The 287,774-nt window shown below is 43.9% G+C and overlaps 6 protein-coding genes and 1 non-coding gene across 18 annotated transcripts in view; 3 read left to right on the top strand and 4 right to left on the bottom strand.

The window, feature by feature from the left end:
- Positions 1 to 76,939, top strand: part of REEP1 (receptor accessory protein 1) — a 117,137-nt gene extending 40,198 nt beyond the window's left edge. Inside the window, exons 1-9 of one of the 4 annotated variants that reach the window (XM_064377964.1) lie at positions 10,718 to 10,805; positions 14,654 to 14,726; positions 27,081 to 27,157; positions 37,455 to 37,575; positions 39,980 to 40,093; positions 58,101 to 58,278; positions 63,065 to 63,100; positions 70,934 to 71,085; positions 73,938 to 76,939. In XM_064377964.1, the coding sequence (XP_064234034.1) occupies positions 10,786 to 10,805; positions 14,654 to 14,726; positions 27,081 to 27,157; positions 37,455 to 37,575; positions 39,980 to 40,093; positions 58,101 to 58,278; positions 63,065 to 63,100; positions 70,934 to 71,085; positions 73,938 to 74,009 (843 nt within the window). In that variant the 5' untranslated portion in view covers positions 10,718 to 10,785 and the 3' untranslated portion in view covers positions 74,010 to 76,939. Of the gene's footprint in view, positions 1 to 10,717; positions 10,806 to 14,653; positions 14,727 to 27,080; positions 27,158 to 37,454; positions 37,576 to 39,979; positions 40,094 to 58,100; positions 58,279 to 63,064; positions 63,101 to 70,933; positions 71,086 to 73,937 lie in introns of those variants that run through there. The other 3 variants (XM_021672631.2, XM_064377965.1, XM_021672632.2) reach the window with 3 other exon arrangements.
- On the bottom strand, positions 76,473 to 92,094 carry MRPL35 (mitochondrial ribosomal protein L35). Its single transcript, XM_012472923.2, has 4 exons — positions 91,999 to 92,094; positions 85,163 to 85,352; positions 84,029 to 84,173; positions 76,473 to 81,458 (listed from the first exon to the last, which is right to left on the bottom strand). The coding sequence occupies exons 1-4, from the start codon at positions 92,039 to 92,041 to the stop codon at positions 81,270 to 81,272; spliced, it is 567 nt and encodes a 188-aa protein (XP_012328346.2). The 5' UTR covers positions 92,042 to 92,094; the 3' UTR covers positions 76,473 to 81,269.
- Positions 92,095 to 99,442: 7,348 nt separating this feature from the next.
- On the top strand, positions 99,443 to 153,704 carry IMMT (inner membrane mitochondrial protein). 8 transcript variants are annotated; one of them, XM_021672628.2, is made up of 15 exons: positions 99,443 to 99,569; positions 114,778 to 114,851; positions 116,520 to 116,709; positions 122,447 to 122,558; positions 124,640 to 124,741; positions 125,080 to 125,172; positions 128,567 to 128,703; positions 133,872 to 133,975; positions 135,400 to 135,535; positions 136,699 to 136,828; positions 142,094 to 142,108; positions 144,153 to 144,376; positions 149,688 to 149,819; positions 151,077 to 151,206; positions 152,756 to 153,704. In XM_021672628.2, exons 1-15 carry the CDS (start codon positions 99,525 to 99,527, stop codon positions 153,367 to 153,369), a joined length of 2,238 nt encoding a protein of 745 aa, XP_021528303.2. In that variant the 5' UTR covers positions 99,443 to 99,524; the 3' UTR covers positions 153,370 to 153,704. The 8 variants fall into 8 exon arrangements, with proteins under 8 accessions (XP_021528303.2, XP_012328351.2, XP_012328350.2 ...); XM_012472928.3 differs by having other exon boundaries at positions 125,077 to 125,172; XM_012472927.3 differs by having other exon boundaries at positions 124,637 to 124,741.
- A 4,077-nt stretch (positions 153,705 to 157,781) lies between these two features.
- Positions 157,782 to 158,231, bottom strand: LOC105731248 (large ribosomal subunit protein eL39-like). The gene has a single exon (XM_064377963.1). It carries the CDS (start codon positions 158,061 to 158,063, stop codon positions 157,908 to 157,910), a length of 156 nt encoding a protein of 51 aa, XP_064234033.1. The 5' UTR covers positions 158,064 to 158,231; the 3' UTR covers positions 157,782 to 157,907.
- A 2,750-nt stretch (positions 158,232 to 160,981) lies between these two features.
- On the bottom strand, positions 160,982 to 192,249 carry PTCD3 (pentatricopeptide repeat domain 3). Of its 2 annotated transcripts, XM_012472932.2 has the most exons (24): positions 192,137 to 192,249; positions 190,200 to 190,252; positions 190,068 to 190,104; positions 187,112 to 187,157; positions 182,422 to 182,490; positions 181,874 to 181,978; positions 179,590 to 179,713; positions 177,300 to 177,415; positions 175,461 to 175,522; positions 173,892 to 173,979; positions 173,469 to 173,529; positions 173,099 to 173,184; positions 171,694 to 171,838; positions 171,012 to 171,062; positions 168,354 to 168,443; positions 167,981 to 168,009; positions 166,697 to 166,803; positions 165,874 to 165,952; positions 165,691 to 165,781; positions 164,488 to 164,573; positions 163,873 to 164,021; positions 162,343 to 162,384; positions 161,762 to 161,920; positions 160,982 to 161,423 (listed from the first exon to the last, which is right to left on the bottom strand). In XM_012472932.2, the coding sequence occupies exons 1-24, from the start codon at positions 192,238 to 192,240 to the stop codon at positions 161,327 to 161,329; spliced, it is 2,076 nt and encodes a 691-aa protein (XP_012328355.2). In that variant the 5' UTR covers positions 192,241 to 192,249; the 3' UTR covers positions 160,982 to 161,326. The 2 variants fall into 2 exon arrangements, with proteins under 2 accessions (XP_012328355.2, XP_012328356.2); XM_012472933.2 differs by lacking the exon at positions 171,012 to 171,062.
- LOC135275661 (small nucleolar RNA SNORD94) lies at positions 162,878 to 163,014 on the bottom strand. Its single transcript, XR_010343265.1, has one exon. It is a non-coding gene; the product is annotated as a small nucleolar RNA SNORD94 (small nucleolar RNA).
- Positions 192,250 to 192,622: 373 nt separating the features above from the next.
- Positions 192,623 to 271,515, top strand: POLR1A (RNA polymerase I subunit A). The gene is made up of 34 exons (XM_012472960.3): positions 192,623 to 192,789; positions 198,217 to 198,421; positions 199,589 to 199,738; positions 205,447 to 205,554; positions 206,497 to 206,582; positions 206,699 to 206,802; positions 211,884 to 211,970; positions 213,396 to 213,501; positions 214,129 to 214,291; positions 217,944 to 218,114; positions 218,560 to 218,682; positions 220,936 to 221,166; positions 226,937 to 227,191; positions 231,755 to 231,946; positions 242,061 to 242,210; positions 243,345 to 243,528; positions 246,771 to 246,853; positions 246,971 to 247,129; positions 248,734 to 248,832; positions 249,921 to 250,073; positions 251,409 to 251,491; positions 252,443 to 252,608; positions 253,535 to 253,756; positions 254,600 to 254,814; positions 255,914 to 256,081; positions 257,068 to 257,203; positions 257,646 to 257,803; positions 263,226 to 263,352; positions 264,953 to 265,063; positions 265,723 to 266,025; positions 266,931 to 267,131; positions 268,597 to 268,714; positions 269,249 to 269,413; positions 269,764 to 271,515. The coding sequence occupies exons 1-34, from the start codon at positions 192,713 to 192,715 to the stop codon at positions 269,862 to 269,864; spliced, it is 5,160 nt and encodes a 1,719-aa protein (XP_012328383.2). The 5' UTR covers positions 192,623 to 192,712; the 3' UTR covers positions 269,865 to 271,515.
- Positions 271,516 to 287,774: the final 16,259 nt, after the last annotated feature.

The raw sequence follows: 287,774 nt of genomic DNA, 5'->3' as shown, positions 1-287,774 counted from the left end.
AGCTCTGCTACAAACTTGGTGTGTGATCTTCATCCAACTATTTAACTTATCTGATTCATATTTCCAGGCTGTGAGATGGAAATTACAATCATGTCTACTTCATAGAGATTTTGTACATGAAAATGAATATAAACTGCCAAAAGCTGTGTACAGCGAGTGCATCATATTGTAACCAGTGCTAATTACTGAGGAGTGCTATATTGGTAACTCTTTTTTCCCCAGAATGTGACGCTTTCATTTTTAGTCTTGATTCCTGGATAGCAAGACATTCTTCACTTGGACTATCCCTTCTGGTCACCTATGATTGTGGCCATTTGAGACTCACAAATGGAAAGAATGTACATTGTTTTCATTCTGAAGCAAATAAAATTTCTTACATCACCATGCTCAGAGCTAACTCTGTTACTGTCTTGGAATTTTTTTCTCCTGAGTGACCTAGTTTTATCTATTCTCTTCAGATCTGCAAAAGCAAATGGCACAGTTGTTAAAGAGAAATTCTTGTTCTGGGGTAGTTGAAAGAAATATCTCCATTTTCTAAACAAAGAAAGCTGTTTGTTATATTTTAACTTTTTAACTATTATGTAGTATTCCACTATCCTTTTTAGAGCATCACCAAGGATTGCCCTTCAAAGCATCAAACATAAAAAATTGTTATCTGAAGCAGGATCTCACCTTCCTCACACAGGGCCTGTATTGCACATGGTGGCCAGGGCCCTTAGAGCTGTGCAGCCAGCAGTGGCTCTCCTAAGTCGTCTGCCAGGCAGCTGTGCAAGAAGTACCTACAGTGGGTTCCCGCCCCAGTCCCTCTGCTTCCTTCTTCCCCAGGCTGGCTCACAACTTCCAGCCACTAGTGTGCTTTAGCACCTATGAGCTGCATTTGTTCCCTGACTATCCTGACTCACTCATAATTAAGACATGTGCTGAAAATTCTCTCAGAATTTAAATTTTGCCCACTGAAGTAAAGCTGGTTATTTTCCAGCTTGCTTTTTTTTTTTCTTTTTTGTAAATAGGGTTTTGTGTTCTAATCAGGGTGGCATGCTGGACCTGAGCCTTTGTTTCACACAATCTTTGTTCTTCCCTCTGCAGGTGGGACATAGCCCACCCTCCCCTTCGAGTGACAACCATGCTTCTGTTAGCAGTTCTGAGCCTTTCTGCTGCCACACAAACCCAGTGGCCTGGAATCATGGTAATTTCTTATAAGCCACACAATTATTTATAACCAAGCCATCTCAGATCCTTTCTGGAACAAATCAGAGTATATATACACACACACACACACACACATATATATATATATATATATATATATATATATATATATAAAACTTTTATATTTTACATGTATATATTATATATAATATATGTTAATATCAGAAACATTTTAATGGTGTAACTTCTTAATAGAACATAATATACAGCAATGTTTTTTCTCTACAACCAGAACCAATACAAAATATATTAACTTGAATTATTTGTTAATTTTCACTCATCTTAAATGTCATTACAATGTATTGACTAAATTGAGATGTTTGAAAATTTTAGTAAATTTTACAAAATAGCCTTGTCATATGAAACAGAACAGATAAAACTTGAAAGATTATATATTCTGTTTTCTTCTAACTTTGTTAGAATTAACCTTTTATAACTTAAATAAACTAATGGGCTATGCTAAGTAAATTCTGTTTTTATAAAATTTTTAAGTATGGATGATTTTGAACAAATATTCATGCAAAGATATTTTTGGTTCATAAATGTCATAAATTTATTTTAATTGTGATAAAAAGCACATAACATAAAATGTACCATCTTAACCATTTTTAAGTGCACAGTTCAGTAGTATATATTTATTACACATTGTTGTACAACCAATCTCCAGAAGTTTTTCATCTGGCAAAATTGAAAATTGTAACTCCACACCCATTATCAAGTCCCTATATCCTCCCAGCCTGTGGCAATCACTATTCTACTTTCTGTTTTTATTATTTTGACTTATCTTGTTAAGGAGTTATCTAGAGCAGTCCACTTACAAATGTAATCACTCAATATTTTCCTTTTTGTGATTGGCTTATTTAACTTAGCATAACATACTCATAGTTCATCCATCTTTTAGCAAGTGTCAGTGTTTTCTTCCTTTGAAAGGATGAATAATATTCATTGTTTATTCATCTGTTGATGGACACTTGGGTTGCTTCCATCTTTTGGCTATTGTGAGTAATGCTGCTATGAACATGGGTATGCAAATATCTTTTTGAGACACAGCCACTTTAAGGCTTAGCTACATTCTACTCTGTTAACTTGACTATTTTAACAGATGAAGAAATCTGACTCAACGTATAAGACCAGCCTCATTTGGCAGTGTTTGTCACATGGTATCATAGGATTATAAACAGAAGCGATGCAGCCTCAGTTCAGCTGAGTGAGGGGGCTGGAAAAACCTGAACTTTCCTGTATAATTTGAATTCGAATCCTGATTTTCCTGATTAAATTTCCTCTATAAATTCCTGTATAATTTGCACACAGTGAAATTCATCCTTTTTACTGTATAGTTCTGTGAACTTTGACAAGTGCATATAGTCATGTAATCATGACCACAGTGTAAATATAGAACAGTGTAAATATAGCCTCAGAAACCTCATATCTGGGCATAGGTGTCTGAATGAGGCACAAGCCCACATTCCTGCTGCAGGGAGGCTGGGAAAGTGAGCATCAATTGTTTTCAGCCTCAGGTACATAAGGTGAAAACTTCCCTATACAAGGTGGTAGAGATAATTGCCGTGCCGGAGCCAGAAGAATGGCAAATGCATGTGGCGTTAACTTACCAGCATCTGGGATTTTCATGTCCCACCATGTCATAGCTTTCCTGCCTACCTAGAATGACTTGGTGTGACTGAGATCATGGCACGACACATTTGCCTGAGGTGAAGAATGTATAATGCAGGGCTCCCAAATTCCTGGTGTTCATGTCACACTGGGAACCCGGAAAACCTTCTTTGCATGTTGTCCATGCTGGTTCCTCTCCATGGGTTGTCTTTCCTACCTCTCTGTCTGCCAGAACCAGGTCTTGCCTTTCTCTGGGGTCCCGCTTGACATCAACACCTTAAGAACCCTCCATTCTTCCTTTCTCATGATCTATTCTTGAACTTGTGTTCAAGGTCAATCTTGGTTTTGTGAGGCCTAAAACTTTTACAATTGTGAAAGGGCCTTTTCCAGAAAAAGTTCAAAAATGTAATAAATGCTCTGCTAGGACCTCTCCCAGGGTTCATGCAGTTAAGTAGCCCAGAAGCTTAAGCTTCCTTAGCACCACTGTCAGTCTATTTCTGCTTGTATTCATTCTTTCTTTTCTCTTTCTTTCTCATTTTTCTGTATTTAAAAAATTAAGGTTGCCTTTATAAAAGCAAAAAAAAAAAAAATTAAGGTATAATTTGCACACAGTGAAATTCATCCTTTTTACTGTACAGTTCTGTAAGCTTTGACAAGTCATATAATCATGACCACAGTGTAAATATAGAACAGGTTCATTTCCTCCAAAACTTCCCCCATGCCCCTTTGCAGTCATCATCTTCTTCTCCCCAACTGCCAGTCTCTGGCAGCTCATCTGTTTTCCATCTCTGTAGTTTTGCCCATCATCATTTGTCTTTCCTTCCATACTTAGCACACGCAGCTCTGCCTGCCACCTTTCTTGTTCTGACACACCTGGCGCCCCAGCCATGTTATGACTTCCCTGAAGATAAAACCTCTGACCTTGAGGTATCAAGTTGAATTAGAAAAAGCAGAGTTTGAAGCCAGGTAGAGCATTTGAATCCAGCTCATTCAGTTAGCAGCTCTGTGACCTTGTGTTGGCCTCAGAATCTGACACAGAATAGGGACTGAATAAATGTCTGTTGGATGAACAAATGAATGAATGAATGAATTTAACCACTTAAAGTCCCAGGTCCCTTCTGTGTAAGAGAGGATAATAGTAGTCCCCTCATCTGACTTCTGTGGGGATCAGTGCCTTGTACAGTGCCTGCTGGGCATCATAAAGGTTTGTCCTGTTCCCATGGCCTTCCCTAGGGCTTTTGATATCCTCCACCAGATAGACATGTGCACTCAAAGTTGGCTGGGCCCTGGCAGAGGACATCAGTACCTGCTGTGTGAGAGCTAGGAGGGCATCAGCTGAGCAGACAAGTCCCCAGAAAACCCCACAGATACCTGCTGACCACCCCCTCCAGTGCATCTCAAAGAGCTTCTCACATTTTCCCCCAACGCCTTTTTCATGGTGTACATAGGAAAGCCCAGAATTCCTGTTCTCAGCCTAAATATATACCATGTAGGGGGCTTTAGATGAAGTCCACCAGGAAGAGAAAAACATAACCCTTTAGCACAGGACCCTCCAGCTGAGAGTCAGGTCTCTGGCTCTGAGGTCTGGAGCAGGCGTGGGTGGGGGCCTAAGCTGGGAAATGGGTGACCACAGGACAGTCATTGTAAATGAATCTTCTCTTTTCTACAAAACATACTCAGCAGGACTCATCACAATTATTGTGATGACAGTAATCGTTTATTTGTATAATTATCTGCTTGCTGCCCACTTTTCTATCAGATGGCCCAGGGCACACAGTTGGTGCTCAGCACATATTTAATGATTGAATGAAAAATATTTTGTGCTTAAAAGAATTGGCATTTGAAGTTACTATTTTTGTAGACGGGAAGGGAATTGATATTTGTCATTCATCTAGAGTATCTCTGGTATGTTAAATCTGTACCTACAATTTCCTCGTTTAATCTGCATAGTGGCTATTGAAAGTAGATGTTCTTGGTCTCTATACTCAAGGAAACTGGTTCAGAGTAGTTAAGAAGCATGCTGGCCACTCCACAGCTAGTCAGGGATGGAGCTGGATTCAAACTCAGGTCTATAGTCGAAGCCCATCCTCTTTCTACCACATACAATAAAGCTGAGTTTCTTAAGAATAGGGATCTCTACAATTAAGATTTAAAAACAAACAAAAACAAGAGATTCAGGCAGACATTTGTGGTTGAGGGATTTGTGTGGGTTGGATTGTAGAGTGGAACAGTATCAGTTGGAAATTTACAGAATGTTTGTTCCTGCTTGCATCAGACTTTTCTGTTTTGTGCTTTCCTAAGTTGGGTTTGGGAGCATAAAAATCCAACTTAAAATGGATTACAGCTTTAAATAAGCATTGAAATCCCCTCTTCATGCTAAGAGAGGCAGCGTGGACTGGGGAATGGTCATGGACTTGGAGACAGGAAGCCTGGGTTTGCTTCTTGTTGGATAGGAGAAGGGTTTTGGAATATCCCTCAACTACTCGGAGGCTCAGTTTTTTTTATTTGTAAACTGCGAATGTAGTCTCATTATCTCGGAGGGGTACACTGCCGATCAGTTGAACAAATAAGCAAATGAGATGTTAGTGAGGTGGGTTACCCAAGGAAGAGTTGTGTCTGTGTTCACTCTCTCAAATCTGCAGAGAGGAGCAGGATCTGAAGCTAGCTGGGAAAGGAAAGATTACAGAGAGACTGGCAGAATCACATCCCAAGGTGAAAAAGAAGGACATAGTTAATTTTTGTTTTGCCAAGATCAGCTCAGGTCAGGAGAGAACCTCGTTTATGTGAACAGTTTATGTACTTGAAACCCTGTAATTATACTGTCACCTGATGTCAGTAAATCTATAATTCAGGGGCAGAGTGGAATTCCATTAGGCAAGGAAGCAGGCAACGGTCTTCCTCCCTCTCACCTATTCCTCATTCATTCTTTCAGAGACCAAGTGTAGACTCTCAGCCACATATTGAAGAGTCAGGAAGGCAGTGCATCATAGCAGTGAAGAGATGGGCAGTGGAGTTAGACATGGGTTTGACTTTGGCCTCCTTCTCTGACTAATTGTGAGACTCATTTATTTTCACTAAACCTCAATTTTCTCATTATTATGAGGAAAATGATAATACCTGTCTCAAATGAAGATTAAAAGTGATAATCTTGGTAGATAAGTTTGTGCAGTGCGCACTCAAAAATAAATGGCTTGTAAGTCACAATAATACAGTCTCCAGGGAGACAAAATGCACAGTAGGCCAGTTCTGTTGTTTTCCTGTTTTCTCCCTCCAGCATGTTAGAAAGTCACTGTGAGTTAGCAGAAGCCTAGGTGTTGGGACCCATGGCAACCAAAGCCCATGTGGTTTGCTGTGCCATGGGAACCTGAGCTGTGTGCCCCAATGGAGCAACTCTTTTCCCAGATTAAGCTTCTAGGGAACCATCATGAGTGAGGATGTTCCCTGGGGCATTGTAGTAAAGGTCAGAGTTTCTCAAGCACTTAGAACCCAGTCCCACAGCATATCTGAGACAGTCTTTTCAGGGCTAGAGATCAGTGGGTCTTGGACATGCATTATGGTTTTGGGAATGCTTGTTTTGCCACACATGGACCTTCTGACATCAGGAAGGTACTGGTTGTCTCAGAGCTTGGAGGCTGATGCTCAGATCAACTTGATCCATTTCTGGAGACCCATGACACACCTCACTTATGAATGTGAATTCCTCTGAATGCTTTGGTTTTTTTAAAGATCAGGTGTATAGAGGTGAAGTTGGTAAAATTCATTCTTTTTAGTGTGAGTTTTAATTCTAAGTTTTGGTAAACATATACAGTTGTGTAAACAGCACTACAGTCAGGTTTGCAGCAGCTCCATCCCTTCCCAAAATTCCTTCACATTCTTGGAGTCAAGCCCCGCAACTCCCCACATCTAACCCTGGCAACTACTTATCTGGTTTTTATCCCTATAAACTTCCCTTTCTCAGAAGAGCACATACCAGCCTGGCCAACATAGTGAAACTCCGTCTCTAGTAAAAATACAAAAATTAGCTGGGTGTGGTGGCACATGCCTGTAATCCCAGCTGCTCAGGAGGCTGAGGCAGGAAAATCGCTTGAACCCAGGAGGCAGAGGTTGCAGTGAGCTGAGATTGCACCACTGCACTCCTGCCTAGGTGACAGAGTAAGACTCCATCTCAAAAAAAAAAAAAGAAAGAAAGAAAGAAAGAAAAGCTTATAAATGGAGTCATAACACATGTTGCCTTTTGAGTTTGCTGCTTTCACTCATGGTAATGCATTTGACACTCCAAATGCTTTTGACTGCTTCAAGGTTAGGCCTGGAAAGTCAGTAGCATTCCTATATATACACCATTAATAACCAATAGAAAATCTAATTTTAAAAATTCACAGTACCACCAAAAAAATTTTTAAAAACCCAAAACCCGAAGTGCCTAGCAGTAAGACAAAACATGTAGATCTTTATGGAGAAATTTACAACATATAATAAAAAGACATTAAAGAAGACATGAGGAAATGGAAGCCACCATGTTCACAAAGAGAAAACTTGAAATCATAAAGATGGTGATTCTTCCCAAGTAAATTTTATGAATACAGTGAAATTATAATCAAAATCTAAATAAGCTTTTATATGAGACTTGACAAACTATCATGAAATTTATATAGAAAAACAAAGGATCAAGAATAGCCAAGATTCTACATTGAATTCCTAATTAAGAAAGAAGAATGGTTAGCCAGGCGCAGTGGATCATGCCTGTGATCCCAGCACTTTGAGGCCAAGAGGGCTGGATCACGAGGTCAGGAGTTCAAGACCAGCTTGGCCAATATGGTGAAACCCAAACTCTACTAAAAATACAAAAATTAGCTGGGTGTGGTAGCATGTGCCTGTAATCCCAGCTACTTGGGAGGCTGAGGCAGAAGAATTGCTTGAATCCAGGAGGCAGAGGTTGCAGTGAGCTGGGATTGCGCCACTGCACTTCAGCCTGGGCGACAGAGTGAGACTTCATCTCACAAAAAAAAAAAAAAAAAAAAAAAGACAATGGCCAAGACAAATTTAAGAATATCAGGATTTATTATAAAGTCATGGTTGTTAATATTATGATCATTGTAAGGACACTGTGATATAGGTGCATGGTTAGACAGTAGATCAGTCGAATAGAGAGCTGAAAATAATACCTGTGCATATTGAAAACTTTATATGTGACAGGTAGCACTGCAAATCAGTGGGATGGGACAATTGGGATCCATATAGCTAACTCACATCATACATAAAGATGAATGAAAACCTAGTATTGAAAAAGCAAAACTTTAAAACTCTTAGAAGAATATATACGTGACCAGGATTTCCTGAACAAGATAGGAAAAAAGCTGTAGAAGACTGATGTATTTGTCTATGTAGTTACAAGAAAATGTGCCACAAACCAGGTTAAGAGAGTGTATATTGAGGAAAGACATTTGAAATGCATATGTCCAAGAAAGGATTTATACCCAAAATTCACAAAGAATTCCTAAAAATCACTAAGAACAAGGTAAACTAATGGAGAGATATAAACAGGGTAGTTAAGCAGCCCAAATGTCCAAAAGGCATAAAAGTTGCTTGGCTTCACGGGCCATTGAGGAAATGCAAATTGAAGCAAACGTGGGATACCATTTTACACCCATCACACTGGCAAAAATTTAACGGTCCAACTACATAAGTTTTGCAAGATTGGGGAGTATTTTATACTTGCAGGAAGGAATATAAATTGGTACAGTCATTCTGGCAAGTGGTTTTGCATTATCTGGTAAACGATGCTGTACCTTCTAACCCAGCAGTTCCACACTACGTAGATACCCTAGAGAAGGTCTCAAATGTGCACAAGGAGACATGTATAATAATGTTCATCACAGCCCTGTTTATAAAGGGGAAAAATAGGAAAGAACCTAAGTATGCATCAACAGAATAAACTATAATATGTTCATATAGTAAAGTGGTACACAGTGGTTAAAAAGGATCTAGAAAAACTGGGTTCAGGTGCCACATACCTGTAATCCCAGCTACTTGGAAGGTTGAGGTAGGAAAATCATTGAATACAGGAGTTCAGGACCAGCCTGGAGAGCATAGCGAGACCCTGTCTCAATACAAATAAATAAATAGTTTTTAAAAATGATATAGAAACACAAGTGTCAACATGGATCAAATTTTAAAAACATAAGTTTGAATGAAAAAAAATCACAGTGGAATACATCTAGTGTGTTTCCATTTACAGAATGTGTAAACAGGTATAAACACTTTATGTGTGGCTCATGTAGTTAATAAAAAAATGATGAGAATGATAAACACCAAATTCAGGATAGTGATGACTTTTCGGAAAGAGGGAAAGGATTGTCTCAGGAAAGTGCATATAGGGGACTTCAAATATATCTACCCTTAGGTTTTCTCCAGGTTAAGAATAATAGCATATTTATTGGAAGCTAAAGAACCACGGAACATTCTTCTGTTAGAGTAGACAGCAAAAACTTTCTTGGAGATTAATTCTCATTAGAAGTGATAAAAATGGATTTACATGATTTTAGAAAGTATCTTCAGAGAACATAATTTTAAATTATATTTTTATTATATTAAGAACAAAAAGCACAAAATGTAATCAGTATAAATTTTAATGCTCAGATGAAACTGTGTGCCTTCATGAATTGAAGACTATGCAAATGTATCTTACTGGGTACTGTAATTTTTTTAAATTATGAAATAAAGCTGGGTGCAGTGGCGCACGCCTGTAATCCCAGCACTTTGAGAGGCTGAGGTGGTTGGATCACTTGAGGCCAGGAGTTCAAGACCAGCCTGGGCAACATGGAGAAACCCCTGGCTCTACTAAAAATACAAAAATTAGCTGGGTGTGGTGATGCACACCTGCAATTCCAGCTACTTGGGAGGCTGAGGTAGGAGAATTGCTTGAACCCGGGAAGCAGAGGTTGCAGCAAGCAGAGATCATGCCACTGTATTCCAGCCTGGGTGAAAGAACAAGACTTTGTCTCAAAAAAATAGTTATGAAATAAGATGTGCACAGTTTGATATACATTCGAAATTATAAAACAAGTGCTCAGGTTAAGAAACAGACCATTCCAGAATCCCTTGGGTGGCATACAGTTTCTTCAGTGTGATTTGTTTTTTAATGATATAAACAGCTGTATAAATAGGCTTGTTATTTCTCTTACATTTGAAAAGTTAATTTTAGGAAAAAAATGACTAGCATTGATTTTTAAATCTTCAGCACAATTTGGGATTGTGACATGTTGGTGCAACTCTAGGATCCCTGAGAAGACTGTGAAAAATACTGGTTTGTTTCATGGTTTGCAGAGGACTTGGACACAGTCAGCAACTGCAGTGCCACAGCTTGTAGCTGTGTCCTAGGCCAGCAATAGTTACCCTGCAGGCCCTGGGGAATGGTGAGCAGCTCTCCTCAGTGACATTACGGTTAATTCGTGTGAGTAATCTCTCTCTTCTGGAGAGAGCTCCAGGAAGTTGGTAAGCAACTTGAGAGCTGTGTTTTCCCTGACATTGGCCAACAGGCTAGGTATGTGATCTTTACCATTTGGGGCCATCCCCCTCATTGGAGCATTTACAGTTTTTCCTGGGCTACTGAACTTTTTTTTAAACTCTTGGGGTTCAATAAAATGGCCCTTGGTGTTCAAAAAAATGACCCTTGATGGCTGGGTGAAGGATCAGGAAACAACACACTAGTCTAGAAACTAGGTTTCTCAGCAGTGGCACAATTGACATTTTAGACTGGATGATTCTTTGTTGAGAGGGCCTGTCCTGTGCATGATAGGACGTTTAGCAGCGTCCCTGGCCTCTGCTCATTGGCTGCCAGTAGCACCCTCTCAGACAAACAGAGTGTCTCCAGACATTGCCCAGATTACCCTGGGAAACAGGATCACCCCAGTGGGGAACCACTTCGTCGGAGTATAGTATTCACGTGAGACTCATGCTCCCTTCTGGATGCCGCAGCTGTGGAGGAGGTGAGTGGAGAGGCAACCTGGATGAAGACCCCTAACTTGGAGCAAGAGGAAGAGTGAAAGGCAAGGATAGGGGAAACGCTGCAGGCAGATCCATGGAGCCTTTACACAGGGACAGGGCTTCGGGGTAACAGTTAATGACAGTGGGGAGAAGGGAGGGTGGGCGCAGAGCTGTGAGGTTCGAGCTCCCTGCAGAGATAATCCAGAGGAGTGTGTTAATGCAGAGCCTGGTCTCTCTAGAGGATGGCACTCCAGCCTTCCACTTTCCCTCTGCTTGAGCCCACCTCGAGCTTTGAAGGAGCTTTAGACCCTTCCATTTTACCACTTTTTTTCTAACTTTGTAGAAAGTTATGTGAGTCTAGCTAGTGGGCTGGAGAGAGATTGAAATTGCTTGTTTATTACTCAACAGACATTTCAAGCACCCACTTAAAGGGGGAGGTGCTGTGCCAGGCATGAGGGACCCTCCTGATTGCCCAGTACTATATGATCTGACTAAGGAGACAGACTCAGCCAGCACAGGCAGTCCCATTGTCAGGCTGCCTGGGTTCAGATCCTAGCTCTGCACCTGGCTGTTGTGTCTCCTTGGGTGAGTGAATAATGATGCTAAGCCTCAGTGTCCCATCCTGTAAAATGGGGTAGTAAGAATTCTGTTTTTTTCCCTATGCATGTGAGAGGATTCATTGAAAGAGTGAGTACAGCTTGTGGAACAGTGCCTGGCATTAGTAAACACTCAACAATATAATATATTATTTTAAATGTGTTATTTTTGCTACTACTACATAAGGCCTGTCACAGGCTTAAACAGTATCAAGATAATTGAGGGGGGAGTAACCAAAGACTTCACAGAAGAAGTGGCCTTTTTGAGATGGGTCTTAAAGGATTAGTGGGGCTTTAACAGGAAAAACAAAAGAGTTGTGAGATTGGGGAAGATCCTGTGCTAACATTCAGACAGAAGAAAGAGCAGCCAGGAAGTCACAGACTGCAAGCAAATGTGGCTTATCAGGGGACAGCTGCTGGCTGCTGGCTCTATGAACCTGAGGCTGAGGGAGGGGTGGGAACCAAGGCCGGTGGGGCTGGTGGAGAAGGGCCTTGTGGGAGCACTTGGTCTGGAGGGGCAGAAGTACCAAGCCCCTTTGACTTGGGCCTGCTTCCTTCGTTATTTCTTACCTCCAAAATAGGTTAAGAACTGGATATTTTCATCCCATTTCCCTTTCCCCGGGGCAGGGAGATGCTAAGTGTTATTGAGCTTTTAGAAACTGAAAAGAAAACTCATGTGTGGAGGGACCTTGTGCTGTCAGGCAGAGGATGCTGGAAATCTGCTCACTCCAGAAGAGTCCAGCCAACCTTGCACAGGCCTCCCTGTTGCGCCTTCCCTGCTCTGTGACCAGAGGGTGTCATGACCCACTGGGGTTCATGGGGATCCCATCAGTGGGCTGCTGGGTAGCGCTGTACTTTTCATCTGTCTCTCCTCTGCTGTTCACATGCTGCTCCAGGGCAGGGGCTGGAACCCATCCTGGCAGACATGGGTAATACCCAGGCCACCTGTGCCCGAGGAGCTGTATATTTATTTCCCCCGAGTCCATGGCGTTGTGCCCGAGGCTTTGCTGAATCAGCCTGGTGCTATCTGGCGTCCACCTCGCTGCCGAGACCTTGGTCCCAAGGTCACGAGCATTCCCTGGATGGTGGTGGCTTTATCTTCCCTGTTCTGATACTTCATGCAGTGAACACATACTTACTGAGCCCTTCCTGCTGTACAGGGCACAGGGGTGTGTGATGAATGAGGGATGCCATCCCTGGCTTTGTGAAAGACACAGTCTTGTGGGAGAGACGGACCCTGAGCTGACTGAGTGGACGCGGTGGACAAGAGAAAGGGGCTGGTACAGGAGCTAAAAAGGGAGAGGAGCCCAATCTTCAGGGGGTGACCAGGTCAGGAAAGGCCTCCCCGAGGAAGAGAGCCTCGTGGATACCTGAGAATGCCTGGGAGGGGGCAGGCAAGGAGGCAGTGTGGAAGAGTGGGGGGCCTTCCTCACCAAAGAGGGCAGTGACCAAATCCAGTGGGCTTCCCCAGCTGCCTCCCCTGTGACCTGGCTGCTGTCTTTGGCACTACCCTCTCTTAAATATTTCTCCCTCACCCCGAGTCCTACCTTTTCCCCTTCCTTCCACTACTCTCTTGTCTCCCCACTGGCTCATCCTGCTCCTCACACAGGTCATTTCAGCCTTCCTGGAGGGTGGGTGGCTCCGCAAGGCAGTGTACAGTGGTGACAAGAAGCCAGGTTTGGAGGAGGGCGGCCTGGCTGGGCTCCAGCCCCTGCCTTACCCCTTGCTGGTCACGAGGCCTTAAACAAGTAAATGACTGGCTGCTCCATGCACTGGAGTCCTGTCTGTAAAAGGGGTTCCTTGGGACAAGGCAGTCTAAGTGGGATAAAGCTGTAAAGCATTTCACACGAGGCCTATGTGAGCCAAGAGCTAACAGCCTTCTCCCTTTCAGTGGCAGAAACAGACTTGGTTCTGTTAACTTTGTTTTCCCTGGAAACCCGATGATTGTGGAATGTCAGGGTGTTCCCTGGCAACAGTGCTCATGGTAAAGCTGACCCCTGCTTGGTAAATTGCTTCTGGACTAGGAGTTCTCTGTACAGCCTCTCAATACCCAGTGAACCACAGCTTTGGGCTTCTTCAGTGTGGTGTCTTCTGTAACTAGGCTGGCTCCTTGCAGGGACCCTGAAATCTCCATCTGTGGGGTTGTCACAGGAGATGCCACCTCCTGTAGTGCCTGGGCCAGGCCTGCTCCTGCACCCAGTCAGCTTGACCCTGAGTTGGCACCTGGGGTGACCTCATCTGTCAGATGAAAAGATTAAACCTCCAGCTCAATTCATTCATTTACAAACATCTGTTGAGAACCTACGATGAGGTTCTGGGAACACAGTGTTGAGCAAAACAAATCCATTCTCTACCCTCGAGGCATGTACAGTTCTGTGGAAAGAGGGCTGTCAATCAAAGCATCACACAAACAACAGTAAAAGAACACCCTGATAATAGGTATATTGTGCTGTGAGTGTAATGGGGAGGTTTGAGCTAGTTAGAGAGGCCAGGGAAGAAGTCATACTGGAGCTGGGATGTGATGGATGAACAGGAATTAACCAGACAAAGAAGGAGGGAAGGAAGACTCCAGAAGGAGAGAACAGCACAGGCAAAGGCTTTCTGGATAGGAAATAGTGCATGGTGGAGAGAATGAGGGCAAGTAGAGAGAGCTCTGCTGTGCAGGTCCTGAGAGGCAGAACTGAGCATGAGATCATTTAATGACCCAACGCAGCCCTAGGCATAGATCAGTGAGAGCTGCTGCCCAAACACTGTCACGCTGCTGGTATTTTTGCTTCTTCATCTTAAGAGCAATGAGAAACAGGCTAATGCAAGATGGGGATGTATTGGTAGGAAGAGGGTTTGGCCCGATTGGATTTACAATATGAAATATTAAGAGTTTATTCTGGCTGCAGGATGGTGAGATCAAGTCCAAGGGGAGTGAAATTTGAAGGAAAAGGTTTTAATGGAGAAAGAAGCCTGAGGCGTTTGCAGGCTTAATAGAGCTTCAGAGGGGCTTCCATGACCCCAAACCACCCTTCCATGTTGCCAAACCATAGATTGAAGGAAGGTGGGTGTGGGCTTTAACAGAAGATAGAGGTGCCCAAGGACGCCCCAGCCATGAGCAGAACACCTTGAGGACATTCTCAAAAATAAATCAAGCCTCAAAGCACTTTCTTTAGCTTAGAGGACTGCTCTTGGCATTGAAGACAGACATTTTCCATTAAATAAGGTGAATGAAAAATCATATTTCTCTTTGTCTCTCTTCCCTCCAGGCTTATATTTGGCACCCTTTACCCTGCGTATTATTCCTACAAGGCTGTGAAATCAAAGGACATTAAGGAATATGTAAGTAGCACTGTGTATTCTGGAAGGAATTGGCTGGAATGAGGTGGAGTGTGAATGTTGGAGGAAGAGGATGCCCTCCTTGCCATAGCACTGGAAACAGGGAAAAGGAGTCTCTTCATCACATTTCTCATGAGGCATCTCAAGATTCCTCTTTCCTGTCTAGACCTTCCCCTGCCTAGACCTAGAGTGTTGAGGTGAAGAAAGCAGGGAGGTACAGCAAGAGGTGGTGACATCTGGAATTGGAGGTCTCTCAGCTCTGCCACAGGCAAGCCATAAGCCACAAGTGACTTCACCTCTCTCAGCCTTGATTATTTGTCTGGAAAACAGTCTGTAGACCATCAAGTACCATGACTGAGAGACAGTCCAGCATTGAGGGCAGGAGCACAGGTCCTAGAGTCCGGCAGAGCTGGGTTTGGTTCCTGGTTATGCAACTCTGTCCCCATTCCATTTCTTTCATTCCAACTCCACAGTTCAGGCTCTGTTGCTCTGTAAACTTTTGAGGGCAGGGGATTTTCATCATCTTATATTTCTTTTCTTTTCTTTTCTTTTCTTTTTTTTTTTTTTGAGATGGAGTCTCACTCTCTCACCCAGGCTGGAGAGCAGTGGTGCAATCTTGGCTCACTGCAACCTCCGCCTCCTGGGTTCAAGCGATTCTCCAGCCTCAGCCTCCTGAGTAGCTGGGCTTACAGTTATGTGCCACCACACCTGGCTAATTTTTGTGTTTTTAGTAGAGACAGGGTTTCGTCATGTTGCCCAGGCTGGTCTTGAACTCCTGACCTTAGGTGATCTGCCCATATCAGCCTCCCAAAGTGCTAGGATTACAAGTGTGAGCCACAGCACCCGGTCCCTATATGTTTTCTGTAGCACATTGCATAAGGCAAGCACATAGGAAGGGGATCTGGGAGGACATACTGGTTGTAGGGTAATATCAATTACTGTTGGATGATCTGGGTACCCCAGTCACCAGCCCTGGATGTGCCGGGCACCTTCAGGCAGGAGAACCATTAGACTACTGCTGACTGACAGAGACCTGCTGGGTAGGTGGTGAGGGAAGGGTGCTACCCTTCCCCACATAGGACACAAACTCAAAGTGCAAAAGGTGTGGATTTTGGGCATCAGAAGACTGAGGTCAGTCAAGACTGACATTTGAATCATGCAGTGCTGGGCAAGTAGCTTAAACTTCTGAGAGCCTCAGTGTCCCCATCGAAACAGTGGGGTGGGTAATAGCCATGCCTTTGCCTCTTTTACTCAGATGTCCCTTGGCAGGTTTGGCATAGGTAAAGAAACAATTCAAAGTGGGCTTAGAAAGTCAGTATTTTTTTTCCTCAGATTTCCCAAGAGGTCTTTATGATGGAACCAGACATCTCCAGATCAACTGAAACTAGAACTGACCCTGCTCCCCACAATCTCCCACTTTCCCAGAACGACTTGCCTGGGCTTGTATCTTGCTGTTCCTAAGCAGAGGGCTCCAGAGGGGGGCGATTTCTTCTCTGGAGACCAGGTCTGTGGTATGTGTGAGGGAATCTCAGAATACATCCTATAAATAGCTGTTAAATTGCAAGCACAGAGCCTTCTGATTCTCAATTGACTTGGCACAGGGCAAAGCATTAGGCAGCCTCTTCTAGCCCTCACTCTCCCAATTTTTCCCACTTGCAAGCTGTGCCAGGGAAGGAAGCCTTACCAGGGTAGCATAAGGTCTGATCCTTTACTTTGCAAGGGCAAAAACAACTCTGTCAGCTCTTCGGAGAGAGATCAAACCCTGGTAAATTGTTTTATTCTGACTAAACTCACAGAAGCCTGGTTTATGACTAGAATGGCAATTCATTAGAGTGAAACCATAATTGATGAGCAGAGCAGCCATTTGTGTTGGCTGCTGAGCACATGCTTTTCCCAGTAGGGAATGTGCAAGAGTTAAGATTAGAAGGGTTCTTGGCAAAAAAGGAATCTGAAGAAAGGAGCCAAGTATCAGGAGAGAACTGCCTCCTTTCTCTGCACTCACACTCCTATGTTTCCTTCCTGCAGTCCTTTTGACCAATGGACCCATTTTATTCAAGGGAGAAACCTGAGAATTTCCTTAACACACCCACACCCACACACCCACACCCACACCCCCCCTGTTGGTGACTATGTCCCTTCCTCCCTATCTCCTGAATAATCTTCCAGACCAGGTCTGTCTTCCCTCTCTGCTGCCACTCTCAGAAACAAGATTCTCATCTTTTTCCCTAGAAGGTTACAATAGCCTTCTGTATTAGTTTTTTATTGTCAGCGTTACAAATTACTGTGAACTTAGTGGCTTAAAACAACACCTGTATATTATTTTATAATTCTGAAGGTCAGAAGTCTAACAAGTCCCACTAGGTTAAAATCAAGCAGGACTGTGCTCCGTTTGGTGGCCCTGGTGGAGAGACTGTGTCCTTGCCTTTTCCAGTATTCCTGCATTCTTAGGCTTGTGCCCCCTCCTCCTCCTTCTTCAGAGCCAGCAATGTTGCATCTCTCTGGCTGTTCTTCCTTAATCACATCTCCCTCGGACTCACTGGGAAAAGTTCTCTACTTTGAGGATTCACATGATTACTTGAGGCCCACCTGGGCCATCCAGGATAATCTTTCCATCTGAAGGTCCTTAACTTAATAATTCTACAACGTCCCATTTGCCATATGGGGATTAGGACATGGACATCTTTGGGGAGCCATTGTTGTGCCTGTTGCACTTCCTAACAGGTTCTCCTGCCTCCTGTCCCTCCTTTCCCACTCTGTTGTTCACATGACATCCAGCGCCACTTAAAAATGGAAGTCTATTTATTTCACTCCCCCAGGTCATTTAATGGCTGCTTATCACCTGCAAGATCGAGTGCAACCTTTATTACACAGCATTTAACACCCTTCTTGATCTTGCTCCTTCCTACTTCCCAGCCTCTTCTCTACACATCTTTAGTGCTCTAGATCTCAACACCCAAGGTGTGGTCAGTGACCAGCATTATCCACATCACCTGGGAGCTTGCTTGAACTGAAGACTCTTGGGCTTTCTGTGGAAGGCACAGAAATGGTTATCATGAAGGAAGTTTTGACTCGCGTTCCCCTGCAAGTAGGAGGCATGGTATGTCATGTAGGGCCACACAGGGGAACCACCAGGGCTGGTCAGGAAGCAGAGGGAGATCTCCTAAATAAAAATGGGCATTTTTCACAGGATCTCTAATTTAGAAACATTGCTTAGGACATTTATAGCTGCTTATGTCTTTCCAACCAAACTTATTATACCTGGATTCAAGGTTTTGGGATGAAAACTTACACAGAAAGGAATTTATGGGAATTTGTAGAATTAACTAGATAGCAAGAGAAAGATACCCAGGAACTGGGGCGGATCCAAGGATGCTGGGTGGTGCTGACGGCCCAGCTTATGCCGTAGGAAAGGGTCTGATTTAGAAGCCTCTGCTGAAGTCACATCTTGGATACTGACTGCCTGTGCTTTCGAAGCATCCCCTGACGGTGCAGAGTCCTGGATAGGGGCCTGAATAACAGGACTTGCCTCCCACAAAGATGCTCATGTTGGGAGATGTCCCCTGGTTTAGAACGCTTTGGATGCTGAGTAGTCAGGAAAAAAAAATAAACAATACAGCTACCTCCTAGGCTGCCCCAAAACTACATCCAAGTCCACACCCACTCCTTTACCCATATTCTGGCTTTAAAAACAAGCTTCCAACAAGAATTCTGTGCAACTCACTCACTTGTCAAATCCAGATTCTATCAGTTGCTGAGTCTGGCTCCAGGCCCAGAATCTCTGGGCAAAGTCCTCTCCTCCTCTGGTTCTGACAGGACCCAACCTTAATATTCAGCATTCCAAACACTGAATCATTCTTACTGTTTTTTATTATACTTTAAGTTCTGGGGTACATGTGCAGAACATGCAGGTTTGTTACATAGGTGTACACATGCGATGGTGGTTTGCTGCATCTACCACAGGACACCCATTCTGAACTCTTTCGCAGGTTTTCCTGATGCTTTCCTCTTCCACCATCCAATTCATGCTCCCATTGCCCTCAGTTAGAGCCTTAGTGGGATTGGTTCCTTATCCTGTAATGGGACCCAAACCTTCATTCCTGAGGAATCTGAGGTCTTGGCAGTTTTGCCTCTGTAGGGCCTTAGTAATGACACATTGACTTTTACTCCTGAACAAGACAGTACTAGGAGGTTCCCCCGAGGCTGTTTGACTTCCATCCTCTCTTCTTCTGCCTCATTGTATAGCAGCAGTCCTAGTTCCCCTCGATAATTAGGATCAGTTACTCTCTCAAAGCCCATGAGCCCCTTTATCATTTATTTCTTACTGGCATGAGTATTGTGAAGCCACCAGGAGACAGTGTAAGTCTCTGCTTCCACTTCATTGAAACCATTTTGTATCCCCTGGTGGAAGCATCCATCCTTCAAGTACTAAACTCATTAAGAAGCAGAGATCAGAGGTTTGAGGACGAGAAGCAAAAATGTTGTGAGTGGGTTAGACTAGTGATTCTCAAACTTTGACATGCATGTGAATGAACAGGGGATCTCCTTAAAATGCAGATTATAGACCAGTAGGTGTGGGATGGGGTCTGAGATTCTGCATTTCTAACGAGCTCCCAGATGATGCCAACAGTGCTGGTCCACAGATCTCACTTTGATTGCAAAGAGCTGGTATTAGGCTTAATCACAGATTAAGGAACCCTCATTTCCTTGGGAATTTGAACCTTTAGATTCCGGCTAAAAAGCAGGGCCATATGTTGGTCACTGGTTCAGAAGAGAAACTACACCCTCCAGGACTGCACACCAATCTTATAAAATACTGACTCCCATCTGGTTTGCTTTCTGAACCCTCTAATGCCACATAGTACTGTATAAGGCCAGCCACCACAGAGCGTTGGGTGCATAATAAGATCAGTGACTCCCCAAAGCATCAGCCTATTGCTTTATTTCTTTTTTTTTTTTTTTTTGAGACGGAGTTTCGCTCTTGTTACCCAGGCTGGAGTGCAATGGCGCGATCTCGGCTCACCGCAACCTCCGCCTCCTGGGTTCAGGCAATTCTCCTGCCTCAGCCTCCTGAGTAGCTGGGATTACAGGCACGCGCCACCGTGCCCAGCTAATTTTTTTTTTTGTATTAGTAGAGACGGGGTTTCACCATGTTGACCAGGATGGTCTCGATCTCTTGACCTCGTGATCCACCCGCCTCGGCCTCCCAAAGTGCTGGGATTACAGGCTTGAGCCACCGCGCCCGGCCTATTGCTTTATTTCTTTTGCTACAAAGGAGGGTTCTTGATGAGAAGCAGTATTGTGTGAGATGCATCAAAAAGAAAAGGGTATCCCCAGAGTCCACAGCTTGCTGTGTGGCTGCCAGAAGCAGAGCAGTAGGAAAAGCAAGTCCACATGCAGAAAAAATGAATATTCCAGAAAAGACCCTATGCCATTCACTCCATGAGGGAAGGGGCCTGGTGGGATGAACCTGCTTCCAGAAGGCTGGCTGGTGCCTTGAGATAATGGTGTCATCCTGGAGATGCTTGGTCATTGCTGCTGGCAACATGGTTTCTGAGCAGTGATTTTGGCCAGGTCAGCCTTGGTGAGAGAGATTCCGCATTGCTGAGCCCATGTGCTACCTCTGTCACTTCCATTTGGTAGCTTGGTACAAGAGCCCATTGAACATGCACTGTCAAGCCTGAGGAAAGAGGCTGGTCAACATCCACAGCCTGGCCGTCTCGTGCACTCAGTCACTAGGAGCCTCCTCTGCTGTGGGACCTGTTAGTGAGCATAAGCATTGGGCCACAAATATATTCATTCTCTGGGCCCATTCACCTCATTCCCAGACCACCTCAATAGCATTCTCTCAGCCTCACTTCCAAGAACCTCATCCTCTAGACAGAGCCTTGGCTGGTGTTTGAAAATGTACCCGGGATTTGTTTTACTCAGGGTGGAAATTACTGCCATGAAGGAAGAAGTCTAGAAGTAGGAGGGCCACATGCTGTGTAGGGTCACGTGGGGAAGCGCCAGGCCAGTCAGGAGGCTGACAGAGAGTGGGAAGCGTGGGCAGTGGCCTTCGTTGTGGTTTCTGTGAAAAAGGTAAGGCAAGACAGGGTAAGCAGATTTCAGATTGGCTAGGTGGAATCATTTTAGCAGGCTCCAAGGTGTGGGCGCTGCCTTTGGTTGTCTGATACCTGGCTCTGGGGTGGTTATGGTTGGGGAATATCGCTCAACCTGTGGGAACTCCATAAAGGAAGTAATTTAGACTATAGGCTCTGGATTGGTTAGTTTGCATATTAAAGGTGTTCTGGGAAAAGGCTAGCCCTGGAAGGGCAGTCTCTCTGTAATCAGTGAGGCCCAAGATGCCAGCGCATCAGGAATACAGAAAATAAGTAAAATGGAGTTCATATACCCGGTGACAGTACATGAAGATTAACTCGGCATTTCTCCCTCCAGGCTAAGTGCCCTGCTCAAAGTCCTGCCCGCAGGGGAGTTTCACTTCCCCACTCTCCCAGGGTCATCTCTGACTATATAGCCATCCACAGTAAGCTTGATCTAGCAGATGGTGCAGAGTCATTTGTAAAGCAGGCTTGAATTTTTTCTTTCTCATTTGGCACAGGGAATTCCCTGTGAGGCTGAAGTGCAGGGGCCAGATGAAAGAAGAGCGTGAAAGGCTCAAGAAATTGAGTGTGCCTGGTTAGAGGAGAGTCCAAAGGTGAGGTGAGGCTAAAGAGGTAGCTAAACCTGCTCCTCTGCAGCCCATAGGGAGGCCTTTGGCAGGCTGCCAGAAGCTCTGGCAGTGGGGCAGAATGAACCACGGAATTTTAGCCAGCTGCTGTGGCTCATGGAAAGTCTCCAGGCTGCTTCCCACCCTGAACACTGAAGCTTCTTGCTGTGGCTGAGGGTCACAGCATCTTTCCCATCTCTTCACTCCTAGCTCCTGCTCCTGACCAGTTTAGAGAGACTCCCCAGTCATGCTATCAGTGTTCCATTTGTCCAGGAGAGTTACTCCTGGACATTGCCTCTCAAATTGGCCATAGTTCCCACTCTCTATTCTGACTGAAGGCCCACCCAGGCTCCTTATCCCTGTCTTGCAGGGAGGTTTGGATAGAACCTTTCAAACCTGGAAAATTATATTTCAAGTCTTGGGGAAAATGACTGTCATTTGATTTCCACAAGGAATGATGGGGAAAACCATTTCCTAGTAATTTTAGATGGGTATGGTTTCCATCCCTGAGTCACCAGTGTTCCATTGACCTTGTTAGCCTCAATGAATCATTCTTAGATCCTTCTTTCTGCATGAAAGTATTTTAAAGTAAAGGAGTGCATCATGGGAACTTCTTCAGGAGAATGCATTAAGCCCCCTTTCTGCCATGGCTGCAACATCTCATGGTGCAACATCTCTGTCCATAGCCTCAACCTCCCTCCTGAGCTTTGGTCTTGCCTTTCTAGGAATCTGTTGGGCATTCTTCTTGGCTGCCCTGAGCCACATAAAGCTCAATCTCTTCTGCCTAAATTGGCTTTTTCTTTACTTTCTTGTTGGTGCAAGTGGCCCGATAATTATCAGTCACTCATACCTTGACTTCAACAGGTGCCTCTCTTCCCGTGTTTATGCAGTCATCTACTCAGTAGGCACTCATAGGGAGATCTGTTGCCTCACAATCTATCTAATTCTGTCTTTTCTTCTCAAAAAGCCATCTAGACAGTATTTCTCAAAGTATATTCCTTCTTAACCTTTTTGAAACCATTATTTTTGTCCCATTCACAATGCCAGCATTCTAAGCCATTTGAAGCATATTCATTCAGTACCTATTTGTCAGGAACTGTTTTAAGGACTAGAGATATAATGATGTGTAAGAAGAACTGATCTCTACCCTCAGGGAGCTTACAATGTAGCAGGAAAAGCAGAGAATACACAGGTACTTTCAAAGCAATATAGTGTTATGACAGGGAATGTGTGTGGTACTGTAGAGAAAGACAAGGAGGGCCAGATGTGGTGGCTCACACCTGTAATACCAGCACTTTGAGAGGCCGAGGCGGGAGGATCACTTGAGGTTGGGAGATCGAGACCAGCCGGACCAACATGGAGCAACCCCGTCACTATTAAAAATATGAAATTAGCCAGGTGTAATGGTACAGGCCTATAATCCCAGCTACTCAGGAAGCTGAGGCAGGAGAATCACTTGAACCCAGGAGGCGGAGGTTGCAGTGAGCCAAGATCACGCCATTGCACTGTAGCCTGGCAACAAGAGAGATACTCTGTCTCAAAAAAAAAAGAGAGAGAGAAAGACAAGGAGAAGGTACTTACCCAAACTCTGGGTAAGTCCTAGAGGAAGTCACATTTTTGCTGAGATCTAAGGGCTGAAATCAGAGGCAAAAAAGATGCTCTGCTGAGAACTGAGAGGCTCTCTATGGTTGGAGTGGGAAATGTGAGAGCGTAGGGGTGTGGATGAGCTTTTGATGAAAATCAGTAAGGGCAAATCACGGGTATGGTGGATCACACCTGTAATCCCAGCACTTTGGGAGACTGAGGCAGATGGATCTCTTGAGTTTAAGAGTTAAAGACCAGCCTGGGCAATCTGGTGAGAACCTGTCTCTACAAAAAATACAAAAAAACTAGCCAGCCATGGTGGCATACACCTATAGTCCCAGCTCCTCCAGAGGCTGAAGTGAGAGAATCACCTGAGCCCAGCAGGTCGAGACTGCAGTGAGCTGTGTTCGCACCACCACACTTCAGCCTGTATAACACAGCGAGACCCTGTCCCCCCTCAAAAAAAAAAAAAAAAAAAACATAGGGCCAGTTCATTCTAGGCCTCACAAGCCAACTTTAGGAATACGGGCTTTATCTTAACAACAGTAGGGAACTATTGAAGGCTTTAATCTAGGAAAGAGAATCACCTACTTTGGGTTTAAGAATTTTTTTTTTTTTTTGAGACAGAATCTTGCTCTGTTGCCAAGGCTGGAGTGCAGTGGTATAATCATAGCTCACTGCAGCCTTGACCTTCCCAAGCTCAGGTGATCCTCCTGCCTCAGCCACCCCAGTAGCTGTGACTACAGGTGTGAATCACCATGCCCAGCTAATTTTTGTGTTTTTTATAGAGACAAGGTTTCACCACATTGCCCAGCCTGGTCTTGAACTCCTGGGCTCAAGTGTTCCACCTGCCTCAGCCTCCCAAAGTGTGGGGATTACTGGCATGAGCCACCATGCCTGGCCTTAAGAAAATCATTTTGGCTGAAATTTGGAGGATGGATTGTGAAGGGGACAGAGGTATAAAGACCAGTATAAAGCTGTAACTGTATTCTAAACAGGAAATGGTGGTGGTCTGAAGTAAGGAAATGGCAGATGAGAATGGAGAAAATAAGGTAGGTTCAAGAAAAAAGCAAGAGGGTAGAAGTGACAGAACTTAGGGATTGGTTAGCTGTATTAGGTGAGGAATGTACAGTTTTCCCCAGGGACAGTGTCTAGTTTAGAGTTAGAAGGAAGATGTTTAGAACAGAGCCCTAGGGAGGAATTGAAGAGACTGAGAAAAAGTGGCAAGAAAAGCAAGTGGGAAACCAGGCCAATTGTAGTTTTGGGAGAACTTCTAGGTATGTAATTGTTTCACTGCTAGCTGAAAAGTCACACAAGTCAGGTAAAAACTGAAAAGAAGTTTCTTACACTTCCTTGAAGTATGTCACAAAGTGGAGGCCCCAGTGAGGCTGAGGTGGGAGAATCACTTGAATCCAAGAGGTGGAGGTTGCAATGAGCCGAGATTGCGCCATTGCACTCCAGCCTGGGTGACAGAGCAAGACTCTGTTTCAAAAAAAAAAAAAAGACTAATATGTGTGTGTTTTATAGTTTTAACTCTTACATTTAGGTCTCTGATCCATTTGAGGTTAATTTTTGTATATGGTGTGAAGTTGTCCAACTTTATTCTTTTACATGTGGATATCTAGTTATCTCAAAACATATTGATACCTTTTAAAGCCCTTGTCTGCTAATTCTAATATCGAAGTCATCTGTGGATCTGTTTCTATTGACCAGTTTTTCTCATAACCATGGATTATATTTTCCTATTCCCTCACATGTATACAGAACCTTGTGTATGATTCACTGTGGAAACCCCAGGTATTTTATACATTTTTCTTATATACTTTTTATGTTTATAGCTTTAGGGGGATAAGTGCAGGTTTGTTACACGGATATATTGCATAGTGGTGAAGTCCGGGCTTTTAGTGTAACCATCACCCAAGTAGCATAAATTGTATCCATTAGGTAGTTTCTCATTAGGTAGTTTCACCCTCCCACCTTTTCAAGTCTCCAAAGTCTATTATTCCACTCTCTATGTCCATATGTACACATTATTTAGCTCCTATTTATAAGTGAGACCATGCAGTATTTTACTTTCTGTTTCTGAGTTATTCTACTTATAATAATGGACTCCAGTTCTGTCTATATTGCTGCAAAGACATTATTTTATTCTTTTTATGGTTGAGTAGTATTCCTCACATATATATATATATATATTAATTATACACACACACACACACACACACACACATATATATATACACACACCTCATTTTCTTTACTCCGTCATCCATTGATAGACCCTTAGGTTGTAGATTTTTATTTCCTTCTTGTAAAGAGTGTTGAGTGTTGTTTGAGCAGGCAGTTAAATTCAGGCTGATCACCTTGACCCTGTGGCAGCTAGGTAAGTTTTGCTTAGGCAGGTATATTTCAATTTTGCTCTTAGTCATAGAGCTAATCTCTTAGTGTTAGGATGTAATTTTTACTGCTAAGATGTGGTCTTCCAGATGTTTCACTGGAAATTCCAAAATGCTTACCAAACCCCTCTACCTTTGCATGACTTGAACTCCAAACTTTATTTCCCCAACAGTAGACAGAAGCTGAATCTCTGCTCAGCTCTGAGCTTTTCAGCTTTCCAGTTGTTATCTACATTTATATCTATATGTATGTATTTTTTTTTTGAGATGGAGTCTTGCTTTGTCATCAGGCTAGAGTGCAGTGGCGTGATCTGAGCTCACTGCAACCTCTGTCTCCCAGGTTCAAGCGATTCTCCAGCCTCAGCCTCCTGAGTAGCTGAGACTACAGGCATGTGCCACTATGCTGAGCTAATTTTTGTATTTTTAGTTGAGACGAGGTTTCACCATTTTGGCCAGGATGGTCTTGATCTCTTGACCTCATGATCCACCCGCCTCAGCCTCCCAAGGTGCTGGGATTACAGGCGTGAGCCTCCATGCCCAGCCATGTATGTATTATACAGACTTCTTTGTTTGGAGTCTTACCTGCTTCTGTGCCTATCAGGAGCCCACCAAGTTTTTGAAGAGAATTTATATGTAGATTTTTGAGGCTGCCCCTTTATGGCTTCCCTATTTCTGAGATTTTTTCCTCTCCACTTCCGGGGCATCTCTGGCAGTCTCAAACTCCACTCTCCATTTTTTTGGACAAATAAGACTGTGGATTTGTGCTCAAGTTCTCTCTGCCCCTGTGATGTGCAGAGTGGGGATTGTCCTCAGCCACACTGACCTATACTAACCCAGTGTGGTTCCTATACACCAAGGCTTGAATCCCTTCCAGTCTCAGTCTGCTTTTTATATTGCTCTCCAGTGCCTTCAAACAGTTGTTTTGAAATATTTTGTTTGGTGTTTATTGTCATTATTAGTAGGAGTCTTAGTTCAATACAAGCTACCCCAATTTTGCCAGAAGCCAGGAGTAGACTAAGAAATATGGACTTCATTCTGCAGGCTAGGATATTTTAAATAGGGTGATAGTCCAATGAGTTCATACTTTTAGGAGAATAGTACTGGGGTGGCTCAGTATTAGGATTGGTTGCTGAGGGGAAAGCCAGGAAACAACGGAAGTAAGAATAGTTCAAGAGAGAGGGGACAAAGCCTTAGGGAGGAGAGGAAGTAGAAATTGAAAAGGATGGTCACATGGGAGAGACATAAAGGAAGATCAGGATGCTTGGTGACCAGGGAGGATTACTACCATCCCATCCCAGAGAGTCTGACCCAGTTACACTTCATTCCAAGGTGTGTCTGTGTGGAGGCCTAGAGCATTTACCCCCCTGATATTGGTCCTGAAAAATGACCTGACTGAATTCTGGGTCACTCCTGGTCTGCAGGTCTCCCTGGCTCACTTGAGGGCCATTTGCCTTCAGCCTGAGTCAGTTGTGGAACAGCCCAATTGCTTCTAGCTTCAAGATCTGGAGCTGAACTGGACATAAGCTGGGGAAGGATAGGGAGAAGGCTACAAATGCAGGCTGCGCCGCCTGGACGTGACTCTGCATCCGCCGCCGGGGCTTGTTCTTCCTGGTGTTGGGCAGCGTTTTTCCTGGACCTTTTCACGAGCTGTTTTGCTTTCTGTTTCAACAGGTCAAATGGATGATGTACTGGATTATATTTGCACTTTTCACCACAGCAGAGACATTCACAGACATCTTCCTTTGTTGGTAAGTACTCCAGGAGCTGGGACATTTCAAAGGATGATTTTGCTTAGTGTCGTTGGGGAGGTGGGAAAGGGCTGAACCTCGCCTAAAACCTCACCTCAGGCCAGAGACGCAAGTGCAGGGATGTTAACTGGAGCATTTTCAATAGATTAGTCTATAAAGTTGTTCTTCAAGTAAGTATTTATTGAATGACCTTTTAAAGAGCAGTTACTGTTCTAAGCACTGGAGATATAGTCATGGACAGGACAGATACACTTCCTCAATTAATGGAGTTGGTAAAGAAGCATTCATATGTTAAAAAAAAAAAAGGAATGAAAGAAACCATGCACAAAAATGTACAGGAAAAACTGAGTTTCCTTCTCACACAATTCATTCTCATCATACCCACTACTCACAGTTATGTATCCTCTTAAAAAAAGTAATATATTGGCCAGGCACAGTGGCTCATGCCTGTAATCCCAACACTTTGGGAGGCCAAGGCAGGTACATCACCTGAGGTCAGGATTTCGAGACCAGCCTGGCCAACATGGCGAAACTGTCTCTATTAAAAAAATTAAAAATAAAAATAAAAATAAAATAGCCGGGTATGGTGGCATGCACCTGTAGTCCTAGCTACTTGGGAGGCTGAGGTGGGAGAATCACTTGAACCCAAGAGATGGAGGTTGCAGTGAGCCGAGATTGTGCCATTGCACTCCAGCCTGGGTGACAGAGCAAGACTCTGTTTCAAAAAAAAAAGACTAATATGTGTGTGTATGTGTGTGTATACAAACATTTTACACACACACACTTTCTTTTCTAAAAAGTAGTATCATAGTATACATGAGTTCTCACTTTGCTTATTAAATTTATTTTAGAAATACTTTTATATGAGCATAAATACATTTACCTATTTTTTAATGGCCACATAGTATTTCATGGCATAGATCGAGTATAATTTATTTAACTCATCCTCTTTTGATGGATATTTCAGTTGAAACCCTTTTTTTCTCTTATAAGCAATGCAGCTATTTCTAACAATAAGCAATTAAAAAACAAGCTAGATCTTTGTAATGCTATATTGTGCTTTCTTAGGTGAAAGAGGTGTAAATAATATATAGATTTCTGTTTATATTTAAAGAGCCAAGTGTGTACACATGTGAATGTGAAAGTGTATTAAAAAGTAATGTGGAAAATATAGTTAACGAGGGTTATTTCTATGACTTGAGATCATGGAGTTGGTTTTGCATTTGCTGTGTTGTACGAATGTTTGAACCATGTTCAAGTGTCGTCAGAGAAAATAATAAAGATATTTCCACTTTGGTGAAAACATATTTTTACCCAAAAAGGATCAGTGTGAAATTACCCTCTGGGATGTCCTAGGCCAAGGAACAGACCTGAATAGAACTCTCTAAATCCTGTTGAGTCAATGGCCGTAATTATCTTAATATGTACTTTTCCCCCCAATATAGCTTTCTTCTCCACTGAGAGAAATAGATGTTTCAGCCATGTGGCCTCAAGCTGCAGTGAAGGAGTGTGGATTTCCTAATTCAATATGCTTGTGCCTTCGTGCCCTGCACTGCACACAGATAACGCAGCAGACTCTGGACGGAGCTGTCTCCTTGAGTGGAGACAGAGTTCTTTGCTGAGCCATCCCTTGTCTCCCCCAGGCCTTGAGGCTGGCACTGGAAGTCAGGCCATTTTGTTTGTTTTGTTTTGTTTTGAAACGGAGTCTCACTCTATCGCCCAGGCTGGAGTGTAGTGGTGTGATCTCAGCTCACTGCAACCTCCGCCTCTTGGGTTCAAGCAATTCTCCTGCCTCAGCCTCCTGAGTAGCTGGCATTACAGGCATGCGCACCACGCCTGGCTAATTTTTGTATTTTTAGTAGAGACAGGGTTTCACCATGGTGGCCAGGATGGTCTCGTATCTCTTGACCTCGTGATCCAGTCAGGCCATTTTGTACAGAGCTACATCAGGAAGGTTCCTGTCTGATTCACAAAGATGAGAGTAGAGGCCAGCCCAGTCAAGACTGTTTAGTCAATTAAATAGCATGGCCAGCACCTCCTGCCATCCACCCTTTCCTCCTTGATGAGGCCATCTGTCTGATGGTAGGGACCTCTTCTGTCCTCCCATGTTAGTCTCACTAGCTCTTTCCTGGGGCTATCAGCATTTCAGCCTCACTGCTTCCGGTTGGATGGAAATCCTATCTAATGATGGCTGTATTCCTCCTGGGTAGCTGGAATATGCCCTTACCCTGTGGCCCTGGAATTTTAGAGTTTCATATTTTGTAAGTGCTCAAGAACTATTTCTGGAATTGATTTCATTTTTATTTTGGGAGGCGTATTGGTTTTCTATTACTGCCACAAATTTAACAGCATTAAACAGTACAAATTTATGATTCCACAGTTTCTATAAGTCAGAAGTACAGGTGGAATTATCCTCTGCTTAGAATCTCACAAGACCAAAATCAAGGTGTGGGCCAGCCTGGGCTCTTATCTGAAGGCTCTGGGGAAGATTCCCCATCCAGGCCCATTCAGGTTGCTGGCAGAATTCAGTTCCTTATAGTTGTAGGACTGAGGTACCCATTTTCTTGACATATGCCACCACTTTCATCTTCAAGCCAACAATTGCATGTCGAGTTCTGCCCCTGCTTTGAATCTCTGTCTGCTTCTGCCACCAGTTAGAGAAGGATCTCTGCTTTGTTTTAAGGGCTCTTGTGATTAGAGTAGGCCCACCCCAATAATCCCATATAATCTGTCTATCTTAAAGTCATCTGTAACCTTCATTACATCTGCAAAGTCCCTTTTGCCATGTAAATCAACATATTCATGGGAGTAACACCAAGGGGAGAAGGACATGACCACAATTCTGCCTACCACAGGAAGACGTTTGATACCTGGTGTATTTGGAGCAGGTATGCAGGTATGGGTAGAATCCCCCTCTCTTCCTGACCCACATGGAGGCCTCTTCTGCTCCATCATTTGGTCTTGGGAAGTGAGAGTCCTTTGCTCTTCTCCTGGTGGCCCGAGCTCTGCTTCTGCAGGGAAGAGGCTCCTTAGGAACCTTTCTGTCTGCTTTATCCCAGAGCCCGATCACCCTGCTTTCTCTTTTTCTCCCAACCTCCAGGTATCATAGATCCTAGTCTTCTTCTGGGAGGGTCCTCTCTCTCCTTCCTTCCTCTCACCCTGAGAACAAGCACAGAATGGACCCATTAGGGAATGTAGCAGCTTTGCTTCACTTCTAAGAACACGGGCACCATCCCTGAAGCTCTGAGCATTCTTTTTTCTTTTTTTCTGAGACAGAGTTTGACTCTGTCACCAGGCGCCAGGCTGGAGTGCAGTGATGCGATCTTGGTTCACTACAACCTCCGCCTCCCGGGTTTAAGCAATTCTTCTGCCTCAGCCTCCTGAGTAGCTGGAACTACAGGCGCACACCACCATGCCTAGCTAATTTTTTGTATATTTTAGTAGAGATGGGGTTTCACCATGTTGGCCTGGATGGTCAATCCCTTGACCTTGTGATCCACCCACCTCTGCTTCCCAAAGTGCTGAGATTACAGGCATGAGCCACCGCACCCAGCCTGAGCATTCTTTACTATTAAAAAAGGTTAGAGGGAGAGTTTCTGTCCTAAAATATGCCTTCTGTCTTCCTAGAAGCACCTTTAACTTCTGTTCTCTTCCAGAATTGGAGTCCCTCATGTGGACCCTCTTTGCCTCACCCTTCACTCACCCCCATTCCCCTCTTCCCCCTTCTGCCCTAGGGCAGATCCTCTTCATGGTTAACTTTGTAAAACTTTCCATCTTGATGAAAACAGCAATTATTTATGGTCCCAGAATAGATAAGATGTTGGCTTGTTTCATAGGTTGTAGAGGTGATTTCATTTAGTTGTGTTTTTTTTTTTTAATTATAAAATAATACAGGTTGGGCATGGTGGCTCACTCCTGTAATCCAGCACTTTGGGAGGCCAAGGTGAGTGGATCACTTGAGGCCAGGAGTTCGAGACCAGCCTGGCAAACATGGTGAAACCCCATCTCTACTAAAAAATACAAAAATTAGCCGGGTGTGGTGGCGCGGCACCTGTCATCCAGCTATTCAGGAGGCCGAGGCTGGAGAATCACTTGAACCCAGGAGGTGGAGGTTGCAGTGAGCTGAGCTCACGCCACTGCACTCCAGCCTGGGCAAGAGAGCGAGACTCTGTCTCAAAAAAATAAAACTAAAAATAAAATAATACATACATAAGGAAAAAGGAAATTGAAACAATACACTGAAAAGTGTCTCTCCTCCCCCAGACCCACAGTCTCCCTCCCTGGAAGTACCCACTGTAAAGGTTACTTGTGTTTGCTTTGCTTCCAGAAATGTTCTATATATATTTATTGCATGTATTTTTGACAGTTTGATGCCATGTATAGCCCTCTTAGAACACATCTAGAGTGTCTGGATGTTATATGGGGTGAGTGGGGAGATGACAGCTGCCCTGTGCTCCCCAGTGCTTTGCCTATGCCTTGGAAAAGATAGAGGAAATGTGGTGGGTGCCCCTGGCCTTTTCAAATACATCTCAGAAGTCTAGGTTCTTCAAGGAGTTCACATTACAAAATGAGTAGGGTCTTTCTCTGCCTTTCAAGGTAGGCTGGAAGAAGACTTGGTGGTGACTGTGTTGGTAGAGCCAAGGGAACTCAAGGCCTCTAGGAAACACAGGGTCTCAGTGGATCAACCTGGATTATCTTGTGATGCTTGGCAAGGACCTGGTCCTGTATGTGATGATTCCAGAGGTAGCAGGACTGTTCCTCTCCACCCCACCCCCGCACACTTCAGTGACAGAGATTTTATGTGGGGAAGCCCTGGCTTTAAATCCAGAGTCAACATACTTTTTTTTGTAAAGGGCCAGATAGTAAATGTTTTGAGCTTTCAGGCCATATGATCTTTTTGCAACTACTCAACTCTGCCATTAGCATGAAAGGAACCATAGACAATTAATAAAGCATTGTGCATAATAGTGTTCTAATAAAACTTTGTTTATAAAAACAGATGACAGGCTGGATTTGGCCCATGGGCCATGGGTTATTGGGACCCCTGGATCCATTCTAGCAAGGAACAGAGACCACCTTCGACAAACTCAAGGAAAAGAAAATAAAACAATGACGCTGTTGGTAGATGCTGAAGTAACTCACAGAATAAAAGGAAATGCTGAAAAATTAAGACTCTGGAAAGGGAGGAGCCAGAGTGCCTTAGGAATCCTAGACTGAAGTGCTACCAGTTACTCCTCTTAGCACTGTTTATGTGTATGCTGTGAACCTCTCAGTTCCAAATTTCACTCCCCTTTGATCTAGACATCACTTAGTGCTTACTTTGTAGTGCTTACTTAGTACTACTTTGTAGTAAATAATAAGTACTTAGTACTACTTTGTAGTAAGTACTAAGTGGGAAGTACTTAGTACTACTTTGTAGTAAGTACTAAGTGGGAAGTACTTAGTACTTAGCTATGATCTACTGTTTTGGACTTACTGAGGTTGAGATGCTACCAGGTAAATAGTAAGAAAAATTCTGAGGGGATATTGGTGAGCAATGAAAGGAACTTTGGAAGGAGGCAAAGGCTTTGTCCCCACTGGGACTTTGTCCGTGCTTCCATTGTACCATTGTTGATTGCTCACCTTCTTGTCTTAGCTCTTTGACTGGATGAAAAACTCCTAAGGGTGAGGCTATGTCTCACCTGGCTCTGCTTTCCCGGTACTGCACAGCACATAACTTTCCCCTTATAGCTTTTCTTTTCTTTCTTTTTTTTTTACCTCCCTCCCTCCCCCCCCTTTTTTTTTTTTAATTTGAGAAGGAGTTTTACTCTTGTTGCCCAGGCTGGAGTGCAGTGGCGCAATCTCGGCTCACAGCAACCTCTGCCTCCCAGGTTCAAGTATTCTGCCTCAGCCTCCCAAGTAGCTGGGATTACAGCCATGCATCATCACGCCCAGTTAACTTTGCATTTTTTTTTTTAAGAGATGGGATTTCACCGTGTTCACCAAGATGGTCTCAATCTCCTGACCTCATGATCCACCCGCCTCAGCCTCCCAAAGTGCTGGGATTACAGGTGTGAGCCACTGCGCCCAGCCTTAATTTTGTATTTTTAGTAGAGACAGGGTTTCTCCATGTTGGTCAGGCTGGTCTTGAACTCCTGACCTCAGGTGATTCACCTGCCTCTGCCTCCCAAAGTGCTGGGATTACAGGTGTGAGCCACCACGCCTGGGCCCCTTATAGCTTTTCAGTGTAATTTTTCCAACTCAACAAATCAGTAAAACTATGACTCAGTCAATAAGCCAGTGGGTATCTTTGAGTGGACAAGTGTGGCAGGAATAATGCTTGAGGAAAGAAATGGAAAGAAAACATGGTGATTGCTAACAATAGAAGACAGTCTTGAGATTTTGGTTTTGCTACCAAGAAAAGACTCAAAAGGAGCCTACTTTTAACCAAAGTCCTGGAAAGGTCAGGAATTAGCAGGCTTCAATGGCTCGTTTTGTTCTTCTCTGGATACTTATGCCACCTTTCTGCCAGAGTAACAGACCCATTTCATTGTGGTTCTTCCATACCCAGCTGATTTCCCTTGCCCCAGATACTTTCCAAGGAGGCTCCATCACCCAGGATGAACAGGGAAATGCAGAGTAGCTCTCTCTCATATCAGTCTAGAGCTACCTGGGAGGACAGGACCCAAAGGGCAGTCCTGGAAGCTACCCCAAACAAAATCTGTTACCCTAATTTGTCACTGGAGATGCCAGAGATTGTCATGCAAAAAGATCTTCAGAGTCTGCAACAGCCTCGATGGGACATACCAGAAAGAACCCAAAGAACAAGGAGGGTCTGTAGCAGACTGGGCAGAAAATAAAGAGGGCCGAGGCAGTCCAGAAGGACCACCCCAGATCTGATATGCAAACTCATCCCACAATCCCCAACCTCATAGCCTGGGGCGGCTTTGCCGCTGGCATGCAACGTGAGGGCACGGCTATGAAGAATCCAGCTCTTCTCATGTTTGCACAGAGGTGCACCCTCGATCTATAAAGTGCATACACAAATTTCACTTCTGGGCATTTACACTAAAGATACATTTGCATTGTATGTAAAGAAGCATACACAAAGAGGTTCTCTTGCAGCTCTGCTGAAGTAGCCAAAGATCATAACCATCATATATATCCATTCGTGGGGGCCTGAGCAGGTGCTCATATTCTCATATGCGGTCATAGAGATGAGTGAGATAGGCCAGTTGCAGTGGCTCACACCTGTAATCCCAGCATTCTGGGAGGCCAAAGCGGATGGATCACCTGGAGTCAGGAGTTCAAGACCAATCTGGCCAACATGGTGAAACCCTGTCTCTACTAAAAATATAAAAATACAAAAATTAGCTGGGCGTTGTGGTACATGCCTGTAATCCCAGCTACTCAGGAGGCCAAGGCAGGAGAATCGCTTGAACCCAGATGATGGAGATTGCAGTGGGTGGAGATTGCAGTGAGCCGAGACCGCACTATTGCATTGCAGCCTGGTCAGCAGAGTGAAACTCTGTCAAAAAAAAAAAAAAATGAATGAGGTAGTTCTCCCTGTACTGGTATAGTCCCCAAGGCACACTGTTGATTGTGTGTATGTGCTGGGGGAAGCAAGTATAGCAGGAGTTATGTAGACTGCTTCTGTGTGTTGGGGGCAATTCGGGTGTATATGACTATATACACCTACGTGAAGTATGCCTGGCCCTAGTCTACCTCTGGAAGGATATGCAAGTAACTGATAATGTTTTTGCTTTTAGAAAAGGGACTAGGGGTCAGGTGTGGGAAGGAGGCTCTTTATTATCTATTTTTTTGGACTTTTAAAATTTTTAATGCACTATGCTTGCATGCCTATTTTTTAAAAAAAATATATCTTTTATGTAATAAATAAAAGAGCCTCGGTGCGACAGATTATCTGTGTGTCTTGTGTTGGTGTCTGAGCTTGCTGGATTCATTTGCTTTCCCCTCGGGGGCTGGTGAATACTTGTTTTCAAAACAAAAGTTCCTTCGTTATTAATCACCAGAGTGTTCAAATGTGGGAGAATCACACCTCTGTTCTTCAGCCTCTCTCTTTTCTGGCTGTGAAACATTAAAAAGTCTTGCCACGAAAGTGCCCACTAATTGCTGAGGGAATATTCAAGAAGCACCCACCAGAGGCAGAAGGTTGGGGAGGGCAGGAGACCTTGGTGAGGAAAGGAGGCATGGGTGTGGCTGCTGACTAGGGGATGAGGTATCTGTGTGTGAGTTCAGGGCTCTGGAATGACTTGCTTTTTTGATTTTCTGATCGCTTATCTGGGGAGGATGCCTGGAAAGGACTTACTTTTCTGATCCCTGAAACTAGCACAGGTGACTGTCTCATCTCATAGCATCAGGTTTTAAGGATACCTGGGATTTGTTTTAAGCGAGTGTGGGTAAGACACAGACATGGAAATAATTGTCATGAAGGGAGAGGTTTGTTTGCTCACAGATTCCTAGAAACAGGAGGCACAGCGCACCACGCAGAGCCATGTTGGGGGCCACTGAGGGTCCTCAGGAGCGGAGAGAGGAACCGGGGGTGAGGGACTTTATCATGTTCCACACCAAAGGAAGGAAAGGGCAAAGCAGGGTGGGCAGGCTTGGGCTCGGCTGGTTTGAATAATTTCACTGGGCTCTGGGGTATAGGGGCTGTCTCTGGTTGTCTAGCCCTGGCCCTGGGGTGATTGGGGCAAGCAGAAGGTGGCCTGGAGTGTGAGAGTCCATTAGAGGCAGTGGTCGGAATCTAGGCCCATGGTCGTTGGTTTGCATATGAAAGATGTGTTGCAGGTAAGTTCTTTACTATCTCTAACCATTGGCTCACCTTGGGAGGTGCAGTGTCTGCAGAGTTAGCATGACCCCAAGGTACATCAGAATACAGACAATAAAAAATAAACCATGGCCAGGTGCCTTGGCTCATGCCTGTAATACCAGCACTTTGGGAGGCCGAGGCAGGTAGATCAAGACCATCCTGGCTAACACAGTGAAACCCTGCCTCTACTAAAAAAATACAAAAAAATTAGCCAGGCGTGGTGGCATGCACCTGTAATCCCAGCTACTTGGGAGGCTGAGGCAGGAGAATCACTTGAACTCAGGAGGTGGAGGTTGCACTGAGCCAAGATGATGCCACTGCACTTCAGCCTAGGGGACAGAGAGAGACTCTGTCTCAACAAATAAAATAAAATAAACCATAAACACAAGGTTAATACACCTCTGGACTGCCAAATATGGTTGCTCAGGTTGTTCACAGCACAAGATATCTGGCCAAGCAGGTGAATGGGGCTGAAATCCAGACCAAGCTCTGTAGTTCATGTGGCCACAGAGCTGCTTCCAGTTGAAAAGGCCGGTTTTCTTCTAATACATTCAAAGGCACCATGTGGGTTAGCACTATGGCACTTGTCTCAGATTGCTGTTCTATATTATTTGTGATTATTTTATAAACCTCTGTTTCCCTGACTGGACCCTTAGTTCCAAGGATGCCAGAATCTTGTCTGTGTTTCCCACTGTACTGGAAGCTCCCACAGGACAGGGATCAGGTCTTCTTTGGTCACTGTTGCTTCCCTGGTACTTGGTACAAGCAGGCATGTACAGGGACTGGGTGCCTGCCAGGGGACAAATAAATAAACAGGCTTGAGGGTATGCAGGACTGCAGACTCCAGAATTATGTGTTATCTGCACCCTGGACTCTTCTATTTTTTGGCACTGAGATCTGTTTGCCTGCCACTGAGTAGGGTGAGTAGCATTCTCCTTCCTGCCAAGAGCTGGGCTCCTCTCGCTGCCTCTGTTTGGGCCAAGAAGACAGCCAAGAAGGAGAGGATTTCATTCTCAGTCTAGAGGTTTTTTTGTCAGCTCCCACTGCTGTAATTCCCCCTGGCGTTTGTGCCTTCTTGGACTGAGTGAAGAGTGAGTGACTGGGTGTATAGCACAGAAGAGATCCTCTGAGTCTGTAGACTGGGGCCAGAGCCCCAGCTCCTATCTAAATGAGCACAGCCCAGCAGGAAGCTCCAGCCTGTGCCAGGCAGGGCCATGGGGTGACTGCTGGAGAGAACCTGCATTCCTGGTTTGCTTTGACAACAAAAGAAAACACAAACTTGTTTTCAAAGAGAAGCCTTGGGGTTGTGCTGTGGGTATGCATGTGTGTGCCCTTGCCTTCATGGGTGGAGGACAGAGGAATCTGGGAACCTTGCAGCCACATGCAAGTGGGAGAGGTGTCCTTGCCGCCCACTGGGTCTCATCCTTCAAAAGGGCAGTGTTGCTGAGAACCTAACAGAACTTGTGTTTTCATCTCTCTCTCCAGGTTTCCATTCTATTATGAACTAAAAATAGCATTTGTAGCCTGGCTGCTGTCTCCCTACACAAAAGGCTCCAGCCTCCTATACAGGAAGTTTGTACATCCCACGCTATCTTCAAAAGAGAAGGTAATATATGCTGCCATGCCTTTCATTCTTTCTAGCAAGTGAAAAAATAAGTAATAAATAAAAAGGGCAGATGATCTTATTGCAGGAGGCTTCTCATTTGGCTCTCATTTGCCTCCAACAAGTTGTTCCTCCTAACATTATTTTTTAAGTGTATTTCTGGGATGTGTTTAGAAATAGTGGTGAAGTTCTCTAAAAGATGTTATTTGTCATTATTTACTGGAAAATATTTCCATAAATTGAAACAAAAGAAAGAAATTCACTCACAATTTAACCATGCAAATGGAATTTCCTTCCTTTTGTCATGCTTAGCCCCTGTCCTTTTATAGATACGATTTTTACATAGACTATTTTAAATCTTACCTGGAAGCCAGGTGTGGTGGTGCATGCCTACAGTCCTAGCTACTCAGGGGGCTGAGGTGGGAGAATTACTTGAGCCTAGAAGTTCGAAGCCAGCCTGTGCAACCTAGAGAATCCCCATCTCTTAAAAAAAGAAAGATTAAAATTTTATGTCGATTTTTAAAATGACTTTTAAAACTCAACATAGATAAAATATTTGTATCCTGAGATCTTAAATGTGTTTGCACATAAATCCATTTCTAAATGGGTATTCACCATGAATATCCCTTTCATAGGTATTCTTTGTAATGCCCATGATGATGTTCCCTTACTGCTAGATATTTAGATTGCCTCTTACGTTTTCCTGATATAGACAGTTTTGCAGTGAGCACGACCATTCCTGGAGTTTAGTTGCTTCCTTTGATTGTCTTAGAATTAATTCCCAACAGCAGGATTATTGGGTCAAACAATTCCAACATTGTGTCATTCATTAACTATATTATTTGCTAAACTGATTGTTAGTAGAGTTTCCAACATTGTGTCATTCATTAACTATATTATTTGCTAAACTGATTGTGTAGTAGAGCTTCTTAACATAAAATAGGAGCACCATAAGTGGCTTGATTGATTAATGTCTATTGTTTCTGAAAGTTGAATTCTTTGGACTAGAAAGGGGAAGGCTTTGGGAAACATATCAATTGGATGAGCAGGCTACTGTAGAAGTTTCTGAAAATCCCTTTAGGAACCTGGACCACTCCTGTCTCAGAAAGGTGGATTTTGAGGAACAGATCCCTGTCTTGACCTGGTTATCAAATCTCTACTCTTCCTACTTCCTTTCCCCAAACGCTGGGCTTCCCCTGAAGCTGCCAGTGTAACTTCCATTGAAATGAAGGTGACTGACTCTTAAGAGCTGCCAAGAATCACTTCCAAAGGGGTTGGGGGCGGGGACAGGGAGATCACAGTGAGAGGGCTTGTGGCTGTGACTTCCTGGGGAAGCCTTCCACAGGGCATCCAGCAGGAGGTTGCTGACCCACTTGCACACCTCAAAGCAAAGGAAATCCACTAATGCATGGAACTTGACTGAGGTCAAATGTCACTGTCTTACTGAACTCTGAAATGAGCAACTGTGATGACAAATGACCATTTTCTTAAAACAATGACAAAAACAAACACCCCCCCAACAAAAAAAGAATAAACCAAAGTTAATCCAAATTTGAACTAGACCAATATTGTATTTGGCTTTGGTCCCTCAGGAAGACCTCAATCCTGTTTTCCGTCTCACCTTTACCTTGTTGCATGACACTGGATGACTTCCGATTTCTGCTTTTATTTGAGTATCTGCAAAACAATCTCCCTTATCTAGTAATATCCATTTCTTTCGGCTTTATAATCCCTCCCATCAATATACAAATGGGGTGATATTTGATTATAGAATTAAATAACTATAGAATGACAGAATTTTAGAACTGCAAGGGCCCAACCCTGTCAAGATAAGGAAGATGACATGCTTATCATTTATTGAAACCAGCCATTATATTAGATGTTTTACTGGAATTAACCTCATTTAGTTCTCACCATGCCCCATGAGTTGGGTATTATCATTATCCTCATTTTTCAGAAGACTAAAACTGTATGTAGAGAGGCTAAGTACTTACCAAGGTCTGACAGTCTGTTGGAGGCAGGTCTGAGGCTAGAAGCTTGGTTCTGGGCATTCTCTCCACCCTTAGTGCTTTCAGTGTCTGCTAAATGGCTATATATAGAATGGCAGGCAGGGCTGTCCACATCCAGAACCTCCTAGAGCCCCCTGGAAGGTTAGAGGGCTTTAGAAACAGTCCCAGGGCATTGCTGGATCTATAAGTTGCAGTGTTTTCAGAGTCCCCTTTTCTACTCTTCTGTCCCTCTGCTCTCTCCCCTCTGCACACACACCCTCAAAGTGCCTGCAGCTTTTCAGGCCCAGCAAGAGCAGGGACTGGGGAAGCTGCCAAGTGCAGTGCTCAGAGAAAGGAAAAGAGAACAGAGATATATTTGAACCTTCTAACTCAGTGTGCCTCTGTTTTTCCTTTGACAGGAAATCGATGATTGTCTGGTCCAAGCAAAAGACCGAAGTTATGACGCCCTTGTGCACTTCGGGAAGCGAGGCTTGAACGTGGCCGCCACAGCAGCTGTGATGGCAGCTTCCAAGGTACTGTGCTGGAAGTACCACAACTGCACGAGCATCTCAGTCCCTCTAGTTTAACCTGCTCATCACCTGTGCAACCACATAGAACAGGCTAAGGATCAGTCAGTGGTGTTTTATGTTTTGAGGGGTCCTTTTGAAAATCTGATGGAAAAAATGCTGAATCTTGCCCCCCAAATTCTCACCACCCCCAACACACATACATGTGTGCATGCACACACATACACACACACACACACACACACACTTGCAATATTAAGCGGTTCCCAGAGCCTCTGAAGCTCATCTGTGGGTCCCAGGTTCAGAATTTCTAACTTATTCAACCCTGCTGGAAATGAGAAAAAAATAAAATTTCTAACTAACTTGGCACCTAGGGCTGGGAGAAACAGAAGAGGGGAGGGGAGAGAGAAAGAGAGCGCTTCTCTGCAGTTTCCTAGGGTGTACTGGGAGAGTCACCTAAATGCAATGGACAGGTGGAAAGACTACCTGAGCAAGTGGCGGGGGGACTCACTCACACTCATGTGGCCCAGCAGATCCAGGGGAAGGAACCCAGGTCCTAGAATAAGTTGACTGGGGTCCAGACGTGGAGGACAGCCAAGCCATAACAACTGAAGCAGAGGAGGCTTGAAATAAACACCCGTCTGTGGGATGTATCGGTGTGAGCATTACTTCTTTCTCTATTCTCTCCAGCCCTTTTCAAAACTGTGTTTCTTCCTAACATCTTCACACATCACCCTCTTATTGTTGTCAATTCCTCATTATTTACTTAGACCCAAAAAGTTAACTTGGTCAGATATTTCCTATCATGTGAAATCAGCAGATCATCCTAGTGTTCCCCAGTGACAAGCCCTTCCCCAACAACCAAATGTGGAGCAGCATCCTACGTTCGGCTGGCGGTGGAGGGAAGGCAGTTATGCTGATGTTTGGAAAGACACAATGGTTGGAGGTGAATTGTATTAACATAGGGAAGTTAGTCCCTTGTGGTGATGCGAGGGTTTTGGGCAAGGAGGCGGTGGGGCTGTAAAGGGTTTTCAAGAAGATGATTAATACAGATCTTGGTGCTCTATGGGCTTTGCGCAGATGGCAGATGGAGGATGCTGAAAGCCAGTTTCAAGGGACCAAGCTGGGTTTTCCTCACCCTGAACCAAAGAGGAGCACATTAGGATCATTTCTGGAAGTGATTCAGCACACTGGGCTGGGTGGTTGCTTGAAAAGTACCTTTCAGGAAGCCAAGGGATTCTGCAGACAAAGCCTGGGCAAGAGGGAAGGGGAACAAAAAATGAATGATTACTGCTTCAGACAAGATCAGCTCTGTCTATAACACAGAATTGTAGCAAGGCGTCCCACTACTCCATATGGCAAATCTCTGGGTCCAGGGTTGGTCGGGGCGGGGCGGGGGTTCCTGCCCCCTTTACTATAATACCTGCTGGCAAAATGAGGGATCCCCGTGAGTATCTTTGGAAGAGAAATTCTGCTTTGGTTTCCCAAGATCAATCAGGATTTATGAACAGCAATAAATTCCAAGAACCTTCCATTTGAGATGCAACCATTTTATGCTTTAATCTTTAAGCTGAAACAAAAGAGAACTCAGAATTGCTAAATTCTGAATTCATCAGGCCAACCTGGCAATGCAAATCTACAGAAACCTTGTCTCAGCCTCTCTCTACCCCATCTGTTCTGCCTCTGAAGCCTAAAGAAAACAGGCTGCTGCTCCTTCCTCCATTCGTTCATGGAGTATAAACGTGCTGTATTTTTCAGGGTGGTTCAGTGTGGGTCACCTGGCAACTCAGCTGTGTGTGTGTAGATTTCATTCTGACAGTAACTTCCTCAGGCTGTCCTTTTCCTGGGCTGCCTCAAGATGGAGAGCCTCCAGAGTCTTCCTATCATCCTGGCCAGTCACTGCCTGTCCCCTGACCACCCAGGAAGCCCGTGAGCCCAAGTCTTCTCCAGCCAGCCACTTTATAGCAGCTAAAACCTAAAAGAAGTGCCAGACAGTTTGAAAGTTGCCTCAGGAAATAACTGCTCATTAGTTCTTTCCAGCTGGACTAATGTAGTGAGGGACATCTGCTTTCTGTTGAATTTGGTTTCAGATGAGAAAATTTTCTGCCTTGTGGGGCTTTGCTTTTTCTCTCTAAATATAAATATCTGGAGAGAGAAAACACATCTTCTCTTCTAAAAATAATACCCTCTATTTTTGAAACAGATGTGTACTTAAAAAAGAAAAAGAAAAAGAAGTAAGGTTCAAAAATTCAATCTGGCTGAGGTGTACATCAGTAGTTTCCATAGCAACAGTGCATCACTTCGGGCCTTGGTCAAAGGATGATGACTCACCAGTGGGTCCAAATCTGGCTTGCATGCCCAAGCCACCTGGAGAGCTTTGCTTTTTATTTTTTTAATAGATTCTCAGATGTGCTGAATCAGAATCTCAGGCAGTGGGCCCGTGAATCACTATTTTTAACAAGTTCCCCAGATGATTTTTAAATAGCCAGCTCTGTACAAATCATTGCCTGAGGCCCCATACAGAACCATGGGGAGCACAGGTGATCAGGGTTAAAGCAAACTTTTGTAACATTCCTGGAATGCAGGTTCACCTCCTTAGAATCCTTAACCTTGAGAATGAAGAAAGCAGTAGTGTGTTGGGGGGTAGGGGGAGGGCGGTGTTAATTTCTCCAAAACTTACTGCCAATTGAGAAATACTATGATGGGACTACAAATACTCCCACTTATTTATTTATTTATTTAGACAGTCTCACTCTGTTACCCAGACTGGAGTGCATTGGTGTGATCGCGACTCACTGCAACCTTCGCCTCCTAGGTTCAAGCAATTTTCCTGCCTCAGCCTCCCAAGAAGCTGGGATTACAGGTGCCCACGAACACACCCGGCAAATTTTTGTATTTTTAGTAGAGACAAGGTTTTGCCATGTTGGCCAGGCTAGTCTCGAACTCCTGACCTCAGGTTATGCACCCACCTTGGCCTCCCAAAGTGCTGGGATTGCAGGTGTCCCACCTCTTTTGTAGTGCTCCCAAGAGCCTAGCACAGTGCTTTGCACCTGGCTGAGCCCTTATCAACCTTATTGACTAACCCAGGGGAATAATTAGAGCAACTGCTTGCAAAAAAGGACACCCTGCCAAGTCACCCATGGCTGGGGTGACTATATAATTTATTGTTCAAACCTGGACACATTTGAGAATGTAAAGGATGCTTATAATAATTACTCTGAAACAACAGGTCTAAACTAGGCCTGTTTGGCCAGACATGGCAGCTTACATCTGTAATCTCAGCACTTTGGGAGGCTGAGGTGGGAAGATTGCTTGAGCTCAGGAGTGAGAGACCAGCCTGGGTAACATAGTGAGACCCTGTCTCCACAAAAAATTAAAAATTAGCCAGGCATGGTGGCATGTGCCTATAGTCCCAGCTCCCTGGGATGCAGAGGCAAGAGGATCATCTCTTGAGCCCAGGTGGAGACTACAGTGAGCTATGATCATGCCACTGCACTCTAGCCTAGGTGACAGAGCAAGACCTTGTTTCAAATAAATAAATAAATAAACTGGGTCTGTCCCAAGGAAACCAGGATTTATGATCACATGACTCCTGGCTTCATTTTAAATCTCTTGGACCTGCTGTCTTCTCCTCCCACACAACACCCTCAACTTACAAATCAGTTCTCACTCTCAGTATCTACTGCATTTAGTGAAAGCGATGCAACAGAGAATGTTACATGTTGAGAAGACCCTCCGTTAGGATCATTCCTGAAAGAGACTCAGCACACTGGGCTGGAATTACAGGCTAGGAAACAGATTAGTTCTGACAGATTAAATGGAGGCTAGGATAAAATGGTAAGATGAAGGAATAATTCCTCCTTCTGTCTTCTTGTTTACATCCCTTAGTGATTCCCTAGGAGGAAACTACAGAGCTTAAATGAAGAATGAAAAATCTTTTGACTACACTTTTAGTTAATCCTTTCAAAAATAATGTTGTGCTCTGTGTCCTTTCTCTAATAAAATTAATGTTTGCAGGAGTGTTTTTTGTATCATCATGAAGTGTGGAAAAAAATTTGTAAACCACATTATTATATAAATAGAAGTCCTGGCCAGGCGCAATGGCTCATTCCTGTAATCCCAGCACTTTGGGAGGTCGAGGCAGGCAGATCACTTGAAGCCAGGAGTTCAAGACTAGCCTGGCCAACATGATGAAACCCTGTCGCTACTAAAAATACAAAAATTAGCTGGTGTGGTGGCACATGCCTGTAATCCCAGCTACTTGGAAGACTGAGGCAGGAGAATCACTTGAACCCAGGAGGCAGAGGTTGCAATGAGACGCTGCACTGTAGCCTGGGCAACAGAGTGAGTGAGACTCCATTAGGAAAAAAAAAAGGAAATTCTTTGGGCAGGCGTGATGGCTCACACCTGTAATCCCAGCATTTGGGAGGCCAAGGCGGGCAGATCATGAGGTCAGGAATTAAAGACCAGACTGGCCAACATGGTGAAACCCCGTCTCTACTAAAAAATACAAAAATTACCTGGGCATGGTGGCTCATGCCTGTAATCCCAGCTACTTGGGAGGCTGAGGTAAGAGAACTGCTTGAACTGGGACTCAGGAGGCAGAGGCTGCAGTGAGCCGCTGGGCTACAGAGTGAGACTCCATCTCAAAAAAAAGGAAGTTCTTATTAATTTTTTTTTTTTTGACATAAGGTCTTTGTATGTTGCTTAGGCTGACCTAAGTTTGGTTTAAGTGATCCTTCCACCTTAGCTTTCCAAGTAGCTGGGACTACAGGTGTGCACCACCATGCCCAGCTTATTAATGTTAATATTACTGTTTTGTCTTAGAACTGGAAGAGCTAAAAAAAAAAAAAAAATCAGGCATGATTAATTTCTTCAGGGGAAGTTAACCCCTATCCCACCCTCAATTTTTCACAAGACTAACCCCTATCCCCAGGAAGTGTTGATGCATCTGTCTTTCAGTGAAAACTGCTTCCTGAGGACACACTTCTCGTGTACCTTCTGTCTCAGCATTCCTAGTCTCTGCTGGCTCTGATCCTACATGCTGCCTGTTTCCTATCCTGTAATTCCACCCATAGAGAAAATTGAACTGCAGGTCTTTTTAAGACTAGAACTGAAAAATCTCTCTTTAAAAAAAAAAAATGCCCTAGAAATTTATTTGTTAAGCAAAACATATCCTTACACGAAAAAGAAACCAGTGATATGAACCACTGAACAAAAGTTCTAAAACTATGGGGTCTCCAGGTTACCTTACTTCTCTTGCAGTTTGAACCACATACTAGATTTCTTCCACCTGCTGAATTCTCAGAGCTGGTAAACCAACATTACTTTTTTACTTGTCTCATAACTTGAAAAATTACGTTGTTTTAGTTCCCCTGGAGATTTGTCTCCAGAACATTTCCAGTAGTACCAATGCTATTGCCATAGTCCACCTATTGAAGAGAGCTGCTCTACGTAAAACAGCATTCTGTGAATCAGGAATTCTTATCTTGCAGATTGTTTTCAGAGTTGTGTTTGTGTGTATATGGTTCCATCTTCCCCTATCCCCAAATTTAGTATTGTTAGCTTCTTGAGATGAGGAGCTCTGGCTTTTCCTTTGTTTCTTGCTTAAAAAATAAAAACAGACCAATGTTTAGTTGTTTAGTGCTTTGCACTGATAGCTATTCATTAAACCCTGTTGACTAATTTGAAGTATATACCTTTTTGATTCCTCCAAACCTGCCCTGTCTAATGTGGTAGCCACTTGCCACGTGTAGCTATTTAAATTTATATTAATTAAAATTGAGTATACCTAAAATTGAATTCCTCGGTCATACTAGCCCCGTTTTTTTTTTGTTTTTTTTTTTAAGACGGACTCTTGCTCTGTCACCCAGACTGGAGTGCAGTGGCACAATCTCAGCTCACCATAACCTCTGCCTCCTGGGTTCAATTCTCCCTGCCTTAGCCTCCCAAGTAGCTGGGATTACAGGTGTCCATCACCACACCTGGCTAATTTTTGTATTTTTTAGTAGAGACAGGGTTTTGCCATGTTGGCCAGGCTGGTCTTGAACTCCTGACCTTAGGTGATCTGCTGGTCTCAGCCTCCCAAAGTGCTGGGATTTCAGGCATGAGCCACTGTGCCCAGCTGTACTAGCCCCATTTCAAGTTCTTACTTGCCAGTGTGGCTGGCAGCTGGCATAGTGATAGCACATTTCCATCTTTGGATAGAAAGTTCTTTTGGACAGCACTGCCCCAAGCCCTCTGTTAATCCTCCAGTGTTCTTTTTTGCCTTATTTTCACTCCTTTGCCCACAGTTGCTCTGGCTTCAGCAGGACACCCATCCCTCCTTAACTGATCAGCTCCTTGGGGTCTCTCTATATAAGGTTCACTAGGAAAACAGAGAACTGGAAAGTCAGCCTATAGCAGCACCCATGCTGAAGCTCTTAGGTCTTCTTTTCTGGGCCTGCTTTCACACCATGACCTCTGTTTTCCTGACTTACCCTCTAAAACTCAGGCACCTTGCCTGCAATTATGGTCAGTGGCCAACAGGGGATAGCCAAGCCTTGGTTATAGCCTTTGGCATCTGAACAGTCAGGCACAATTCACGGAGAGTTCAATTATTTTGTTTTCCCACTTAAAAAAAAAATTCCAACTCACTTTTTCCTTAAAAAGAAAAAGAAGCTCTACAAAACAGTTCAGCACAATAGTGTTAAAAAAAAAAAAGTCCTCTCCACATATCCTTATCTTTTATCCATCAATGCTTTATCTAAATGTCTATTTTGAATAAAATACTGCTTTAAAATCACCATGAAATGTTATTTTTAGAATGAAAAGCTCATTTGAGGAAGTTCATAAGCCCATTGATGTGGGATTTCTGACCTGACTGGAGTCAGTTGCCTTGCCTTTGTTTGCTTTCTAGCAAAACAACGACAACAAACAAACAAAAAAAAACCAACTACTACCTGTTTACAATTAATCAGAGGGCAGGCACTGATTTTCTTTTTATAAAACCTCCCTGTGTCAGCTCATACTTAGAAGATATTTCCAAGGACAGAGAAGAGATGACAGCTGTCCCTTGCCCAGGTCCATATGTTTCACCTCTCTGGCTTCAGTCCCTACCATCTGTTGAATCAAAGAGGGTGAGGATTCCAGAAAGCCCCATGTTTGTCTCTTTATCCCTCAGAGTAGCATTCCCTGGCCACTATGCTCACTCATAGTAAGTTAGCCTTCTTTCTTCAGTTTTTAGCCAAGGACTATGTGACATGACATTAATATTTAGAATTCACCACAGCAACCATTTTTAAACACCAAGATTATCTAAACTGTTACAGACAAACTGCTGGAAAAGTTTGGAAGTATTCCCTACCCTCCAGTCTCCTAAATATTAGTCAACTCGTACCCGAGCTTCACTCTCAAAATTTGTCGAAGTAGAATCAAGCAAGACTTTTTACCAATGTGCTGGATTCCTGTTCTCCCGATGTTTCTACCTGGAATTTTACCTCACCTCACACTGCTCCATGAATAATTAAGTGGATTCAAACAAATGAAACACCCGCATCACACTCAGCTGAAGAGGAAGGGCCAGAAATTCACATGGAGTTTCTGGTCCCACATTACTTACCTTCTCTGTTCTGTGGAGACTGAGCAGCCTGATGCCTCAAGGGTCCAAGAGCAAAGAGGGAAGCCTGCCTGCCTGACCTCACAGAAGGGCCTGGTGGAGCCTGGAGATCTGAGGAAACAGTTTGAGGATCACGTGTGAGCGTCAAGAGCTGTCTCTTGGCTGTGGTGACACGGCACCTCCCCATTCTCCTCCTCTCTCTGACTCCCCTCTCGTGTTTGCCTCCTCCCTCCTTTCCTCACTCCTCAGTGTTGGTTGAATCTCTCTGGGCCCCACCTTTCTCTCCTCTCTCTCCCAGCACCGTCTCATCCTGTCTCTCACCTTCAGCTGTCACCTGATGCACCTGGTTCCCAGATGGACTTCTCTGCCCAGGGCTCAATCCCAGTGTTCCTGGTTCTCTGTCCAGGGCTCAATCCTGGTGTCTCTGGTTCTCTGTCCAGGGCTCAATCCTGGTGTCTCTGGTTCTCTGTCCAGGGCTCAATCCCGGTGTTCCTGTTCTCTGTCCAGGGTTCATTCCCGGTGTTCCTGGTTCTCTGTCCAGGGCTCAATCCCAGTGTTCCTGGTTCTCTGTCCAGGGCTCAATCCTGGTGTCTCTGGTTCTTTGTCCAGGGCTCAATCCCAGTGTTGCTGTTCTCTGTCCAGGGTTCATTCCTGGTGTTCCTGGTTCTCTGTCCAGGGCTCAATCCCAGTGTTCCTGTTCTCTGCTGAACATCTCCCCTGTCTCCTTTGTACAGAGTCCTGGATGTAACTCCAAATCTGCCCTTCCACGTGTCCCACCGTTCTGATGATAAAATCACCATCCTGTCAGGCACCCAAGCTCCAAATCTCTGTCACCTTTGATGCCCACCTTCCTCCCACTTACTCTTTAAGTCCTAACCATTTGACATCCCTTCTCTCCTTTTAGGCCTTCTTCCACACCCTTCCCTCAGCTTGGACTGTTGCAGTAGCTACCCAAATGGTCGACAACTCCCTTCCCTTCCTGTTAAAGCCTGTGTAGTCTGACTCTGATCCTAGCCTTCCAGTCTTGTCTCTCCTTACCTCTCTAGCTCTTCTGATACTGCATTCACAGCTGCCTTCTGTACTGTTCTGGAAATAGCAACTCTGAGTACTATTTCCAGAATTTTCTCTTTCTTGCCTCTGCCTTTGCTCATGTTGATCCTTCATCTGCCTCTGTTTCTACCTCTTTGAAATCCTCCCCACTCTTCCAGGTTAATGCCATCTCCTCCATGAAGCCTCCTCTAATCTCAGAACTGGCCTGTCACTCCTGGGTCCTCTGCACTGCTGTCATCATTTATATTTGTGTCCTACCTGCATCTCCATAGGTGCTCAGTAAATGTTAAAGGAATGAAAGACTGTTGTGCATATTTTTAGCTGCCGTGACCTACAGAGCAATGCGTAGCATCAAGGATAGCCAAAGTTGGGCTTTGGAGATAAGCAGGCCAGGTTTAAAAGTCCCGGCTCCCTACTTAGTGCTGCACCTCTGTGAACCTCCCTTCACCTGCAAACAAGGACGATCATAGTAGCTGCCACAAGAGTTATGAGGCAGTGTACACAAAGACTTCACAGAACGCAGAGCTCATAATAAATGTTGAATAAAGGTTGCCTGTTGTTCACTCATATGTCAGTTTGATCTCAGACTGCTTATGATCTTCTCTTTCTTCACTGTTGAACAGAATAAAAAAACAAGTTGGGCACTGGCATTGGGAGGTTATTTACAATGCAGGCTCTTCTGCACAGGACGCTGACTCTCCTGCCGTGTCCTGGCCCACCTCTTATGTGCTCTGTCTTCCTTCGCAAGCCATATTCCTGCCCTGGGCTCAGGGTTCCCCACCATTCTAGGCCTGACTTTTCAAAGGGGTGCTTCCTCCTCCTCTTCAGCCCTGAGGTGTGTGGGCCCCTGAGGGGCAGCTTATGACACGTGAGCACCTGCCACCTGCCAAGACAGGAGGAAGGTCAAACGTGGGCTGCTGGAGCAGCTGGAACCCTCACTTCAGGAAAACCAAGCTGGGGTTTGAGTGACTTGCCCAAGGTCAGGCAGCTGTTAGTTGTTGAGCCGCAATCAGCAGCAGGGTCTCTAGTTCCTCCAGTGTCCTTATATTACTCCAGTCACCCTCCACCCCAACACACATGCCCTAAACTGACACTTCCTGACCATTTTGTGCTTGGATTGCACTACCAGGCCCTGAAGCCCAGTGGCTGAGTACCTGAGAGGTGACTGGCCCTCAATGAGGATTTTAGAGTCTCTCACACCCCAGGGAACTGCTCTTCTGATGATCGATCACCTGTTTCTTGGTCTTGTGGCAGGGCTGGGGAACACTTGATCCAGGATGAAAGAATGTGGATCACAGGTACACGTCACCATAAATCACAGTTTCTGTAAAGCTTGATCACATGCGATAGTACGGGCATGTTTGCACACCAGTATAACTAGAGCTCACCTTGCACCAGCAGTGGGGCAGATTTGTCCTGTGGGTCCCCCTACCTGCCCTTAGTCCTTCCTCCCTTCTCACTGTCCCTTTCCAGCATGGCCTTTGCCTCTGAAGGAGAAAGCATGGAGAAGGCAAAGCTTCCAGCTGAGATTTCCACAGGCAAGGCCAGGGGCAGCTGCTGTGTGTAGAGGGTCCCTCTTGGTGGCTCTGACTCCCCATCACTGGGCAAGGGCCTGGCTCAGATGTCCAGGCTTGGTCCAGCTACAGAGACCCAACTTACCTGAGCACTGTCATTAGTCACACAGGCCTGTCTCACCTCCCAGGCTCCCGCTCCTCACCTCCCATCCAGCCTGCTCTGAATCGGAAGCACCAAGCCTGCCTCCCTCACCAGTTAATGCTTGTTCTTGTGCACTGTCTCTCCTTAAGGGCACTTTCCAGAAGAGAGACTAGAAAATACAGTCTCTATTCCAGAGAACCATGTACCTGCTGCAAAGTGAGGAAAGAAAAGGGGAGAACATATACTGGGGGCAAGTTCTTGATGTGCACCAGGTGGCATATCTAGGATGTTCTCATTCTAACGTCCTGCCTCCTTCACATTGCTCACCTCTCAAAAACCTTAGTGAAGCGCTCAGTTTATTGTCAAAAACCAAGTGTAGGCAGCTGAAGCCCAGCTCTCCCAGGCTGGTCTTCTTTTACTCACTGGCACTAAAGCCTCTTCTCCCCAGGCGGGTTCACTCACATGCACCTTGGGTTTTCGTCCACTGTCATACCCTGGCCCAAAGCGCTTCCCTGCCAGCACGCACCTTCCCCATCCGGCTTCCAAGGATGAAGCCCTCAACTCACTCCTCACTCGGCTTTGACCCCTTGTGGGGCCCGTGCTCAGCCATAGTAATGGTGCCGTCACCTGCCCCGTACTCTGGCGCATTTGGTTGTCTTTGTCGCTTGCGCCCTTGTACACACTTATTATCTTGATGCCCCAGCTAGACTGTGAGCTCCATGGGAGCAGGGACCATACCATCCTCGTCTTTGTTCCCCTGCGGGGCTTCGCAGAGCTTTGTGAACGTTCCTGCAGCCACTGTTGCGAGTGAGTGAATAAATAGGTGAGTGAACGAGGGAGTGATGGGAGGAAAGAGGTGAGGACACGGCTCCCTTCAGCCCCATTTTGTCGCCTTGGTGCCCATGGCTTTTTTCTCCTTTTCCCTTTTATCAGGTGGCTCGACTCTTCCATTTTATCTTCTCTTTGGACCTGAGAGAAGGGCAGGTAACCCTGGTGAGAGGTGTGACTAACTCCAAACTGATCCAGTCGGGCAGCGAGGCCAGGTCGCCGGCTCTGCTCACCAGCACGTGGTCTGGATCAGAGGCAGGTGTCCCCCCTGCCTCGGCACCTGCGTGTGCGTGTGTGTTAATCCATGCGGGGCACACAGACCCCACTTCATCATCTTTCCAGAGCCTCTTATGGTGTGAATTTGGTAGCATCTAACATGTGATTAACTTACTTGAGTTTTTTTTTTTTGTTTAATGCCTGGAGAATGGATTGAATTTGATGATGGATGCTATTGCAGTAGAAATTCTCCTTCTCTGTTTGGTTTGTTAATTCCGTTTCATGTCACAGACAAGGGCCCGGTCCTCATGCAGCATGTCATTGGGAGCCTGCTTGGCTTGGATATGGCGCATGTGTGGCTGTGGAGGCTGGAGGCTCACTCCACCAGTAAAGCGGGCACCCCCTGGGGTTTGGAAGGAAGTATTAACTCCTGAATTACTGGTGGGAAATGCAGTTGTGCTGGTGGCTCTGTTATCAATTTCCTGACTCACTAAAACCCTTTGTCTTTATTCTCATTGCCCTCAGTAGCAGGCATTAGATATTGTGTCAAGTGAGCTGGGCTAAACTTCCTGCTTTGCTGGAGCCTTCCCCTGTGACTTGTGTGTCCCTCTGGAAAAGAGGACCTCATCAAGGGCTCAACACTCATTTAGTTTCTGGAGATACCATGTACTCCTTCTTAGTTCTGTGTTGCTGTTGTTGTTGTTTTAATTACTCCTATGTCTTTTTTTTTTTTTTTTTTGGTCTAGATTGCATTGGTCAGCATCATGCACACTGTATATTCACAAAGTGAGGTCCTCAGGGTGACCTTGAGAGAGTGCTGTGGGTGTTACTGAAAATTAAATTGTACTGATTTTTTAAAGGTAATGCATGTTCTTGGTGCAGAATTCTAAAAGGACAAAAGAGAGTGTCCAGTGAAGAGTAAGCCTCACTCTTACCCCTGCCTTCCACTGGCATGGTTGTTAACAAAGAAATCATGTAGCCTTTCTGCAGACACTTCTGCTATTCGGATACATCCCTGGCCATGAACAAGGTATAAGTGGACCCCCATCTCCTTAGCAGACAAAACTGCAAAGACTTCACTTGGGATGGATTGAAGTGGCTGCTCTCGGTGGTGACAAATACTAACACATATTCCTTCTCTTTCCACCTGGTCTCCATCTTTACCCCACCAAGTCCTCTACCCACCCAAGTTCAAGCACTGTCTCCTCTGGGACACCTTGCCTCTCCAGTGTGTGCCCTCTGTTCTCTGTACCCACAACCCTCTGACACTTCTCATACGTTCCTTGTGGACATATCTCAAGGCTTGTTCAGCAGGATGCTCTTTCACGTCTGGGACCCTGGCTGATGCATCAGGCTGGAGTGGGGATTTCCCACTGTCACGCTTTACCCAGGCGGCAGTTCCATAAATGGTCATATGTTCATTCATGCAACTCCTTAACCCCTAAAGTGTATTAAGTAGAGTGGTAGATGCCAAGGCTGTAATAGTGAATAAAACAGACAATAGCAATACTTAAGTATCATTGTGTGGAGAACAAGAGAGTAGTACAGCTCAAAGGCTACAGTGACAGCATATTACAGGGAGCTGGGATGAGTACAGAAAGCTGCTTTGAGAAGTGCATTGTGTCTTAATTAAGTTAGGACACAATGTTTTCTCACTTAGAATATTTGTTTCTTCTTATTAAATAGACTCTTAGATGTAATTTTTGTCATTTTTATATGTACATTAAAAGGAACACATTAGCACAATAAATTATTAAGATCTTTCTAACCTCACTTTTTCACTTTCAGAGGTCCTGAATTACTTTTCAGCTCAGCGTGTCAGTATCCACTTATGACCATGCTGTATCATTCTCTGTTCCTTCCAGTGTGTTGGGTGATGTCAAGCTATTGTTTCTGGGATTTTCATTCATGCCAGTTTTGATGCTGCCACTTTCTTAATCATACCAGAAGGTCTCAGTGAGATATGTGTTAGACAACTGAGATTCACATTCCTTTCTCAAGAAGTTCTTAAATGGTTTGTTAATTAAATACTCAGGGATTTCAGTTGTCCAGTTATGCCAGGGAGAATAACAACCAAGTACATCTATGTATAAGCATTGACAATGATGTCAGGGCAGCAGCAATTGTAAGACCCACCCCAATTTCAGAGATGAAAAATATGTCTTTGAATTGATAAAAATCATTTTCAAGAAGTCTAGGAGTAGGTGGGTGCTGTCATTATAATTCTGGATACTTAGTGATGTCTTTTTAAATTTTAAAAATAGAGATGGGGGTCTACCTATGTTGCCCAGGCTGGTTTCGAACTCCTGGGCTTCAGCAATCCTCCTGCCTCAGCCACCAAAGTGCTGGGATTACAGGCATGCACCACCAGATGGGCCTTCTCAGAGCTTTTAATACGATAATGTGGCTCAAGGAATTATGGGGACTATGGTATTAACCCTTCCCAAATGTGAAGAATCCAAGTTTAATTTCCCAAAGAAAGGAACCCCATTTTGCAGACTACCAGTAAACAACTTGTGGTTCTTCCCAGAAGAGAATGGTCTAGAATAAAAATTCTACAGAGCAGAGCTGAACTGACAGTGTGGAATGGGGTTTGCAGGAAGTGAATAGGAATGAGATTTTGTGTAGAGACTAAGGGCTGAAAGGTTTACAAATGAAAGAGGCATATTGATTTTTATTTTTTGAGACGGAGTTTTTGCTCTTGTTGCCCAGGCTGGAGTGCAATGTTGTGATCTCGGCTCACTGCAACCTCCATCTCCCAGGTTCAAGAGATTCTCCCGCCTCAGCCTCCCGAGTAGCTGGGATTATAGTCGTGTACCACCACACCTGACTAATTTTGTATTTTTAGTAGAGACGGGGTTTTACCATATTGGTCAGGCTGACCTCAAGTGATCCACCCACCTCAGCCTCCCAAAGTGCTGGGATTACAGGCGTGAGCCATGGTGCCTGGCCAGGCATATTGATTTTAACCATCTCAGAGTGTTTTGACAGGCAAGGGCTAATTTATTTTCAAAAGTCTTGTATATACACCACTATAATTTCCTCTGACACAGGCCTAGGTTTATACTGAGCTATTATTATCTCCCTCTCTTTCCTAACCTCTGCCACTGCCAGTGATATTGGAGCTAGACTGGTTGGCTTCTGGGAGTGGAATGGAGCACTTTGCTAAAATGAACGTGTACGATGCCTGCTGCTGCTTTCTCTCACATATGTTGCTGAGCAACAATGTGTAAGAACTGGCAAACTGTGTTGAGAGAATTTGTCCCTGGCTGTTTATTTTTGCCTGGGGTCATGAAGCCCCTCCTGGTCCTTTTGATCAAAGTGATCTTTTCCACCTCTGCTTTCTCTTTTTTTTTTTGAGATGGAGTCTTGCTCTGTCGCCAGGCTGGAATGCAGTGGTGCAACCTTGGCTCACTGCAACCTCCGCCTCCTGGGTTCAAGCGATTCTCCACCTCAACCTCCCGAGTAGCTGGGACCACAGGCGCGTGCCACCACACCTGGCTAATTTTTTTTGTATTTTCGTTAAGAGACGGGGTTTCACCATGTTGGCCAGGATGGTCTTGATCTCTTGACCTCGTGATCTGCCCGCCTCGGCCTCCCAAAGTGCTGGGATTACAGGCATGAGCCACCACGCCCAGCCCCACCTCTGCTTTCAGTAGCAACCTTTGTGTCTTAGGCAGTAGCCACAGCATCAACATCATTGCCATCAAAGTTGACGTTTTGAACACTGACTATGGATTGGGCTATGTGATGGGTATCTTAAGGACATAATCTTGTCGAATCTGCACCAGCAGCCAGCCATGTGGATGCTTTTCTGCAAATGAGGGTATTGAGGCGGAGAGAGGTGAAGATCACTCAGCTGTTAAATGACAGGGCTGGAATTTGAATCCAGGCCTGACTGGGGAACTACTGTTCTCAGTCTTCACTTTTTGTAGCTTCTGGTAGGGCACCTCTGTGTTGTATCTGTACATTTGTCTTTTTACACTTTCTCAGAAATCAAGCTGTACTGGTGGTGTTTCCTATTAACACCTAGCACTGTGTCTTGCCCATAAAAAGTACCTGATAATTGTTGAACAAGTAAAATAAATGAAGAAATGAGAGGATGAATGAAAGGGTGAGTCAGTGAGTGGTTTGCTTGAACACTACTAGCCTAACATTGAGTTACTCACTTATAATTAGCAGAATATTTTCTCACTCATTTCGGAATCAAGTTTTGCTCCTTAGTCACCAAATTTCTTCTAAATTCTAGATGCCACCTAGAATGCTTCTGCGTAAAATAATCATGGATCATTGGCTGTTATATTTGAAGGGGTTATATAATGGGTGGCTGGCTGGTCCAGCTGTCATTTTGTGGGCAAAGACCACCTAGCTATTCTTGTCAAGGACATGAGGCCTTGGACCCTTGCCCACCATCATTCTAGAGCAGTGTCGGAGGCAACCAGGGTAATTTCTGTCTTTTTTCACATGATATCCTTCTTGGCCTGTATTTACAATTCTAATTGTGTTTATTTGATTATTTAAATAGTTTTCTTTGTGTTTTTGTTGTTAGTTTCCTGGCGACATGGTTTTTTGTATCTTTGGTAGGTTGGGAACAGCTCTACTTCATATTTTAATGCATCTTGATTTTAGTCTGGCATTTCTTTCTTTCTTTTTATTTTTTTGAGACAGAGTCTCACTTTGTCACTCAGACCAGAGTGGAGTGGTGTGATCAGGGCTCATTACAGCCTCTACCTCTTGGACTCAGGCAGTCCTCCCACCTCAGCGTTCTGAGTAGCTGGAACTACAAGCATATACACCATGCCCAGCTAGTTTAAAATTTTTTTTTGTATATACAGGGTCTCACTATGTTGCCCATGCTGGTCTCGAACTCCTGGACTCAAGCAATCCTCCTGCCTCAGCCTCCCAGAGTACTAGGATTACAGGCATGAGCCACCATGCCTGGCCTCTTCTGGCATTTCTTCTAAACCTGCCTGCAAGCCCCTTTTGTTCTCCCCTCCCCTTTAATAAACTCATTTTGCATTTGCTCCTTGATCCTATCTGGATCTTTCACTTCGGTGAATTGCTGTGCTTTGTTGGTTCATTTTTATTATTATTTTTATTAAGTAAAACGAAAAAATCTTCCAAACCTTTCTCTCACCTCTGAAAACCTCTTACTCAACTGTTTTGGCCCTTGCTTGTTTCATCAATCTCACCAACAGTCCTCTTGTCAGCGACTTGAATTGATTTTGTGCTGATTTGTTGGTTCTGTTATGTCTGTCGTGTGGTATTGTCCCCAAGTCCCCCAGATCTCTGAGACCACTCTTTCCTTCATTATCCAAGTGGCATAGAATACCTCTCCCATGCCACTGCAGTGCCAGGCACCCAAGGGAAGCCTGCACACCCTCCAGACTTCCTTCTTTCTGAAGATGCTTGAGTTCATTCATTTGCCTGGTAGTTACTTGCCTGTCACTTCTTGTTCCAAATCCTAGCCCAGTTCTCAATTGCCCCAGTCTCCTCCCACTCTCAGGTTTCCTTAGCCTCTCTCTGCAGCCCCTGGGCACACTTAAAGCAATGCCACCATCCCTGAGCCTTCACTGTGATCATTTTCACTCTGACACATTCTCATCCAGACAGGGAGGAGCTGCTCTTTCATAAGTAAAATGCATTGATCTTGCTTTCCTAAACAAAAGAACAGTTCCCCCCTGAGAATAATTCTCTGTCTCCCTCAGAATATGAAATGGTTATAGTCAGCAAGAGTTTTTTTTTTTTGTTTTTTTTTTTTTGAGACGGAGTTTCGCTCTTGATACCCAGGCTGGAGCGCAATGGCGCGATCTCGGCTCACCGCAATCTCCGCCTCCTGGGTTCAGGCAATTCTCCTGCCTCAGCCTCCTGAGTAGCTGGGATTACAGGCACACGCCACCGTGCCCAGCTAGTTTTTTGTATTAGTAGAGACGGGGTTTCACCATGTTGACCAGGATGGTCTCGATCTCTTGACCTCGTGATCCACCCGCCTCGGCCTCCCAAAGTGCTGGGATTACAGGCTTGAGCCACCGCGCCCGGCCAGCAAGAGTTTTTTAATATCATTTTTTTCCTTCCTGATTCATTACTTTTGGGTATTTTATGAAGCTGAAATGCACCAGTGGAAGTAAGTGTGCCTTGTAGACATAATATGCTATACAGATAAAAGAAATTTCTGTCAAACGTTTAAAAAAATATTGTCTGCATTTTGTGTCCTTTGAAAATAATAAGAACTAAACACATAGAATATTAGCTTTTAATTTCTTGACTAGATTCTCACGTACTGAGAAAAACATAGATACATGTGGATTTTTATTTATGTAAAGCAAGAGAAACAGCAGATGGCCTGGAGGGAGTAGGAGCTGCAGGCAGTAGTCTCGCCCTTGGCCCTGGTCTGTCTGAGGCTCAGGATCATCTTGGGGGTATCTGAGGGCGGGGAGGGAGCCTGGAGCCAAAGGAGTGATTGCTGAGCCCCAGAGGAGGCCCTGGAAAATTCTGGGATTTGACCCTCTCTGTGTTTCCAGCAGCTATGCCTGGGCACCTGCCCCTTTGCAGAGTTGATTCAGGTCTTGATCTCTGCCTTGCTAACCATCAGAGCTCCCTCTTGGCCTTTGAGACTGATCTGTGGAGCAGGACCTCTGATGTGTGCCCCTCCTGTGTTGTATCCAGGGACAGGGTGCCTTATCGGAGAGACTGCGGAGCTTCAGCATGCAGGACCTCACCACCATCAGGGGAGATGGCGCCCCTGCTCCTTCAGGCCCCCCACCGCCGGGGTCTGGGCGGGCCAGCGGCAAACACGGCCAGCCCAAGATGTCCAGGAGTGCTTCTGAGAGCGCTAGCAGCTCAGGTAGGTGTCACTTTACTTCTCCTCTTTCCCTCTCCTTGGGCCTCGATTTCATTGAGAGAGGCCCAGTCCACCATGTGGCGTGCAGCCTGGCACTGGCCCCATGGACCTGCCATCAACAGAGGTGTCCATCAGATCATGCTAGGTCAGCCAAGGGGCGAGCACCCCTCAGGTCAGGCCAGAAGCTGGCCTGGAGACTCTGATCAGGCAAAGGGCTAGGTCACCTGTACCAAAGGGTCCCCCCTCCTCTATCTGATTGCCTAGGGAATTGGGGGTAGTTGGAGGATAGTGTCTAGGCCAAGCCTGGAGGCAGCAGGTACAACAGGACCTGGGCCCTGGGAGCCTTCTGTGTTCTCTTCTCAGACTCCAGGGAGGCATGCCTGTTGACACCTGAGTGTTGTCTTCTCACCGGGGCTTACTGCTCTCATGGGCCCCCTTCCCTGCCTGAAAATTGCCTGTTCTCTCTCTCACTCTGCTGTCTTCTTCTCATCTCTGACCCCTCATGCATCTCACACCACCCACAGCCTCTGCATACCAAGGGCCATGCTAGCTCTGAGCTGTAGTTCCTATGCCAGCAGGGACCTTACAGTAACCACACCTTTACCTCCAATGCCTGCCTCTGGTGTCACATGCCCATCATGGGGTTGCTGGTATTGGGACTGACCTGGGGACCTCATTAAACATGCAAAGTCCTGGGCCCATCTGTAGAGGCTTCTGTAGGTCTGGGGTGAGACCCAGAAGTGTGATTTTATTCAGTTGCAGCCATGTTTGGGAACCCCCTCGCATCAGATCCACCAGTGTGGGTTTCAGGCTCATGGAGGGTGGGGCACGGGCTAGGGGCACACAGTTTTCCAGGCTGCTCCTTGGGAGGATGACAGGGGCCTTGACTCTCAGTTGCTGAGCACAGAAGCTGCCCAGGACTGATGGTGGAGGTGTAGGGGACAGTTCTGGATCACCACCTCTGCCTCCCTGTGGTTGGAGGGGTGGGAATTGAGCCACTCTTTTGGAATCTATGTCCACAATGTATGTCTGGTGGCTGCCTGGCCCTTAAAGGGAGATGTCTGGCCACCTGTGACCGTGTGCTGTAAGGTGCAGCCTGCAGGGGACACCTTGGCCATAAGCCCCATGTCCTGACAGACCCCATCTGATTCTCAGGGTCTTAGACATCGACAGGGAGGCATGAGGCCTGTGGCTACCTCAGAATGACAACTCATGCCCAGAGCCAAGTGCATCTCAGGGCTCTGTCCCCTTTCCTCCCCCTCAGCAGTGTCTCCTTGGCCCTTCACAGGTCTGAAGACTGGTTTTTCTATTGGGAGATGTTTTAACCCTGTCACAGCTGAAAGCATGGGCAGGGATGGAATCACAAAAGGCCAAGCAGGAAATGACTCAGGGATCTTTCAGTCAACTCCAGCGATTTTACTGGTAAAGAGACAGAGGTGCAGGGAAGGGGACTGTGCAGGGTCACCCACGGTGGGCTGCCGTAGAGCATGGCCTCCTGACTCCTGGGCCAGTGCCCTTCGCCACTCACTCATCAACCTTCCAGGTTTTGTCAAGCATCTAGACCTTCTGATCTGCCAGACACTGCCGCAGAAATAGGGGGACAACACAGAGTTAGGTCTCAGCTCCATACTGCAGCAGCTCATCGTCTGCCAAGCCTCAGGTGAAAACTGCCCCTTAGATGGAAAAAGGGCCTCAGTTCAGTGAAACCCAGAGGGCAGAGCAAGAACAGTGGGGTGAAGTTCCAGGGGGCTAGCCACTTGCTCACTGCATGACCCAGGCAAGCTGTTTACCCTCTCTGCACCCCAGACTCCTTATCTGTTCAAGGAATGACACCCTTTGTAGGGTTGTTGTGAGGCTTCAAATGAAATAAGCCATGTAAAAGTGCTTATGGTTACGCCTGGCATCAATACACAGTAGCTGTTATCATTGTTCTCGTTGTAATTTGTCTCTCTTGAGAGGGCGTGTTGTCATGCTGTAAGTGTCCAGGAGAGAAATGGACCATCTTGGGAGGTAGTGAGATCCCTGATATTGGAAGGACCCAAGCCAAAGTTGGATGGTCAGGTTCGAGGGAGGGATTCCTGTTTCGGCTAGGAAGTGGGCCTAGGTGGCCCTGGGGTCCCTTTGCCTCCAAGAGTTTGCATTGCCATTATAGAGGTGAGCCCAGTGGAGGAAGCAGGCTCAGAGTTTGTGTACTGGGCTAAGGCCCCCAGCCCTAGATTGCTGGCCTCCTGCCTAGACCTCTGGTGGTGACTTATTCAGGGCAGCCTCAGAACTGGGAATGCAAGAAGCTGGCAGGGTCTGCAGGGAGATGGGAGTGTCTTCTGGGCCTGGAGCATCTTCCCAGCCCAGCACCACGTAGAAAAGCATTTGGGATGATTTGCTTTGGCGCTGGCTCTGCCACTCTCTGTGAGCAGAGATGGTGATGTCCCCTGCCATGCCCCAGGGAGGCAGTGGGGAGCGAGAGGACCGGCTGTGCTGCACCATGCCCAGCCCTCCTCACTGCCACCCCGCTTGGCCTCAGCACCTACGACCACAGGGGGCAAAGAGGAAAGGTGCGACCCAGCAGGGAGGCCAGGGGCAGTGTGGTGCTCTTCCCAACTGTTCTGGAGCCTAAAATAAAAGCCATCTCAAAAAGGAAGACAGGTGAAAGATGGCCTGGGCCTGGATATGGGGCAAGATTGACTGGGTCAGAGGCTTTGGGGCTGTCATATCCTTAAGTAAGGTCAACGTGCCTGGGAGGAAGTCTAGCAGAGGAAGCCCTTCCCAGCTCAGCCCCCAGTGTGGGCCTCGGATGCCAGAAAGGGCCCCAGAAGAGGGAAGGAGGCCAGACTTCATCCTGGTTGGGTGATGCCGGGACTGTGCAGACACGGCAAATGCAGCACAACAAGGCATGCTCGTTCCTGCTGAGCCTCGATTCAGCCTCAGAACTTCTCTCAGAACCCAGGCAGACGCTACCATAGGATTTGACCTTGGCACAGAAGACAGACCGGATTTCCTTAAGCTTTCTTCTTTGTAAAAAAGGCCCAATAATCCCTATTCAGTCTGTGTCTTAGGGTTGTGAGGAGAGCAAACCAGAGAATTTGCAAACCCTGGACAGGTGGCAGGAGTTGAAGACAACCTGGAGAGAGGTGGGAGCTGCACCCTGTGGAATTCTCTGCAGCCGCTGGAAGCAACAGATTTAAATGTATACACAGTAGAACTTGAAAGCATGATGCCAGGTGAAGAAAAGTACAAACAGAATGAAATTTTATCTAACAATTTATGTACAATAAAAATATATGCCCATCATGCAAAGTAACAATATGAAGTTTATACAAAGAACATGTTGAAACAAAAAGTTGCATATTAAAATGTTAAAACTGACACTCCTTGAGGAGGAAGGAGAATGTGAGTGGGGTGTGGGAATACAAGTCATGTAAAGGCACATAAAAAGTGAGGGGGGTGGTTGGGCACGTTGGCATATGCCTGTAATCCCAGCACTTTGGGAGGTCGAGGCGGGTGGATCACTTGAGGTCAGGATTTCAAGACCAGCCTGACCAACATGGAGAAACCCCGTCTCTACTGAAAATGTAAAATTAGCCAGGCATGGTGGTGCATGCCTGTAATCCCAGCTACTTGGGAGGCTGAGGCAGGAGAATTGCTTGAACCTGGGAGGCAGAGGTTGTAGTGAGCCGGGGTCACACCATAGCACTCCAGCCTGGGCAACGAGAGCAAAACCCTGTCTCAAAAAAAAAAAAAAAAAGTGAGGAGGATCCCATGAACCAGTCCAGACCATTTGCTGTGAGCTGAGAAGGGACATCCACATGACCTCCTGAATCTTGAGAAAAAGAAGAAAGATGCTGCAAATGAAGGTGAGAGAAAGGGGCACGAAGACTGTCCCTGCACAGTCACTCAGTGCTGCAAGCTCCTGGCTGGCAGACACAGGTTCTGTGCTTCCCTCTGGAAGCACCCACCTGGCATACCCACCACATGCCTGGCACACAAGAGACCTCTGCGTGTGCTCTGAGGACACAGGGTCTGGGCATTGGAGAAGGGGAAGAAGAGTTCCCTCTTGCTGCTTTCAGCAGCCAGAATGGGGCTGGGCAGTGCACTTGGCTTGACCCTCTCTCTTGCCTGGAGTTTTCCTCTTTGCTTAAAGGGTCAGGGCGGGTGGGGACTGACATGGCCCTCCCTGCAGAATGAGCTGGGAGGTGTGTAGTCAGATACCATACACTGAATGCCTAGCACTGGACAGCAGGAAGGGTACAAGAAATGAAAGAATGATCCTCGTCTTCCATGGACTTGGAATCACTCAGTGAGCATGTATTTAGTGAGCACCTACTCTATGTCAAGGCCCAGATGTGCACCAAGACCAATGGCCTGTACAAGGCAGCAGCCAGTTAGGCCTTTGCAAATGCCCAGACACGAAGTACTTTGGGGTTCAGAGGTGAGTCTGATGAGGTTTCCTCGGGGACATTCTAAACTGGAAAGCGGAGAGAGGAGGAGGCTGTGGGCAGGGGTGCTTGGAGTTATTTCCCAGAGGAAACTTTGACTCTGTCTCCTGCCTTCCCTGCAGGGTGCAAGGACTGACTTTGTGGTCCAGGTGAGGTTATTTTCTGCACCTGAGAGGAAACTGAATCTGAGATGACTCTTTCCCCACTTTGGTGTCTCTACAGAGACCCACATTCCTGGGATCCCTAGCTGGTACACACTGGGATCCCCACACCTCTCCAGGGCCTCCCTGTTTGCCCAGGGCTGGTTCCTGACCAGGGGGAATGTCACTGATGGTGCCCCCACCCCATTCCCACAGTGTGTACCTGCTGCTCCACCTGCAGGACCCGGAAAGGTGAGTAAGCAGCCAGCCTCTCCGCAGTGTGCTGGGCTCTCACTCGGGAAGAGCTTCTAACCAGGAGCGGGCACCTGACCCTGGGGCTCCCTTTCAGCTGCATGGTCATAGGGAGGGGTCAAGAGGTTAACCCTTTATAACAGCAATCGTAGTAACTTACAGTTTCTGTGAGCTGGAAATTTGGGAGCGGCTTAACTGGGTGGTTCTGGCTCAGGGTCTCTCAAGAGGTTGCAGTCAAGATGTCGGCCCAGGCTGTCACTGGAGGGCTTGATGAAACTGGAGGATCCACTTTCAAGATGGTGCTCTTATGGCTGTTGGCTGGAGGCTCCTTACCTCATGGGCTTCTCCAGGGCTGCTTAAGTGTCCTTACAACATGGTAGGCAGCTTGGCCTGGAGTAAGCCATTCAAGAGAGACAGGGTAGGCAGGAAGCCAGGGTACCTTTTCTGTCCTAGGCTTTGAAGTCACACTTATCACTTCTGCCTTATTCTATTTGTTGGGAGCAAGTCATTAAGCATAGCCCACGTTCAAGGGGAGGAGAATTTATCTTCACCTCTTGAAGGGAGGAGCATCGAAGAATGTATGGAGGTATCTTAAAACCACCACAGGGTCACTGAGCGCGGTGGCTCACGCCTGTAATCCCAGAACTTTGGGAGGCAGAAGTGGGAGGATTGCTTGAGCCCAGGAGTTTGAGACCAAACTGGGCAACATAGCGAGAATTCATCTCTACAATTAAAAAAAAAAAAAAAAAAAAAAAAGGCCAGGCGTGGTGGTGTGCACCTGTGGTCCCAACTACTTGAGAGGCTGAGGCAGGAGAATTGCTTGAGCCTGGGAGGTCAAGGTTGCAGTGAGCCGTGATTGTGCTATTGCACTTGAGCTGGGTGGCAGAGCAAGACCCTGTCTCAAAAAAAAAAAAAAGTCGCAACAGGGTCATACTTCCTTGTGCTCCAGGTAAGGACACAGGGACTTACTAAGGTCCTCTGAAATGATGAAGTCCTAAAGTTCCAGGGGTTTCTGGTCCTGGTGCAGCCAAGGGAGCCCTGGTGCTGCTTTGCCACTTACTAGCTGTGCAACTGTGTGAATCGCCTAACCACTGTGAGCTTCAGTTCCTCCTCTTAAAATAGAGATGAGATCCCTGCTTCCCGACCTCACTGTGCTGTTGTGAAAGTGGCCATGAAAGGGCCATAATAATCCTGGGAATGATGATGGTGATGATAATGATGATGGTGGTGGTGGCGGTACTGATGGTGATGCTGCTGATGGTGGTGATAGCCTGGAGCAGCCAGGAGACCCCAGGGAGAGGGGAGGTCTCCCAGTTCTGGACAAGGACTCCTGCTGCTGCCTTCCCAGTGTATGAGTGATGGCTTGTTGGAGCCACAGCCACCTGGTGGTTGCCATGACCTGCTCCTCCTGTTGCCTATCCTTAACTAGACATATTAGGGACTAGTGAGGGTGCTAGACTAACTCAGTGCCCCTTTTTCACTGCCTGGCTCCCCATGGAGAAGCCGCCTTAGGCTCAGAAGGCTAGAGGGCCATGCCTGGCCTGCAACCTGCTAGGTGGTGTCAGGAGAGGAAGGAAGGCACACAAGGTGCCCAGTATAGCTTTTGTTCCAGCCCTGGTGCTGCAGAGGCATGGCATGCCCCTCCCACATTGGCAATAAGCAGGACAGGAAACTGCATTGTGTGAAGTGGCCTGTTTTCCCTCCATTGCTTTATTTATTTATATATTTTTTAGAGATGGAGTCTTGCTATGTTGCCCAGGCTGGAGTGCAGTGGCTATTCACAGGTGCAATCCCGCTACTGATCAGCACGGGAGTTTTGACCTGCTCTATTTCCAACCTGGGCCTGTTCACCCCTACTTAGGCAACCCGGTGGTCCCCCGCTCCTGGGAGGTCACCATATTGATGCCAAACTTAGTGTGGACACCCGATCGGCATAGTGCACTGCAGCCCAGAACTCCTGAACTCAAGTGATCCTCCCATCTCAGCCTCCAGAGTAGCTAGGACTACAGGCATGTGCCACCGCGCCCGGCCATTGCTTTATTTTTAAGACTCTCAGAGCTGGCTGGGTGCGGTGGCTCACGCCTATAATTCCAGCACTTTGGGAGGCTGAGACGGGTGGATCACGAGGTCAAGAGATCGAGACCATCCTGGTCAACATGGTGAAACCCCGTCTCTACTAAAAATACAAAAATTAGCTGAGCATGGTGGCGCACGCCTATAGTCCCAGCTACTCGGAAGGCTGAAGCAGGAGAATTGCTTGAACCCAGGAGACGGAGGTTGTGGGGAGCCGAGATCGCGCCATTGCACTCCAGCCTGGGTAACAAGAGCGAAACTCTGTCTCAAAAAAAAAAAAAAATACTCTCAGAGCTCAGCTTTTTAAGTCCTTTATAGAAGAGCTGGGGATCAGGTCAGGCATGGTGGCTCACGCCTATAATCCCAGCATTTTGGGAAGCTGAGGCGGGCAGATTACCTGATGTTGGGAGTTTGAGACCAGCGTGACCAACATGGAGAAACCCCATCTCTACTAAAAATACAAAATTAGCCAGGCGAGGTGGTGCATGCCTGTAATCCCCGCTACTTGTGATGCTGAGGCAGGAGAATCACTTGAACCCAGGAGGAGGAGGTTGTGGTGAGCCGAGATAGTGCCATTGCACTCCAGCCTGGTCAACAAGAGCAAAACTGGGTCTCAAAACAAAACAAAACTAAACAAACCAAACCAAAAAAAAACAGGAAGAGCTGGGGATTTGGGAGGCCATAGGCTGAAGTGAACTGACAGAGTCCTGAGCAGGGCTGCAGTTAGAGACCAGTGTCCTAGCTCAGCTCTGACTCTAACCCTGTGTCCCCATGGGGCCCCCTGGTCCAAGTTGGAAATGAAGGGGCTGTGTGCAGCTGTTTCCAGCACTGGGCACTAGATGCTGGCCTGGTGGACACACTAGTTCATGGGAAATGACCCTGCGGTCCCAGTGGTTCCAATCACAGGGATTTCTGTCTATTCACACTGTAGTTTTGAGTCTGTAAATTCCGTGAGCCATTCCAAAAGCCTCTAATTCTGGGAGACTGACACTTGGGGGTCGGGGAGAGTGGCTGCCCTGTCTTCCGTTCTTTCCCTGGCACTGCTCTATGCTGCTCTCAGAAGCCCTCCCCTGCTATGACACCTGGTGATTTCATGATCAGACACAGCGTTTCCAGTGCATTTCCAGTGCATTTCAAAAGAGCTGTAGATGACTGTAGGAACTGAATAGCTCTGGAAGACTGCACATGCACAAGAATGTGTCCAGGATTCAGTGTCCAAGTTCTGGTTCCTCATCCCAGAGTGGGTTGGGAGCTGCTGTGATGGGGGCTGCTGGACAGTCGGAAGCAGGTGAGGCCTGGTGGAGGCCTCAAGACCTGGACGCCTTTGCCCCAGCCCTTCCTTTCTTGGTCCTCTGCCTCTCCAAGGGCCTCTTAAACCTGTGCCCTGGAGTTCTCCCTGTCTGTGAGGTCTGCATGCAAGGAACCCTCTGATGACTGGTCTACACCATTCCCTGTGAGGCCTTGCGAGAGCCCCTGCACTCTGCAGGCCTCAGTCTCCCCCTCCATAAGGTGTCCCTCCCAGCTCTGACAGTCTCTACTGGGTTATGCAGTGACGGCAGATGGTGTTGCGGGGGGGTCTGTCTTGCACTTAGGGCTATAGGCTGACTCTTAAGCAGCAAGAGGATTTCACAGGTATTGGGGACACTTTCCTCCTGGTCCCCTGAAATGTTGTCACAGTGGGGGCTCACTCAGGCCAAAGCCTGGAAAGATTCAGACTACCTCTGGAGCCACGCAGGGCCCTAGGGCCCTCAGCAGACAGGAACATTTTCTAGGAATCGTAAATTCAGGACTTAATTCATGATGGGGGTAGGGAAAAGGAGGCATTTTGGAGGCTGCTAAGTGCCTTTTAGGGCAGTGACAGAGCTCGAAGGCCTCAGAGGGCAGCAGCCTCTATTCTAAGCTGCACATCTCAGATGCCAGAACATTCTCTTCCCACCTTTACTCTGTTCCTGTCCCATTTGTCAACTGATTCGCTATTGTTTTCTGCATGTCTCTCTCTTTTTCTATGTGTCTATTATTATCTCTCCCTTCTTTTTTATCTGCTTACCTCTAGGTAATACAGAACTGAACTCTGGATTACTGCCTGTGGTTAGTCATAGGGGTGTCCCTCCCCCCTTTTTAAAATCAAATATGTAGGATATAATTTTTAAAAGCAGTCATCCTTCTTGTCCTCTGAGAGAGAGAGAGAGAGAGAAAGAGAATTGCATTTCGAGTGTGGCCTCTGGGCAGTGTACTTCTTCTGACCAGAGCAGGAGGAGCTGCCTGATGTTTAGAGTATGGGAAGTGAGTGAGCCTGTGTGCATGTGAGTGTGTATGTGAGTGTGTCTGTGTGGATGGGTGTGTGTGCATAAGTATGCACACATGGGTGAGTTTCAGTGCCAAAGACCCTTCTCTAACAGAATGTTCTTTTCTCTCTCCTCGGTGCCGTTGGGGACGTGGATGTAAGTGTTCCAGACGGGCGTGCTCTTCTGCAGACGTTTGCTGCGTTCCATTAATGCTCTCACTAATGTGTGTGCTGTGTAGGATGTTTTTGCTAACCTGGGAGAGGTTCTGCTGTACTGCAGGGGTGGGGCGGCCCTGGGCCCAGTGCAGGCTACACAAGCCTTTAAAGGGCTGAGAGGCTCTGCCAGTTTCTCCCTCCCTGCCTTCCCCGCAGAGAGAAAAGGTGGAGCCTGCAGCCCTGCCTGCTGTAGTCTGGCTGACACGTTTGCTAATACAAAAACATCAGCCAAGGCCACACACCCATTTCCCTGCTGTGGAAGACAGCAGAGACCCTGCCCTTTCCTAGAAGCAACCCAGCTTTGGGCATCATAGTGGTAGCTCTTCAGGCTCAAGGCCATGGCCGCCATCACCTGAGGTTTGCAAGTTGTTATGGCCATGACCTTGGATGGGAGACCCTCCTCTCATATATGTTGTCTCTGGGAGCCATTAGAGTACTAAGATAGGGATAGCAATACTCTTTCAGGCCTGTTGCCAGGGGTAAGGACCTGTTATCTTTAGATATTCAGAGACAAGACACAGAGGAGGCAGAGCATGGAATTTTCTACCCAGCTACTCACCCTCATGCTCTTCCTGGTGCCCCTTTTTTGGGACTATGTTCTGAGGGGTTCACTTCTCCATTTATACTCTTCCTGATCTAAAAAGGAGTTAGGTCTACCTGTGGAAATATATCTAAAGTAGCAAATCAAAGTAAGAAAAATGAAGCAAGGGGAAAAGGGAGTGGGCAAGTAAGATGGAATCAGGGGGAGAAGAATATTTTAAATGCATTCCATCAAGGTGTTGACTGTCAAGACACCTGACTTCCTTGAAACCACTGCAAAGAGGGAAATACAATTAGTTAAGAGATTCATGTCCACAGTGCAACAGCCAACCAGAGGCTTAGCAGCTTGCCTCGTTTAGAATTATTTTATTCTCTCTGGTTCTGAGAGTAAGACAAATATTATAGACAACATTCTTGGCAGAAATGCTCAGCAGACACAGTGACTAGGAGAGGTCTTCCTTTTTTAGGAGGTTATCTCTGTAGCTTCCCCTGAGGCTACTTCTGGCCCCCTCACTGTCCACACTGGCTTCTTTTGCTCCCAGCCTCTGCTGAGCTGAGCACTGGTTTCTCTTCCTGTTTGGATATCTGAGTTGTCCTTGAACCATCACTCCTACTGGACTGGAGGTTCATTTCTTTTCTACCCTATAGTCCTTGCAGTGGAGAACATACTCAAAGCCATTTTGGTTTCAGTCCTGAGATTACAGTGATGATGGTGATTTCGGTAATGTCTGAGTTCATTGCTCAGCCTCAGTCAATCCAGACTGGATGACTGGGCTGGGTTGTTGGATGACTAGGCTGGGTTTTTAGATGCCTGAGGATCTCACGGTGACCTTGGGCCACCTTCTGATGCCCATAACCATCAGTACAGGGAAAGCCCTGGACCCAGATGTGAATGGTACAGCATGGGCAGAGGCACAGACTTGAAGCAGCATCCTTCCCACTTCCATGTCACGAGGATTGCTGCTGGGGTGGGGCTGGCAGGCTGCTTCTATAGTTTCTGCCTTGGTCTGAGGGCTTTTGATCTTTTTTCCCTCCTGCCAGGCAGGAGGTATCTGTGTCCAGAAGGAATTTCCTGGTTTGGTGAATGGGTGTCAAGCTCTGACTTGGGACGAGAGTTGAGCTCTCTGAGATGACTTCAGGATTCTACTTAGTTTAGCTGATAAGTGGCCACTGACTGTGTGCCCAGCCCTAGGTCAGGTGCTCAGAGGGACTGAGGAAGGATCAGCCATGGCCCCCAACCTCAAGATGCCTTCTGTTGGCTGAGGCAATGAGACTGACATGAGGACCCACAAACTGTGTGGCACAGCCTCCGAGCACTGTTGGGTCTCAGAGTGGGGAGGCCAGGGAGGGCCAGAGTATTCAGAGGGGGCTCCCTGGAGTTGCAGGTCTTTGTGTTTAATAGGATGCAGCTGATTAGGACAGAGGAAGGGACCAGAGGACAAACTAAAGCCAGAGTAAATAAGCTGGGGAAGTGCAGAGTAGAAATTAAAAAAAAAAAAATCAAAGGAACATTAATGATCTCAGGACTTTACTTACTAAGGCCCATCTGAACCAATCACACCCCAGCTTACAATTCAGCTTTGGGTGTTGTGCTGCCTCCTGCTGGCTGTTGGGGAACACAGCAGTGGTAACTGGTAAAGCTGCCCTAGATTAGGGTTTACTTGTCTGTTTTACTCCACACCTGGTGGTGGTATAGTCTAGCAACTCCATTGCTGATGGAGAGAGAGCACATTCCATGCTGAATATGCTCTTAGGAGCATTGTGTCCCAGGAAGAGCTCTGGTTTCCTGGAGGCCTCATGGTGATTGGACTAGATGGCTTGAGAACCCCCTAGTTCTGCATTCTGTGATTCTAGGTAAAAACAATAGATGAAGCATAGAAAGATATGTGTGTGTGATATCAAATAAGCGGAGTAGGAGCAGAAGATATTTTACATCTCAACTAAGATAGAACCACCTAGCCAGATGACATGGAATATGTATTAGCACTTAACATTTAAAAAATAGTGTTAAATGAGATGAATTAATTCTAAAGCTTTTCCTGCAGATGTATTCAAGGCAGACTGAAACAGGACTCTTGCTGACATTTTTTTGGCAGAGGCTTCTATCAGATTCTCCTTCCATTAGGTTTCTCTGCTTCTCTAGGACTGGGACTTTGAAAAAAACAAAAAACCTGCATAGCTTTGCTTAAGGTTATCCCTTAAGGCTTCCTGGCATTTTACATCCTGTCTCTTACAGAATGCTTAGAGCTGAACATGCAAGTATAATACACTGTCAACATGGCCTGTATGTGTAACATAGAAACTGCTCCCCCACCCCACCCCAAATCATTGCTGCTGTCCTCTCTAGAGGAGATTCTTTCCCCGAGCATTCATCTGGTGTGGGATCACAGGACTGAGTTGCAGGGATTGATGTGTCTCAGTTAAGGCAGCTTTTCTTCACCCAGGGAAGTGGTGCCCCCTTGGTGGCTTTTCAGTAGATTCTGAGCCTGTGGTTGTTTCTGTGCAGTGCCTGGAGATTCATACAACTGCACTTTCACAATCCCAGACTCTGCAAGGAGGCCCCCAAAACATCAGTGCTTCTTCAGACCCAGGGGCCTCAGCTGTCCTCACAGGCCTGGCTTGGTGTGCTGTGTGCCTAACCTTGCCCTTCCTTGTTCCCTGCACTGACGCCTCCTTGCTATACTTTGTCTCCTCTATGTAGATTGTAAATGGACATTAAGTGGTTGAGGGAGATGTGAATGAGGGTGGTGTGAAGGCATGGGAGCCCCACCAGGTCCAAAACCCATTGGCGTTTTCTGACGAGGAAGAGGAAGACCTGCTGGATTTCATGTACAAGTATAAAGCACCTCGAAGGACGGACTTGCTCCTGGAGGTACAAAGTGTCTGGGGCTGCGGGTTGGAGTGTGTTTGTCCAAGGGCTGTGCCCTGGAGACTGGGGGTCCCAGGAGCAGCATCTCCCGGCACCAATATCTCCTCAATGCCTGAGATGGAAAGATCTCTTTCCATCAAACAAGCAGAACCAGCCATTGGATAACATCCAGTTACTTGCCAAGGAGAGGAAATCCTATTAATTTCATTTAGAAATAGGAGTGTGAGCCAGGTATACTGGCTCACGCCTGTAATCCCAGCACTTTGGGAGGCCGAGGTGGGTGGATGACCTGAGGTCAGGGGTTCAAGACCAGCCTGACAACATGGTGAAACCCCATCTCTACTAAAAATACAAAAATTAGCCAGGTGTGGTGGCACGCACCTGTATTTCCAGCTACTCAGGAGACTGTGGCAGGAGAATCGCTTGAACCCGGGAGGCAGAGGTTGCAGTGAGATTGCGCCACTGCACTCCAGCCTGGATGACAGAGTGAGACTCCATCTCAATTAAAAAAAAAAAAAAAGAAGAAAAGAAAAAGTAATAGAGTAGTAAAGTATCTCGGTCTTTATTATTTTGTTTCTTCCAGATATTAACAAGTACTAATCTAAGTTGATATACAAGTGAAAAGCAACCCAAATGGGTATTTTGGGGGGAAGAAAACTCAGAATGTGTTATTTGAAAAGTTTTTATAAATAAGAATAAGGCTTGTTCATCACTGTATCTCCAAGACACAGCACAGTGCCTGGTACAAAGTAGCTATTCCTGAAATGTTACTAAACGGATACAGCCCTTTAGAATTACCAAACCCAAAACCCTTGACATATATGCTATTGTCAGCTGTAGGATGTGGATGGAATTCTGGCAGCAGGAGGGCTGAGCCTGGAGCCTTCTGGGCCTTGCTTTGTGAGGTGGGTAGGGAGTCACCAGTTATGAGCGCAGGTGCAGGGACCCCGGTCTTCCTCTCTGCTTCCTAAGGTCTCCTCTCCTATTCCTCATCCGCTGGGTATCGCAGCCTGAGAGGCCATCTGAAGCAAACAGGAAGTCCCCGTACAGACCCTCGTGAGACTTATATAGGGAGATGCCTCGAAATGGTCCCCTCCACAAACACAGCGGCCTAGCATTCTTATTCGTTAGGACTGTAATTATCACCATCTCCATGTGCAGTTCATCAGGTTCCTTTCCAAGATGAGTTACACATAGATCCCTTTTAAACTTAGAGGTTTTAGGAAAGGATGTTCTGGGCTTGGACACTGCTGGAGGAGTCCAGCCTGGGCAATCCGGCTTGGGCAGCCTCATGATGGGGAGAGGAGCTCAGCCTAAAGAATTCTAGGGCCCAAGGGTTTGTGCTGTTTTACTTTTGTTTATTGAAGCTGCACAAGCTGCTTTACTGTTTACTGTTCACCAGCCCACCAAGAGGCACATTACTGGAAGGGTGGGTTCCGTTGTTTCTTTTTTCAGTCTCTGTCTAGAGGCAGCTGGTAAGCATTTCCTAGTGTTAAGACTGTAGCATGAGGATTCCATGAGAGGGCCTGAGTGTTCTCTGGCTCATTCACTGCCTCCCTTCTACATGTCTGCCCAGCACTGAGCCACTCACCAGGAAATGGTGGCAAATGTGACATGGCCCTGCCCTCAGGAAGTCCCCAGTCTGGTGGGGAGAGAGTGAGCAGCACCCCCCCCAACTCCCTTCTCACTGGGTGCAAAGTCCTCTGCTGTGAGACATGCACAAAACATGATGAAAGAACAAAGGCGGTGACGATGCCTGGTTGTGTGTGGCTGGGCAGTGGCGGGAGGGGCTCTGGGAAAACTTTGCAGAAGTGACTTTTGAACTGGGTCCTCAGGAGGCCTAGAAATATGCAAGACAGAGGAGGGAGGGAAGGGCTTCCAGTCAGAAGAAACAGAAGTGTGAATGGGCACAGTGTAAAGAAAGAAGTTCTCTGCGTTTACAGATAAGTGGACAGACACGGGTGCTGAGGGTAGGTTGGGCCGGTTGTGTGAACCCTCTCCAGTGCTGTGCCAGAAAATGTTCACTTCGTTTTCACTGAAATAGGAACTCCTCCTGTGATTTGTGTATCCCACGGAAGGAAGGGTCCCTTGAGAGTCATTTGTAGGAGAGATGAGGTGGAGCCCTGTATATAAGTTGAGCATCCCTAATCAGAAAACCGGAAACTCTTTGAGCACAGACAGATGTACAAAGGTCATGATCAAAGGAAATGCTCATAGGAACACTCTGAATTTCAGATTTTCAGATTAGGGTGTGCAATTGGTATGTATATGCAAACATTCCAAAATCTGAAAAACAAAAAATCTAAATTCCCCAACACTTCTGACCCCAAGCATTTCCAGATAGGGAACATTCAACCTGTACTTCAAGGTGGTGTTCGCCTTTGTGGTGTGGTATGCTGTATATTAGGTTTCACATCCAGAAAGGGAACTAGAAATTTAGTGATGGAAATTTGAGGCATGTACCAAAAAACGTTAGGCTGGTTCCCAAAGGAAATAACAAAAAGCAAATGAAGTGATGGGGAGGTGTCTCTTTCTGCTGAATCATTTAAGATCATTTTGCTCCTCAGGTGGAAACAAGAAAGATGTGTCATTCTGCACAACCATTCCCTTGGGAGATTGAGGAGCATAATTTAAGAGGGAGGCATTAGCCTCTCAAAATGGTCAGTTTCATGGGATACGGGGGATGGGACTCTGATGATTGCTTCCTGTTACAAGATTCAGGTAGTCCCCAGCCCCAGCCAGCTGCATTTGGCCAAAGGAGCTGGAAGTCTCAACACAATGCCTTCCAGGTGCTGACCTCAAAAGATCCCACATTTACACCAAACTGAGGGGCACCTTTCTGTTTTCTCTACCAGGCACCGCCTAGAATTCTTCGATCTCGCTTCAGGAAGAAAAGTACCTCATCCTCAGCCACCGAAACCACGTGAGTGAGATGAGCCAACTGCACCGGATCCACAGAATGTTTCTTCTCTGCCTTAAAGAGCTATTTACTAATAACATAAAAATCCGCAAGCTGGATGTGCTTTGTGTGTGCAGCCTCACAAACATGGCCTTTTCTCTCTCCCCTTCCACTTTTAAGGATTTTTTCCCCCTTTTGTTTATTTTCCTGGGGAGAGGCTAAAGGGAAAGGTAGTAGGGGCAGGGGTGGTGACCTTTAAGTCTTCTGAGGTTGATAATTTTCCACAATTGGATTGTCATAGACAGCAGTGTTTTTTTAGAAAGATAAGAGAATCACCCCTATGCTGCTGAGATGTACATTTGTAATCTATCTGTTGCATACTTAGTTTTTAGTCCTATAAATGCAAACAAAGCATTTTTTTAAACCTTTTTTGTTCTTGGTACTAATACTTTGAACTATGATGTACATATTTATGGCTTTTGGCTTAATACGATGGACTTGCAAGGGCTGCCAGAGGTTGATATGTAAGAAAATTGCAAAAACAGAGATATAAAAAATTTTTGATTCTAGAGAATGAATCAGATGTGCTTATAGTTTCCAAATACAGCTCCAGTAAGACATCCCTTTCCCTGCAGGAATGCAGTATGTATTCTTTAGATAGTTGTTTAGTCAAAAGACCAGACAAGTTACGAATGAAGAGAAACAACATTTTACAACACAGTAGAATGTGATGAGAGGTCTGGGGAACATCCTAGGATAAGAGAAGAGTCGCAGGAAGCTCATCTCCTCCCTGGATTCTGGATTAGGACCTTCTGAATCTTTTCCAGGGATAGGCAGGTAGCTTGCCCTTGGCCCAATTTCTTGAGGATGAGAACATGTAGAGCTGTTGGAAGGAGTAATTCTGTGCTTGACAAAGGATGATTTCTCCTTTATCGTGACCAGTGCTGCTGCTGATTTCCCCAGAGGAGTTTACACTCTGAGCACCTTGTTTTAGCAAACTCTGGTGAACCTTGTTTAGCTTTCACACAAAAAAACCTGAGAACTGTGCTGTTGCAGATAAGCCATAACATACATCTGAAACACATGTGTAACAGTCAAAATGGTGGGCTCTAGAATGATTTTAGAGGTTGAGATCTTTATGAGTCAGACGTGCTGGTCAGACCCATGAGCACCTGTGGCTCACACCTTCTGTTCCCTTCCTGGCCTGTGCAGAATGGAAACAGCAGACTCACACTCTTGGGCACTCTAGGCCTTATCAGACATTTTATACAAGCCTGAACTGCTTAGTAGGGGAATAAAGCACTCTCTGATGGGACTTTCCACTTAGATTGAGAATTTTATTTGAAAATAATCTGGTTTAAATGGCATTGTGGTCCCACGTAGCTGCTCTCCCTGCTGAGAGCTGAGCTGAAATGTAAGAATAGTATATTTGTGCTTAGAGTTGGTGTTTTCTTTCAGTGTAATGCATGCAGTGGTCACAACCCAGTTACTCATAATATTTGGATTGTATTTGTTCGTAGATAGGCCCAGAAGACAGACTAGAGAATTAGTGTTATATACCATATAGAACTGTAAACCAACTATAAACAGGCCCAATTAAAAACTGTTCCATTACTGAGCTACGCAAACACACGTTAGAGGCCTTTGCTGATGACACATTAGCTGGATCTTAGCCACCCCAGAAAGGGTTTGATTTGAAGCTGACTGTTGCCAGAGATGCATATTGGAATCCTGTCTACCCATAGTTCCGCTGAAGGTGATTTTGTAATTTGCAAAAGGGTATAGGAAAATACACCTAAAAGCAAATTTGTGGCTGAGAGGATAAATAGAGGCTGTTTGCTCATCTTCTGTGCCCCACACCCACCAATACCTAAATCTGTTAAGGAAGATAGAAAATGTTTTCTTCGTGCTCAGTAAGCAGTTCCAGACAGAATAATAATACTCTTTAAAATATATTTACCTGTTAGTTGGAAGTACCCAGAATTATCAGAAACAATTGAAAAAAAAGCTTACACAGCTTTTTAGCATTTTTTTTTGCCAAACAGTAAATTGCCTTTAGCAGCAGTTTAAAATCCTATTGTGAACAAGCTATATGTTCACCACTTTACAATGAAAAGTTGTGATAAGTACAGGTTATCAAATTTGCACTTAACTATGCCAAAAAAGTTTGAAGCGCTCTATTCTCAGACATGCTGTATTACTTCTCATTCAAAATTGAAAAATATAAAGGTATCCAAACTGCTGTCTTAATGTAAATGTAACTATTTTTCCTTCAAGTGTTGACTAGGGAGTTGGTTTTTCTCTTAAAGACATTCACTATACAACTGAGAGCAGCTGTCATATTTCTGGCAAAATGTGTTTACGTATCTGACAAGCTATACATTTGTGTATGGACTGACATAAAATGTGAAAGCCTGTAAGTGTACCTGTAGTGGTGTGGTGTTCTGTCTCGAGGATACAACTGAATGTTTTTAATTTGCTGACTTATAGACACAGGCTGTTTACAAAATACTAGCTGGAAAGTCTGTAATGTTCATGTCATAACTTTTAGTTAATTGCCATTGAGCACCTGTTCTGAGGAGGTGAGATGTGGACTTGTGCTTATGAACTGGAGTTTAGTCATAATCCCTCCTGGCTGTGTGAATAGCTTGCTCACTCTGCTGGCCTTTGAAATGTATGTTCTCCATGATAAGCTGTCCATGTATTTGTGATAAGAGTGCTTGTCAACCATGACCATCTTTGAGCCTTCCTAGTTCTCCACCTGGCACAGTATTTGAAATGGCAAAGGATGTGCTTCATCCTCTAACAGCGTACACTCCCAGAGCTGATATTCTGGATTGTGACTGTGCACATTTCCTCTAGTTCATTTCTGTAGTTCCTACAGAACGATCTGTAATAAAATAGTATACTGGACTGTGCATCAAAGGGATGTGAAATTACAGTATTCAAAAGGTTGAAGTTCTGCTGTTTTGTTATAATGCCTGATACACATCTTGAATAAAGTCTTAACATTTTTCTTTTAAAAAACATCTTTGTAAGGTTGGGCTTATAAGGAAAGAGGAAATACTTTTTTTCGAATATGGGAGGTAACAAGGATTAGAAGCTGAGTGTTCAGCCACCGACTGGCCTGCTGACTTAGCCCTATGCCTGTTGCACAGGATGTTGAGAGGGAAAGAAAATCAGATGATGTGTTTTGAAAACCAGTTCCTCACACAACTACAAACCTGAAAGTGTAACTGTTTTACATTTTAAAAAATCATCAGCAGGAGCTGGGCACAGTGGCTCATGCCTGTAATCCCAGCACTTTGGGAGGCCGAGGCAGGTGGATCACGAAGTCAAGAGATCGAGACCATCCTGGTCAACATGGTGAAACCCCGTCTCTACTAAAAATACGAAAAATTAGCTGGGCATGGTGGCGCGTGCCTGTAATCCCAGCTACTCAGGAGGCTGAGACAGGAGAATTGCCTGAACCCAGGAGGCGGAGGTTGCGGTGAGCCGAGATCGCGCCATTGCACTCCAGCCTGGGTAACAAGAGTGAAACTCCGTCTCAAAAAAAAAAAAAAAAAAATCATCAGCAGAAACTAGGTAGCTGTGAAAATAGAATAGACCACTGGTAGGGTTTAAATTGTGCAAACAGACCTCTGGCCCATCATTTTTCTTCTCTGAGCATTTCTTCATTTGCAAATGGGGGAGTACCTGTACAAGTGACAACAGGGTGGTACAGGGCCACTGTGGGTGGAAGGGATGCCCTTAAACCTGCTGCAGCCTTTACCTTTCACATCTGAACAGGAAGACTCACACTTCATTGGGTGTCCACAAAGACTTGAAAGCTCAAAATCTGAAACATCAAAATTAAACACAGACCCAATTTATTTGCTTTTATAGTCCTGTATTCTATGTTTGACAAAAGGACTGTAAAATAAAGCAGTGGTAAGAAGCAGATTCTGAGGACTAAAAGCAGGAAGAGATGGGAAAAAAAGGCTGAAAATCCATTCACTTGTTTATTTACTGAGCCTGGTCCAATGTCGACAGAACTGAGATTAACCAGGTTAAGAGTTGGCAAAGGACAGGAAAGCAAAGTAATAAAATTTAAAAGCCGAACTGGTACAGGGTTATGAAGAAGTGTTTAGTATTTATACTACCATATTACAGTCACTTGTTGATTTAGATATAAATTTTCATGTGTTGTTAGAAGACTCAGGGAGATACACAGGATCCCCAGGAGTGAGACTGAGATTCTGGGTCTTACTAGCTGTACTTTGGGTAACTTATTTAACCCTCTCTCAGCTTCAGTTTCCTCAAATCTAAATAAAGGCTTAACTAATCATTATGTCCTTTGTAAGGCTAGAAATGTGGATTAGCAATTAGATAGGTAGGTATGTAGCCAGTTTTGTAGATATGCTGGGACATAGTAGGTATTCAATAAATTATATAATACCTGAATAAACAAATTATACATCTATTAATATTTTATAAGTTGTACATATAGTTGAACATCATTTAGGTAAACTCGTTAATGAAAGACATTTTATTGTCAGATTATAAATCAGTGTGATGATAATCCCTCCTACCCACAAAACTAAAATTGTATGTATGAAATTCCTGTCAGCCCTCCCACTTCAGTCCATCTTTGGATGCTGAGGCTCTGGTTGCCAGTCTTTATCTCTATACCTCCTGTCCCTGATCTAGAGGAGAAACAAAGGTGCTCTGAGGCCCCTGTAACAGAGACCTTTGTCGTCCATATTTGCATTAAAGAAGTCATGGAGACTGTGCAAAACTGTCCTTCTCCCAAACTTTCCATTTCCATCCCACTACCCAGAGGTACATCAGCAGGCAGGAGCCAGGCAGGTGAGAAAGATGTGGAAGCCTTGTAAGTGGTCGGCTTTGCCATCTCAGAAGTGCAAAGAAATGAAAATCCATCAAAGCAGAATACCATTCCATGTTTCAGGCTCTTACCTCAGCTCAAATCAAATGTCTGTTCTTTATTTATTGGTCTCATAAATAGACACACACTTTAGATAATTCTATTGTTATCCCTTCTTCTTTTAATGAACACATACTGGTTTCAAGGAATACCCCTAATAATCCTGGCCTGACAGGCTGCAGAACTTCAATTCAGTTATCTTTTACTTTAATTTTACTAACAACAGAGGAATTTCATCTTATTATCACCAACTACTATATTAAAGGATGTGAAACAGTAATTCAGGCATAATTCTATTTAATAATGGTTTTCAAAGTGCTCTGCTGTTTGAAAATGCTTCCCAGATGATTCTGATGGGAGAGCTGAGAACCACTGCCCTAGATTATAACAACTCAATTGAATTTTACTCAGTCAGTGCTGCTTCCCACCTGCTTCAAGTAAACGATGCTTAACCCTTTCATCGTTTCTCAAACAACTGAGATTACTCTTTCCCCCACTAGTTTCTACAATGATTGTTGAAAAATTGGCCAGGCATAGTGGCTCACGCCTGTAATCCCAGCATGTTGGGAGGCTGAGGCGGGCGGATTGCCTGAGCTCAGGAGTTTGCCACCAGCCTGCAGAACATGGTGAAACCCTGTCTCTACTAAAATACAAAAAATTAGCTGGGCATGGTAGTGGGCACCTGTAGTCCCAGCTACTTGGGAGGCTGAGGCAGGAGAATTGCTTGAATCCAGGAGGTGGATGTTGCAGTGAGCCAAGATCACACCACTGCTCTCCAGCCTGGGCAACAGAGTGAGACTCTGTCTCAAAAAAAAAAAAAAAAAAAAATTGAAAATTGTGGGAAAAGTTTGTCCTTCCAAGTGAAAACATGAAATCTCAAGTGGATAGACTAACTTTTAAGAAATACATATCCTTATTCGGGAAGCTGAGGCAGGAGGACCATTTGAGCCCAGGAGTGAGAGGCTTCACTGAGCTATGATTGCACCGCTGCACTCCAGCTGGGGCAACAGAGCGAGACTCCTGTCTCTAAAAAAAATAAATACATATCATCTTTCAAATTTGCATAAAAAGCCCTTGTCTTCACTTGTATAGCCGCTTCTGATTCATGAACAGGCATGCTGAAAGGCTATTTACTCTCCTCTCTATGAAAAAATGTTACAGCTGGGCGCGGTGGCTCACGCCTGTAATCCCAGCACTTTGGGAGGTTGAGGCGGACAGATCATGAGGTCAGGAGATTGAGACCATCCTGGCCAACATGGTAAAACCCAGTCTCTACTAAAAATACAAAAATTCGCTGGGTATGGTGGTGCGGGCCTGTAGTCTCAGCTACTTGAGAGGCTGAGGCAGAAGAATCACTCCAAGAGGTGGAGGTTGCAGTGGGCCAAGATCGCCCCACTGCACTCCAGCCTGGGCAACAGAGTGAGACTCTGTCTCAAAAAAAAAAAAAAGAAAGAAAAAAAGAAAAAATGTTGTTACAATAAATGAGAAGTGTTATGAACCCAATGAACCTGGTATGTTAGACATAAAGTGTGCTGCCACCCCATGTGAACCTCCAAGTGAAACTGCTCACGTAACTGTTTTTTGCTGCATGCAAACCTGCTAATACACTGTGGGCTAGGGTGGGATCCTGACTTAAGAACAGCAGCCAATCCCTACTCTAGACAATGACCTGACCAGACCTAGTATAAAAAGGTAGTCTGGCCCAGTTAAATTCCCTTGGCAAATAGAGACTAGAGACAGGAGCTGAAAGTCATGATGTAGAAAAGAACCTCACAGGTGCAAGTTAAAATTATTACAAGGAAACAGAAACTGTAAGTATGCAAAAGCTGTGAATTAGAGAAGTTAGTGAGTACAGGGAGAATGGAGTTAACAATGTAAAAAGAATCAAGTCAAATGTGTGGCAGAGCCCAAGCCTAAACATTCATCTTCTCCTGCTGAGGAACACCACCCAATTTCTGCTCTTCCTGATGCTGGGAGGTGATTTCTGGGTGGGAGATGGGGTTAGTGAGGTGGCTCCTGAATTCCCAGGCCCATATCCTTAAAATAATGTCACATTGTTTGAGCTAACTTGTAGCTTTTGAGTCTTTTTGTTTGTCCCACTTGAGATTCCTTGCAACTAAATAAGTCTAATTGAAACAACTAGTTAAGCCAATACCATTTGTTAACATAATGCACAATTCTAAACTTCTGTTTCCCTAACCAAGTCTGGCAAATTAAGTTTTAAATCTTGTACAAGTTTAATGTCACTGTATCTTTACATATTCATTGGTACAATTTACATCAAGTTTTATGCTTCATTTTTGCAAAGATATCATGTACACAAAGATACAATTCAATAACTGAGAAACAAGTGAAACTTCTGATCTATACTTTCAGATTTGTTCGATCATGATACTTCTGATAAGGATCGTCGACATACCAGTTTCGCCTCTTCCAGAAGGACGTCGTCATTTTATCTAAGAGTTTACTCTGGGTTTTATTGCAGAATACAAATTCCCTCAGTCGCTTTCTTCTTACAGGTTCCTTTTTCCATAGTTTTTTCTTGTAACCAGCCTATCAGATATTACAAAGAAATGTAAAACATCATATTATGTAGAAAACAACAGGTATCTTCACAACTCAAGGTTTATAGACCCAGTAAGAACAAAAACCAGACTTCCATAGGGGCTGGAATATTTTTTGGAAGATGTGATTCTCAATGGAGGGTGGATGGAGAAAGCATGTGTAGTTTGAAAAAGAAATAGTAATACATAATATATATATTTTAAATGTTATTTAAATTAAACTCACAGAAAATAAAACTAAATGTGGCTGGGAAAGTACAAGGTAACATAGAATTATAATCACTAACTTTATAGGCATGATCTTACTATCTCTTCAGCAATCTTTAACAACATACTATTATTCTCATTTTACGTATTTTAAACAAGAAACCATTGATTAGAGAAGGAGCAGACAGAATTCTGAGAGCTAATAAGAGTTCTTTTTTTGTCTTGTTTTGAGACACAGTCTCACTTTGTCACTCAGGCTGGAGTACAGTGGCATGATCACAGTCACTGCAGCCTACCTCCTGGGCTCAAGTGATCCTCCTGCCTCAGCCTCTTGTATAGCTGGGACCACAAGTGTGCACCACCATACCAAGCTAACTTTTTAAATTTTTGTAGAGATAAAGTCTCATCATCTTGCCCAGGCTAGTAGGAGTTCTTAACTACTGTCTTTCCTAATGTAGAGGAGGATAGAGTGCTGGCTAGGGTAACAACATTAATGTTTATTAATGAGGCTGAGTATAACAAGAGCTGAGACACATAGTTCTCAAATATATGACTTCATTTATACTTTTCACACACAAGGGACTAAATTTTACAGGAAGTACTTTTCTAAGGAATTATGAATATGGTAAGACTATCATTAGGAGTAGTGAAGGAATGGTTAATCCATATGTTTATCCCAGAACTTTCATATACACCCATACATGTATTATTAATTTTGAAGAATTTATTTTTAAAGACAAGGAAAATTAGATTGAATATAAAAACTAGGCCAAGGCGGGCAGATCACCTGAGGTCTAGAGTTGGAGACCAGCCTGACCAACATGGAGAAACCCCATCTCTACTAAAAATACAAAATTAGCCAGGCATGGTGGTGCATGCCTGTAATCCCAGCTACTCAAGAGGCTGAGGCAGGAGAATCGCTTGAATTCAGGAGGTGGAGGTTGCAGTGAGCCGAGATTGCGCCATTGCACTGCAGCCTTGGCAACAAAAGCAAAACTCCACTTCAAAAAAAAAAAGAAAAAAAAAAGAAGAAGGAAATAAACAATAAATATCAAGGACTACTGGATAAAACCATGTCATGGAAAATACTTTGTTTTACACACTAGTATAAATTAATCTACCCAGATTTTTTTGTTTTCCTCTGAAAATTAGATTTTGAAGAAGCAGGGCATTCTATACATGGTATACTTTTGGGAGCCCTGAAATGAAACTAGGATTATGATTGGAGAGTATGATCAGGTCCTTTACAGTAAGTAACATGAGGACTCCAGAGCAAGGAAATCCACCCATTTTATTTTACCGAGGGCTAGATGAGGACCTGGAAATAACTGGTATAAAAACAAAGTGGGTGTGGGGGGGTGGCTAGGCACCTTGGCTCATGCCTATAATACTAGAACTTTAGGAGGCTGAGGCAGATGGATCACTTAAGGTCAGGAGTTCAAGACCAGCCTGGCCAACATGGTGAAACCTATTCTCTACCAAAAATACAAAAATTAGCCTGGCATGGTGGCACACACCTGTAATCCCAGCTACTTGGGAGGCTGAGGCAAAAGAATTGCTTGAATCCAGGAGGCAGAGGTTGCAGTGAGCTGAGATTGTACCACTGCACTCCAGCCTGGGCGATGGAGTGACACTCTGTCTCAAAAAAAGAAAAAACAACGCACAAAAGGTAAGAATTGTTTCCAATGGTCTCAAATTCAAAAAACTCAGAACCATAAGAACTTTAGTTCAGCTACTTATGGATTATATGAGCTTCTTTTGACTGGTGTAGAAAACCACCCACCACAGTGTTTCAACAGAGAAATGAGCTGAGAGTTCCAATCAACCCATTTATTTACAAATTTAAGACTGTTTATAAGATGGGAGAATCCTCTCAACCTTATAAACAGCAAGAAAGTTCTGCCAACTATTTTATTTTTACTGGGAACCAGATTTTATCTTTAAAGAATTATTTAATTTCCAAGTAATAAAAGGGAACTGCTGCTTTTCTTTTTTTTTTTTTTTTCAGACGGAGTCTCGCTCTGTCACCCAGGCTGGAGTACAGTGGTGTAATATTGGCTCACTGCAACCTCTGCCTCCCAGGTTCAAGTGATTCTCCTGCCTCAGCCTCCCAAGTAGCTGGGATTACAGGCACCCGCCACAAAGCCCGGCTAATTTTTGTATTTTTAGTAGAGCTGGGGTTTCACCATTTTGGCCAGGCTGGTCTTGAACTCCTGACCTCAAGTGATCTGCCCGCCTTGGCCTCCCCAAGTGCTGGGATTACAGGAGTGAGCCACCGTGTCCAGGTGAATTCTGCTTCATTTTAATCTGCTCACACTCCTTTTTCAACTAAGTAACAGTGTGAAGACTCACCTTTCTCCTCACCCAAAGGCCACAATGAAGTCGAAGAAACCTGTAGATGACAGCTTTCACAGTCTTTCTCTTGCCTTTTCGTGTACTGAAGTATGTTAGAGATCTGACTGGCAGCTTCAGGACACTTGGAAGCAAGGGGGCCACTCTAAAATATATTTTAAAATTTTTAGCTTGTAATCAGACTGATTAAAGGATTAAAATTCATATATATAATAAGAAATGAGTGAAGCTGCTCCAATGGAATAGAGCTAACTTTTCATATACAATGTTACTTCCAATGATCCATGAGACTAAACATGAATAAGAATAGCAACCATCACCAACTCACAAGTCTTCTAAAACCCACCCCCTCACTCCCTGTAAAAGAATTCACTCTATTATCATACTTTGATTTCTTACCCACCTTCCCACCAGATTGCAAACTCCCTGAGGACTTCAACTTGCTTATCCTTGTGTCTTTTTTGCTAAGTACAGTGCTAGGCACCCAGGGGTGTTTAACTGAATGTTCGCTGACTGAATGACCAACACACGCAACCCAGCCTTATAAGCTGAGCATCTTGTTCACCCTCCACTTTGGATGACAGCTTCCATGCAGGAAAGCATACATACAACATCAGAAGCATGCTGTGTTTAGCACTTTCCTGCTGCAGGCACCTAGATACATGGATGTCAGTTAGAGTCTCCCACTGAATCAAGCAGAAGTCTGCATAACTAACTGCAGGTAGGCAAAAAATACCACCTACTTGTAGGATACCTTTGCAGGCATAAATATCTTGGAAAGTTTGTCTAAGCATCACATTTACTGAAATATACCCTATCGGCTGGGCATGGTAGCTCATGCCTGTAATCCCAGAACTCTGGGAGGCTGAGGCAGGCAGATCATGAGGTCAGGAGTTTGAGACCAGCCTGGCCAATATGGTGAAACCCCATCTCTACTAAAAATACAAAAATTAGGTGTGGTAGCGCTCGCCTAAAGTCCCAGCTACTCAGGAGGCTGAGGCAGGAGAATCGCTTGAACCCAGGAGGTGGAGGTTGCAGTGAGCCGAGATCATGCCACTGCACTCCGGCCTGGGTGACAGAGTGAGACTCCGTCTCAAAAAAAAAAAAAAAAAAAAGGAAATATACTCTACCTACCTATTAAGGGTCACTGAAGTATGCCCACATGTCAGGTTTCTCTCAGATGTGATAAGTCTGGAAGTGGAGGAAACAACTGGTGTCTGAGTATGACCAAAACGTCCAGTGGACAACGCAGAAATAAGAGAGGCATTCTTGACACAGTTTCGGTAGGTTGAAGATGTCAAAATATTTAGGGGCCGTAGGATTCCTGTAAAGACAGAAGCATATATACTTAATATAATACTCCAAAATATGCATCCAGATATTAAAAATTAGGAGATGTATCAATGTCACCAAGTATTATACATAATTAACGTGCCCTGAGCATCAGATTCACCTATGAAGCTTTTAGCACCTTACTAAAGTGCTAAAATAATTACCCATTTTATATATACAATTCAACAATTTTTAGAAAATTTAGAGAGCTGTGCAACCATCATCACAATCCAGTCAGATGTTTGCTAGCTCTATGTCCAGAACTAGGAAAAAAGATGTGTGTAATGTTTGTTCCCACCTCTCAGATCTTATATTCTGGTGAGACAGAACTCTCACACACAGTACAATGGCAGGTCAGGGATACAAGAGCTTGGACCCTTCCTGAAGAGACAAGAGTGGCAAGAGAAAGAATCTTGAAGAAAAGAGAAGAGGCACTTGGATTCTCCTCTAGAAAGTGAACAGGTGAATTCTGTTCACCTTAGAAGAGGAGGAACACATTTCAGGCAGGATGAACAACATAAGCAAAAGCACAGGGACTAAAACAAATACAGGCGACCCTTGAAAAACAAGGGTTTGAACTGCACAGGGCCACTTACACACAGATTTTTTTCAAAAAAATTTACACCAAGTGTGCCTGCCTGTCCAGCCTCTCCTTCTACCTCCTCCACCTCTTCTTTCTCTGCAATCCCAGACACAGCAAAACCAACTCCTCCTCAGCCTACTTAATGTAAAGATGATGAAGACCTTTATGATGATCCACTTCCATTTAATGAACAGTAATCTGTTTCTCTTCCTTATGACCTTCTTTTCTCTAGCTTGCTTTATTGTAATAGAGTATATAATACACATAACATGCAAAATATATATTTTTTAAATTCTTTTTTTGAAGCAGGGTCTCGCTTTGTTGCCCAGGCTAGAGTGCAATGGTATGATCATAGCTCACTGCAGCCTTGACCTCCTGGGCTCAATCAATCCTCCTACCTCAGTCTCCCGAGTAGCTGGGACTACAGGACATGCCACCATGCCTGGCTAATTTTACTAGAGACAGAATTTTGCCATGTTGACCAGCCCGATCTTGAACTCCTGGGCTCAAGCGATCCACCTGCCTTGCCCTCCCAAAGTGCTGGGATTACAGGTGTGAGCCACTGTGCTTGGCCTAAGAATATATGTTAATCAATGGTTTTTATTACTGTTAAGGCTTCTGGCCAACAGTAGGCTATTAGTAGTTAAGTTTTGGAGGAGCCAAAAGTTAAACTTGGATTTCAACTTTGTGGGGGTTGACACCCACCTGCTGTGTTGTTCCCAGGGTCAACTGTACATGTACAGGTTGAGGACCAGACCTGCCTCAGAGGCTGAGACCGCTCGCCTGACTATCAGAGATGCCTGGGGAGGAGTGGGCAGTGAGATGGAGCAGGTCAGAAGGCAGATTTCAGAAAGCTAGATGTGTGGTCTGGATGCAGGCCTTTTACCAGTCCTTCCCACTATGGCCAGACTAATAGTTCATGGCTGCAAATTAGAATCACTCATGGAGCTCTGACTCCACCCATAAATTCTGACTAAAGTCTAGTGTGGGAGTCAAAATTGTGCGTGTTATAGAAGTTCCACAGGATGATGAGAATGTCCTCAGAACTTAAAGTATTAAAAAAAACACACTAATACAAAACTAAAAAAGAAAAAGAAAATGTGGTGATGGTTCTACCACTTGTTAAATTAATAAAAAAATCATAAAACTGTACACATAAAATGGGTAATTTTATGGCATGTAAATTCTACCTCAATAAAGCTGGTTAATAGTTCATCTGAGTCTGATGCTCAGCTGGGACTCAGAACTACTTTCGTATTTTCTACTGCAATGATTTCACGTAACAGATGAGGGGCCATGCGGTGTAGAAGTGCTAAGGTTTGAATCAGATGGTTTTGGCTTATAGAATTCCTTGCTGTGTAACTATGGGCAAGTTACTTAACCTCTCTGTGCCCCAGTTTCCTCAAATTTAAATAAAGTTAATTATGAAGAGATAATGAGACTTGAATGAGATGAAGCATGTAAAGTGCTTGGAAAATATTTAGCACAGAGAAAACACATAATGAATACTAATGGATAATAAAAAAGATGAATACTTAGCAAAGGTGATACAGGTTGAATATTATCTGAAATGCTTATTTGTGACCAGAAGTATTTTGGATTTTTTTTCAATTTTGCATAAAGGAGATATCTTACATGAAATTCGTTTGTTTCACATACATCTTATACATATAGGCTGAAGTTAATTTTATACAATATTTTAAATAATTTTTTTTTTCTTTTTAATATTTATTTATTTCTTTATTTAAGAGACGAGGTCTCACTGTGTTACCCAGGCTGGAGTGCAGTGGCTATTCACAGGCGTGATCCCACTACTGATCAGCATGGGAGTTTTGGCCTGCTCCGTTTCCGACCTGGGCCGGTTCACCCCTCCTTAGACAACCTGATGGTTCCCTGCTCCTGGAGGTCACCATATTGATGCCGAACTTAGTGCGGACACCCAGTTGGCATGGTGCACTACAGCCCAGAACTCCTGGGCTCAAGCGATCTTCCCACCTCAGCCTCTTGAGTAGCTGGGACTACAGGCACGCGCTACCGCACCCGGCTAAATAATTTTGTACATGAAACAAAGTTTGGGCTGATATCCATCACCTGAGGTCAGGTAAAGAATTTCCCACTTGTGGTGTCACGTTGGTACTCAAAAAGTTTCAGATTAGAGATGCCTAACCTGTACATTAACAGGTGGCCGGCTGATGAAGAACACACTTAAAACTCTATTTTACTTTTCTCCATCAGTGATAACAGGGTGGGATGCGGTGGCTCACACATGTAATCCCAACACTTTGGGAGGTGGAGGCAGTTGGATCACCTGAGGTCAGGAGTCCGGGACCAGCTTGGCCAACATGGTGAAACCCCGCTTCTACTAAAAATACAACAATATTAGCTGGGCAGAGTGGCATGTGCCTGTAATCCCAGCTACTCAGAGGCTGAGGTAGGAGAATCACTTGAACCCAGGAGGTGGAGGCTGCAGTGAGCCGAGATCATGCCACTGCACTACAGCCTGGGTGACAGAATAGGATTCCGTCTCCTCCCCTGCCAAAAAAGAGATAATTTGCAACTGAAAATAGTATAAACATCGGAGCAGAAAACTGATGAGAGCCCTTACATAGAGTCTCTGGAAATCAAATTCTCTACCCACTGCAGGAATTAAAGTCTCCGGGTATAAATAAGTTAAACCTCAAAGAACTGAAAAGATGTGCAGCTGTAATAAGGCAGGAGGTAATCTTTGGAAGATGAAGTGCATTGGAGGACTGTAGACAAGAAAATGTTCCAATTTTCTGGTTTAGCACCAAGGGTATAAATAAATAAATAAATAAATAAAAGAAAATGTTCCAATTTCCATAGGTCATCGGATTTTGGTATTAAAAATTTTTAAAAAACTCAGAAATTCTTTTGTTCTCAATTTTATGAAGATCCTGAGGCTGCATAAGACATATTTATCAATTTTCATAAAAAACAAGCTAGGAACGATGGCTTGTTAATGTTTTTGTGACGAGACAAAGTATCAGAACTCCAAGTGATTTTAGTAAGAAAGAAAAACAGGCTGGGTGTGGTGGCTGACACCTGTAATCCCAGCAGTTTGGGAGGTCGAGGAGGGTGGATCACCTGACGTCAGGAGTTCAAGACCAGCCTGGCCAACATGGTGAAACCCTGTCTCTACTGAAAATACAAAAAATTAGCCAGGCGTGGTGGCAGGCACCTGTAATCCCAGCTACTCAGGAGGCTGAGGCAGGAGAATCACTTGAACTCCGGAGGCAGAGGTTACAGTGAGCCGACATTGCGCCATTGCACTCCAGCCTGGGCAAAAACAGCAAAACGCCATCTTGGAGGGGGCAGTGAGGAAGAAAGAAAAACAGATCAAAACTAGCAAGATAAAATCAGGAATAAATACACTGAAGTTAGAAAAAAATGGTTACTGGAACAACAGGAATGGGGAGCTTAGTTGAGAGCAATTCCTGGGAAAAGATGCCGGGAGGCTCTATCTACTTCACCTTCTGGTGGACCAATTAGGTGATTAAGCCTGTAATGGAAACCTAACAGCCTAGCTTTGTTAACAAAAGTGCAGTACATCAAGAGAAGTAAGTAATTTCCTTCAGTCCTCTGTCCCTGTCTGGGCATTTTCATATAGACTAGTCTACTCTAAACATACTCTTGTACAGAGAACACAAATGTTTTCACAAAAGAGGTAACAGGCTGGGCGCGGTGGCTCACGCCTATAATCCCAGCACTTTGGGAGGCCGAGACGGGTGGATCACGAGGTCAAGAGATCGAGACCATCTTGGTCAACACGGTGAAACCCCGTCTCTACTAAAAATACAAAAAATTAGCTGGGCATGGTGGCGCGTGCCTGTAGTCCCAGCTACTTGGGAGGCTGAGGCAGGAGAATTGCTTGAACCCAGGAGACGGAGGTTGTGGTGAGCCGAGATCACGCCATTGCACTCCAGCCTGGATAACAAGAGCGAAACTCCGTCTCAAAAAAAAAAAAAAAAAAGAGGTAACACAAAACCAGAGTTTTGAAAGAGTAAGAAGAGACAGAGGGAATAGGACGTACAAAGGTGACGATGCACATTTGGGGAATTACAAATAGTCCTGTGTGGCATGAATCAAAGAACTGAATGGGGGACATGAACTGCACTGGGTGGGAGTGGAGTAGAGTGTGACAGATTTTTGATCCCATGTTTCCTAAAAGAATTTTGAAAAACTACCCTTTCACAAATTATTAATATCTAAAATATCAAATAGTTTAAATTGTTTAAAAAGCTGTAATTTCTCACATATTTAAAATACTAACATTTAAAAATAAGCTGTCATATCACTCTTTAAAATGTTTACAATAGAATCTAAATAGTAAGTTGATAACTACCTACATCATCTATTTAAAAAATACAAGAACTATAAATTCAAGTAGATGAAAAATAACTTTTTGTTAACGGACACTCCAAAATAATGTAAAAAAGACCAGCCGGAGTGGGAGAAGATAAAGAATACACATAAAATAAAATAAAAAAAAAAACTAAATAAATAAGACAAACAACCCAATAGGAAAATGGGCAAAATATTTAAGTGGATATTTCATAAAAGAAATTCAAAAGGCCAATATACATGTGTAAACACACTACAGCTTGTCACTATCAGAGAAATGCTTATTTAAATCTCAGTGAGATATCATTACAAAGCCACCAGATTAACAAAAATTTGTAGGTCTGACAGTATCAGGTGTTGGTGAGGATGTGGAACAGTTTGGCAATACCAGGCAATGCTGAATATATACATATTCTCTGACCCAACAATTCCACAGCTAGTTTTACACACACACACACACAACCCCTCAGAAACAATTACACTTACGTGCCAGGACAAGATCAAATCAGCTTTGTACCTAACTGCCCCAAACTGGAAATGGAGAATTGTGGAACAGTCATATAATATTACATAGCAATGAGAAAGCATTATAGTTAGGCAAAATGAATGAATGTCACAATGTAAAAGAAGACACTAAAAAGTTTACTGTATTAGTCAATTTATGTGAAGTTCAAAACCAGGCAAAACTATGTTTTTGAGAGATGCACATATAGATGCTAAAACTACTATAGGAAAAACAGGCAACCTAATAGTAATTATTAAAATGAGAACAGTGCTTCTATGAGGGGAAGCAGAGAATTTTGATCACAGTGGAGAGGAGCATTCTGGTGGTGCACTGTTTTGACCTGAATGTTAAACAGGTGTTTGCTTTAGAATTGTTAAACCATTCATGCACACTATGTACAACTATCTTTATATGTATTATATTTCGCGAACACAAAAAATACTCCACATAAAAAAAGCTTTTCTCGAACGGGAAAATTTACATCGTTGCATTTTCTTTACTAACCTCGTATATTCTTCCATAAAATTTTATCCTGACTTATTTTGTGTGAAAGTAACTTAGTGAGCATCCTATGGTATTCAGATGCTCTTCAACTTTTTGCAACATGTACTAAACGTGACGGCAACTGAACTTAGTGGTCTTTACTTCTGCTATCTCTCAGTCAAGAAGTCCTCATGCCAGCCCTTGTGCCGGGGGCTGTAGTTAAAAATTAGCCTTCAAGCTTACTATGTGTCAGGCACTTCCCAAGACGCTTTACGTACATGATCTCATTTAATCCCCAGGTAGGTGGTATTACCCACATTTTACAGGTGTAGAATCTGAAGTTAGGAGAAATTAATTCTCAAGGTCAAAGGTCGTGAATGGCAGCAGGTCCTAGTCTCTAAATCAGAAAGTTAGGTGGGCCTTTTTGGTCTCCCTCGCCCTCTTCGCCCCAGTTTCTCTGGCTTGTTTTCTAGGTAAGAAAAAGCTGGCAAGGAAGCGTAAAATGCGGGACACACGGGCCCGCCCGAGTGCGAGTCGGGGACCCTGGCTGCCGGTCACACTGCCTCAGAGAAAATTGGGCGCAACCCTCTTATCTCAAATAACGACCCTTTTTACTTGTTAACCTCCAATCTAAACGCCCATTCCATCCCTCACCAGTTCCCCATTCTGTGAAGGCATGCAAGGAGCAGGTCACTCTACACTAACCTGAAGCCGTTCTCACCGCACCAGCAAAAGCACAGGCAGCCATCTTGCCAACCTCGTCTACGGCGGCCGCTTTGGGTTTAAAAGCACAAGAGAAAAGGGAACGTAGAGACAGCAAGGAGGCGGAGTCAAGGAAGAGGAAAAGAACAAGGGAGTGGTCCACTCAACCTTTATAGAATGTCATCCGCCAGGTTCTGCCCTTCGCCGCTGCGAAACAACTTCCTATAGAAGCATCTACAAAATTTCTATTTAAAAAATTCTTATTGAAGCCAGACATGGTGGCTCGCGCCTGTAATCCCAGCTACACTAATCGGAAGGCTGAGGTGGGAGGATCGCTTGAACCCGGGAGTTCGAAGCTGCATTGCGATGCAATCACGCCACTGCACTCCCGCTTGGGCAAATACTTTAAGCGAAGGACCCCGTCTCAAAAAAAGAAAAAAGCCCGGGCGCAGTGGCTCACACCTGTAATCCCAGCACTTTGGGAGGCCGAGGCGGGAGGATCACGAGGTCAGGAGTTCGAGACCAGCCTGGCCAACATGGTGAAACCCCATCTCTACTAAAAACACAAAAATTAGCCGAGTGTGGTGCACATGTCTGTAGTCCCAGTTACTCGGCAGACTGAGGCAGGAGAATCGCTTGAACCCGGAATGCAGAGGTTGCAGTGAGCCGAGATCGTGCCATTGCATGCCAGAGCAAAACTGCGACAGAGCAAAACTCCTCAAAAAAAAAGAAAAAAGAAAAAAAATTTTTTAATTAAAAAAATTCTACAACGGAATGCATGTTTAAGGAAGAAAAAAAAAAAGAAAAATAACAAAATTCTAATTAAGTATGTAATTGAAAGATTTAAAGTACACAACATAGTTGAAGATTTCTTTTTGCTCTTTTTATTAAATTCATTTGAGAAAATAATGAATGTTAACCTTCCAAAACTGGAAGATGTTAGCAATATTATTTAAAATCATTTTGTGCTTTGGGAGGCTGAGGTGGGAGGATTGCTTGAGCCCAGTTTAGTCCAGCCTGGGCAACATAGTGAGACCCCTATCTACAAAAAAATTTTAAAATTCATCAGCTGGATGAATAACCTGAGGTCAGGAGTTCAAGACCAGCCTGGCCAACATGGTGAAACCCCATCTCTACTAAAAATACAAAAAGTTAGCTGGGCATGGTGGCAGGTACCTATAATACCAGCTACTCCAGAGGCTGAGGCAGGAGAATCACTTCAACCTGGGAGGCAGAGGTTGCAGTGAGCCGAGGTTGCCCCAATGCACTCCAGCCTGGGCAACAAGAATGAAACTCCATCTCAAAAAAAAAAAAAGAGAAAAAAAGAAATAATTTGCCAGTTGTGGTGGTGTGCTTTTGTAGTCCCAGCCACTTGAAAGGCCAGGCAGGAGAATTGCTTGAGCTCAGGAGTTCAAGGTTAGAAGTGAGCTGTGATCACACCACTGTACTCCACACTGTACTCCAGTCTGGGCCATACAGTGAGATCTTGTCTTCAAAAAATTGTTTTGGAAGAAAACTGGATTGTCAACTATAATCAAATGAATGTAAATATTCTAAAGATACTACATACACATACACACATTATTTTAAAAAAATCAGTAACAATGTCATTTGGTCATTTTGTCAACAGCATCTCAACTTTCCCTGAACAATTCTACCTTCCTTATTTTATTCTTGAGAATTGGTGAGTATATATGTATTTTTCTGATGTTTATTCAAATGGGGGGAAAAAAACCCACAACAAAACTGTCTCTTCTATCCCACTGCCCGAGATTTTCTCCATAGGGAATATCCAACATCATCCATGTATATACAATATACAACATTACTTACTGGTTGAAACGGGTAAGGGTGAAACACCCGGTCTCAAGAAGTTCCCATTTAATAAGGAGACAAGCACAGGACCTAAATAAGGCAAGGCAATAAATGATTCATTGGGGCAGGTAAAAGTTGAGAGAAGTCTCTGGAGTGATCTCAGATGAGCGGGGAGGCTATAAGATGGATCTTAAACAATGGGGAAGACTTTAGCAAAGGCAAAGCCAGTCTTTGCAGTTAAAAATAGCAAGAGCTAAGGTCAAAGGAGAGGGTGCCAAGACAGACACAGGATTTAATATTTAGAGCAGTAGTTCTTTAAACATTTTCATCTCAGAACCCATTTACACTCTTAGAAATCATTGGGGATCCCAAAGAGCTTTTCCTTTTATGGATTATATCTATTGGTATTTACTCTCTTGAAAATTAAAATTGTGAAAAATTAAAAAGTTATTGTGTCAGTGTCCTATTTTTTTTGTAACAAATTACCACAAACTTTGTGGCTTGAATGACAAATTATCTTACAGTTCTGTAGGTCAGAAGTCCAAAACAGATTTCACTAGAATCAAAGTAAAATCAAACCAAAGGGCTGTGTTCCTTCCGGAGGCTCTAGAGAATTATTTTCCTTGCTTTTTCCAGTTTCTAGAAGCTGCAATTCTTGGCTCATGACTTCCTTATATCCTAAGACTGCAATTGTATCACTTTGATCTTTCTATCCATTATCACATCTCCTCTGACTGTCCCTCTTACATCCTTTTTTCTTTTCTTTTTTTTTTTTTGAGACAGGGTCTCACTTTGTTGCCCAGGCTGGAGTGCAGTGGTGTGATCTTGGCTCACTGCAACCTCCGCCTCCCAGGTTCAAGCGATTCTCCCTGCCTCAGCCTCTTAAGTAGCTGGGATTACATGCACACGCCACCATACCCAGCCAATTTTTGTATTTTTAGTAGAGACAGGGTTTCACCGCGTTGTTCAGGCTGGTCTCAATTCCTGGCCTCAAGTGATCCGCCGGCCTCGGCCTCCCAAAGTGCTGGGATTACAGGCATGAGCCATCATGCCTGACCCATTCCTCTTTTTTTTTTTTTGAGACAGAGTTTCGCTCGTTACCCAGGCTGGAGTGCAATGGCGCGATCTCGACTCACCACAACCTCCACCTCCTGGGTTCAAGCAATTCTCCTGCCTCAGCCTCCCGAGTAGCTGGGACTACAGGCGTGGGCCACCATGCCCAGCTTTTTTTTTTTTTTTTTTTTTTTTTGTATTTTTAGTAGAGATGGGGTTTCACCATGTTGACCAGGATGGTCTTGATCTCTTGACCTCATTATCCACCCGCCTCAGCCTCCCAAAGTGCTGGGATTATAGGCGTGAGCCACCACACCTGGCCTCCTCTTTTATTCATAAGGACTATTGTCATTACACTGGGCCCACACAGATAACACAGACTAGTCCCTTCATCTCAAGAGATCCTTAATCGTATCCACAAAGTCCCTTTTGTCATGTAAGGTAGCATATTCACAGGTTTCAGAGATTAGGATAACGAGGACACCTTTGGGGGGACCATTATTTTGCCTACCACACTTATTTAATAATAACAATTATAAACCCATTACTTTTTTAAATATTTATTTATTTATTTTCATTTTTTTAAATTTATTTTTTTATTGCATTTTAGGTTTTAGGGTACATGTGAAGACTATGCAAGATTGTTGCATAGGTACACACATGGCAGTGTGATTTGCTAATTTTTATTTTTTGAGACAGAGTCTTGCTCTGTCACTCAGGCTGGAGTGCAGTGGTGCCATCTCAGCTCAGTGCAACACCTGGCTCCCTGGTTCAAGTAATTCTCATGCCTCAGCCTCCTGAGTAGCTGGGATTACAGGTGTTTGCCATCATGCCTGGCTAATTTCTTGTATTTTTAGTAGAGATAGCGTTTTGTCATGTTGGCCAGGCTGGTCTCCAACTCCTGACCTAGTGATCCTCCTGCCTTGGTCTCCCAAAGTGCAGGGATTACAGGTGTGAGCCACCACACCCAGCCTGAACCCATTACATGTTAACATAAATAACACATTTTAATGTAAAATAACTATCCTAAAATAAAAAAAATAATGAGGATGGTATTGTTTTAACTTTTTGCAATCTCTTTAAAGTCTAACATTAAAAAACCCCAAAACCTAGATTCTGAAATTTGCTTCATTCAATTTCTTGTGATATCATATGTCAGGTAGCCTCTGGTATAATTCCGTACAATTATGAGATGAGAGAAAGGCAAATAATATCTTACTATAAAAATAGTTTTTATTTTATAGACGTCCCTGAAAGGGTTTCAGGATCCCTAGGGGTTCCTGGAACATGCTTTAAGAACCTCTGAGATGGCCGGGTGCAGTGGCTCACAGCTGTAATCTCAGCACTTTGGGAGGCCGAGGTGGGCAGATCACGAGGTTAGGAGATTGAGACCATCCTGGTTAATACAGTGAAACCCCATCTCTACTAAAAATACAAAAAATTAGCCGGGCATGGTGGCATGTGCCTGTAGTCCCAGCTACTTGGGAGACTGAGGCAGGAGAATCACTTGAACCTGGGAGGCGGAGGTTGAGACTGAGCCACTGTACTCCAGTCTGGGCAACAGAGGGAGACTGTGTCTCAAAACAAACAAACAAACAAACAAACAAACAAACAGAAACAACCTGAGATGGTTATACTTCAATTTGTCTGAGATACAGGTATATAACCTTGGAACACTATTGTTGCCAACTTGACCTCCCACCTAGGGTGGCCACTTTGAGTCCAGAAACATCCACATATGCTAGACAAGCATTGAGACATTCATAAAAGCTCTTTGAATTGGCAATGGGAGTCATTGCACATTTTTTTTTTTTAGACGAGGTGAGTGCAGTGGTGTGATCATAGCTCACTGCAGCCTCGACCTCTTAGGTTCAAGCAATATTTTCACCTCAGCATCCTGAGTAGCTGGGACTACAGGCACATACTATTACACCTGGCTAATTTTTAATTTTTTTGTAGAGACCTAGCTCTCACTATGTTGCCCAGGCTGGTCTCAACTGTTTGGTCCTGGACTCAAACAATTCTCCCATCTCAGCCTCCCAAAGTGCTGGGATTACAAGTGTGAGCTACCGAGCCTGGCCTCACTGCACATTTTTTGAACAAGTGAGTGATTTAAGTTTTATTTTTTAGAGAAAGGGTCTGAGTGCAGTGGTGCAATCACTGCAGCCTGGAATTCTTGGGTTAAAGCAATCCTACCACACAGCCTTCAAGTAGCTGACACCACAATCATGCCCTGCCAATTAAATTTTTTTTTAATAGAGATGAGGTCTCCCTCTTTTGCCCAGGCAGGTCTCAAACTCCTGGACTCAAGTTATTCTCCCACCTCAGCCTCCCAAAGTGCTGGGATTATAGGCATGAGCCACCACACCCAGCCCCAATAACATTTTTTTTTAAATTGAGACCGAGTTTCGCTCTGTCGCCCAGGCTAGAGTGCAGTGGCATGATCTCAGCTCGCTGCAACCTCTGCCTCTCTGGCTCAAGCGATTTTCTTGCTTCAGCTTCCTGAGTAGCTGGGATTACAGGCCTGCACCTCCATGCCTGGCTAATTTTGTATTTTTAGCAGAGATGGGATTTCTCCATGTTGGTCAGGCTGGTCTCAAATTCCTGACCTTGTATTCCACCAGCCTCAGCCTCCCAAAGTGCTGGGATTACAGGTATGAGCCACCCTGATAACATTTTAAAGCAAAAATATTCACAACTTGCATGTGGAGAGTGAGGATTAAGGACTTGGGTTATGAGGGATTGGGAGACTGATTTTGAGGTTTGAGATCTTGAAGCTAGAGAGGTTGGTTCCTAATGATGTTCAGGGTCAAGTTGTGGCTGTGATATACATGACTGAAGCAGGATGAAAGTGTTCACTAGCATTGAGAGGTTCAAGGCCAAGGGTGTTAGAAAAATCACCAGCACCACTGAGCATGACAGTAGTGGGCAAGGAGGTAGTAATTCAATTGCTAAAATTACTAAAGAAAACGGGAGACTGCTCTGGAAGCTAAGTGATAGAGATATGAAACTGAGTATATGTAATTACTATAGTTCCCTAAAAATCATAGAACATATACAAACGTAATCATTTGATTTTAGATAATTTTCAAGTCCATCTCTCCATGCTACAAGTCAGCAGTCTACCTCTAGAGAGAATACTATATTGTAATAAATTACCCAGTTAAGACTTGAAATACTTTGCAAACTCAATAGAAGATAGAAAAGTTAGTTTCCACGATATTGCAATAAGATGCTAATAGTATTAATACTAACATATTAATACTGGAGTATACATGGAGTATTAATACCATGTTTTAATATTTAACATGTTTTGATTATAGAATCAGTAGAATACTTTCTTTTTAAAAAATTTTTTGGGCCAGGCGCGGTGGTTCACGCCTATAATCCCAGCACTTTGGGAGGCCGAGGCGGGCGGATCATGAGTGCAGGATATCGAGACCATCCTGGCCATGATGAAACCCCATCTCTACTAAAATACAAAACGTTAGCCAGGTGTGGGGGCACGCGCCTGTAGTCCCAGCTACTCGGGAGGCTGAGGCAGGGGAATTGCTTGAATCCGGGAGACGGAGGTTGTAGTGAGCTGAGATTGTGCCACTGCACTCCAGCCTGGGGAAAAAGCAATCTGTCTCAAATATATATATATATATATATATATATATATATATATATATATATATATATATATACACATACATACACACACACACACACCACACACACACACACACACATATATATATATAGTTGTTTTGTTGTTGTTTTTGTTTTTCTGTATAGAGACGAGGTCTCACTGTGTTGCCCAGGCTGGTCTCGAACTTCTGGGCTCAAGCGATCCTCCCGCCTTGGCCTCCCGAAGTACTGGGATTACAGGCGTGAGCCACCGCGCCCGGCCTAATGCAATACTTTCAACCGTGCTTCTGCACTGACTTCCCATCTTCCAACTAATCCACAAATTGCAGCCAAAATGATGTTACTAAAATAAAAACTTGGAGAAAGCAGTGTGGTTTAATTTGGAAGGAGGAGAAGCTGTGGAGTCCAAAGAACCTGTGTTCCTATCCCTGTTGTGCCACTTGACACGTTCCGCACAAGGGTCCCCTACAGTGTTCGTTCACTGTCTCCAGCAATCAGGATGACTCCCTGAAGGGCTGTCAAACGAAACAAACTCGCAAACTGAGATAATTCCATTGTTTACGTAACTTTGGCCAAATCCACTCCTTCCTACGAAATATCCAGCTCACAGAGCCGGCTGAGATGCTTTCTTGCTTTAATTCTTTGAAGAGTCACAGCTGTCCATTTTCCACGTGCGGCTGAAGACTGGATTTCAGAAGGCCCTCCCTCCGGCCGCGTTCACCTAGTAACCCCAGCTTGGGGATAAGGACCTGTAGCCCGGGGTGCGACCCGGAAAGCGACTCCGCCCTTGTAGCCTCCTTCGCACGAATCGCCCGGAGCTGGCGTTCCCGCAGCCAGGGCAGAACCCACCCTTTAAGAGCTGCCGAGTCGGGTACCAGAGAAGAGACCGCGCGTGCGCAGTGGAGTCGGCTGCCCTTCCGGTGCGCCGGGCGCGGACGCGGGCACGCACATACGCACGCACGTCTCCACTTACTCGCGCCGCCGCGGCAGCTCCAGAGTCCACCAGTAACGCCGTCCGCTCCACCGAGATGCTGCGGGCCTGTCAGTTATCGGGCGTGACCGCCGCCGCCCAGGTGAGCACTGGGGCTACCTAGGGCGTGTGAGGAAGCTGACCTAAGACCGTCAGCGGAAAACTGGGGAGTCTTGGACGCTGCCTGGTCTCCACGACAGAGGCGAGTCTTAGGGCCAACCTTGTTGGGAGAGGCCCGGGCTGGCAGTGAGGCAGCCACCAGGGAGTTCGCCGGAGTGGGATGACTTGAGGTTATTGCCACAGCAGGGTGGGGTGTGGAGAGTAGCGGGAGGCGTGGCTTCGCGGGCGTGCCATCCAATCAGCGCCGCGCTGCCCCCGTCCAGGACCAATCCTGGCTGCTGTCGTCTGGGTCGCCGGTTGGGCGCGCAATAGGTTTCCAGTGCTGAAGGTCGACGGGGGAGAACTACAGTTCCCGGCAGGACGAGCGGAGCCGCGGCTTGTTGCATCCTTAATAAGGAGGTGCGTGGACTTCTAGAGAGAGTCCACGTTTTAGGGGTCAAGGTTGTAATTATCTGGAAGGGACTGTCTTTTCGCAGCTGAGAACACCTCTGAACTACTATTCTTAATTCAAACAAAAGCGAAAGATTTTCCTTTGTGGACCTGAAACTCCTGGTAAGGAAAGATAGGAGTCATGACCTTGTGGCTCATTTCTGAGATTAGGACAGGGATCTGTGTCTCCAGGCGCTAGGACTACTTTGACATTCAAGGAACCAAAACACTCAGTTACTTGTAGTTTTGCGTAGTTACCAAAGTTACTTTCTAAAATTGAAAATAAACCTGTTTCTATTGCTCATGATTTTCAGAAAGTTGATATTTTGCAAAATGTTGTAGATAGCAAAACAAGTACTGTGACTCAAGCAGTAATTGAACAGAATCTCTAGGAATAGTAACTTAGAGATCATAAAAGTCAAGCCTTGTGTTTTCACGTACGCTTCTCTTTCTATTTGCTGCTAGGGTAACAGAAGCAGCCCCTTCCATAGGAAAGTGGAACGAACCTGGGTTAGTCTTCTATTGCTACGTAACAAATAACACAAATTTTGCAGCTTAAAACAACACCCGTGAATGACTCCTACAGTTTCTGTAGGAGTCTAGGCAATGGATGATGTGGGTTCCCTGCTCAGGGTCACACAGGGCTGCAAAGTCCTCTTCCAGGCTCATGCAGTCTGTTGACAGAATTCAATCCCTTGCAGTTACAGGACTAAAGTCCCTCTTTTCTTGCTGCCTCTTGCCAGCCACTGCTCCCAGCTTCTACAGCAAGGCCTCCAGAGGCCATTGGTAGCATGGATGTTTGCTTTCGTGCAAGCTACCAGGAGCTTGTCTCTCTGACTTCCAAATTTCTTTTATTTCTGTCTTTCCTCTCTAGACCCAGATTTAAAAGGCTTATATGATTAGACCAGACCCACCTGAATGACCTCCTTTTCAGTTAATTCAGTCAACTTTTTGGGATCCCATTTGGGGAATAAGAAAACTAATTAAACTTGGTAATAAAAAACGTACCCTTTTATAGCTCTAAGTCAAGATGTCTAAGCTTCCTGAAATTGCTATCTTATCAACTCTCAGAACTTTAATCCCCAAGCAGATGACTCTGTAGCCTCATCATATTTGATTTTGTCAACTTATCCAGAATATTCCACTTGTCAAGATCCTTTCCACTTTATTAAACTCCATCATCTTTTTTTTTTTTTTTGATACAGAGTGTCACTTTGTCACCCAGGCTTGAGTTCAGTGGGATGATCATGGCTCACTGCAGCCTTGACCTCCCGAGTGCAAGGGATCCTCTTACCTCAGCCTCCTGAGCAGCTGGGACCACAGGCATGTGCCACCATCCCTGGCTAATTTTTAAAAAAATTTTTGTAGACATGGGATCTCTCTATGTTGCCCAGGCTGATCTCAAACTCCTTGGCTCAAATGATCCTCCCACATCTGCCTCCTAAAATGACTGGGATTACAGGTGTGAGCCACTGTGCCCAGGAACCCCATCTTAAATGTCTTACTGCTTTTGCTATTTCATCCTAGCGTCCATTGTTTAGGAGGGAATAGTAAAACCAGTAAGACATTTAGTTAGTAAAAGGCTTTTTAAAAGGCAAACATGATGTCATGCCCTTTAGAGACATCCCATCACATTCAGAATAAAATCCATGTATTTTATTTTATTTTATTTTTTTGAAACAGAGTTTCGCTCGTTACCCAGGCTGAGTGCAATGGCGCGATCTCGGCTCACCGCAACCTCCGCCTCCTGGGTTCAGGCAATTCTCCTGCCTCAGCCTCCTGAGTAGCTGGGATTACAGGCACGCGCCACCACGTCCAGCTAATTTTTGTATTTTTAGTAGAAACGGGGTTTCACCATGTTGACCAGGATGGTCTCAATCTCTTGACCTCGTGACCCACCCGCCTCGGCCTCCCAAAGTGCTGGGATTACAGGTGTGAGCCACCGCGCCCGGCCAGAATAAAATCTAAACTGCCTGCTGTGGGCCCTTGATCTGACTCTTCTCATATTTCATTTTTCTACTGCCTCACTCAGATTCTTCTGGTAATCTCCAGCATGTACCTCACTCACTTTTCATTAGGTGTTTCTTTTGCCCTGGGCTCTACTCACACATGTTTGCTTAGCTTATTACCTTCAGTTATTTTCTCAAATGTCACCTTTCCTTCAGAGAGGGCATCCTCATCTAAAATAGTATTCTGACTACTCTTGCCTTCCTTGCATCACTGTATTTTTATCCCATCCTACTTTATTATGCTTTGTAGCTCCTAGCACTACCTGATGTTATAATGTGCATTTATTGCACAGTTTCCACCTTTAAAATGTAAACTCCACAATGGAACTGTGTCCATATAGTTTACTGCTATCTTTCCAGTACTGACAATAGTCCTTGGCTCTGAGTAGATGCTCAGTGAATGTTTATGACATATGTAAATGAAAGAATGAATGTAATGTGTTCATTAATTTTTTTTTTTTTTTTTTTTTTTGAGACAGACTTTCGCTCTGTTGCCAGACTGGAATGCAGTGGTGCGATCTTGGCTCACTGCAACCTCTGCCTCCTGGGTTCAAGGGATTCTCCTGCCTCAGCCTCCTAAGTAGCCACCACGCCCAGCTAATTTTTGTATTTTTAGTAGAGACAGGGTTTCACCATGTTGGCCAGGATGATCTCTTATCTCTTGACATCTTGATCTGCTCACCTCAGCTTCCCAAAGTGCTGGGATTACAGGCGTGAGCCGCTGCACCTGGCTTTTTTTTTTTTTTATTAAAAAAAGTTTTTTAGACATGGGGTCTCACTATGTTTCCTAGGTTGGTCTTCAACTCCTAGGCTCAAGTGATATATTAGGGTTCTCCAGAGAAAAACAAGAGGGGGTGTGTGTGTGTGTGTGTGTGTGTGTGTGTGTATGTATGTATATGTATTGAGATAGGGTCTCATTCTGTTGCCCAGTCTGGAGTACAGCAGCGTGCAGTCTCGATCAACTGGACTTGAGCTATCCTCCCACCTCACTTGAGTAGCAGGGACTACAGGCTCACACCACCATGCCCAGCTAGTGTTTTGGACTTTTAGTAGAGATGGGGTCTCACTCATCTCAAACTTCTGGGCTCAAACGATTCCCCCGCCTTGTCCTCCCAAAAGTGCTGGGATTACAGCAATGAACCATAGTGCCCAGCCTAGGAAGATTTGTTATAAGGACTCCACTCATGCAGTTATAGAGGCTGGCAAGTCCAGAATCTGCTGTGTGGTTTGGCAGGCTGGAGACCTAGGAGAGCCAATATTGCAATTTCAGTCCAATGGCCGGCAGCCTGGAGACCCAGGAGAGTGGATGGTGCAGTTTCAGTCTGGAGGCAGTCTGCTAGAGAACTGCCTCTTGGGTTTTGTTGTGTTTGTGCCTTAAACTGATTGATTGAAGCCCACCTATGTTATGGGGGCAATTTTTTTTTTTTTTTTGAGACAGAGTCTCGCTTTGTCACCCAGGCTGGTATGCATTGATGCAGTCTCAGCTCACTGCAACCTCCATCTACCAGGCTTAAGCCATCCTCCTACCTCAGCATCTTGAGTAGCTGGGACTACAGGCATGCACCACCACACCCAGCTAATTTTTTTTTTTTTTTTTTTTTTTTTTTTTTTTGTAGGGACAGGGTTTCGAGTATTACCCAGGCTGGTCTCAAACTCCTGGGCTCAAGCAAGCCACCCGCCTTTGCCTCCCAAAGTGCTGGGATTATAGGAATGAGCCACCATGTCTGGCCACTAGTTTACCAATTTAAATTGTTAATCTCATCCAAAAACACGATTCAAGTTGACATATAAAATGAACCATCACAGATAGTATCTTCCTTATTTTTGTGTTTGGGCTTATTTTCATGTTTGGGCTGATCATCCTTGGATTCCTTAGATGTCGGTATTCGGTAAACGTGCTTTAGAACTTTGGTCCCTCCTGTTTTTGTTCTCTTTTTTTCCTCAGACCTAGCACCATCTTTCTTCTCTTAGCCCCAGAATTGCATCACCAGGCCCAACCTTTTTGAAGTGGTCATTGAGTTTGGAAGACATGGGCTTTCCACCTAGACTAGCCCTCTCTCAAACCACAAACCTGGAAGTGGTCATTTACATATGGAGTAGTCTTTCCTGCTTATAACTTGAAACAAGAATAAGAAATATTATTCTTGAGGATCAACCAAGCCAGCTTACCTAAGACCAATTTTGATAACCCAGCTAGTTTAGGATTGAACTTGTGTGTGGACATGAGCTATCGTCTAGAATTCTTTCTTTCTGTTGGGATTATGAAACATTATGTTACTCAGTAATAGAGATAGGCAGCTTACAGTGTGTGCTAGAAAGTAGTTTAGTAGATCATGCAGCCAGCTGTTTGCTTCTACCCATGCTAAAATCCTCTTCATTATTCCTTTTTTTAATATCTCTAGACCAGTAGCTTTCAAGCCATTTTGAAATACATCTTATGCCATAACTTACTACACTCAAGTGATAACATATAAAATGTTTTCACATATATTCAGGGAAAACTAAAGTATCAAGTTCCCACTTTTGCCATGCTGATAACTGTCTGCCATTTCTGTTTTTTTTTTTTTTTTTGAGACAGAGTTTCACTTTTGTTGCCCAGGCTGGAGTGCAGTGGCACAATCTTGGCTCACCACTACCTCTGCCTCCTGGGTTCAAGCCATTCTCCTGCCTCAGCCTCTTGAGTAGCTGGGATTACAGGCGCCCACTACCATGCCTGGCTGATTTTTGTATTTTTAGTAGAAACTGGGTTTCACCATGTTGGTCAGGCTGGTCTCGAATTCCTGACCTCATGATCCGCCCACCTCAGCCTCCTATAGTGCTGGAATTACAGGCATGAACCACCGCACCCGGCACTGTCATTTCTATACTAAAGAACACTTTTTCTCCTAGAATAGAATGTGTTTACACTGAAATATAATGCTGCTTCAATGCCAAACTTACTGGATATTTTGGCAGGATATACTTTTTAACCTTAATGCATGATTCTTAGAAACTTTTAAATTAACAGTAGAAAAAGTTAATTTGTTGTATGTCAATCTATATTTCAAATGTAGAACTGCCCATTAACTTATGGGTGCCGTTTTTGTTTATGTGGGAGGAGTCCTTTGGACAAAATCCACCAAAACGTTATCAGTTGACAGCAACCAGCAGTCTGTAGAGGAAACCTGGAACCTCTAGTTAGAGTTCACATGAGGCAGCTGATACTACACGTTCCATTTCCAGGTTGTCGTGCTGGATTTTGGTTTTTTTTTTTTTGAGACGGAGTTTTGCTCTTGATACCCAGGCTGGAGTGCAATGGCGCGATCTCGGCTCACCGCAACCTCCGCCTCCTGGGTTCAGGCAATTCTCCTGCCTCAGCCTCCTGAGTGGCTGGGATTACAGGCACGCGCCACCGTGCCCAGCTAATTTTTTGTATTAGTAGAGACAGGGTTTCACCGTGTTGACCAGGATGGTCTCGATCTCTTGACCTCGTGATCCACCCGCCTCGGCCTCCCAAAGTGCTGGGATTACAGGCTTGAGCCACCGCGCCCGGCCTGGATTTTGGTTTCTTTATGTCTTCACTTTAGTTTGGTAGAGCTAAGAAATAAATGGTGTGTTTAAGAACATTACGGCTGGTCGCGGTGGTCATGCCTGTAATCCCAGCACTTTGGGAGGCTGAGGCGGGCAGATCATGAGGACAAGAGATGGAGACCATCCTGGCCAACATGAGGACAAGAGATGGAGACGATCCTGGTCAACATGATGAAACCCTGTCTCTACTAAAAATACAAAAATGAGCTGGGCACGGTGGCGTGCACCTGTAGTCCCAGCTACTTGGGAAGCTGAGGCAGGAGAATCATTGCTTGAACCCAGGAGACAGAGGTTGCAGTGAGCTGAGAGCGTGCCACTGCCCTCCAGCCTGGCAACAGAAAAAAAAACTGTTTTCTATGATCCATGTTAGAGGAAGAATAAAAAAAAAAAGAACATTACATGGGATGGATCACTTGAGGTCAGGAGTTCAAGACCAGCCTGGTCAATATGGTGAAACCATGTCTGTATTAAAAATACAAAAATTAGCCTAGTGCGGTGGCGGACACCTCTAATCCCGGCTGCTCAGGAGGCTGAGGCAGGAGAATCGCTTGAACCTGGCGGGCAGAGGTTGCAGTGAACTGAGGTTGCACCATTGCACTCCAGCCTGGGTGTCACAGCGAGACTTCATCAAAAAAAAGAACATTACATGGGAATTGTATGTTTCCTTTTTTTTTAATACCATGTTTCTGCAGGTTAGAAGCAGCAAGGCTAACCTTATTCTATTTATATGGCTAGATGGATTGCTTTGAAACAGTGTTGTCCTTTCTACGTCATATGTCCTTATTAATAAAAAGGAATTCCAGGACAAAAAAGTAGCCAATATTTTGTGTATTGATGTTGGATATTTAGGTTATATTAATCGTTTAGCTTAGTACTTAAGAAAGAGAGCTCTGGAGACAGACCTTATGTTTGGCAGTGGTTTCTTAGCTATAACACCATAAGCACAAGCAATAAAAGAAACTAAAGATAACTTAGACTTCATTACAATTTTAAAGTTTTGGGCATCAAAGAGATACTTGAGAGTAAAAAGAGTGAAAGTATTCTAACAGATACTAGATATTTTGAGTACTAGACCCTCATCATATCTGATGAGGTATTCCTTTTTAGGTAAGGAACTCCTGCAACTCAGTAACAAAAAAGACAACCCAAATGAAAAATAGGCAAAGGGCCCAGGCTCTGTGGCTCTTGCCTGTCATCCCAGCACTTTGGGAGGCTGAGGCAGGCGGACTGCTTGAGCACAGGAGTTCGAGACTAGTCTGGACAACATGACAAAACTTTGTCTCTACAAAAAATACAAACATAAGCTGAGTGTGGTGGCATGCACCTGTAGTCTCAGCTCCTTGGGAAGCTGAGAGGTGGGAGGATTATTTGAGCCTGTGAGGTTGAGGCTTCAGTGAACCATGATGGTGCCACGGCACTCCAGCCTGGGTGACAAGAGTGAGACCCTGTCTCCAAATATATACATATATGTATGTGTGTGCGTGTGTATGTGTGTGTGTGTGTATATATGTACATATATATATATATATATATATATATATATATATATATATACATGCAAAGGATTTGAATAGCCATTCATCCAAAGCAGATATACAGATGGCCAAGAAGCACTTGGAAAGATGCTCAACATTGTTTGACGCTAGGGAAATGCAAGTTAAAACCGTGAGATACTCACTTCACACACACTAAGAGGGTTATAATAAAAATGGAAAATAACAAATTAGCCAGGCGTGGTGGTACATGCCTGTAATCCCAGCTACTTGGGAGGCTGAGGCAGAAAAATTGCTTGAACCTGGGAGGCTGAGGTTGGAGTAAACTGAGTGAACTGAGATTGCACCATTGCATTCCAGCCTGGGAGACAAGAACAAAACTCTGTCTCAAAAACAAAACAAAACAAAAATGGAAAATAACAAATGTTGGTGAAGGTATAGAGAAATTGAAACCCTCATACATTGCTAGTGAAAATGTAAAATGGTGCAGCTGGTATGAAAAAAGTTTAGTGGTGTCTCAGTAATTTAAACATAGAATTACCATATGACCCTGAAGTTCCCCACCAAAAGAATAAAAAACAAGTGTTCAAACAAAAACTTTTAGATTAATATTCATAGCAGCATTATTCACAATAGCCAAAAGGTAAGGTTAGATTAATATTCATAGCAACATTATTCACAATAGCCAAAAGGTGAGGCAACCCAAATGTCCATTAACTGAGGACTGGATAAGCAAAATATGGTATATATGTATATATAAAATAAAATATTTGATTCAGCCATAAAAGGGAATGAATGAAGTATGTGCTACATATATGATACATGTTACAATGTGGATGAATCTTGAAAACATACTAAGTGAAAGAAGCTGGGCAAAAAGATGTACATTGTGTGATTCCATTTATATAAAATATCTCAAATAGTCAAATTCATAAAAACAGAAAGTGCATGGTGGTTGCCAGGGGCTAAGGAGAGAGGAAAATGGGGGGTGACTGCTTAATGGGTATAGGATTTCCTATTGGGGTGATGAAAATGTTCTAAGATTAGATAGTGGTGATGAGTTTTTTTCGTTAGTATTTTGTTTTTTTTCAAGATAGAGTCTGATTCTGTTGCCCAGGCTGGAGTGCAGTGGTACGATCTCAGCTCACTGCAACCTCCTTCAGCAATTCTCCTGCCTCAGCCTCCTGAATAGCTGGGATTACAGGCATGTGCCACCATGCCTGGCTAATTTTTGTATTTTTAGTAGATACAGGGTTTCACCACGTTGGTTAGGATGGTCTCGATCCCCTGACCTTGTGATCCACCCACCTCAGCCTCCCAAAGTGCTGGGATTACAGGTTAAGCCACTGTGCCCAGCTGTGGTGATGGTTGTTGTACAGCATTGTGGATGTACTAAAATACCACAGAATTGTACATTTTAAAATGGTGAGTTTTTTTTTTTAGAGAATTTTGTCACATACAGGAAAAAAACACCTGCCACCAGGTTTTTGCAGATGGCCTGAAGCATAAAGGCAGAGCTAAATACATGCATGCACACCCTAAACTTGAAGAGGCTTCCATTGGCCCAAGATAGGAAAATTTGAGCAAAAAGACAGTAATTGCAAATGGTTGAAATCCATCAAAAGTGTTTAAATCCATGAATTAAGATCTGTTCTGATGAGTTATAACTGCATAAAAAGCCACGTTGAGCTTGCGGTATTTATTGCCTTACTCAGTTCTGGAAATTTTTTGCTCAGAGACCCTCAAGAAGTTGCAGTTAGATAGTTACTAGGTTGACAGTCATCCCCAAGTCTTCCTTACTATCATGTGTGGCAGTGAATACTGGCTGCAGCTGATACCTCAGCAGAGTCTGTTGGCGGGATCATCCATCTGTGGCATCTTTAAGTGTCTGGACTTCCATATACTTTGGTGGCTGGGTTCCAAAAGCAACAGTGACAAGAGACAGAGCCAGGTAGAAGCTATATCCTTTTTATGTCTTAGTCTCAGAAGTTACAGAGCATCACTTTTAGTGCCCTTTATTAGTGAATTAGTAACAAAGGCCTGCCCTTGTTTAAGGGAAATGTACATAAAACTTATTGTTGGGAGAGGGGCACGTTTCTGGAAGAGCATGTGGCACAGGAAGTATTGTTGCAGTCAATTTTGGATATTATCCTCAGCCTTCTGGATGCAAGTGACATCCCTCCCACATGCAAATACACTCATAACCTTCTTCAGGACCTTCCAAAGTCTAATGCCATCAAAGCATCATCATTAGGACCAAGATCTTGTCATCTAAATCCGATCCTACTATGGTTAAGGTATCTGGATGTGGTCCCTAGGGTATAGCTTCTTAAACACTTTTCTTTCTGATCTAAAGACCTGTAAACTAAAGAGACAAATTATCTGCTCCCCATACATTCAGCATATGGTGGTATGACAGGCACAGGATAATCACTCTGGACACTCTTATTCAAAAAGGCAGAAACTAAGAGGCACACAGCAGTCACCATTCGATAACAAGTGTAAATTTCAGCTGGGCCTATGTTTTAATTCCTTGATTAGAGCTCAGTTCTACTGCTTGGGAATGATTCTCCTCGGCTCTGTGTTCTACCCTTTGGGCTCCTGATTCTACGCTTGAATTATTCTTTCATTTCCAGAATATTTAGCCTGTTTGCAGGTGAATTGTTTCCACAACCTACTTCCTGTCTGTAAAAGTTTAAGAGTCCAAAAGCTTCTTTTCATTTTGTCCTCTTTTTCACTTTACATATAAGCCAGCATGTTTTTTATCAATAAAATTCTCAACAACTTTTTGGGTTTCCTGTGAATCTTAATTGCAGTTTTCTTCATTAGACAAGCCATACCCACACATCTCATCAAGATAAGCCCTTCTCCATTTTGGGCTTCCTGTGAAGCTGCTGTGGGATAACATCCTTAATGTTCTGAATAGCCTTATTGTTCTAACAGAATCTGGGAAACACATCTTAAGATTCTTAGAGGACGTTTTCTCAAGGTAAAAGGACTCATTGAGGGGCATCTCCTTGGATCTTTCTGAAATCTCAAAGGATCTTTTGGTCACACACTGGATTTGATCTTTGGCTTGAAGCCCTTCTCTATATGAGAATCTATTTAAAAACGAGAAACAGTTTAATTTTTGAACCCACCAAATTCTGGCTCTTTTATGTTTTCTTTAATTTTTCTTGAAAGCTAAACAGATTTTTGTTTTGTTTCTTAAAGCTCATCTCTGTCCTTATACTCAGCTGAAAGAAAACAGTTACCACTTTTGAACACTCCACTTGGAACTCTTTAGTCAAGTACATCAGTTCATTAGGTGTAGCTATAGCTATGCTTAATTTTCTATTTTCCATGTCTGTCATTACAGATGACAATTTTGATAAACAACTGTCACTACATAACAAGAATATCTTTTCCTCCAGATTCCAAAAACTTTTTTTTTTTTTCTGCTTTTCTTTAAGCCCTCACCCACAGGCTCTGTGAAGGCCATTAGGCTACTTCTAACAATTTCTTCAAGGCTCTTCCAGCTTCTGCCACCCCCAGCACCAGTCCCAAAGTCATGATCTCATGTTTATGTTTTGTTTTGTGGTAGCACCCCTCTTCTAGGGACAAACATATGTTTGGTTATCTAGCTGTGTAACAGACCACCCTAAAGTTAGTGGTATTAAATAGCAGCATAATTATAATTATTTATTATCTTATATTAATAATAAAGTAACATGTATTCTTACATAAATTAAGTAAAAATTACCCAGTGCTTTGAGAGGCTGAGATAGGAGGACTGCTTGAGGCCAGGAGTTCCGAACCAGCCTGGGTAACATAGCAGACCTTGCTCTATAAAAAACAAGAACAAAAAAATTAGCTGAGTATGGTGGGCATCTGCCTGTAGTCCCACCTACTCAGGGGTCTGAGGCTGGAGGACCATTTAAGCCCAGCAGTTTGAGGTTACAGTGAGCTATGATCATACCACTACATTCCAACCTTGGTAACAGAGGGAGACCCAGTCTCTTAAAAAAAATGATTTATATGCTTGAAACACCCTATTTCTATATTTTCATCCCTCAGATTGTCAGTGGTTAAAAAATAAAATAAAACCTTGATACAATACAGTGTGTTGGAGAAGATATGGGAAAAAATACTTTGATATTACTAGAGGGCAGTTTGGCTAATTTGGCAGTATTAATCAACATGGCAAATTTTACTTTTAAGAATAGACCCAAAATTCTGTATAGTGTTACTCAGGTAGCATTATTTATTATAACAAAAATTTAGAAAAACCTCAGTGTCCATCAATAGGGGCTGGTTAACAAACATTAAGTAGCAGTGGAATACCAAATCACTGTAAGATCCCTTGAGAAGCTTTTCATGTACTGATATACAGTGATTTAAAGTATATATCCTTGAATAAACTTTAGTAGAGAACTGCGTGTATATTATGGTATCATTTGTGTAAAGGTGGGGAAGGTCAGGAGAATATGCACGTTTGAATAAATATACATAGAATGTCTCTGGATAAATAAGAAACTGACAGTGTCAGTTGCCTATAAAAAGAATAAGGTGGCTGGGGAAAGAAGTATGAGGGAGATTTCACTCTATGCATGTTTAAACCTTTTAAATTATTTAAAACCTCAGATTTTAAATTTGTTTGATATTAGGAAGTTTTAACTTATATTCAGAATACATTCTGTCAAAGGGAGAATGGTAAGTCAAACAAAAGCGGAAGGTAGATAAAGAAACATTTAAAAATACTGATGCTGGGCATGGTTGCTCATGCCTATAATTCCAACACTTTGGGAAATCGAAACAGGAGGATAGGTTGAGGCCAGGAGTTTAAGAGCAGCCTGGTCAACATAGCAAGGCTCGGTCTCTACAAACAAAAAAAATATTATTTAAAGAGAAACTATGGTCGGGCGCGGTGGCTCATGCCTATAATCCCAGCCCTTTGGGAGGCTGAGGCTGGCGGATCATGAGGTCAAGAGTTCAAGACCAGCCTGGCCAAGATGTTGAAACCCGTCTCTACTGAAAATACAAAAATTAGCTGGGTGTGGTGGCATGCACTTGTAATCCCAGCTACTCAGGAGGCTGGGGTAAGAGAATCGCTTGAACCTGGGAGGCAGAGGTTGCAGTGAGCCGCGATCGCGCCATTGCACTCCAGCCTGGGTGACAGAATGACTCTGTCTCAAAAAAAAAAGAAAGAAAAACGGATAGGAATTTGGGTAGTCTCAAACTCTAGTGTTGAATTTGTCCGTAATTGCCTGGAGTCAGTAATTCATTATGCTTGCTGCTTGATACTCCAGTTAGCTAATTATCCACTGTTAGCAGTGCCTTAACTTTTGACCTGAATACGTATTTGTACCTAGACAGATAAAAAAAATGCAACCTTAAATAAAACACAACTTCAGTGTTCTCTTAATATTTTCTCCCTGCGTCACAAAAATGGAGTTGTTGGCTTATAAAAATAGATGCATTTCTGTTTACAATTTCATACTACCTCCTTTACAGAATAGAAGGAGAACACCCCTTTCTATTAAAAATGGTTCAGAAATGTTGGGATTTCTACAGGGTAGGTAATAATTGAAATACTGGTTTTTTTTCTGGTTTGTTTTTTTTTGTGGGGGTGAGGACAGAGTCTTATTCTATTGCCAAGGCTGGAGTGCAGTGGTGCAATCTTGGCTCACTGCAACCTCCACCTCCTGGGCTTAAGTGATTTTCGTGCCTCAGCCTCCCAAGTAGCTGGGACTACAGGCATATGCCACCAAACCCGTCTAATTTTTGTATTGTTAGCAGAGATGTGTGTGTTTTCCTCAAATATGGGAATGGTTGCCTAAACCATGTTGCCCAGGCTGGTTTTGACCTCCTGGGCTCAAGCGGTCACCCTCCCCACCACTGGCCTTCCAAAGTGCTGGGATTACAGGCATGAGCCACTGTGCCAATAATTGAAATACTTTTTAATACCAATTGTATCTGCTTTACATGTTTAAAAACATCTAGTTTTTTGTTTTTCAAAATGTATTACTACATTAGTTAGATGTTTACCTCTAAGCTTTGACCAGTAGAGTGTAAGTTATAACTACAACTGTAGAGTAATTTCATGTGTCCTATGACTATGTGATATGTTTTCTTAAAACTATAGGTACTTTTTTTTTTTTTGAGATGAGTCACCCAGACTGGAGTGCAGTGGCACGGTCTCAGCTTACTGCAGCCTCTGCCTCCTGGGTTCAAGTGATTCTCCTGCCTCAGCCTCCTTAGTAGCTGGGATTACAGGTGCCTGCCACCATGCCCAGCTAATTTTTGTATTTTTAGTAGTGACGGGTTTTCACCATGTTGGCCAGGCTGGTCTTGAATTCATGACCTCATGATCCGCCAGCCTCAGCCTCCCAAAGTGCTGGGATTATAGGCGTGAGCCACCACGCCTGGCCAAAACTATAGATACTTTTAAAATGAAGTTTGTGGCTGGGCGCGGTGGCTCACGCCTGTAATCCCAGCACTTTGGGAGGCTGAGGCGGCTGGATCACGAGGTCAAGAGATTGAGACCATCCTGGTCAACATGGTGAAACCCCGTCTCTACTAAAAATACGAAAAATTAGCTGGGCATGGTGGCACGTGCCTGTAATCCCAGCAGCTACTCAGGAGGCTGAGACAGGAGAATTGCCTGAACCCAGGAGGCGGAGGTTGCAGTGAGCCGAGATCGCACCATTGCACTCCAGCCTGGGTAACAAGAGCGAAACTCCGTCTCAAAAAAAAAAAAAATGAAGTTTGTGTTATTCTGATATTCCTTAAATACAATTTCATTAAAGAACCTAGAGAAAGCACTTTCCCCCTTGTTGCAGTTTGATTTTTCTACTTGGTTATTTTAAAAGAAGATATTTTTATGGATTTGATAAGTGTAAAATTTCAAATTGATAGATATGAATGATTTTAAGTTTATGACAACCTTCCCCAATAGTATTTAGATGCTTGTTCATTTGCTTAATTTAGGGGATCCACATGTTGTTAAGAAATATTTAGGTGTGTTTTATTAAAACCAATCACAAAGCATATAGCCCTGATGATTTGTTTTTATGTCAGTATAGACTAGTTTTATGGGGACAGGTGTGCCTGAGCATTTACAACATTAATTAAAATGTTTTTCTTAACATGATTGGCTTTTAGACTAACAATATGCTAAGATAAACCAAAAATCAGCTTTTAAATGAATGCCTCTAGGAGTTGACCAGCTACATAATTAGCTTAGAGATGAGAAAACTGGTTTTCTAGATAAGTTAGCTGAGGTTAGATCTCTTCCTTGACTGTGTATCCTGTAATGCCATGCTTTTAGCATAACTTTGTGGGTGATTTTTCAGATGTCTAAACTAAACTTATAAAGTAAAAATAGATTTTTTTTGGCCAATTAATAAAACGTGGCAAATTCCAATTGTATTCAAGAAATATTTAGCATACATAACCTTAAAGGTGCTAATTGATCATAGTCTGATAATTTTTTTAAATATTAAAAGTAATTTTATGTGAGCCTTGAGGTATAAGAATCATCATTGCTTTTAGGAATCTATAAATATAGTTCATCATAAATTGACTTCTGAAAGTAATTTTTGGTTTAATGAAGACATTTTTAATAAAATTATTATTTCTGTATTACCAACCCTAAGGAAGCTTACCAGTTTCCTTTAACTGTATTGGTTGTGATGTTTTCCTTCTTTAGAGTTGTCTCTGTGGGAAGTTTGTCCTCCGTCCATTGCGACCATGCCGCAGATACTCTACTTCAGGCAGCTCTGGGTATGTAGTATGTCTCCCTGTACCCAGGCTTTTCACTGTGTGCTGCTAAGTGGGTATGTGTGTGTTTTCCTCGAATATGGGAATAGCTGCTTAAACCTCCTTTTTTAAAGGGGCACATACACTGAAGCTTTGCTGTAACATTGTTGTGGTACCTTCTGGAGCATTGTCTGTAGGTAAAAATTTGTTAACGCACCTTTTGGCTCTTCAGTAATTGGATGGTATCCAAGGCAGAGCCTTCCTTGCATGTGCAATCTTCCATTCTCCAGCAAATAGATTTATATCCAGAACTCAGCATGGTGTAACTTAAACAAGTATTTGTTAGTTCTATTTGGCATTATTTTATTTTACGTATTTTTTTAAGATGAAGTCTCACTCTATTGCCCACGCTGGAGTGCAGTGGTGCCATCTTGGCTCACTGCAACCTCTACCTCTCAGGTTCAAGCAATTTTTCTACCTCAGCTTTCCCAGCAGCTGGGACTACAGGTGCCTGCCACCATGCCTAGCTAATTTTTGTATTTTTAGTAGAGACGGGGTTTTACCATGTTGGCCAGGTTGGTCTCGAACTCCCGACCTCAGGTGATCCTGATTTGCTGTTTTGTATTAAAGATAGTACCAAGTTAACCAGTGTAGCTCGGCCTCCCAAAGTGCTGGCATTACAGCTGTGAACCACCACACCTGTCTGGTATTTTGTAAAGAGTTTATTGTGTTTATAGAAATGTTTGATTAAGGAAGAGGAGCCTTGAAAGTTAGTGATAGTTCTTGTTTGGGTTCAGAGAGAATTTCATGATTGTGAACATGTTGAATTAAACATTAAAGGGTAGATACTTAGATATTGCATTTTTATTTTTATTTTTATTTTTTTTATTTTTTTGAGACGGAGTTTCGCTCTTGTTACCCAGGCTGGAGTGCAATGGCGCGATCTGGGCTCACCGCAACCTCTGTCTCCTGGGTTCAAGCAATTCTCCTGCCTCAGCCTCCCAAGTAGCTGGGACTACAGGCACGCGCCACCATGCCCAGCTAATTTTTTTTTTGTATTTTTAGTAAAGACCGGGTTTCACCATGTTGACCAGGATGGTCTGGATCTCTTGACCTTGTGATCCACCCGTCTCGGCCTCCCAAAGTGCTGGGATTATAGGCGTGAGCCACCGCGCCCGGCAGATACTGTATTTTAAAAAATGTATAGTTATTCATACATTTTATTTATTTTTGAGACAAGGTCTTGTTCTGTTGCCCCAGGCTGGAGTGCAGTGTCATGCATGATCACTGCTTACTGCAGCCTTGATCTCCCAGGCTTGAGCATTCCTCTTACCTTGGCCTCCTGAGTAGCTGGGGCACGTGCTACTACGTTTGGCTAATGTTTTTTTTTAAGGGGTGGTGGGGTAGAGATGGGGTCTTACTATGGTGCCCAGGGTGGTCTTGAACTCCTGGGCTCAAGCAGCCCTTCCGTTAGGCCTCCCAAAATGAATAAATATTATTTTTAGTAGCAACAAGTTAGAAACAAATCAGGAAAAGGTGATGTGCAGATGTGGTAGTAAATTTGGCTGCTATGATCTGAATTAGTAGTAGATAAGTAGAGGCTAGAGGTCTTTGAGATGCTTACATTGGTGTAGGAAAATAGATGTAGGAGAGCCAAGAAATATAAATGTATTTCCTATTTCTTTCACTTAGGTTGACTACTGGCAAAATTGCTGGAGCTGGCCTTTTGTTTGTTGGTGGAGGTATTGGTGGCACTATCCTCTATGCCAAGTGGGATTCCCATTTCCGGGAAAGTGTGGAGAAAACCATACCTTACTCAGACAAACTGTTCGAGATGGTTCTTGGTTCCGCAGCTTATAATGTTCCATTGCCAAAGAAATCGGTGAGAGTTTTAAACAATATTTCAGTTTATCTAGTGAAATACTTTAAAAGCAGGTTGTTTTCATGTTGAAAATACAGTTGTCTTTTGGTATTCATGGAGGAGTGGTTCAGGACTTCCCATGGATACAAAAATCCCATGGATGCTCAAGTCTCAGATATAAAATGTTACAGCATTTGCATATAATCTATGCGCACCTTCCCATATACTTTAAATCATTTCTAGGTTAGATGTAATATCTAATACAATGTAAATCCTATCTAAATTTTAGTTATACTGTGTTATTTAGGGAAAGATGACCAGAAAAAGTCTGTCCATGTTCAATACAGGTGCAGGTTTGTTTGTTTTTTTTTTTTTTTTTTTGATACAAAGTTTTGCTCTTGTTGCCCAGACTGGAGTGCAGTGGTGTGATCTCAGCTCACCTCAACCTCCGCCTCCTGGGTTTAAGTGATTCTCCTGCCTCAGCCTCCCGAGTAGCTGGGATTATAGGCACTTGCCACCACACCCATCTCTTTTTTTATATTTTTAGTAGAGATGGGGTTTCACCATGTTGGCCAGGCTTATCTCGAACTCCTGACCTCAGGTGATCCACCTGCCTCGGCCTCCCAAAGTGCTGGGATTACAGGTGTGAGCCACTGTGCCTGGTTTCAGGTGCAGTTTTTTTTTTTTTGAGATGGAGTTTCGCCCTTGTTACCCAGGCTGGAGTGTAATAGCGCAGTCTCACTCACTGCAACCTCCACCTCCTGAGTTCAAGTGATTCTCCTGCTTCAGCCTCCCAAGTAGCTGGGATTACAGGCGTGCGCCACCACACCCAGCTAATTTTTTGTATTTTTAGTAGAGATGGGGTTTCACCATGTTGGCCAGGCTGGTCTTGAACTTCTGACCTTGTGATCTGCCTGCCTTGGCCTCCCAAAGTGTTGGGATTATAGGCGTGAGCCACCGCACCTGGCCAGTTTTCTTTAAATTGAACTAATAGTAACTGGTACAGATAGATATTTATTCTTTTGGAGTCCCATAAGTGCTCTCAGTACATACCACATAGAAAATAATTGTGCTGCACACAAGGGTAAACGGAGGGGATATCTTGGGCAGAGGTAACCATGGTTGCCCTGTTGACCGAGGGGGATGTCTATATGTAATCCTGTACGGTTGCAGATATCAGGCTTTTACTTAGAACACTGCAAAAACAAGTGCAGAATGGTCATGACATAGAACCACATTTTTTTTTTTTTTTTTTGAGATGGAGTTTTGCTCTTGTTACCCAGGCTGGAGTGCAATGGCGTGATCTTGGCTCACCACAACTTTTGCCTCCTAGGTTCAAGCAGTTCTCCTGCCTCAGCCTCCTGAGTAGCTGGGACTATAGGCGTGCGCCACCATGCCCAGCTAATTTTTGTATTTTTAGTAGAGATGGGGTTTCACCATGTTGACCAGGATAGTCTTGATCTCTTGACCTGTGATCCACCTGCCTGGGCCTCCCAAAGTGCTGGGATTGTAGGCATGAGCCACCGCGCCCAGCCAGAACCACATGTTATGGTTAGTAATGGCTCCTTTTAGACTGTAATACAGAGTCACAGAATTTTCAGCTAGATGCAGATTAGTTGACAGGATATCTTCTATTATTCCTGTAACTTTGTGTGTATTTTTTTCTCACCAGGCTTAAAAAATGTTTTTAAACTCTAATTTTAAATGTTTTCTTCATTCACATACAGCTTCTTATAAAAAAAATTCTGTGAAAAAGCATATTTTTGGCTCTTTGGTATTGAACATTTCTTTATGCTACACGGCTGATCAGTTTATTGTTAGAAACTGGGTGGATTTACCGTCCAGTATCTAGCATGATCTAGAGACCAATCCTATAGCAAAGTTAACATTTGGAAAAACAAACGTCATCAAACTTCTTCCCTATAACCCACCCCGACCATACTTTTTCAAAATGTTTTTGACTAGTCTTCTACATCATTTATTCTTCTGTATGGACTTTGAAATGTCCGTACTGGCTGAGGGAGATAATATTGCAGCTTCATAAGTCAAGGAGCAGAATCCTGTGGATTTATTCTAAAATCTTGGCTCTATTTTAAGCTTCATGACCCAGGAGAAATAGCGGGAAGCTGTTCTAGGAGCATGGAGTACAGTTGAAAAATTCAGAGCAGCGTTCTTTTCTCAGTTGACGTGACTTCAGATGTCATTCTTTGTAGTTGAATCCTTTATTTCTCCAAATAGCCTTGGCCTCTCCTCACTCCACTATAGCTACTTTGCAGAACATTTCCACTTAATAACTCAGCATATTTATACTATACCAACTCCACACTTACACTACTCCTGATTTGCTGTTTTGTATTAAAGATAGTACCAAGCTGTCCAGTGTAGCTAGGCCAGAATTCTTAGATTCATTACAGGTTACCAATATTTTGTTAGCTATCTTATCTTATTTAATCTTCTTCTTGCATTACCGCTATCCCTACACCTTCATATTCAAATTATCTTTTGAACTAGGCCTGTTGCTCTCCATGCATAGTCTTTCCCATCTTCCTCCCAGTCTCCATCCCACTAGATCTCTGCCTCCTAACAGAATGTGGGTCATCTTCATATCAATACCAGAGAGTCTTCTAAAAGAAGTGCTATGATATTTTCATGATAACACCTATTAGTGTACTTCCAAATATTTCCTATTGTTTAAAAGACGGAAGACCATAGGATGTAAAAACTAGAGAAATCTTAGAGACTGTCTCATGCTCTGAATAAGGAATTCGAAGCCAGGAGTGCTTAAATGTTAGCCTAGATACTGGCCACTGGGGACCTTTATTTCTGTAGTTTGTGGTCTTTGCTAGCTTTTAAGTTGATATTCAGTACCCTTGGTGGCAATCTGGCACTTATTTACCTTTGCAGCCTTATCTCTGGGTCCTGCACATAAGCCCTTAGCTCTACACCAGTTGCCCTTCATTACAAATATGTCTGTGCTTTCAATTTGTTCATTTATTCAACCAGTGTTAATCAAGTGATTATTATGTTACAGGCACTGTTCCAAGGCCCATGGTTAAAGAGAGAACTCATCTAAGATCCCTTTCATTTGCACAACTTTTTTCAGGATGGTTTCCTACCCAGAATGACTTCCTTTCCATTGCCTATTAATGTTCTCCTCAAGGGCATCATCCTTCACTGCATAGACCTAAGTTAATTTTCTCACCTCTGAATTACAAGAGCAGTTAGTGTTTTTATTATTATAATTATTATTTTTACCATTTATTCAAGCACTCTCTCCTGTTAAACATTGTGTCAACTTGTTGCTTGTGCATTTTATTTCATAGTAACCTTTTTTTTTTTTTTTTTTTTTGAGACAGACTCTTGCTCTATCACCCAGGCTTGAGTGCAGTGGCACAATCTCAGCTCACTGCAACCTCCGCCTCACAAGTTCAAATGGTTCTCCTGCCTTAGCCTCCCAGGTAGCTGGGACTACAGGCGTGTGCCTCCCCATCTGGCTAATTTTTTGTATTTTAGTAGAGACAGGTTTCACAGTGTTAGCCAGGATGGGCTTGATCTTCTGACTTCGTGATTCACCTGCCTTGGCCTCCCAAAATGCTGGGATTACAGGCGTGAGCCACTGCGCCAGGCCCATAGTAACCTTTTTAACGGCAACATGATTTGTTATAACATTGTCTCTGTATTTACTGTCCATGCATAAAATCTTTTTGTTGGACGTGGAATAATGCCTAAATGATTCCAAATGTTATATTCTTGGATAGAACTTCATATCGTAAAAATGTCATTTCTCTCAAATATATATGTATGTCATTAAAGATAGTACCAAGGTAGTACCAAATATATATTAAGATAGTACCAAATATATATGACATACATATATATGAGAGAAATGTATATATTTGAGAGGAATGATGTTTTTATGGTGTGTCTATACACACAACTTTAGTAAGAATTTGAGTGAATTTTTCCAGATGATGAGGTACCAGTTAATGCACTGTTAATGTTCATATGGAGAAATTAATGATGTACAAGACTACTCAAGAACATTTTGAAAAGGAGATGAGGAGGGTGCTTTTCTAGATACTGACGTTTTTATACTGCTATTTTAATAAAATGAAGTTGGGACACAGGAAAAGAAATTAGAGGAATAGAACAACTGAATTTGGAAATAGATCACACACACACTTTTATTGTTAGAATGTGAGTCACTAGAACCTTAGGTGAAAGTGATCTGTTAACATCTGTTAAGAATATACAACCCCGGCCAGGCGCAGTGACTCATGCCTGTAATCCCAGCACTTTCGGAGGCCGAGGCGGGTCAGGAGTTTGAGACCAGCCTGGCCAACATGGCAAAACCCTGTCTCTACTAAAAATACAAAAATTAGCCGGGAGTGGTGGCAGGCACCTGTAATCCCAGCTACTCCGGAGGCTGAAGCAGGAGAATCACTTGAACCCGAGAGGCAGAGGTTGCAGTGAGCTGAGATTGTGCTACTGCACTCCAGCAAGACTCCGTGTCAAAAAATACACACACACACACACACCCTTTGACCCAGCAGTTCCTCTTCTGGGAAACTATCCCATAGATGTCACACTATGGTGCTTTTCAGTTAAACGGACAGGGATGGTTGTTCATTGCTTTGTTTGTAGCAACAAAGCAAAACAAAACAGGAAGCAACTTGAATGATTATAGAGAAGTTGACCAAACTATGAGAAATCGTTACATGAGGATATTGTGCAACAACAAAGAATTTATTGACCTGAAAGAGAAGGTCTGTGATACAGTATTAAATGAAAGAAAGAGCAAGTTACAAGGTAATTTGTATAATCCTATTTTGGTTTAAGGAAGTGAAACATCGTTTATGTGTATATATTTGAGCTTTTGCTCAGGAGTAGAAGGATGGATTACAGGCTATTAGCAGTGGCTTCCTGAGAGAGTGGAAAGGGAAAGAAGCAGTGAAGAGGCAAGTTACAGCCACTGATGTATCTTGGTATTATTTTACTTGTTACAGTAAACATTCATCATTCAAAAATAATATTTTAATGAAAATGGGAGTAATTCTAGTTTCTGTTAGTGACAAAATTCAGAACCATTTCTGTTATGTTTAAGTAGTCATGTTAGGGATATCTGAGTTCTTCTGCCAAGTTAGGGCAGAAAGTGGAATAACATAAGTGGAAATAAAAATAAAAGTAATTTTCTCTGGCACATCATCTGGCAACCCTCTTAAGTGAACAGCATCTTAAACTTAGGGCAGGCAATAATTGGGAAGAGGAAAGCAAGCATTACTTACAAATTGATCATTTATCTTATTGTGTAGTTGCAAGAATCCTGGAGATCAAAGAAACAAAAAATTCATTTGTATTTTTACTCAGCCCTTAATAATCATTTGATTCTAATTGAATGTATACAGAAGACATCATAATTTGATTTAGAAAGGAAATGATAATAGTCTTCTTAATACTGTATAAGTACAAAGAATGATGTTTAATCAGAAGATCACATGTCATGGACTTTATTGGTCACCCTAATAGAAGCCTTTGTTACTACTAAAATATGGGCTGGTCATTTGGAATGAAATCCTTGGACTGCACTTTTTTAGTAATGGTGGTTTCTCTCAACTATATTTATTAAAATACATATGTGGTAAAGTGTTGATAACTTTATGTTAAAAGCCTGAAAGACTTGACATTTGAATTACTGCAAATTATTGTACCTTTTTAAAAAATAGTATATCTGAAATGTTAAATGTTTTTTATTTCCAAGATTCAGTCTGGTCCACTAAAAATCTCTAGTGTATCAGAAGTAATGAAAGAATCTAAACAGCCTGCCTCACAACTCCAAAAACAAAAGGGAGATGCTCCAGCTTCAGCAACAGGTACTTAAATATTTAGAACCATCCTTTTTAAATTATAGGTAAATCTCTTCACCAGTTCTTTATCCTCTCTTTCTTACTGATGAAACTCTCTTGCTTTCGTCCCTGCAGATAGTTTTTGACTTCAGAAACTACCAGTCACCCCACCCTAATTTACAGTACTTGCCTGTTGAACTCTAACCTGTTCAGTATATATTTGAACTTCTTATGTTTCTCCTTAGTTACATCTGTCCTTGGTTAAGTCACCAGACTTTCTTTAATTCAGCAGATATTTACTGTCTTTTCTGTGCCAGACATTCTTGTAAGCACTGGGGAAATAGCCATGAACAAAACAGTTGAAACATTTTTTTTCAGTTGATATTTCTTGGTTGGATGAGGAGAGGGAATAAACAAGTAAAAAGTATAGGATGTCAGACATTGTGGGAGGGAATACTGCAGTTTTAAATGGAGTGTGTAAGGAATGCCTTACCTGAAAGGGGTTATCTGAGCAAAGGTTAGAAAGAGATAAGGGGTAAGTCGTGTAAAAAGGTGATGGGGAAAAGCATCCCAGGCAGCAAGATTAGCTGGTGCAGAGGTTCAACATACTCAAGCAAAGGGTAAATGAGGCTGGAGTGAATTGATTACAGGGAGAACAGGAGCAAATGAGGTCAGAGAGGGAGCAAAAAGCTTATTGTAGCAGTCCTTGGAAGCCATTGTAAGAATTTTGTTTTAGGCCAGTCCCAGGGGCTCATGCCTGTAATCCTAGAGCTTTGGGAAGCCAAGGTGGGAGGATTGCTTAAGCCCAGGAGTTTGAAAGCAGCCTGGGCAACATAGCAAGATCCTGTTTCTATAAAAAATTAAAAATCAACTGGGCATGGTGGTGCACACCTGTAGTCCCAGCACTCCGGAGGGAGAAACAATTGAACCCAGGAGGTTGAGGCTGCAGTGTGCTGTGATTGTACCACTGCACTCCAGCCTGGGTGACAGGGCAAGACTGTCTCAAACAAACAAACAAACAAAAAAATTGTTTTATATTCTGAGTGGGATGGGAAGAGAATGTTGAGCTTAGGGGATTGATAATTGACTTTTACTTTAAAACTAAGGCCCAGCACAGTGGCTCACACCTGTAATCCCAGCACTTTGAGGGGCCGATGAGGGAGGATCACTTGAGCCTAGGCATTTGAAACCAGCCTGTGCAAGAGAGGCAGACCCTGTCTCTACAAAAAAATTAAAAATTAGCCAGGTTTGCTGGTGCACACCTGTAGTCCCGGCTACATGCCAGAGGCTGAGGTGGGAGTATTACTTGTGCCTGGGAGGTCGAGGTTGCAGTGATCTATGATAGTGCCACCGTACTCCAGCCTGGGCAACAGAGTGCAGCCTTGTCTCCAAAAAAGTAAAAAAAATATGTACATGTGTATCATACTGCACACACACAGTATTTTGATTGACTGATCGATTGATTTGATTGATAGAGATGGGGTCTTGCTGTGTTGGTCAGGTTGGTCTTGGCCTCAAGCAGTCCTTCCACCTTGGCCTCCCAAAGTGCAAAAAATATATGTATATCTTTTAACTGAGTTCTGTTCTTGTTCACTTTGACCTTTCATCTTTGTGTTTAAAATTGTAATCTTTTTCCTGCTCACATGTCTTCTACCACTCTTCAAAGCAATTACAAAATATTCTTTGTTTAGTTGCTTTCTTTTGTCTGTCTTCCTCATTAACAGGCTCTTTTTCCTTTGTTATTCTTTTTCTATGTTATTTAAATGTCCACTTTTTTATGTTAATGTTTAATATTACTAGAAGCCTTGCCTGGGAATAATGATGGTTAAAATGCAGGTGGATGCAGACAGGACCTCTTAATTCTGTTCTTTCCCAACCATTGTCCATTTTGTGTGAGTTTATATATGCAGTAGTCAGTGCCCCTGTTTGTGTGTTATTCAAACATGTGGCAGTACAAATATTTGTGTCTTTAAGGAATCAGATGTGAAGTGGGTGGTGGTGGTAGTAAATTCCTGTGTGTTTCTCTGTTAACCCTGGAAAGTATAAATACCATGAGTAACATATATTTATAGCACCTACAGAAGCAGCTCAAATTATTTCTGCAGCAGGTGATACACTGTCGGTCCCAGCCCCTGCAGTTCAGCATGAGGAATCTTTAAAAACTGATCACCCTGAAATTGGTGAAGGAAAACCCACACCTGCGCTTTCAGGTAATTTAATTATTTACATTTGCTCTTTTCTGTGTGATATGCTCATCAGAACTACTTAATGCCTAGGCAACACCTAGACACTATGTATACATTTACACTAGGTTCAGGTCTTCAGACTGTCTTAGGAAATTTTTAAAAATTTAAAAGTTCTAATACATCTTTTTAGACAAGGAGAGTAAAAGCGGGTTCCTATTTCTTCATTTTAGAATCATTAAGAGTAATGATACGGTTTTAGAATTCTTACCACAAAAATGCTCTGCATTGATATAACAGGCCAGTACAAATGATGGTGTTTTTCTGAAATCTGATTTCCTCTTATTTACTTTTGCTGCAAGAAGAAGCATCTTCATCTTCTATAAGGGAGCGACCACCTGAAGAAGTTGCAGCTCGCCTTGCACAACAGGAAAAACAAGAACAAGTTAAAATTGAGTGTATGTAAACCAAACAGCTTCTTAAGGATTTTGAGTCATCTCCCACTTGCTCTCTTCTTAAAACTGTCAGCACAAGTTTGTCATCTACCAGCTAGTTGTGGTTTCCTTTGTTGGCTGTGTTGTTTTTACTCTAATTCTGACTGGTTCACATCTGGCTCTGCCACTCACTAGTCATTTCCTCATTGATTTATTCACCACCTTCATTTCATCTAAATTTCTTTTACCCAAGTGACAAAGACTATTCTTAGTGTGTGGTTGGTGAAAATTCCAAATAATACTAAAGATTAGATTAGTGCTAAAGATTCTTTATATTCTGGGAAACAGTAATTGATTACTTATGTTTTAGCAGCTTGCCTTAAAGTCCTTTATTTACTTTTTTTGAGACAGGGTCTTTCTCTGTCACCCAGGCTGGAGTGCAGTGGCGCTATTGTGGCTCACTGCAGCCTCAACCTCCCAGGCCCAAGCCATCCTCCCACCTTAGCCTCCTATGTAGCTGGGACTACAGGCATGCACCACTATGCTTGGCTAATTTTTTTTTAAAGTTTTGATAGAGATGGGCATCTCATTATGTTGCCTAGACTGGTCTTATACTCCCGGGCACAACTGATCCTTCCACTTTGGCCTCCCAAAGTGCTGGGATTACAGGCATGAGCCACTGTACCCAGCTCTAAGAGTCTTTTATTAATAATTGTTAATCTTGTAAATTTATTTGTTGGAGTCAGAATGGCTTACACTGCCTTATCATCTAGCCTCTGGACTCTCTAGTAGTTCTAGTAGTGCTCTTATCTGACACTGGTAGGGCATGGAATGTTCTACACATTGGCGGTTTCCAGTTAACAAGCCTCTTCCTTTTTAACTTTCAATTTTACTTTTGTTTTTTTTAAGAGATAGACTCTCAGGCCGGGTGTGGTGGCTCAAGCCTGTAATCCCAGCACTTTGGGAGGCCGCAGCGGGTGGATCACGAGGTCAAGAGATCGAGACCATTCTGGTCAGCATGGTGAAACCCCGTCTATACTAATACAAAAAATTAGCTGGGCATGGTGGTGCCTGCCTGTAATCCCAGCTACTCAGGAGGCTGAGGCAGGAAAATTGCCTGAACCCAGGAGGCGGAGGTTGCGGTGAGCCGAGATCGCGCCATTGCACTCCAGCCTGGGTAATGAGCGAAACTCCGTCTCAAAAAAAAGAGATAGACTCTCACTATGTTGGTCAAGGTAGTGTTGGACTGTTGGCCTCAAGAAATCCTCCTACTTTGGCCTCCCAAAGTGCTTGGATTACAGGCATGAGCTACTACACCTGGCCAAGTTTTTTTATTATTATTATTATTATTTTGCTGTCTTCGGTAGGTCAGGATTCTTAAGTTTTTAGATGGTTTAAAAAAGATAATAGATGCTTAAAAATTTATATTTCTGTCTTAAGGTACATGTAACATAATTTTTTGTATTGTGCTATATGTTAATGTCTACAGAGGTCATGAGATGTAGCTTTTGTAGCTTTTTGCTGGTCAGAGAGTTGTTTAAGTACTCACAGCAGCTATTTATAGTTTTTTGATCTCCTCGTCATTTGTTTTGTTCCTGTTTCCCTTGTAATGTGGTGGTTCTGCCTTACTCTGAGGATCCAAATTTCTTAGAATCGTATAAACCAGTAGAAGGCACAGAATAAGGATAGGTGTCATTCTCTGCCTATGGCATTAGTTTTACTACTCGGATTTGGATTTTTGATTTTTTTTTGTATTTTTCTGAGTTCTTGGCTGTGTTACAAATAGTTGAGAATATTTAAAAAATGACTTCTAAGTGAAATGTTTCTTTTTTCTTTTAGCCCTATTTTTTTTCTTCACTTTTCATTTGTCTCTCTTTATCATTTATCACATGGGCACCTTGAAATTAAGTTATATATGTAAGGTGGAGATGTCTGCTGTTTCAGCTGTTAATTTCTTTGCACGGTTCCTCTCATCTTTCATTTTGGGCCAAGTGAAAATTTTCAGAATTTTATCTGTCACCTCTTAATTTTCTCTCAAACTTGACTTTAAAAATGTACATGCATATGTTTGCATGTGTACCATTTATCAAGGATCAGAATACAGTGACTAGAACTCTGAAGAGGGCTGGAAGCAGCAGGTGCCTTCCAGCAGCACACTTTCTGTGGCCTCCATGCCTTCCAGCAGCACACTTTCTGTGGCCTCCATGCCTTCCAGCAGCACACTTTCTGTGGCCTCCATGCCTTCCAGCAGCACACTTTCTGTGGCCTCCGTGCCTTCCAGCAGCACACTTTCTGTGGCCTCCGTAAAGTGGTTCACAACTACCTGTAGTTGATGTCTACTGTTCCCTTATGTATGTTATGGGATCCAAATACCATGGTTTCCCTCCTTTGCCTCCTTCTCTCTTTTTTCCTGCTTCTGTCATTTCACTTCTATCACTTCTGCCAATTTATTTTTATTTTCTCCTTATTAGCTTTCCTCTTTTATCTTTCTTGCAGAGGTACCGTTTGTAGTTCATCCGATTCTGTTTATTCTTTGCTAGTTTATGCTGCTTTCACTCAAAATCATCTTTTTTTCTCATTTGTCAAATGTATTTTTTGTCATATCATTTATTATTAAATTAGTATTCTCACTAACCTTCTTTATTCAAATGACCATTTTTTTTTGCATTTTAGTAAATTATCTAAAATTGTTCTTTGCTTTACTTTTTGGTATTCCTGAAACAGCGTATAGAAATATGATCTTAATAGGTGGTAGCCTCTCGAACGTTGGTGTCTGCTATTGAGTCCTTTTGTCCTTCTTTAAATAATTTTGAAAAACAGGAAAACTCACTTTTTATTTTGAAAAAGTTTAGATATACATACAAGAAAAAATAGTGTAGTAAAGCTTCATAGATTCATCATCCAGACTAAATTGTCAGTATTTTACCATACTTTTTTTTTTTTTTTTTTTTTTTTTTTTTGAGACGGAGTTTTGCTCTTGTTACCCAGGCTGGAGTGCAATGGCGCTATCTCGGCTCACCGCAACCTCCGCCTCCTGGGTTCAGGCAATTCTCCTGCCTCAGCCTCCTGAGTAGCTGGGATTACAGGCACGCGCCACCATGCCCAGCTAATTTTTTTGTATTAGTAGAGACGGGGTTTCACAATGTTGACCAGGATGGTCTCGATCTCTTGACCTCGTGATCCACCCGCCTCGGCCTCCCAAAGTGCTGGGATTACAGGCTTGAGCCACCGCGCCCGGCCTTTACCATACTTTTAAGTGAAACTTTGAGTCCCTAAACTTGAGTCTCATGTATTTTGTTGTTTCTTTTCATATTTTTTGAGAAATACAATGGAAGGTTCAATAGGAGAATAGCAAAAGTTTCCAGTCATTTATGGGGGTAGGGATTTGTTTTTTAACTGTTCATTTTTTTTTTTTAAGCTCTAGCCAAGAGCTTAGAAGATGCTCTGAGGCAAACTGCAAGTGTCACTCTGCAGGCTATTGCAGCGCAGAATGCTGCGGTCCAGGCTGTCAATGCACACTCCAACGTATTGAAAGCCGCCATGGACAATTCTGAGGTGAGCCCAATGAATGATTAGAAGTTTTTTGGCTATCATGACTTGTGGGACAAAAAGAAAAAAAAAATGGGGTTGGAGAGAAGTATAATATTTAATAGACTGCTTTCTTCCCTATGGTATGGGCTTTCACTAGGCGAAAACAGTCTAGAATAATTATCTTTTTTTGTTATTGTTGTTTTGAGATGGAGTCCTGCTCTGTTGCCCAGGCAGGAGTGCAGTGGTGCGATCTGAGTACGCTGCAACCTCTCCCTCCCAGGTTCAAGCAATTCTCTCCCTCAGCCTCCTGAGTAACTGGGATTACAGGTGCCTGCCACCACACTTGGCTAATTTTTCTATTTTTAGTAGAGACAGGGTTTGCCATTTTGGCCAGATTGGACTCACTGACCTCAAGCGATCTGACTGCCTTGGCCTCCCAAAGTGTTGGGATTGCAGGTATGAGCCACTGCGCCTGGCCTTAGGATAATTATCTTTAAAAAACAAACTAAAAGGCTGAGCATGGTGGCTCATGCCTATAATCCCAGCACTTTGAGAGGCCAAGGTGGGTGGATCACAAGGTCAGGAGATCGAGACCTTCCTGGCCAACATGATGAAAACCCATCTCTACTAAAAATATAAAAATTAGCTAGGCATGGTGGTGCGTGCCTATAATCCCAGCTACTTGGGAGGCTGAGACAGGAGAATAGCTTGAACCAGGGAGCAGGTGGTTGCAGTGAGTTGAGATCATGCCACTGCACTCCAGCCTGGTGACAGAGTGAGACTCTGTCTCAAAAACAAAAAACAAAACAAAACAAAAACTGAAAAGCCTTCAAATTTTTGGAATGAATTTTCTACATTGTGCTTTATTTTATCTTACAATACTGATACAAGAATCAGTTCACATTTACTTTCATATTTTAATAGTGCTTAAACGTTTTTGTTGTTTTCTTTAAAATTGCCGTTTACATAGATGAACTTGGTACTTGTCAGTTGACATGCAGTTTTAAGAAATAATTTGGAGAGATCCTGTGTTCCCCGAAACACCAGCTATTTGAAATGTTTATGATTATTTAATTTATGCCGAACACTTCAAAGAATGAAATAATATTGATTTTTCAAATGTAATACTGGGACTCAATAAATTATTTTATAATTACATTAAGTTATTCAGTATGTATAAATGTATGTCTATTCCAAGTCACTTAAGGAGTAATATAAAAGTAAAAACATAAAACATAAATCTTAAGGATCAGGATCATTCATGATCAGTAAAGTTACTTTGCCATCATAACTAGTTTTTTAAAAAAATGTAAACACACTTTACATAGTTTTAGTTATATGTATATATATTGCAAAAGAGTTTAAATTAGACCTGTGATGTTAGTAGCAAGAAAATACAACATTTGAAAACTTAAGGAAAATTCCATTTTATTCAAAGTTCAAGAAAAGTATTTAAATATCAGAGTTCAGTCAGCGAAGTGGAAACCACACAGGAAATTTAATTTGTTGGTTACAGATATGGGAAGGCTAGAAGTTGCACGATGTCGGTATTGGGTTCAAACCCAAGTAGACCAGTATCCCTCAGAAGGACACAGATTAGAAGCTTTAAATGCCGTGGTGCTACTTGGGTATAAGGCTACATGAGGGGGTATTTCTGCCTCCCAGTGCACATAATGTGTAGCACATGTCAATTAGACAGTGTAAAATCTATTGCAATCAAGATTTTACAACCTATTGGTAGCAGTTAAGAAATGAGAGTATTAGCTAATGTACAAAATGATTAGAAAAATGTATGAACATGTGTTTTGAAATGTTAAGAATGACTTCCAGCTTTCGTTTCTTCTAGTACAAGAAGCTGCAGGTGCACATGTAATTCCTAATATATACTGATTAACTTTCTCAAAGCAGTGTTTGTGAAGAGTTGGATTTGGTAAATAGTAGGATTTCGTTTGATTGTAGGGGAACCTGTGTCTGTCTGTTACAGGGTAGGTTTTCTTTGGACCTCTGTAAGCAGGAGTACCTTCAACAAGGGTGGTAAATTTTGGCCCCCAGATATGTCATTGACATTTACATGATTTGTGAGTCTGTTTAGATCAGTTATAAAGAGAACTTTTAGTATGAGATCATATTCTTCTAACATCATACTCTAGAGTCTTGGAAAAGTTATCATATATGACAGGATATTCATGTGGCCCAAATCAGCATCTATTTTTTTTTTTTTGAGACAGAGTCTCTCTAACTCTGTCATGAGGTTGAAGTGCGGTGGCACAATATTGGCTCACTGCAAACTTCCCCTCCCTGGTTCAAGCAATTTTCCTGCCTCAGCCTCCCTAGTAGTTGGGACTTGTAGTTGCCATCACACCCAGCTAATTTTTATATTTTTAGTAGAGATGGGGTTTCCCCATGTTGGCAGGATGGTCTTGATCTCTTGACCTCGTGATCCATCCACCTCAGCCTCCCAAAGTGCTGGGATTACAGGTGTGAGTCACCATGCCTGGCCGTTTTTTTTTTTTTTTTTTTTTTTTTTTTTTTTTTTTTTTTGAGACAGTTTTGCTCTGTCACCAGGCTGGAGTGTAGTGGCATGATCTCGGCTTACTGCAGCCTCCACCTCCTAGGTTCAAGTGATTCTCTTGCCTCTGCCTCCCAAGTAGCTGGGACTCCTGGTGCCCACCACGACGCCTGGCTGATTTTTGTATTTTTAGTGGGGACAGGGTTTCACTGTGTTGGCGAGGCTGGTCTCAAACTCCTGACCTCAAGTGATCCACCTGCCTCTACCTCCCAAAGTCTAGGATTACAGGTGTAAGCCACAGTGCCTGGCCCCAAATCAGCATCCATTCTTGATGTATTTTATTTGCAAGATGACTAAAGTGGGAATTCACTGAAACATCAGCTTTATTATTCACATTATAAGATATACTTTGCAAAATTTTACATAGAACATTTAAAAAGCAATACGCAAAGAAAAGAAGTACTAATATTTCTTCTAAAAGTAGGGACTTTTTTTGTGTGTGTTTTGTTTTTAAGAAATGGGGTGTCTCTATATTGCTCAGGCTGGAGTGTAGTGGCTGTTCACAGGCACGATCCCACTACTGATCAGCATGGGAGTTTTGACCTGCTCTGTTTCTGACCTGGACCAGTTCATCCCTGCTTAGGCAACCTGGTGGTCCCCTGCTTCTGAGAGGTCACCATATTGATGCCAGACTTACTGCGGACACCTGATCGGCATAGCATGCTGCAGCCCAGAACTCCTGGGCTCAAGCGATCCTCCCATCTCAGCCTCCTGAGTAGCTGGAACTGCAGGCATGCACCACCATACCCAGCTAAACGTAGAGACTCTTAACCAGGAGTTGGGTCTGTAGTTAGAATTCAGGGGCCATTGAATTTGAAGGAAGGGAAACATCTTTATTTTTCCTAGCCTCAAATTGAAATTTAAGACCATTTTCTTCAACGATGAATATTGGCAGCAAACCACAGTACTGTGACCATGTCACCCATAGAAAGCACAGATGTTTTCGGATCACATTATAGAACTTGCAGATCTCTTGAATATTATGTATGCTCATCACTACTTCTAAATAGGTATTTATTAGTTCTGCCACTAGATCTTGGTTACTATTTCACAAATTTTTTTGTTGTTGAGATAGGGTCTTGCTCTGTCACCCAGGCTGGAGTTCAGTGGTTTGATTATGGCTCACTGCAGCCTCATCCCAGGCTCAAGTGATCCTCCTACCTCAGCCACTCAAGTAGCTGGGACCACAGGCATGAGCCACTACACCTGGCTGTTTTTTTTTATTTTGTTGAAATGTCGTCTCCCTATGTTATTCAGTCTGGTCTCAAACAACTGGGCTTAAGTAATCCTGCTATAGTACTGGGGTTACAGGCATGAGCTACCACACCCTGTCTAGGCCTTGAGTGTTCTATGTACCTTGCAGCCCCCCACATTGTGTGATCTTGCTGCACTTAGTGTGATAATAGTGTTATAGGGTATTTTTTTCTCAGTATTATATAGTCCCTGCATATGAGCAAGCTCTGCTCAAAAAAGTGGCAATCAGTTCCATAGCTGAAGAAAAACATGTTGGACCTGCCTAAGATTTTCAAGGAAAACTTTTTTAAAAAATATACACTTCACAGATCATAAAATTCACCTCAAGGGAGGTTTGTTTTGTTTTGTTTTGTTTTGTGAGATGGAGTCTTGCTCTGTCACCCAGGCTGGAGTGCAGTGGCGCAATCTTGGTCACTGCAACCTCTACCTCCCGGATTCAAGTGAGTCTCTTGTCTGCCTTCCAAGTAGCTGGGACTACAGGTGCATGCCATCACGCCCGGCTAATTTTTTGTGTTTTTAGTAGAGACGGGGTTTCACTGTGTTAGCCAGGATGGTCTCGATCTCCTGACCTCGTGATCCACCCTCCTCGGCCTCCCAAAGTGCTGGGATTACAGATGTGAGCCACCATGCCCAGCCCTAAGGGAGGGTTTTGACAATAATTGACTTATACATAACAAATTAGGGAGGGTTGTTCTTTAGAGTAACATTTAGGAGGAATAAGGACCCTATAAATGTGTAAACCTGCTATTTATCCTTAAACTCTGATTTTGGTTCATAAATCCTTTTGAGAATCTTAAAAAAAACCTCTCCTTAGAAAATGCTTATATGGCCAGGCAGTGGCTCATGCCTGTAATCCTAGTACTTTGGGAGGCCAAGGTGGGCAGATTGCGAGATCAGGAGTTCAAGACCGGTCTGGCCAAGATGGTGAAATCCTATCTCTACTAAAATAAAAATTAGCCGGGTGTGGTGGCACATGCCTGTAATCCCAGCTACTTAGGAGGCTGAGGCAGGAGAATTGCTCGAACCTGGGAGGCAGAGGTTTTATTGAACTTAGATCACACCACTGCACTCCAGCTTGGGCTACAGAGCAAGACTCTGTCTCAAAAAAAAAAAAAAGCTTATATGTATTGGACACAAACTTTTTTTTTTTTTTTGAACAATTTTGTGGAAAGACAGTTGATGGGAGATGCATCATGGACTTCGCTGCACCAAAACATGAGCCTTAAATTAAGAGTTCTTACTCTGGAGAAATATGTGAATTTTCACCTTTGAATTTAATGTCACATGTTTCTGTATTTAATCTTGTTGGCCTACCATATGACAATAGTAGCAATTATTTATGTTTATGTAATTAAAATTTTTTGTTTAGATTGCAGGCGAGAAGAAGTCTGCTCAGTGGCGCACAGTGGAGAGTGCGTTGAAGGAACGCAGAAAGGCAGTAGATGAAGCTGCCGATGCCCTTCTCAAAGCCAAGTAATTACTCATGGACTTTAACAAGTAATTAGGGCCTCCTGGTGGCTTTCTTTGGGCTGGGTTTTCTTTGTATTGTCTGTATAAAGAGGAGATAGAGAAACCCTTCCCTCCCTTTTCCACCTGTGCTTGTTCTGAATTGGCATTAGGAACTTGTACAAAGGTATAAAAAGACAGAAGGAATAAAATACAATTAGGCTGGAGGAGTTCAAGACCAGTCTGGCCAACATGGCAAAATATAATATAATTAGGCAGGATTACACACCTGTAATCCCAGAATGTAGAAAGTATGTCACAATCTGTTTGCCTTAACTACCAAAATAATGAGTATGTAATAGGTATGCCACCTTGACTTTGATTCCTGGAAGCTGGCTAAAACTAGGATCAAGCAAACAAACCCAGGTATAAGATCAACCTCTGCTGATGGAAACCTACATTTGACTAAAGATCCTCATCAGCAGGATATGGAATAGTTATTTGTCACTCAAAATTTTGCTGTCTTTCTTAAGAAAATATTTATTATTAGTAGAGAAAGAAGTCTGATAAAACCAGCATATCTTTTTGAAGATTTAAGGCATTATGCTCATATCACTTTGAGTTCTGTGTTTTACGATGGGTAGACCACAGTCTGTCTGTCTTATGAAACACTGTGAATCGTGAGGGCTCCCTGAGACCCAGTTAAGTATTTGCTTAGTGAGGTTTTTGGCCTTCTTCTGTGCCTTTGCCTTCGGTAGCTCTCTCTGATTGGCTGGAGAGTCAGGTTGATCCTTGCAAGAGCTGCTATTTATCGCGTGCTTATGATACGGCCAGGCACTAAGTACTTCTCATGAATTACTTCTATTCCTTACATGAAAGTATGTAGGAAATGAGAGGCTGATATGGGAGCTGAATCTGGGGCTGTCTTGTTCTGAAGTCTGGGTCACCTCACATACCATGCTACCTCTCTGATTCACTCTGGTAAATCTAGCTTCTAACCAAAGTGTTTTCAGTTGTTGGTGAGAAAAGCTTCTCTGTTTACTGACTACAAAAAAGCATTGATGCTGGTCCAGAGATAGTGAGTTAGATCAGTTGATCACAGTCAGTTATGGACCAAGCTGCTCGTTCTATTCTTTCCTCCTTTCTCACTATTGCACTTGACTAGTCTTTAAAAAAAAGAAAGAAAAAGCAATTACATTTCTTTCATAGGCTTTTCTTTTTTAAAAAATAAAACAGAGACATGGTCTCCCTTTGTTGCCCTGGCTGGTCTTGAATTCCTGGGCTCAAGTGATCCTCCTGCCTTCGCCTCCCAAAGTGCTGGGATTACAGGCATCAGCCACTGCGCCCGGCCTCTTTCATGGACTTTTAACAATTATATATTGTACTGACATCAAAACTCTTTAATACAGTTGACAAGAAATTATATTAAATCTTTGTTTGTTGGTTTGCAGAGAAGAGTTAGAGAAGATGAAAAGTGTGATTGAAAATGCAAAGAAAAAAGAGGTTGCTGGGGCCAAGTCTCATTTAACTGCTGCAGAGGGTAAACTTCACAACATGATAGTAGATCTGGATAATGTGGTCAAAAAGGTATGTTTCCTAGGTCTTAAACAGTATTTTATATTTTAAAGTATGATCCCTTTGTCAAAGAATTTTAAGGATTTAGGAAAATAATAAATTCCTACCATCTCCCAATCTTTTCTCCTGCAAAGTCAAAGTATATTAGTTGTTACTATTTTAAAAAATTTGCCATGGCTGGGTGTTGTGATTCTCACCTGTAATTCCAGCACTTTGGCAGGCCTAGGCGGGCAGATCACTTGAGCCTAGGAGTTTGAGACCAGCCTGGGCAATATGGTGAAACCCTGTTTCTATAAAAAATATAAAAGAATTAAATGGGCGTGGTGGTGTGCACCTGTAGTCCTAGCTACTTAGGAGACTGAAGTGAGAAGATGACTTGGGCCTGGAAAGTTGAGGCTGCAGTGAGCTGAGATGGTGCCACTGCACTGCATCCTGGGTGACAGAGTGAGACTCTGTCAAACAAAAAAAAAGAAAAAAATTTTGCCTTGGATACCAACCAAGTGGATTGTTTTGTATTGTTGATATTTTCTGTAATAGGTAGCATTTTTGGTTATGGTTAATGTCACTTGTGAAAATGTTTGTTTTGTAGCAGATCTCCCATCTGGACTTATATGATCTGTATGGGTAGTTTCTTGTGACCCACAGAAAGAGGAGAGGGGGCATAATAAAATGGGAAAGGGCCTGTCCATGGTATTTGAATAGGAATTAGAAGGAAACAAATAAGGATAATGTTCCATTTTCTGAGCTTCATATTTCCTTGCACATTTCCAACAAAATGTAAACAAATGAAGAAATACTACTTCTATTTCTTGGAATGCTTTAATTTAATTTAATTTAATTTAATTTTGAGACAGAATCTCACTCTGTTGCCCAAGCTGGAGTGCAGTGGCGTGATCTTGGCTCACTGCAGTCTCTGCCTCCAGGGTTCAAGCTATTGTCCTGCTTCAGCTTCCTGAGTAGTTGGAATTAACCATGCCCGAAAATTTTGATATTTTTGGTAGAGACGGGGTTTCACCATGTTCGTCAGGCTGGTCTTGAACTCCTGATCTTGTGATCCGCCTTCCTTGGCCTCCCAGAGTGCTAGGATTACAGGCGTGAGCCACCACGCCTGGCCTCTTGGAATGTTTATGGTAATTTTTGTTCAGTTTAACCATATACCCTTTGTATTTGCTCAGGTCCAAGCAGCTCAGTCTGAGGCTAAGGTTGTATCTCAGTATCATGAGCTGGTGGTCCAAGCTCGGGATGACTTTAAACGAGAGCTGGACAGTATTACTCCAGAAGTTCTTCCTGGGTGGAAAGGAATGAGTAAGTACAACTGAAGTAATGTTTTTTTTTTTATGTTTTAACAACTAATCAGTGAGTCCAAAATTGTAGTCCAAATCCCTCTGGCATGCATATCTCTTTTTGTGTACAGTATACTGTTTCAACATTTCATTTTAACCACAATCATTACAGATGACACATCCACGACAATATTCCTGTAGTTTTAGCTGTGGTGAACATGAGTTCCAGCTAGTGTTTAATTCCATAATCTGTGATTCTGTTCTGTTCTTTGCTACTCTCAAAAAAGTTTGCAATTCAAGTGAACGAAAGTGGCATTATAACCTTGACGCTATTGAAATATTATTTATAAGTATTAAAAAACCTTTTTACTTTGAAAGTATTTGTAGTGAATTATTTAAAGCACACCTTATGACTGCTCTATGACAAAACAACACTTTGTTGAGAATTCACCTAGGGACCCTGCATTAAGCAGGAAATCATCTGTCTGGCTATGCACTTCCTCAAGCTGAGACTACAGGGAACTTAGATTCTGAAGTCGTTACACGGTATAACTATAGTAGTCACATTTCCCTGAAGTTCTGTGACACTACTAAGAATCACAGAGATCACCAGTCTCAGCAAAATTAAAATACTGTTTATTTTTATTTTTATTATTATTATTTGTTGCCTAGGCTGGAGTGCAGTGGTGCAATCTTGTATCACTGCAACCTCTGCCTCCCAGGTTCAAGCGATCCTCCTGTCTCAGTTTGCCAAATAGCTGGGATTACAAGAGTGCGACACCACGCCCAACTAATTTTTTGTACTTTTTTTTCTTTTCTTTTTTTTTTTTGTTTTTTTGAGATGAAGTTTCACTCTTGTTGCCCAGGCTGGAGTGCGATGGCACGACCTCAGCTCACTGCAGCCTCCGCCTCCTGGGTTCAAGTGATTCTCCTGCCTCAGCCTCCCAAGTAGCTGGGATTACATGCATGAGCCACCATGCCCGGCCAAGTTTTTGTACTTTTAGTAAAGACAGGGTTCGCCTTATTGGCCAGGCTGTTCTTGAACTCTTGACCTCAAGTGATCCACCTACCTTGGCCTCACAATGTACTGGGATTACAGGCGTGAGTCACCACACTTGGCCTAAAATACTGTTTAAATGCTAACATCTATTAGAAAGCAGGCTTCTCATGTCATAGGTCTCTCTGTGCTGAAGGTATCAGGGTTGCATCACAGAACTATGGCAGGTCTAAGGAGCAAAGATAATAAAGACCAATGCAGGGATTTATAATAATTCTGCATAATGGCCACCCAGGGAGATTGAATGTCAAGAAGTGGAGTTAAGCCTGTCAAAAGATAACTCAAACATTTAGCTCTTTGAATACAGTTGACTCAGGAGGCAGATGTCAGACTCTTGTCCAGTAAAAAATGACAGTACGATTTATGAGAGAGAATAATGTGGAGAAATACAAAGTTCAGTCTGGGACCAGTGACTTGTTTAGACACTGGATAGCTGCCATCTAGCAAAGAGGGCATTATGGACCATTCATCCTTGAGAAGGATAAACGTGAGCCATGTTGGCACTGTTTTCCTCGTCAGAATTTCTCAAGGGGTTGTCTTTGCTTCATTGAGGTTACAACTGAAACAGATGTGTGAGCACCTCAGAGACCTTCCCTCACTATATTCCTCCACAAACCACTCTACCATGTTACCTTATTTTATCTTCCTGAAATTTTTCTTCATTGGCTTGTTTGTTGTCTCTTTGCATTAGGTAGATGTAAGCTCCTTGGTATAAACTTGACATGGTAGGTAGTAGGGAGTCTCCACTAGCTCAAATAAAATGAAACTAGATTGACAGGGCAGGACAAATTCTATTTGTGGAGAGTTACTTACAAGCATCAGCCCTAAGAATTTGCATTCTATCTGTCTTTGGTCTTCCCAGTAGACTAAATCCTGCTAATTTTTCCAAGCCACCTCTGACGTTTTTAACATTTTTTAAAAGACATCTCACTCTGTCGCCAGGCTGGAGTTCAGTGGCACAATCTTGGCTCACTGTAACCTCTGCCTCCTAGGTTCAAGCAATTCTCCTGCCTCAGCCTCCCTAGTAGCTGGAATTATAAGCATGTGTTACCATACCCAGCTAATTTTTTTGTATTTTTAGTAGAGATGGGGTTTCATCATGTTGGTCAGGTTGGTCTCAAACTCCTGACCTCAAATGATCCTCCCACCTTAGCCTCTGCGCCCGGCCAACTATAGTAAAACATGAAAATATTAAACTGGTTCTCAACTGAGGGCATTTTGCCCCTCCCTGGATATTTGGCAATACTGGGAGACATTTTTGTTTGCCACAACTGGAGGGAGCTACTAGTATTTAGTGGGTGGAGGCCAGACGTGCTGCTAAACATACTGTAGTACACAGAATAGCCCCTCACAGCAGAGAACTGTCTGGACCAGAATGTCAGTAACACCAAGGTTGAGAAACCTGTGCTAAAGAAAGGTGTCATGTAGAAAGTGAGAGTCCATTGTGGAGCAATCTCTGAATTGTTTCTTATTTGAGTGACCTCCATTTAAATGTTTGCTAATTTATAAAACAGAGTACATATTCACAGTACAAAATTTGAAAGGTACAATGGCATTTGAGGTTTCCTTCCCACTTACACGGTTTTCCTCCTCAGGGACAACCCCATTACTGATTTCTTGCTTATTTCTAGAGATAGTCGTTATTCTATGATTATCCCAGCCCTCGGTGGGTGTCCTCACTTCTGAAATCAGAACACGCCAAGATCTAAACCAGATTTGTTAGTGCTGGTTTATCTAATGAGGCATTTTGCTCTTAGTATTTTTTTTTTTTTTAATTATACTTTAAGTTCTGGGATTGCTTTTAATTATTTCCCCAAAGGACAAATGTCCTGGTGTTGTCCAGTACTCTTTCTGTGTTATCTGTAGCTGAGCAAGGTTCCAAATGTAATACTACCTAGTGATATTGAGCATTATTTTGCACTAGGCACTGAGTTCTAAGCACTCCACATGTATTAATTTATTTGAAATTCATAACAGCCTTGAAAAATAAATTTTGTTATCCCAATTATTTAAATGAGAAAACTGGGGCAGAAAAGTAATTTGTCCAAGGTTGGGGTAGAGGTGGGATTTCTTTCTCCCCGACTAGCCTCACTGTTCCCTGTCCGAATGATTTGTATTAGCAGCATGGGACTCCCTTTTGGCCTTTTGAGAAGAGGAATGATGTAACTATAATGAGGAGAAAAATTTATTTTTATATGAGATTTATGGTGTAGGAGGGAGTGATGTTTAGTCGATTGATGTTTAGACCCCCTTGGATGAAAAATACCTGTCTTTGGACTTGTTGTATCCAAAGGTTATTAAGAAGGTCAGGACTGGCTGGGTGCAGTGGCTTATGCCTATAATCCCAGCAATTTGGGAGGCTGAAGCGAACGGATCGCCTGAGGTTAGGAGTTCAAGACCAGCCTGGCCAATATGGTGAAACCCTGTCTCTACTAAAAATACAAAAATTAGTCGAGCATGGTGGTACACACCTGTAGTCCCAGCTATTCAGGAGGCCAAGGCAAGAGAATTGCTTGAACCTGGGAAGTGGAGGTTACAGTAAGTGGAGATCGTGCCACTACACTCCAGCCTGGGCAACAGAGTGAGACTGTGACTCAAAAAAAAAAAGAAGGTCAGACATTCATACCAGGATGTTGAGTAGCTTATCCTGAGAGGAAGTAGCTGAGACTGGCTGCAGTCCCCCTTTTCTGTCACGTGGTCACACTTTTGCTGGTACTTGTGATCATGGTAGGGGGCATCGTTCAAATTATGTAGGATGCCATTTTTTCCCTTACTCTCAAATCAGGCCATTGTAGTTCTTTGTTTAATTTGCACAGATTAAATGAAAATTTGGTATGAATTCACTGTTTTAAAATTTCCAAAGAAAAAATGAATTTATTAAGTATTCGAAATGTTAAAAGAGGACTGGTACTGAGAACAGAGTCAAAACTGTGATTTAGTAAAATACTCTGTGAACTAATGAAAATGGGAGAGATAAAAGACAATTATAGTTTCTATGAAATCTTTAAGTTGAGGCCAGGTGCGGTGGCTCACACCTATAATCCTAGCACTTTAGGTGGCCAGGGCGGGTGGATCGTTCGAGGTGAGAAGTTCGAGACCAGCCTGGCCAACATGGTGAAACCCCCATCTTCACTAAAAGTACAAAAATTAGCTACGCATGGTGGTAGGCACCTGTAGTCCCAGCTATTCAGGAGGCTGAGGCAGGAGAATTGCTTTAGCCCAGGAGGCAGAGGTTGCAGTGAGCCTAGATTGCACCACTGCACTCTAACCTGGGCAACAGAGCGAGACTGTCTCAAAAAAATAAAAAGAAGAAAAAATGTTTTAAGTTGCTGGGCACAGTGGCTTGTTCCTATCATCCCAGCACTTTGGGAGGCTGAGGCAGGTGGATCGCTTGAGCCTGGGAGTTTGAGACCAGCCTGGGCAACATGGCAAAACCCCATCTCTATAAAACAATACAAAAATTAGCTGGGTATGGTGCACATGCCTCTGGTCCAAACTACTTGGGAGGCTGAGGTGGGAGGATTGCTTGAGCCCAGTAGGTGGAGGTTGCAGTGACCTGAGATTGTGCCATTGCACTCCAGGCTGGGCGACAGAGACAGAACAAACAAACATACACACAGACATGCACACACACACACACAATTTGATTACTGTGAAACAGATAAGTCCTTTAAAACCAAAATCGTGGCCGGGCGCGGTGGCTCACGCCTGTAATCCCAGCACTTTGGGAGGCCGAGGCGGGTGGATCACGATGTCAAGAGATCGAGACCATCCTGGTCAACATGGTGAAACCCCATCTCTACTAAAAATACAAAAAATTAGCTGGGCGTGGTGGCACGTGCCTGTAGTCCCAGCTACTCAGGAGGCTGAGGCAGAAGAATTGCCTGAACCCAGGAGGCAGAGGTTGCGGTGAGCCAAGATCGCGCCATTGCACTCCAGCCTGGGTAACAAGAGCGAAACTCCGTCTCAAAAAAAAAAAAAAAAAATCCAAAATCACATTTAATATCAATGATTCTCTTATTTTCTGAAATGTTATTTACCTTGGTTTGTCTTGTTTTACAGTTCCTTTAAATTTTAGGAAATAGCTCTATCATTTCACTTTCCAGTATTAAAATAGCTTTTCCTGGTACTAGTCTCCGAATCCTTGTTTCCTTTTAGATATTCCTGTTTAATGATCAATAATGTATGTGCATTCTTTTTTTTCAAACTGTTCTTCTTTTTCCTTTGTAGGTGTTTCTGACCTAGGTGAGTGTTATGTACATTTCATGTGTAAAGTCTTTTCTTTTGAATTTTAAAAGACTAGTGTCTTTTTGTTGTGCCTATGATTCTTATGCAAAACCTTCTAGATAGATATAAAGTAGAATTATGTCACATAATAAATCTGAATTGGATATTTTTGGCATCCATATGCTCTCAGGAACGAAAATGTTTCATCAAGTGATTTGAATCCTATAGATGTGAAGTAAGTGTGTGTGTGTGTGTGTGTGTGTGTGTGTGTGTGTGTAATATGGATTGTAACTGATTACTTTAGAGAATTTCAAACATTAAAAAGTAAGAAGAAAACTAAGGAACTTCCAGGACCCATCACTCAGCTTCGTAGTCATCAGCATATGGCCAGTTTTGTCTCATCTACTCCCACTCTGCCTTAGCTTATGTAGAAGCAGACTCAAATATCATATTCTTTTACTTGTAAATACTTTCAGTATATTTTAAAAACATAATCACCGTACTGTTATTATACCTAAAACTTAGTAACAGTTCCCTACAGTCACCAAATGTCCATTCAGTGTTGAAATATCCCCTGTGGTTTCATAGAATGAGGTTTTACAGTTTTTTATTCAAATCCATATCCATAGATGTTCCACATGTTGAGTTTAGTCAGTAAATCTCTTGCCCCTTTTTGTTTTTTGCTTTTCAATGTATTTTTTAAGCAATTGAGTCATTAATCATATAGAATTTCCTACATTCTATATTTTGCTGTTGGAGCCATAATTCTTCATCTCAGCCAAAGACCAGGAAGCGATGGAGCCATAATTCTTTTTTTTTTTTTTTTTTTTGAGATAGGGTCTTGCTCTGTCACCAGACTGGAGTGCAATGGCACAATTTCAGTTCACTGCAATCTCCATCTCCCGGGTTCAAGCGATTCTTGTGCCTCAGCCTCCTGAATAACTGGGATTATAGGCGTGTGCCCCATGCCTAGCTAATTTTTGTATTTTAGTAGTGAAGGGGTTTCACCATGATGGCCAGGCTGGTCTCAAACTCCTGGCCTAACATGATTTGCCTGTCTTGGCCTCTCAAAGTGCTGGGATTATCGGTATCAGCTGCTGCATCCAGCTGATGGAGCCATAATTTTTCTTTTTTTTTTTTTTTTTGAGATGGAGTCTCACTCTTTCACCCAGGCTGGAGTGCAGTGGAGTGATCTCTGCTCACTGCAACCTCTGTCTCCTGGATTCAAGCAATTCTCCTACCTCAGCCTCCTGAGTAGCTGGGATTACAGACACCCACCACCATGCCCAGCTAATTTTTACATTTTTAGTAGAGATGGGGTTTCACCAGTGTTGGCCAGGCTGGTCTTGACCTCCTGACTTCAGATGATCCTCTTGCCTCTGCCTCGCGAAGTGCTGGAATTACAGGCATGAGCCACCACGCCTGGCCAGAGCCATAATAATCTGTGTATATGTTGGAACACTTTTGGATTGAGATTTATTAAAAAAACAGACATTGGTTTAAGCCTAGATGAGAATCTTTGGGTGTATTTTTAAAAGCTTTGCGGTAATTCTGATGGACAGCTCTGGTTGCTGCAGCTCACTATCCTAGGTCATATGTGTTTCAGAAAAGGAAAAAAAAACCTAATAAGCAAAAGTCTGAGAGAACTTGAATTTGATTTTTAGTTTTAGCAGAAAAGAATCTTCAATTAGATGCTTGTTATAACTAATCATAGTTATGCCTGAAAGAAAATATAGAAGTGATTATATATTTAAGTTTTGTCTTTAGAGGCAAAGTTACAGTAAATTAGAAAGTTCATTTATAATTAGTTCAGATTAAAAGAGAGTTCCTGGAAAAGAACTGATTATTTGAAGGCCTACCTAAATTTTGCCAGGGGTTGAAAATACCTTATTGGACACTAGCCAATTTCTGCTTAAACTGGAGAATCGAAATGTCTTTTTATGTTAGCTACATTTTACTTTTGTTTACTGCTGTTAAATTACAGTAAATTGAAGCAGATTACCTTGTAATGAGGTATAATTTTAGTGAAATCATTAACTTTTTAACGTGCTCTTTTGCTTAGCTGACAAGCTCTCTACTGATGATCTAAACTCCCTGATTGCTCATGCACATCGTCGCATTGATCAGCTGAACAGAGAGCTAGCAGAACAGAAGGCCACAGAAAAGCAGCACATCACAGTAGCCTTGGAGAAACAAAAGCTGGAAGAAAAGCGGGCATTTGACTCTGCAGTAGCAAAAGCATTAGAACATCACAGAAGTGAAATACAGGCTGAACAGGAAAAAAAGGTAAAAGAAATGAGAATTGTTGCCTGAAATTTAAAGTGACTCTAACTTGATTGTTTACTTCTAGAAATAATACTGGCTCAGCCGGGTACAGTGGTTCACACCTGAATCCCCAGCACTTTGGGAGGCCTAGGCTGGCGGATCACAAGGTCAGGAGTTTGAGACCAGCCTGGCCAATATGGTGAAACCCCATTTCTTCTAAAAATACAAAAATTAGCCAGGTGTGGTGGCACATGCCTGTAATCTCAGCTGCTCAGGAGGCTGAGGCAGGATAATCCCTTGAATCCGGGAGGCAGAGGTTGCAGTGAACCAAGATGGTGCCACTGCACTCCAGCTTGGGTGGTAGAGACTCCATCTCAAAAAAAAAAAATACTCACAGTCATTAACTCTAGGATATTGACTATAAGTCATGCCAGCTGACCTTTAGAATGGAGCTTAGGTAGGCCCTCATTCTTCTAACCAGAACTTCTAGGAAAGCAGTGATCTAGTAGAGTTCCTTTATGTTGAGCAAATGCAGAAGTATAAGAAAGTCATAGGTTACTGGCATCCAGGATTATCTAGCTCATATTTCCAGTGGATCTGAGCCTCTGTCCCTTAAAGCAGTGCTGAAGGAATCTCTGTTGGCATCTGAATATATTTTTCTCTGCTTCTGTTGTTAAGTGGTTAGTGGTTAAAAAACGGATGAAATAGCTTCTTTAGCCCTCTATCTGGGCACACAATGTATTAAATAGGTGTCCATAGGCTGATTGGGAACCCAACTACTCATCCCATCTTTGTGTCTTCTCAGCAGTACTACTGACCACTCCCTCCTTCTTGAAACTCTTTCTTCCCTAGGCTGCCAGACACCCTATTCTTCTGGCCTTTATCCTACCTTGTTGGCCACTCCTTAACCTCCATTTCTGCTCAGCCTCTCAAATAGTGGCATACCTGACATTAGTTCTGAAATCTTTTCTTCATCTAAACTGTCTCTAAGTGTTCTTGTCAAGTCCGGTGGCTTGGAAGTTTAAATACCATCTATATCTAATAACTTTCTATCTCTAGCTTTGACCTCTGCCTTAGCTTCAGGTTCCTATCCTGCAGCCTACCTGGTATCTCCAGCTGGATTTTCTTTTTTTTCTTTCTTTTTTTTTTTTTTAACATTCCTGGGAGAAATTCCTCTCCCAGGGGAATTTTATTTTTTTATTTTTATTTTTATTTTTAAAGAGAAAGAGAGAGAGAGAATGGGGAGGAGGAAAAAGGAAGAGAAAGAGAGAGAGAGAGAATGGGGAGGAGGAAAAAGGAAAAGAAAGAGGGAGAGAGAATGGGAGTATTGCTTTCTTGCCCAGGCTAGAATGCAATTTAGTAATGGGCATTGAAAACCTCTTGTATACTGATAATTATACTTAATGATGTAGTCAGGAAGGAATAAGGGAAGAAGATAACAAACAAACAGCCAACCAATATATCATTTAAACCTATGAAATGCTATGTGATTACTGAGGAGTGATTTACTTCCAATTATATAGTCACCTTTGGAATAGGTGTGAGGTGGTAATGTATGTTTTGTGTATTTGAAGTGGAGAGTTCTATAAATGTTTATTAAGTTTACTTGTTCCGGGTCTGAGTTCAAGTCCTGAATATCCTTGTTAATTTTCTATCTCGTTGATCTATAGAATCGTTAGCTATTCTTGTTACATTGATCCTTTTACCATTATGTAATGTCCTTCTTTGCCTCTTTTGATCTTTGCTGCTTTAAAGTCTACTTTATCAGAGGCGAGAATTGCATCTCCTGCTTTTTGTTTATTTGTTTATTTTTACTCTCTGGTTGGTAAATCTTCCTCCTTCTCTTTGAGTCTTTGTGTATCGTTACATGTAAGATGGGTCTGGATGCAGCATACCGATGGGTGTTGGCTTTTTATCCAATTGCAATATATATAAGTTTAATACTGGCGTTTGATGCTAGCTGGCTGTTTTGCCCATTAGTTGATGTAAATTTTTCATTGTATTAATGTTCTTTGCTTTTTGATATATTTTTGGAAAGGCTGATATTGGTTGTTCCTTTACATGTATAGTGCTTCTTTCAGAAGCTCTTGTAAAGCAGGCCTGGTGGTGGTGAACTCTCTAAGTATTTGTTTGTTCGCAAAAGATTTAATTTTTCCTTCGCTCATAAAGCTTAGTTTGGCTGGATAGGAAATTCTGGGTTGAAAGTTCTTTTCTTTAAGGATGTTAAATATTGGTCCCCACTCTTTTCTGGCTTGTAGGGTTTCTGCTGAGAGATCTGCTGTGAGTCTGATAGATTTCCCTTTATGGGTAGCCTGACCTTTCTCTCTGGCTGCCCTTAGTATTTTCTCCTTCATTTCAACCCTAATAAATCTGGCAATTATGTGCCTTGGTGTTGGTCTTCTTGAAGAATATCTTTGTGGTGTTCTCTGTATTACCTGGAGTTGAATATTACCTTGCCTTGCTAGGTTGGGAAAGTTTTCCTGAATGATATCCTGAAGAGTATTTTCCAACTTGGATTCATTCTCTTCATCACATTCAGGTACACCTATCAAACGTAGATTAGGTCTTTTGACATAGTCCCATATTTCCTGGAGACTTTGCTCATTCCTTTTTATCCTTTTTTCTCCAATCTTGTCTTCTCGTTTCATTTCACTGAGCTGGTCCTCGACTTCTGATATCCTTTCTTCTGCTTGATCAATTCGACTGTTTAAGCTTGTGCATGCTTCACGAAGTTCTCGTGTTGTGCTTTTCAGCTCCATCAATTCACTTATATTCCTCTCTAAATTGTCCATTCTCATTAGCATTTCGTCAAACCTTTTTTTAAGGTTCTTAGTTTCTTTGCATTGGGTTAGAACAAGTTCTTTTAATTCACAGAAGTTTCTCATCACCCACATTTTGAAACCTGCTTCTGTTATTGGAACACACTCGTTCTCCATCAAGCCTTGTTCTGTTACTGATGAGGAATTGCGATCCCCTGTAGAGGGAGAGGCATTCTGATTTTGAGTATTCTCTGCCTTTTTAGGCTGCTTTCTTCCCTTGATTATATATTTATCCATCTGTCGTATTTGTAATTACTGACTTTCTAACTAGGTCTCTGAGCGGACGTCCAACTTTTTGATTCCCAGCGCCGAAATCTGAGCAATCCACTGCGCCGGCCAAGACAGCGGTGTTAAGGTTGATGGTGCCTTTCTGCCCAGGAATCTCTGGACTCTGCACCAAGAACTGCCGCTTTAAGGCGCCAGCAAAACCGCCGCGCCGGCCACAAGAGTTGCTCTGGCGACCCGTGGAGCTCCTCCACTGGGAATCTCCTGGTCCGTGAACTACAAATATTCGTCTGAAAGTGTGGCGTCCTCTAGTTCTCTGCGCTTTCACTGGGAGCTACGTGCCCGAGCTGCTAGTGATCAGCCATCTTGGATCTGTCCCTGGATTTTCAGTAATCATTTCATGCTCATCATGTTCAAAACAGATTTCTTTATTCTCTCCAGCCTGTCTTCCAGCCCCTCAGCTTGTTTCTCTCTAAATAAACTGAGTTGAACAACTTACTCAGTTATTCAAGCCTGAATTATGCTTTGTTGTTTCTCCGTCAACTCATATCCAGTCCCTCCTCAGATCCTACCAGTTCTGCATCCAACTGAATCCCGAACCTGTCCACTCCATTACTACTACCACCTTAGCTCAAGTTGTCATCTTAAGTTTCCACTGTTTTCTTTCTTATTTGAAACAGAGTCTCTCTTTGTGGTCTAGGCTAGAGTGCAGTAGTGCAATCTTGGCTCATTACAACTTCCGCCTCCCAGGTTCAAGTGATTCTCATGCCTCTCAGCCTTGCAAGTAGCTAGAATTACATGTGCATGCCACCTCACATGGCTAATTTTTGTATTTTTAGTAGAGATGGGCTTTTGCCACGTTGGCCAGGCTGGTCTTGAACTCCTGACCTCTAGTGATCTGCCTACCTTGGCCTCCCAAAGTGCTGGGATTACCGGTGTGAGCTACCATGCCCAATCAATTTCCCCTTTCTTCATATCCTTCTTTCTGTGTCTATTTACACAAGCAAATAAAACACAGTCAAATCGGACACTACATGGCTGGAAATATAATTCCAAATTCTTAACCAATACCCAAAAGACTTCTTGATTGCTGCATACCGTGAGCCATTTCACTGCTCTAGGCACCCTGTTATATTTTTGTCTGTGCCTTGACTATATCTTTTATATTAGGACATTTATGTTTTCTCTGCCTAGTACGTTGTTCTGTCTTCTCTCTTTAAACCATAAGCTTTAAGCTTAAGTTGTAAGCTTAACCGTCACCTTCTTAGCAAGGCTGAGATTTCGTATCCCTTTACTCCAAAGTAGAGTCTCTGTATTACTTCCTGTTATGTAAGGTGGGGGGAAAGGAGGTTGAAGGGTGTTGATGCTTTACAGCAGGTCCTTGCCCACTCAAATTCATAGGTAGAAGTATGTATCACAATCTGAGATGTCCCTTTTGTTTGTTTGTTTACTGTCTGCTTCCTCCATTGAGATATACACCGTGTGAGAGCAAAGTTTCATCTGCCCTAAGCACCATTGGATCCATACAGATAGTAGGCACTGCCTGGCCCACAGGACTGGCGTTTCATAAATACTTATGCACTGACTGAATGGATTCATTGATTCATTATATTGTTTCTTAGAAAAAATAAGTTCTGAATTTGAGGTAATTAGTGTTAAGTAATTTGTAAAGTGACCTATGGCTAATTGTTAGGCAAGGTATATTTTTTGTTTTATTTGGCCCAAGTTGAATTTAAATTCATTTAAAAATAAGCAGTTTTCTTTGTTTAGAAGAAACTATGTTCAATAACTACCAGATACTTACTAATTTTCTTAATGATTCTTCAAAGTAGGCATTATTACTCACAAATGAGAAAGTGGAGATTTGAGAAGATAAATCATTTCCCCAAGGTCACACAGATGGTTGTAGTAAAGCTACGCTTGATCCCAACCGTATAGTTACTTTTCTTCACATTCTAGATTTAGTTCTTTCTCAAAGGAGCATGTGATTCAGGAAATGACAGTGTTTTATATGAGAGGCAGCCTGGTGATGTGGAAAAAAAACACAAGTTTGGGGGTGAGAGAGAGAGAGACCTTGGAATCTGTTTTTTGCCACAGCTGTGTGATCTTGTTTGAGTCACCCTCCAGTATTCAGCTTTCTGTTTAATATAAGAAGTGTCCACATGCCTGGCACATTAGAGGGTTTGGGATATGGAAGCTGCTGTTGTCATAGTTGATAGTGGTCTTTCTGTTTTCCTAAAAGTGTATGTGGAGAATTGGAAACTAATAATTGTTTTTTGGTTTCACAGATAGAGGAAGTCAGAGATGCCATGGAGAATGAAATGAGAACCCAGCTTCGCCGACAGGCAGCTGCCCACACTGATCACTTGCGAGATGTCCTTAGAGTACAAGAACAAGAACTGAAGTATGAATTTGAGCAGGTGAGGACCTGTGCTAAAGCCTGGACTCCCTTCAGCCACACCCCTCTTCCCAACAGGATTAACAGACTCTCCTTTCTTTTTAATGTACTCTGAGGATGTCAAAGCATGGGGAACGATATCCAATTCTAGCCTTGTGGAGTGGGGCTTTTGTATGTCTACGGAATTGCTTATTTTTACATTAATGGTGTACCTGTGTGTTCATGATCAGATGTGTTTCTAATATATATATTCTAGTCATCTGGAATCTTCAGAGCTTTAAGGAGAGTTGGTAAAGGGGATTTCAGGAATGCAGACAGTAATATTTGACATACCATAGATGGTACAGTATCTATAGATGATATGATAGCGCTTAAATTTTTATAACTGAGGTAACTTCCAAGAGAAGTTGAGTTTTGAAATCCCAGCAAATTATCAGGATACCTTTAATCATAGTTGCTATTCAAGAAATCATTTACAATAATATTAACTTGTTACTTTGTCTTTCAAGAACATATTGAGGTTTACTTAAGTAAAATCTTCCAGAGAATCGAAATGTATGTCAATATGAAAAGATATTTTAAATTCTATTTGATGGATTTTTTTTTTGAGAAAAATTAATGTGTAAGCTCTTAAAAGATATTGGAATATAATTTTATCTAATTAGTTATGTTTAGGTTTGCAGTACAGCTAATTTACTTTCTAAAGTTGACAATTTGTGGCTGTGCATAGTGGCTCACACATATAATCCTGGCAATTTGGGAGGCCAAAGCCAAGGTGGGTGGATTGCTTGAGGCTGAGTTCAGCCAGCCTGACAAACATGGCAAAACCCCAACTCTATTAAAAATACAAGATTAGCTGGGCATGGTGGCACATGCCTGTAATCCCAGTTGCTCCGGAGGCTGAGGCATGAGAATCATTTGAATCTGGGAGGTGGAGGTTGTAGAGCTGAGGTCATGCCACTGCGCTCCAGCCTAGTTGACAGAGCGAGATTCTGTCTCTAAAATAAAATAAAGTTGACAATTTGTTTTTGTCTTTAACAGCCTTCTCTCTTCTCTTGGTATGCTTCCTCTAATATAAGTTCCATCAGTAGATTTGTACAGAATTATATATATCAAATATGAGTCAAGACATTTTGAAACTTTGTTTACATGTAATGTAGGAGTTTCATGACAACTATAAGGCTCTCTTTGTTTCATCAAGTAGTTGTTGGAAGATTAATAGTTACATGACATGCATTGAGTATCACTTTTTTCTGCAACTATTTGTGTTTTATTTCAGAACCTATCTGAGCAACTCTCTGAACAAGAATTACAGTTTCGTCGTCTCAGTCAAGAGCAAGTTGACAACTTTACTCTGGATATAAACACTGCCTATGCCAGACTCAGAGGAATCGAGCAGGCTGTTCAGAGTGAGCATATGCTATGTTATCTCACAGATAATTTTCCTTGGTGTAATTTATTAAAATAATTTTAGAAGGATAATGGGATACATATATTGACATCAGAACATAAAAATACTAGTCACTCTACTTACTTGCAGTTATTGCCATTAAAAGTAATGGCAAAATCTGTATAACTAGAAATTTTATACTTTGTATGACAGACACAAAATCACCATTTACAAGGCTATTTACCCAACTCCCTTTGGCTTTGTCTCATGTGCCTGGAGGTAAGGGCTAGGGGTCAGTATGGTCCCATGCTTGCCTTCCACAGGCTTGGTGGGTTATCTGGACATGGTGATTTGCCACATCTACCTACCAAATGGACAGTATGTATGCAGAGGCCTCCATGTGCAACATTTCAGTAGAAATGTCCTGACGATGAGGGTATTAATAAAATGGTTTTTTAAAGGCTGTTATAGAATCTTTTTTTTTTTGTCACATAACAATAAAAATAAACTCAATACTCATGAAATTTCAAGATCCAGTAGTCTGTTAAGTTCATTTGAAGTCTCTCCCCCGACCCCCCCTTTTTTTTTTTTTTTTTTTTTGAGACAGAGTCTTCCTCTGTCACCTAGGCTGGAGTGCAGTGGTGTGATCTCAACTCACTGCAGCCCCTGCCTCCCAGGTTCAAGTAGTGCACGCCACCACACCTGGCTAGGTTTTGCATTTTTAGTAAACACGGGGTTTTACCATGTTGGACAGGCTAGTCTTGAACTCCTGACCACAAGTGATCCACCCACCTTGGCCTCCTAAAGTGCTGGGATTACAGGCCTGAACCATTGTACCTGGTCCTGAAGTCTCCCATTTCTTTGCAGAAAATTTCTAATAGCCTTAGCAAAAGTCTTAGCCTAATTTAAATAATGTTTCTTTCTCAACTATTAAAGATAAAAATATGTGGATTAGGTATCATGCAGATGTGATTGACTTCTGTGTACTCTTTGACCTAGCATTGTCCTGGGTATCACAGGAAGAGGGAAGGGAGACTTAGTTGTGCTTGTGCACATACATCCTACCTGTTTTCTCCAGGACTTTAGTGAAAACAAGTCCCCATAAAATCATGTCATGCTGGCCGGGAGCAGTGGCTCATGCCTATAATCCTAGCACTTTGGGAGACCTAGGCGGGTGGATCATGAGATCAGGAGTTCGAGACCAGCTTGGCCAATATGGTGAAACCCCATCTCTACTAAAAATACAAAAATTAGCTGGGTGTGGTGGCACATGCCTGTAGTTCCAGCTACTTGGGGGCTGAGGCAGAAGAATCACTTGTACCTGGGAGGCATGGGTTACAGTGAGCCGAGATCGCACCACTGCACTCCAGCAAATCATGTCATGCCTTACTGCCTGATATGAAGAGGCCAGCTGGGAAAATATGGCAGAAATAAGTGGTGAGGGTGAGCTCTTTCTGGCCTTATCTTCTACATGTGTAGATGTAGCTTGTTGAATGTGCATCAGTTCTTTGGATATATGTCATCAGATGCAGAGAAAAATGTTTGCCTTTGCCTTTTTTTCTTTGTAGGTCATGCAGTTGCTGAAGAGGAAGCCAGAAAAGCCCACCAACTCTGGCTTTCAGTGGAGGCATTAAAGTACAGCATGAAGACCTCATCTGCAGAAACGCCTACTGTCCCACTGGGTAGTGCAGTTGAGGCCATCAAAGCCAACTGTTCTGATAATGAATTTACCCAAGCTTTAACCGCAGCTATCCCTCCAGAGTCCCTGACCCGTGGGGTGTACAGTGAAGAGACCCTTAGAGCCCGTTTCTATGCTGTTCAAAAACTGGCCCGAAGGGTAGCAATGATTGATGAAACCAGGAATAGCTTGTACCAGTACTTCCTCTCCTACCTGCAGTCCCTGCTCCTATTCCCACCTCAGCAACTGAAGCCGCCCCCGGAGCTCTGCCCTGAGGATGTAAACACATTTAAATTACTGTCATATGCCTCCTACTGCATTGAGCATGGTGATCTGGAACTAGCAGCAAAGTTTGTCAATCAGCTGAAGGGGGAATCCAGACGAGTGGCGCAGGACTGGCTGAAGGAAGCCCGAATGACCCTAGAAACTAAGCAGATAGTGGAAATCCTGACAGCATATGCCAGCGCCGTAGGAATAGGAACCACGCAAGTGCAGCCAGAGTAAGGTCTAGGAAGATTTTCGTAAAGTCGTATTTCATGTCAAAGGAAATCAGCAGTGATAGATGAAGGGTTTGCAACAAGGGTCCCAGAATTGTCTAGAAAGGAGCAGGTTTACAAGTACTGTTCTAAATGTTAACACCTGTTGCATTTATATTATTTCCACTTGCTATCATGTCAGTGAACTCCAGGAGTGCTTTCTTTGCAACTTGTGTAACATTTTCTGTTTTTCAGGTTTTACTGATCAGGCTTGTGAGGCCAATCAAAATAATGTTTGTGATCTCTACTACTGTTGATTTTGCCCTCCGAGCAAACTGAATAAAGCAACAAGATGAAAACTGAGTACCTTCTCCCTTTTTAAAAAGTATATTTCTGGCTGGGCATAGTGGCTCATGCCTGTAATCCCAGCACTTTGGGAGGCCGAGGTGGGCAGATCACTTGAGGTCGGGAGTTTGAGACCGGCTGGGCCAACATGGAGAAACCGCATCTCTACTAAAAATACAAAATTAGCCGGATGTGGTGGTGCATGCCTGTAATCTCAGCTACTCAGGAGGCTGAGGCAGGAGAATCACTTGAACCTGGGAGGTGGAGGTTGCGGTGAGCCGAGATCACGCCATTGCACTCCAGCCTGGGCCACAAGAGCGAAACTCCGCCTCAAAACAAAACAAAAAGTACATTTCTAGTTTGTTGTATGTACAGAAAATTTCCTTAGGAGACAAAAGCAGAAGTAGGAACTTCTGGTACGCAGAGTTTCCAGACTCTGAATTGCATTACCAGAAGTCTAGAGCCTGCTTTTTGCCTTTGAAGGTTTTGGTGAATTGATTCCTGCTGCTCAGTCTCAAAGAGTAATATACAAGCCAAAATGCCAATGTATTTATAATTGGGGATATATCATTCCAGTGCCTTTTTAAAATGTTGGTCTCAACCCACAAGTTAATTTGGCAGCCCTATGTTGGTCAAAGCTCAGTTCTAAAACACTGGTAATAGACATTAGTTCTTTCTAGTACCTGGGCTGGGAATCTCTTCAAAGTGGGGACAGGGAGCCTGGAATCTTAATGAAGAGATTAAATAGTTTTGTTGTGTATTTTATGTAGATTTGCTATAAAACCCAGAGAACTTTCTCAGTTCATCTTTTAAAAGATAAGTACAATTGTCATATTGCATGAACACTAACAAAGTCTTACTTTTTTTTTTTTTTTTTGGAGACAGAATCTCGCTCTGTTGTCAGGCTAGAGTGCAGTGGCACGATCTCAGCTCACTGCAACCTCCGCCTCCCAGGTTCAAGTGATTCTCCTGCCTCAGCCTCCCAATTAGCTGGGACTACATGTCCATGCCATGACCCCCAGCTAATTTTTCTGTTTAGTAGAGATGGGTTTTCACCATGTTGGCCATGATGGTCTCGATCGCTTGACCTCATGATCTACCCGCCTTGGCCTCCCAAAGTGCTGGGATTACAGGTGTGAGCCACCGCGTCTGGCCAAAAATTCTTAGTTTTTAAGTTTTTACTCCATGAAGACCACCATCTCTACATAAAAATATTGTCAGCTTCCTTCAAAATTACAACTTTTTGTTGGGGTTATGTGTTCACAAAAATTATTGAGGAGGCACTTTTATCTGAGCAACACATCTGCAATCCCAAAGGGGGCAGGTTCTGTTTTATGTATCTGTAGGTGTATTCCAGCCCTTGTATTTGGATAATTGCATTCAAGTGTCTGTATGGCACTGGCCTTGTCCTTTGATTTGGGGATAGATTAGTCTGCCTTTGGCTTGCGTTCATGTTAATATTCCTTATGTTCCCTCCTAAGTGGATTTACTTAACAAAATACATCTAGTTTCTGATTGGAACGCATGCTTTGTGTTCCTGAGATTAATGCCCTTAATCTCAAAGGCAGAGGCACTCTGGGCACCTACCTGGGGGATACTGTGTTTTTATTAGGAGATAATGGGACTGTTCTAAATTCAGTCTTCCCCTTTGGAGTGGCACAAAATTGCAAAATACATTACTTGTAAAGCTAAACTTCCCTATTTGTCATATTTCTATTTTACTTGTATGAGATATGTAAGATATAGATTATAAGAAAATCTTTGAGCCCTAAAATAACTTCCTTCAGATATAATTATCTGAACATAAAAGAAGTAAGCAATACTGAGTGGTTTATTATTTGAGACAGAATCTTGCACTGTCACCCAGGCTGGGGTGCAATGGTGCGATCTCAGCTCACTACAACCTCCACCTCCCAGGTGCAAGTGATTCTCCTGCCTCAGCCTCCCGAGTAGCTGGGATTACAGGCACCCACCACCATACCCAGCTAATTTTTTTGTGTTTTCAGTAGAGACAGGATTTCACTATATTGGCCAGGCTGGTCTTGAATTCCTGACCTTGTGATCTGCCCACCTTGGCCTCCCAAAGTGCTGGGATTATAGGCCTGAGCCACCAATACTGGCCTTGAGTGGTTTATTTTAACCTGTCAATCAAAATAATGACGATTACAGGCTTCTGAATCTTAGTTCCTTTACCAGCCAACATACCCACCTTCACCCCCTAGTTGCTTATTAGGAATCAAGATGCTATTGAAAAGGAGTCCCTACTTGGCTATGCCTTTATTTTCCTTCCTTGTGTTTTGTAAAAATCTTCCTGAGATGTAACTCAGTAACCATTTGCAAAAAGCAGTGGACCCTCTTCTTGGGTTCTCAGTGTTACTTCCAGGAGATGGAATCCCAAGGGCTAAGGTTATATAGCCCTGAGCCATTAGGGCAGGTCAGCTTCACTTCAGCCTTGCATTTAAACTGCGAGTGAAAAGTCACACTACTGCCATTTCCACAGCAAAAATCAGAAAAAGCCAAATCATTCGGTCTTGCTTTCTCTGTTTTAGCCTGAAATTACCTCATTGCCTCCCTACTCATTGATGTAGGACAGTGTTCATTTTAAAATTCATGTGTCCTGTTTTAAAACTCTGCTTTCATGTTTAATATTTCAAAATCAATAATGTAACAAACTAAAATGTATCTTTAGTCTTTAAGGCACACAACCTTTGTATTCCTTTGTATTAATTTAAATCCCCTGCTCTCTTAGCAGGTTCTGGATAAAAGCAGCCTCCAAGTCCCAAATGAGTTGTGCCACCAGTTTTAAAACAACTAACTTGCTTGGCTCAGTGCAGAACAGATCATTTAACACAGAAGGGAAATAAAAAGGCTTATTAAATGTCAGGCATATTCTCTTCATCAGGTCCAGCAGTCACTACACCCCTGTTGTACACTATAGGTCTATGCTTCCCTGGTTTCCTTCCTATTGATGTATCTATGGGCCCCGAGGTTGGCAGGGAGCTTGAGGAAGCAAAGGATGGGGGCCAGGAGGAGGGTCACCTGCCCACTGCAACTCTTACCCATGTGAGGAGATTTCATTAGTCTATTAGTTTTGTTGAAGGGCTTCTGCAGAGGTTGTAAGACAAGAGCCTGTGAATGGGGCCACTGTTGGGGAACAGACACCATGGATACTTGTGGCAGAACTTAAGATTGTCCTGGGAGTAAATTTTGTCATGACCTTTACTCCTCCTGGACATTCTTAGTTTCCAAGCATCTTATATCACAGAGCTACGAAAAATGTTCTTGGGCTTGATCCTCAGCAGTCCTGAATCCTGAAAGTCCACAGCTGAACAGCATTTTTTTTTTGAGATGGGTTCTCATTATGTTGCTCAGGCACGTCTTGAACTCAAGTGATCCTCCAGCCTCAGCCTCCCAAAGTGCTAGGATTACAGGCATTGAGCCACTGTGCCTGGCCTGGACAGCATTTTTTCATAGGCTATTTCCTGGGCCAGGCTGAAGATGTGTTCACTGCCTAAATTTTGTGTAATCTGATTATCCCATGTCCTAGCACATTGCCTTACAGCACCCAAACCAAATATGCCTTTTTTTTTTGGTAAAATGCCACTCTACCATAATGTTGAATCTAAATGGTTCTATAAAACCTGCCCTACACGTCTGTGCTTCTAGTGACTCAATTGCTGTATCTTCAGCATTTTTCAAACTTTTTTTTTAAGTGAAAAGTCTCACATATTTATTACTGAACCCAGCAACCAAAGCCTTTTTTTTTTTTTTTTTTTTAACATGAATAATGGAAGCACTGTGAGTTGTACTAACTAATGCCTTCATAACAGATCCAGAGAGGAAACTGTTCAAACTTCACCAGATAGCGGTGACATTTTTCAGCTTGATTTGGTAACACAATTGTGACCTTCAGACAGCATAAATATGTGTGCCATCGCATGTGTAATTTCTTTTTTTTTGAGACGGAGTTTCACTCTTGTTACCCAGGCTGGAGTGCAATGGCACGATCTCGGCTCACTGCAACCTCCGCCTCTTGGGTTCAGGCAATTCTCCTGCCTCAGCCTCCTGAGTAGCTGGGATTACAGGCGCGCACCACTGTGCCCAGCTAATATTTTGTATTTTTAGTAGAGACGGGGTTTCACCATTTTGACCAGGATGGTCTCGATCTCTTGACCTCGTGATCCACCCATCCTAGCCTCCCAAAGTGGCATGTGTAATTTCTTATAGACCCAGCTTGGTTCTTCTCCAATGTCTCCTTTTGGAGTTGTACCTGATTTTATTACCAGTTTTCATCCGAATCCACTGGGGAATGGGGAGATTTTGCTTTTGTTTCTTGGCCAGGAATTGCTTAATCCTGAAAGTCTTGTGAGAAGACATGGCGAGAAATGGAGTAAAGCACACACCACGATGGCAGAGAAAGGGAGAGCTTTTTCAAACTTTTTGACCATGACCAGCAGTGGAAAATTTACATCATGATCTGCTACACTTAATGCATGTATCTACATGCACAGATGTATGCTGTAATGCAAAAATGCACCTCAACTATCACAAAATTGCATTGTGCTTAGATGTTCTAATGCATTTCATTAAAAAATTCTAATCATGGCTGGGTGCAGTGGCTCAGACCTATAATCCCAGCACTTTGGGAGACCGAGGCAGGTGGACCACAAAGTTCGAGACCAGCCTGGCCAATATGGTGAAACCCTGTCTCTACTAAAAATATAAAAATTAGCCGTGCTTGGTGGTGGGCACCTGTAGTCCCAGCTACTTGGGAGGCTGAGGCAGAATTGCTTGAACCCAGGAGGCAGAGTCCAGCCTGGACAACGGAGCAAGACTCCATCTCAAAAAAAAAAATTCTAATTATTACCCACAAAAATTGATTTCAAATCCTGCAGTTTGCAGACCCTATTTTAGAGAATATGGATACATAACCAGTGACAGTACAATCTGACATCTTTTCCTCTAAGCCTAGTGCTTGTTATAGCATTTTTATAACAGCTAACTAAGTAGGGTTTTTTTTGTTTTTGCTTTGAGATTGCTGAAAGGGGAGGGTCTGATTTACTGTGGTTACCTTAGTGCTTCTCTTCTCTTGAAGTTAAGAGGTCATATGCCCCACTTGTAGAAACAGATGACTGAGGTCTCAAAATCAATGAATGGTTTGCAGTGTTGGTGGCATTAAGCATTTACTAAGAAGCACCTAGGTGCCAGATTTGATTCTAGACATGTAGAATCTTTGAGTGCTGTCCAAGCTCTTGCTTGAATACTTTGATGGCTATAATTTAAGACAGTCCTCAAATCCTCAAATGTTAATGTTGAACCAATCTAGAAGTCTAGTTTCTGACTTCTACACATTGGTAATGTAACGGAGGCAACACTGAGCAAGTTTATTCCACATATATTAAGACTGCCTTTCCCCTTCCCATTCCATGGGACTCCTTAATCCCATTTGCTTTTTTCCCCCACTTAGAGACAAAGGTTGCTGTGTCATCCAGGCTGGAACGTAGTGGTGGAATCATGGCTACCGCAGCCTCAGCCTTAGCCTAGGCTCAAGCAATCCTCCCACCTCAGTCTCCAGAGTAGCTGGGACTACAGGCATATGCCACTATGCCCAGCTACCCAGGCTGGTCTCAAACTCCTGGGCTCAGGTGATCCACACTGGCACCCAAAGGGCAAGGATTATAGGCATGAGCCACTGCACCCGGCCCCATTTGCTCTTCTGAAACTGGTTACTCCAAGACAGGGTCTTGCTCTGTTGCCCAGGCTGGAGTGCAGTGGGGCGATCACAGCTCAGTGCAGCCTCCATCTCTCAGGCTCAAGCAATCCCCTGACTTCACCCTCCCAATTAGCTGGGACACAGGTGCATGCCACCAGTCTGGCTAAGTTTTTATTTTTTGTAGAGCTAGGGTCTCACTATGTTGCTCAGGCTGGTCTCAAACTCCTGGACCTAAGTGATCCACCTCTGCCTCCCCAAACTGCTGGGATTACAGGTGTGAGTCACCACGCCTGGCCAAAAGAACATTTTACTGATAGTAGAGGCTTAAGACTATTATAAAATAAACATTTACAGAGAATGGAGACTCATCCTGTGAGGCCTTAATTTTTCTTAGTTCAAGGCAGTTAACTGCTCAGAGTATGGGTTTGGAGTATCTGTACCACAAACTTAAAATTAATTACCAAGGTACAAATCACTCATTTTGAAAGTCTACTACAAATTCATGGGCCATCTACCCAGATGGATTTTTCTCCTGTCACCCCTAGCTGCAGAGAAACATGAGGATTCAGAATTGGCACCTGGATAGGAAGATGCATACCATGAATCTAAGGACTGTATTGAATAGTAAGGCTAAGAAGAGTTGGGCATCTGCAGGTGCTGATGAACCAGAGACAGGAAGAGACCGAGTTAACCTTTCAGGTGGCCGGGTTCTCCTTGGAAGCTGTAAACCAAGACTGAAGGCTCATTTACCTTCTCTGTCCTGTAAATCCGCTTTGATATGGAGCAATTACCCATTGATGCTTAAGTAGCTAGTTACTATATTGGCTTTTTCTTGGTGGAGGGGGGTCCCTCAAGACCAGACATTCTAAGAGAAAACACAAACCATCCTTTCATTTCTAAGGATGTATGACTGAGCCCTGGCCTTAAGAGGATGGCAGACAGATGGGAACACACTAGCAGACTACAGCATCCCGTAATTGTCAACTCTGGTAGGGTAAATAAAGATGAAGCTGCTCATATGGACAACTGATAGGGTACCTAAGTAAATCTGGGAGCCAGGTATGTGCAAAGCCGCCAGTGGTGGAAGCCCTCATGAAGGCAGGAATGCTGCAACCCTCCAGTTACTGCCTTCCAGGACCATTTAAGTCATAGTGGTAAGAGCTGCTAGAAGTAGTTGTTACTAACTTGATTACCAACAATACACAATGATGTCAAGACATTCCACATCCTTTTGTCATCACTAGCTCTCATTTTGACCACTAGTAGCTACCAGCTATAGTGGAAAAAGAGGGAGACATGACACATTCTGGGTGTTCAAGTTAGAAAACTATGGCAACAGCTATATTAAAATAACAGAAATGCAAACATGTACATTAATTACAACATTTATTTACAGTCATTTTACCAGCTGTGCAGCCTAAACTGCCATTGTCCTGTTTAGTCATTCCTAAGATGCATTATTTCTGACATCAAAATATCCTGAAATTGGGAAACTATTGAACCAACACCAACTGTGATGTAACTGCATGAACACCTTTCTAAGATGAAGAACCAGGATCACATCAGGCCAAGAAAGGCAGAAGCCCAGCAGCAGGGAGAGGGCAATCACACGAGGATGGAAGTGTGAGGTCAGCTCACCGACACTGTAGGTGTGCAGGCTTATCCTGATGACAAGAGCCATGGACCTCACCATGTGTCTGAAAATGGCGATGTTGCTACTTAAATGCTAAACCTTTAATAGTGCATTAATAAATGGTTATTAAGTAGCAAATAAGTCAGTCGTGTACTGACTGTACCTCACAGGAACAAATTCACCAAATCTGTATCTTGTCTTCTTTATAATAATGTTAAATATTAGCATATCTCAGTTCTCAGGTGCAATTCCAGTAGCTATGGTGAGGCCATTGCTGCTCCTAAATCTCCACTTTCATTTGCTTTCACTGGTGTCACTGTCGCTGTCACTGTCACTGCTGCTGTCAGTATCATTGTCACTGGTGAATGCAGTTAGCTTGCCTAGGGCTTCCCTGTTAAGAAAAGAAACCAGAGGATCACACTGTAATTCAGTTGGGTGTTGGGGTTCCTGGTGTCTCTGACACTCACCTGTATCCTATCAGTTTTGAAATCAGAAAAAGGGACCCTGAAGCTGCATTAAACTATATTGGGAACAAAAAAGGTTCTAACAGTCAAATCTATAGGCTTTCCTGACTTGCATAACAAATGAAATCATTAAATTAATACATTCTGGCTTTTTGCAAGGAAATATGGGATAGAAAGCTATGAACATTCTGAATGGGCAGAAGGATGAAAGGTCTGCTCCATTTTACAAACTTTCCTTCATGGTGAAGATACAGGACCCACTTACTTTTGTTCCTGGTTGATTGCAAAGTCAGTCATTACTCTCTGGGTGAGGCCCTCACAAATAGGTAAGCTGAAGGCACTTGCCAGCTCTACCACCGTAATGGCCTGGGAAGGGCTGTTAGACACTTTGGCACTGTCCATAAACTCATTCAGCAACTCATTTCTGTAAAAGAAAGGCAAAGTGTGAACTTTCTCCAATCCCTTCGGTAAAATACTTATAGGCAAGATCCAATGTAAGTTCAGTAACAGAATTCCCAATAGTACTTCCAGAGACACGATTACATAAAGTCTAACATTTATTTTTATTTGTTTCCAGTGGGGTTAAGTCTAACTTTAAAGGGACAGGGATTATCAACATTCATTCAGTATGACTTCATGATGATCTATTCAATCTAGCCCCAACGTACTGTGATCCATGAGCACAGATACAAAAACTGCTTGCCTCAGGATGCCTTGGATGATAGGGAGTTGATGGCATGCTTGCCTAATAGAAGAGTACCCAAATGTGGCTAAGGCTGGTGAAGAAATTCCAAATGTGACTACTTCCAGGCTGTACCCAAGGAGGGCTGGTTAATTTCAACTTACCTAGGGATCTTATTATGCTTCCTGAAAAGCCCCAACATTTTCCTGCTCAAGATAGGAGAGAGATTATGAATACTATTAGAAAAGGCAATCAGACGACTATAGCTGTCTTCCCTCTGAATTTAGAGACTAAATGTCCTTTTCTTAACTGTACTGTAAGCTCCCGAAGACACACATCTGTGGGCTCTACTAGCTCCCAACCCTGTCTGTACATGAGAATCACCTCAGGTGCTTCAACTCCCCAAGCGACATATATCGACACTGCAATTTTTTCACATAAACCTGATATACTGCCAATGTTGATACTTGCTGATATAGGTTGAATATACCTAATCCAAAAACGCTCCAAAATCTAAAAATCCCATACATTTCTGGTCTCAAGCATTTTGGAAAAGGGATACTCAAACTGTATTTGTCCTCTTGTAGAAGAATTCATCCTGTGCACAGCTGGAAAAGAGGCATGGAACAGAACCACGCTGTTTCCCTCTCTTAAAATACCGCATGGGTTCAGTCTGTCTTAGAATTCTGTTATGAAGAGCAGGCTCAGATTGAGGCAACAGTCTCATGTAAGTGCTCCCCATCAGCCTGCCACATGCAGGACAAAGGAGAAACACATACACTCAGCTCCCATGAATCAGCTGAGGTCCGTACCCCTGCGCCAATCATCACAGCCTGGTCATATTAAGGCAGTTTGTGTGCCAAACTGCCTGAGCTAACAACCAAATGCAAACATCAAATGTCTGTCACTAGCAGCATAGTTGCTAGAGAGGCATGTGTGTGAGCCACACCTCAAAGACAAGCCTTCATTATCTTTTCCTGGAGATAGCTGACAATCAGATGTTCAAATAAAGTTACTTTCTTGTACAAGGAGCCATGCATAAGCACCCCCACTTATGACTCTGGGAACACATTTATATACAACACAACATACAGGAAAACCATCTGTCACTACCCCTACAACAGATCCCTTTATTTTTGGAAAAATGAGTATGCGTAAGGTTCCCATTCACAAACACTAAAAATTAGTATGTGAATGAAGTGCTGATAAAAACATAACCAGAACACAGTGGCACCAACCAAGAATGGGTTGTGGTCAACGCCAGGTTTAGTTAATGTGTGTAATGCCAGCTTCCAGAAGTCTAAGTACGCAGCCCACATTTTAAGCTGGAGAGTGGGATGGCAGAAGCATCTGAAAATACTTCCACAACCCAAATGACCAGAACACTTTCAAAACTACGTTTCTTTGATCTTTGGTCCATTTAAGTGCAGTGATGAGATTAAGGGACTTACTTGTCCATAGACACAGAAAGCAGAAAGGGAAAGATAATTCTCAGCCTATGGTTTGAGAAAACCAGGCCTTCTCTCAAATACATCATGCACGTTGCAAGCAAAAGTTCGCTTTTTGGTTGGTATTTGCATGTTCCCATCAAATATATGTTATACGGCCAAATGAGAGAACCTCTACCAGCATGGGTCAATGTTTAGAGCCAAATACAAATGCTTCAAAGTGTATACTTGTGGTACTGTACTCACCAAGCTTCCTGGGTTCTCCCAGCCCTTAAAAAGAGGACAGCTATACAGTTGAGAGAGACGGCTGGCCAATCCAGAGCAGGCTGTTTGTCAGGTTGGCTTTCATATGTAGATTTGATATCAGCAGCACAGTCAGCAAAAGCTACCTGAAGCTAAGAAGCTTTAGGAGTCAGCAGAACTGCCTAACTGATTTTATGAGAATTTCAGTTCAGGAGACTACCACAGGACCCTTAAAATTTGAGCAATGCATTTTACCATTTGAATGTTATGTGTATAGCACACAAATAATTTAATAAAAAAAGGACGCTGTTGTCCTGAATAAATATTCTGATTAGCCATACCTTTCAAATTCAGCTATGCATTTCCTCTATAGATGGATATTTTTTAAAAAGCAAGCTGAAGACAGAACTTAATTTCACGTTGCTTGCTTTGGACTACAGTAAAGAGGGTAACTTTAAGAACAGTATTCTGCTAGGGCAAGATATGTTTAGATGCATCATCACTCAAATATGGGTTTGGGTGGCAGAACTCTCCAAAATGGCAGATGAAACCAGGGAAGCTGGTCTTTAAAAGACCTCATTATGGGAGGATATACCAGCTGGTGAGTTTCAGGCTTACCTCTGGTGGGTGCTTATCCCTTGCCATGAGTATCAGGATCTCTTCTCTCAGGTCATTGCGGAAAGTGTGACCATATTCTTTACTATCTTGAAACAAGAAAGGAAACAAGGAGTGATCATTGTTATGTAAAACCAACACTCTCTTGTTTACTGTCAACCTTTTTTTTTTTTTTTTTTTTTTTTGAGACGGAGTCTTGCACTGTCCCTCAGGCTGGAGTACAATGGCGCGATCTCAGTTCACTGCAACCTCTGCCTTCCAGGTTCACGTGATTCTCTTGCCTCAGCCATCTGAGTGACTGGGATTACAGGCACATAACAACACACTCAGCTAATTTTTTGTATTTTTAGTAGAAAACGGGGTTTCACTATGTTGGCCAAACTGGTCTTGAACTCCTGACCTCGTGATCCACCCGCCTTGGTCTCCCAAAGTGTTGGGATTACTGGCGTGAGCCACTGTACCTGGCCAAGTTGCTTTTATTCTAGGCTTATCCCAGGATTCCAGAAACCCAGCAGGATTCACAGTAGGATAAACGTAAAAGCCAATGCCTAGGCCTTGTTCCAGTGAAGTATTAATCACAGCACGTGCACTACATGGGAGCGGCCACCAGCTCCATGTGGTAAGATGCTGTTTTATAGCACTTGGGAATTTTTGATGTACTTTTATTACTCATTAGAGCAGTCTTGTGAAGCAGGAGGGCAGGACTAGAGCCTCCTGACTTGTCACTTGGTGGAAGATATAGAGTATCTATTTCATTTTGCAGCCAATTTATACACATAAGACAGAGCAGCACACACACCTATGATGGTCATGGTTATTGGAAACATAATCAATGACTGTGGTTAGCAAAGTGATGCAACACTGGCACAGAGGAACTGCATAGACTTTTGGGTCAAAGACCTTTATTCGGATTTAGGGTCTGCCGTTTCATTAGTACTTATTTCCTTTGGGTCATGTCACACAACCAGTGCACAAGACTCAGCTCATTCCTATGTCATGAAGGGACTGACTTAAGTCATTTTCAACACAGTTTTCTCCTGATAGCCAACATGCAACATGAGCATGTGACCTTGAAGTAGATCTCAACTAACACACTCAGTTCAGAATGGAAGTTTTCATCCCTAACGGTAATGTCAGCACATTCATTAATCAAAATAGAGGACACTGAGGTGAGATGTGCCTGGACACATCAAAAGTGAAACTAACCTTTCCAAATTTGAGGAATCACTTCCAGCCGATTGGCTACATCCAATGCTTGGAGAAGATCTATCAACGTTTGGGAGTGGGGAAAGAAGACCTGATTAAGAGAAACACATTTTTAAAGCATTAATCTGCAGAAACCCACAAATCCATCTACAATGATCAATAACAAGTAATGAACCATCTTACTGAAGGTATCAGGTCCTCATACCACTTCAAGGTGACATCAATTTGTTCCATTAGACAAATCAAATTGAAGAATCTGGAACTGTGATGAAGAGCAAAATATGTTTAGTCTAAAATCCCTATGTCTAACAACAGGGGAAATAATGAGTAAAATTACAGCATATATTACGGAGAATTTCACAATATTTACAATTTCAAGTTAATGAGCCAATACTTGGTTTAAGACCTGCCGGTATGTGCTCGACTTCCCAATTAAATACCTTCTTACCCTCAACTGGTCATTTCTAACTGCTTCCTCTGTATACTCTTAGGTCATGGTGAATAGATACTGAATTTCAAATTCATTTTTAAAACATTCAATGTGAAACAAGAAGTGAGATACACAGAATACAATCCTCACACACCTATTAACAGGTTGCCTTCTTAAATTCATATTCTTATCTGCCTAAAAACAAATCCATTTAGGGAGTATCTCTGGGTTCCTCTTGATCTTTGAATACAAAAGCAAGGAGGGGGTGAGAGGAAATCTTCAGGGTTCACCCTGCTATAACAATTTGAAAGTGTAAAATGAGAGCCAGTAGAGGAAAAAGATATGTGGATTTTAAAATGTTCCCAAAAAAACAAAAAGACCTCAAAGGACACAAACTAGACTTCCAAATCTGACAGTTTTACCACTGCTTTAATTCCTAAGGGCTCAATTAACCTGTCCTATTAGATCACTGGCATACTGCCTGAAACCAGAGGAGAGGTATGAAGGAAAATCAATAGCCTCCCACTTGCAGAATCTAGGAACTCATGCAAAAGGATACATTTTCAACACACTTACTAATAGAAATTACGCCAACGATCAGGTCCAATGAATTTCCGGTTGTCTCCGGTATTTAAAAGGCCATGTATTTGGTAGGCAAGTTCTAGATCTCTGAGAGATGAGCACTGAAAATTTGCAAGTAGTAAGTATCACTCTGATATCCTATCAGCCAGTGGTTTATTAAATGAAGAAAAACAGCAGAGAGTCTTGTGAAAATACTTAATGTTGATTCAACATATTATTGGTTGATGGCAAATAAGTTATAAGAAATGGGATGGGGGAGACAAATCCCAAGGTCTGTGAAATTTATTACAATATTATTTTGATTTAGCAATTATACCTTTAGAAATTAATCCTGTAAAAACATCCGGTCAAATGCACAAAAGACTCCTGCAGTACAGTCTGGACTGGTAAAAACCTCCATGAAATAACTCCACAGTCTACCCACAAAAAAGTTAAGTTATAGTTCTTTCTTCCTATGAAATATTGATTGCTGTCAATAAATAAAACACTCTGAAAGTATGGCTGGATATGCATATGCTTGAGTACCCAGAGTAAAAACCTTGGGAGGATCCACATGACATATTAGGTTGGTGCAAAAGTAATTGTGGTTTTTACCATTAACAGTAATGGCAAAAGCTGCAATTACCTTTGCACCAAACTAATAGTAAAGCAATAAATTACCCTTAGGGAACAGGGCTCATTCTAAAACTGATTGAAATTTTTCCTATGATAAGCATGATTAAATAAACCAAAATAAAAACCAGTATCAATTTTAACTTACTAATAGGCAAATCTGAAATATTATGGAAGCTTATCTGTTCAGGAGTATGAAAAAATGTCAATGTCAACAATAAACACAGGGTAGGGATACTACATGATTGAAAAATACAGATTTTAGGCCAGGTGCGGAGGCTTATGCCTGTAATCCCAGCACTTTGGGAGGTGGTCAGGAGTTCAAGACCAGCCTAACCAACACGAAACTCCATGTCTACCAAAAAAATACAAAAATTAGCCAGCTGCGGTGACACACACCTGTAGTTCCAGCTACTCGGGAGGCTGAGGCAGAAGAATCGCTTGAACCCAGGGGACAGAGGTTGCAGCGAGCCACTGCACTCTAGCCTGGGTGACACAGTGAACCTCCATCTCAAAATATACAGAGAGATTTTAGAGAAAGGAGAAAACCAGAAGCAAAGACATAAACAGAAGTAAGAGTTAGAAAGTGAAAAGAACCGGGAGAATCCTCCAATTACAGATAAATTTAGGAAATGGATAGCGAATTAAGAAAGAAATGATACTTACTACTCTCATGGCTGAATGAAAAAACTTATCTGAAAATCAAAGTTCATAAGAGCTTTGGTTATGATGGATAAAATATATTTTCAAGTCAGTAACAGTGACAAAAATCCTGCCAACAAAACTGGTAACATATAAGATAAAGCTGAGAACATAACTTAAGAGAGGCAGGAATGTGCCATTGACATTTTGGCTTTTTCAGAAAAAACATCGCAAATATTACTAAGCTATATACACCTATTACATACTTACATTTATTTAAAAATAAAATAGAAAAAAAAATACTACTAAGCTACAGGGATTACAAGGCCTCTAAATGGCACTCAGGGAAACCAGCCCTACCTTTAGGGGAGGGAACTAAAGTGATTTCTGTACATACCATCATCCAGGTCCTTTGGAGAAAATTTCTTTCCCATTAATTCATTCATTATATCATAGATGATGAAAGATGATCCCTTTGAAGTGTTTCCTGCAGAACAAGAAAGTAAACGTGTTTAATCCCCTTCCTTTACCACCACCAAACTCAGAGTACCTAGTACAAAGGGACACATTTCTCCTTCCTCCACCTCCAGCCTAAGTCCTGGCATAGAGCTCGGGGGAGGCTAATGCTTGCTAAAGGAACTACTGCACCCTGCAGAGAGCAGTTCTTTGTAAAATCTGGAATAATCACAGGTCTCTGTCCATGTGCTCTACTGAGACTTTCCCCTTCCTTTAGTTTCTTCACATGAAGCTTGACCTACTGGAGTGGGAGGCACATAGTAACACACACTCCCTCTCCAAACCAGTATACTTAGAAAAACAAACAAAGTTTTTGTGTTTTTTTTGAGACAGAGTCTCGTACTGTCACCTGGGCTGAAGTGCAATGGCACAATCTTGGCTCACTGCAACCTCTGCCTTCCGGGTTCAAGTGATTCTCCTGCTTTAGCCTCCCGAACAGCTGGAACTACAGGCACCTGCCACCATGCCTGGCTAATTTTTTGTAATTTTAGTAGAGATGGGGTTTCTCCATGTTGATCGGGCTGATCTTGAACTCCTGACCTCATGATCCACCCGCCTTGGCCTCCCAAAGTGTTGGGACTATAGGTGTGAGCCACCGCGCCCGGCCAAAAATGTTTTCTTCTAGTAATCATTTGTGTTCCTTTTAAATATAATGAGAATGAGGTCAAGAAAAAGTAAACTAGAATTAATGGATAGGGCAGTCCTTAAATATAACATGAACTGAGCACTAATTGATCAGAAAATCATCTACGATATTCCCAAATACTTTTCTACATTCCTTTCCCTACACGTTCTGTATGTAAGTGGTAGTAGAGTTGTAATGACAGTACAGAAAGAGTTCCACAATTTCCTCAAGCATGTTTCCCTTTGCTAACATTCTTAATTTTATTAGTTATATGATATTCTCTTTTTAATGTATTGTTTCTTTGTTATTTTAGGCTCTCTCCTTTGGGTAAATTCCTAGAAATTGTTATTATTGAGACAGGGTCTCGCTCTGTCACCTAGGCTGAAGTGCAGTGGGGCAAACACAGCTCACTGCAGTTTCAACGTCCTGGCCACAAGCAATCCTCCTGCCTCACCCTCCTGAGGAGCTGGGACTACAAGTGTGCACCACCATGCCCAGCTAATTTTTTTCAAGTTTAGTAGACATGGGGGTCCTATTTATGTTATCCAGGCTGGTTTCAAACTCCGGGGCTCAAGCAATCATCCTGTCTCGGCTTCCCAAATTGCTGGGACTATAGGCATAAGCCAAAATTATTATTGCAAACAGCCCATTTATATACCTAAGATAAACCAACACAGCTCCCCCAGAACACCTTTCCCCCAGCCCTGGCTGTTACTTAGGAAATGTAAGTACATCTGACTTTGATTAGCAATTGAACCAGTGATGACAGTTACAGAGGAAAGGAATATCTCACCAAGGTTGAGTAAAATTTTGGGGGACACAATTATGGAAACTGTTTATTTGTTTCCAAGGTACAGTCAATTAACTGTTTGGTTCCTTTTCCTAAAGATAAAACTTGCCTCTATAGGTGAGGATATGGATTTTACAAAATTAGTCCTCCAAACCAGAGAGAATCAAGTTTCCTTCTGTAATTTTTATAGTCTATCACAAGAAAGAATGACTAGAACCGTCAATTCTGAACCCAAGGGTTATTTCTTAGGCTGAGAATAAATGGAGAAGAACCAAAAGATTCTGAGTGCCTAGCATGTGCCTTCCAAGCATGGTAGCAGACCCAGTGTGGAATTCATTTAACTAGCACACCCTGATGCTATTCCTCAGGTAGGTATCCAGTCGCTTTGACACAACTGGTAAATAAATGGTAGAGCTGAGATCTCAGCTCAGGTGTGCCTCTCTCCAAAGTCCATCTACAGAGCAGAGCTCCAACTCAAACTAACTGACCTAAAAGTTGACAACGAATGAACCCTCGAGGTCCTCCCAAAAGGCTTCACAATTTTACCTTTCCTCTGGAGCAGCAATGTCCACAAACTTTCAGCAAAGACAGAAATGTTCTGAACCGGCCGGGCGCAGTGGCTCAAGCCTGTAATCCCAGCACTTTGGGAGGCCGAGGCGGGTGGATCACGAGGTCGAGAGATTGAGACCATCCTGGTCAACATTGTGAAACCCCGTCTCTACTAATACAAAAAAAAAAATTAGCTGGGCACGGTGGCGCGTGCCTGTAATCCCAGCTACTCAGGAGGCTGAGGCAGGAGAATTGCCTGAACCCAGGAGGCGGAGGTTGCGGTGAGCCGAGATCGCGCCATTGCACTCCAGCCTGGGTAACAAGAGCGAGACTCCGTCTCAAAAAAAAAAAAAAAAAAAAAGAAATGTTCTGAACCAGCACTGAACATGGTAGCCACTAGATACATGGCTACTGAACACTAATGTGACAACATAATTTATTAGGCTGTAGAGGTTAATTGACAAATTCTCTTTTCTTAATTCATATGCAGAGAAGATAACCTGCAACAATCACATTGATTTAAGATAACTGGTCAATTTTCTATATAAATTAGCACAATCTAGGGCCATACATACCAGGGTGATAAAACAGCTGAATAATATGGTGATATGTTGCAAGCGAGGGTTCTCAAATTACCAGGTGGATAGAAAAAATAAAGAATGAGGTAAAAACAAGCAATCCAAAATACAGCTTACTGAGACACACTGAATTAAAAACATGTTAATATTTAAGCAAAAGATACATTTCTATTCCTTTGAACAAATATATTTTCCAACTCATTAATGTAAAGGTGAAAAACTATCATAAGGACTGTATCACTTTTTGAAAGTCCAAATACTTATCAGTCACATTCTTCACTGAGAACAGTAAAATATATTAAGATGAATTGATTCCCAAAGCAACTTTCAATCAAGTAATTAATGAAAAGTATACAATATACTGGCACACACTTAGGTTCAAATATCTAAATATTCTAGAAAAATGTCATGAATTTAAAACCAGCTAACTCAAAGCAATCAGTTCTCCTCAGATTCAACAGATCCATAAACAAAGTACCTAAAATACTAATGAACACTAAGATGATAAAGGCCCTTCCACCATAGTAAGTACATGTAATTAAATGTGCCAAATGTGGAAATAAAATTTCCATCATATTATGTAAGCAGAAGAATTTACAGATCTTCTTTGCTTATGTGGCCCTGAAACCTCTGGCTGGCACAGTCTCTGTCTTCAGAGGACACAAGGACACATCCTCACCTATTCCGATGGCTTTCATTTCACGTAAAATCTGTAAGGCTGGCACTCTTGCAGTTACATAAAATCTTCGGAGACATTTCAGAATGGTATTGAAAGTCTGTAGATTTGGTTTCACCTTCTGTGCAACCATTTGTCTTAGCAGATCCTAGTTGAATAAAAAACAACTATGTTTTATGTCTGGGTAATTTGTCCAATAACCTCTATTTCATACAAAATAAAGAATTTAGCTTTCTTGCTATGTTTAAAGCAGGTTAGCAAATCCATCCCTATTTAAAGAACTGTTTGTTAATCAGCAGGTTCCATGATTCTGCCTTTGAAAGAAGCCCGCTAATTCAAACATTCATCCCACTTGATCAAGGTGGTCAACTGTTTTCAGTCTTCTACCTATGAGAGTTTTCCAAGAAAAGACTCAAAAATAATAGACCCATATGATATAAAAAAGTCCTTCTATTCCTTTTGAGATGGAGTTTCCTTCTTTTTGCCCAGGCTGGAGTACAGTGGTGCAACCTTGGCTCACTGCAACCTCTGCCTCCCAGATTTAAGTGATTCTCCTGCCTCAGCCTCCCAAGTAGCTGGGATTACAGGAGTGTACCACAATGCCCGGCTAACTTTTGTATTTTTAGTAGAGACAAGGTTTCACCATGTTAGTCAAGCTGGTCACGAACTCCTGATCTCAGGTAATCCACCAGCTTCGGCCTCCCAAAGTGCTGGGATTACAGGTATGACCCACTGCGCCTGGCCATTTCTATTCTTAAGTTACTAGATGAGAATCAATTCAGTGATTTCAACTTTTTGAACTCACATGTGATAGGAATTTGACAACAAATATGCATTTACTCATTCCTTCGTAACGAAAAACTATTATAAAAAATAAATGAATTCTTAAAGTGGTTCAGAATTCTAGCTGTATACTCTGAGCCAAGTAATTTTTTCTTCTCATGTGCCAGACACAGCTGAGTTACAGGGCTTCGGGAAGGATGGTGAACAGGTAACTGCTACACAGTGACTGCCATACACATGCTCATAAACGCTGTCTCCAGCCCATGTATTTCTTTCTCTTTTTTGAGACAAAGTCTTGCTCTGTTGCCCAGGTTGGAATGCAGTGTATCTTGGCTCATGGCAATCTCTGCCTCCTGGGTTCAACTGATTCTCTTGCCTCAGCTTCCCAAGTAGCTGGGATTATAGGCACATGCCACCATGCCCGGCTAATTTTTTGTATTTTTAGTAGACAGGGTTTCACTATGTTGGCCAGGCCGGTCTCAAACTCCTGGCCTCAGGTGATATGCCCGCTTCTGTCTCCCAAAGTGCTGGTATTATAGGCTTGAGCCACTATGCCTTGCCAGCCCATGTATTTCTGGTAGAGTATTTAAGCCCATTAAAAAATAAACTGAGGATTCCTCCTTACCAGGGTATCATGCCATTTTTCATCAAATTTCTCATTTATCACCAATACAGTTGCTTCAATCACTGCATTAAATGTGTATACATCAGCTGTAAAAGAATAAAATGATAAAATTTGGGGCTGAAGATTAATCCCTAAATGGCTGAGTTTAAGGCAAAGTGGTCATTCCTATGTGTCCCTTGGCTAATCACATGTCCACAAAACTGGAAAACCACTCTCTTCTCTGGATCTCCACTCTTGCTTTAATCACCTATGCCACAGGAAAAGACAAAGTGTAGGCCAATGACTGAGGCAAGATCCAAAGCCTTCACACAGACAATTAAGAGAAGGAATGAAATGGGAGAAAGGGATGGAGGGGAGTTCTCAAACTCACCACGGAGTCTGTTGTTTAGTAACTCAGTGTACAAGTTTAATGCCTGCTCATAAGCCTGGTGCTGGAAAAGGAAAAGGAAAAATTAAGCACCATCAAATTCATTTACTTCAGATGTCCTTGCACATTTCTGTCCTAGAGTTTGGTAATAGAGCTGTAAACACAATAGATCAGGCTCCTGTTCTCATGAAGTTCATACTCTATTTTAGTGGTTTTCTATCCACTGGCAATGCCTGAACATATTTTTATTTGTAACAACTAAAGGTGGGGGAGAAGTGTGGGTAGAAGCCAGGGAGCTACTAATATCCTACAACGCACAGGACAGCCCCAACAACAAATTATCTGACCCAAAATGTTAGAGGTTCTGAGGCTGAAACACCCTGATGGGTGGAAATTAAAGATAAAAATAAATAAAAACAAATGTACCTTCACCATTCCTCGGATCATTGTGCAATAGGAATGTGCATTTTTCTCTGGCATTAGAGAAAAGATTCTCTCAGCGTTGTTTTCTGCTCTAGGCACAAGAGAGTAAATGTGAATCAGGGCAACAGGATACCAATGAGAGCTACTACAATTTACTGACGGTTTATCATGTTCCAAGCAACATGCCAAGTACTTTACATACATCATCTCAATTCTTATGGGGAGTTATGTTTATCTCATTTATTTCCTCATTTATTTTGAAAATGAGGAAAATCAAGGCTTAAAAACCTTTATGTGTTGTCAGGGCTTTGCAGGTAAGTGGTAGAATTAAAATTGAAAATGAAATATTTATAAGCAAGTATATAAATATCCATGGTATTAAAAACAAGAAGCAACTATATGACAAAGTCCCTAGTAAAGTTTCCCCACCCTTCTTCAGTCTTCAGATACTACTTCCCAGAGGCAACCATTGACAATGGTTTCTTTTGGATCCTTCCTGTCATATTCTACCTTCATCTCTTCACACATTCCATAAATAAATAAATGGTACCATGTTATACAAACTATCCTGTACCTTGATTCTCCTCTTAACTATTTGTGGAAATCAGACAGAATCAAGATTTGAGCCAAGATCCTACTCCTAAGTCTATGCTCACAACCAGTATGCAAAAGTATTAAACTCTACCCCAAGAATTCTTTTTTTTTTTTTTTTTAGACAAAGTCTTGCTCTGTCACCCAGGCTGGAGCGCAGTGGTGCAATCTTGGCTCACTGCGACCTCCGCCTCCTGGGTTTAAGTGATTCTCCTGCCTCCAGCTCTCAAGTAGCTGGGATTACAGGCATGTGCCATCACATCTGGCTAATATTTTTAGCAGAGATGCGGTTTCACTATGTTGGTCAGGCTGGTTTAGAACTCCTGACCTCAAGTGATCCACCTGCCTTGGCCTCCTATGGTGCCAGGATTACAGGCATGAGGCACTGTGCCCGGCCTAGCCCAATGAATTTAATCTTTCATTCTATTAAATTTATCACTTCAATAACAGTTTTAGATAATCATGGTAGCTTCCCTCTCCAAACATCCACATGAAATATCTTCCTTTTAGACACCCAGTTAACTTAAATTCTCCAATATAATTAAGTTATCACCTTTCATTCAAACTGCTTAATATTTCTACATGTTGGTCAGTGGTCTTAATTTAGCAGTACACTCTACTGTCTGTGTATTGTTTGTAAACAAAAATATTAAATCTTTCAGAATTAGAGGTATATATTCCAAGGTGGCACTATTAATGAAACTACCAAAGGAACCATACCATGTGAAAGTCATGCTGAGTTAAATAGATGAGGAAAAAAAAGGGCCAACCTCCCAACAGATTCTTGTGTTGCTAAATGGAGATAAAGACCTTATTGAAAAAAGGCCTAAATGTACATAAATACAAAGAGCGAAATTTATATTGCACACTAAAAATCAATTATTTTAGAACATCACAAGATAACATCTTCAAGGGGTGATGGGGCATATTCCATGCACCATAAGAAACTGTAATTCAAGGTTCTCATTATGTGTGACATACCGCCATGTAACTCCAAACTGATGACCACCTTTCCTCCTAGATTTCTCATTATTTTCCTCTTCCTGAAATGAATAATCATCAGAGAAATAAAAGTTAAGGCAATGGAATGCATTTCCCAGTCAGACTACTCAAAAATCAGAAAGGCAAGGGGAACTCAGAAAAAAAAAGGAAACACAGATCTAGCAGAAGGCAAAGAAGAAGCCCAGTAATGCTTACGCCTATGCAGTTATTCTTAAGTGCAACTCAGTGAATCCACAGATGAAAAGCCAAATTGACCTTTAAAGCAACAAGTGACAGCCTAAAGACATGATGAGGCCAGTTCCCTATATAGCCTGGTCCTCAGAAAGAAAGAGGAAAACCAAACAAGACAGCCTGTTTCCTCAGAGACTACATCTGGCTTGATCCATACAGATAAACTGTCAGGGTGAAAGCAAGATAAACAACATATAGTTAATGTCCAACACTCACCCAAGCAACCTAAGGCTTCTTAAAAGACTAAATCTCATCCTTTATTTATAAACCAAGGTCTGGGATGAGGCTGACGTAGAATAGTATGGGCTTGATTGGCATTGCAGAGGTCAGTGCTGGCTCTGTAGCCTGCTGCCTCAAAAGCTGGGGCTGGAGAGGCAGAGGCCAACCAGAATGGGCTTCAGGAAGTGATGCTTTGGAAAGCAAGGTGTAACTGCAACCTACTGCCTATGCACTTAAAAAAATGTAAGGTTCTCTACATAAATAATCACATTTGGCCAGGTGCAATGGCCAGTAATCCCAAAACTTTGGGAGGCTGAAGGATCACTTGAGCCCCAGAGTTCAAGACCATCCAGGGCAATACAGCAAGATCCTATGTCTACCCCCCAATTCCACCCAAAAAAAACTAGCCAGGCGTGGCGGCCCACACCTGTGGTCCCAGCTACTTGGGAGAATGAGGAAGGAGGAACACTTGAGCCCAGGAGTTAAAGGTTGCAGTAAGCTACGATAGCATCACTGCACTGCACCCTGGGTGACAGAGTGAGACACTACCTCTGAAGGGGGAAAAAAGAAATCCACATTTAGTCGGTCAAAGAGCAAAGATAGAAACAAAGAAAAACACCAATTTATTCCATCATGATTTTTTTCTTATGCATTTGTAAAAACATTTTTACAAAAATGGAATATTCACTGCTGATAGCCTGTTTTCCACTTATCAGATGAATCTTTCCATACCCAAACACATCTACTCTAATGTGCTCAACGGCCACACAACTTTTATCATAATTTGATCACCTACTGCTGGACGTCTAGATTGTTTTCAACATTTTTGCAAGTATAAATACCCGCTTACGAACAATGTCATATCAGCATCTCTATTTGACTGATCCAAAGGATTTCTTCAGACCTAGTTCTAGAAGTAAAATTCATGAGTCGAGAGAGAGGCTATGACGCAACCTACAGGCGGCCCCTGGAACACTCCTGTTCTGTCCCCAGTCTAGTGTGCTCTCTCCTCTCTGTCCATGTATGAACTTTGAGGAGGCCCAGCCATGGAGTCTTTTTCCCTGGCCAGAATACATCATGTTATTACTCTAAGTGACACAGGCCATCCCAAACGTTTCTGATCAAAGCTTTGCCTTAATATGAAGTAGGTGAGGACAACATATTTTTAAGAAGTAAACTAGGACAGAACTGTTTAAAATCTCTCTTCCTCCTGCACCACTTTTTATCAAGACTATTGTACCACACATCTCAGTACAAATCTCTTACTACTACCCTGGCACATGGCACAATAACCCATCTTATTTTTAAAAGCAATTTCTTCAAAAAGAAGCTTAAGAGAAAAAAAAAATCAAGGCCAATAGTTATTACCAATTCTTCTGACTGTTCAGTTTGTTGAATATGATAATCAGTTGTGGGCTCCTGGTCACCATAGTAACACAATAAATCCAAGAGACTATTTGTTGTTTCAAGAGACACAGTGGTTCCTGTGGGTGAGAGAGAGAAAGGGAAAGAAACCCTGAAACACTGAAGAACTAAGCCTGTTAGGTTAAAATGCCTCATTTTTTTCTATTAGCTGTGGTCTTGGCTACATAATGCTGTCCACTACTTTATGCACTCAACATCAATTTAAAACACCTGGAGTGATGCAGACAGGGACATAACCCCTATTAACCACATAATGTGACAGAAAGGATTAGAACACAAGTCGAAGTTTGAGCCTGTGCTCACTTATTTTGTGTACTCACTATGGTCAAATTACTTCATGGTTTTAATTATCATCTCCAAACTCAACACTCTGCAAACTAGCCCCACTTAGTTCCCCCAGCCCAGGCCCATTTGAACAAATGCAAGTAGAATTATTCCATTCGGATCCAGATACTCACTAAAAACTTGCCTGGAAATACAACTGTCTAATTATAGTAGTCTTTTAAAAATTGTTCAAAACATTATGCCCCCATCTCGACATTCATTAAAAAGGGTAAAAAGGGAACAAGAAGAAGAGAAGTATGAAATATAATGGGCTATTTTAAAAGAAAAACAGCCCATTTTGCCCAAAAATGCATCGCTTGTTTTTGGTTTTTGTTTTGAGACAGGGTTTCATTCTGTCGCCCAGGCTGGAGTACAAGGACATGATCATAGCTTACTACCATCTTGAACTCCTGGACCCAAGTGATCCTCCCACCTTAGCTTCCTCAGCAGCTGCAACTACAGGTATGTGCCACTAGCCTGGCTAATTTTTAAAATTGTTGTAGAGATGAGTTCTCACTATGTTGCCCAGTTTGGTCTTGAACTCCTGGGCTCAAACAATCCTCCTGTTTTGGCCTCCCAAAGTCTAGGATTACAGGTGTGTGCCACCATGCTCAGTCAGTAAATGCATCTTTCTAAACAAAATACACTGATAAATTTAAAATGCCCATCAGAAAATTTAAAAGCCCAGAATAGAAAGCAGGGCAGAGTGAAGAAGGTACAGACTATGGAGAGGCAACTGGTTCACACCATCTCAGAACTATGAGACCCTGGAAAAAATACCTAATAGTCTCCTTCATAAGATTACTGTAACACATACAAATAAATAAGGTATTACAGAATTAAGTATGTGAGATGGCTAGCATAGTGTTTTGCACTTAGTAGGGGCCTGACAATGAAATTTTCTAGGATCCTTTCCCTGGTGTGTTAGCTGACTTTGTTACTGAGCTATGGGTCTGACACATGTCTTTACTGAAGGACTATGCACACCTACCCAAGAGAGGGGGTAAAACTAGAAAAAGATAAGCCTTAGCACTAAGAACTTTAATGCAGACTCACACCAGATGTCGATCATATTAACAAGCAGAGGGAAGCGCCTCACTAAATTATAATCTAATGCCATCACTCAGCTATACATCTGATACTGTACTAAGCTACACACCAAAATTCTCAAACACAGCCTTCTGCTAATGTTTTTTGTGTTCAAATGTGTATAATGATTCAGTCCAGTTTCCATGTTAATCCTAAATCACCAAACAGCACTCTAGATTCTAACTACTGAATGCCAGCTGCTTCTGATAATGCTATACATACATTTTCATGGTGACTGATCAGCTGTGCTATCTATATGTGTACTCCTAGAAGTTTGCATTCAGTTCCAAACCAGAGAACCACACAATTTTAGAGCTAGAAGCTCTGAGAAGTAACTTTTTGAATGCTATGAACAATTAGTAATACAGCACCAGCATCAAAGCCCCTGATCCCAGTTGAATGTGCTTTCCTTTTTACATATTTCTTTACTGTGTATTGTGGCCCAGCCTTCCAAACATTCTTAAATAGTACAAAAACTCTGGGAGCACTGTGTATCTACCTAACTTTAAAAACAGAAGCTAAGGTAGAAAAGTGATACAATTTCTCTACCAGTGCTACAATAAACCAAGAAAGTTACAATTCTACCTCACCTATAATTCTTTTTTTTTGTTTTTTTTTTTTTGTTTCCTCACCTATAATTCTTAAATAACACAAAGCTAAAAGTGAAATACTTAAACTATTAAAAGTCTAAAGCACGCAGCCATCAAAGCAGAGTAAGTATAGTAGGACCTGTAACTTTTACTTATAATATCTGAATCATATAACTGGGGCCCACTTCAAAGCCCATATGCTTAGAGGGGCTTTAATTGAACTCAGTCACCTGCTTGCAAAAGCTGATCAAACATGTCCACAGAGGCTTTGACTTTTCTGAGCTTGATTCGTTCCTTCAGGGCAGCTTCACTTATGTCTTCAATCTGAGGCTCAAAGTATTCAGGCGTTAAACACTATGAAAACAAGATGACTAAAGTTACTACAAACAGGTAAAAGTGAGGAAAGGATAACTGAGGACAAAATTTTATCACCAACACACCAAAGTAAAACTTCACTGCTCCAATTCACATTTCCTGCACCAGATACTATTTATCATTTTAACATGATTGTCTTCATAGGGAACTGAACTACACCTTTCATCTTTAATGCTGTGTATCATCTACACATTTAATAAATACTACCTATCGGCATACTAAGGTATGCTGATTTTACCTAATTCACTAATTTATTCAAATACTTTCTGAATGCCTACTACTTGACCCCAGACATGAAGTTCAGCACTGGGGATACAAAGACGAAAGGCATTCTCTACCTTCAGGGTGCTCACAATCTAATGGATAAAGCAGATAACCAACAAATGATTATTCTACCACTACCACTGTCTTAATTCAGAATTTTAGTATTTTGACCTACACAATTGCACTGGCTTCCTCATCTATCTACAAGCTCTACTATGAAAATGAGAAGTGTGTGCTTCCCTGTGAACTTTGGGGAAGCGGAGAGATGTGGATGGACGGGAGTAGTTTAGATACATAATGAGATTGAGGTAAGTAAGTACTTCCACCAACAAACTCAGGAGGGCAGAGGCGCATCTGTTTTGCTCACCACTGTACTGACAAGCACTAAGCACAATATCCACCACAATACATAAATCCTCATTCCTTGACTACAGAACAAAGAGGGAGCTGGAAATACAATGTGGAGTTCAAAGTAAAGGGATCTAGGCTAGATATACAAGAATGCCAAATGGATTATAAGGGTTATTGAAACAGAAAAGTGTACACAATAAAAAAAAAAAGAGCATAAAAACCTAAGAAAGATACCCATGCTAAGGAAACAGATCAAGATCAGACACAGTGGCTCATGCCTGTAATCCTAGTACTTTGGGAGGCCGAGACGGGTGGATCACTTAGGTCAGGAGTTTGAGACCAGCCTGGCCAACATTGTGAAACTCCATCTCTACTAAAAATGCAAAAATCAGCTGGGTGTGTTGGTGGGTGCCTATAATCCCAGCTACTTAGGAGGCTAACACAGATGAATGGCTTCAACCTGGGAAGCAGAGGTTGCAGTGAGCTGAGATTGCACCACCGCACTTTAGCCCGGGTGACAGAGTGAGACTTCATCTCAAAAAAAAAAAAAAAAAAAAAAAAAAAAAAAAAAAAAAAAAAGGGTGGATCAAGGACAAGCAGGAGTGGCTTACACCTGCAATCCCAGAGATTTCAGAGGCCGAGAAGGAATGTTCACTAGAGCCCAGAAATTTGAGACCAGCTCAGGCAGTACAGTGAGACAAGACCCTGCTCTCTACAAAAACTAAAAATTAAAAAAAAAAAAAAATTGGCTAGCCATAGTGGCACACAACTGTAATCCCAGCTACTTGTGAGGCTGAGGCAAGATCATTTGAGCTCAGGGGTTCCAGGCTGCTGTGAGCTACGATTGCACCACTGCACTCCAGCCTGGGTGACAGCATGATGCTTCATATCAATTTAAAAAAAAAAAAGAGAAAAAAATGTGAAGAGGTAGGTAGTGAAGGAAACTGAAAAGAAACAGAAAGAAAGATCTAAGAGCATGGTGTCACTAAAATCAAATGGGGAAAATATTAAGCTGAAGAGCAAATAAATACAAAAAGAATTTTAAGGCCGGGCGCGGTGGCTCAAGCCTGTAATCCCAGCACTTTGGGAGGCCGAGGCGGGTGGATCACGAGGTCGAGAGATCGAGACCATCCTGGTCCACATGGTGAAACCCCGTCTCTACTAATACAAAAAATTAGCTGGGCACAGTGGCACGTGCCTGTAATCCCAGCTACTCAGGAGGCTGAGGCAGGAGAATTGCCTGAACCCAGGAAGCGGAGATTGCGGTGAGCCGAGATCGCGCCATTGCGCTCCAGCCTGGGTATCAAGAGCGAAACTCCGTCTCAAAAAAAAAAAAAAAAAAAAAAAAAAAAAAAAAAGAATTTTAAAAGGTTAGTCTTGTGATCAAAGCCAACTCCACATTTTAAAAGGCTTATCAACCAAATATTGAGTATTCAAATGGCTTCTTAAATATTAGCCATGAAAGCCTGGTTTAGTTTACATTTAAAATAGTATTATGTAAATAATAGAACTACCTCTCCTTACCGGTATATGAGGTTCAGCCATGTCCTTCTGAAAATATTTGGGGTATGAATTAATAATAAACTTGGCCGCATTCTCCCCAGACTTCTTTGCCAGTAAAAATGAACGCTATATAAAGAAAAATATTTAGATACATGTAATTTAGACTCAAGCAAGATTACAGTTACACTCAGCAAGAATTTTTCTCCCCTCACAAAAAAAATGCAACAATACACGGAATCCCAATTAGAAATTGTAGAATATCCTACTGTTTCTACTGTGTTATAATTTCAGTTAGCATCTTACGCATAGCTTGAAGCATATAAAAAGCAAGCCATTTAAGCTGAGTGGGTCACTCCAGTGTAAAAAAGCCCCAAGTATTAAAAACGAAAACCAAAAATCCTCTCCCCATCAATGATATGTACATCTTTTTGAAAAAAGTAGTAAAGGATACACAAAGTCTATTTCGCATCATTTGTAAACCTTTCACAGGTTCTTACAACTAATTATTTACATACTGTTGTACACAAACCAGCGAGATAAAATACTAGAAAACATATGAAAATACTCACAGATTCCAAAGAGGATGTCGGTATAAGGAAAGGATCATCTTGAAACACATAAGACACAGCTGTAGAATCCTGTGGAAAAGACATAATAAAATTCCTGTATTTATTTTAAAGACTGATCATTGTAACTTTTAGCTCCTGGGCTTCAACCTCATGTGCCACCACAGCTGGCCATTTAAAAACTTTTTTTGTAGAAAGGGCATCTTGCTGTGTCACCCAAGCTGGTCTCAAACTCCTGGCCTCAAGCAATTCTCTCACTTCTGCCTTATAGAGGGCTGGGATTATAGACATGGGCCACTGCATCTGGTCCATAAGTCTTTTTGGCTAAATTTTTAAGAGGACCTTGTGAGTTTTGATAACCAAAAATTCTGTTTTAATTATGTATGTAACCTACATGCATGTGTGTGTGGATATATATGTGTACATATAGAGACAAAAGACAAACACCTGCACTGTACTCTCAGCTCTACGAGACTTGTCTTTAATTATACAACGCAAAAAATGGCTTAAGCTGTGCCCCCTACTGCACAGCTGATTTTAATATTTAAGTTTGCTATCACTGGGGACTATTTCTGTTTTAAACTCTAGGTAAGAATCCTCTGAATTAACTAGTCCTAACAGCACAATCCCAGAATAGGATTTCCTCCAAAGCAAGGTCACTATCTACCCATGATCAACTTCACCAAGAGTCCCTCCTCCAAATGAAGGATACTACTGCGCCCTCTCAGGAGGTGTGAACAGCAGCAGTTTCTCCCAAGTCCTGTTGCCCATTAAAATTGCTCCCTAAACCTGAGCATAATCAACTCTCCGATACTATCAGGCGTCCCACTGAGAAATGCCCCAGAATTGCTTTCTCTATTCTTCTCCTCTGTGAATGCCTTACTTGGGCCTTTGTTCCAAAGTAAAAATTTATCCTATATCCTTAAAGCCCTGTCTTACTGACATGGACTCCTCAGGGAGAGGGCAGGGGAACTTCCCTGCAGCCTCAAGGGAAAGTTGCTCATACCTGGAACCTGGAAGCAGTATTTTATTTTAGTTTGGACCTAGCTTTCTGCTACCCCTTTCAAAAAACTCTTTCCCTGGAGCCTCACCTTAGGAACCCTGTTGTGAACTTCAGTTTTTATTCAAATTATACTAATGAAAAGTCAATGTTGAATTCTTAAGAGTGATGTGACCCAGGGTCACTACAGCTGCTGAACTGAGAGCAGTTGGTAGGGAGCTGAAGTAGGAGAGGACAGAGACTGCTGCAATTAATCCAGGCTAGTAAGATGACGATGACCAAGGCGATGTCAAGGGTCTGGAATTTGGATATTATGCAGAAAAGAGTTAATAGGCCTGAAACTACTATCTTTAGAAAGGTCTGCTTCCAAGGCTGGCCCTTGGCTGCCATCTGGGAACATGAATATTGGAAGTGTTCCCACCATTCCCAGAACTGTTAAGAATGATTCACTGTGCCTGTTTGTACAACATGGTTTGTGCTAAACACCCGCTTTCTCTGGGAGTGTGGAACTTGGTATAATATATGCCAGTCAGTGGATGTCTACATGGCCAGCCTCCCATAAAAACTCTGGGCACTGGGTCTCTAATAAGCTTTGGTAGACACTATGTGTTGTTACAATACACTGTTGGAGGAATTAAGCATGTCCCGTGTGACTCTTCTGGAGAGGTCTTTTGGAAGCTTGTGACTGGTTTCTTATGGTCTTTATCACATGAGCCTTTTCTCTTTGCTGACTTTGCTTTGTATCTTCTTGCTGTCATAATTCTTAGCTGCGAATCTTGCTAGAAAATCACTGAGCCTGGGAGTGGTCATGGAGACCCCACACACATATCTTTTGAAGGGATAAACAAAGACTTTATAAACATGGTTCCCAGGATTTTGGCCTGAGCAGCTAGAATAATGTAGTTGCCATCAATGAGATGGCAAAGAAACGTGTGAGGAGGCCGGGCGCGGTGGCTCACACCTATAATCCCAGCAATTTGGGAGGCCAAGGCAAGTAGATCACGAGCTCAGGAGATCAAGACCATCCTGGCCAACATGGTGAAATACCATCTCTACTAAAACAAAAAATTAGACGGGTGTGGTGGCATGCACCTGTAGTCCCAGCTACTTGGGAGGCTGAGGCAGGAGAATAGCTTAAACCCAGGAGGCGGAGGTTGCAGTGAACTGAGATTGTGCCATCGCACTTCAGCCTGGCAAAAGAGCGAGACTTCATCTCAAATTAAAAAAAAGTGTGAGGAATGTTTGGAGGGAAAGGGGTTTGATTTTGGATATAAGATCTTTACCAAACTCCCAAGTGGAAAGGTTTCCCATTCTCCACATTGCTGTCTTTTCTAAAATGTCTGCTTAGAATTCCTTTCCCTATCTCAGTGATATAACCCCTTCTCAGCGCTATATCAGTCTTCCCCTCTAGAACTACACAAGAACTGTGTCTAATTCTAATGGACAAATAAATAGCTCTTGGATTTTAAGGGCCAGTTAAGTCACAATTCTATACATACTTTCTACAACTTCTTTGACTTGAAGGTGGCCCTGGGCCATTCTCATTGAAATGCTGAGAATAATCTTAGAGGTCCATTTCTATCGTTTACATTTCAGGTGCCTATTTATGGATAAGTGAGTTGCTGAAAATCTCAATGCTTTGCAAATAGGGAGATGTAGTAAAGTCCCAGTGCACATTTGACCCAACACTATCTTTAGTAGTTCCATCTTTATTTTATATTTAATTTTTTTTTGGGGGGTGGGGCAGAGACAGGGTCTCACTCTTAAGTACAGTGGTACGATCCTGGCTCACTGCAACCTTCACCTCAGCCTCCCAAGTAGCTGGGACTATGGGCACACACTACCACATTCAGCTTATTTTTGTGTTTTTTGTAGAGACAGGGTTTGACCACGTTGTTCAGGCTGTTCTCAAAGTCCCAAGCTCACATGATCCATATGCCTTGACCTCCCAAACTGCTGAGATTACCAGCATGAGCCACTATACCTGGTCTAGTAGTTTCATTTTTAAGTGTAGTAACATCAACAGAAGAACAATTCTGTATATTCGTAATAATTGACTTAAGAAGGATCAATATCCATACAGATATTGTGGCAAAAAAAAAAAAAGGACTGTTTTAAACTTTTCCCCACAAATGAAATTTAAAGTTTTCAGTTAATGAAAAATATACCAAGCAGAAAGTTCCATTTCTGATGCATTTACCAAAGTTTCAGTGTATCTATCAGACTACGAACTCTATTCTTGAGCTGTCAACAGAGCAAATTTTATGTTAATGAAATCAACAATATAACAGGAGCAGTAATAAAATACCACATACTGAGCATTCTTTTGTCCCAGACTCTGTCCTAAACCCTCTTATGTATGCTTAATTCATTTGTCAATAATTCCCTCTGCAACCTTGAGGTTTGGTACTATAAACCCCATTTCATAAATCAGGAAACAGAAGCATCAAGAGGTAAAATAACTTGCCTAAGATTATAAAGCTAGTTGCTTGGCTATTAAACAAACCACTAGGCTCCAAGACCCAGATTATTAATCATTGCATGATTGTCAGCATGACAGGTACATTATTTCTCCAAGTTGGTATACTACAGCCAAATCATCCTCTAAGAGCACGCATTTCAACAAGCTCTTCCAGGGATTAAAGATCATTGGTATGGTAGAAAAACACTGCATTTCGAGATCAAAGACATGGAATTAAGTCTTTCATTAAGGTTTTAACATCCTAACCAGCTACTGGCCATTTTCAAAACCTTAGCTTCCTCATTTGCCAAATGAAGGGATTTGATAATTTTATTTTTTTGAGACAGAATCTCACTCTGTCACCCAGGCTGGAGTGCAGTGGCACAGCCTTGGCTTACTGCAATCTCTGCCTCCCAGGTTCAAGAGATTCTCTTGACTCAGCCTCCTGAGTAGGTGGGACTACAGGTATGCGCCACTATGCCTCGTAATTTTTATTTCTGTTGTTTTGGTAGAGACAGGATTTTGCCATGTTCGCCAGGCTGGTATCGAGCTCCTGACCTCAAGCAATCAGCCTGCCTCGGCCTCCCAAAGTGATGGGATTACAGGCGTGAGCCACTGCACCCAGTCGATAATTTTGTTCTTAAAAAAAAAAAAAAAAAAAAAAGGCCAGGTGCGGTGGCTCACGCCTGTAATCCCAGCACATTGGGAGACTGAGGAGGGCAGATCACAAGGTTAGGAGTTCAAGACCAGACTGGCCAACATGGTGAAACCCCAACTCTACTAAAAAATACAAAAATTAGCTGGGCATGGTGGCTCGTGCCTGTAATCCCAGCTACTTGGGAGACTGAGGTAGGAGAACTGCTTGAACTGGGACCCCGGAGACAGAGGCTGCAGTGAGCCGAGATCACGCTACTGCACTCCAGCCTGGGCTACACAGCGAAACTCCATCTCAAAAAAAAAAAAAAAAAAAAAAAACCCACACACAGATTATGTTGCCCAGGCTGATTTTGAACTCCTGAAATCAAGTGATCTTCCTGCTTTGGCCTCCAAAAGTGTTGGGATTATATTCATGAACCACCTGGCTCAGCTGGATTAGATAATTTTAAAGAAACTTTCTAGATCCACAACAGTTTAATTCCGAATAATGAAGTATGAACATTAAATGTGTTATTAGTCAAGTTAAAAAATGTATTAGCCAAGTTTTAGGTTGAAAAAAATAAAATTCTACTTACCCTGTTTACTGTGGATGCAAGTGCCTGAAGAACGGCTACTTTATCCCTAAGAAAAAGAACCACAAGTTAATCCCCATCAGGGAGGACTCTTCACAGCCACAAGTGATTCTACTCTCAGTGCACTGGCCAATAACAAAGTACAGATTTGACCTGAAGCTGATTCTTATTTCACAAGGTCACTCGAATAAATCAGAAAATGAGAAAACTGCCGGCTCTTTTGCCTAGTTGGCACATGTTCCTCTCTTTTCTTTGCTTGTCCTCTCTGGCCAGGTGCATAATGCCATAACCCAGGGCTAGTGATTTCCATCTTCACCTCATAAAACTATTTAGCTTACTTCCTCTATCCACTTTCCTAGGGATTCTTACCACAGCTTTCAGGACTACTGTTGCCTTTATTATCTTAATTGGTAGCTCTTGATGCAGTTATCTGAGAATAAACCACAAGCTTCACTCTGGACCTACTGAATCAGAGCCTCCTGAGATCCACACGAGACTGTCACATGCACTCTTACCAAATTCCCAGATAATTCTGATACACTGTCCTGGTTTAGAACCGCTCAACCATATATGACCTTATGGTGCAGGCTAGCTGTCCACTATGCCTTGACCTTCACTGGAATACACGACAGACAAGATAATTCGATTTCAAATGTATTTTTGTTCCTATGTTAGATATAATGTGTTTCCTTTCCAAAAGGGAATTATACCCAAGAGTATTAACATTCTTAAGACTGTAAATCTTAAGAGAAAACAAAAGTACAGGAAATTTTATATTTCATCAAATCTAATTCCCTGATGTATATAACACTCACTAAATTTTCTATCCATGTTTAAAATTCACATTTATGTAATTTTAGCAAGTGTGATAACATATTCTTTCAACTCTCAGCATTCCCTCGGCAGATCTTTCATTCGCCTATTTAAGTTTTACTAAGTTTCAGGTCACCCAAGTATAGTATTTAGAAAAAATAAAAAAAAAAAAGAAAAAGAAAAAAGGTAAAGAAAAAAAGGAAAAAAAAAGTTTTAAGTTGGCATACTTTCCTAACATGTTGAACAAATGCTAGTGAAAAAATGATGACATTCAGATTACTGACTAGTTCTCTGTTAAAAGGTTACTTTAAAAAGTTATCATGTATTATCTTTAAAAAATAAACTAGAACATTACAGGTTAAGCTAAAGTGTCTGGTGTCATCTTATGACCTGTCTCCACCATGAATTTGGCATTTGTATTTCCAGAACTTTTTACACATATATCTCCCTAAGAAATAAATGTATACACCCTGTCATTCTGCATGTGTCTATGTAAGTTTGACTGCACTATCCATGTTATTAAATATAGAGCTGATTAATTCTTTTCAATGTAAAAAGCTATTGTATAATAATCAATTATCCATTTAATTTTCTTTCTTTTTTTTTTTTTTGAGACAGAGTCTCACTCTATCACCTAGGCTGGAGTGCAATGGCGTGATCTCAGCTCACTGCAACATCTGCCATCCAGGTTCAAGTGACTCTCCTGCCACAGCCTCCCAAGTAGCTGGGATTATAGCCGCCTGGCACTGTGCCTGGCTAATTTTTATAGTTTTAGTAGAGTTGAGGTTTCAGCATCTTGGCCAGAATGGTCTTGAATTCCTGACCTTGTGATCCACACACCTTGGCTTCCGAAAGTGCTGTGATTACCGGTATGAGCCGCTGCACCTGGCCTCCATCCACTTTTCAATGGACATTCAGGCTGTTTCAACCTGCTACCATTCCCAAGTAATAAAGAGCAGTCTTGTTCATGTATATATGCAAATGTTCCTTCAAAGTGGCTAACCAGTAAGGTATGCACATTTCCAATTCTGATTCTGCCAAATTTCCCTCCAAAGAGCCATTCCAATTTACTGTCCCATAAACAAATGTATTTCTCCAAATCCTCTCTGCCAATCTGCTAAGTTTTAATTTGCACTTCTTTTACAATCCCAGTTACCTATGTATTGACATAACTGGGCTCCCTGCCCTTCCTAAAATAATTACACAATTCAGATTAATGAAGTTTTTTTTTTTTTGAGACGGAGTTTCACTCTTGTTGCCCAGGCTGGAGTGCAACGGCGCGATCTTGGCTCACTGCAACCTCTGCCTCCTGGGTTCAAGTGATTCTCCTGTCTCAGCCTCCCAAGTAGCTGGGATTATAGGCAGTCACTACCACACCTGGCTAATCTTGTACTTTTAGAAGAGTCAGGGTTTCTCCATGTTGGTCAGGCTGGTCTTGAACTTCCAACCCCAGGTGATCTGCCCGCCTCGGCCTCCCACAGTGCTGGGATTATAGGCATGAGCCATTGTGCCCGGCCTTAAGGAAGTCTTTTAAAAACGCTTTTTAAATAAACCCAACTCTTTAGGTCACACAATTCTAAGACCTAGCTTTTTGAGGGGCTATTAAATGTGTTCATTAGTACTATGCTGTAACAAGCACTTCTGCAAAGTTTTAGTTCCTATATATTCAACAAATGTTGAATAAATGAGATAAGGCAATTTGTTAAAGGATATATCCAGTGAATAAAAAAGCTAAATTGTGCTGTCCACATCATTTATTTTATTTTACCTCATTAGAGATAAGATAATTTTGTCTGATCTTCCAACCATGTGAGAGAACTTCTTTAAAATAATTTTTTCTAATGATGATGTTCATGTATAACCATGTATTATAATGATTAACCATGTAAGTATTAACCCACACTAATTCAAAATCTCTTTCAATTTTTCTTTTAAGTAAATCTCATTCCTCATTCACTCACTACTCTGCTCCACCTTTCTATTTTTTTGTCCTTTAAACTCCCAGCTTCTCCCTGCTCAGCTACTCTCTCTTGAAAGAATGCTCTCCTACTGCTCTTCCTGTCACTGTCTCCTAACCTAACCCTTATGTTTTCTCTCATAGTAAGCACTTAATCATTTGCTAAATGAACACTGACAGAATACTTACCAAGTTTTCTTTTTTGGAATTACTACTTCTTCAATCCCTAATGTAAACATAAAATATGAATCAGTTTCCTAGTATGCAATAGAATTCAATGTGTTGATATAAAAATGGAATTCAATAGATTTAAAAATATACCTGTTATATCAGTTCCTTCAACCTTTGAGAGAGCTGCACTTCCAGAATAAAATCTGCAAAAAATAAAAGCCTTAACGCTAATCCTCACTAATGAAGTACCAGCTCACCTACACCTGTATGTATTTTGAGCCCACATTCTACAATTATCGCAGATTAAACTGGATAATTCATGTCAACGTATGCTGAGAAGACATAGTCTGTACAGCATGTTCAATATCATTAAGGAATGGATACAAGATATGGGCAAGACTGTCAACACTTTTTTTTTTTAAGAGACAAAGTCTTGCTCCGTTGTCTAGCATTTAGTGCAGTGGTGCAATTACAGCTCACTGAAGCGGTGAACTCCTGGGCTCAAGCGATCCTCCTGCTTCAGCCTCCTGAAATAACTAGGACTACAGGCATATGGCACCATGCCTGGCTGGTCGACATTTTTTGAAGCAAGAATCTCATTATATAAATGACAGTGGGGGGAGGAAAGAAGCTTTTAATAGTACTTGAACAATCTGGTTTGAAATGCGAGGAACTTTCAACTTTGGGAACCGAATTATGACGATAGAAAGATCAATTTAGTGAGCTCTTGCTTCGGTACAGATAATGCCCTGATCAGAAAGGAGTACCTCACTTAAAGCGATTACAACATACAGAAGATTACCCATGGCTTTTCATTACACTTCCTTCAACAATCAAGAAAGTACCAAATACATAAGGCCTGATTTAGACTTGAAATTGCTGATATTTTCTATTTTCAGAGGTTCAATATGAAATCATTCTTTAACCCAAAATACAGAATCACTGGCCCATGACTGAGTTTTTAAATATTATGATCACACTAAAAATACAGTCAACATGCCATACAGATAATGTGCACAGTTAATATTATCTTGTGTATATCCCCTTACTAAATGGCATCAGGGGCATCAGTAACATTCAGAAAATTGTCAAGATGTGATGGCATAGAAAGATACTTCCTCCAGTAGTATCTGGTCTCAGGCATCATTTTAAAACAAGAATACCCCTCTAGGCTAAGGACATTTCAGAAAGAGATCAACTCTTTCAAGTCATGCTATTTGTTTCTCCTGAGAACAGAGATAACGGTCATTTTGAAAATGGATGCTGAGAGAGAGATTTTGATTCAGGCAAAGAAAATGTGTGGAAAAAATGCTAACAATGGCTACCAGGAAAAGGACTGGGATTGAATGGCAGCATAAAGGCTTCTGCAATACCAGATGGAGTGGTTTCTCTTTCCTGAGGATAACTGAGGAAGGGCACATATAAAAAGTATATTGTAAATTACGTATCTCACTTATACCTCACAAACTTTTAGGATAGTTAACAATTCCAGCCTGCAGATGAGGAAATTTGTCTACTATTATCCAATTAAAAGAATGGCAAACCACTGAATGTAAATTAGGCTTTTCTTAAGTTTTCGCTACACATTACTGCCTCTCATATTCCCACAATGCCCTTATTTGCATTGAATGAAAAAAAATTACACAAATAGGTCATACATGTTCCAAGCTATAACTATCAAAGATCAAAAGGGCATGGTCAGATCTTTTAGATTTTTCTGCTTTTATGAAAACCTCATAACTTCTTTACCAAAAGTCCCCAGAGTGACGATCTATGCCTTTCATTTAGTAAAATCTTGTACGTTCTCCTGATTGGGTTAAAATGAGTAATGGTGGCGGATAATTTTTAATTTGGGGTAGTTAACTACAGAATATTGTAAGCAACCAGTAAGTATTTCTCTAATGAATAAATGCTTGGCGAACCCTGTTTCAAATGACCACCTCCATGTATTTGGCCTTAAGGGCACGCGGCCTTAAGGGCACGCATGAGCAAACCCCTTTATCGTGCCTACTTCCACAGCCAACGGGGAAACATACGACTAAGCTGACTTCGCGGTCTTCTTCGTGGATCTCCTAAGCGTCTCTTACCTGCAGCTGTGTGCCCGTTCACACAGACCTCCCTGCCGACCCTTCAGCGGCTGGCCAAGCCTGCTGCAGAGCCCCAGCCAGCGAACAGCAGCCACAGCCGCCATCTTTGATTTCTCTGCAGAGCATGTTGGGAAAGCGTGCCTCGACCTTCAGGAAGGAGGGGCGAAGTGGGCGGGGAACAGGAAACAACTCTGCTATTGGCTGAAGCGGAAGAAGACGAAAGCAATCATAAAATGGGAGGTTGCAAGCTCATGGTTGGAAAGACTTTGTCACGGAAGCTAAAGGCTCTATACACCTCCTTTTTGCCTCAGAGAACTTTTTCCTAAATAGTTATTTTGACGGTTTACATATCTTTGATTGTTTTCAAAATAAGAGCGCGACCTGAGAGTTTTACAACTATTTGTCTCCCCCCCATGCAGAAGTGAATTCGTCCACGTAAATGTCTTTCCTGCGTCCGGGAACGACATTTTCGCGCGCAAGCGCAGTTTGAATCACGTGGTGACTCCGGGTTTAAGAATACTCAGGTAGTGGGTAGAACGTTTCTCTGGGTGTCAGAATTCAGAACGGACCTGGAGGATGTTGATCTCCAAGAATATGCCCTGGCGGCGGCTGCAGGGCATTTCCTTCGGGATGTATTCGGCTGAAGAGCTCAAGTAAGGAGTTTGTGGGGAAGCGTGCCCAGCCTGGCTCTTGAGGTCGGCGCCCTAAACTACGGTTCCCAGAAGTTCTTGCGCCCAGTCTATCCTCTGAGTTCAGGCTCGTCTGGCGCTTGCCCTGCTGGGAGCCGTAGTTTTGAAAACGTTCTGGGCCGGCGTGGATTGCCTACATAAGAGTCCAGTGGGGCTGGAGTGACAAATGTTTGCGCTGGTGGTGGCTAGTGTAGGGGTGGGGAGGGTCCTGGTCTGCAGCGTTATCATCTGTCAGTCTCCTCCTCAACTAACAAGCGTTTGTGGAATTACCATAATGTCCCTGACACGATTAATTAGGCACGTAGTAGGTTTCCTCTTGTTTGTAAAATGTTTGCCCTTCAAGTTTCAGTTCAGGCGTTAACTTTTCTTTGCTAGGACCCTGCTATATTCTCTGTCTGTTAAATCAAGGGAGCTCTCTTTAGTCTTCATTTTGATCACGGTAGCGTTTGACATTCTCTACTGCACTCTCTTGAAACTTTCCTTTCTTCCAGATCTGATTGTCTTCAAGTTCTCCTATTTTTATGACAAGTACTTCTGCCTCCCTCTCTTCCTCTATCGCTCTATAACCACACAAACATTTATTGAGCATCCAGATTTTTCCAGGCTAGGCCTTAATGACACATTGGTGAGCAAGATCTGTACCTCATTTTACTCCTTAAATGTTGATGTTCTTCAAGATTCTATTCTGGTAATGTTGTTTTCTTCATGGTAAATGTTGCCCCTAGACAGTCTCACTGCATTCATGATTTATAGTCTCAAATTTAAATCCCCAACACAAATTTCTTTCTCTGATTTTGAGACTCGTATTTGTTCAGCTGTCTGGACATCTTTACTTGAATTTCACACGGATATCTTAAACGCATGTCAAAAACGCTACATGCACCCCTCCTCAAAGGGAGGGGTAACTTACCCCTCTAAAATGGTGTAGCCAGTGCAAAATGGTCACTAGAAACTGGAAAATAATTCTAGATCTCTCCTGACATCTAACTTATTCCTTTGTGTCACCTACATGTTTATTTGTCCTTTACTCTCCTTGTTCTTCCAATTGCTACTGTGTCCCCTCTGGCCCTTATCTCATGTTTGAATTTTTTCCTTCCACCCTCCCCTTACACCTCTCACGTGCATACTCCACACTGCTGTCAAAATTATTATTGCAGAGTGCAAATGTCGTCATGCTACTGTCACCCTTAAAACCCTCCAAAGGTTCTCCATCTCCCTCAGATTAAGGATATTTTCTTAGCAGAGCCAGCAAAATCTCCCATGATCAGACCAATGCTGATTTTAGCTATAACATCATCCCTTCTCCAGCCCTATTAAACCACTTGCATATTCCAGAAACTGCCATCACGTTTCAACATCTGGGCCTTTCTTTAAGCTCTTCCCTCTGCACGCAATGTCCTTTCAGCCAAAGGGAGGTACTTCCCTCTGTCCCCTGCTCAACACACATACCTGAAAGCTCAGTCCCCTCCCTCATTTTCTTAGGTCATTTTGCACATGGTACAGTTGTCTGTCATGGTGCTTTAGTCACTTTTTGTGCTTGTGTATATTTGCCTTCCTTGACTACCCTTGAGCTTCTTGTGTGTCTCACTCCTGTCTTTTATCCTCAAGTCTGAATAAATGGATGAATAAAGTCCTGAGCTACAGCTCTGGTATCATTGGTAACAGTGTGCTAGCCCAGAAATTCTAAATATATCATCACTGCCGTAAGTGGATATGATTTCATCCAAAAGCAGAAGTGTTTTACGTTGCCTGAATTTTTAAAAAGATAATTGTGGAGTTTTCAAACAGGTTTAGGGTTGAGACATTTCAATAATTCTGCCACCTTTTATTGTGTCAGATTCCAGTAGCTTCCCATTTTTGCTCAGAGTAAAAATCAAGTCTTTAAAAACGGCCTGGAGGGGCCATTTCAGTCTCCTGTTACCTCTCTGATTTCACCTCTATTCCAGCTACCCTGACCTCCTTGCTGCATCCATAGTACCTTGGGTACACACCCACCTCAGGACCTTTGCACTCTGCTTCTTCCTTCTGTAAAACCCTCTGCCCAGTTGACTGTATGGCTTGCTCCCTCAACTTCTTCAGCCTTTGCCCAAGTACCTCCTTAGTGAGCTTCTAGCACCACTTGCCCACTCCGTTCTTCCCTTTCCCTGCATTATTTTTCTTCATAGCACTTTCTGCCATCTAACAGACTATGCACTTATTTTGTGTCTGTTCCCTTTCCTCCAGTCGAATGTAATGGCCATAAGCATAGGGGTTCTTCTCTGTTTCCTTAGCGCTTAACACTATCTGGCACACAGTGAGCACTCAGTGGGTATTTGTTGAGTGTGTGAATAGATGGAGGGAGGAGCTAGTTGCTCAGCTCTTGGCACTTTCAGTCCTTAGTGACACCCATTCTCAGTGCTTAACAACACCCATTTGTGGTGTTACCTCTAGTAAAAAGTTCAGGCCCAGAGAACAAAATGTCTCTCTAGAAAGTGGCAAAGGTCATCTTTAAACCTAAGTCTATTGATCTCAAACTCTTTCTTCTCCAGTGGAATCCTTACTGGTTGCCCCTATTCTTTTTTTTTTTTTTGAGACGGAGTTTCGCTCTTGTTACCCAGGCTGGAGTGCAATGGCACGATCTCGGCTTACCGCAACCTCCACCCCCGGGTTCAGGCAATTCTCCTGCCTCAGCCTCCTGAGTAGCTGGGATTACAGGCACGCGCCACCATGCCCAGCTAATTTTTTGCATTTTTAGTAGAGACGGGGTTTCACCATGTTGATCAGGATGGTCTTGATCTCTTGACCTCGTGATCCACCCTCCTCGGCCTCCCAAAGTGCTGGGATTACAGGCGTGAGCCACCGCGCCCGGCCTTGGTTGCCCCTATTCTTTTTATCCTGTTCCTGTAATGGTGAGAGGGACTTTCTCCTCTACCCAACAAAGAGAGAGGAACTTTATTCCAGACACTATGTTTTCTATGTGGTATATTCTAATCATCCTAATAGAACTGCTGCAATGCCCAGACTTCAGGTGAGAAAAAAAGTTAGGTAGTTATCAAAGGACACAGTCAATAGATTGAAAGGGCAACCCATGAAATAGGAGAAAATATTTGCAAATTATATATCTGATAAGAGATTGACATCTAGAACATACAAAGAACTCGCACAACTCAACAACAACAACAAAATTCAATTTTAAAATGGAGAAAGGATTTAAATAGACATTTTTCCAAAGAAGGCATACAGATGGGCAATCAGCATGTGAAAAGATGTTGAACATCACCAATTATTAGGGAAACGCAAATAAAAACTCCTCAAACCCAGTAGAATGTTACTATCAAAAAACAGAAATTAAAAAGTGTTGACAAGGATGTGGAGAAAGTGGAACCTTTTTGTACACTGTTAGTGGGAATGTAAAATGGTGCAACTACTATGGAAAACAATAAGGTGGATTCTCAAAAAATTAAAAACAAAATACCGTGTGATCCAGCAATTCTGCTTCTGGGTATGTATCCAAAGAATTGAAAGTAGGGTCTCAAGGAGATATTTGTACACCTATGTTCATAGCAGCATTATTCACAATAGTGAAAAGTGGAAACTATCCAAGTGTCTATCAATGGATGGGTTGACAGACAAAAATGTAGTATATACATACAATGGGATGTTGTTCAGCTCTAAAAAAGGAAGACAGTTCTGATATATCCTATAACATGGATGAACCTTGAAAGCATTGTGCTAAGTGAAATAAGCCAGTCACAAAAGGACATGTACAATATGATTCCACTTATATAAGGTACATAGAGTAGTCAGATTAATCAAAACAGAAAGTAAAATGATGGTAGTGGAGGAAATGAAGAATTATTGTATAATGGGTACAGAGTTTCAGTTTTACAAGATGAAAAAGGATTCTGCAGATAATGGTGATGGTAGCACAATGCAAATGTACTTAATACCACTGAACTGTACTAATTAAAACAGTTAAGATGATGAATTTATATTTTTTTATTACAATTTCAAAAATTAAAAAGTAAAAGATAAGTAATTTGTTCAGTGTTACCCAGTTCAGGGTTGCAGGTGGACTCTAGGTTTGTGGGAAGAGACCACACACACAACTATTCAATTAGATCAAGTTTCTCTTGAAATTAGCTTACCGGCAGCAAGGTGACCATATAGACAAGAACCACAGCAGCAGATCTGTCTCCAAGTCGCCTTAGCCCTTAGAGTGACACTGGCCATGCAACATAGAATCTTCTAGATCTGAGCAGCTTAGTTCCTGATAGACCAACATCGTTTTACACTCAGAACATGTCACCATTCATGAAGAACTTGACACTATTTTTGTACTTTATTAAACGGAGTGTTCACTTCATTGAGGGCTCTCCTTTCAACCTTCAGATTTCCTCTAGGGTGTCAAATTATTTGTCTTTATCTTCTAAATCAGAAAGGAAGAAGTTTTAAAAGCAAAGTTGGCTTTGTAAACGTAGTTAAGTGTCCTATGGGCGCACCTTTCAAACCAAACATAAAACATGATGAAACCTTTAGTAAGGTTTGACTACATGTGTTTAATTTTGTCAGATTTACTATTTCTGCGTACAGGGATTATTGCATTGTATTCCCTTCATTTGAACTGTCTGGGCTTTGAAGTTAAGTCTGTTCCATAATCCTGCCTCCCCTACATTATGTCTATGTCACCTGGATTAAATAACCTAACATCCCTGAGCCTTGGTTTTCTCCTCTGAAAAGTACATGTAGTGATGACCAACTTAGAGGATTAAGATCAAGACTGAATAATGCGGCCAGGCATGGTGGCTCACTCTTGTAATCCTAGCACTTTGGGAGGTTGAGGCAGGCTGATCTCTAGAGTTCAGGAGTTCAAGACCAGCCTGGGTAACATGGCAAAATCCTGTCTCTACAAAAAAATATTAATAGAAAAATTAGTTGGGCATGGTGGTGCATGCCTGTGGTCCCATCTACTCGGGAGGCTGAGGTGGGAGGATCACTGGAGCCCAGGAATTCAAGGCTGCAGGGAGCCGAGGTTGCACCATTGCATTCCAGCCTCGGCAACAGGAGTGAGACCTTGCTGCAAAAAAAAAAAAAAAAAAAAAAAAAGACAGAATAATGTTGCCTCTGAATCATTCAGTGTGTAGTAGATGCTTAACTCCTTTTTATAAACAGTTTACCAATGTACTTAGTGCAAGTTTTGCTCAAAATCTGGTTTTTTAACTCATTCATTTCATACATATGTATGTATTAACTATTGGGTACCAACTGTGCACTTAGTATTGGGGTACACTGGTGAGCAAGGCAGACAGAGATTGTGCCCTCTGGAGCTGTCAAACAGGCATTAAATAATCAAGGAAACATCAGAGAGGTTGATAACCTTAGTTTTCCTCTTGATCTTTTTTATCCCCATAGGAAATTAAGTGTTAAATCCATTACAAACCCTCGGTTCCTGGACAGCCTGGGAAACCCATCGGCAAACGGCCTCTATGATTTAGCTTTGGGCCCCGCGGATTCCAAAGAGGTGTGCTCCACCTGCGTGCAGGACTTCAACAATTGCTCCGGGCACCTGGGCCATATTGAGCTCCCACTCATGGTGTACAACCCTCTCCTCTTTGATGTAAGTGCTTCCTTAGTTGTGTGGGTCTCAGGGCTGCTGGTGGGATTTGTGAGTGCTGCCTCTCTCCCACAAGAGTGGTCTAAGGAGGTTAAGCTCCAGACACCCCAATGAAAACATTCTGTAGAATGAGATTTTGAAACTTTGAGCCAAATACAATAATTTCAACGTACCCTGTGGCCCTAACTAAATGAATATCAGTTTGATTCCAGTTGAGTAGAGTCACAACTTGATTCCATTCACGTGGAGGGTAGGAAGGGTTCGGATTCATCCCCTACACCTTTTGTTTCAGGGGCTTTGTGCTCTTCAGAAACATCATTGGCACCTGCCTAGTAACAGAGAGAACTTGTGTTCTCAAGGCCTCCCTGAGCCCTTCAGGTGGCTCTATGGGCTCTCATGTGATGGCAGGAGCAGCAAAGCTCCAGAAAGCCCAGCAGTGAGGGCAGAATGGAGCTCCTGTCTTGGTTGTGCATTTTTAGCTTTTTATTTCAGCTAACCTTACCTCCAGGATTTTTTTTAAGCCACAGATGTTGGTATATGTGGACATGACTTTCGTCTGTTAATCATGTTAAAGAAAGAGAAATGTCTTTTGTTTTCAAGACAGTTTCATTCTGTCTCCCAGGCTGGAGTACAGCGGCACAATCTTGACTCACTATAACCTCTGCCTCCTGGATTCAAGCCATTCTTGTGCCTCAGCCTCCTGAGTAGCTGGAATTACAGGTGCACACCACCATGCCCAGCTAATTTTTGTATTTTTAGTAGAGACAGGGTTTCACCATGTTGGCCAGGCTCGTCTCAAACTCCTGGCCTCAAGCGATCCACCCGCCTCAGCCTCCCAAATTGCTGGGATTATGGTCATGAGCCACCACGCTCAGCCAAGAAATGTTGTAATTAAATCTTGGAATAAAATAAAGATATTTCTCTGCTTCAGGTCAAACACCCAAAGTAAATTTCAAATCTAAATGGATTAAAATAAAACCTTAAAAGAAAAGAGAGGAGAATATTTATCTAGTTCTTAATATAACAAAGGCCTTTTTTAAGTGTGTAGGCTGAAGTGGAGTTTTTAAAGGAATAGACTGAATATATGAAGAACTTGTGGGTATACTGAAAGTCACCATGACAACTGTGTCTCTTTCTAATATCCTGTTTGTTTTTATTCCCTCTCTTCAGAAGCTATACCTGCTGCTTCGGGGCTCTTGTTTAAACTGCCACATGCTGACTTGTCCCCGGGCTGTGATTCACCTCTTACTCTGCCAGCTGAGGGTTCTGGAAGTCGGGGCCCTACAAGCAGTCTACGAGCTTGAGAGAATTCTGAACAGGGTAGGTGGATAGTGGTGGTCACAGAAATCAGGAAAGGCAAAGTGGTGGGGAACAAGAGATGCTAGTATGTTGTCCTAGTTACCATGCCAATGGTACAGGACATTTGATTGATCTGTATATCTTATAACTGGATACCAATAGCTGAGTGTGAAAACAGGAAGCTATAATAATAATAATAAAAGGAATGTTAATAGAAACAATAGTGAAATACCATTTAAACCATTTATGAGCTTTTTCTGATTTTCTGGACCAAGGATTCAATCAAGGTTTATTCAATCAAAAGGCATTCCTTTTGATTGTTATATCTCTTTAATCTGTCTTAAAGTAGAACATTGTGATGTACAGAATTCTTTTTCATGATACTGACTTTTTTGAAGACTCAAGGCCAGTGGTCTTATAGGATTTCTCACATTCGAGATTGTCTGATTATTTCTGTAATTAGATTCACATTTTAGCAAGAATACAACCTTCATGATACAGGGTACTTTGTATTGCATTGTTTTAGGAGGCATATGTTGTAGATTGTTCACCTATTGGTAATGCTTAATTTGTTTACTTCTCATGTTTTCTTTTCTTTGTCTTTTTTGTTTTATTAACACATACATGTTTTATGGGGTACATAGCGATGGTGTGATACAATGTATAGTGATCAGATCAGGGTAATTTAGCATATCTGTCCTCTCAGACATTTATCATTTCTTTGGGTTGGGAACATGCAATATTCTCCTTCCAGCTATTTGAAACTGTATTATTATTAGCTGTGGTCATCCTACAATGGTGTAGAACACAAGAATTTATTCCTCCTAACTATAATTTTGTTTCTTTTAATAAATCTCTTCCCTTTCCCCTCTTTTCCCTACCCTTCTCAGCCGCTAGGATTCTCCATTCTACTTTTACTTCTATGAGATCAACTTTTTTTTTTTTTTTTGGCTTCCACATGTGAGTAAGAACATGCAGAGTTTAACTCTATGTTCCTGCCTTATTTCACATAATATCCTCCAGTTCCGTCTAATGCTGTTGCAAATGACAGGATTTCATGCTTTTTTATGGCCAAATGGTATTCCAGTGTGTATATATACCACATTTGCTTTATCCCTTTATCTGTTGTTGGGCATCTAGGTTGGTTTCATATCTTGGCTATTGTGAATAGTGCTGCAATAAACATGGGGGTGCAGATACCACTTTGATATACCAATTGCTTTTCTTTTGAATAAATGCCCAATAGTGGGATGCTGGATCTAATGGTAGTTCTATCTGTAGTTTTTTGAGGAGCCTTCATATATGTTTCCCATAGTGGCTAAATTAGTTTACATTCCTGCCAGCAGTGTGTAAGAGTTCCCTTTTCTCCACATCCTCACCAGCGTTATTTTTTTGTCTTTTGGGGATAGCTATCCTAACTCGGATGAGATGAAACCTTGTGATTTTGATTTGCATTTGCCCAGTGACTAGTGATGTTGAACATTTTTTCATATATTTGTTGGCAATTTGTATGTGTTTTGAGAAGTGTTTGTTCAGATCATTTACCCATTTTTTGATCGAATTGTTTGGGATTTTTGCTGTTGAGATGCTTGAGTTCCTTGTATATTCTGGATATTAAGCTCCTGCCCTAAGATGAGTAGTTTGCAAATATTTTCTTCTATTCTGGAGGTTGTCTTTTTCTATTTTGGAGTAGTCTGTTGACTGACTACTTTGCTCTGCAGAAGCTTTTTGGTTTGATATAATTCCATTTGTTTATTTTGGCTTTTGTTGCTTGTGCTTTGAGGTCTGATTCATAAAATATTTTTCCAGACTTTATATTTAGATCATTGATCAATTTTTGAGTTGATTTTTGTAGAGGGTGGAGGTGGAGGTCTAGTTTCATTCTCCTGCATATGGATATCTAATTTTCCTAGCATCATTTATTAAAGACACTATCCTTCCCCCCAGTATATGTTCTTGGCACCTTTTTAAAAAATCAGTTGTCTATAGCTAAGTGGATTAATTTTCAGGTTCTCTGTTTTGTTTCATTGGTAGGTCTTTCTGTTTTTAATGCCTGTTTTGGTTACTACAGCTTTATAGTATATTTTGAATTCTGGTAGTGTGATGCCTCCAGCTTTGTTCTTTTTATTCAAGATTGCTTTGGCTGTTCAGGATCTTTTGTGGTTCCATACAAATGTTACAATTTTTATTCCTGTTTCTGTGAAGAATGTCATTGGTATTTTGATAGAGATTGCATTGAATCTATAAATTGCTTTGGGTAGTATAGTAATTTTAACAATATTAATTATTCTGATCTATAAGTATAGGATGTTTTTCTATTTGTATCCTCTCCAGTTTCTTTCATCAGTGTTTTGCAGTTTTCCAGAAGAGTCTTTCACATCCTTGGTTAAATTTATTCCTAGGTATTTTTTTGATAGCTGTTATAAATGGGATTGCCTTCTTGATTTCTTTTTCAGCTAATTCATTGTTTGTGTATAGAAATGCTACTGATTTTTTTATCCTGCAACTTTACTGAATTTGTTGATGAGTTGTAAGAGGTTTTTGGTAGAGTTTAAGTTTTTCTGTATATAAGATTATGTCATCTGTAAACAGAGACATATTGACATCCTTCTTTTCAGTTTGGGTGCCTTTTCTTTCTCGTGCCTAATTCCTCTGGCTGGTTACTTTCGGATAAGGTGGGGATGACCAGATCTCTATTATAAAGAAATATTTTTTTCATAGTTAGTATTTTCATCAGAATTTCTGGTGTTATTAAAAATACCTTATTTAAAATTTCATTTTGTTTGTTGGTATATAAAAATGTTATTGATTATTTATGAAGCAACCTGGCAAAATTGTCTCATGAATTCTGACAGTTTATCTGTAGATATTTTTAGATTTTCAATACAGTCATATCTGCAAATACGGGTATTTTTGTTCCTTTCCAATCCTTACATGTTTTCTTTCTTTTGGTGGCTAGGATATACATTACTGCGTTGACGTGGTAGTGTGGGTATCTTTGTCTTATTACTTGTCACAAAGAAAAGTTGTTCCCCTTTCCTCTTCCCCTCCCTCTTATTGGATACTTCAGTCCTGAAGACATTAGGTGGGTGGAGCAAGCTGGGATTCCACAAAGAGACATGGCCTAGTATGTAGGGTCTGAGCCCCAGCAGAGTGAGCAAAGCTTCATGGAAAGGGTGTCTCTGCACAGGGACTCAGCCAGAGCAGAGAGAGCGGGGAGCCCTGAACGTGTGGGCAGCCCCATGCGGAATGCCAGAGCTCAAATATGGTAAGGGGGATGTTCATTTGGAGATAGAGGCACAGTGTGGAGTGTGAGAGCCGAAATCAGATGAGGGTGCCTGTTGGGGCGGCCCAGCATGGGGTATATGAGCCCAAATAAAAGGAGGGGGTCCACAAGGAGGGTGCACTCATGTGGGGCTTGAGCCCAACTTGAGTGAGGGCTCTACACAGAGGAGGGATGATGGCAGCAGCAGTGGGAGAGTGGTTATATACAGGGAGAGAGAGATGTTGATCGATTAAGTACTTAAGGATAAGAGGGGCCAGATTTTATACTATCAGAAAGGAGAGTTACAAACCTATGCAAGAAAGAAAACAGAATTAATCCTGTACTGTTAAAATGGAATTAAAAGTTCTGGTGTGAAGTATGTGTGTATACATATATTTTTGCCTGACTCTTTCCCTGGAAGGGCTTGGAGGAGTGATAGTAATGGGCACACCTAGCACCCACTGCTTGGTTTCTAAATGCCATTCTCCACTAATAAAGCTTCTTGGAGAAATAGCTGATCTAGGGCTGGGACAGAGAAAGTACAAGAGCAGCCTGGTACGTCACATACTAGAAAGGAAGGATGTGCTCTAAGAACGATGGGACATGTCCAAAGGACACAGAAGCCTGTGTGTAGGGCTCACACTGGCCAGATCTAGGACAGTTTGAGAATCATAATAAATGGTGATACTAAGTGATTATGACCTATCAAATGAAGTAGGAATCCATGAACCTACTTTCATGTTGATTTAAACGAAAGAATGAATTGAGTGACTAAAAGTTTAAGTAACAGGCTACTTACACACTTTCAAAGTACCCCTCCCCCTGACACACGTAGTCTTTTGGAGAAGAATCCTGGCAGTCACCCCCTTACTCAAGTGATCAAAGTGAAACATACTTGATGGGACCGATTGAAATCATGCACCCCCTCATAGGGTGCAGTGAGAAGAACACAACATCACCTCTGGATATTCTTGCCAAAGATGGGTTAACTGCATAATCACGAGGAAATTTCCAACATGCCCACAATTGAGGAGTATTCTATAAAACTCACCTTGAATGTTCAAAACTGTTCATAACTCAGGTTGAAGACTAAGAAACTATTCTAAACAAAGGAGACTAAAAAGTGTAACAGGTAGCTCTAAACAGGATACTTCTGCTGTAAAGGGCATTTTTATTATCATTGTTTTGAGACAGAATCTGACCCTGTCATCCAGGCTAGAGTACCGTGGCACCATCTCAGCTCACTGCAACCTCTGCCTCCGGGGTCCGAGTGATCTCCTGAGTAGCTGGGGCTACAGGCATGTACCACCACACCTGGCTAATTTTTGGGTTTTTTTAGTCGAGACAGGGTTTTGCCATATTGGCCAGGCTGGTCTTGAACTCCTGACCTCAAGCAATCTACCCGGCTCGGCCTCCCAAGCTGCTGGGATTACAGGCATGAGGCCACCATGCCTAGCATCTGAAGGATATTATTAAGGGAGTTGGAAAAACTTGAATAGTGTTTGAGGATTAGATGGTGATAATTTATCAGTGCTAATTTGCCATTTTTTAATGATTGTATCCTGGTCATATTTGTGAGTGTCCGTGTTTATAGAAAATGTTCATCAAAATATTTGGGGTTGATGGTATATCACATCATCAATGTACTCTCAGATGGTTCAATTTTGTCAAATACCTTTTTAATATATATTGAAATTTTCAGATAATTTGGCTCCTTTTTAACGAGTTAACATGGTGAATTACTCAGTTTCTTTCCTAATGTTGAACTAACCTGGGATTCCTAGGATAAACCCAAATTGTTTAGGATATATTACCTTTTTAATATGTTGTTGCATTTGACTTCTAATATTTTGCTTGGGATTTTTGCATCTGTGATCATGAGTGAGATTGGTTTACATTTCCTTTCTCCTATTGTCTTTTTGGGTTTGGTATCTAGATTATGTCAGCCTCATAAAATGAGTAAGAGAATTCTTTTTTTTTTTTTGAGACAGAGTCTTTTTCTGTTGCCCAAGCTGGAGTGCAGCGACACAATCTTGGCTCACTGCAGCCTCCACCTCCTGAGTTCAAGTGATTCTCCTGCCTCAGCCTCCTGAGTAGCTGGGATTATAAGCATGTGCTACCATATCCAGCTAATTTTTGTGTTTTTAGTAGAGACAGGGTTTCACTATGTTACTCAGGCTGGTCTCAAACTCCTGAGCTCTGGTGATCCACCTGCCTCTGCCTCCCAAAGTGCTGGGATTACAGGTGTGAGCCACCGTGCCTGACCTTGTTTGATTTTCTTTTTTGACAGCAATGTTTTCTCACTCTTGAAAGTGCAACTCCTGAAACAACTAAAGTGTAACCATAGTTTCTTTTTCTCCCTTCAAATGAATTTTTTCTACTCTTGGAGAGGCTGGTCCCAGTTGTGCTGCTCATCAGAGATATATATTACTGTGATAATGTGGTTTTCGTCTTTGTTTTCCAGTTTCTGGAAGAAAATGCTGATCCCTCTGCCTCTGAAATTCAGGAGGAATTAGAACAATACACAACTGAAATTGTGCAGAACAACCTCCTGGGGTCCCAGGGCGCACATGTGAGTTAACACTGTCTTTCTCCCACATTGTTTTTGGCATCATTTTATCACTTTCCCTCTATGCTGTCCTTTACATATACTTCTGGCTTCCCAAAGTAGACCTGGGTTTGAATCTGAGCTCTGCCTCTCATGAGACCTGTGACCTCACTAATTACACACCTGTGTGAATGTCCACTTCCTAATCTCTCGTGGCTACCTGCAGGACCAATGAGAGGTTATGTGACATTAGATGGTTTTGGTATAGCATCTAGCAAGACTTTTCTTAAAAAATGGCATCAGGTCTTTTTTTCCTTCTCCAACAGTTCTCTCTAACCCACTGCTACCTTATTCTCCCCTCCATACATTGCCTAAGTATTAATTTGTTCAATGAATGAGTGAATGGCTAGATAATTCACCTGTGATACTAGTCTTGAAATCTGCTTCACCTCATGTCTGGGTTTCACAGCAGAGATGCTGATTTAATTGGTCTGGGTTGGGTCCAAGTGGAGTTACAAAAGCTCCCAGATGGTTCTCATCTGCTGCCAGGTGCAGTGCCACTCATGTGGCTGGACTGTGGATGTGCCTTTCTCAGAACCCTGAGGTCCATCTGAGGGAGGCCAGCTGCATCCAGAGGGTTTCGTTTTACAAGTGAAAGTAACTAGTGTTTATTGAGTTCTGGCTGTATTTCAAGCCCCCGCTGCATTCATGATTCTTTATCTTAGTAAGAGTTTGCCGCAGTGGTTACTATTCTTATTCCCGTATTATAATTGAGAAAACTGAAGTCTTAAAGAGGTCACTCAGTAATTGTCAGAGTTCAACTATATTAGGGTTCTGAGGAAGACTTTGTTTAAGAAAGTGGTGGTGGGGGTGTTTCCTCTGGTTAAAAATAAAAGGTGAAAACTAAATATATTGGATTCTCTTCAAAATGGTACTCCAAGGTTCTCTGACTTTTATTTTTAACAGGTAAAGAACGTGTGTGAGAGCAGGAGCAAGCTTATTGCTTTCTTCTGGAAGTCACATATGAATCCTAAGCGCTGTCCCCACTGCAAGTGAGTATCAGGGCCTTTGCCCCAGGTGAGACATCTCTGGGCAGTCACTCATTGCTATCATTCAATGTCTTACTAGGTTTTTTTCTCTCCTCAATCACAACTGTCCTTCTGCACAGGACTGGGCGATCTGTTGTCCGAAAGGAACACAATAGCAAGTTGACGATCACGTTTGCAGCCATGGTACACAGGACAGCTGGCCAGAAGGACTCTGAGCCCCTGGGTGAGCAGGCTGGGTCTGGAGAGGAGCTCACTGGCCACATGTGTCCTGAACCTTGGGAATACCTGGTTCTTCTCCACTCTACTCCACGCAGTCTCTGCTGCGTTTGAGAGGGGCTTGCAGAGATACAGTGTGCAGGTCTCTGGGAGATGAGGGGGCCCTGGCAAGTGCCCAGCTTAGGCCTCTCACACGGGAGAGCTGATGGAAGGGGCTGCTTTATCAGGCAGTGCTCCACATGTGCCTCTTGCCTTGAGTGTTCATCTTTCTGAAAGGTTTTTCAGGAAGAAGTTAAGAAATTTACCTGGCAAATATTTTGAAACATTTTACCATAAAACAAGTGTGGATCTATTTTGGAGTAAAATGTCAGCGAATAATTTTAAAGAAAAACTGCAAGAATTCAACAAAACATTAGCACCTCCTGCAGGCTACTCCTGGCTGTCCACCAGATCTCCCCCGACTCTTTCCCTTGGGTAGAGTTCTTTCCTCAGCTCTACCTCGCCCAAGCTGTGCTTGGGAAAAATTTGGAGAGACTTAATACGCGTACTTTTTAATTTTTGTAGTTGTAGACTTATTTAAAAGTGTTTTTTATTTTTTATTCTGAAGTAGTCAGGTTAAAGTATTCTGAGACTGAAAGCAGTTTCTGCTGTGTAGTATGTGCTGTGTAGATGTTAACTGTTCATTTTTTATTATGTCATCAATGTGCCAGGATAGAAAAAGCACAACCTGGCCAGGCATGGTGGCTCACACTTGTAATCCCAGTACTTTGGGAGGCTGAGGCAGGTAGATCATTTGAGGTATGGAGTTCAAGACCAGCCTGGCCAACAAGGTGAAACCCCATCTCTACTGAAAATATAAAAATTAGCCGGGCGTGGTGGCAGGTGCCTATAATCCCAGTTACTCAGGAGGCTGGGGCAGGAGAATCACTTGAACTCAGGAAGTGGAGTCTGCAGTGAGCTGAGATGGTGCCACCACACTCCCGCCTGAGTGACAGAGCAAGACTCCTTCTCAAAACAAAAAAAAGAAAAAACACAACCTGCAATTGTCACTTGGCTCTGCCCCTTGTGCTGAGTGGTGGATAGAGTCTATTTTGAGGAGCTTCTATTTCCAACTCTGTGTAATGGCATTCATAAAGCCTCTTGCCTAGAATTGAGGAAATTACATGTGTGGAAGTCCACAGCAGTTACTGTTACTAAACCTTTTCCCCAGCGCTTGAGAATATGGAATAAGCGTGGAAATAAGATCCCCCCCTGAAGATGCATGATGTGTCTTTTACATTGAAGACTCTGGCAAGCCCTGGAGTAAATGAAAAACCTGTTTATTATTTTTTTAAAAATGTTTTATTTTAGAATAATTTTTAGACTTAACAGAAAAGTAGCAAACATAGTACAAAGAATTCCTTTAAACTCTTTACTTCATTTGCCCTAATGTAACATAGTAGATTGCCATGGTGCATTTGTCAAAACTGAGTTTAACATTGGTGCACCACTATTAACTACGGACTTTTTGAATTTCACTGGTTTTTCTAGTAATTTCCTTTTTTTGCTCCAGGATCCAATCCAGGATACCACATTGCATTTAGAAAGCCTGTTTAATTTTGTTTCATTGTTGGCAGTTAACACTGTAAGAGTAGATTTTCCTATTAAATACTCTATTAAACACCATAAGAGTAGATTTTCCTATTAAACACTTACTATTAAATAGCCCTCAAAACAATTTTCTCTTAATACCAGTTGGGAATTGCTGCTGTAGCCCTTAGGATGCTTTATAAAATGTTCATAGATTGAGAACAAAGACGGGCAGAATTGTAGAAGAATAGTTTCCGTGGGGCAAATGTCCAGCAAGTAAGTAGCCTTTCAATGCCTTCACCAAACCCATTCTTCCAAAGTCATCTTTCATTGCAGCCATGTGAATGTGATGGTGCAATGAAAAGCCTGTGCATTAGAAACAAGTAGGCTGTAGTTCTACAGCTCCAGGCTTGGATGTTTAGTATTTAGCACACATTTATTCGTTGGCATTCAGCATTATGCCAAGGACCGTGTTTGTGGTGAGCACAATGCCAAGATACAGAGCAGACCATGTGGTCTCTGCTCTCTGAAGGGGCTGCAAGTGACATAGACCAGAAACTCAGGGGAGCAGGTGATGTGGAGGAAGGTAAGCACTTCTCAGTGTGTGTCTGACCATGCTCTGGGTACCAGAGGGAATCAAAAAGGTCTGGGCCAGGCGCAGTGGCTCATGCCTATAATCCCACCACTTTGGGAGGCCAAGGCAGGCAGATCATCTGAGGTCAGGAGTTCGAGACCAGCCTGACCAACATGATGAAACCCTGTCTCTACTAAAAATACAAAAATTAGCTGGGTGTGGTGGTGCACACCTGTAATCATGTTACTCAGGAGACTGAGACAGGAGAATTGCTTGAACCTGGGGAGGCAGAGGTTGCAGTGAGCCGAGATTACGCCATTGCACTCCAGCCTGGGCAGCAAGAGTGAAACTCCTTCTCCAAAAAAAAAAAAAAAAAAAAGTGAGGGCTGTGCCTGAGTAGTCCCCATGGACTGGTGATTCCTCAAGGAGTGCTGTCAGCATGTGAAATGTCACACGTGTTGCTCCAGTGCACTCCCTGTGCTCCTCGTGCACCCCGAGCCTCACAAGGCACATTAACATTTAAAATGAGGATTCATATAGCCAAGAGACTTCCACTCATTGTGATCCCAGATTATTTGATCTCTGAATCCCTTTTTCCTATGGCATCTCTTACAGCTGAAAGAAACGCACATTCGAGATGCTCTAAAATCCCAGCTAAGCAGAAGTCACCATTGCAAGCTACAGAAGTTCTTGTTAGGAGAGGGTGCAGCTCACTTGAGGAGCTGGCCTTCCACAGCTCTTTTCTGACTCTAAGGTCATGTGATTGAAGAACAACCTCTACCTTCACAGTAACGAAACTGCAGTGGGGACATTGCTGGGACAGGAGCTGAGGAGATTGAACCAATCTTCTTCAGCCTTTCCAGCCTATTTAGTGGAAGAGGAAATTCAGACATTTGTTTCCAGAAATGCTCGCAAAATGCAAGTTAATGGATCTGTTTTCTCCCACTGAACATATGTAGCTTTCTAATGCTGTGATTGTCTCTGAAGTTCAAGGCCATTCTTCATTGCATACCCATGCTTCCTTCACTTGCATTAACTCATTGACATATTCTGCTTTTTTTTTTTTTTTTTTTTTGAGACAGAGTTTCACTCTTGTTACCCAGGCTGGAGTGCAATGGCGTGATCTCGGCTCACTGCAACCTCCGCCTCCTGGGTTCAAGCAATTCTCCTGCCTCAGCCTCCTGAGTAGCTGGGACTACAGGCGCGCACCACCATGCCCAGCTAATTTTTGTATTTTTAGTAGAGATGGGGTTTCACCTTGTTGACCAGGATGGTCTCGATCTGTTGACCTTGTGATCCACCCGCCTCGGCCTCCCAAAGTGCTGGGATTATAGGTGTGAGCCACCGCGCCGGCCGCATATTCTGCTTTTATAGACATCAAAACTTTAAGCGTGCAGGCTCCTTGATTTAGCAATTCTGCTTCTGTGACTTTATCTAAGGAATTAGAATACTCACTTTGTTGTTTGAATAGTTTAGAACTGGACATGACTTAAATACCTATTAATAGAGATTAGTTAAATAAATTATGATGCATCTGTTAATTGTTCTTCAAGTAAGAGATTTCTCCAAAAACTTATGATAACATATCCTCTGCATATTTTAAAGAAACTAGCTGGAGAATTGGAGGTGGAATGAAGCTAGTTTTTAAAAACTTGAGGAAAAGGCAAGGTGGTATTTTTTTTAAGTATAGATTATCTTAGGCTATTTTGAATATCTATATTTGAGCTGTATACTCTTAATTTAGAATTTGCTACGAGCTAGACACCCTGTCAGGTGTTAGGAACACAGGCGAGGCATAGTTCCTGCCCTGATAGGTGAATAAAAAGAAAAAATTGAGCAATGCTTAGTTTGAGTGGATGTATCCAAAAAAGGTTTTTTGAGGTTTGTTTTTTGTTTTGAGACAGTCTCACTCTGTTGCCCAGGCTGGAGTGCAGTGACATGATCTCAGCTCACTGTAGCCTCTGCCTCCCGAGTTCAAGTGATTCTCCTATTACAGCCTCCCGAGTAGCTGGGATTACTGGCACACACCACCATACCTGGCTAATTTTTGTATTTTTAGTAGAGATGGGGTTTCTCCGTGTTGGCCAGGCTGGTCTCAAACTCCTGACCTCAGGTAATCCACTCACCTCGGCCTCCCAAAGTGCCCAGAAAGTTTAGATAATTAATTATCTAAATGCCTGGACCCTACCTTCTGAATGGCAACCCCAAGTCCAGTTTTCTAATGTAATCTGGGTATTACTGGTAGACAGCATCCCAGAGTGTTCTTGCTTAGTCTGAGAAACCAAGTCCAGTCTATTCTTCACACACCAGTATTTTTGTAAAAAGAAGTCAATATATATTTACCCATGAAAATATTTATACATATTTATCCATAATTCAACTATGTGAACCTTTTTGGTAAAAACCAGGTACGTAAAGATACTTAGTATAATTTTACTTATAATAGCAAAAAATGGGAATCAGTCCAGATGTCCAATTATGAGAATATGGTTAAGTAAATTAGAAATCATTCTCAATGGAATATTACATAGCCATGAAAAATGGTGATCAGGCCAGAGTTACATAGCAACACACAGAAATGCTGACAAGATGATACTAAACAGGCAAAGTAGTCTGCAAAATAAATCCACACTGAAGATTACAGTTGTGTAAAATACTTGCATAGACAAAAGGCCTGGAAAACAATATATAAAAGTGATAGGAGTTATGTTAAAGTATGGGATTGTGGGTAATGTTTTCTTTTACTTCGCTTTTTTTTAGGTTTTATACAATAGCCATATGGTTTGTATTACTATGGAAGGGAGATTAAGGGCCTGAGAATATACTACCATAGAGATTGATTTTTGTGGTCAAGTTGCAGACTTTGGGATAAAGAATTGATAAATCCCATTGCAGAAAGAGTACCTGTTACTGATTTATTGTGCTTCGATTCTCCTCGGCTCCAGGAATTGAGGAAGCTCAGATGGGAAAACGAGGATACTTAACACCTACCAGTGCCCGTGAACACCTTTTTGCCCTGTGGAAGAATGAAGGTGCTGTATCAGGCTAAAGAAATAGCCTTTATCTTCTCTAGGCTTTAATTTCCTGGACTCATTAACCCTGCCTTATTACTTCTTTTAAGTCCTGATGATTGTAGCTCTCTCCTGGATCTGATCCAGAGGTTTGGGGCAGTCTTCAGGGCACATTGACATTGAGACGTCATAGAGGAGGGGAGGTCATACCCAGCACCAAAAACGTGACAATTATTGCACTTGAGCCTGATTATCAAATGACAGCTGTAGGTGGGCCTCGCTTAATACAGGTTGGCATATTTTCAGAAGGTTCAGTATAACTTATTTTAAATACCCTTAAGTAAAATGCTTTGTCCTTCTGTGAATCAAAGAATGAATTCTGTCTTTTTTAAATGGGGATTTTTATATATTTCATTTTCTACTGTAGGAGAAATCATTCATTCCCTTTTGAGTGTGTAAGAAAACCTGTGCAATATATTCAAACCCTTGGGAGAATGTGTTGTGGAATGCTGACTATAACCTCTGTGTAATAAGCACTTACAAATGAACATGTTGTTAAAGAGGTATCAGAAAAAAAAGGTCACTGGAATTAGCATGATGGCTTTTGGGGCAGGCCCTAGCACATTTTAATCTTTTTCTCTAGGCGTTTTTTAAAGTAACCAGACACCTGAAATACAGCTTTGATCCACAGAAGATTTTTTTCTTGGCAGCACCTGTTGGAGGTGGGAGGTAGGGTTATTTTTAAGGAGGCTAGCTTAAAAAAATTTTTTTTATTCTGTGTTTTTTATAAAGATCAAAGTAATGAATAATTATGTGTGTGGTATATATGTGTTTTAGTAGTCCAGGAGGGTGATTAAAAACAAGTGGAGTTTCTTCTCCATCCTTTCCCTTCTCAGTCCCTGGGTTAAGAGCTATTGTGTCTGTAGTACCTGTCTTTATGCTGTCATATCCCCTGCATACAAACTGTCATGTACACAGAGGCTATTTTTTGTTTTTATAAAGAAAAATGAGGCCAGGCATGGTGACTCATGCCTCTAATTGCAGCAGTATGGGAAGCTGAGGTAAGTGGATCAACTAAGTCCAGGAGTTCAAGACTAGCCTGAGCAACCAAGCAAAATGTCATCTCTTAAAAAAAAAAAATACAAAAATTAGCCGGTCATGATGGCACACACCTGTAGTCCCAACTACTTGGAAGGCTGAGGTGGCAAGATTGCCTAAGCCTGGGAGGTCAAGGCTGCAGTGAGTCATGATTGCACCACTACACTGAAGCCTGGGCAACAGGAGTAAGACCTTGTCTCAAAAAAGAAAGAGAAGAATGTGACCTTAACTCTACATATTATCTTGTATTCTGTTTTTTCCTCACTCAGTAGTATTTTTATGGTTGCCCTCCCGTGCCCTTATTGATAGATTTAAATGGTCTTCTTGGTTTATTTATTTCCAACACAGGATTCTTTCTGAACTACCTTTTTTCGGGAGTGGATGATGATGGTATGGACTCCAGATTCAACCCCAGTGTGTTCTTTCTAGATTTCTTGGTGGTGCCGCCCTCAAGGTAATACCCTTTAATTAACTTATTTCACCTGAAATACGAATATTAAGGAACCGAACTGTGACCTCTAGGAGAGGCGGAAGGGCCAAGGGCACTGAGAGACAAAGCTCCATCGCTCCAGGTGCAGGTGGTGGAAGGGTTTGCTTTCCTTCCCATTTGTTGTGAACGTGATAGGAATGTTGGTTGTTTTTGTTGTTGTTGTTTTTTTTTTTTTTTTTGAGAGAGTCTCACACTGTCTCCCACACTGGAGTGCAGTGGCATGATCTTAGCTCACTGCAACTTCTGCCTCCCGGGTTCAAGTGATTCTCCTGTCTCAGTCTCCCAAGTAGCTGGGATTACAGGCATGCATCACCACACCCAACTAATTTTTGTATTTTTTGTAGAAATTGGGTTTTACCATGTTGGCCAGGCTGGTCTTGAACTCCTGACCTCATGTGATCCACCCACGGCTTCCCAAAGTGCTGGGATTATAGGCTTGAGCCACTATGCCCAGCTGGAATGTTGGTTGGGAATATTGGTTGTTTTGAGCATGGTGGGGTGTGCTCCCTACAGTAGGCATGGGTGAGAGGCTGAAGAACATGACCCTTTCATCACACGAAACATTCGTTGATTCTGTGTGTCCTCCTGTAGGTATCGCCCAGTCAGTCGCCTGGGAGACCACATGTTTACCAATGGCCAGACGGTGAACTTGCAGGCTGTCATGAAGGATGTAGTTCTGATTCGAAAACTTCTGGCATTGATGGCCCAAGAACAGAAGCTACCAGGGGATGTGGCAGTACCCCCTACAGATGAGGTCAGGGCTGCTCTGGTGCTGATGTGATAAGCATACACGCTTAGTGGATGCAGATACTGGGTGCCAGGAGATGCTTTCCTGGGATGTTCTGTGCAGCTGGCGGCACCCTTAGTGTGAGCTGGGGGCTTAGGGGGCACCTAGGAACATTAGGGGGACATGCATGGGTCTGAGCATGGAAAGTCTGGGTTCTGGTCTAGGTTCTGCTGCGAACGACCATGCCAGGTGACACTAGTTGAGTCACTTTCTTATACTAGTGTCTGCTATAAAATGCATATGATTTGTGGTAAGATTTCACACCTAGATTGTTCCAGGCTACCAGTTCTCAGCAGCTCTAGGGAAAATAGCCTGCTTCCCTCAGGCTCTAAGAGTGTCCTTTCTGGGTCACAATACTAGAGCTCATGTCACCAGCTCTATTTTGGACACATTAATGTCTCCAGCATTAGGGTCAGGAAGGCAGTATTGCAGAGTGGGAATTCTCAGAATAGGACAGTTTCAACTAACATTTCCTGAGCCCCTTCTGTGTGCCAGATTCAGTAGCAACTTTTCAGTGGGTACATAGGTGAACTGGGCACCCAGGAAGCTTACTGAGGTCACCAAGATCTTTCCCAGCTCTAAAATACTGTCTGGATGCAAATACTCAGCCTTCAGAAGACAGGGGTTCTCAGACCCCAGCCACTGGGACAGTCCTGCTGTCTGCCAGGCCTATCACAGGTGGCGCCACTGTCTCCTGGACATGCTGCGGGTTACACTTGGGGCTTTCTTTGGTTTTGCTTGTTTCCTGATTGGCCAGCATTGGTGTGCTTTTAAAAACTCCTTAGTGTAAGAGAAATCGGCCATCTGCAGACCTTAGTGTAGTTTCCAAGGAAAGATCTTGAGATAACTACCCAGTGACCAGGGCTGAGAATCTTAGTTTGATATCCTTTAAAAATCAGGCATCCTGTCCAGGCATGATAGACCTGTAATCCCAGCACTTTGGGAGGCCGAGACAGGAGGTTCATTGAGCCAAGGAGTTTTAGACCAGGTGGGCAAAGTGGCGAAACCCCGTCTCTACCAAAAATACAAAAAATAGCTGGGTGTGGTAGCTCATGCTTATGGTGCCAGCTACTCAGAAAGCTGAGGGGGGAGGATTGCTGAGGCCAGGGAAATCAAGGCTGCGGTGAGCCATGATCACACCACTGCACTCTAGCCTGGGTGACAGAGTAAGACCCCATCTCAAGAAATTAAAAAAAATATTGGTCATCCCCTTTGTCAAACAAATGCTTGGTTTCTGAGGGGCGAATAACATCCTCTGATTCATATGTCCCAGTGCCCTCTTTTCTTGTGATTGACAGGACCTGTCTTTTTCTTCCCCCTTACTCTCTGTGTTCCATCCCCATGGCAGCCCTTACCAGGCACTATCTAGGCACTGGGGACATGCCAGTGAGATAAGTTCTCACTCATTTCACAGTCACTGGCCCTGAGCCAGGTAATGCCATGAGCAGTGAGTTGGGCTAACAGGGCCCGATCATCATGCAGGTGACCCTTTCTCTCTCTGGGACTCCTTCAGCCAGAAGGGGGCCCTAAGTGTTTTATGTAGAATATGTCTATTTTGCCTACAACTAAAGAAGGCTCCTGTGTTCCTCAGGGTTGAGGACAAGCCCACTTCATCACTACTGGGTTTTCATGACATTCTCATTTACTGAATCTTCACCCACCCTCACCCTCCCACCTCAAGACACTGACAGGTTTCTTCTCTCATCTGCCCACACTGGAAGACATGGGACCATCTGTCTAACTCCTTGTGTCATACCCAACCGATGGGGCAGTAGTGGCCAGACAGTGTCAATAGGTGGTGCTGTAAGCCAGCTGAAGGCTTCTGTATATTTCTGTCCCCTGGGTAGGGAGTGGGAGAAGAGGAGGAGACGGAGCTAGGGGCAAAAATATTAAAAAAGGATTGGTTAACTATTCCATTGAGGCTTGGCAATCAGCCAGTAACTTGATATGGCCAGTTGGGGACCCAAATCTTGATTGGTGACATAGAATATCATATGGCAAACCTAGTTCCTTTTTTGTTGTAAATTATTTAATTTCTTCCTTGATGATTTAGAGGGACTGTCTTCAAACCAGTACAGATATTTCATACATAATACCTGGCCGTTTTCTAACCAATTGAGTAATTTGTTGTATAATAAGCTACCTCACGTCTTTCAGCAAGAAATGCATTAAATGTGAATAGTAAAGACATTACATAATGAATTAGGACACAATTAAAATTTGCTTTAAGTATTTCTTTGGGGGAGAGGACGCTACACTTCTACTCAATGAAGAGAAGTGTTTTTACAGTCCAGAGGTTTTTATTTTTATTTTTTAACACTTATTATGCCATGAATTAATAGGGAATAGGTTCCAGCAGCTCAGGCTCCTTCCCATTGGTTCTCACAGCGTGTGCTGCTGTGGGTGGAGCAGGCTGGCACTTCAGCTGAACCCAGGTGCCTTTCTCTTTGGCTTCTTTCTTTTTCTGACCATTTTCCTTCACATGCTTCAGGAAGCTGTCTGGACTCTGAGAGTGCTTAATGTGCTCAACACCCACATTAATTATCTTGGCAAGAATCTTGCCCTTAACTTGTTTGTTTACAGTGCCCACAGCATGCTGGGTAACATTGTAGACTCTTCCAGTTTAGCCATGGAAACACTGTGGGGCTTCCTTTTTGAACAGTACCCATTCCCTTGATGTCTACAATATCACCTTTCTTTTTCTTTTTTTTTGAGACAGAGTCTTGCTCTGTCACCCAGGCTGGAGTGCAGTTGTGTGATCTCGGCTCACTGCAACCTCCTCCTTCTGGGTTCAAGCAGTTCCCTGCCTCAGCCTCCTGAGTAGCTGGGATTACAGTGCCCGCCACCACACCTGGCTAATTTTTGTATTTTTAGTAAAGATAGGGTTTCAGCATCTTGGCCAGGCTGGTCTTGAACTCCTGACATCATGATCACCCACCTTGACCTCCCGAAGTGCTGGGATTACAGGCATGAGCCACTGTGCCTGGCTCAATATCACCTTTCTTATAGATTCACATATACGTGGCCAAAGGAATAACTCTGTTTTCTAAAAGGCCTAGAGAACATATATCTGGTGCTTCTCCTCTTTCCCTTTGTGTTCGTCATTTTGGTGAATTACTAGAAGATGGTTCCAGCCGAAAGGCCCTAGTAACTTTTAAGAAATTATTCCGTTTGCATATCTGTAAGTGGTTTTCAAAGCCATAAATAAAACTGAAACTGCATATGAGAATCGGTTATCTGGCAAGATAACAGAACTTCATAAGAAACTTATTGATATGGGAAGGACCTCTTAGTTTTGAGGAATTGCATATGAAGGGACTTCGGCAAATACCATAAGAAAGGAGCATGCTTATAAATTTTGAGTTCATCTTACTATTAGAAAGAGACAGGTGGATAAATATGTAATACTTCTAATGTCTGAGCAGATAACTGAGTACTTATGGACACGTACTTACAAGACTGATTTATTAGCACATTGGTCTCTGACCGGTTAGGTTTGGAGGACATAAACTCCAGAGTGCATAGTTGTCAGAGCCAAGGTAAGAAAGAAAAATTATATCAAGCCAGGCCTTTTAGAGCTTTTTTCCATCATGCTTGTTTTCTTGGTTTTATCTTCCAGGAAAAAGACTCTTTGATTGCTATTGACAGATCCTTTCTGAGTACACTTCCAGGCCAGACCTTCATAGACAAACTTTACAACATTTGGATTCGCCTTCAGAGCCACGTCAATATTGTGTTTGATAGCGAGATGGACAAACTAATGACGGACAAGTACCCCGGCATTAGGCAGGTGAGCAAAAAACTGGATTCCCATTGCTAGCTGCAGAGGGTACATAGTAAACATTGTGTATTGAAACAAGAAACTAGTAAACATGGCCGGTCATGACGGCTCACAGCTGTAATCCCAGTACTTTGGGAGGCCAAGGTGGGCAGATCATGAGGTCAGGAGATCAAGACCATCCTGGCTAACACAGTGAAACGCCATCTCTAGTAAAAATACAAAAAAATTAGCTGGGCGTGGTTGCACGTGCCTGTAGTCCCAGCTACTTGGGAGGCTGAGGCAGGAGAATCGCTTTAACCTGAGAGGCGGAGGTTGCAGTGAGCCAAGATCACGCCACTGCACTCCAGCCTGGGTGACAGAGTGAGATTCCATCTCAAAAAAAAAAAAAAAGAAACTAATAAGCATACTGGAATCCTTGTTAAATGTTTTTTATGGACTTTTTTTCTCCATAAAGATCCTGGAGAAGAAAGAAGGCCTGTTCCGAAAGCACATGATGGGAAAGCGAGTGGACTACGCTGCGCGCTCAGTCATCTGCCCAGACATGTACATCAACACCAACGAAATTGGAATTCCCATGGTGTGTGTGTGTGTGTGTGTGTGTGTGTGTGTATGTGTGTGTAGGGTGCATTTGCTCCCTGTGAGCGGCAGATGAGAGTGTGCAGAGGGCTGGGGACAGGATGTGCAGCAGGTTATAGTGGCTTGGGCAGAACTACCTTCTGCCCCTTCCTGGACAGCCCACACGGAGGTAACTGGAAGCTGTGTGATGGCGTTGCTCTCACTCCATGCCAGGCTTACAGACACCTTCTACCCACAAGTCAGCACCGGGGAGCTAACTGTGGAGTGTTCCCATCCCCACCCCCATAGCTTCCTCCTGCTCACCTCAGCCTAGTCTTTTGACCTTCCTCACCAAATTGAATACATGACAGGGGAAAGGAAGAGGGCACGGGGGATTTCAGTCCTGTGTACTTTCTAGGCATCAGAAATCTGTACCCTCGGTTACTGGGAAGAGGAGAGGGAGTGAGCCCCAGAGAGAGGCGTGTGTATGTTGTCCATGCTCTGTTTTGCTCCTAAGGGTAAGCAGCTCGATATTCACCTGTTAGTGCTCTCCCCGAGCCCTGCTCCGGGAGCCAGCTTCATCTCACTTCCTTAGCACTTCATGTGGTGCTCAGCAGCAGCCTTTAATCGGCTTCCTCCTTAATGGGCCTTGAGGTCAGTAATGTGAAGGTGGTTTAGTTTCCTCCAGGGAGAGCCTTATTTCCTCGCATGCTACCACCTCCGCCTCTCTCTGGGGACTGGCGATGAGCAATGGTGAAGTGTTCTTTCCGATCATCCTGCGTGCCCATGGCCTCATCTCTGTGGCACACTTGGGCTTCCTGGACAAAGGCATGATGTGTCAGCAGACGGGAGTCTGAGAAGGCCCAGTCCTGTGCCCACTGCCTTTTGGGAACCATAGTCCTTGCATCCAAAAGCCGGATCACGTGGTGAGAACCAGCTTTACAAAGTCCAGTGGTGACATTCCCAAGTCTGAGGCCCTGAGGAGACATGTATCAAGTTTTGGTTGCCCTCTCTGGACAGAGGGCAGGGGCCACTCCTATTGGCTTTGACCTCATAGTGTCCCTAACTCTGGCAGAGACCTTTCATGCTGCCTCTTCTATCTTCCTAGGGTGCTAGATTTCTCTTTCTTGAATCTGGGTTTATTTCGTAATGGCTTGTCCCTGGAGGAGAGACTCTGAAGTCTCTTCTCTGCCCACCTACAAACTCCCCAAAGTCTCAGGGCCATGGTGGCCTGGGGCATAGGTATTTCTCACAGGATAGCTGGGAAGAGCAGAGTGGATAGAACTGCCTGTGGCCCCTTGGATCACGTGCTTCCTATAGAGCACTATTGACAGCTGCCACAGGAGCAAGGAGCTGGAGACCAACAGTGAAGCACAGACTAGTCTGCTTCCATATAAAGCAGTGTCCGTGGTAGAGACAGTAAATAGATGAACAAGTACATATATGCTCTGTTGGACAGTGATGGGTGATAAGTGCATCAACAATAGTAGAGCAAGCTCAGGCTGAGGAGTGCAGGGGCTGGGGTAGCTCGAAGAGCCCTCTGAGAAAGTGCTGCTGCATGGTACCTGTACAAAGCTAGACAGCTTCCTTTATGCAGGACGTCTCAGAGCCTCTGGTGTATTTGTGGACATTTGGAAGCATTAGGGGTTTATAATATTCAGTAGCTCAAGAACTCATTTAACCAGGGAACTTGTTTTGCTTGGAGCATATCCCAGGCCTAGCATTAAACACAGCACACTGCATTTTCTGAGGTATCAGAGGAATGTGTCAGTTTCATCTCAGGTACCACCTTAATTATGTCTGCCAGAACTGCAGAGTTGAGAGTTTCCAATGCCATGTCTGGGCTCAGGGACAGTGCCATGATCCATTAGTGATGTCTGCTGGGGTGAATGAGGGATGCTGTAGTGTTTGAGGACAGGCATTTGCCGCCTGTCTCAAGCAAGTGCCCTGACACCTTTGGGAACTTTGAATTTATTGGCAGATAAGAAAATGAAGTTTTAGAGTGGGTTTAAAAAATTGTAATATATAAACTGCAGCACTTAAATTATTCTCCTCAGACTAACTGCTAGAAAAGGAGGCCTGGTCTCTATAGCATTAAGGGAGCTGCAGAAGACAGGCAGGATGTTACTTCACTCACTGAAAGGCCTTCTCAGCCAAGTCAGACAGCTCCCCCACATTTTAGGGGAAAAGACACAGCCTATTAAGACAGATTTGGGGTCCATGAGACCATTTTTTCTCCCTGCCCTGAATTTCTACCACCACTCCTCATTTCCAGGTATTTGCCACAAAACTGACCTACCCGCAGCCAGTTACCCCATGGAATGTTCAGGAACTTAGACAGGCGGTCATCAACGGCCCCAACGTGCACCCAGGAGCCTCCATGGTCATCAATGAGGATGGCAGCCGCACAGCCCTGAGTGCTGTGGACGTGAGCCAACGAGAGGCTGTGGCCAAGCAGCTCCTGACCCCAGCCACGGGGGCACCTAAGCCCCAGGGAACAAAAATTGTGAGTAATGGGCAGCTTTGGTTAGGGACCCATCCAGTTCCTGTTCAGATCCCAGTGACTGGCGGCCATCAGGTGTGGCTCCAGTGCGCACTGACACAGGAGCCCATCCCTAGGAGGAAGCTCCCTGACACGTGGGTGGCTTTTAAGATTTACTTCATAGTCCCGGAGAGAAGAATGGCTGCCCTTGAACAGGGCTACTCAAAGGGTAGTCCCTGGACCAGTAGCAGCAGCAGTGGCATCTCTGGAACTTGTGAACAATGCAGATCCCTCCACCGCTGCTGAACTCGAATCTCTGAGAATAGAGTTTGGAATCTTTCTTTATCATGCTTTCTAGATGGTTCTTCTGTATGTTGACATTTGAGAGCCACTCTTAGGAAGGGAGTACTCTGTGCCAGTGGTGACCAACAACTGGCAGGTTATAACTAATGTTTCCATTTTGGGTGATTGCTAATGCCAGCCCATAGTGCTGTGGTAGGGGTTCCTGAGGCTCTATCAGTTTCTACTGGAAGGAGCACATGATCGATTAACAATGTTGCTGAGGGCATGAGATGAGCAGGTGACAGCTCTGTGGCTTTGTTACATAATTGCCATTCCTGCTGGGAGGGGAGTAGCAGATGACCCCTAACCAGGCAATGGTGGCAGCAATTGTTGGAGGGAAATGGATTCAATTTGGGTATAACCCACAAGTAACTACCAGAGTCAACGGGTGGCTGCCTGGATTTTCCTCATCTACCTGTGCAGCAGGCAGGCCTCTCCTTGCCCTCTGCCCATCCATACTCCATGGCTGATCTGCTCTTCTTTGACACTGAGTTCAGCTCTGCAAAGTTGCATCAACCTTGAAGGAGCTTTGGAGGAACGGAGAGGAAAAGGAAATGCTACTGGCCTTGTGGCAGTGCCCATCACTGCTTACCACAGGACCTCTTGCTTCCTCTCATTCTCACTGCTTTCTGAGGGACAGCAGTAATGCACTACCTGTTTTCTCCTTTGGTGATGGGGCACATGCAAACACAGATCAAGTTACCTCTTGTTCTTTTCTAGTGCACAAAGTAAGGTTTGTATTCAGGTTTGTAGACTCGGTCTGCCTGGAGTGCCTGGTGTTTTGCCAGGCACTGTGTGAGCAATGCAAAAAGAAGCAAGGTGTGTTTCACTTCACTTATGTTTAACTCAGGTCAAACGTGTGAAACAGACTCACAGTAGCAAAGAATGAGAGAGAGACTAGGAGAAGCAGTGAGGGATGAAGCAGTGCTGGCACCCCCTGCATGCTAGCACTTTGCACTCCTTTTACATGGATCGTTACCACCCTGGAGTGGACAGCATGGTGGGGGAACCACTAGGAAGTGAGCATATGAATGCATTGCTGTTGCGAAGGGGTGTGGTAGGCACCATAGGAAACAGCAGTGATGGACAGTGACTTTAAGCACATAATGCCCAAGAAGAAACAGGCTTAAGGGGAATGTGCAGGGCAAGTGGGCAGGGAAAGTTTGGGGTCATCAGGAGGCAGCTGTGAGCCAGGTGCTGGGGCTAGCCTCTGGGCTAAAGAGGGGACTGAAGGCAGTGAACTCTTGCTGCTCCCTCAGGCCTCAACAAGCCCTCATTCCTCTGGGGTCAGTAAATATTTCTGACATCCTGGGCCATGCAGGCTCTGTTGCAGCTGTCAGCTCTGCTACATAATGCCAAAGCAGCCGCAGGTAGTACACAAGCAAATAGGCATGGCTATGTTCCAGTGATGTAGGAATTCACTCAGGGTGGTGGCAAAAATATTAGAGAAAGTTATAGACTATAGTCTCAAACCCTTTTAAAAGGCCTAAAGGTGTTTTCTATAGTTCTTGGCTGAAGGCAGCCTAAATCCCCTTTACATTTAGTTAATAAGAAAAGCAAATAGCTAAAGTATGTAGAAGAATTTATCTGAATAACTTGTTTACTCATGTGGTCTTAAAACTAACCTTTGAGCCAGATGGCCCTCTCAGGGGAAGGTCAGCCAGGGATATTACCAACTAATGGTGTTTGCTTTAGGCATCAGAACCTGTCCTTTAATCTTTAACCTCTAGTGGTGTTGACTCAAGCATTTGTCAATTAAACTTTACGAAATGCAAGTCTCACTGACTAGTAAGGGTTGGTGGCTGCTTTCTCTTTATAGCACTCTCCAAGGAGTCTGTAAGCGGCCATGGACCCTCAGCCAAACTGGCAAAGCATAGTATCTGTGTGTCAGTGTATTTAATTCACCAATTGTTGAGTCAGGGTCTGCAGGACAGACCCCTACAGGTGGTGACCCCCACACAATAAAACTTCATTCACAGAACCAGGTGGCCAGCGTGAGGACTATAGTCTGCTACCCCCAAAACCTGTGTCAGGTGTCCCCCTGTGTTCCCCTCACAGCCAGTGTGCACACTCATCTCTCCACCCCGTGTAGTCCTCGTTGCATTGACTGTGTGTGCACCCTCTTCCACCCTTGAGTTCCTGAGTCTCATGAGTTCAAGGGCAGGGTGTGCTCTGCTCTCCCCAGCACCCAGCATGTTGAAGGCCTCGGGAAACCCTTGTGGGTTACACAAATCCGGATTGAGGTGCAGAAGGCTCTGGGGTGTGATGACCCTTTGGACCTGACAACAGAGCCCAGCAGCAAAGTCAGGAGGGGACTTAAGGAAGGAAAAGGGGTTCTTACATCAGGATCTGGGGGCTGAGGATGATTCATTTATCTCCCCAGATCTCAATGATGTTATTATACATGATACTTATACAATAATACATATGTGCTTATTTATTTGTAATTTTTATTTTTTGAGACAAGGTCTCACTCTATCTACCAGGCTGAAGTGCAGTGGCACAATCATGGCTCACTGTAGCCTCCACCTCCTGGGCTCAGGTGATCCTCCCACCTCAGCCTCCCAAATAGCTGGGACCACAGTTGTGTACCACCACACCTGGCTAATTTGTGTATGTTTTGTAGACATGGGGTTTCGCCATGTTGCCCAGGCTGGTTTCGAACTCCTAGGCTGCCTTCCTCAGCCTCCCAAAGTTCTGGGATTACAGGCATGAGCCACTGCTGCCAGCCTGTAATTTTTGAAGACTTCGGCTGATATGTTGCATGTGGGTCAGGCCAAGGCTGAAGGGCTGTGTGAAGGTGATTGGGAAGGAAACACTGAGGTGTGGGTGAGGAGGAACCGCAGGCTGGGTGAGGAAGGGAAAGGCCAAAAGGACCCATTTCCCCTGTGAGGTATGAAAACTCTGCCCTATCCCTTGGGCCTTGTAAATAAAAGAGGAAATGGCCCGAAGAGCCGGGGCTCATTGTCCTGCTCAGCAGCCTGCCAGAAGCAGGCCTTTGGCTTCGAGCCTACCTCTGAAAACTCTGACACTGGGACACGCTAATTTTCACTGCAGTATTTATTTAGAGACAAGAGAAGGGAAGGCCTTGGGTTTGGGTTGGCAAGGGGAACACCCTGTGCTCCAGGACTTCTGTTTGGATTGGCCAGTGCCTACTAGACTGGCCTGTGTACCTTCCCAGCTGTGGCGAGTTTGCTTATGCTGGATGATGTCTCGAATTTGCAAGACTCAAATCCTAGGCCCAGCCTGACTTTTTGGGCTCAGGCCACAGGTCTAGGCAGTTTCTCCCTTGAGAGGCTAAAGAAAGAAGACCTCAGCTTGTATGACGCAGTCAGACAGCAGCCAGTGCCCCGGGCAGATGCTCATGGGAACCCTCAGAGTTTAGGTCTCCTTGGAAACATGGGACTTGGCAATGGGGAGGGGAAGGTTTGAATTCCTTGGGGAGCAAAAAGACAGACTCCATGCTAGGTACTTTTAGGCCTGCTTTGTAGCACTTGAGGGTTTTGCTCCCTGCATCTCTGAGCTAGAGAGAGAGAACTTTTAACCTCACTAAATAGGAATTGCGGAGAGAGTTTTGGGGAGCATTTCTTAATTACCTTTAGCCTCTCTCTTTAATGAACTTTCCCAGTGCAGTTTCATAAATATGGGCAACATAAGAACAAACTAGACTTGCAATAATTTGTCGTTTTCTCCTACCTGTTATCTGTTGTGATTTAAAGGAGATTTGGGGTGGCAGAGGTTTCACCAAGTCTCCATAATTCCTTTGTACTACAAAGAGGAGCCCTTCAAAATGCATGGGGTGGCAGTGACCTTCATGCATTTGCGTTTTAAGGTGTCACTTTATGTTCAGTGTTTAGGAAGCCCAGTAGTTAATGTAATTAAAGATAAGGGCATTAAGAGTCTTAATTGGCAGTACAGGAAAGTCAGCTTTGTGAGAGAGATGTCTGTTAAAAGGACATGACCAGCCAGTTATTTATAAGGGGGAGATAGTATGAGCAGTCGTTATCTTAGAGGGTTACAATTACTTGTGATTTTTAAATTCTTATCTTTAAAATTGTCTGTATTTTCTGTTTTCCCTCCTGCACAGAGCACAGCACTTGTTCAATATTTCTTTCTTTCTTTAAAAATAAGTTGGAAGATCTGTTTTAAATTTTACAAAAGCATCACTTACTCATTATAGGAAGAACAATACTAAGATGTAAGAAAATAGCTGGGTATGGTGGCTCATGCCTGTAATTCCAGCACATTGGAGGCTGAGGTGGGAGGATTGTTTGAGTCCAGGATGTTGAAGCTGCAGTGAGCCATGATTGTACCACTACACTCCAGCCTGGCAACTGAGAGAGACCCTGTCTCAGAAAAATAGTAACAGCCTAGTGAGGATCCAAGCACCTTTTTCCCATGTAGACGCACACACACACACACACACACACACACACACACGCACACACACAAAATAGTAACCTAGTAAGGATCCAAGCACCTTTTTCCCATATAGACACACACACACACACACACACACACACACACACACACACAGAAACTGGGTTGGTTTTTAAATTGCTTTTTTTCATCACCTTACATGCCACCTGGATTTTTTTTTTCTTTGCTATAATACATTATTGCCATCACTTCAGGCCTTGCATATATTTAATTTATACTTGTTCACTGCATAATATTCCATAGTGTGGATACACTATTGCCCCTTCATTGGGGCAGTAAGGTTATTTCTAGTTTTTACTGCTGTAAATGCTGCTGCATAAACATACATATTCATCTAACTTTGTGTAGGTCCTTTGTTTCCCTGAAGGGCCAACAGGAAATGTGTTTTAAGTGTTCTAATAGCTATTTTCAAACTCCATTCCCAAAAGACTGGCAATTTACAGTTCTTAACTTTTGAAGTGCAATAAAATGTTCTCTGAGGTCTCTGAACTAACTAAGAACCCTGTGTTCCAGGTCTGGTCTGATATATGAAGCTGGGCACCTTTTTTGTGAAATGTAGAATTTCTGTTTAGACTAATGTGCTCACATGTGATAATAGGGGGATTCGAGAGTCTGCCAATTCCTTTCTAACCCAGTGGTTGGTTTTACAGTTACGTGCAGTCTTCAGGAGTTGTATCCATTTCTTTCTTCAGATTAATTTTCAGAGGAATCCAGGAACCTGGGAGGGCTGTGCATCTCTGAAGAAGACAGAGACCTATGGTCTTATTTGTTCCTTATACTTCTGAGCTTAGAGCCAGGATCAGAGCTGTAAAGGGCCAGGACCAGAGGGACCCAGGAGGTCTTTCTCAGAGCTTTCTAGGGTTTTGCTCCAGATTAAAAATCCCCCTTGCATTTAGTTGACTAGAACATAAGATAGAAGCCACACCTTGGCCAAGTTGAGGTAAGCACTTGGAAAGAGCAGTGGTGATACTGACATTTGCACTGATCACTCACCTGTCCACTCTGTTCCCAGGTGTGCCGGCATGTGAAGAATGGGGACATTCTGCTACTGAACCGTCAGCCTACCCTGCACAGACCCTCCATCCAGGCCCACCACGCCCGCATCCTGCCTGAAGAGAAAGTGCTGCGGCTCCACTATGCCAACTGCAAAGCCTATAATGCCGACTTTGATGGAGATGAGATGAATGCCCATTTCCCCCAGAGTGAGCTGGGCCGGGCCGAGGCCTATGTCCTGGCCTGCACCGATCAGCAGTACCTTGTTCCCAAGGTAGGTCTGGCCTTGAGGCCATTCCGTCATCATCATTGGCATGACTTAGTACTTTTAACCTGGGCCTTGCTCGATTCTGGGGTCATTGGGCAATTCCAGGACAGGGGCACCTGGAATGGAGGGTTCTGGTTTCTCCCAGGTGGGGCTTTTAGCCATCTAGTTGCTTAGAGGCTGGGAAATGTTTATTTCTTGCTGCGTCGTAAAATGTAAATCAGGACAGAAATTGTGATAACCATCCCAGAAAGCCAACCTTAGTAGCTGCGTAATAGGTCTTGTGTTCAACACTTAAGTTTGGATTCTGCAACTTAATAGCCCCTGGCCAGCATTAGTATCCCAACACTGTAATGGTTCTCATGGTCCACAGATGACTTTGATCCTTTGTTCTGACAAACATGAGTTTTGAGAAGCAGTCTAACCCCAAGGGCCCAGAAGAGATCCCCCAGTAGCCCATGAAGGCATCTCCTCTCCTCTTTGAATCCCTTCCTTCTTTCTCCAAGTTCAGTCCTCAAGGACAACCCCATGTGGTCACAACTGTCCAGAGGGATACGTGGGTAGGATAGAACTTCCTCCCCACTCTCCTGAGCAGCTGACTCGTGGCCGGGAGTGGCAGGAGCCTGAGTCAGCATGTGCTCATGGGAGGGACAGAGCGAGGAAAGAGGCAGGCTGCAGGGAAGAGGACAGAGTGTGTTCCAGTACCTGCTTTGCCCTCACTACCCACCCAGAGGTCTGAGACCTCCTAAACTGTAAGCCATTTGCACCACAGTGATTCACAATTATACATCATTCATTTGGATCGTGGTAGAGTATGAAGAATAATCGTAACGTCAAACCAAGCCTCCCATTTCCCAAGTACTTTTTCAGTGCCATACACTGTGCAGAGAACACATTAGAGGCTCCTCATTTCACCCTCCCTACAGTCCTTGGAGGTAGGTACTATTCATGCCCACATTTTACACTTGAAGGATTCATGTAACTTGCCCATGAACACCCAGCTGAGAAGCAGGAGGAAGGACAAGCAGCTCCCAGATCTTCCTGGGTTCATGCTGCCACAGGGATGGAGAGCTCTGTACACAGGGAGTGCCTGGGGCTGCTCAGAGATGCTTAGCGTCAGTCAGCATCCTCTGCTCCTTGGAATCAGGCAGGTGGCGAGGAGCCTGGTGTCCCGGCCCCCTTTGCTACCAGATGCACCACTGTGGCTTCACGAGGGTCCCAGTTGTTTGAGTTGGCCTTTCCTTTCTCTGGCCACCTTTGTGGGCTGTGGGTTAGTGAAGGGACTAAATGTAGGAAGAAGTGGTGAAGGGGCCACTCAGATTACTTGGAAATTAAAAAAAAAATACATTTGCTGATTTGAAAAGTAGCTTTTTATGTTTTCTTGTAAATAATGTGGCTCTCATGGTGGTGGCAGTGAAAGCTGACATTTATTAGGTGGGCCACAGGCCTTAGGCACTGCTGAAAGCAGTTTGCAGACATTCCCTTCCTTATGAGGTTGGTGTGATTTTCAGACAAGGAAACACCAAGTGAGTAATATATCAGCCAGCAATGAGACCAAGACTTGAACCCAGCAGCTTTGGATGACCCCTCCCTGCTCCCTGCCCATGTACTTGGCTGTGCGTGTTCTTAGCTCCACTTGACAGGTGAGGCTGGGACTAAGGGAGAGCAGGTGACAGGAAGCAGCTCCCCGGACTGTGTGGGTCTCTGACTCTATAGCAGCCGAATCATATTTCACCAGAGGGTATACTACCAGGGAGCAGCAGATGGTTTTTTGCTGGCAGAGTGACTTGAGGCATTAGCTGTGTGGGGAGTTGAGGCGCTCTGAAGTCCTCAGACCAATGACCTTGAATGTGCTGTACTTGATTTTGATTGAATAAGGTGCAAAGCTGTAGGAGACTTCATGCTTACTTTGTTTCCTGCGGTAGGCTGACTTACGTAAATCCAAGTGGGCCTCATCACATGCTCATATGCCTAGGAGTTTTAGGTTGGGCATACACTTAAGGGAGACAGGAGAACAGAAGTAAATAAGCTTATGTGAATAAATTAGTTTCTTAAAAAGAAAAAAACTTATGGGAGATGGCTTGAAGATTCACTGTACTTTCATTGAGTTTCTTTTGTTAAAGGTAAAGAGCTTTTGATTCTTGATAAATTTTATTTAGTCTTTGGTGTAAATGCCAAGAAGTGGAATCCTTATATTTGCTAATGGTTATAAAAATGCAACATGCCTTTATTGGCAGAGTCCTGAAAGGACAAGTGCTGATTTGGTTAAATGAGGAAAACCAGTATTTTGGGGTCATTTTTCTTAGTGTATTTTTATTTCCCTTAGTTTCCATATTTCTTTGTTTATAATTCCGTTTCTTCCCTATTACCAGTTTCTCTTCCATAACTAACCATAACACCAAATTAAAGTACATTTTATCGTTGGTTTTATGTACTTAATAGAGTTTTGTGGTGCCTTTTTACTTAAAATAGGAGTTGAATGGAATGCTGTTTCTTTTCCATGAAAACAGTTAAACTTTTCATTTATGTGTTAATTTTTGGACTAATTTTTTTTCCTTCTGTTTATTTATTGAGGGCCCGTGCTTTGTGGAAAGTTTTAAAACAAGGCTTGAGATATGTTTCCTGACTTCTACTTAGTCAGCTAGAAAATTCAAGTTACAGAATACCCTATTCCCAAAGCATCCTGACCAGAGACATTAATTATAATGTCATTTTGCTGTACTATTAAGGAGAATAGTATAGCTGACAATTTTCTGGGGTTTTGATTCAGAGACGTTCTTTCTGATTCTAAGCAGGATTTAGGAAATTTAGAATTATAAGTAGACCTTTAGCAATTGCTTGAATCAGCATTCTGCCATAGAATTTGTGATTATTGCATTGAAAGCAATTTAGCCATTAAAGTAATTGTCTAGTCATGGAAAAATCTGGACAGACAGAGGAAAAGGCACTGAATAGATCACAGAACCTGTAATTATGTTCTTTAAGGAATAAAACAAAAGGAAAAATCATTATCTGCCCCCCAAAGATTGTGAAATGAGTCAAATCCGTAATACTGGTTTGGGTTTTTCTCCCAAGCAAAATAAGACCATATAGGCAGCAAGAGGTAGAGTGTAATTTTTTATGTATGTTAAGTCAAAGCATTCATAAGAAGGGCTGTGTGCCCCATCTGATCTTGCCTTATGTCTGTGCCACCTTTCCAGTTCATCTGTAATCATTATATTTGAGTTTACATTGAGCCCATCACTGTAGTGTTTAGATCATTTGACAAGGATCCTTTTTTTTTTTTTTGCATTCAGTTAGAAGAGTTAACTTAAGAGATTTACAAGGATCCTTTTTTTAACCTTTGAGTTAGTACATGTGGTTAAACTTCTGGTGCTTCTCCCAGGCTGCATTTGTGAGTTCCTTTAGCCTTCGTTCTAAAACATGACCATACTGTTGGCTAGTATTTAACAAATAATCAAGTGATTAACAATCTTTATATCCAAGGCACAGGTTTTTCTCAAATTTCTATAAACATTGAAAAGTTTACAAAAGCTACATCTTAAAGAATGTCAGTGAGCATAGCTATTTTTACTTTAGCATGCGTTATGTTGCTATGAACGCAGACCCGACAGATAAGGTTCGGGAGACTGGGGATCAGAATGACTGTGAAAGTGTCAGATGAAATTAATGCACTCACCAAATCTCAGGCTTTTCATAAAAGCCCTTGTTTTTGGCATCTGGTAGATAACAGCCTTTATTAAGGGCTCACCATGAGCCCTGTGCAGTGTTGTGAAGAGATAACTAATAATGACTATTCTCCCTTATGCAGTCATGTACATCAGGCCCACTCACAACTCTCTTGAGGAACCAGTGCTGGAAGGCCTTCCTCCCTATACTTGCCAACTTACCCCTCAGGCCTCAGCTGTAAGACTGCCCTTCAGAGAGGCTATTTCTGACCATCCCCCTCCTTTGACCCATCCTGTGATTTTCCTCTTTGGCATTTAAAACACTTTGTGATACTGTATTTATCCAATCATTTGTTTACTGTCTAGCTCTTCTTCATCATAAAGGACCATGTCTGTTTGGTCCCCTGGAGTAGGGAAAAGTCTACCCAGTGCCCCGGCATTCAGGAGGCTCCCGATAAATATTTGTTGAGTGCATGACTGATTTACAGAAGAGCCAAGCCAGAAATGTGTGAAAAATACTAAAGCATAAAACCAAAGTATAAAAAGAAGAACACAGCTGACAGCAGCCAGACCAAATTTAGGCATAAGTGCCAAAAATATGCTGGAGTAACTAGAACCAGATGGGATTAAACAGAGAAGGCTTGGGGAACTGGATGAGTTTGAAGCAGTTTTGATATAGGATAGTGGACTAATGGCAAATGTAGAAGCCAGTGCTAAACACTGGTCATGTGCTTTGGGAAGCAGTTTGTTCCCAAACAAGAACATAGTGAGAATGTGGGCGAGACAAGACAGGGATAGAAGAAGGGCTCTTGCTAGAAAGTGGCTTCCAGGCAGGTGATTAAGGATTAGAGTTTGACTTAAAATTTATGTTCATTCTTCTTGTCTTTTCTGTTTTGATTTATAGGATGGCCAACCATTGGCGGGACTGATCCAGGATCACATGGTTTCAGGTGCAAGCATGACTACTCGGGGTTGCTTTTTCACCCGGGAACAGTATATGGAGCTGGTGTACCGAGGACTCACAGATAAAGTGGGGCGTGTGAAGCTCTTTCCTCCTTCCATCCTGAAGCCCTTTCCACTGTGGACAGGAAAACAGGTAATTAGGAGAGAGAACAGCCAATGTATGTAACAAAAGGAAATAGGCCGCTCTTGTAAAAGGTTTTATTTTCAGAAGAGCCCAGACCAGAGACAGAAATGGCTAAGCCAGCAATAGTCTGACTTTCTTTCCCCTTTGTTTGGGGTTCCTGAGTCTGAGTGGCTTCAAGGAAGAGTCTGTTAAGAGTAGACTGTGCATAGTTTCTGTCCTTTGCTTCTAACTTAAATTTGGTGTTCTCATAATACAAATGTGGTGGTAATAGGCAGTGGTGTTGGTAGAGTGATAGTAGTATTTGTTGGGAAGTTCCATGTGTTTGCTGAGTGCTTTAGACATGTTACCTGAATTAATCTTCAAAACTAATCTGCAATGCAGAGAACATTATTAGCTCCCTTTAGGAGATGAAAATTACATGCCCAAGACTGCAGGAGACAGATCAAACCCAGGACTTTCCAACCCTTGAAGCATCATACCATACTTTCTCTCGAAGTAACCAAATAATAATATATGTGATGACCAAACAATGAAAAACAGTAAAATGTGTTCTACTCTTGCCTGAGTCTCCAAGTTCAGCCTTAAGGATCAACTTCTAGTTGGCTATGTGATCTTGGCTCTGTAGATCTCCATTCCTCATCATTTTCTGGGGCAGTAGAAATTAACTAAGCTAAGTTCTGATTCTAAACATGGTTTTTCTCTATGAAATCAGACTGAGCCACAAACAAATTCTTGTGTAGTATAGTCACTCTTGCCCTTTTCACCAATTTGCAAAAAAAAAAAAAATAACCTGTACTAACCGTTAGAGACACACTGAAAAATCTTACCAATGATAGAAGCAAAACCTGGACCTATTTCCTAATTTTATTTGGTACAAAGGATTTTAAAGGGATTCAAGGTGTGATCTCTGGGCACAATGGAATTAAATTGGATATCAGCAACCAAGATATTTGGAAAAGCCCTCACTATTTGTACTTCTAAATAAGTACTTGTTAAATAGCTCATGGGTCTAAAGAATCAAAAGGGAAATTAGAAAGTATTCTGAAGTAGATGAAATAAAAACACAATGTATAATTTATGGGATGCCACTTAAGCAGGACTTAAGGAAGAAATGTATATGTAAAATGCCTAGGTTGGAAAGAAGAAAAAGGGTCTCAAATCAATGACTTCAGCTTCAGGTTGATGATCTCTAAGGTCTCTTCCTGCTCTCCAGTTCTTAGTCTGTGGACCTAGAACTTGATTTTCCTTTTTAAGCCAACCTTGCATTCCTGGGTAAACCTTCCTTGGTCGTGAGGTATTATCCTTTTTATATAATATTGAATTCAATTTACTAATATTTTGTTTAGAATTTTTTTACTTCTATATTTGTGATATTGGTCTGCAGTTTTATTTTCTTGTAATATCTTTGTTTGATTTTGGTATCAGGGTAATGCTAGTCTCATAGAATGAGGTGTTAGGAGGTATTTCCTCTGGTTTTCTGTAAGAGTTTGTGTACTACAATACTGATATTATTTATTCCTTAAATGTGTGGTAGAATTTACCAGTGAAGGCATCTGGGCCTAGGGTTTCTTTGTGGGAAGATTTTCAATTAAAATTTCTACTTAGAGCTATTTTTGGTTATCTAGTTCTTTCTTTTTTGAGATGGAATTGTTGTCTGTCACCAGGCTGTAGTGCAGTGATGTGATCTTGGCTCACTGCAACCTCCACCTCCCGGGTTCAGTTGATTCTCCTGCCTCAGCCTCCCGAGTAGCTGGGACTACAGGCAGCCACCACCATGCCTGGCTAATTTTTGTATTTTTAGTAGAGACAGGGTTTCACCATGTTGGCCAGGATGGTCTCAATCTCTTAACCTCATGATCCGCCCACCTTGGCCTCCCAAAGTGCTGGAATTACAGGCCTAAGACACGGTGCCCCAGTGGTTATCTGTTTCTTGATTGAGCTTTAATAGTTCATGTGTTTCAGGAAATTTGTCCATTTCATCTAAGTTATTGGATTTATAGGCATGAAGTTGTTCACAGTGTTCCTTTGTTGACCTTTTCTATCTGTAATGCCTATAGTGGTGTCACCTCTCTCATTCCTGACATCGATAATTTGTGTCTTTTTTCTCCTGATCAGTTTGCCTACAAGTTTATCAGTTTTGTTGTTCTTAAAAAAAAGTTTTTGGTTTACTGACTTTATTTTTCTGTTTTCTATTTCATTGATTTTACTCTGATCCTTATCACTCCCTTTCTTTTGTTTACTTTGGTTGGTTTAATTTGCTCTTTTTTTCCCTAGTTCTTTAAGTTTGAAGCTGAAGTCAATTTGAGACCCTTTTTCTTCTTTTCAATCTAGTCATTTTATGTATAAATTTTCCCTTTAAGTTCTTCTTAATTTGCATCTCACAAATTAATATGTTATGTTTTCATTTTATCTACTTCAGAATACTTTTTAATTTCCCTTTTGATTTTTTTTTTTTGACTCATGAGTTTTTAAAAAATACGTTATTTAGAAGTACGAATATTGATGGCTTTTCCAAATATCTTGTTTGTTGATCTCCAGTTTAATTTCATTCTGCCCAGAGATTATACCTTGGATCCTTTTAAAATCCTTTGTACCAAATGAACTTAGGAAATAGGCCCAGGTTTTGCTTCTGTCATGGGTGAAGTTTTTCAGTGTATCTCCAAAGGTTGGTATAGGCAGTTGTTTTTTTTTTTTTTTCAAATAGGTGAAAAGGGCAAGAGTGACTACACTACACAAGAATTTGTTCATGGTTTAGCCTGGTGCTACAGAGAAAAACCATGTTTAGAATCAGAAGATAAGGAACTTAGGTTAGGAAGTTTATGTCTATTGCCCTGGGAAATGGAAGTTTTGGCTGTTTCTCCAGGACATTTCATAAAGCCTCTTGATTGATTTCCTATTTACAAATCGAAGGTCTCTCATTATTTGTTCAAAGAGCATGCAAAGAAAGAGAATTTGCCTCTTACTGCACATCTCAAGTGTATAGCTAGATGCACATTCACAAAGTGAATACATCTTTGCAAACAGTTACCCCGATTAGAAAGTAGCATATCACCAGCACCCCCAGAAGACCCCTCCATGACCCCTCCCAGTTTCCACCCTTCCTCAAAGGTAAATTACTAACTTGACTTCCAACACTATAAACAAGTTTTGTCTTTCCTTGAAGCTTATTTAAATAAAACTTTGTGTATTACCCACGTTATTGTATATAGCAGCAGGTTTTTCATTTTTATTGCTTTATAATATTCTATAATGTGAATATGTCATCATATATTTATCTATTTTTCTATGGATGCACATTTGAGTTGTCTTCACTTTCATTTGGCTGTTACAAATGGGGCCATTGTGAACACAGTCGGATCTATCTTTTGTTGAACACATATATGCATTTCACTGGGTAAATCCTGAGGCATGGAATTACTAGATCATAAGATATGTGTTCAACTTTAATAGATAGTTTCCTAAAGTTTTCCAAAATGCCTGTAATAATACACACTTCCACCAGGCTGGAGTGCAATCGTGCCATCTCAACTTACTACAACCTCTGCCTCCCAGGTTAAAGCCATTCTCTTGCCTCAGTCTCCTGAGTACCTGGCATTACAGGTGTATACCACCACACCTAGCAAATTTTTGTATTTTTAGTAGAGACAGGGTTTTTCCAGCTAGCCAGGCTGGTCTTGAACCCCTGACTTCAGGTGATCCACCTGCCTCAGCCTCCCAAAGTGCTGGGATTGTAAGCATGAGCCACCACGCCCAGCTGTTGTTGTTTTCTTTCTGGTTTATTTGTTTAATTTTAGCCATTCAGATGAGTATGTAGTAGTAACTTATTGTTTTGTCATTTCCTTAATGACAAAAGAAGTTGAGCACCTATTCATATGCTTATTGGCCATTTGGATATTATCTTTTGTGATGTGCCTGTTCAAATCCTTTGCCTGTTTTCTATTCTGTATCATTTTCTTATTGACAGGCGAGAGCTTTTTAAAAATATAGTTTGGTGTGAGCCAATTACCAGATGTATATATTGCAAATGTCTTCTACTTGATGGCTAGCCTTTTCACCTAATGCCATTTTCTAATGATCAGAAGTTTCTAATTTACAGCTCCCTAATCTTGGCTTTTTTTGATTAGTCCTATAGGAGCTATTTGCCTGCCCTAAGGTCTTGTAGATATTCTCCTCTGTTACCATCTAGTAGCTGTGTTGTTTTACCTTTCACAGTTAGGTCTGCTATCTGCCTAGGGATGATTTTTGTGGATGTGCACGAAGTGAGGTTAGGGGTCAAGATTCATATTTTCCCATATGGATACCCTATCCAGTGAATGCAACATCATTTGTTGAAAAGTCCATTTCTCTACTGCTAGTACTCCTATATCACAAACCAAGTAGTAATATATGAGAGGATCAAGAAAGAAAGAAAAAGACTGTCTCAAATATTTTGGAGTCTTTGTATTTCCATATAAATTTTAAAGTCAACTTGTAAACTTTCACACTGTGCACACAAACACCTGCTAGGATTTTTTACTTGGATTGCATTTCCTCTCTAGTTCACTTTAGGGAGAATCAACATGTTTATAATAGTGAGTCATCTAAATTATGAACATAGTATATCCTTTGATTATGTAAAAGCCTTAGGCATCTTTTCATTAGAGTCACTCCTGGGTATTGCTATGGTAGATGTATTGTTTATTAAATTTTCTAATTGTTTGTGGTTGGTATCTAGAAATACAATCAATTTTGTATATTGTCCGTATAGTCAACAAGCTTTACGAATTCAGTTATTAGATCTCTGTCCTTCAGATTCTTTTAAACTATAAAAGTAAACAAGGTTATTGGTAAACATAAAAGGAAAATCTCCCTCCCTCCGCAACCCCACTCTCCATATACACACATACTCTCATAGAAAATAAATAAGAATGAGGCTGGGCATGGTGGCTCATGCCTGTAATCCCAGCACTTTGGGAGGCCAAGGTAGGTGGATCACATGAGGCTAGGAGTTTGACACCAGCCTGGCCAACATGGCCAAATCTCGTCCCTACTAAAAATATAAAAATTAGCCATGGGTGATGGTGTACATCTGTAATCCCATCTACTCTTCCAGACTGAGGCACAAGAATTGCTTCAACCTGGAAGGCAGAGGTTGTATTGAATTGAGATTGTGCAACTGCATTCCAGCCTGGCTGACAGAGCAAGACTCTGTCTCAAAAAAAATAAAAGAAATAAGAATAAGATCATGTCATACCATCCCTAGGACCGTTCAGGAGAATGAACCACAGTTAAATCTGACATTCAATTTTGAGCTTATATTTTAAAGTACCAGTTTGACCATGACATCCTAGTACCTGAAGCATGCATTTTCCTGATCACCAGGCACACAGACCTCAGGTTTGGCTGGTCTTTAAGACGACTTACTCTGAATGAGCCACCAAGTCCTCCAAAGGGAACTCCATTTTATCAGGCTGTCTTGATTTTTTCACTGGGACCGCACTAACACACACCAAATATAGCAAGAAGTTCATTTAAATGTTTTCGTAGGCTATGTTGACAAATATTTTTGTAATGGTTTTGTGACTGATTTCATTTACTGGATGTACTGAGGGCTCATTCTGTGTCTGTACGTGTAGACCTGCCTCATTCTTTTTAACCCCTCCTATGTTGTATTCAGTGATACAGATATATCATACATGACTTAACTGTCCCTCTATAAGTGGATGTTTAGATTATTACCTGTTTTTTTTACTATTCTAAACAGTGCTGTGGTGAACACCCATTTCTGTATCTATTAGTGCACTTTCATTGATACGTCTTTTTTTTTTTTTTTTTAATTTTTGTAGAGCTGGGGTTTCACTATGTTGTCCAGGCTGGTGATCTTGAACCCCTGGCCTCAAGTGATCCTCCCGCCCCAGACTCCCAAAGTGTTGAGATTACAGGCATGACCCACCATGGCTGACCAAGTATATCTTTCAGATAAATTCCTAAAGTATGATTGCTGGGTAAAGGATATAGACATTTCAGTATTTTTTTTTAATTCATTTTATTTTTGTTTGTTTTGTTTTTTTGAGATGGAGTCTCACTCTATTACCCAGACTGGAGTGCAGTGGTGTGATCTCAGCTCACTGCAACATCCGCCTCCCCGGTTCAAGCGATTCTCCTGCCTCAGCCTCCCGAGTAGCTGGGATTACAGGCATGCACCCCTACGCCCAGCTAATTTTTGTATTTTTAGTAGACACTGGGTTTCGCCATATTGGCCAGGCTGGTCTCGAACTCCTGACCTTGTGATCCACCTGCCTCGGCCTCCCAAAGTGCTTGGATTACAGGTATGAATGAGCCACCGTGCCTGTCTAAATCCATTTTATTTTTAAGACTTTTTTTAAAGCTTAATACCGGCTTAGTATAAATAATAATTCCCATAGATAGTGCTACACTTCTAGGTTTAAGAAAACATTGCAGATTTTTTTCTCCCTAGCATAGTTTATGACCAGAAAGTAAATTATACATTTCTAGAATGTTAGTGCAGGAGACTTTAGTTCCTCTTCTCTGGGTCCCTTATTTTTTTTTTAATTGAGATATAATTCATATTTAACATAAAATTTACCATTTCATGAGGTAGGATTGCTTGAGGCTAGGAGTTCAAGACCAGCCTGGCAACACAGTGAGACCCCTATCTCTATAAAAAATTTTAAGAATAGCTGGGCATGGCAGCACATGCCTATAGTCCTAGCTACTTGGGAGGTTGAGGTGGGAGCTGTCACTTGAGCTCAGGAATTTGAGGCTGCAGCAAGCTATGACTGTGCCACAGCACTCCAGCCTGGGTGACAGAGCAGGACTCTGTCTCTTTAAAAAAAAAAAGAAAAAAAAGGACTATTTCAAAGTCTATGTCAGTGGTTTTGAGTGTATTTACTATGTTGTGCAACCATTAACACAGTGTAATGCTAGAACATTTCCATCACCTCAAAAAGATGACGTGGACCTAATAAGGAAGGTACAGCAGTAAGTCCCAATTCCTCCTTCCTCCTCATCCCCTGACAACTACTTTCTACCTCTATGCATTAGCCTGTTTCGCACATTTCATATAAGTTGTGTCACAATATGTGGCCTTTTATGACTTCTTTTACTTAATGTTTTCAAAGTCCATCCATTTTGTAATATGTAATAGTACTTTATTTCTCTTTATGGATGAATAACATTCCATTGTTTTCTGTGTATCCATTTGTCAGTTGATAAATGGATAGTTTGAGTTGTTTCCATTTTTTTGATATTACAAATAAACCTGCAATTAACATTTGTGTACCAGTTTTTGTATGAACATGTGTTTTCAGTTTTCTTGGGTATATACCTAGGAGAAGAATTGCTACATCATGTAATTCTATAGTCAACTTTTTTGAGGAACTTTCAAACTATTTTTCAAATCGGCTGTACCATTTTACATTTCCACTAGCAATGTATGAAGGTCTCAATTACTCCACATTTTTACTTATTTTTTACTTATTTTCCACACTTATTTTTTGTTCTTTTTTTTCTTTATAGATTCTACTTCTAATTCTAGTTCTATTTCTGCCACCTCTGTTGTTAGTTCCTCCACTGAAATCTTGAACCCCTGAAAGTCATACTTAAGGGTTGGAATCAACTTCCAAACTCCTGTTAATGTTGATATTCCTCCCATGGATCACAAATGTTTTTAATGACATCTAGAATGGCGAATCCTTTCCAGAAGGTTTTCCATTTACTTTGTCCATATCCATCAGAAGAGTCACTATCTATGGCAGCTATAGCCTCCTTATGAAATGTGTTTCTTAAATAATAAGGCTTGAAAGTCAAAATAACTCCTCTATCCATGGAATGCAGAATGGATGTTGTGTTAGTAGTCATGAAAACAGCATTAATTTCCTTGCACATCTTCATCAGAGGTCTTGGGTAACCAGATGCATTGTCAATGAACAGTAGTAGTATTTTGAAGGAAACTTTTTTTTTTTTTTCTGAGCAGTAGGTTTCAACAGGGACTTAAAATATTCAGTAGACAAGCTGTAAACAGATGTGCAGTCATCCAGGCTTTGTTGTTCCATTTCTAGAGCACAGGCAGAGTAGATTTAGCACAATTCTTAAGGGCCCTAGGATTTTCAGCATGGTAAATGTGCATTGGTTTCAACTTAAAGTTACCAGCTGCATTAGCCCCTAACAGGAGAACGAGACTATCCTTTGAAACTGTGAAGCCAGACTTCTCTCTAGCTATGAAAGTCCTAGATGGCATCTTCTTCCAATAGAAGGCTATTTCATTTACACTGAAAATCTGTTGTTTAGTGCAGCAGCCTTCATTAGTGATCTTAGCTAGATCTTTTTCTGGATAACTTGCTGCTGCTTCTGGCTTTTTTTTTTTTTTTTTTTTTTTTTTTTTTGTGACAGAGTTTCGCTCTTGTTGCCCAGGCTGGAGTGCAGTGGCACAATCTCAACTCACTGCAACCTCTGCCTCCCAGTTGAAGCAATTCTCCTGCCTCAGCCTCCTGAGTAGCTGGGATTACAAGTACCCACCACCATGCCTGGCTAATTTTTGTATTTTTAGTAGAGACAGGGTCTCACCATGTTGGCCAGGCTGGTCTCAAACTCCTGGCCTCAGGTGATCCACCTTGGCCTCCCAAAGTGCTAGGATTACAGGCATGAGCCAGCCACCGTGCCTGGCCTGTTGAGTATTTTTATCATGAAAGCATGTTGGAGTTTATCAAATGCTCTTCTGCCCCCTTGATTTTATAGATGAAGTGGCAGGTCATATTTCCTTGCCCTTGGATGGGTGTGTTTCTGTTATCTTTCACACCAAGTTCCAGTCTTGACTGTGCTCAGCTTGGGGGTCCCTGCTGTACATGTGGTATCTTGGTTGAGGTGCAGTTTGCAGTAGGCACCCCAGGGAAGTGTCACCCTCCTGCCTTTTACTCCTTCACCCCTCTCACCTCAACAGTGCTGGCCTTCTGCGGAGCTGAGGCATGGAGAGTATGGGTCATGACCTTTCTGGTCATCTTCTGCTGAGAAAACAGGGAATATTTTTTGCTCTCTTTACTGATGCTGTTGCCCACTGCCCCCTACTCCTAGTGCACACGGGTGAAAAGGCAGCTGCTCTCATAACTGCCCTGCCCCATTGCGCAAATTTTTAAATTTTTTTTTTTTTGAGACAGAGTCTTACTCTGTCACCCAGACTGGAGTGCACTGGCATGATCTTGGCTCACAGCAATCTCCGCCTCCTGGGTTCAAGCGATTCCCATACCTCAGCCTCCCGAGTAGCTGGGATTATAGGTGCATACCACCATGCCAGGCTAAATTTTGTATTTTTAGTAGAAATGGGGTTTCACCATGTTAGCCAGGCTGGTCTCAAACTCCTGACCTCAAGAGATTCACCTGCCTCGGCCTCCCAAAGTGCTTGGATTACAGGCATGAGCTATCATGCCCTCATTGCACACATCTAAAGACACTACTTTGTGGGGCCTGCTGCAGGCACACTAAGCGCTGTTGATGGCAGTTAGTCTCCCAGCCCTAGAGCCTGTCACACCTGCAGGTCTGCCCCTGCCCTGCTCCATCTCTGGGAATGTACGCGCCTGCATTCAGCCCTTCTGGAGCCAACTCTGGTTATCCCCAGATAAAGCTGCCTCCCTTTGATCTCTCTGCAGAGCAGCTGCTTGAGAAAGTGCTTCTCTTGGCTTCCTGTTACCAACTGTTTGTTGGGTGGATGACCCCTCTGAGGGATCCAGATGGGGGCAGGGAAGGATTCCCTGGCCTTTCAGTAGCTATAATTCCAGTCATAGTAAAGAAATATCTTCGTATGTGGCATAAAATGAAAACAATTTACTTTTTCCTCTCCTTCCTTTGGTCTATTTAGGAATTTAATTCAAGTCTAGGGGTTTATTCACGTTAAGAACTGTTTTAGGGAGTAAAAATCACAGTTAAGTTCTTAGTCGTGTAGTTTTGTTTTCATTCCTAATTGGTTTAAATAAAAACTAAGATCACCCTGTCCTATGGGTGGACCTGTCTGTTTTTCTTGCCATACCTGAGATCATCAGAATTGGCATTGCAAGGGCAGGAGGTCCTAAAAGGGAAGTTCTCAACTTTTCTTTTTGCTGCTTTTTTCAGTTTGTCTTCTTTTTCTTTGCAGGTTGTGTCAACGCTGCTCATAAATATAATCCCCGAGGACCACATCCCACTGAACTTAACTGGAAAGGCAAAAATCACTGGGAAAGCCTGGGTGAAGGAGACTCCTCGATCTGTTCCTGGCTTTAACCCCGACTCGATGTGCGAGTCCCAGGTATGGCCATCCATCTGTGTGGGGTGGAAACTTCTAGTCCCAGCATTAGACAGATTGGTTTAAAACTGAGACAGAAATGGAGGCACATTCACAGAAGCAGGTACTGTGCTTCAGAAGAGAAGGCATTGTGCCTGAGTTATTGTCAGCTTTTGTTTTGGAAAGGTTCAGGGTTGATCTCCAGCATTTGACCCTTAGTATAAAACTCACAAACAGTTGAGGAAGGCTTCTCCTGCAAAAAGGCTGAAATTGATTCTGCAAAGCTTGGCAACGCAGAGTCCTGTTTTCCCACAAGACTGCTGAGTGGCTTGAGGTAATCAAACTGGTGTAAGGTTCTATACCTTGAGCTCTGAGCCTTAGGAACCAGGCCACAAGAGGGCAGGCCCAGGGCAGAGAGAGCTGTCCACACTGAAGATTTCCAAGGCCTCTGCATGTTCCTAGTGGAGAAGTCCTTCCAGGTCGTCAGTGCACAATACTTTATCACAGGGTCTTAACAGACAGTTCATTCACCCCTGAAACAGGTTTCTTTTCCTTTATAGACCATATGCTTCGTGAGTGCTGCATTATACAGCTAGAAATGTTTCTCTATTCATTAGCTTCTAATGCTTTAACCCTGAAAGGGTTTAAGGCCTTAGAGGATGCTAGGAAGATTTTGTTGTTACTCCCAGGGTTCAAGGGAGGAAGTACCTTGGCCAAAGGCACAGTTACGAGATTGAAGCTCGCCACTTCAGAAAGAACTTGTGACTAGAAGCCCGCATTTCTGGTCACAAGGTCTTTGTCAAGGGTACTTTGACATCAAGTCAGTGTGGGTGGGTGTGGGAACATAAAACACATGAAGAGAGAGTGAGAGAGAGAGAGAGGGAACTGCTGGTCTGTATATGCTTGCCTCTTTTATATTAAAAAATATATATGTACACATATGTGTGTGTGTGTGTGTGTATGTATGTGTGTGTATATATATATGTATATATATATAAATACTAGTTTCACATATGCCCTAGGTTTTTCCATGAAGGATTCTAGGCCGGTCACAGAAGAGGGACATGCACAGCGAGGGTCACACATGGAGCAGAGGGCGGGTGGCTCCCACAGGAGGCATCTGCCTCAGCCTGGCATTGGTGGCCTTGCTCTCTGCAGGTGATCATCAGGGAAGGGGAGCTGCTCTGCGGAGTTCTGGACAAGGCGCACTACGGGAGCTCCGCCTATGGCCTGGTCCACTGCTGCTATGAAATCTACGGGGGTGAGATCAGCGGCAAGGTTCTAACCTGCCTGGCCCGCCTCTTCACCGCCTACCTGCAGCTCTACAGAGGCTTCACCTTGGGTAAGTGCTGGGCTCACTGCCCTGGGGCTCCCCTGGGGCAGTGACCAGGCCCCTTTTAGGGCCAGCGCAGCCACCTGGCCATTTCCCAGGCCCAGGGCAAAGGGAGCTGTTCACACAAGATTTCCAAGGCCCCTGCGTGTTCCCATGGAGAAGGCTTTCCGAGTGCTACATTATGCAGCTAGAAATGCTTTTCTGTGTCCTCTCAGGGGAAGGAGCTGGGAAGCAACTGGGCTCCTCCTACAAAGGCGCCTTCATTGGCCACCCCTCTCCTCCACAGCCAGTGCTTATTCCCCTCCACGGTGTGAAACAGCACCCTGTGCCCATTTCCATTCTGTTCCTTTCCTAACCCCTCCCTTTACGGGTTTCTGTCCCTCAGACTGATTTCTCATACTTGTACAACCCCATTCCCTGTTACAAGTGTCCCTTCAGAAATCTTGGGGCCCATCCCACTCCACAGAGGGGCTTCACTGTTGTCAGAACTGCTCACTGCCAACCGGGCACAGTGGCTCACACCTGTAATCCCAGCACTTTGGGAGGCTGAACCAGGCAAATCGCTTGAGCCCAGGGGTTCGAGATCAGCCTGGCCAACATGGAGAAACCCTGTCTCTACTAAAAATACAAAAATTAGTCAGGCGTGGTGGCGGGCACCTGTAATCCCAACTACTCGGGAGGCTGAGGCAGGAGAATTGCTTGAACCCGGGAGGCAGAGGTTGCAGTGAGCTGAGATTGTGCCATTGCACTTCAGCCTGGGTGATGCAGCAAAAGAACTGCCCACACCTTCCCAATGCATTGAGGTCATCAGTGCTCTTGAAATCACTATGCTGGGCAAACCTGTCGGCGTGATCTGAAGGCAGGAAGAGGGACTGCCTTATTTGAGTTCTAGAAATGAGAGCACACTGTTTTAGGAAAGTGACTTTGATAAAGAGGCTTCACCTCGGGTGACTGCTCGGCTCACTGCCCTGGAGCTCCCTTGGAGCAGTCACTTGGCCCCTTTTAGTGTGGTCTTGACATCAGATCTGCCCAAAGGCTCAGCCTCTGGCCTGGCTTATGGAGGACGCTGCACCTCCATGTACACAGAGCAGGGTCCAGCCCTTCCACACTGTTGCCGTGAGGGGGACGCAAGATGGTGCGTTCTGAGCATGCACCGCAGTGCGCAGAGGCGTTGTCTGGTTCACGGTGGAAGTAAGGCTTCTGTACTTCACAGACTTACTCGTGTGCAGACAAGGTGGGAGTCTCAGCGAAGGGCCTGTGGACCTACATCTGCTGCAGTTGGAGTTTGTTCATTGGCACACACTGAAGCCTGCATTATACATTTTATTCTATTTTAATTGTATCATATATTTAATTGCAGAAAATTTTTTTTAAAAAAGGCATACGTGAAGATAATTTAAAATCACCCAGCATGCATTTGTCAGAGATAACCACTAATAGTAATTTGATGTCTGTTTTTCTGGACTTTTCTAGTGCAAATACATTTGGAAAAAATGGGATCCTACACTACATCCTCTACTTCCCCCACCCATCCACCAAATGTCCAAATGTATTTATAAATGTCCTTTGGGGTCAGCTAATACAAATCTACATGCTCATGTCTTGTAACTACAGGTTATTCCATTCTTATATATATATCATAGCTTATTTAACCAGTTTCTATAATTTAACATTTAGGCTGTCTCTAGATTTTCACATTATTACCGGGATGAACATCTTTGAACAAACATCTTGGCTTGTATCTTCCATTATTTTACCAGGTTAAGGATTATAAGTTACTAGTCTGTTTGGCAGCTGAAACTCACCTTCCTCCATCTTAATTCTTCTAAGAGGCCTGAGCCACTGCTGGGGACATCTGTGTCCAAGGTCACCCACTTCCAGTTGGGAACCAGACTAGAGTCCCTTCCAGGATAACCAAAGAAAGTGAAGCATAATGACTACACTTCATGAAATGTATATTTCAGTTTCAAATGTTGACCTAGAATGAGCACAAGGATTTCTGCTAACTAGAAAAAATCAGAACACTTTTGAAACAAAAATAGAGGAAGATCCCATACCCAGCTCATGGTGAAGACCAAACTTAAAGGTGCTAGGCTTTAGCTCTGCTTGGTGCATGGTACAAAGAACAGTTGGTACCTAGAGTTTGAAGATAATCCAGAGGCTCAGGGCTGCGAGGGGAAGCAGGGCCAAGCTGGGAGTGGGGCTACGAGGGAGAATAGGTGAGAGATTGACTTCAGTCCAGCCCATCTCAGCTAGAGGGGTCCGTGAAAGGCACAGCTAGATGGCCTGGAGCTGACCCCATGGGAAGGCCCACTTTGATGGTGTGACTTGCTCACGGAGGAACTATTTCTTTCCCCTTTTGCTCACATATGTTCTTAGAAGTCCTCCAGGACCTTGCATCAGGAATTCTAAATATTTCAGCCCCATCTTTTGAACAGTACAGCTACTATTTTCTTTCTTACTCGGATCTTGGCTAAGGGACTTTTGAGTCCAGTAGCCCTCGCAGATAATAGATAAGAACTAGTTTGATCAAGAGTTGATGTGGAAAGATCTCCTTCTGCCCAAGATGAGGAATTCTTCAACCCTTTGAGCCAGAAGGGCAGGCTTCACTCAAGTGACCCAGACTTCAGTGACCCAGGCTGTCATCCTCCTGAGGCGATGCTGAGGGACCTGTGGTGGTGGTCCTTGTCACCCAGGCTCGGGTGTGTCTGTGTGTGCGCCTGCACAGGCATACTCAGCTATGTAGGGTGGCCCCTATGGTGACATGTGGCTTCTGGGACCCCAAACTAGGATGTTTTCTGTCTCTCTCTCCCTCTCCTCCTCTCACTCTCTCTCTCTCTTTCTCTCTCTCTCTCTCTCTTCCCTCCCTGAGCTTACCTTTTTATCCAGAACCTCTTCTACACCTTCAGCCCATTCAACCAACATGTATCTATGGAATAGAGGTAGTATAGCTGGTGGCTAAGAGCATGAATTTGGGGCCCAGGCCTGGGTTTATTTTCTTCCTATATGACTGCGACAAAGTAGCCCAATTTTGAGCCTGAGTTTTGTCATATGTAAAATGAGGATTGTAAGGTTTGGGCTCTAAGAGATGGTGGCAATCTATTAATAATGATGTTAATATCATCTTCATTACTCAGGTGTTTCCTGCATCTGTGCCACTGGGCTCTGTGCTCTGACCTTACTGAGTTTACAGTCTGGTGGGAGAAGTCAGACCTGAGGTCCCCTACATGCTTGTTTGTTTCACTTCACAGGCGTGGAAGACATTTTGGTGAAGCCAAAGGCAGATGTGAAGAGGCAACAGATCATTGAAGAATCCATCCACTGTGGGCCCCGGGTAAGGTGGGCCTTTGAGGCAGTGGTCTGCCCTGGAGGGGGGAAGTGTGCGCGCAGTCGAAACCCACATCCCCCTCATTTGGCCACAGCCTCCGATGTGTTTCTGTTCTCATTCTAGGCTGTCAGGGCTGCATTAAACCTGCCAGAAGCTGCATCATATGATGAGGTCCAAGGAAAATGGCAGGATGCCCATCTGGGCAAGGACCAGAGGGATTTTAACATGATTGATCTGAAGTTCAAGGAGGAAGTGAACCATTACAGCAATGAGATTAACAAGGTTAGCCTGGCATTGCATGCACTTATCCCCACCATTTTGAATGCTGATTTTTTAAAAAATTACATTTTGATTCTCACCCAGGCCCTACAGAGCACTTTGGCTGTTTAACAGCTGCCTAGGTGAGATGTGAGGTGGGATGGGTAGAACCCATTGTTGTGAAGAGCCCAGTGCTTTGTTCCCTCCCTGTTAGACAGACCTCGGAATAGTGCCAAGAGAGAATGCTTTGTGCTGTTTTTCTTTTTAAGTGTTTTTATTTTGAGGTGACTGGATCAGAGGGGCTGAATGGGGCCACTAGGGGTGAATAAGCAGGATGAGGGACCCAAATCGCCCCTGCTGCTTGTGCAGCGGAACCAGGCTTGAAGGCTTAGGTTCCAGTCCTGCTCTGCCTTGAACTTGCCGTGTGGCCTTGGGCAAGTGAGATAACAAGTCCATGCCTTGGTTTCCTCACCTGGAAGTAGGTTGTAAGGGGCACCACCTCATAGGGCTGCAGAGAGGCTTAAGGAGCTACTATTACACAATGCCAAGCCAGTTCCTGGGCAGTTGAGAAAGGAGAGGGAAATCTCTGCATGAGCTGAAACCACAGCCTGCTTTTCTCTGCCTTTCTGCCCCAGAGCCAGGGCTCTCCATCCTGCTGCTTGGAGAAACTGGCCTGGCCCTCACCCTGCCTCCTGGGCCCTGGGGCCCAGCCTGAGGAGGGCAGGAGGAGGTAACTCCAACGCTCATCAAAAGTCAGAGTTTGTCTGTGGTGCTCTCTTGCCTGACTTTTAGCATCCCTTAGGTGGTGAAGAAGATAGACCTCTCAGTGGGGACCAGTTCCATCCTTGAGGGGTTTTGTTGACAGGAGCCTTCCTAGCACCTCCCTGAGAATCAGGAGACCCAGCTTCTAGGGCTAACTGGAGATGCTGGGAGTAGGGAAGTTGTCTTCAGATACATCTCAGAATGGTTTCTTGTCCCTCCAGTTGCCCTCTTCCTGTCACCTCTGCCCACCTGTGGGCTTTGCGTCTCCTGTGTTAGGCTGAGTCTCTGGAATCCCAGGCACAGGCTGAAGCCCCAGACTCAGAGCCCCACTTCCCAGCATCTCCCCAGGTTCCCTCTGAAGGGGCATACTTGGTTCTGCTGGCCCTGGAGCCAAGCCAAAGCTTTCTACACAGGGCGTGGATGGCATGTTTGTAAATGTGATGCGGACATTGGTATTCATGCTGGGGGAGGACCCAGGCCAAGCTCTGCTGGGTGAATCAAGGGCATCAGCTTAAATTTTATTCTTCTCCAGCTTCTTTTTAGAATCATGAACTGGATCTGCCAGCCCCTCTGCTTCTGCTTTTCCTTCTCTCTTTTTGCTGCTCTTTGGCCAATGAATGGAGCCTCGGGGATCCTGGCAGAGGAAGTCCAGCAAGTGCAGGGCAGGGAGCACCTGTTTGACCTCTCAGGGGTTCCGGGGAAGATTTAATGCCGAATGATGCTTTCCCTTACCTCAAGTGGGATTTAGCACTTAGGTCTGAATAAATATTCTGGCTGTATTGCTTCTGCCTCCTGGATTTACCTCCTGCTCCTGGGATTTTTAAAGGGGATGAAGTCACTGACCACTGTGCTGATTTAATCTGCAGGCATGCATGCCTTTTGGTCTACACAGACAGTTCCCGGAGAACAGCCTACAGATGATGGTGCAATCGGGAGCCAAAGGTTCAACTGTGAACACGATGCAGGTGTGAGCAGAGGCGGGTTGGCAGCTTTACATGTGTCAGCAAAGAAGGGTAGGGGACAGTAGTAGGTGGTTTTCAGTTTGTTCCCTATAAAATGTGGCAAGTACTGAAAAACAGAAAAGCATATAGAAATCACTACAGGAGCTAACCACTGTTAACATGTTAATGTTAAAGGCAGATGTAGCTATGAATATGCAGATGTGATATGTGTAATGTAGATATGTATTATAAATTTACAAGCTATGCTATTGTATGGCATACATTCATGTTATATAGGTACATTATGTATACACTCACAATTTTGATGCATTTTTTTCATGATCTTTTCTTAATATTAAATTATAAACATTGTTCTAGAGATTTCTTAACCTTAAATCTTGATGTCCTTGAGAGGGTCTAAAGGCCCACCCCATTGTCTATTGAGTGTGACAACAGAAAGGCTGAAAGCCATTAGGAAATCCCCTGACTAAATTGAAACCTAGCTATACTGCTCTCCTCCCCCAACACCCAAGAGTATTAATAGGCAACTTTCTAAGCAAACAGCTCAATAGCTTGAGTTCTCTTTTTTTTTTTAATTGAAAATAAGACACGGTCTCCTTGTATTGCCCAGAGTAGTCTTGAACTTCTGGGCTCAAAGGATCCTCCTGCCTCAGCCCCCCAAATTGCTAGGATTGCAAGCATGAGCCACCACACCCAGCCCAGAGCTCCCTTTTGGCTCTGGAATGTGAGGATCGCAGTAAATGGCTGTTTCCTGCAGACCTCCCTTTCCCCATTAGGACCTTCCAGCCCCTTACAGGTATAACATGAGATGGTTCTGAGACATGGCTCCTTTTATAGATATCACCCATTTTCAGCTGACCCCAAATGTGAAAATCCGGATCAGTCAATAAAAGGAAGATGCAGGTATTTTTTTTTTAATTAAAATGAAAGCTTCCTGGTTTGTTTAGAAATGTAGGTTAGCCTCAGTGTAGGTTAAACCCCATTTCCATGTAGCTTTTCTTCAAGGTCAGATTATACCTTCCCAGCTGGGACAAAGCACTGTTGAACACACGTGTGGGTCTTCAGTTTCCTCTGGGTTTCCTGTCCTCCAGATCTCATGCCTGCTGGGCCAGATTGAATTGGAAGGTCGGAGACCCCCACTGATGGCGTCTGGCAAGTCACTGCCCTGCTTTGAGCCTTATGAGTTCACCCCCAGGGCTGGTGGTTTTGTCACTGGCAGATTCCTCACTGGCATCAAACCTCCTGTATGTATTTTGGTTTTTCCATTTTCTTTTTCCCTCATTTCTAGGCTTAATTGTAGACAAACTGTGACTTCTGCCAATGGCTTTGAGCAAGATTGGTCAAGTGATAAATGGCAAGCCATTTACTGTTTACCCACCAGACACTAGGGCCTATGAGGACACAACCATGTAGTGTTTACCATTGTGCCAGAGCCTAGAGCGGTGCTGGCACATAGCAGGTGCTCGGTAAGTGTTTGCCGATAGATGAAAAGACAAAGAGGACAGTCCCAACTCCACCCTATTCTTCTGTGTGACCTCTAAACCAATTCCTAACTGCATTTGGAGGCAGCTGGGGGTGGGGTACCACTCACTTGGGTGCTCTCACCAAAACGAGCATCACAGAGATTTATTTCCTTCATAATGGGACTAGCTGTAGCACATGTCTAGTTTTGCCTTGTCAGAAGCAGAATTCTTCCTGAAAAGAAGGGTTTCTCTCCTCATACTTGTCAGAAATGGCTTTTTTAGTATTGATATCTTGTTCTTTGGTCTAATACATCTCTGGAAGGATGACCTTTGTGATCAGACATCTAAGCCCAGCTATGCAGGGGACCAACACTTTGTTCCAAAGCTACCAACTGCTCCAGAGTCTCCTCCACAAGCCCCACACACTCTGTCTCCACTGGTCATTCATGGCCTCTGGCAGGGATGGTGCAGGGTTCTTGTAGACCAGACTTCAAAAAATCTGATTGCGACCCCTTAGTAAATCATAAAATCATCATAGTACATAGTGATCAGCATTTTTTAATGAAACGAAATAGAATAGAATAGAGTGGTAAGGACAGTATCAGAGTTTATCCCCTGTAGTAAAGGATAGGATGGTGTCAGGAGGATTTCATTTGAATTACATATTTTTATATGCACACGTATGTATATGTCTGTTTGCTGATTACAATTGTAAATGTATTTCTTACTGTGAGTTGTAATCCAAAAGCTTGGAAAGCATCCTGTACCCGTTAACACTGTTAGAAGCAGAATTTAGACATGTGGGCTGAAGCCAACAGCGGTAAGGCACCAGTGCCGTTTCTATTTGGAAAACGGGGCATGGGGTGTAATACTGGAGACCATGGACTGTTACTTCTGATCTACTTGTCCCTCTGCTCTTGGGCAGTGCGAGGCAAAGAGAACCACAGGGTAGGGCAGAAGACACTGGGGGCCGCTGTAGCTGTGGAGGTTAAGGTCCTAGGAGATCAGGGAAGGGAGTGGCCTGTCTGGTCAGGAAACGCTGCTGGAGGTGTTGGCCTGAACCCTTTAGGAAGCACACTCTCCTCACCTTTGGGACCTGGGTTCCATTCTCTGCAGGAGTTCTTCTTCCACTGCATGGCAGGACGAGAGGGCCTGGTCGACACTGCTGTGAAAACCAGCCGCTCAGGCTATCTCCAGAGGTAAGCACCTGCCGTGCCCCCTTGAGATACAGTCCCAGGGCCCTTCATCCCATCATCTTTCACATCACATCAACGGCTCATTTAAGATTCCATGGAAGAAAAAACTTCTTAAAAGTTTTCCTTGAATGGCCTGAGACAGCAGCAGATACTCTTCCCCTTCTGCAGGATTGGTAGAGCTCAGAGGCTTATACAAAGGACTGTGTGTTCTGAGGGTCTTTCATTCCCTGGGGGACACTATGGCTGTGGGAGAAAGTCTTGGGCAGTGGCAAGCTTGTCTTGCTTCCTGGAAGGCTCAGCTGCTAAGACAGTAGTGACTACTGTCTCACAGCTTGGGGTCAGGGGACAGTGACTCCTGGGAAGCCCTCTCTTAGGGTGGCAGGAGGGGAAACCTAGGCAGAGTGGCTGGAGAGGTAAGCAGAAGGGCCAGGACTAGGGCAGAGAGCAGGAGAAGTTGAGCTAAGGCTGAGGAGAAAGGCCGCCAGCTGAGGGATTCACATCAGCATTTAGTTCCCAATACCCCTTAGTGTCCTTGGCGATCCCTGGGCTGACCAAGTTTGAGAATCCTTGACAGCTCCCCTGCTTTGCCCAACTTGTGGTTCTGAGGACACTGGTCTCTGGGGAAATCTGCGTTGGAGGAGAGTGCAGGGACAGGCAGTCGTTGAGCAGTTGGGGCTAGATGGACGCCTACTTCTAGGGGTGGTAGCCAAGCCTCTCAGTCATATGGCTGCAGCCTCTTCCTCCTAGAAAACCAACAGGAAATGCAGCACCTGGCTGGGGGATGCTGGAGGCAGCCCAGACCCCGGGGCATTGGAGCCAGCCTGTCCTGAAGTCTTGCTTGCCTGCAGAATGGCAGTCCCCCTTTACCTCCCCTCCACTGCCCCCAACCCTCATCAGAGGCTATCCTGGAAGGTGATGAGCCTGGCGGTGACTGAGCTGCTGGTGTCCTTACAGGTGCATCATCAAGCACCTGGAGGGGCTGGTCGTGCAGTATGATCTCACGGTCCGAGACAGCGACGGCAGTGTGGTACAGTTCCTGTATGGGGAGGATGGCCTGGACGTCCCCAAGACACAGTTCCTGCAGCCCAAGCAGTTCCCCTTCCTGGCCAGCAACTACAAGGTAGTGTGGTAGACCCCAGATCCTGGGGGCCGAGCAGTGGGCCTCTCCACTGAGGTTAGAGAACTGGAATGCCCTGAGCTTTGCGACCCAGTCCAAGTGGATGTTGAAAAGTAGAGTGGGGAGGGTTTATAAGGCAGCAGTCAGTGCCCTGAAATACTTGACAAGTTCAAAGCCTGTGGACTTTTCATCATGTGAGGTGGCTGCTGAACGGCATGAGCACCTCTGGAATAACAGCTCCTGTTTGGGACCATTTGCTGTGTGCTGGGCCCCAGCTAAAGCACACTATCAGTACTACCTGTTTTCCTCCTCACTGCAACCCAGGGAAGTAGGCATTACTCTGCCCATTTTACAGCTGAGGCAACTGAGTATCAAAGCCTAAGTAAGCAGTGTGTGTGCCGGAGCCAGCGTTTGAACACAGGCCTGTCAGACACAAACTCATCATTTTCATTCTGTACCTTGATACCCTGATAGCGACCATCACTGTTGATCGGGCAGTCACCCCATTTGGCAGATGGGGAAACTGAAACTGATGTGACCTGTCCAAGATCATCAAGCTGATGGTAGAATTAAGGGTTGTGCTCTGGTGCTGGGTCGTTTCCATCCTGGTTCCTGTCCTCGAGCTTAGCCATCGCTCTTCCCCTCTTCCTTTCTTCCCAGAAACTCCCTTGTGCTCCTGGAGGGGCTCTGAGTGTGCTGCTTTCTCTCCCATGCCTCCCTGTGCTCCCAAGACCATTGGTTCCCAAGTCTGGTTTGCACAAAGTGAGAGCCCTGATTAGCAATGGATGCTCAGCCTCTCAGAGAGTGGGTGCTTGGCCCCGTCGTGAGGGCTCCACACCAGCCACCTGGGTCCCCTGAATTTGTGCTCCATGGCCCTCTGTCACGCCCTCATCTCTTTGATCTCGTGTGTGATTTATTTGTTTGTTTAGGCGATAATGAAATCAAATCATCTCCATGAAGTTTTATCCAGAGCTGATCCCAAAAAAGCTCTCCGCCACTTCAGAGCCATCAAAAAATGGCAAAGCAAGCACCCCAACACCCTGCTGAGAAGAGGCGCCTTCTTGAGTTATTCCCAGAAAATTCAGGCAGCTGTGAAAGCCCTGAACCTTGAGAGTGGAAACCAGAATGGCCGCAGCCCCGGGACTCAGGAGGTGACTCAGGGAGGTGGTGTCCTTAATGCCCAGCACATCCAGGCTTAGTCAGTGCGTGAGGGATGAGGGGTTGTTTTCCTCCAGCTTTGTTCACCATCGGTCAGAACGGAATGGCTTTCAAATGGGAATGTAAGGAGGGGACTCTTAACAAGGGTGTAGGAAGGGTTTGGGGGAACTAAATGGGGCCAATGACTTTGGGGTTCCCCACCACCCCAAGTATGAAGGAATGGGGAGCAGTCATGAGAAACAGAGAGGACGGCTATGTGCTAGGGCCACTGGACAGAGCCCTAGGTAGAGACCCACTAGCGGGGGTTGGGGATAAATACCAGGATCCTCTTCCTCCCACCTTTCCCTCTGTTGCTGGTGCCTCCCATCATCCAAGCACACCTGGGAGCTGGAAGTAGGGGATCTCTTTGAAGCAGTCACTTTGGGACAGCCTTGAGGGCACGGAGCATGTGAAAGAGCCTGGATCCAGAGGTAACCTGGCTCACAGTGACTGCGTCCTAGCTGGCCTGAGATAGTCATGGTTTTGCCTCTTGTCCTAGCCTAATCATAACTCTAAAAGATTACTCTAAAAGAATCCCAGTTTGCTTAGTAAATTACATGCTCGCCCTCCCTGGGCTTGAATGGGCCAGGATGAAGAGCTGCTAGACATGTAGTGAAGCAGGGTACCCTGGGACAGATGTAAGTCTCTCCCCGTTTTAAATGGGGAGAAGGTTTCTCATTGCAATCAGGTTTCTGTCTTTCTGTTTTCCTTTACTCTCATTGGAAGCCAATGCCTTTGATGCCCCTTATGCTACTGGGTATCCCTCCCACATAGCTGAGACCCATCCTTCCATTCAGATGCTGAGGATGTGGTATGAGTTGGATGAGCACAGCCAAAGGAAATACCAGAAGAAGGCGGCCAGTTGTCCTGACCCCAGTCTGTCTGTCTGGCGCCCTGACATACACTTTGCATCAGTGTCAGAAACATTTGAAACAAAGGTTGATGACTACGGTCAAGAGTGGGCAGCTCAAACAGAGAGGAGTTACGAGAAATCGGAGCTTTCTCTCGACAGGTAATGACAGTGATTTGCTGCACAACATGTGCAGGAGAATCTGCTTTCTAGTCCCTGCCCTACCCTCTCTGGGAGAAGAGGGCTGCCTCCTGGGTTTGAGACTTCAGTTAGAGGGAGGGCAGGAAGACAGCCAGGGGCACCGCACAAGCCCTGAGGGCCCAGGAGTGATCAAGTGCAGGGAGGCAGGAGTGGACGCCCCCATCCAAGCCAAGATAGGGATAGTGGTCTGCTGGGACAGAGCCTTGCAGAAATGACTGCTTTCTTGGGTTTGGTGTGGTGGATGGGACTGACTGAGAGTCAGGGTATCTGGTCACTATTCAGCTGCTGCCACCAACCATGTGATCCAGGGCAGGTCATTCATGCCCAGGGACACCACGTCTTAACTTTTCATGAGGTCTTGGATCTGATTACTCCAGTGATCCTTTGAGCTTTGGATTCCCATACCTTGAGAAGGAAAGGACCATCTGAAGGCCTCAGCTTGGACTGGTATACACAGACACAAACACACACACACACACACAACACACACACATACACACACACACACACACACACAATATAGTACAGTGCTCCTAGTGGCTGTTCTTACAGCGTCAGCCTTCACAGGAAAAATGGTTAATAAATTACAGATTGTGCAGCATGAATACTTCTGATGTGGTCTGCAGCCATTTATACTAGTTAAGAAAATAAACACTCCCATCCCCCCAATCCCCATAATGGGGGTTTAAGCTGTCTCCAAACTGTCGTAATTAATAGAGAAAAAAGAATGAATAAAGGAAAAAGTGAATAGTTGAGCCCAGAAATTCTCCTGTTTAGGGGGCTTGTGGTAACAGGTCCCGTGTGGACATGTGACATTCTGGGGGCAAACATAAACAGTCCAAGCATGAATGGGTAGAGCTTCAGCCACCCAGTTGGGATCAGTGCCGTGTCATTTCAGGACATCTCAGGGTCACTGGTGGGAATGTGAAGATTAGAGGGATCTTTTGCCCAGGAAAAACAAGTCCAGAAAGAGGTAGAGGTTTTGGGTTTCTGGTTTCTGGCAGTGTTGACAGTCTGTGGCATCTGCTTCTGACCCCTGCCGCCCCCCTGCCGTCTCTAGGTTGAGGATCTTGCTGCAGCTGAAGTGGCAGCGCTCACTGTGTGAACCGGGCGAGGCCGTGGGCCTGCTGGCTGCCCAGAGCATCGGAGAGCCCTCCACCCAGATGACCCTCAACACCTTCCACTTTGCAGGCAGAGGCGAGATGAACGTCACCCTGGGCATTCCAAGGTGTGGGGCACATGGGAGCACGGGGTGGGGTCTGTCCTAGCCTCTCCTGGAGAAGGAGTCATTTAATGCGAGGGAGTGAGTGAGTGAGAGAGAGAGAGAGAGAGAGAGAGAGAGAGAGAGAGAGAGAGAGTGTGTGTGTGTGTGTGTGTGTGTGTAAGAGAGAGTGTGTGTGAGAGAGAGACAGAGTCTCATCAAAGTGGGGATCAGGGTTAGAAGTTCCAGAGCCTGGCTGGGTTTGAGATTCTTTGGTACCCAGACCTGGTAGGATCTCCATTTATCCCTCTGCCAACCCTTGCGTCCAAGTTCCCGGAGATGCCTGTGAGACCACACACTGCTAGGGGAAGGACTCAGGGATGTACATTGTTAACAAGCCCCACACAGGGTGCCTGGTTGTCCAACTCCAGGGGAACCATTCACATAGAACGTGCCTTACATGGTCCTGGGCCCTGGCCCTTCAGGTAAACATGCGCTGGGCAAGAGGAATGAGTGTGGGCTCAGACACATCTGCATTCAGTCCCTGGCCCTCCCTTTTTCTAGCAAATGAACTCTGGACAGGTACCTCATTTCCCAAACCTCAGAGGGCCCCCCTGTGTAAGGCCGGAGGCTGGGACCCACTGTACAGCTGGGCAGTGAGGGCTAGCTGAGCGCAGCAGGAGCACTGTGGGTCCTAATGCCTTTCCTGCATCGCTTGCTCATTCAGTAAGCGTCAGCAGACACCTGCTGTTTGCAAAGCACAGGTGATGGGAAACAAGAATCAGACAAAGCCCTGAGCTCAAGGAGTGGGCAGTCCAGGGAGGAAACTGACAGGGGTTTCCTCTGTCACACACGGGGCCAGAGCTGGGATTCTCTGATCCAGCATATTATCCTGTGAGATCCCCAGGCCTCTCTCAGATCCCAGAAGAACTCTGACATCATTAGAAGGAGCTGCACCCAAACAGAGGGTCTGGTTGCCACTCATGATCGGATGTCCCCTCATTCTGTGACAGGTTGCGGGAGATTCTCATGGTGGCCAGTGCCAACATCAAGACACCCATGATGAGTGTGCCTGTGCTCAACACCAAGAAAGCCCTGAAGAGAGTGAAAAGCCTGAAGAAGCAACTCACCAGAGTGTGCTTAGGGGAGGTAACTGTCTCTCCCTCCCATGCTGCAGACGGGGTGAAGGCATGTGCCTATGTCCTCCCCATCCATGAAGAACAGGCTTTGCTTACTGCTATGACCCTGGGCTCGGATTCCCACCAGTGAGAAATAAGCTGTCTCTGCCAGGTGCTGAGCAGAGACGGATCAGGAAGCTTTTGAGAGTCATTAGTTCCACAGCATCCTCCTGTACCTGAAAAATAAACCATTTCCTGTGTTTGCCTACCAGCTCTGCTGAGGCCACTTCTGGGAGGTTCAGCCCACTCTCTGGAGGTGACTGCAAGCTGTGGGCCCCCCAGCAGATCCATACCAGGGTTTGGCCTGTGGTCCTAGCTGCTGTCTGTAAACCCCTGGGTCTCGTAACCCACTCGCATTGCATGGTCAGCTGGGACTTGAACAAGTCAAGTTCTCTCTGTCCTTCTGGTTCTAGGTATTGCAGAAAATTGACCTCCAGGAATCCTTATGTATAGAAGAAAAACAGAACAAATTCCGGGTGTACCAGCTGCGGTTTCAGTTTCTGCCACATGCATGTTACCAGCAGGAGAAGTGCCTGAGACCCGAGGACATCCTGCGCTTCATGGAAACAAGGTCAGGGCTTAGGCTGTTATTGTCATTGACCTTGACCCAGAGAATGTTCTCGACTGAACTGGGGCCGGAAGCACCTAGCCACAGGGCTCCTAGCGATTGAGTGCCTTTGCCCAAATGAGCCTTCAAGGGAAGAGTTTAGGAATACAGAAGGCCCTGCAGCCTGATCTGGAAACCTCACACCTAATCTGGCTGTGGGTGTGACTTTGTGAGACACACATCACTCCCTGAGCCCATTTCTTCTCTTGGGTTGACGTCAGGATTGTTGTCTTTTGGGGCTTGCAGGCGTTAAGACAAAGGGTAAAGAGAAGGGAGCACCGTCAACCCGGTGCTTCTGTGGTGTCAGAACAGCGCCTGCTGTTAATGTTTGATAGAATGTTACTCCAGGCAGCATAATGTGGTTCCTGATGCATTTAGATTCTGTGAATAGTGAACAATGCGCAGATGGCGTGCTGCTCTTAGACCTCCATTCTATTACCAGGATTGCCTCCAGAGAAATTCCAGTTCCTGTCCAGTAGGGAAAAGGAACTTTTGTCTCAAGTTCAAGTTACTGTTAGACATGTGAAAAGCAGAGGCCATGATGCTGAGTTCAGGGGAGCAGGAAGATGGGCTCTTTGGGGCCTGGGGCAATCCTGGAAGAGCCCGTGAAGCACTTTTGACTCACCAGCTGACCCTAGATGGCGAAGAGTGAACACAAACGCTGCCTAGCCCAGCAGGTGACAGGCCAGTGGAGCAGGTTTGGAGGCCCCCAGCAGACTGAAGAGTGTGGAGCCTGTGTCCAGGGGCGCCTGTTACCATGCAGGAATGGGGGCCAGGGTCACCAGATCTTTGATTTAAAAAGAAAGAAAACAAGCTTCCTGCCCCTGCTTTTTTTTTCTTTCTTGGGTCACTTGGTTACTTGCTTTTGCTTTTATATAAATGAGATCTCCTAACTTTTAAACATCAGCAACTAATTCATATGCTTTTAAAAGCCCGGTAAGGTCCAGAGGGATCTCATCTGTTGCAGGATCTGGCCACAGGCCACTGACCACTGCCTCTAATCTAGACCAGTTCTCGGGTCTTCTGGGAGCTGCTTAGATAGAGAAGCAATGACAGAGCAGAAGCAGAAAGCTCCCTGCACTCAGCCATCCCACAAACACATACTGAGCCGTTCCCATTTGTCACCAAGTCACGAGCAGACGTGAGCAACACAGCACAACTTTTCTGCCCTCAGCCCTTTGCCCTCTCACCTTATGGGGCCTGGCCTCAAGCCAGCCCTCTCTGCAGGTGGCATTGAGGATGGTGGGTGTTGGGGTAGAGAAGCCTGGATGTGAACTGAGTCCTTTGGATGGGGGTCACTGGCCAGGTGCTTCCTGCCCCAGTTCACGAGCCCTGGGGAAGTTGTTGTTGGCTGGGCCTCGGGAGCACCTGCGTTGGTGCCAGCCTGGGCTGAGAACGTTTCTTCTGTCGAGTTGTCCTCCGTGCTGTAGGTCACTGGACAGAGTGGCAGAGAAGTGCTTTGTGCACCAGCCTGCCAGCTCCTTAATTAACGGCGAGGAACATAACTAGCAAGTGAGGGGGGTTTGTGCTGGCCTGGCAGCCATTTTCTGGGAAATGGGAATTCGAATTTCATGGCCTCTTGAGAATAACCAGGGGTGGGCAGAGTTAGCTGTTCTGCCCCAGTTCTGTTCGCAGGAGGTCCAGGCCTGCCCAGCAGGTAGGTTGGCACAAGGCCAGTGCCAGCCCATGCTGGGGTTCTTTTTACTTATATTAGCTCATGGAATTGAAAATAGGAAATCATTTTTTAAGACTTCTTCCTGATGAGGGACAGCCCTGGCTTGTTCCCAGCTGTGAAGCACTTTTTCAACTCCTCCCTGCATTTTGCTTGTGCACTTGAAAAACTGAGCTGTGATAAAGCTATGCCAGTAGCTTTCGATGGAGATGGCCTCAAGGACTCAGTAGAATGGGCTGAGGGGTTAGGCAGAGCTAAAAGAAGGGCTGTGGATGAGCTGGGTTCGGTCTGGATTCCCTTTGTCTGGCCCTAGGCAGCAGAGCAGCTGCTTCAGGCCTCTGACTTCCCACAGGAAATGGGAGGAGGTGTGAGTGCACTTTCAAAAGAGCAGCCAACCCACGAAAAGCTTTTTCTCCTTCCTTTCTCCCTTCCCTCCCCTTTCCTTCCTCTCTGCAACCCTCCTTTTCTTTCTCTTTGCCCCTACCCTCCCTTCTCCCAGCTTTGGGGTCAGGAGACTCTTGACAGAGCCCGGAAAAAAAAGCATGAGACAGATGGTTCCCTGGGTAGAGATATACAAGCATAGAAGGCCCCCCGAATCTCTGCCCTGGCACCCGTCACGTTGACCGTTTGTGTACATTGTCTGGCAGGTGGCGGAGGAGGTGAAGTGGAAAGAGCACTGAGCTAGGAGTTAGGGGCTGTAAGTTTTGGCCTCCGATCCCCAGCCATGAAAAGACCAAGCTGACAGTCTGTAATTGTAGCTTCTGTGAATCTGACTTTCCAAACAGCAGGTGGTGGAGTTGTTGCCAGGCGCTTTCAGAAACCGCCAGGGGTCATGTGCTCTGTAATTATTTGTGTGGGATGGGAGGCTTCTCTGCCACCTGCCCCTCCTGTTCCCTTTCAGTTGCTACATTCTGATGAACAGCACAACCTTGAGAAGGCAGTCAGTGTGGGCCATTAGTTCCCCTACTCTTGGCAAAATCACAGAAGGGCAAATTGCACCTCCAGGAAAACTGGCACCCTGGTCGCATGCCTGCCACTTACTCACCAGGTGTTCATTTTGTCTCCTCACCTTCCCTCCGCAAGTCCTGGTCACCAAAAGAGGCAGGCAAGGTAGAAAGCATTCCCAACTGGGGGAATCAGGGAGGGCTTCTTGGAGGAGTTACATCTGCTGAGGCCCAGCCTTGAAGGATGGGTACAGCTTCAGTAGGTAGATATTGGCCAGGGAAGTTGCTGGCAGAGTGAGCAGCTCAAGCAAAGGCCCAAAGGGTGCCTTGGGGGGAGGGAGCAGATGGGCATTTGGAGTTGAGGCTGGATGTGAGATGCTGGGGGCAAAAGCATCAGAGCCGTGACATTGAGACACGTGAGGTTGAGACAGGCTGGGGTGTCCAGCTATGGGAAACAGCCCTGTGTGTGGGAGCAGCTGAGCCTCTCACCCCCACCCCGTCTCATTCCATCTCTTCTGCTCTGCGCAGTAGCCTTGGGCGCGGAGTGAGGGTGATCCCGTATTGCAGATGAGATCGAGGCCCTCCTCACCAGTTTGTGGCAGGACAAGGACTTTAACCTTAACCTGTCCTTACAGAAACATCTCTCCTGCCCCCTCTTTCCAGTGGGATTCTATCTTTCTAAAGTCATCTGGCCATCCTGTTCCTGTCCCCAGTGCCTGGTGAAGAAGCTCTTCTCTGGATTAATGGATGAGGGGACTTTTTTCTGCCAAGGGTAAACCACGTACACCTTTAAAAAGTTAAAAAGTAATATTGGAGTCCAGGTGCAGTGGCTTATGCCTGTAATCCCAGCACTTTGGGAGGCCGAGGCAGGTGGATCACCTGAGGTCAGGAGTGCAAGACCAGCCTGGCCAATGTGGTGAAACCCTGTCTCTATTAAAAATACAAAAATTAGCCAGGCTTGGTGGTGGACGCCTATAATCCCAGCTACTCAGGAGGCTGAGGCATGAGAATCCCTTGAACCGGGAGGTGGAAGTTGCAGGGAGCCAAGATCACACCACTGCACTCCAGCCTGGGTGATAGAGCAAAACTCCGTCTAAAAAAAAAAAACCAAGCAACCAAATAATAATAATAATATTGGGGTGGGTGAGTGGCATTCTTTCGTTTATAATGAGCAAAATTGTATACGTTGGACCTGCCTGCTTTTCAAATGAAGACTCTAAGCTCCTTGAGGCCAGGAGCCTGTCTTTTCATCCTTGCTTTGCTACCAGGGCTGGCACTTGCTGGGCACAGTATAGGTGCTCAGAGAAAATGGGACGGCTGGCTGGACACGTGAGGGACCCGATTCTCAGTCACAAGCAGCTGTCTTGGTGTGCTCTTCTGGCCTGTTGGAAAAGACAGGCAAGGGATTCTATGTGGAAAGAAGTGGTATGGAGGGGATAGGGCAGATCCTAAGAGGCCCTCAAAATAGATGGCTCCGGAGGAAGGCGGAGAGGGCCAGGTTCTGAGCCTCAGGTTGGTTCTTTTCAATTGGTTTGGCTCTAACCTGTTGACACCATTCATTGCCACAAGCCAAGTTATCCCTGCCCTTCGAAATTCTGAGGAGCCCTTCTGAAATCTTCATGTTTTTTTCTTGAGACGGAGTTTCGCTCTTGTTACCCAGGCTGGAGCGCAATGGCGCGATCTCGGCTCACCGCAACCTCCGCCTCCTGGGTTCAGGCAATTCTCCTGCCTCAGCCTCCTGAGTAACTGGGATTACAGGCATACGCCACCATGCCCAGCTAATTTTTTGTATTTTTAGTAGAGACGGGGTTTCACCTTGTTGACCAGGATGGTCTCGATCTCTTGACCTCGTGATCCACCCGCCTCGGCCTCCCAAAGTGCTGGGATTACATGTTTTTTTCTTTTTGAGACAGAGTCTCACTCTGTTGCTCGGACTGAAGTGCAGTGGCACAATCTCAGCTCACCACAGCCTGCACCTACTGGGTTCAAGTGATTCTTCTGCCTCAGCCTCCCAAGTAGCTGGGACTATAGGCGTGCGCCAACATGCCTGGCTAATTTTTGTATTTTTAGTAGAGACAGGGTTTCACTATGTTGGCCAGGCTGGTCTCGAACTCCTGACCTTGTGATCTGCCTACCTTATCTTCCCAAAGCGCTGGGATTACAGGCATGAGCCACCGCGCCTGGCCGAAATCTTTGTTCTTTCATTACATTGCTATAAGGGGAGTTCTCTGGATGGAGCAACACCCCCTTCTGGAGATGCTACAGGTGGTGAGCAGGGGAAGGTCCTAGTCCTGGGTGGCGTTTCCTCTCCTACAGTAGACTCTGCCTGCCTTGTTAGAGGTCGACCACAGCAGCACCAGCAACTGTCCTTCACCGAGCACCCACTCTGCCAGGCCCTGTGAGAGGAATCAGACATAGGATTGTTTCTCATTGTTAGCAAACAAGGTTGCAGAATCTGTAGTAATTCCCATACTTTCTAGACAAGGGGCTTAAAGCTTAGGAAGCTGCCTGTCCCACTCGTACCCTGAGGATGGCAGAGCACGTATTGAGACCAGGCCCGTCGGTCTGTGGAGGTGGTGTTCCTGACACGCCAGAGATGGTTCCGAAATAGCGGGTAGGGAAAAGTGAGCGGCTAAGAGGGGTGGGCCCCCATCTCATGCACTAATCCCCTGTGGGAATGGGAATCCCTCAGCATCCTACCCCCTGAAATGAGGGCAGGGCTGGACATGCTGGTACTGCACAGGGCTTTGTGGCTGTCTTCTCATTTCAGATTCTTTAAACTTCTGATGGAATCCATCAGAAAGAAGAATAATAAAGCATCAGCCTTCAGGAACGTAAACACTCGAAGAGCTACGCAGTGTGATCTGGACAACACTGAGGAGTCTGGGAGGAGTCGGGTGAGTGAGTCCCCGGGGGTCACTAGGGTCACACAGGGAGCGCCTCTAGGCCGGGCAGCCTCTGTGCCTGTACTCTGTGCTCCTCCAGCCCCGTCCTGGTGCTGGCCCATCTCCTGCCTGCCTCAGCTTTTACCTGCTGTTCTGAGAGAGCCTGGAAGCAGCATCGACTTCTTGGCCTGATGGGCAGGCAGGCAAGGCTGCCAGGCGGCATGGTATAACCAGCCCTGGGGCAGGCCTCCGCATCATCTCTCTGCTCTCCAAGACCCCGCTGTAAGTGGTCATCCTGAGCAGGGGCTCAAGGTAATGGCGTGTGCTGAGCCTTTGAAAGTTCTTTTTCCAGTTTCCTTTTGCTCTGCCTTCAACTCTCCCAGGCCAGATGAACTGAGGCCCACCAGGGCACTGGCAGGGACCAGAGACATATCTGGAAGCAGGGAAGTTGGGCTGCAGTGACAAAAAGGTGAAGAAGAGAGAAAAACCAGTAGGAGCAAAATAGTCCAGATAAATAATCAGACATCTGCCAGGGGACCCAGGAGCAGGCCAGACCTGAGGGTGGTGTGGGAGCAGGTCCCTGGGTGCCATCTGAGCCAGCAGCGAGCCTGCTCGGGCTGGGGCATGACGTGGACTGGGACTGCCCCCGCCCAGCTCTGTGGTCCCAGTTGTGTCACCTCTCTCTGGGTCTATCTCCTCAGCCCTAAAATGAGGGGCTGGCCTAGGCCAGAGAAAATGCTAGGTCTCCCCTGCTCTGTGAGTTCACCTGCTGGCTCACTCAAGCACAAGCAGGGACTATCTTTAGAATGCTGCCTGGTCTTAATTCTTAATTCATCCAGAAAGAGAGTATAAAAAACTAGGAGCCAGGCTGGGCGCAGCGGCTCACGCCTGTAACCTCAGCACTTTGGGAGGCCAGGGCCAGCGGATCACGACGTCAGGAGATCAAGACCATCCTGGCCAACATGGTAAAACCCCATCTGTACTAAAAGTAAAAAAAAACTAGCTGAGCATGATGGCGTGTGCCTGTAGTCCCAGCTACTCACGAGGCTGAGGCAAGAGAATCGCTTGAACCTGGAGGCAGAGGTTACAGTGAGCCGAGATCATGCCACTGCACTCCAGCCTTGTGACAGAGCAAGACTCTGTCTCAAAAAAAACAATGAAAACGAAAACTAGGAGCCAAGTTCAGGAGGAGAAAGAGAGAGGTACTCAGTATTCCACCAAGACAGCCCTTCCTCCTCATCCCCACTTGCAACTGGGTTTGATCAAAAATACTTGGAACAATATTTTACACCATCTTCTTTTAAGAAAGCAAGCCCTGACACCTTTTTTTTAGTTTTTAGAAATCAAACTTTGCATGTAAGTGGTGCATGTAAAGATGAAGACTGAAGGGAGGGAGGCCTGAGATCCGGGAATTGACAGAGTAGATGCCGGGTGGATGGGTTGGGTTGGGTTGGGTGGCAGGGGATGGAGGGTGGTAGCTCGATGGAGGAAGGGGTTAGAAGGGTGGGACGTGGATGGATGGGTGGATGGGTTGGTGGGTGTGTGGATGGATGGATTCTCTGAGCACTGGATATTGGAGTTAATCTCTTTCTTCCTTGCACCCAAACCACAGGGAGAGCAGGAGCGTGATGAGGAAGAGGAGGGGCACATTGTGGACGCTGAAGCTGACGAGGGGGACGCCGATGCCTCTGATGCCAAACGCAAGGAGAAGCAGGAGGAGGAGGTGAGAGACCCTGCACTGGGGTGAAGGGGCTATGGTCCCGGCCCCCTTCCCTGTTAACCTGGAGGGATCATCTCCTGGCACCCAGGCCACACCTCTGTGTCATGCCACGAACCCACAAGGAACCCTGAAGCAGCACCTGCCTGCCCAGCCTACCTCTCTTTTGAAAGATGGGCTTCATAGTGTGGGAATTTGGCACAGGGCCGTTCAGGGCTGCCCTTCAGATCTGGCCATCCCTGGACTTGAATCAGACTCAAGGACCCAGACAGGCTTCTGGCAAGAAAAAGTCAGGCTGCCTCTGGTTTTTACAATGAAAATATACCTCTCTCCCCTCCCTCAAACCAGTCCCCTGCCATCATAATGGCTGCAAGGACAAAGGGCAGTTTAGAGGGGCCTAGGGAACTTACTGGTGAGTGGGTGTACCAGTGAGGGCCGAGTGAGGGTGAGCTCCACCTCTGTGGGGGGCTCAGTGGGACACAGCAGTAGCATTCTCAGGGCAAAAGGGAGAAGAAAGCCCAACCAGGCCGGAGCAGAGGAGCTGTGAGTGTGGAGCAGGTGGGGCTGGGTAGCCCAGGCAGCCAAGGCTTTGCTTGGGTCTTTGTTCCACAGGCAGAGTTCAGGTAGACCCCAAATAACACAGCCTGCACTCCCTTTCCTGCCAGCTTGATTATGAGAGTGAGGAAGAGGAGAAGGAAGGCGAGGAGAATGATGATGAGGACACACAGGAGGAAGGGAATGCCCACGGGGAAGGTGCTCAAGAGACCCAAGAGCAAGATGAAGAGATGGCTTCAGGCGCTGAGGAGGCCCTGTCCCTGCCCGCCCTCCTGACACAGCCCCGGAAATCCACCCACAGCCAGGAGCCCCAGGGGGCCGAGGCCACGAAGCGCCGGGTCCAGGCTGTGCGTGAGATCCACTCCTTCATAGAGGACTACCAGTATGACACCGAGGAGAGCCTGTGGTGCCAGGTCAGTGTGGCCGTGCAGGCCGGAGCTTGCGTGATCAGTCCAGCTGGACAAGTGCCTCTGGGAGGGGCTTGCTGAGCTCCCCTGCACCGCTGAGCAGCGGGCAGCCCATGGTCTCCCGCTCAGAGCACACCCAGGTTTTCTGTTTGGAGCTTATGAGAGTCAGTTGTTCTTTTTAATCCCAGATCCCTTTAAGAATCTGGTGATGGCTCTAAACTCTCTGCCCTGAAAAAGGGCCCAGACATATCATTTTCAAACCCTAGTAAGGCAGTTCTCCCTGATCTTTCAAGACACATAGGACTGATCTACCAGGCCCTTTAGGTATTTTCAAATACACAACCTCCTTTAATCTTCAGTACAACAGATATGTTAACATGGACAACACATTAGTTATGGAGACGCTGTTTGTGCCCGCAGGCAGGGGCACTTCAGTTCCCCACACACACAGCCCCTGCCACCATCTTTCTAGGGATTTGACAGTTCCCTTAAAGCCTGGATGGTCTGGATGCCTAGACATGTACACACACTTACGCTTTGTCTTTCCTTAGATCCGATTCAGTGGTTCCCAAGTGAATGGAGTAATAATGAGAATCACACACGGGAAACAGCATGTACCATGCCTTGTGGTCTTTAAGGACATTCAGGGCAGTGCTGAGCGGATGTGAATCTGTGTTGTCGCTGACAGCTGTGAAAACATAGCCCCACTGTTTCCCCCTTGAATCTGGGGGACTGGACATGGCTGACCTATCCACGGTTCACAGTGTTCAGACTACCCGCCGGCTTGCCCAGCAGGACCACCTTCCCTCAGTCAGCGAGTTCTTGAATAGACTTTGAAGGAGTCTCACCCAAGTCCTCTTTGTAGGGGCTGGGGTGGCTGTCTCCCTATCCATCTCTCCCTCCTTTTGCAGGTGACAGTGAAGCTCCCTCTGATGAAGATCAACTTTGACATGAGCTCTCTGGTAGTATCTTTGGCCCATGATGCCATCGTCTATACGACCAAGGGCATCACTCGGTGCCTCCTGAATGAAACAACCAACAGTAAGAACGAGAAGGAGCTTGTGCTAAACACAGAGGGAATCAACCTCCCGGAGCTGTTCAAGTATGCGGAGGTATGTGTTCCCCCGCAGGCTGTCTGCTGGCCTGGGACAAAGCAGTAGCCCCCACCCCACGTTGTCTCAGGACCCGGCCACCCAGAGGCTCACTCCAGCCGATTTACTCTGGCTCTTCCTGAGCCATTCGTGCTTCTAGGCCGCATTTCCCAAACCAAGCGTGTGTGCCCTCGCCCGCTTCCCTGGGATTCCTGGGCATGTTAGCCTCATTCAGGCCCACAGTAAAGCACCCTGTTGAACTTTGTCCAGCCCACAGTTGCCTGAGCTAATTTGAGTAGAGTTTGTTTTTTTTTTTTTCCGAGACCGAATCTCACTCTGTTGCCCAGGCTGGAGTGCAGTGGCATCATCTTGGCTCAGTGCAACCTCCACCTCCCAGGTTCAAGTAGTTCTCCTGCCTCAGCCTCCCAAGTAACTGGGATTATAGGCGCACACCACCACGCCTAGCTAATTTTTGTATTTTTAGTAGAGGTGGGGTTTTGGCATATTGGCCAGGCTGGTCTCAAACTCCTGACCTCAGGTGATCCAGCCTCCTCGGCCCCCGAAAGTGCTGGGATTATAGGTGTGAGCCACTGTGCCCAGCTTGAGTAGAGTTTTTTTCCTTCAAATTAAAACCTTCCTCACCGCTGCATCACCTACCTAGATGCTGCTTGCTTTATCTGTTAAAGGGGGTCCCAGGGGTGGAGGTGCCCAGCATTCCTGTCCCACCTGCTCATTCACTGGCTCATCTGTCCTTTCCTCTGAGCTGTGTCTCCAAGTTCTCCCACTTCACTAACTCTCCTAGAACCTTCTGCGTTTCCCCCACAGAACACAGGAACTGGGGTCCTCTAGCCTATCCCCCCAACAAGTCTACACTAGGCTGGGAAAGCTCCCCCTGCCACGTACACTTCTGCCCCCACCAATGACCACCATGCAAAGTCCCCTGCTCTCCTGAGCCCTTTTACCAAACCGTTCCCAGAGGATGAGCAGGGAGGATTGGCACCCACCTGGAGTGCAGAGCGAGAGTCTCCTCCAAGACAGGTCAGCTGCAGTCTTGGCCCCTTGGTGAGGCCCAGCAGACACCTGTGCGGCTGACCAGTCCCCACTCCACACACCCTGGAAGGGTCTGTAATGTGTCACTGCTGGAGGAACTTACCTCCCAAGGGAAGCTTTAATCCTAGTAAACAGGGCTCTCAGTTTAAAAATAAGAAGAAAAAATCCTTTTCTTCCTATTGAATCTAAAGCATGGCCAAAGTCATCCCTGGACTCTTGTAATGACGAGACAGACCTTGGGCCCCGGCCAGCGAGCCGTCAGCAGCTCTGCCTCGGCATTTCCTTCCGCTAATCCTGGGCCACCTCTTGACCACTTTGTCATCAGCTGTACTGAGCTGCCAGACACAAGGAGAGAGAGAGCGGCCAGGGGGAGATAGGCAGGCAGAAGGGAGCGGAAGGCCAGGCCCTCTAAATAAATCCCTTCCTTCCTCTCCAGATCCTGGATCTGCGCCGCCTCTATTCCAATGATATCCACGCCATGGCCAACACGTATGGCATCGAGGCTGCACTGCGGGTGATCGAGAAGGAAATCAAGGATGTGTTTGCCGTGTATGGTAAGAGGAGCTTGCAGGCAACACCCTGAGGTCTGGGTGCCAGTCAGGACACCAGAAGGCTCGGGGAAGGAGGGTCAGGACCGTGTCAGTCCAGCACCGAGTGAAGCGGGCACTGAAGCACGGGTGCAGTGAGCGCACCTGTAGGAGACTGCAGATCTGCAAAGAGGTGACAGCTCCCATCGCTGTGCTGCTTCATTAGTGTCTCATCTGCTGGTTCCTTTGAGGAAGCTCCTTATTGATGACTTGGCCCCATCCTGCCTTTCCCCAGAGGCAGTTCCCAAATGAAAACACTGTGGTTAGATCTTTATTTCCTGTGCTGCTGGAGGGAAGTGGGAAGCAGGATGCAGGGGTCAGGGAAAGATGCCCCAGAGCAGGGGGAAGGGTTAAGTAGTGTGAGCAGGTGGCGCAGCTGCAGGGGAGCCCCGGAGTCTAACTCCTGAACCACGTGCTGATGTGGAGGCAGCCTGGCTGTGTCTGCTGACTGTTCCCGTGGTCACTGCTTAATCCCTCCTGATTTTACCTCCCGTGTGACAGGCATTGCAGTCGACCCTCGCCATCTCTCCCTGGTCGCTGATTATATGTGCTTCGAGGGTGTTTACAAGCCACTGAATCGCTTTGGGATCCAGTCAAACTCTTCCCCGCTACAGCAGATGACATTTGAAACCAGCTTCCAGTTTCTGAAGCAGGCCACCATGCTGGGTCAGTGCGTGGGCAGGTTCCCTGGCCTCCCCTCTGCTGACCCCCCTGGGCTCATGGGCCTGTCCATGGGCATCTTTCCTTGCACACCAGTGAGATCTTGGGATCTGAGGGGACTGGGGGCAGCTGAAGGGGGCTGAACAGCAAACTTGACACCTGCCTCTGTGCTTTGAAGGAACAGGAAAAGCGCTTTCGTCTCACAAGTGCTAGAGCAGGGTTGCCTTGTGATCCGATCAGCTTCAGAGACTCAGGAACTGCCTGAGTCCTGAGGCCTCAGTGTTCAGCCCCCCAGTCCCCTACAGCATTCCCACCTTCTACCTCAATACCCTGATGTGCTCTTGTGTCTCTGCCAGGATCCCACGATGAGCTGAGGTCTCCTTCTGCCTGCCTTGTGGTCGGGAAGGTCGTTAAGGGTGGGACAGGCCTGTTCGAGCTCAAGCAGCCCCTGAGATAGTGGCTGCCCCAGCATCGTCTGCCCAGCTCCAAGGACCCTCGGTGAGGCCGTGACCCAGCCTGCCTTCTGCATGAGAGGACCAGGAGACCGGAATCCAGGCTGGTTCCAAGTGACAGCACAGAGCACAGCAGCGACCTTGGGCTTGAAAGTAGTGGGCCTCTGAGCTGGGCCAGCTTCACCTGGAAAGTGATGGAGTTGTTCCATCCTTGCCCCTTCCTGTCTCTGGATTTTTATCAAGGTTTACCAAGTTTTCTGAGTCCCCCTGAGATGGCCGGGGCCTCACCTGTGCTGTAGGAGGCCTCTGTGGTAGAACCCCTGAGAAGCCCCCATTCACTGAGAAGATCAAGGGGAAGCAGAGCTTTGCTGCAGGGGACCCCAGGTACCTCCAGAGTAGGGAAGCAGGGTTCTGTTGCTGTGAGTGGCCAAGGACAACAGACAAGATTCCTGGGGACTCCTGATGAGCAGGAATGTGGAGCCTGCTGCCCAAGGCCTCCTTCCGGCTGCTCCAGCCCCAGGGGACAGAGTCCACAAGGAGTCCCCATCAAGACTTCTTCCCTGGGCCAACTACAGGGTAGCACAGTTCTCCACTCACCCAACTTCTGTGCCTGGTCAGGGTCCTGATCCTGCCACCGTGTGGCTAGGTGTCCTTCTAGACCACATCAGCCCCAAGGCTGGGGGCAGTCTCTCCAGGGCCGCAGTTCATTCCCACACATGGAACCCAGGTCACTGCCGGGGCAATTGAACAGATTGCCTGGCTTTTCTCTGCTGTCAGTTTGGTGCGGAGATCTGTGTCCCACCCTATATGCCCCATAGGCCCTGCTTATGGCAAGGGACACAGGCCTCGACCCCAGAGGACTGTGCCAGTCTGTACTTGGTCGTCCACATGCCCTCTCCCTCTAGCACCAATAACACATTTCCCTGGCATGGACAGAAAAGACAGGACTCGTACAAAGGCTTTGTAAAACCAGAGGCTGCTTCTATTTTTGTCTACTGTTATTTCAGCTCAGGGAGAGTAATAAACATCATTGGAACTAACTGTTAGGAAAGAAAAAATCTTGGGTTGTTTTTTTTTAAAAAAACAATTTTTTCCCTTGCTTTGCAGTTTCTGCGTTTGGATTTGAGAACCAGGACAGGGATTTTCTTGGCACAGTCAGCTCTTGGGTCCCTCTTGCTGTTCTTTCCTGTCTGAGGCCTTAGGGGGAGAGCTCAGCCTCTGCAGCCTCCTTTGCCTCTGCCCCTGGCCTGCTCCTGCAGTGACCCCCTTCCAGAGCTAGCTGCTGGCCTTGTGGCCAGGAGAAGCACAGGGGAGAAGCCTTTATGCAGAAGGTGTGCTTGCCTTGGTCTGGGGTGGGAAGGCTGCTGCTATGACCTCGGGGTAGGGTTGGGGATCAAGGGAGGCCTTGTCAAGGGAGTGGGACCATGTTGCTCCTTCCAGACATGCAATAGGACGCAGCCTGCACCTCCTAGGCCTATGATGGAAAAGCCTGACAGAAACCAGTATCTCCTAACAGGGTCTGCCAGGTTCACCAAGGCATGGGCACAGAAGAATATGACAGTTTTGAGGCAGGCAGCAAGGGCCCAGCCTGAAGGGTAAGGCATTCATTCTTTGAGTTAAAGGGCATGTTCACTTGATGATTTCTACACACACTAGAATGGTGAGAGACCGTCCTCAAAGGAGATCACAAAGTAACCTGGTGATCGTGACATATGGTGGATGGATGAGTATTTGGTTCCGTGGGTTCCACCTCTCCCAGGCACTGAGAGTGCAAAGGGGAAGCAGTAAGCCCTGCATATTGGCTGGGCTGTGACCATCACAATTAGATCAGATCCCCGACCATAATTACCATGTGGGAAGTGAGGGATGCCCTCCTGCCCCACCCATCCCCATGGATCCTGGGCAGCTCAGTTTCATTCCTGTTCCTTTCCTGATGAATGAGTATTAAGACAGCATATCTGGTTTTTAAACACATTTGGGAGCTTGCACATCCTGATGAACGAGGACTCTCACTGTGGTCCCCTTAGGGGATTACACGCTCGCTTCGGTTGTTCTCTATGCTCGGAAGCCTCTGAGAGTGGCCTTCTTGGCAGTTTAAGATGGCAGAGGCTTTGGAATCTTCTCAGGACTGAAAGTGCACATTGAGGATGCATTTGAGTTTTGGAAAGTAGGCCCAAGTCACATCTGATGGATGGATTCAAAAAGGTGGATTAAGCTGCATTGTCATTTTTAATCAAAACGTAATGGAGATTGATCATCTGGTGGGGTTCACAAACTTTTCATGGGAGCTGTGAATTCTTTTTTTTCTTTTTTGAGACAGAGTTTTGCTCTTGTCGCCCAGGCTGGAGTGCAGTGGCATGATCTTGGTTCACTGCAACCTCTGCCTCCTGGGTTCAAGCGATTCTCTTGCCTCAGCCTCCCGAGTAGCTGGGATTACAGGCATGTGCCACCATGCCCTGCTAATTTCTGTATTTTTAGTAGAGACAGGGTTTCACCATGTTGGCCAGGCTGGTCTCGAACTACTGATCTCAGATGATCTGCCCACCTTGGCCCCCCAAAGTGCTGGGATTACAGGTGTGAGCCACTGCGCCCGGCTGGAGCTGTGAGTTCTTTCAGAAATGCCGTTAGCCAGCCACGGTTTAGACATCCTTCTCACCTTGCCCTTTTTTGTGATATCCATACCTACTTGCTTGCTTCTAACAGTTTTTTGTTTTGTTTTGTAGAGACAGGGATCTTGCTTTATTCCTCAGGCTGGTTTCAAACTCCTGGGCTCAAGCAGTCCTGCCACTGTGGCCTCCCAAAGTGCTGGGTGTTATGAGCCACCGTCCCCGGCCAGTTAATTTTTTTTAGTCTCTCCTTTCCGGGTTCTCACCAGAAACACTATCAGCATTCCCACAGATACACCTGTGAGTCTTTGAAACATTTTCTGTCCTGCATTGAGTAAGAATAAAACCGAGGAATGGATGAAGCACCTTGTCTCATCCCCAGTCTGGAACTTGAAACTTCCTTCCTCTTCACTTTGCCCTACTCCCAAATAATATGTACAAATGTCTGTACCCATTGAGCACTAATTCCCCATTCCTTCCACCTCCCCAGCCGCTCACAACCACTGTTCTACATTCTGTCTCTGAATTTGACTTCTCTAGGTACCTCATACAAGTGGAAAAGTACAGCATTTGTCTTTTTGTGATTGGCTTATTTCGCTTAGCATAATGTCCTCAAGGTTTATTGATGATGTAGCATGTGTCAGAATTGCCTTCCTGCTTGAGGCTGCTGATCATATGTATATACCGTATTTTGTTTAATCACTCATCTGTTGTTGGTGGACACAGGTTGCCTCCACCTCTTAGCTGTTGCAAATAATGCTGTGAATGTGAATATACGAATATCTGAGACCAGGCCGGGCGCTCACACCTGTAATCCCAACACTTTGGGAGGCAGAGGTGGGTGGATCACCTGAGGTCAGGAGTTCGAGACCATCCTGGCCAACATAGTGAAGCTCCATCTCTATTAAAAACACAAAAATTAGCTGGATGTGGTGGCAGGTGCCTGTAATCTCAGCTACTTGGGAGGCTGAGGCAGGAGAATCGCTTGAACTTGGGAGGCGGAGGTTGCAATGAGCCAAGATTTTTGTGTCACTGTACTGCCTGGGTGACAGAGTGAGACTCTGTCTCAAAAGAAAAATATCTAAGACGCTGCTTTTTTCTTTTTCTTCTCTTCTCTTTTCTGTTTTCTTTTTTCTTTTCTTTTTTTTTTTTTTTTTGAGATGGAGTCTCACTCTGTAGCCCAGGCTAGAGTGCAGTGGCACCATCTCTGCTCACTGCAACCTCCGCCTCCCGGGTCCCAGTTCAAGCAATTCTCCTACCTCAGCCTCCCAAGTAGCTGGATTGCAGGCACGAGCCACCATGCCCAGCTAATTTGTGTGTTTTTTAGTAGAGACAGCGTTTCACCATGTTGGTCAGTCTGGTCTTGAACTCCTGACCTCATGGTCCACCCACCTCAGCCTCCCAAAGTGCTGGGATTACAGGCATGAGCCACTGCGCCCCGCCAAGACCCTGCTTTTCTTTGAATATATATATACCTGGAAGTGGAATTGCTGGATCATATGGTAACTGTTAAATTTTTTTGAGGAACTGCCATCACATTTTCCACAGCAGCTACACCATTTTACATTCCCACCAATGGTGCACAACAATTCCAATTTCTCCACATCCTTGTCCTTTTTATAGTAGCCACCCTAACGTGTGAGGTGCCATCTCGTGGCTTGGTATGGGCTGTGTTTCAGTCAGATGTTGGGACCCTTCAGTGTCCTGCACCTGTGGAAAGTTAGGAACCATTTAAGCAGTGTCTTGCTTGCCAATCTTAAAATTTTTAGTTTGCTCTTGAGTCAGGGGCTGCAGGAGTCCAGACTGCTCTTGAAATAGGAAAGACTTGTCCTTAAAAGCTGATTCGTTGAGTCATTCATCGTTGAGTGATACCACCTCTGCAGATGGCTCAGTGGGGCAGCCCTGTACCACAGCCTGCCCTTGAGGTTGTGTAGTTGAGAGAGGTCACAGAGTTGCTGGACCTACCGCAGGTCTCCTGACCCTGGTGCAGTTCTGTTTCAATCACAACCACCAAAATAGCTGCGGTCAAAAATTCCCAAGTGCCTACATAAACCTCCACCCTACTTCCGTCCAAAGTCCACTTAGAGTCTCTCAATTTTGCACATTGGAACCACCATCAACCTCCACCCCACTTCCGTCCCAAGTCCTCTTAGAGGCTCTCAATTCTGCACATTGGAACCACTTAGGGAGCTTTTAAAAAGATTGATTCTGGCTGGGCACAGTGGCTCACACTTAGAATCCCAGCACTTTAAGATACCCAGGCAGGAGGATCACTTGAGCTCAGGAGTTTGAGACTAGCCTGGGCAGCATAGTGAAACCCCATATCTGTAAAAATTATCCAGGTATGGTGGCATGTACCTGTAAATCCCAGCTACTCAGGAGGCTGAGGTAAGAGAAGCAAGTAAGCCCAGGAGTTCAAGTCCGCAATGAGCTATGATCCCGCCACTGCACTCCAGCCTGGGTGACAGAGTGAGACTGTCTGAAAAAAAGTGATTCCAAGGCCTTGCCCAGAGATTCCGATTTTATTGGCCTGGAGTGTGGCCTAGGCATTAGAAGATCTTCAAGAGTCTAAGGTGCAGCAGAATTGAGAGCCACAGACTTAGAAAAAGCCCTAAATTGTGGAAATGCACAGCCACTGTCACCATCTATTGGTACAATGACATCTCAAAGAGTGAGTAACTGGCCCTAGGTTTCTGCAGTAAGATCTTAAGATCTGATCTCTGCCCTCAAGTGAGTACGTGTGTGGCAAAGCTGTCAAAGTCTATGACAGATGTCTGCAAAGACTTTACAATGGGGTTCAAAGGATACCACCATCGGCTCTACCTGGGGCTCAACAAAGCCTGAAACAAGAAAGGGTTGATGCTTCCAGCAGAAAGCCAGAGGCCTGCAGCTTGCTGCCAGCCCAGAACATTAGGGAGGCCATTTGTCCAACTTAAAAGTCCCTGCCAGCAGGGACAGAAGGAGGGAACTCAGCCAGCCAGTGTTTCCTACAAGCAGCTCCACGAGAGGTTTCCACTTAAAAACTGAAATCGTAATTATTTAATAAGAATCGTGCCTCAAGTTCTTTAAGCAGCATTGCTGTCCTACCATGAGTGGTCATCAAGGACCTGGGTTTAACTCAACTCCTTACAGCCATGGTCTATTCACAGGCTCACGTGTGACTGCAGCTCCTCAGTGACTATCTTCGTGCAAGTTGGACTCAGTGGCCTGGAAGCTTTGTTCCAACCCACAGATACCTGACCATGCTCATCCTCACCATTCCCTCCCCCGTGCCGCATCCAACCTCGATGTCCGCTGCGTCCCAGGCGCCCTAAGATGCATGAGCTATGAGGTCCCTGCCCTCACAGAACTTGTAGTCTTGTGCCCCAAACAAGCCAGTTCACCCTCATCGTGATCAGGCCAATGGTTGAGGCACCCAGCAGGCTTCATGTGAATGTGCACACTTCCACCTGATGGGACCATGCCTTGCCCAGCTGGCTGCACTCCAGAGGGTGCTTTGTAGGAAGCACAGAGTGGCGAGGACAGTGGGGAGGTACTTGGGTGTTCAGCGGCCAGAAGAGAGGGAAATTGAAAAAGAATCAGGAGTCCAGCCATCCTCTCTCCACCTCCTGCCCCCACTTCCTGCTGGCCCTTTGCCCTTGAATATAGATGATACAGGTGTGGCAGTGTGGGTCCAGTCACAGTGCTGCCTCTATGTCTTTTGCAAGTTGGGATCTTCCTTACTCAGAAGGGCTGAATTTCAGGCCCTATCAGATGCTGCCTTCCAGACTGGCTGCCTGCTGCAGTGTTTTCACGGGAGTCCAGCCAGCCCCACGCTTGTAGCCTCCCATGTGACGGAGTTTCAGACACCATGGTCCTCAGCTGGACCACAGTGAACACTTGCCTTTCCCAACCGGTGATTCTTGCTTGGAAACATGAACCTGATGTTCCACGTGCATTCAGCCAATCGAACCTCAAGAATGCGGTTGAGCAGTGAGGCTACATCTTGGGCAAGATACTGAGCTCTGAAATAGGACTTTTCTTGGAATCTCAGGCCCTCAACTTACAAGGGAACCCTAAGAAATGCGCTTCATATTCCTTATATGTAAAATGGTGATAAAATTGTGTTCATTAAATCACATACAACTTTACATGTTTACCTATATACTAAGTGGTTCTCAACTTGGGCCAGTTTTGCCCCCCAGGGGACATTTGGAAGGGTCTGGGGACATTTTTTATTGCTACGGGAGGGAGGTGCTGCTGGCATCTAGGGAGTGGAGGCTAGAGATGCTGCTGAACTTCTACAGTCCACGGGACAGTCTCCACAACAAAGACTTGTCCAGCCCCAGATAACAGTAATGTCAAGGTTGAGGAAACCCTGCCACATACATATCTACGTAGGTTAACAATGTTAACCTACATAGATAGATGTAGGTTAACATTGCTTATTTTACAAAATGGAATCATTTACATTTCAGCCACACTGCATGAAACAGTGGTATCTCTCTTTTTTTTGAGATGGGATCTCACTGTTTCCCAGGCTGGAGTGCAGTGTAATAATCACAGCTCACAGCAGCCTCGAAGCCCCAGGACCAAGCAATCCTCCCACCTCAGCCTCCCAAGTAGCTGGGACTACAGGCACACACCACCATGCCCAGCTAATTTTTAAATTTTTTGTAGAGACAGGATTTCACCATGTTGCACAGGCTGAAACTCCTGAGCTCACACAATTCACCAGTCTTGACCTCCCAAAGTGCTGGGATTACAGATGTGAGCCACGGCACCCAGCCTCATTCGTACTTCAGTCTGTAATTTTCTATTAATAAATCTAAACATCTTTTCACATGTGTATTGCTTATTCTGATTTGCATGCACTTCTAAGAACTGCCTATTTGTACCCTTTGCTCATTTTTCTATTGGGTTATTGGTATTGCTTTTGTCAATTTTAAAGAATTGTGTTTACTATAGACATAGATGACCTATGTCACTGTGCTAAATAAACACTTTTCTCTGAAGCAAGGTCAAGAATTTAGTGCAGTCCCCGCATTGTGTAAAACCTTGAGTAAAAATGTTAGCTCTTGGCTCCCCAGGCCAGTGGTCACCTTTAGATTTTAGCTACGGCTTCTGGAGCTTTTTTTTTTTGAGATGGAGTCTCCCTCTGTTGCCCAGGCTGAAGGGCAGTGGCATGATCTTGGGACACTGCAAGTTTCTGGAGCATTTTCTAAGGTACATAGATTGATTGAAAAAGCATGGCTGGGCACGGTGACTCACGCCTGTAATCTCAGCACTTTGGGAGGCCGAGACAGGAGGATCACTTGAGGCCAGGTGTTTGATACCAACCTGGCCAATATGGTAAAACCCTGTCTCTACTAAAATACAAAAAATTAGCCAGGCATGGTGGCACACGCCTGTGGTCCCAGCTACTCAGGAAGCTGAGGCACAAGAATCACTTGAACCCGAGAGGTAGAGGTTGCAGTGAGCTGAGATTGTGCCATTGCACTTCAGTTTGGGCAACAGACCAAGACCCTGTCTCAAAAAAAATTTTTTTAAGGCACACTACCCATTGTGAGGGATAAGAAGACTACACTTATGGCTGCAGGGACTGTGGTCAGAGCAGAAAATTGCCAGAAGTCAGGAGCAACACAAAGTTTGTGGCTTCTGCTTGGCTCACTTAAAAATGCAGGGGCTCAGCTTGACCTGGAGCTCACCAGGTGAGGGCTGGCCCCTGTCCTTTAGACCTGTTCATCCATCCACTCCTCACAACCACCCAGTGAGGGAGTACAGCGACTCTCCTCGTTTTACAGTAACCTACCCAAAGACATAGTCAACAAGTCGTGGAACAAGGATTGAAGCCAAGCAGGTGGCTCCAGAGTCCGGGCCCTTAATCTCCCTGTGTCCACCCCCTTTGCTTGGACAGACCCTGAGGACAGGACTTTGTTGGAGGCTGTATGGCAGGTATGGCAGGTATATGTAAGGGCACCAAATCCCTCCCCAGGCCCCGGAATACCTCTTCTAAGGTATGTCTCTAGGAGGTACAGACCAGACTACTAGGAGGTGGGGTCTGCACTTTGCCGAGTTGGGGAGCTGGCAGCTCACAAGAGGAAATTAGAGCAAATGAGTAATAAGCAGTCACCTTAAGAACTGAGACTCCCAAGTGATGGCCCAAATCAAAGTACAAGTCAATATTGAAGAGTCTGAGAAAACAGCGGTGGGTTAACCCAAAGGGATCTTCCAGCCTTGGGGCTTTCCTACGGAGATGACCTGGCTATGGGCTGTACCTGTTACAAAGAACCTTCGTGACATCATCTCATTGAATCCCCACAGCCCTGCAGCATATGTCCTGTTGGCCCCATTTCACATTTAAGAAATGGGTCCAGTGGTGAAGGGGAGGCCAGGTCGGCTGCCCCTCTTGGAGCTGTGCCTTTGTGTGGGCCACCTCCGGCACTGTCCTCAGGTTCTGACTGGTGCAGGGTGACAGCTCCTAGGTTTTGCTGATCAGAGTGGCTAGTTCTCTCCTTTGAAAATAGAAAGAGGGCCCCTGAGGAATGAAAGCCAGGTCAGCGAGGGAGGGAAAGGAAGGCCATCGAAGGCTGGCAGGTGGGTCCATGGGAAGGTGGCCTGCGAGGCTCAGCATGAGGGACAGAGTATTAAAAAAGGGATATGGAACAACTTGACCAGCCAAGGCCAAGGGCTGGCCACTCCAGTGCCCACGGGACGTCTGCCCTGCTCACTGTATTTCTTGCCTGCCTTCCATCCCTGCCTCTGAAGGCCTGGCCTGGGCAGGCACCTTGTGTTAGGCTGGCTGGGCCTGGCATGGCCCTGTCGCAAGTGATCTCACGCAGACAGGCTCCTCGCCCAGCATCCTGCCACCTGGGGACCACCCAACCCCAGGGGCAGGGCTGCCCAGGCTCTGCCTGGGCTCTCACAGGACCTGGCAAGCTGCCCTGGCCCCTGGCCTGGGACACAGTGTTTCCCTTCCACCCTCAGACTGACTCATTGGGATTCCTCCGCATCCTGTCACACCACAGGCTGGGGCCCTGGGCAGCCGGCGACCATCTGGCTGGTCCAGCTCTAGACTCTCTGTTTGAGACCAAGACTCTGTCTTTCTTTTTTTCTCTATAGTCCCAATTTTAATGCTCAGTTAAATATTGGACAAAGAAGGAAGGAAACGAAAAAAACGGGAAGGAGGAGGGAATCCATGTATCCATGGTCCTCAAAACAAACATCTTTTTCTCCTTCATTTTCTAGAGCAGTGGTTCTCACAGTGAGGTCCCCAGGTCAGCAGCAACAGAAGCCCCTAAGAATGTGTTAGAATGAAGGCCGGGCACAGTGGCTCACACCTATAATCCCAGCACTTTGGGAGGCCGAGGCAGGTGGATCACTTGAAGTCAGGTGTTTGAGACCAAAGGGCCAATATGGTGAAACCCCGTCTCTACTAAACATACAAAAATTAGCTGGGCATGGTGATGGGCGCCTGTAATCCCAGCTACTCAGGAGGCTGAGGCAGAGGTTGCAGTGAGCTGAGATTGCAAGATTGTGACACTGCACTCCAGCCTGGGTGACAGAGCGAGAGTCTGTCTTTAAAAAAGAGGAGGAGGAGGAGGAGGAGGAGGAGGAGGAAGAAGAAGAAGAAGAAGAAGACAAAGAAAAAGAAGAAGAAGAACAAGAAGAAGAAGAAGAAGAAGAAGAAGAAGAAGAAGAAGAAGAGAAGAAGAAGAAGAAGAAGGAGAAGAAGGAGAAGAAGAAGAAACTGTAGTTGTTAGCTGCAAATCTCAGGCAGCACCCCAGACTCCTCGGTCAGAAACTGCAGGGCGGAGCCTGTTATCTGAGTTTGAACACTGTCTGGGGGATTCTCGGTCATGCTCCAGTTTGAGAACCACTGCCCTAGAACTGTAATGAGGAAGCCGTCTTATCTCTGGCCTGCCCTCTTTTTAGTTGTCTCAGCCCCAGAACTCTCCTGGGTTTGTGGTAATAGCCCCAGAGGCCCTCAGCCTCCGCAGACCGCAGCTCCTATCAGCACCCGTTTGACCTGCAAGGGGGGTGGGCATGGCAGGCCTACAGCAGCAGCAGGTGCAGAACAAGCCGCCAGCTTCTCTCTGCGTCTTTCACATGCATCAGTTCATTGGAACTTCACAACTGTCTGTGAGGCAGGCGGGCGACACCAGCACCTCTGTTTTATAGATAAAGGAAAGGAAGACTCGGGGGTGTTATCGGCTGTTTTCCCGTGAGAACATTCCGACTCCTTGGGGACAAGGTCTGTGCCTGTGAAGCAGTTAAACAACTGGCAGAGAGACTTTGTGTATCTTGGATGGGGTGTGGGGCTCCCACAGATCCTCCTCCCTCAGAGCCAGCTGAGGGGAGATGAACTAGGGCATCCTAGGGCCCATCCTCCTGCAGTGCTCCTGCACAGCATTTTCCCAGACCCCAACAAAGCCCACCGGCACCTTGGTCTTGTATGTTTAAAACTCCTCTAGAGCCGGGAGCATTGGCTCACACCTGTAATCCCAGCACTTTGGAAGATAGAACTGGGCGGATCTCTGGAGGCTAGGAGTTTGAGACCAGCCTGGCCAACATGGTGAAACCCCCATCTCTACTAAAAATACAAAAATTAGCTGGACATGGTAACACGTGGCTATAATTCCAGCTACTTGGGAGGCTGAGGCAGGAGAATTGCTTGAACCTGAGAGGTGGAGGTAGCAGTGAGCCGAGATCGCGCCACTGTATTCCAGCCTGGGTGAGAGAGCAAGACTTTGTCTAAGCAAACAAACAAACAAACAAATCCCATACACAAACGAACCCAAAGCAGGGACTCAAAGAGATATTTGTTCACTCATAGCTGCATTATTGATGATAGCCAAAAGGTAGAAACGACCTAAGTATCTGTGGACCGATGCATAAACAAAATGCTGTATATATATCCAATAGAACCTTATTCAGCCATATAAAGGAATGAAATTCTGACACACTCTACAACATGGATAAACCTTGAGAACATTATGCTAAGAGAAAATGCCAGACACAGAAGGACAAATACTATATGAGTCTATGTATATAAGGTACTTAGAATACTCCAATTCATAAAGACAGAAAGTAGAATGGTGGTTGCCAGGGCCTGGGGTGAGGAGGGAATAGGGAACTAATGTTTCATGGATGCAGTTTCAATTGTGAAAGATGAAGAAGTTCTGGAGATGGATGGTGGTGATGTTCGCAAGACAATGTGAATATACTGAATGCCGAATGATAACTTTTACATTATGCGTATTTTACCACAATAAAAAAAAATTGCAACCCCTTAATAATTCTCCATCCACCCCCAAAAAATCCTTTGGGTGTAGAGGCCATTTCCAGAGAAAGGCAGCACACAGATCATTCTGCAAACACTCTTTACAGTCACGAGCCTCCATGACTCCACCGTGGCAGGGGAAGGAAAGGCCAGGACACTGGGTTTGATTTCCTGGGCCCTGCTTTCTGCCCTCTGGCCCTATAACCTCCAGCAAGTGGTCAGCTGATCTCAAACCCCCAGTCTCCTCTTCTATAAAATGGACTAATAATATCTCAGGGTTCTCATGAAGACCAGGTGGAAATGATCTAAATGCTTCTGGCACACAATAGGTGCTCAATCATTGGTGTTTCATTATTTATGATGCTCCCTCAGCCTAGAATGTTCTGGCCCCTTCTCTACACAGTAAGATCCTTCAAAGACACCTCTGCTTTAATCCCACCTCTTCTGTGAAGCTGTCATATTCTGCAGTATTTTTCACCAGATCTGGTTTCCCCTCCCTGCCAGATGTTGGGCATGGCCATTCGACTTGAATGACTTCTAAGAATTGCTTAATTCTTTGCCATGAATGACTTCTTTCCCTCTGGTCTGGTCACCAGTGCTGCTCCAGATGGTAGATGCTCTGGTTGCCTAACTCCCAGGAGCAATACCCCAGCCAACTCACAGTGCACAGGCTACATGAGTAAGGAACAAACCTCAGCTATTTAAGCCTCTGACATGTGGGGTTGCCTGTGACCCCAGTATAACCCATTTTAGGGCCACTCCAAGTGTGGTCTTCCTACTGCCAGCATCAGCAGCCCAGGGAACATGTTGGAGATGCACACCTTGGACCCCACCCCAGACCTAATGAACCAGTCTCTCAATTTTCTCATAAGGTGGTACATGCTGAGCATGGTTTCTCTCCCATAAAAGCCCTTAGTGGTGGTGATTCCCCCAACTCCTGACCCCAACTCCTCCATGGCCTCTACAGCAGGCTCTGCTAGTTGCCTTCTCAAGATCTATTCTCTCCTTCTTCCTTACTGAGAATTCAGATTTTATTGGTGATGTCAGTGTGCTCAGGTTAAAATATTGTTTCCCAGACTCCCTTGCAGCTAGGAGTAGTCGTGTGACCCATTTCTTTCCTGAACCAGAGAGAGACACTGAATGAGGCTTCGGGGAAAGCTTGTTCAAAAGGATAGGCCTAGGTGGCAGGTGCTTCTGCCCTTTGGCTTTGTTTTTCCCTTTCTTCCTGTCTGGAATTTGGATGTGGTGGTGGGGTGTTATGAAATGATCCCAGCAACTTAAGCCTCGCTATATTCACACCATCAGGTAGGCCCCACCTGCATTGAATCTGGGCTGATCTGTGACTAGCTTTGACTAATTGAATGTGGTAGAAATAAGATTTGGGGACTTCTGTTCTGCTTGGAACCTGGGACCTGCCTAGACTGAGGAGTCAATCATATCTCTGTCAAGCGGAGAACCATTCATTCAACTCATCATCATCCCAGCCAGAAACTATGGAGTCACTCAACTCTGCCTCTTCATCTTCAGCTAATTGGTGACCAGGCCCATCTGTTCCCACGGCCCACATCTACCCGAGGGTTGATCCATGGAACAGCTCCTCTTGATGATCTCTTGTCTCTTCATCCCCACTCTGTCCCCTGCTCCTCCCCACTTCTACTGATCAAGCCTGCATATGGCAGTCAGATAGCTCTTTCTAAATGCAAATCTGAAGATCATTCCTCAATGCTCTTAGGGTAAGTCCCAAGGCCCTGGCATGGCCTACATGGTCATAGATGATAAAGAAGCTCTTGCTCTAGCCACACCCCTCTCTAAATACCACTGCCTCTGGACATACCATGCTACTCCCTGTTTCTGATATAAGCGATGCCTGTTAATACTCCCATGCCTTTACCCCATGGTTGCATGTTGACTCAATGTCTTAGCCTGCTTGGGTTGCTGTAACAAAATACCACAGACTGGGTGGCTTAAACAACAGAAATTTGTTACTCACAGTCTGGAGGCTGAAGTCCAAGATCAAAATGCCCAGAGGTAGGTTTCATTTAGAGGCCTCTTTCTTTGGCTTATAGGCAGCTGCCATCTTTTTGTGTGTTCCTGTGGCCCGTCCTCATTCCTCCACAAGGAGACAGAGAGAGACAGAGGAAGAGAAAGAAGAGAGAGAGAGTGTGTGTGTTCCCTTGATCAAAGCCCCATCCTAGGACTCCATTTAACCTTAATTCCTTCCTTAGAGGCACCATCTCCAAATACATCCACACTGAGGGTTAGGGCTTCAACATATGAATTTGAGGAGGGACACGGACATTCAGTCCATTATACTCAATTAGGGGTGGCTGCCTAGAGAACTCTAAGCATCACTGCAGGCTGTAGGGTAGGGATAAGCCATCAGACAGTTGAAAGTCTCTCGTGAAGTGTTCACCCTTCTCTTTCCTCCCCCTGTGTGGGAGTTGCTGCATCTGTCTTAGAGATGCTACACAGATGCCTGCACCAGGGTCTCTCTGGTCACAGGTGGCTCTTGCTGCCACCGTCCCCTAGAACAGCTGAGGCTTTTGCCCTTTCTGCCATCTTCACTGCCTGTACCCACCCATCCCAGCACTGCCACCTCACCCTCTGGCTGCCATCACTTTGAATGAGAAGCAAATAGATTCAGTGACTTCCTATCCTGTTAGCGCAGGGGAGGGATTGATTTGCCTTCTGTCTGGAGACAAGGGGGCCCATGTTAACCACTGCAGTGTCACAGGCAAATCAAGAGCAGACAAGGGTGTTTGCAACTGGGAGCGGGTGCTGTGGGGAATGGAGAAAAGTATTCAAGACTCAAGTACTTAGCCTCATCAAAACCATAGAGATGGAAAATGGAATGATGGTTGCCAGGGCCTGGGGGAATGGGGAATGGGGAGTTAGTGTTTCATGGGTATGGAGTTTCAGTTTTACAAGAGGAAAAGTGTTATGAGGATGGATGGTGGTGAGGTTTGCACAGCAATGTGAATTTACTTACTGTTACTGAACTGCATAGTTAAAAATAGTTAAGATGGTCTTTTTCTTTTTTCTTTGTTTTTTGAGACAGTCTCACTCTGTTGCCCAGGCTGGAGTGCAGTGGCACAATCTCAGCTCACTGCAACCTCCGCTTCCCAGGTTCAGGTGATTGTCTTACCTCAGCCTCCTGAGTAGCTGGGGCTACAGGCACCCACCACCACGCCCATCTAATTTTTGTATTTTTAGTAGAGAGAGGGTTTCACCATATTGGCCAAGCTGGTCTCGAACTCCTGACCTCGTGATCCGCCTGCCTCGGCCTTCCAAAGTGCTGGAATTACAGGCATGAGCCACCTACCCAAGACGGTCATTTTTATATTATGTGTATTTCACTACAGTCAAAAAATAATTGAGAATGAAGAAGACATGCACTAGCTCTGTTAGAATGAAGCTTTTGTAATCGTAAATGTGTGTCCAAGTGTGTGTGGGGCCCTGTTCCCTTGGCCCCATGCTCAACCAAGCTTCCTCCACCAGTAATGGCATGCCACATGGCCGAGCCCCCTGGGGACTGCTGCAGGTGGGCATCCTGCCCTGGCTGTGCTCCTGCTCTTGCCCTGCTGCAGCCTCTCTCTCTCCACTGGGCACTAATTCTTAGCCAGCGCCCCCTGCCTAGCCCTGTGAGATGTGCTCCTTGAGGCCAGTGTGGGCTGCAGGACCATCCTGGGTCAGCTGCGTGTTGGGAGGGCCAGAGAGGGGCAACTCTCTCTAGGTGGAAGATCAAGGAGAGGCCTTCCAGGTCAGGTGGCAGATAACAGGCACAGGAATGTGTGGGCATGCACAGGACAGCACATCCTCCCCTTTGCCTGAAGTGGAAGGTAGGAACACGGGGCAGAGGGTAGGGGGTGGGGAGACCCCAGCAGGAGTAGGTTGTTAAGACTGGGTAGTGAAGAGACAGACCCAGAAGCCTACTCTCTCTGGCTCACAGCCTTGAGAAAGGAGCAGGGGCTTCTTGCAGCCAGTTCACAGGAGGCTCCATCTCCTCACTCAGGGGCAGTGGCTGATGGTCACTGCTGGGAGAGAAAGGAGCAGGGCCCAGCTCTGCTCAGGACCCAAATGGGCCCGGAGCCCTGCACTCAACAGGGGACTGGCCTCCAGGGAATTTCCCAAGGATGAAGGAAGGCTGGGAAAAGCCTGTGATTATTTCCCAGGCCCCTCACATGCCTCCCAGGAGACCCACCCAGAGGGCACTGGCCTCTGCACATTCCCAGCATCTTCCTGGAGGTCACACTTTCCCAGCCAAGAAGGACGTCAAGTCCCTGGGAGCAGAGTCACAGAGGTAAGGGCTTCCTTGGCCCTGCCCAGATGCCAGTGGCCTGGGGGAGCAGCTCCCTGCAAAGCAGCTGGTGCCATCAGAGTTGCGCTGAGAGGCGGCCAGGTCTATCTACGCTCAAAGCATGCCCTTTGGCAGGCCCCGGTCCTGTGAGAAGGATTCTGGGTGGCTCACTTTGTAAGGCTACTTGATCTCCAACAAAGTTGTTTAATGTTTATTGCATTGTAAAAATCGAGCTTTTTCACATCTGTTTTCTGCCCACCCACTGTGTCTTCTACAGTGTTCTCCCAGAATGGGGACCAGCACAAAGGCAGTTGTCTGACATCTCACCCCCTACTCCACAGCCCCTCTGCTCGCTCTGCCTCCCTTACTGACAAAAGCCTACTTTCAATCAGGCTGTAATATGTCCAACTATAACTGTCCTAAGCCAATCATAGCAACCCTAGCCCCTGTGCTCTTGACTGGCCAGACCCTGATCAATGGTGTGTAAGTAGCTTCTGGGAAAATTCATATTTACATCCATCCGGGGAGGTTCATCCCCTCCTTTCCTTGCCTCCGTGCACCATCCTGTGCAGGTTTGGAGCTGGAGCAGCTGCCTTGCTGCCACTGGAATGCCTAGAGATTGGCAGAAGGCTGACCTAGGGCCCTGGTGTGGTTGAGTCCATTGTGACCCATTTTTATTCTGCATTGTATTTTAAAGCTGATTTGCTGTCACCACTCTCACATTTTACAGGGAAGACTGCCTTTCACCATGTTCCTAAATTTAAGAAAACCTGCACAGTCCTCTTTTATAAGGTGAGTAAATGAAAGTGAGATCAATGAAGTCACGTTAATTATCACCTCAACTGGTGGATAAGATCAAACGCCTGTGACAAACAGAATCTGCAATTTTGTGTTAACAAAGTTTTTCTACAACACACATCCTGGCAGTTGTTACTACAACAAACATATCCTGGTCTCAAGATTGTAAGTCAATCAATGATCTTTAGAACGAATACTATTAGAACTACAACTGTTTCAGAAAAACTCTATGCCCTTCTCAATAACTATTCTCTTTTGTTCAAAATCAATTGGCTGTAAATGCATGAATTTATTTCCAGGCTCTCTGTTCTGTTTCATTGGTCTTTGGGTCTGTTTTTATGCCAGTATCATGCTGTTTTGGTTACTATCACTTTGTAGTGTATTTTGAAATCAGGTAGTGTGATTCCTCCAGCTTTGTTCTTTTTGCTCAAGATTGCATTGGGTATTTGAGGTCTTTTGTGGTTTCATACATATTTTAGATTTTTTTTTTCTATTTCTGTGAAGAATGTCATTGGCATTTTGATAAGGATTGCATTGAATCTGTAGATTGCTTTAGGTAGTATGGACATTTTAACAATATTAATTATTCCAATCCATAAACATTGGATATCTTTCCATTTATTTGTGTTTTCCTAATTTCTTTCATCAACATTTTATAGTCTTTAATACAGAGATCCTTCACCTCCATGGTTAAATTTATTCCTAAGTATGTAGAAGATCTTAAATTTGTAGCATTATGTATAAGTTTCCTGTTGCTGCATATAAAATTGCTACAAATGCAGTAACTTAAAAGAACATACATGTATAATCCCAGTTTCTGTAGGTCAAGAGTTTTGGCACAGCTAAACTGGGTCTTCTGCCCAGGATCTCACAAGGTTGCAGTCAAGGTGTTGACAGGGGCCATGATCTCATCTGTGACTTGCTCATTTTCAGCAGGTCCCTTGCAGCTATA

This window comes from Aotus nancymaae, unplaced genomic scaffold (assembly GCF_030222135.1).
Source record: "Aotus nancymaae isolate 86718 unplaced genomic scaffold, 86718_ANA_hifiasm-v0.15.2.pri h1tg000017l, whole genome shotgun sequence".
Taxonomy (NCBI): domain Eukaryota; kingdom Metazoa; phylum Chordata; class Mammalia; order Primates; family Aotidae; genus Aotus; species Aotus nancymaae.
Note: the sequence above shows the minus strand (reverse complement) of the source record. Positions and strands in the feature narration are given on the sequence as shown.

Excerpts from the sequence above, each read along its gene's own strand:
- MRPL35 (XM_012472923.2), bottom strand. The coding sequence starts at position 92,041 with ATGGCTGCCTGTGCTTTTGCTGGTGCGGTGAGAACGGCTTCAG. Across the intron at positions 84,174-85,162 it reads ACTTCAGTGACCCTTAATAG|AGTGGCCCCCTTGCTTCCAA; the intron begins GTAGGTAGAGTA and ends AATATATTTTAG. Across the intron at positions 81,459-84,028 it reads GCCTTTGGGTGAGGAGAAAG|GCTGGTTACAAGAAAAAACT; the intron begins GTGAGTCTTCAC and ends AATATCTGATAG.
- IMMT (XM_012472924.3), top strand. The coding sequence starts at position 99,525 with ATGCTGCGGGCCTGTCAGTTATCGGGCGTGACCGCCGCCGCCCAG. Across the intron at positions 124,742-125,076 it reads ACCCACACCTGCGCTTTCAG|AAGAAGCATCTTCATCTTCT; the intron begins GTAATTTAATTA and ends TTTTGCTGCAAG. Across the intron at positions 135,536-136,698 it reads TGGATAATGTGGTCAAAAAG|GTCCAAGCAGCTCAGTCTGA; the intron begins GTATGTTTCCTA and ends GTATTTGCTCAG.
- LOC105731248 (XM_064377963.1), bottom strand. The coding sequence starts at position 158,063 with ATGTCTTCTCACAAGACTTTCAGGATTAAGCAATTCCTGGCCAAGAAA.
- PTCD3 (XM_012472932.2), bottom strand. The coding sequence starts at position 192,240 with ATGGCGGCTGTGGCTGCTGTTCGCTGGCTGGGGCTCTGCAGCAGGCTT. Across the intron at positions 166,804-167,980 it reads TTCATTCAGCCATGAGAGTA|TGCTCATCTCTCAGAGATCT; the intron begins GTAAGTATCATT and ends GCAAATTTTCAG. Across the intron at positions 161,921-162,342 it reads AAGCATAATAAGATCCCTAG|AAATGAGTTGCTGAATGAGT; the intron begins GTAAGTTGAAAT and ends TTTCTTTTACAG.
- POLR1A (XM_012472960.3), top strand. The coding sequence starts at position 192,713 with ATGTTGATCTCCAAGAATATGCCCTGGCGGCGGCTGCAGGGCATTTCC. Across the intron at positions 227,192-231,754 it reads AGCAGTACCTTGTTCCCAAG|GATGGCCAACCATTGGCGGG; the intron begins GTAGGTCTGGCC and ends TTTGATTTATAG. Across the intron at positions 250,074-251,408 it reads TCACTGGCATCAAACCTCCT|GAGTTCTTCTTCCACTGCAT; the intron begins GTATGTATTTTG and ends CATTCTCTGCAG.